General features: G+C 44.7%; 1 protein-coding gene across 4 annotated transcripts; it reads right to left on the bottom strand.

The window, feature by feature from the left end:
* Nucleotides 1–77,109: 77,109 nt before the first annotated feature.
* GAB1 (GRB2 associated binding protein 1) lies at nucleotides 77,110–203,464 on the bottom strand. 4 transcript variants are annotated; one of them, XM_077279262.1, is made up of 11 exons: nucleotides 202,876–203,464; nucleotides 132,318–132,612; nucleotides 123,049–123,256; nucleotides 106,614–107,209; nucleotides 104,047–104,126; nucleotides 103,654–103,957; nucleotides 89,716–89,805; nucleotides 81,563–81,650; nucleotides 80,283–80,406; nucleotides 78,236–78,358; nucleotides 77,110–77,416 (listed from the first exon to the last, which is right to left on the bottom strand). In XM_077279262.1, the coding sequence occupies exons 1-11, from the start codon at nucleotides 202,978–202,980 to the stop codon at nucleotides 77,258–77,260; spliced, it is 2,172 nt and encodes a 723-aa protein (XP_077135377.1). In that variant the 5' UTR covers nucleotides 202,981–203,464; the 3' UTR covers nucleotides 77,110–77,257. The 4 variants fall into 4 exon arrangements, with proteins under 4 accessions (XP_077135377.1, XP_077135379.1, XP_077135378.1 ...); XM_077279264.1 differs by lacking the exon at nucleotides 202,876–203,464 and adding an exon at nucleotides 147,550–147,669; XM_077279263.1 differs by lacking the exon at nucleotides 89,716–89,805.
* Nucleotides 203,465–288,358: the final 84,894 nt, after the last annotated feature.

The following is a 288,358-nucleotide window of genomic DNA, read 5'->3' as shown; positions in this document are numbered from 1 at the left end:
TTTTTCACAAATAAACGCAAGTTATATCGAACAAATTTTACCACTAACATGAAGTACAATATGTCACGAGAAAACAATGTCAGAATCGCCAAGATCCGTTGAAGCGTTCCAGAGTTATAACCTCATAAAGGGACAGTGGTCAGAATTGTAAAAATTGGCCTGGTCATTAACGTGCAAACCACCCTCGGGGCTTAAGGGGTTAAAAAACAAAAAATACATAAAAAAACAGTGGGAGAGTAATATTGCCCTTTCAGCTTGTGTGCCAGTCTTGACTCCTGGGTGTGCCACCTCTCTCCCTCTCATTCAGTGGGCCATAGAAAGCCTATTAATTTTTTTTTTTAAATATTATTGGGTTTCTAAAGTCTCCCTTAAAAAACAAAAAATACATAAAAAAACAGTGGGAGAGTAATATTGCCCTTTCAGCTTGTGTGCCAGTCTTGACTCCTGGGTGTGCCACCTCTCTCTCATTCAGTGGGCCATAGAAAGCATTTTTTTTTTTTTTCCTTGATTTGTGTTCTAAAATCTACCTCAACACAAAAACACTACATCAATCAGTGGGAGAAAAATATTGGCCTCAGTCAGGGCTTGTGTGCCACTGCTGTGTGTGCTATCTCTCATTCAGTGGGCTATAGAAAGCCTATTTATTTATTTATTTTTTTTCTTATTATTTGGTTTCTAAAGTCTCCCTGAAAAAAAAAAAAAAAACCATAAAAAAACAGTGGGAGAGTAATATTGCCCTTTCAGCTTGTGTGCCAGTCTTGACTCCTGGGTGTGCCACCTCTCTCCCTCTCATTCAGTGGGCCATAGAAAGCCTATTTATTTATTTTTTTAAATATTATTGGGTTTCTAAAGTCTCCCTTAAAAAACAAAAAATACATAAAAAAACAGTGGGAGAGTAATATTGCCCTTTCAGCTTGTGTGCCAGTCTTGACTCCTGGGTGTGCCACCTCTCTCCCTCTCATTCAGTGGGCCATAGAAAGCCTATTTATTTATTTTTTTAAATATTATTGGGTTTCTAAAGTCTCCCTGAAAAAAAAAAATACATAAAAAAACAGTGGGAGAGTAATATTGCCCTTTCAGCTTGTGTGCCAGTCTTGACTCCTGGGTGTGCCACCTCTCTCCCTCTCATTCAGTGGGCCATAGAAAGCCTATTTAATTTTTTTTTAAAATATTATTGGGTTTCTAAAGTCTCCCTGAAAAAAAAAAAATACATAAAAAAACAGTGGGAGAGTAATATTGCCCTTTCAGCTTGTGTGCCAGTCTTGACTCCTGGGTGTGCCACCTCTCTCCCTCTCATTCAGTGGGCCATAGAAAGCCTATTTATTTATTTTTTTAAATATTATTGGGTTTCTAAAGTCTCCCTTAAAAAACAAAAAATACATAAAAAAAACAGTGGGAGAGTAATATTGCCCTTTCAGCTTGTGTGCCAGTCTTGACTCCTGGGTGTGCCACCTCTGTCTCTCATTCAGTGGGCCATAGAAAGGCTATGTTTTTTTTTGTTTTTTTTAATATTATTTGGTTTCTAAAGTCTCCCTGAAATAAAAAAAAAACTTAAAAAAACAGTGGGAGAGTAATATTGCCCTTTCAGCTTGTGCGCCAGTCTTGACTCCTGGGTGTGCCACCTCTCTCCCTCTCATTCAGTGGGCCATAGAAAGCCTATTTATTTTTTTGTTTTAAATATTATTGGGTTTCTAAAGTCTCCCTTAAAAAACAAAAAATACATAAAAAAACAGTGGGAGAGTAATATTGCCCTTTCAGCTTGTGTGCCAGTCTTGACTCCTGGGTGTGCCACCTCTCTCCCTCTCATTCAGTGGGCCATAGAAAGCCTATTAATTTTTTTTTTTAAATATTATTGGGTTTCTAAAGTCTCCCTTAAAAAACAAAAAATACATAAAAAAACAGTGGGAGAGTAATATTGCCCTTTCAGCTTGTGTGCCAGTCTTGACTCCTGGGTGTGCCACCTCTCTCTCATTCAGTGGGCCATAGAAAGCATTTTTTTTTTTTTCCTTGATTTGTGTTCTAAAATCTACCTCAACACAAAAACACTACATCAATCAGTGGGAGAAAAATATTGGCCTCAGTCAGGGCTTGTGTGCCACTGCTGTGTGTGCTATCTCTCATTCAGTGGGCTATAGAAAGCCTATTTATTTATTTATTTTTTTTCTTATTATTTGGTTTCTAAAGTCTCCCTGAAAAAAAAAAAAAAAAACATAAAAAAACAGTGGGAGAGTAATATTGCCCTTTCAGCTTGTGTGCCAGTCTTGACTCCTGGGTGTGCCACCTCTCTCCCTCTCATTCAGTGGGCCATAGAAAGCCTATTTATTTATTTTTTTAAATATTATTGGGTTTCTAAAGTCTCCCTTAAAAAACAAAAAATACATAAAAAAACAGTGGGAGAGTAATATTGCCCTTTCTGCTTGTGTGCCAGTCTTGACTCCTGGGTGTGCCACCTCTCTCCCTCTCATTCAGTGGGCCATAGAAAGCCTATTTATTTATTTTTTTAAATATTATTGGGTTTCTAAAGTCTCCCTGAAAAAAAAAAAATACATAAAAAAACAGTGGGAGAGTAATATTGCCCTTTCAGCTTGTGTGCCAGTCTTGACTCCTGGGTGTGCCACCTCTCTCCCTCTCATTCAGTGGGCCATAGAAAGCCTATTTATTTTTTTTTTTAAATATTATTGGGTTTCTAAAGTCTCCCTGAAAAAAAAAAAAATACATAAAAAAACAGTGGGAGAGTAATATTGCCCTTTCAGCTTGTGTGCCAGTCTTGACTCCTGGGTGTGCCACCTCTCTCCCTCTCATTCAGTGGGCCATAGAAAGCCTATTTATTTATTTTTTTAAATATTATTGGGTTTCTAAAGTCTCCCTTAAAAAACAAAAAATACATAAAAAAAACAGTGGGAGAGTAATATTGCCCTTTCAGCTTGTGTGCCAGTCTTGACTCCTGGGTGTGCCACCTCTGTCTCTCATTCAGTGGGCCATAGAAAGGCTATTTTTTTTTTTGGTTTTTTTAATATTATTTGGTTTCTAAAGTCTCCCTGAAATAAAAAAAAAACTTAAAAAAACAGTGGGAGAGTAATATTGCCCTTTCAGCTTGTGCGCCAGTCTTGACTCCTGGGTGTGCCACCTCTCTCCCTCTAATTGTGGGCCATAGAAAGCCTTTTTTTTTTTTTTTTTTTTTTTAATATTATTTGGTTTCTAAAGTCTCCCTGAGAAAAAAAAAAAAAATAAATTAGGTGGGAGATTAATATTGACATTAGTGCTTGAGTGACAGTCCTGCGTGTGTGTCATCTCTGTGATTTTGTGCCACAGAAAACAGAGTGTGTAACATTGTGCCTGATTTTCCTTGTGGTCTCACCAACCTGTTAAGGGATATTGAAATCATACTGAAGTTATAGCTCACCGTGTAAGTTGTTTGACAGCAACAAATAAAGTTACTTTGGTTAAGATTTTAAAACAATGAGGAAGTCTGGTGCAAGAGGTCGTCGTGGGCGTTCATTGTCAGCTGGTAATGATGGTAGTGGTAGTGGAGCATCAGGTGGTCGTGGGGATAAAAATATTCCACCTAAGTCTGGAGCTGTGGAGCCAGTTTCGTCGTCAGGCTACACAAGGCCTCGAACGCTCTCTTTTCTGGGAGTAGGAAAACCGCTTTTAAAGGCGGAGCAGCAACAGCAAGTTTTGGCTTACATTGCAGACTCAGCCTCTAGCTCTTTTGCCTCCTCTTCCGAAACTGGTAAATGTAAAAGCAGCGCGTCGCTTGTGGATGTTCACGGTCAGGGACAAGTCGCTTCCTTGTCCTCCTCAGCAAAAACTACAACAAGAGAGAAGGATGCAGCAGGCGACACAACGGGTCACTCCATGGAGCTCTTTACACATACCGTCCCTGGCTTAGAAAGTGAAACATTTAACAGGCCATGCCCATTACAAGTATATTCTGACATGGAGTGCACTGATGCACAGCCACAGCCAGAGTACTATGCTGCTCCTTTGACTCAGACCACCACATTGCCCTCTCAGGGTACAGATCCACAATCAGACCCTGATGAGACTATGTTGCCCCGCCACGAACGCTATACCACCGACCGACACAGTGACACAGACGAAGTTGCACACGAGCTCGAAGAGGAGGTAATAGATGACCCAGTTATTGACCCCGATTGGCAGCCATTGGGGGAACAGGGTGCAGGCGGCAGTAGTTCAGAAGCGGAGGTGGAGGAGGGGCCGCAGCAGGCATCAACATCGCAACAGGTTCCATCTGCCGGGCCCGTATCTGGCCCAAAACGCGTGTCAAAGCCAAAACCTGTTGGAGCACAGCGTTGCCATCCGGTTAAAGCTCAGTCTGCAATCCCTGAAAAGGGATCCGAGTCTAGGAAGAGTGCAGTCTGGCATTTTTTTAAACAACATCCAACTGATCAGCGCAAAGTCATCTGTCAAAAATGTTCAACTAGCTTAAGCAGAGGTCAGAATCTGAAAAGTCTAAATACTAGTTGCATGCATAGACACTTAACCACCATGCATTTTCAAGCCTGGACTAACTACCAAACGTCCCTCAAGGTTGTAGCACCCTCGGCCAATGAAGCTAGTCAGCAACGCAACATCCCTTCCGTCACTGTAAGGCCACCATTTTCCGCACCACCGGCAGTATCTGTGCAGGTTTCTTTGCCAGCCAAAAGCAGTCAGGGTCAGGGAATCACCAGTTTTGTAGGAGGAAATATTGCATCTAGGGCACCGGCGGAAACAATACCGTCTCCAACCGTCTCTCAGTCTGCCATGTACACCGGCACACCCGAAAGTTCCACGATCTCCAGCTCTCCAGTCCAGCTCACCCTACATGAGACTCTGGTTAGAAAAAGGAAGTACTTATCCTCGCATCCGCGTACACAGTGTTTTAACGCCCACATAGCTAGACTAATCTCGTTAGAGATGATGCCCTACCGGTTAGTTGAAAGCGAAGCTTTCAAAGCCCTGATGGAGTACGCTGAACCACGATACGAGCTACCCAGTCGACACTTTTTTTCCAGAAAAGCCATCCCAGCCCTGCACCAGCATGTTAAACAGCGCATCGTCCATGCACTCAGGCAATCTGTGAGTACAAAGGTGCACCTGACTACAGATGCATGGACCAGTAGGCATGGCCAGGGACGTTATGTGTCCATCACGGCACACTGGGTGAATGTGGTGGATGCAGGGTCCACAGGCGACATCAATTTAGGGACAGTTGTGCCTAGCCCACGGTCTAGGAAACAGTTGGCTGTAGGCGTTCGCACCCCCTCCTCCTCCTCCTCCTCGTCCTCCTGCAGAAGCTACAGCTCTTCCACAGAACGCAGTCTGCCAACCACTCCATCGGCAGATGACACTGTTGCACACCAGTTGTCCCATTATGGGCCAGCTACTGCCAAGCGTCAGCAGGCTGTATTGGCTATGAAGTGCTTGGGCGACAACAGACACACCGCGGAAGTTCTGTCCGAGTTCTTGCAACAAGAAACACAGTCGTGGCTGGGCACAGTAGATCTTGAGGCAGGCAAGGTAGTGAGTGATAACGGAAGGAATTTCATGGCTGCCATCTCCCTTTCCCAACTGAAACACATTCCTTGCCTGGCTCACACCTTAAACCTGGTGGTGCAGTGCTTATTGAAAACTTATCCTGGGTTCTCCGACCTGCTCCTCAAAGTGCGTGCACTTTGCTCACATATCCGACGTTCGCCTGTACACGCCAGCCGTATGCAGACCTATCAGCGGTCTTTGAACCTTCCCCAGCATCGCCTAATCATAGACGTTGCAACAAGGTGGAACACAACACTGCACATGCTTCAGAGACTGTGCGAACAGAGGCGTGCTGTTATTTATTTGTGGGAGGATACACGGGCAGGCAGTAGGATGGCAGACATGGAGTTGTCAGGTGTGCAGTGGTCTAAGATACAAGACATGTGTCAAGTCCTTCAGTGTTTTGAGGAATGCACACGGCTGGTTAGTGCAGACAACGCCGTAATAAGCATGAGCATCCCCCTAATGCGTCTGCTGATGCAAAGTTTGACGCACATAAAGGAGCAGGCGTCTGCACCAGAGGAAGAGGAAAGCCTTGATGACAGTCAGCCATTGTCTGGTCAGGGCAGTGTACAGGACGAGGTAGCGGGCGAAGAGGAGGTGGAGGACGAGGAGGATGATGGGGATGAGTATATTTTTAATGCCGAACCTTTCCCGGGGGCACAGGAAATTGGTTGCGTGTCACGGCCGGGTTCTGGTTTTTTGAGGGACACAAGTGACGTAGATTTGCCTGCAACTGCCCCTCAACCAATCACAACCGGAGATTTGACAACTGGAACTTTGGCCCACATGGCGGATTATGCCTTACGTATCCTAAAAAGGGACACACGCATTACGAAAATGATGAACGATGACGATTACTGGTTGGCCTGCCTCCTTGATCCACGCTATAAAGGCAAATTGCAAAATATTATGCCACATGAGAACTTGGAACTAATATTAGCAACCAAACAATCAACTCTTGTTGACCGTTTGCTTCAGGCATTCCCAGCACACAGCGCACGTGATCGTTCTCACACGAGCTCCAGGGGGCAGCAGACTAGGAGTGTTAGGGGTGCACACATCAGAAGTGGCGTTGGACAGAGGGGTTTTCTGACCAGGTTGTGGAGTGATTTTGCTATGACCGCAGACAGGACAGGTACTGCTGCATCAATTGAAAGTGACAGGAGACAACATTTGTCCAGTATGGTTACTAACTATTTTTCATCCCTTATCGATGTTCTCCCTCAACCGTCATTCCCATTTGATTACTGGGCCTCCAAATTAGACACCTGGCCAGAATTGGCAGAATATGCATTGCAGGAGCTTGCTTGCCCGGCAGCAAGTGTCCTATCAGAAAGAGTATTCAGTGCTGCAGGTTCAATATTAACCGAAAAAAGGACTCGTCTGGCTACCCAAAATGTTGACGATCTAACATTCATTAAAATGAACCACAACTGGATTTCGAAATCTTTTGCCCCACCTTGCCCGGCCGACACCTAGCTTTCCTATGAAAGGCTCTTGCCTGTGAATTACTTTTCTAATGTCTAATTTGCTGCAGCTGATTGTACAGCATACGACATGTTTACACCTCCCTAAATGGCCAAACTCCCCACACGGGGCCGTGGTATCGCGACTTGGCGCAAGCACCCGTGAGACTGCTGTTTGTCTGAAGAGGTGGGTGTGCTCGCTTTTGGTTGACGGCATTGCTACTGGGTCCCTCATAGTACAATGTAGTGTCTCTGGCGGTGGTGGTGCACACCCAACGTCAGACACACCGTTGTAACATGAGGGGCCCTGGGGCGGTCCCGCCGGCCTCTAGAGAGTTCCCCCCTACCCCAGCTCAAAATGTGCTCTACCACATGCAAAATTATGTCGCACAGCTCCACCAATCTTTAGTCTATTCGCTGACATCATTCAATGTCTGGCACTGACAATACAAATTTGTAGACATCTACGATGCAACTTAAAGTAGTCTGTGTCTGTGTCCTATATTGGCACCATTAAATAGTTACTGCCAAATTACTATGTCAGAAACTCAGCAGATGAGCCCACCCCTGTACCTAAGTATGCCACCTTTTTTTTTGTTTTGGTTGTTTTGCGAGACATTAACATCTATTTATATTTTGGGAGTACTGGGACAGACACTCCTTGCACTACTCCTCCACTCACCACCAAGCTGCCCGTGTATCCATGTAACCGCTGTAAAACTGCCATGAGCCTATTGTTTGTTATTTTAGGCCTTTGAAGCCTGTCTGCGGTCCCTCCTTCCACTAGTCCTCCACTGACCAGACCACTGCTGCCCGTGTACCCCTGGAACCAATTATAAAGTGCCTACAGCCAGCCCATTTTTTTATGTTAGGCCTTTGAAGCCTGTCTGCGGTCCCTCCTTCCACTAGTCCTCCACTGGCCAGACCACTGCTGCCCGTGTACCCCTGGAACCAATTATAAAGTGCCTACAGCCAGCCCATTTTTTTATGTTAGGCCTTTGAAGCCTGTCTGCGGTCCCTCCTTCCACTAGTCCTCCACTGACCAGACCACTGCTGCCCGTGTACCCCTGGAACCAATTATAAAGTGCCTACAGCCAGCCCATTTTTTTATGTTAGGCCTTTGAAGCCTGTCTGCGGTCCCTCCTTCCACTAGTCCTCCACTGGCCAGACCACTGCTGCCCGTGTACCCCTGGAACCAATTATAAAGTGCCTACAGCCAGCCCATTTTCTTATGTTAGGCCTTTGAAGCCTGTCTGCGGTCCCTACTTTAAATACTCCTCCACTGACCACCAAGCTGCCTGCCCGTGTATCCATGTAACCGCTGTAAAACTGCCATGAGCCTATTGTTTGTTATTTTAGGCCTTTGAAGCCTGTCTGCGGTCCCTCCTTCCACTAGTCCTCCACTGACCAGACCACTGCTGCCCGTGTACCCCTGGAACCAATTATAAAGTGCCTACAGCCAGCCCATTTTTTTATGTTAGGCCTTTGAAGCCTGTCTGCGGTCCCTCCTTCCACTAGTCCTCCACTGACCAGACCACTGCTGCCCGTGTACCCCTGGAACCAATTATAAAGTGCCTACAGCCAGCCCATTTTCTTATGTTAGGCCTTTGAAGCCTGTCTGCGGTCCCTACTTTAAATACTCCTCCACTGACCACCAAGCTGCCTGCCCGTGTATCCATGTAACCGCTGTCAAACTGCCATGAGCCTATTGTTTGTTATTTTAGGCCTTTGAAGCCTGTCTGCGGTCCCTCCTTCCACTAGTCCTCCACTGGCCAGACCACTGCTGCCCGTGTACCCCTGGAACCAATTATAAAGTGCCTACAGCCAGCCCATTTTCTTATGTTAGGCCTTTGAAGCCTGTCTGCGGTCCCTACTTTAAATACTCCTCCACTGACCACCAAGCTGCCTGCCCGTGTATCCATGTAACCGCTGTAAAACTGCCATGAGCCTATTGTTTGTTATTTTAGGCCTTTGAAGCCTGTCTGCGGTCCCTCCTTCCACTAGTCCTCCACTGGCCAGACCACTGCTGCCCGTGTACCCCTGGAACCAATTATAAAGTGCCTACAGCCAGCCCATTTTTTTATGTTAGGCCTTTGAAGCCTGTCTGCGGTCCCTCCTTCCACTAGTCCTCCACTGACCAGACCACTGCTGCCCGTGTACCCCTGGAACCAATTATAAAGTGCCTACAGCCAGCCCATTTTCTTATGTTAGGCCTTTGAAGCCTGTCTGCGGTCCCTACTTTAAATACTCCTCCACTGACCACCAAGCTGCCTGCCCGTGTATCCATGTAACCGCTGTAAAACTGCCATGAGCCTATTGTTTATTATTTTAGGCCTTTGAAGCCTGTCTGCGGTCCCTCCTTCCACTAGTCCTCCACTGGCCAGACCACTGCTGCCCGTGTACCCCTGGAACCAATTATAAAGTGCCTACAGCCAGCCCATTTTCTTATGTTAGGCCTTTGAAGCCTGTCTGCGGTCCCTACTTTAAATACTCCTCCACTGACCACCGAGCTGCCTGCCCGTGTATCCATGTAACCGCTGTTAAACTGCCATGAGCCTATTGTTTGTTATTTTAGGCCTTTGAAGCCTGTCTGCGGTCCCTCCTTCCACTAGTCCTCCACTGGCCAGACCACTGCTGCCCGTGTACCCCTGGAACCAATTATAAAGTGCCTACAGCCAGCCCATTTTTTTATGTTAGGCCTTTGAAGCCTGTCTGCGGTCCCTCCTTCCACTAGTCCTCCACTGACCAGACCACTGCTGCCCGTGTACCCCTGGAACCAATTATAAAGTGCCTACAGCCAGCCCATTTTCTTATGTTAGGCCTTTGAAGCCTGTCTGCGGTCCCTCCTTCCACTAGTCCTCCACTGGCCAGACCACTGCTGCCCGTGTACCCCTGGAACCAATTATAAAGTGCCTACAGCCAGCCCATTTTCTTATGTTAGGCCTTTGAAGCCTGTCTGCGGTCCCTACTTTAAATACTCCTCCACTGACCACCAAGCTGCCTGCCCGTGTATCCATGTAACCGCTGTAAAACTGCCATGAGCCTATTGTTTGTTATTTTAGGCCTTTGATAGCCTGTCTGCGGCCCCTACTTGCAATACTCCTCCACTGACCACAATGCTGCCTGGAGTGCCTGCCTGTGTATCCATGTAACCGATGTAAAACTGCCATGACTGCCTACTGTTTGTTATTTTAGGCCTTTGATAGCCTGTCTGCAGCCCCTACTTGCAATACTCCTCCACTGACCACACCAATGCTGCCCGTGTACCCCTGGAACCTATTTAAAAGTTCATAGAGCCTAGTTATATATTTTATTTACTATTAATAAGGCCATGATGGACTACGCTGTACCACGCTACAAGCTAACCAGTCGACACTTCTTTTGCGAGAAAAGCCATCCCAACCCTCCACCAGCATGTAGAAGACCGCATTGTCCATGCACTCTGGCAATCTGTGAGTACAAAGGTGCACCTGACAACAGACGCATGGACCTGTAGGCATGGCCACGGAAGATTACGTGTCCATTACGGCGCAATGGGTTAATGTGGTGGATGCATGGTCCACAGGGGACAGCCTACTAAGTCTGTCTGCAGTCCCTAATTCAAATTGTCCTCCACTGTCTAAATCGGAGCTTCCACCTTCTGGCTTTCGGCCTATAGTATCAGAAATTAAACTGCATTTGGCCTTCAACTTTGGTTAGGGCCTACTAACGGCTTCTGCCCCTCCCTGGTGTTGCCCTCAACTAAATAAAGCTGAGCTTCAACCTTCCGGCTCTCATTAAGTGGTTTAAAAAAAAAAAAATGGTGGTTAGGGCCTACTAACGGCTTCTGCCCCTCCCTGGTGTTGCCCTCAACTAAATAAAGCTGAGCTTCAACCTTCTGCTCCAAATTACCATTTTAAAAAATGCAATAGGCTTTTCCGGCCTACTAAAGGTGTCTGTCTGTGTGCCCCTGCCTGGTGTTGCCCTCAACTAAATAAAGCTGAGCTTCAACCTTCTGCTCCAAATTACCATTTTAAAAAATGCAATAGGCTTTTCCGGCCTACTAAAGGTGTCTGTCTGTGTGCCCCTGCCTGGTGTTGTCCTCAACTAAATAAAGCTGAGCTTCAACCTTCCGGCTCTCATTAAGTGGTTTTAAAAAAAAAAAATGGTGGTTAGGGCCTACTAACGGCTTCTGCCCCTCCCTGGTGTTGCCCTCAACTAAATAAAGCTGAGCTTCAACCTTCTGCTCCAAATTACCATTTTAAAAAATGCAATAGGCTTTTCCGGCCTACTAAAGGTGTCTGTCTGTGTGCCCCTGCCTGGTGTTGTCCTCAACTAAATAAAGCTGAGCTTCAACCTTCTGCTCCAAATTACCATTTTAAAAAATGCAATAGGCTTTTCCGGCCTACTAAAGGTGTCTGTCTGTGTGCCCCTGCCTGGTGTTGTCCTCAACTAAATAAAGCTGAGCTTCAACCTTCTGCTCCAAATTACCATTTTAAAAAATGCAATAGGCTTTTCCGGCCTACTAAAGGTGTCTGTCTGTGTGCCCCTGCCTGGTGTTGTCCTCAACTAAATAAAGCTGAGCTTCAACCTTCCGGCTCTCATTAAGTGGTTTTAAAAAAAAAAAATGGTGGTTAGGGCCTACTAACGGCTTCTGCCCCTCCCTGGTGTTGCCCTCAACTAAATAAAGCTGAGCTTCAACCTTCTGCTCCAAATTACCATTTTAAAAAATGCAATAGGCTTTTCCGGCCTACTAAAGGTGTCTGTCTGTGTGCCCCTGCCTGGTGTTGTCCTCAACTAAATAAAGCTGAGCTTCAACCTTCCGGCTCTCATTAAGTGGTTTTAAAAAAAAAAATGGTGGTTAGGGCCTACTAACGGCTTCTGCCCCTCCCTGGTGTTGCCCTCAACTAAATAAAGCTGAGCTTCAACCTTCTGCTCCAAATTACCATTTTAAAAAATGCAATAGGCTTTTCCGGCCTACTAAAGGTGTCTGTCTGTGTGCCCCTGCCTGGTGTTGTCCTCAACTAAATAAAGCTGAGCTTCAACCTTCTGCTCCAAATTACCATTTTAAAAAATGCAATAGGCTTTTCCGGCCTACTAAAGGTGTCTGTCTGTGTGCCCCTGCCTGGTGTTGTCCTCAACTAAATAAAGCTGAGCTTCAACCTTCTGCTCCAAATTACCATTTTAAAAAATGCAATAGGCTTTTCCGGCCTACTAAAGGTGTCTGTCTGTGTGCCCCTGCCTGGTGTTGTCCTCAACTAAATAAAGCTGAGCTTCAACCTTCTGCTCCAAATTACCATTTTAAAAAATGCAATAGGCTTTTCCGGCCTACTAAAGGTGTCTGTCTGTGTGCCCCTGCCTGGTGTTGTCCTCAACTAAATAAAGCTGAGCTTCAACCTTCTGCTCCAAATTACCATTTTAAAAAATGCAATAGGCTTTTCCGGCCTACTAAAGGTGTCTGTCTGTGTGCCCCTGCCTGGTGTTGTCCTCAACTAAATAAAGCTGAGCTTCAACCTTCCGGCTCTCATTAAGTGGTTTAAAAAAAAAAAAAATGGTGGTTAGGGCCTACTAACGGCTTCTGCCCCTCCCTGGTGTTGCCCTCAACTAAATAAAGCTGAGCTTCAACCTTCTGCTCCAAATTACCATTTTAAAAAATGCAATAGGCTTTTCCGGCCTACTAAAGGTGTCTGTCTGTGTGCCCCTGCCTGGTGTTGTCCTCAACTAAATAAAGCTGAGCTTCAACCTTCCGGCTCTCATTAAGTGGTTTTAAAAAAAAAAAATGGTGGTTAGGGCCTACTAACGGCTTCTGCCCCTCCCTGGTGTTGCCCTCAACTAAATAAAGCTGAGCTTCAACCTTCTGCTCCAAATTACCATTTTAAAAAATGCAATAGGCTTTTCCGGCCTACTAAAGGTGTCTGTCTGTGTGCCCCTGCCTGGTGTTGTCCTCAACTAAATAAAGCTGAGCTTCAACCTTCTGCTCCAAATTACCATTTTAAAAAATGCAATAGGCTTTTCCGGCCTACTAAAGGTGTCTGTCTGTGTGCCCCTGCCTGGTGTTGTCCTCAACTAAATAAAGCTGAGCTTCAACCTTCTGCTCCAAATTACCATTTTAAAAAATGCAATAGGCTTTTCCGGCCTACTAAAGGTGTCTGTCTGTGTGCCCCTGCCTGGTGTTGTCCTCAACTAAATAAAGCTGAGCTTCAACCTTCCGGCTCTCATTAAGTGGTTTTAAAAAAAAAAAAATGGTGGTTAGGGCCTACTAACGGCTTCTGCCCCTCCCTGGTGTTGCCCTCAACTAAATAAAGCTGAGCTTCAACCTTCTGCTCCAAATTACCATTTTAAAAAATGCAATAGGCTTTTCCGGCCTACTAAAGGTGTCTGTCTGTGTGCCCCTGCCTGGTGTTGTCCTCAACTAAATAAAGCTGAGCTTCAACCTTCTGCTCCAAATTACCATTTTAAAAAATGCAATAGGCTTTTCCGGCCTACTAAAGGTGTCTGTCTGTGTGCCCCTGCCTGGTGTTGTCCTCAACTAAATAAAGCTGAGCTTCAACCTTCTGCTCCAAATTACCATTTTAAAAAATGCAATAGGCTTTTCCGGCCTACTAAAGGTGTCTGTCTGTGTGCCCCTGCCTGGTGTTGTCCTCAACTAAATAAAGCTGAGCTTCAACCTTCTGCTCCAAATTACCATTTTAAAAAATGCAATAGGCTTTTCCGGCCTACTAAAGGTGTCTGTCTGTGTGCCCCTGCCTGGTGTTGTCCTCAACTAAATAAAGCTGAGCTTCAACCTTCTGCTCCAAATTACCATTTTAAAAAATGCAATAGGCTTTTCCGGCCTACTAAAGGTGTCTGTCTGTGTGCCCCTGCCTGGTGTTGTCCTCAACTAAATAAAGCTGAGCTTCAACCTTCCGGCTCTCATTAAGTGGTTTTAAAAAAAAAAAATGGTGGTTAGGGCCTACTAACGGCTTCTGCCCCTCCCTGGTGTTGCCCTCAACTAAATAAAGCTGAGCTTCAACCTTCTGCTCCAAATTACCATTTTAAAAAATGCAATAGGCTTTTCCGGCCTACTAAAGGTGTCTGTCTGTGTGCCCCTGCCTGGTGTTGTCCTCAACTAAATAAAGCTGAGCTTCAACCTTCTGCTCCAAATTACCATTTTAAAAAATGCAATAGGCTTTTCCGGCCTACTAAAGGTGTCTGTCTGTGTGCCCCTGCCTGGTGTTGTCCTCAACTAAATAAAGCTGAGCTTCAACCTTCTGCTCCAAATTACCATTTTAAAAAATGCAATAGGCTTTTCCGGCCTACTAAAGGTGTCTGTCTGTGTGCCCCTGCCTGGTGTTGTCCTCAACTAAATAAAGCTGAGCTTCAACCTTCCGGCTCTCATTAAGTGGTTTTAAAAAAAAAAAATGGTGGTTAGGGCCTACTAACGGCTTCTGCCCCTCCCTGGTGTTGCCCTCAACTAAATAAAGCTGAGCTTCAACCTTCTGCTCCAAATTACCATTTTAAAAAATGCAATAGGCTTTTCCGGCCTACTAAAGGTGTCTGTCTGTGTGCCCCTGCCTGGTGTTGTCCTCAACTAAATAAAGCTGAGCTTCAACCTTCCGGCTCTCATTAAGTGGTTTTAAAAAAAAAAAATGGTGGTTAGGGCCTACTAACGGCTTCTGCCCCTCCCTGGTGTTGCCCTCAACTAAATAAAGCTGAGCTTCAACCTTCTGCTCCAAATTACCATTTTAAAAAATGCAATAGGCTTTTCCGGCCTACTAAAGGTGTCTGTCTGTGTGCCCCTGCCTGGTGTTGTCCTCAACTAAATAAAGCTGAGCTTCAACCTTCTGCTCCAAATTACCATTTTAAAAAATGCAATAGGCTTTTCCGGCCTACTAAAGGTGTCTGTCTGTGTGCCCCTGCCTGGTGTTGTCCTCAACTAAATAAAGCTGAGCTTCAACCTTCTGCTCCAAATTACCATTTTAAAAAATGCAATAGGCTTTTCCGGCCTACTAAAGGTGTCTGTCTGTGTGCCCCTGCCTGGTGTTGTCCTCAACTAAATAAAGCTGAGCTTCAACCTTCTGCTCCAAATTACCATTTTAAAAAATGCAATAGGCTTTTCCGGCCTACTAAAGGTGTCTGTCTGTGTGCCCCTGCCTGGTGTTGTCCTCAACTAAATAAAGCTGAGCTTCAACCTTCTGCTCCAAATTACCATTTTAAAAAATGCAATAGGCTTTTCCGGCCTACTAAAGGTGTCTGTCTGTGTGCCCCTGCCTGGTGTTGTCCTCAACTAAATAAAGCTGAGCTTCAACCTTCCGGCTCTCATTAAGTGGTTTTTTAAAAAAAAAATGGTGGTTAGGGCCTACTAACGGCTTCTGCCCCTCCCTGGTGTTGCCCTCAACTAAATAAAGCTGAGCTTCAACCTTCTGCTCCAAATTACCATTTTAAAAAATGCAATAGGCTTTTCCGGCCTACTAAAGGTGTCTGCCCCTCCCTGGTGTTGTCCTCAACTGAACAAAGCTGAGCTTCCACATTCTGGCTTTCGCCCTATACTATCAGATATTAAACTGCATTTGGCCTACTAGTGTGGTTAGGCCCTTGAAACAGTGTCTGCTGCTCTTGGGTTTGCTACTCCACTGAACAAAGCAATGCCGCCTGTTTAGTCCTGTTACCAATTTTGAACTGCATGTAGCCTACTTTATTCTTTGGCCCTATATCTGTTTCCTCCTCATCCTGCCCATTGCCCAGCCACTGCTAAATGAGTCTGCTGGTACATTGACCTAGACCACTACATTCCCCTTGTACTCTACACAGCCAGAATCTGACCCTGCTGAAAGTAAGGTTCCCCTTCCCGCATGTTATACCACCTTACACAGGGACAAAGAGGAAGGTGCAGATGAAAGTGCAGGTTCCTTCATCAGGTGAGGGGGCATACTCGTTGGCGACGTCACTGGCACAGGGCCCCTCAGAGTACGCAAAAGTGTCGCTGCTGGTGGGAGGCGCCCCCGCCATGCAAACACACCGCCGTACTTTGAGGGGCCCTGTGCCAGTGGCAATGCGAATGAGTGGGCCCCCCCTGCTTGCTCAGGATCACAGCACTTGCAACTTTTAAATACTTACCTTTCCCTGCAACACCGCCGTGACGTAGTCCGCATTTCCTGGGCCCACGAAAAACTTGAGCCAGCCCTACTCCCCCCACAACTTTCCCCCAATTCCCTATGCCCAACTATTATTATACAGTTAATTAAGATTGGCAAGCTTCAGAAACAAGAATGGATGTTTTTGGCATTAAAATGGGCACTGTAGGTGTTTTCCTGGCCTCCACTCACTGCCGACTATGCTTCCCCATTGACTTGCATTGGGTTTCGTGTTTCGGTCGATCCCCGACTTTTAGCGATAATCGGCCGACTGCACTCGACTCGACTCTGGACAAAATCGGGTTTCCCAAAACCCTACTCGATCTTAAAAAAATGAAAGTCGCTCAACCCTAGTCACAAGCCATCAAATAAAGAAGAAATGCTTAAATTTTTGCACCAGAAGCAGTGTGAAAGACTGGTGGAAAGCATGCCAAGACGCATGAAAGCTGTGATTTAAAAACCATGGTTATTCCACAAATATTGATTTCTGAACTCTTACATATAACAACTGATACCGCGCTTGGGTGATTGCAAAAGGAGACTGACCCTAACTGCAGGAATACAACCAAACCGTGAATATATGCAGCAACGGATAATAAAGATGACCCACTGCGTTTTGTAATAAACCAAATCAACAACTACTTATACTGCCAGCCTGCTTGCTCACTAAAATATGTCCCATGCACACAGGTATACATATACTCCAGCCAGAGTAATCATAAAAATGCCCGTAACTGATAGATTTATCACACTTGTATGCTGAAATGACCTTAGGAAACAATGACTCTTACCATGTGGAAGTGTAGTCGGCGGGATGATACCTGTTGTGCTGGACTTCCACCTCACTGCTCGTGGTGGGTACCGGGAGTGGTGTGCGGTGTCTCACCGCTACGAGCGGCAGATGCGTGGGCAAGGTAACCTGTGGGCGGTAACTGTAGAGTGGGCGCACGTCTGCTAGTGCCGCCTTGACGAGTGCGGGGTGTAGCTGCTCAGTGCAGGGCCAGGGAACGTCCCGGCCGGAGGCGTCCCTGGTTACACTGAGAAAAAAATTGGCCGCCGCTGACAAGCAGCGTGTGACGTCACAGACCTACGGAGCCTCGCTAGGACCAAAAGGCTAACCGACGCGTTTCGAAGGGTAAGCGCCCTTCTTCATCAGGGTTGAAGCCCTGTCTAGGAGCTCCGCTTTTATATGTACCTCCACTACACCGATGAACCTGCCCCCTAGGTATCCAATCTATTTTCCCCCTATCATCATATAGGGAAGAAGACCACACTGTTATATCACCGTTAGGGGAAGCATGTTCCAGCACTGCCCGATCGGGGGTAGTACGTACTACGGAGGTGGGTCATGAGGCAAATACGGCAACCAACCTCCCTAACAAAACCAAAACCACAAAACCCAGGGCACATACATTAAGGACTACAGCCAGCATTAGCCTTAAATCTGGCGGAATGGAGAAAGGAAAGGGAAAGGGCCCTGCTCCCACACATAAAAGGTTAAAAGGATCAGGAGCATACACACCACTCAATAAGGATTTTTTTCGGGTAAGATCTCTAAAACCAAAAGAGGCAAGAGGGGAGGGAAACTCGCCAAAAAGAAAATAGGGACTACATCCGCTAATTCTCAAAAAATATATACCGTAATTTAAGTGCGTATCAGTTAACGAGCAGCGATATTTCTCTCCTACAGAAGGGTCTCAAATTTGCCCCCACCACCTCTTTCAAACCCTTCAATCTGTATATTGGGATGAAAAAGTTTCTGCGTAATCTGGCTCTAAAGAAATATTTTTTGAAAAAGGAACAAACGGCTCTAAGAAGCAGCACGCAAGAACCATCTAGATTTATTCATACTACGTTGGCTAATCCGTCCACTTTCAACCCCATGCAGGAGTACTCCAACGCATTCTACACATTTGATACAGTAGTAACCGCAGACATTAGGAGATTACAGAAAGGCAAAAGGGTATATACATCCCACAACTTGAATCTCCAAGAAAAGAATTCCCTAAGGAGTCTGCAGACGAATAATGATATTATTGTCCGCCCGGCTGACAAGGGTGGGGGAATTGTTATCCTAGATAGGTCAAAATATCAGGAGGAAGCGGAACGGCTCCTCGGGGATACAATCACCTATAGAAAATTAATGGGTGATCCAACTCCGCAGTACGTGAAGAAATTAAAGTTTTTGGGCCTAAAGGGTAAATCATTGGGCATCCTGAATAAGAAGGAGTACAGTTTTGTGACCAATCTCAATCCAAACGTGGCCTTCTTTTATCACATACCCAAGGTGCATAAGAACCTAATGGACCCCCCAGGGAGGCCCATCATTTCAGGCATTAGCAGCCTCACGGCAAATTTATCTCGATACGTGGACACCCACTTACAGAAATGTATGCCCTTAATTCCGGCATACTTAAAGGATACGGGCCATACTCTGGAGATCCTAGAAACAATCAAGTGGAATCCCAAATACCTTCTGGCAACTTTGGACATAAAATCTCTGTATACTGTTATCAATCAGGACATGGGATGCCAGGCGTCTGGGTATTTTCTGCAGAAATTAGGGACATACTCCACAAGTCAAATTGAGTACATACAGGAGTGCATAATGTTTATTACCAATCACAACTATTTCATGTACGAGGGCCGTTTCTTCCTACAACAATGGGGCACGGCAATGGGGACGCGATTCGCCCCTTTTTTTGCAAATATATATGTAGCCAAGTGGGAGGAGTCAACGATCTACGAAAACGGCCAATTACGCACGGGGGTGGTACTGTGGCGTCGTTTTATCGACGACGTCATACTTATCTGGGAGGGTTCCAGGGCTGATTTAGACTCATTTATCTTTGGCCTCAACACCAACAACTTTGGCCTTGAGTTTACACCTACTGTAAGTGATAGTACCATCAACTTCCTGGACCTAAACATTTTTACAGAAGGGGGCCACCTGTACACAAAGTGTTACCACAAGGAAGTAGATTCAAACAGTTATATTCACACCACCAGCTGCCACTTGCCAGTGTGGCTCACGAATATCCCTAAGGGACAATTTACCAGGATTCGGCGCAATTGCACCAACATTAGTGATTTTGATCAGGAATCTGAACATCTTACACAACAGCACCTGAAGAAGGGCTATGCTCTGCCATTAGTTCAACAGGCAGCAAATGATGCAAGGGCTATACCCAGGAATACCCTGGTACATAGACCTAGATCCGACATTCAGCGAACAGAAACCATTCCAGAACAAATTAAACAACTGCCAATTATAACATTGGGCAATCCTCCAGAGGGACAGGATCATAGGGGAGCATTTACCATCATTTCCCAGGTTTGTGTACAGGAGAGCCCAGACGTTGAATAATCTTCTAGCCCCTACAACAAAACTGGCCTGCAGTAAACAGGACGTAGTGCGTAGCCAGCAACCCAAGTCCAACACGGGTTTCACACCGTGTGCGGGGTGTTTTTGCTGTACCCATACAGCTTTCAAAAAAACATGCCAAGTCTCATTCAGGAATTCTGACGACACATCTGTTCAAGATTCAGGATAGGATTACATGCTTCTCAACAGGGATAATCTATTTGATCCAATGCCCATGTAGAAAACTGTATGTGGGTAGGACTAAAAGGAAATTAACGGTACGAATCAAGGAGCATTTGAGAAATATCCAGAAAGGGTTCCTGGGTCATCCCCTATCCCGCCACTTTAAAGAGAAACATAATAGGAACATTAAGGATATACAATTCTGCGGGATACAGAAGGTCCGACAAAATCCGAGGGGGGGGTAACTTTTTGAAACAGATGTCTAAAATTGAGTCTGAATGGATATTCAGGTTAGATTGCCTCACCCCCAAAGGCCTGAACCATGAATTTGAATTACTTGCCTTTTAACTAGTATATGTGGGGGTCCGTGTCCAATTTTTTACATATTTGGGTTTTAACGTCTATTGTAAATGAGTGACTGGGATTAATTTATTAATAAATTTTAGTGGTAGTTTCTTAGTACACTACCAATTTTGAGTGTCATAGTCCGTGGATATTTCCATGGAGATTTTACAATTTTAAGTATTTTTAATAATAAAAGTGGTTGTTCTTATACATTTTTATACATGTTTTTATATATATTTGGTGTTTGGGGCAAAAATGTGTTCATTAAAAATATTTTTAAGGTGTACACACAGTTGGTAATATGACCCGCATTTATAAATATCGTGTAGGGTGTTTTATAATATTTGACATTAGTCATGCATTCGTGGAGATTTTTTATAGTATAGGATATCGTACTGGATGGTGTGCCAACAGGCTGGTGTCTCGGTACAATATAGATTAAGTCAGTTGGGGCGGGACTGAGAGATCTAGGGGGCAGGTTCATTGGTGTTGTGGAGGTACATATAAAAGCGGAGCTCCTAGACAGGGCTTCAACCCTGATGAAGAAGGGCGCTTACCCTTCGAAACGCGTCGGTTAGCCTTTTGGTCCTAGCGAGGCTCCGTAGGTCTGTGACGTCACACGCTGCTTGTCAGCGGCGGCCATTTTTTTTCTCAGTGTAACCAGGGACGCCTCCGGCCGGGACGTTCCCTGGCCCTGCACTGAGCAGCTACACCCCGCACTCGTCAAGGCGGCACTAGCAGACGTGCGCCCACTCTACAGTTACCGCCCACATGGTTACCTTGCCCGCGCATCTGCCGCTCGTAGCGGTGAGACACCGCACACCACTCCCAGTACCCACCACGAGCAGTGAGGTGGAAGTCCAGCACAACAGGTATCATCCTGCCGACTACACTTCCACATGGTAAGAGTCATTGTTTCCTAAGGTCATTTCAGCATACAAGTGTGATAAATCTATCAGTTACGGGCATTTTTATGATTACTCTGGCTGGAGTATATGTATACCTGTGTGCATGGGACATATTTTAGTGAGCAAGCAGGCTGGCAGTATAAGTAGTTGTTGATTTGGTTTATTACAAAACGCAGTGGGTCATCTTTATTATCCGTTGCTGCATATATTCACGGTTTGGTTGTATTCCTGCAGTTAGGGTCAGTCTCCTTTTGCAATCACCCAAGCGCGGTATCAGTTGTTATATGTAAGAGTTCAGAAATCAATATTTGTGGAATAACCATGGTTTTTAAATCACAGCTTTCATGCGTCTTGGCATGCTTTCCACCAGTCTTTCACACTGCTTCACGGTTATATTCACGGTTTGGTTGTATTCCTGCAGTTAGGGTCAGTCTCCTTTTCCAATCACCCAAGCGCGGTATCAGTTGTTACGTATATGTATTAGTTTTTTACAGAAGGGGCACATTTTCTGGAGATACCAGCAGCTGGGAATTTCATGGTCCATTCCCACTTGTCTAGTGGACACTAGTGGTGAGCGCCAGTGATATTTGTATATTCATTTGTAGATTTCTGAACTCTTCCTGAGTGAAAACATTAGTATTGTTGTTTCTAAATGATTATGAACTTGTTTTCTTTGCATTATTTGAGGTCTGAAAGCACTGTTTTTTTTTTTATTTTGACCATTTTTTCATTGTTAGAAAAAAAATACAAAATTTATTGCTCGGAAATTTGGAGACATGATGTCAGAAGTTTATAGACTAAATGAACAATTTATGCCAGAGCTGTATTTTTGTGGATTAGGGTACAGTCAGATGGCCATATAACACGGACGACCAGTGTCGGACTGGGGTGCGAAGGGCCCACCAGTAACATTGAGTTTGGGGGGCCCAATTTTCACCTTCATACAAATATTACACTACCCTTGTTCACAAATATACCTATATCTCTATTTAATAATAAAATGGGCAGTTTGGTTAATGAGTGATGAGATGCTGCTTTTTTCTGTACAGAGTGAATCAATTGAATTATGCCAAGTACTGCCCAAACAGTGGGGCTGGGGGCCCAGATCTGCACAGGGGCCCACCGGGTGATTCCCTTGTTACCCTATGGGACGATTGCATTGCAATGCTCGGACTGGCTGGCAGCTTCTATGCAGCTGACCTGCTTCGGTCAGCGGACCCGTCGGTTGGTCTGCGCACTGCAATGCAATCGTTTGTGTTATATATATTTTATTGAGATTTTCTTTGATATACCAACATAAGTAGCAAATATTTTGTGAAGTGTAAAGGAAATGATACATGGTTTTCTAAATATTTTACAAATGTAAGTCTTAAAATGATGAGGTGCATTTGTCAGCCCTCTGTAGTCTGATATTTCTAATTAAAATCCGGAGTGAATAAATTGTCTCCAGAACTCACACAATTATCAGAATGACAGAATGACATCGTATGGTATACACAATCACCCACATGTATTTTCCAAAGAATTTTCCTTTTCCACAAAGAGTTTACAGAGTTTTCACAGACGTTGAAGTCAGTATACAGTCAGTATAAACTGCCTCAGTTGTAGCAACATTTTGGGGCACACACCTGTCGTAGGCTTGCGGGCTTAGCTGATATTTTTATTGAGATCATTTTGGGATACATATGTAATTTTGATTTATTGTTATTGGTTTTTTTTTCAGAAGTGCATTGAACGTTTGGTTTCAACAATTTTATATTTTGATAGATGTGACTTTTTTGACACTACGATACCAAATATGTTTCTATTTAAAAATCTTTATTTTTAATAACGGAAAAGAGAGGCGATTCAGTTTTTATATGTTTACTATTTTTTAAGCAATTTTTTTCATTTTTACTTTATTTTTCAGTTCCATAAGGGAACATGCGCCTGTGATAATTTGCTTGTTTCAACCTCTTTTTCCAAATCTGTCCTCACGAGTCATGACCCACCAACAGACCACGTTTTCAGGGTTTCTTTAGTATTGGACATGTGAGAGAACCTGTAACAGTTTCTGATGCCTTCATAATAATTCCTTCACATGTGTAATACTAAAGAAGCCTTAAAAACATGATCTTTTTGAGGGCCCTGAAGACTGGAGTTTCGGAAATATGCCTTATACTATATACTAAAATACTATGGTACTGAAGTTTATAGGGAGATCGTGGTTCTCCTATATAGCTGAGCTTCACTGAGGACCAAGATGTCAGCCTCCGTTGCCTTCAGCAGGCCCACAGCTGTCATGACAACCCATCTGTTCCTAGCAATCGCATCACGGGGGCTGATGGAAGCCGGTAACCATGTGCGTTGTCAGTGATGTCATTTAAATGCCGCTGTCAGAAATTGGTTAAATCGGAGTGAGCACCAGCCGCTGTGGTTACATGCACATGCCGGCAGTGTAACATAGCCGGGGTCTGCCTGGTATGAAGCAGTCTTAGATCCTGATGTAGCGCCCCCACTGCCGCAGGGCCGAGGGGTACCCGGTACCGGGCCTCTGAGTCTCTGTTCTGGGGTTGTCACGGTGGCTAGACCCGGTCCGTGACCCTGCTGAGGGGCGTACAATGAAGGTGGAGGTATGGTGATGATGTTATGATGTGGTGCAGGCCGCAGTAAATAACGAGGACACCAGGTTGCAGTCTCTTTACCTCTTTACTGAAGGCTTCAGGATCCTCAGTCCGGAATACGGTTAACCAGGCTGCGCAAGTCCGGCCGGTCCGATGGCACCTCCAGAGTTCCCTTTGCAGGTGGAAATCTGTGCCTACCTTCTAGCGCTTGTGTGTTGTGGTCCTCCCCTGCTGTGCTCACGGGATAGTCCCCACAACTGTTGTGTCTGTTTCTCGTGTTCCCTCACAACTCGATTATGATGTTCTTCTTCGTCCCCCAGATGATATGGCTAGGACGCACCCGTATGACGGGTAGGCTCGGAGCTCTTCCTGGACCCTAGTGTCGCCCCTCTCCTGTTGTTGCCCCCTATGTCTTCTTAGGTGATTTGGGTGAGACAGCCCGCCTATAACTGACTGTCCTGCCGTAGGTTTGAAGTAAGGCCTGGAGCTCAATACTTCCTCGGCGTTCCGGCTACCGGCTACGCGCCTCAGTAGGATGTTGCCTCGTCTTACAGCACAACTCCTGCTGGTGTTTCTCCTTGTTGCGTTGATCTCGTTTCTCACTCAGCACAATAAACCTCGCTTCTTGTCCTTTCTTAGGGCACCGCCGCTATCTCGTGCAGGCGTGGTCCCGTAACGTTCTCTCTGTTCGCTAGGCCTCTGTCAGGATCCCACCCCTGACAGTGACACCCCTGACAGTGACCCCCCTGAATCTTCCCCTGCAACACCCTCTGCCACAGGATGTTGCCTGGCTCCAACCCAGTCAGCTTCTGTCTAACTTCCTGTCTAACCCCCAGTTTTACCAGACTGTGAGGAGTGGCCTAATACATAGCACCCTTAGCTCCCCCTGGAGGCCAGACTGTGAAGTGTATTGGTGTCTGTGATACCTGGTCAGGTGAACCCCTTCAGTGCCATCAGACGTACCATAGCCCCCCTTAGCGGCGGAGCATCAGTACTGCAACGACCAGGACTCTGGGGCGCTGCACTGACACTACTTCATACAGCCCTTAACAACCTATGATGAAAATGTACATCATAATAAAGGTTTGCATTTGCAGAAGAATAAAGCGCCAATGAAAAACACCAGAAAGTAGACAAAATAAAAAGGCTCAAATGCAGTAATGAGTTAGGCCCCATGGGCCTTCATTAGTTTTGGAACTGACCCGTTAGAACTGATTTGGTAATTAGTAAGATCTCAGTGGCTACAATTCACAAGTTAGTACTTGTCTGCTAGCACTTACTACTTCTTTAATGGTCAATCATTACAATAGTCCCTAAGGAATATGAGATTATATATTTTTTCTAAGTCATTTTCAGTAATATACACAAAGCATTAAGTTTTACCTACAGCAAGGGCGGACACTGACAGCTTGGGGCCCCTGTGCAAGAAATTTGTCTGGGCCCCCCTCTCTGCCTGATACGCTGTTTATGATAAGGGCAATCTGGCAATGGGCCCCCGGGACCTCGGGCTCTGAAAAACAAGCCAGATTGCCATCATCATTACTGCCCTGCAAGTAGGGGTGTACATAATAATCACAAGGCCGCATAGCAAAAGTTCTATTTGGGGCTCCCCACACCTCTAAAAAATATATACATTTATATTTTTTCACTGAGATGGGGGTATATCTATATCTATATATATCTAAATATATAATTGTCTAAGGGGTACTTCCGTCTTTCTGTCCTCAACTTCCTTAACAGAAATCCCGCGTCGCTGATTGGTCTCGCCAGCTGCCTGTCATGGCTGCCGCGACCAATCAGCGACGTCCGATTAGTCCCTCCCTATTCCCCTGCAGTCAGTGCCCGGCTCCCGCATACTCCCCTCCAGTCACCGCTAACACAGGGTTAATGCCAGCGGTAACGGACCTCGTTATGCCGCGGATAACGCGCTCCATTATCGTTGCTATTAACCCTGTGTGTCCGCAAATTTTACTATTAATGCTGCCTATGCAGCATCAATAGTAAAAAAATGTAATGTTAAAAATAATAAAAAAACAAAAAACCTGCTATTCTCACCCTCCGTAGTCCGCTGAGCCGCACGCGGCTGCCGCCATCTTCCGTTCCCAGAGATGCATTGCGAAATTACCCAGAAGACTTCGCGGTCTTGCGAGACCGCGAAGTCTTCTGGGTAATTTTGCAATGCATCCTGGAAATGGAAGATGGCAGCAGCCGCGCATGCATCGCCGGAGCTTCGGTGGATCCCAGTGGGTGAGTATATAACTATTTTTTATTTTAATTATTTTTTTTAACAGGGATATGGTGCCCACACTGCTAAATACTGCGTGGGCTGTGTGATATACTGCGGGGGCTGCTATATACTACATGGGCAGTGTGATATACTGCGTGGGCTGTGTGATATACTGCGGGGGCTGTGCGATATACTGCGGGGGCTGTGCGATATACTGCGGGGGCTGTGCGATATACTGCTAGGGCTGTGCGATATGCTGCGGGGGCTGTGTGATATACTGCGGGGGCTGTGCGATATACTGCGGGGGCTGTGCGATATACTGCTAGGGCTGTGCGATATGCTGGGGGGGCTGTGCTATATACTACATGGGCAGTGTTATATACTACGTGGGCTGTGTGATATACTGCGGGGGCTGTGCGATATACTGCGTGGGCTGTGTGATATACTGCGGAGGCTGTGCGATATACTACATGGGCAGTGTTATATTCTACGTGGGCTGTGTGATATACTGCGGGGGCTGTGCTATATACTACATGGGCTGTGCTATATACTGCGTGGGCTGTGCTATATACTACGTGCCCTGTGTTATATACTGCGTGGCCTGTTATATACTACATCGCCTGTGTTATATACTGCGTGGCTGCTATATACTGCGTGGGCTGTGTTATATAGTGCATGGGCTGTGTTATATACTGCGTGGCCTGTATTAACGCATCGGGTATTCTAGAATATGTATGTATGTATATAGCAGCCACATAGTATATAGCACAGGCCATGTACTATTTGTCTGCTATATACTACATGCCTCCTATTTACTACGTGGCCTGTGCTATATACTATGTGGCTGCTATATACATACATACATATTCTAGAATACCCGATGCGTTAGAATCGGGCTACCATCTAGTATCTATATATATATAGACAAAAAAGAACACAGCAGCACATGTGCATGAATCTAGGCCATGTAGACAAAAAGGAACACAGCAGCACATGTGCATGAATCTAGGCCATATGAAACACAGAAAAACATTAAAAACATTCAATTTAGAGTAAACTTCTCAAAATTTTCCAAAATGTTATTATTTTTTTTTACTTACAGCAGTGTTCCCCAAGTTCGGTCCTCAAGAGCCATCAACGGGTAATGTTTTCAGGATTTCCTTAGTATTGCCCAGGTGAGAATTCCATCATCTAGACATACAACAATTCCGTCACCTGTGCAATACTAAGGAAATCCTGAAATCACGACCTGTTGGTGGCTGTTGAGGACTGGAGTTGGGGAACACTGACTTACAGTAATAGATGAAAAATGAAGGTTCTTATTGCACAGATTGGCCAATTCATGTAAGCCCATCAACCATGGCAAGGTGACCTCCCTCTGATGGGTCCCTGCTCTACAGTATAAGCCACTTCTGGGCCACCAGCCTACAATTTTGGACAAACATGTCACTACCGGGCTAAGCCTACAATTTATGGGCAGGTAGAGCTGATAACGGCACCTACAAGGCCCAGAAATGGTTGCCGTGTTAGATGGGCTTACATTAATTGGCCACTTTGGGCACTAAGAACCTTCATTTTTCATCTATTACTGTAAGTCAGTATTCCCCAACTCCAGACCTCAACAGCCATTTAATTTTTTTTGAGAAGTTCAATATAAATAGAAAGTTTTTAATGTTTTTCTGTGTTTTCACATGGCCTAGATTCATGCACATGTGCTGCTGTGTTCTTTTTTGTCTACATTATGCAGTTTTCGCAGCTTGCACGTGTTCACATTAGGAGGTGCTGATCTTTTTTTTTGTATATATATATATATATATATATATAAATCTACTGCTCAACAAAAATAAAGGGAATACTAAAATCCCACATCCTAGATACCGCTGAATGAAATATTCCAGTTGTAAATCTTTATTCATTACATAGTGGAATGTGTTGAGAACAATAAAACCTAAAAATGATCAACGTAAATCAAAATTAATCTCATGGAGGTCTGGATTTGGAATGATACTCAAAATCAAAGTGGAATATCAAATTACAGGCTGATCCAACTTCAGTGGAATTGTATGTATATACTGTATACTGTACATACATACACACACAGATGCACACACACATACATACATATACTGTACACACACAAGTAAATTTACAAACACACACATACTAATTTATGACCTCAGGTGATCAGATGAGCCATGGAGGAGGTCAGCCACATAGTGCAGTGATCAGTTGGATAGGGCTGCAGAACCCAATGTGGATGGGGACACAGAGCAAAGAGGACTGATATCAGCCACCTGCTGCTGCAGTGTTGTCAGTGAGGACTCCTCCCCGACCTCCTCTCTGTGAGGAGAGGCTGCAGCCTGCTGGGAATAGAACAGTGGAGGGAGCAGAAAACACAAGATACAGTGGTGTTCAAAAGTCCTGCATAGGATAAATTGATTTTTCAAATTTTAAATGTTTTCTGTCGAATATCTTCGATGCTAATATGACATATTATACATGGTTTTGTCCAGAATACAATTTTGCATTCTCTCCCTGTAATATTTTTAGCTTTTGAAGCAGTTTTGCCTGAAATTATTGCAACAATATGGGAATTGAAAGCACAACTAAATATTGTACAGCTTCAGATCCAAAATTAGCCAATCACATATGAGGTTCTTGTGACCAATCGTAACCTGGATATGGCAGCCAATTTGCATCACATCTGCTGCTTTGTTTGTTTGTTTTATCTGTTGGTCTATCTAGTGAATCATACTGTAGAGTTTTATGATGGGAGCCTTCAGATTTTTGTCAGCGGAGGATCGTGTGCGAGTTGTGGTGCTACATGAAGAGGGTTATAATGGCCCACAGATAGCAAGGAAGGTCGGCTGTAATCAGAGTACAGTCGTAAGAATTTTGGAGAAACATAAGCAGCTTGGAATTACTCAGGACAGGCCCAGATCTGGTCGGCCCAGAAAGTCAACTGAAAGGGAGGATAGAGTACTTATAAGAACATCCCTTGCCAATCGAAAGCTCACCTCTCCTCAGCTTCTGCGAGAATGGCAAGAAAAGTGCAATATTGAGGTAGCAACATCAACTGTTAGGAAGAGATGTTTGGAAGCAGGATTGAGAGGGTGCAAGGCCCGAAAGAAGCCATTGATGACAGCCATACAAAGACAAAGGCGAAAACTGTGGGCATTGAAATATTTAAAATGGAGGAAGGAGGAGTGGGAAAAAGTGCTATTTAGTGATGAAAGCACTTTTTGCATTTTAGGAAATGATGGCAAGTCTTATGTGAGAAGGTTCCCACATGAAGAGTACAAGTCAGAGTGTTTGAGCTTCTCTGTGAAACATCCGATGAAAGTAATGGTCTGGGGCTGTATGGCAGCCCATGGTGTTGGAAGAACAAGGTGGCTACTATTGACTGGCCAGCTCAGTCCCCGGACCTCAATCCAATTGAAAATTTGTGGCACAAGGTATCATTAGAGATATCTAGAAAACAGCCAAGGACCAAGAGTGAGTTGATTGAGGCTCTGATACAGGCCTGGAACCACATCATCACTCGTGAACATCTGCAGAAGCTTGTTCACTCAATGCCACAGAGATGCAAGCTGGTGCTCAAGAGCAAAGGCTGACCAATAAAGTATTAGAAGCTAAAGATGCACTCAAAATGCCCTTTTCAGGACTCTGAATTAAATAAAAAATAATAAATCTTAAAAAGTAAAATTTGTGAACTTGCAATGGAAGTTAATGAACTAAGGCTGTATTCACATTTGCGGTTGTGTCCGCAGCGTTTCTTCCGCAAATATCCGCATGCGTTGTGTATTCCTATATTTAACATTAGGGACGCATGCCTTTTTGTTTGTTCGCGTTTTGCCGCGTTTGACGACGCATGCGTTGTTTTGTCTGTGGTTTGGCGCGGAAATGCAACATGTAGTAATTTTTAGAGGCGTCAATTTGCCACCTGGAAACGTATGCGGTCCATGGCGTAAGGTTTGCAACAAAAAAACGCATTGCTTGCGTTTGTAAACGCATGCGTTGAACCAGAGAAAAACATGTCTAGACACTAATTAGCCCCCCCCCACATACAAGGTGATAAAGGGAGGGAGTGGGCATTGCCAGGTCACTACACAGCAGACTGGGAAGCAGACAACACAGAGGAAAGCACCTTGGAGGAAATAAGATTTTCAACAATGTGAGTATATCAAAGCCAATGCCTGTATTTTCTATTTTCTGTCTCTACATGTCCTAATATCTTCCATTTCTTTTTTTCTCCATGCATCAGAATGTCTTCTTCTTCTTCTTCTTCTTCTGATGAGGATCAAACGCCTGGGCCTGCACAAGTGGAAAATGTCAGCGAAGTGAGTAGTCACCTCCTCAGATTGGTAAGTATTCACTGTCACATCTACACATATGACAAATTATTTTTCCTTTTTTCAGAGCTCTTCTTCTACTGCGGCAGAGACTGGGCAGGAGCAGCGGAGTCACGGTCGGGTGGCACGGCGGCAGAGTGTAAGTATACCTGGCTGACTGTTTATTGTATCCTCACTTTAAAATTCTTGAATCTTCATTTCTGTACTTTTCTCTATCTTTCCCTGTTGCTTCTTTACTAATTTTTTTTTTTACTTTTAATATTCAGGCCATTTCTCTGCTTCTGTTTTCTTTCTTCCTTAATGTCTCCAACATTAATGTTCTGGGTTTTTTTTAGGTTCCAGAACGGGATGAGGACCTCATAGAGAATGAGCACCTAATCTCCCTGGTCCATGAGCGAGTCCCGTTGTGGGACACCCGGGATCCACTGCACTCCAACAACATGACGATCCGGCGGCTTTGGAATGAGGTGGCCACAGCGTTGTGGGATGGCTGGGACAATGCCCCGACTCGGGTCCGATCTGCATTTGGTAAGTATCGCAATGCAGTGTGATGCAGCCAAGACCTTGGCCATGCTCACACAACTGTGTATGATGATAGAAAGTCATTAATTTTTCTCAGCACACACAGTTGTGTGACCACGGTCAAAAGACCATTGTCCTAACTATTATGTTTTGTTTTGTCAACAGTGTCAAAAGTCAAAACACGTTGGCGATCGATGAAGGACCACTTCAACAAGGACCTGCGTCAAGAGAGACAGCTTCCTAGTGGTTCAGGAGCAAGGATCCGTAAATACAAGTACCACCGCATCCTTGCATTTTTGAGACCGGTCGTTGCCCAGAGAACGTAAGTATATTTATGGTGAAAAAAAAAAAAAGTTTTTAAATGCATTTGGCTGCCGTCACACTACCATTTTTGGGTCCATAATTTGCATCAGTTTTTGTAAATTAAACCCAGGAGTGGTAGATAAATGCAGTAGTGGAGCATCTGTTTTTATTATACTTGTCCTGACATACTTCCACTCCTGGTCTTGGCCCCAATACTGATGTAAAATACTGAGCCAATACTGACAGTGTGACGGCAGCCTACATAACAGATCTATAGTCATCAAGTCAGGTGTCAGAAATAATGAATTCATGATGCACAAAGAAAAGGCTCATGAATTCATTATTTCTGACACATGTCCTGGTGAGTGTAGATATGCTTTGTATCACCTCCATCGTCCCTTCATATTTTACATCAGAATTTGGAATCCAAATCCAGGAGTGATTGATACATGCAGATGTGGAGCATATGGTTTTATTATAATTTTCTTCGTACTGTAGTACTCCTGATTTTGGCTTGCAAAGTCTGATGTAAAACGCAGTCCAAATAGTGCTAATGTGACCTCAGCCTTAATCTCTATGTTTATATTCCACAGGAGTTAGCATTTTGTAAATGTTTGGTATTAATTTTTTTTAAATCTTTTTTCACAGCACTTGGAGCTCCACTGTTGGCCCAGGTTCTGGAGCGGTCCTTCATCAGTCAGCCACGGACCCGTCCCAGCCATCCTCCAGCGCTGCAGCAAGTGGGCCTGCCACACTAACTGGAGACCAGGAAGCTGGTCCGTCAGGTGATCCCCTTCCCCAGTCCTCTGCCCATTTTTCTTTTGGGCTCCTCCCGGCAGCGGCAGAGGGCCGTGGACAGGTCACTCATGCCCGAGTTTTTGCACTTGAGCTCGGTCTTCCACGAGGGACTCAAGGCGATGGGTGACCGACTGGATACTGCCATTAGTCATATGAGTACACGTATCCAGGAGGTTACCACAGCCCTTGCCCAAGTGAAAGGCCAGCACATCATTTTTTTAGTCAAATAGAACAGGGCATGTCGGAACACCTTACTCCCGATCTCCAGATTAGTGTTATGCAGGCCTGTAATGCTGCTTACGTGCAGGCTATGCAGCAGAGTCGGTATTTTCAGCAGACAGTGGGGGCATATCCACCTGTGCCTACACTGTCACGCTTTACCTCTATGCCGACATCTGCTGCATACCACTGCACGGCCACCTCCATTCCAAACACTGCCGGACCTTATAGCACCACCACCATGCCGAGTGCAGTAGGACAGCCCACCGCCACCACCATGACAACTGCTGCTCCTGCTTGGACCTCCTCCACTGCCACCACCATGCTGCAGCCGCAAGACCCTGGCCTGTCGTTCCCCGCCACCACAAGAATGCCGCTGCCGGACCCAGGCCTGTTACCCGCCACCACCACAGGAATGCCGCTGCCGGACCCAGGCCTGTTACCCGCCACCACCACAGGAATGCCGCTGCCGGACCCAGGCCTGTTACCCGCCACCACCACAGGAATGCCGCTGCCGGACCCTGCCCTGGCGCTCCCCGCCACCACCACAAGAATGCCACAACAACGGCAGACGGACCGTGACAGGTCGGCCACCACGGCCAGGCCAATACCAAGTAGCCCAACAAGGTTCCCCGGACGGGAGCGCCAATCCAAAAAAGGGAAAGGCAATAAAAAACCAAAGACAATAGCTATCCCTCCCCCCTCACCTCCCAATGTGTCTGTAATGTCTGGTTTGTCTCAACCTTCTAGTGTGTCTCTGCCCTCTCATGTGTCTAGCCCAATCCCCGAATTTCCCGACCCCAGTAGTTTTATTGCACCTTCTCCAGCCACCCCTGCGTCGTCGATAGTTAGCCAGCCCTCAGTGCTCCACACCCCCCAATTTCGTCAATCAACCCCAAGCAGGCGCAGTTAATTTTTTATTTTTTTTTTATTTTGTTAAAATAAATATTCATGTTTTTTGCCACCAATAAGGTTTGGATAATTGTGTATTTCGCCGCCGGCAACACACACCGTGCGCCAAATCCAAAAATGCGCCGAACACATTTTTTTGGGCCACCTCCTAGCTTCAGTAGTTAGTTAGTACAACACAAAAGGTTTGTGTGTGTTTGGTATAGAGAAAAGAGGTTGCCCCCCCAAAAAAAACACTTGTATTTTCAATCTGTGACTTTTTGTCGCAGACTGAAGACAAAATGGTGGCAATACACAGCTGAATACACAGCTGTAACTATACTCAACTGGTCGTGTCTTCACAAAATCGTTAGTTATGACACCAGACCTGCAGAGTAGATAAATGCCTTGTATTACCTCCATTTTATCTTATTTGTACATTAAATCTATTTACCACAAAGTGAAGGTACGATGGAGGTGATACAAGGCATATCTATACCCAACAGGACTTGTGTCAGAAATAATAAATTCATGAGCTATTTATTTGTGCATCATGAATTCATTATTTCTGACACCTGACTTGATGACTATTGATCTGTTGTGTAGGCTTCCGTCACACTGACAGTATTTGCTCAGTATTTAACATTACTATTGGTAAGCCAAAACCTGGAGTGGTTCAATGTGAGGAAAAGTTAAATAAAAATATAAACACCACCTCTGCATTTAACAACCACTCCTGGTTTGGGCTTATATACTGATGTTAAGTAATGAACAAATACTGAGAATGTGACGGCACCAAACAGCCATCGTCTACACAGTCTGCCTCAAATAGCTACTGGTGAACCGAGTCAGAACGCAATGACGTCAACAGCCAAGCCCAAAAACCCTTAGTGGTGTGTAAGCAAATACATGGGAGACATGGTGGAGATAATAAAACAGAATTATTTTATTAAAACAAACATTATCAACATTTTGAAAATAACTGTTACACACCCAAAGCCAACAGGACATTTTACACCATATTGTCCTGCCATTCCACACGTCCAAGGTCTGAATAAAAAAAGGCAGCAAATTGGTCCCGCATGTGGCCAACTTCAACAGTTGACCGCAGCGGGTGATGCCGGTAATCAGGCAAAGGGTTTGCAACTTGTTCATCAAGTTCAATGGTGGGTCACTCCTTAGCCAGAATGTAATTGTGGAGAACCACACAGGCTTTTACCACCTCATCCACTGTCTCCATTTTTAGATTTATGGCTGTTGCAAGAATGCGCCATTTTGACACCATAATCCCAAAGGCACACTCTACTGTTCTGCGGGCCCTGGTTAGACTGTAGTTATAGATCCATTTTGTGCGGTTCAAGTCCCGACTTGAATAGGGCTTAAATAGATTTTCACTCATCTGAAATGCCTCGTCCCCAACCATTACAAATGGCATCGGTGGACCTTGAGTGTTGGGGAGAGGTCGTGGCTGTGGAAAATTAAAATTTTTGCCATAAACACGTCGGCCCATATCAGAGTCTTTAAAAGTCTGTGAATCATTGCAACAGCCAAAAGAACCAATGTCCACGGCAATGAAGCGACAGTCCGCATCGGCTATTGCCATGAGAACTACTGAAAAATATTTTTTGTAGTTGAAGAACTGTGATCCCCTTCTGGGTGGTTTGATAATCCGGATGTGCTTCCCATCCACCGCACCCAAACAATTGGGGAAATCACACACAGTCCAGAATTTATCTGCTATTTCCATCCACATTTCCTCATTGGGTATGGGTATAAATTCTTCACGGAGAACATTCCACAAAGCCCGGCATGTGTCAAAAACTATGCCAGACAGGGTGGAAATTCCAAGGCGGTACTGGAAGTGTAGGGATGACAAGCTCTCTCCAGTTGCAAGAAATCTGTAATAAAGAAAAAATAATTTACAAGAATGCAAAGAATACATGTCAGACCAGCAATAATTATGACTAGCATTTGTTTAGAATTATTACGTACCTTAAGGTAACCAGGAGACGTTCCTCTGGTGGAATCGCTCTACAGAGCTGTGTGTCCTGTCTCCGGATGGCTCCTTGGACACGAGCAAGCAAATCCCGGAAAGAGTCTTACGACATCCTGGTATATTCCGGGAATTTGTCCGGGTTGTCATTGAGCTCGACATACAGGGTGTGATATGCACCACGGCTCTCCCGCAGTTCTATAATGGGGTGTTGCCAAAAACGCCTACGCCGTGTCCTTCTCTATCTTTCACGGTTTCGGTGTTGCTCCCAAGCAAACGCACACGCAAGAAAAAGCTTGATGCTTAGATCCAGGTTGAAGTAAAAGCTATCCATGTGAAGATCCATCATGACACAGGATACAGGAGCAAAATCTGAAGATTTCAGCAGTCCTAGGGTCTATATATAATGAAAAATGCCTATATATAGATATCCCATAATACACGCCCTCTGTAGTCCCATTGGCTGTTTCTGGGAATCTAGATTTTTCTCCTGTAAAATTTTACACAATGCGCACCAAAAACGCAAACGCATGAAAAACTCATAAAAAAGCATGTAAACGCAGCGTTTTACAGCCGCATGCGTTAACTGCATGCGCTTAAAAACCGCTGCGTTTATACGCGCTTTTCTGCGTTTTTCTGGTCCTTGCATTTGCGGATTAAACGCTGCAGATTAAAACGCAAATGTGAAAGTAGCCTTAGAAACCTGTTCACCATTCTACACATTGTACTGGTGTAGGTATGGTTATGCTGTAAAAAAAAAAAAAAATCAAAAATGCACATACCATAACAATTTATACACTTGGGACATTCAAAAATGAGTATGGCATACAATGAGGGATTACAAAAACATATATGTTCCACCAGTTTCACTGTAGAGATGCAGAAGTATGAAACATATAGTTTTCTTCACGCCTATGCAGGACTTTTGAACACCACTGTAAGTCCTGCTCTTCCTCTACTGTTGTCCCTGGCTGTGTGCTGCCTGTGTGGCCTGGGCCTCCTGATTACACGTGAACACTCACCTGTAGTCAGGAGGCCCGGGCTGTGTGTCTCGCTATGCAGGATGACAGAGACTGCAACCAGTGAGCGCTGCCCTCAGTCTGGTGAGGAAAGCATTCATTGGCCAGCGTCTCCCTCTGAATGACACTCCCCCTTTTTGAACTCTGGCACTCCGCACTCTCCGCGCCTGGCTCTGGGGGAGGGAGTAAGAGGGGCCCAATGCTGCATGAGACCGGGCCCCTCTCACTCCTGCCCGTAAACTTGACTCAGTGGCCACATAGCGACTGCGCTATGGGCAGTACACCCCTGTCTGCAGGGGCCCCCTCCACCTTTGGGCTCCGATGTAGTTGCACCGGCGGTATGTTCGCCCCTGACCTACGGGACATTTTAGACTGAACTCTTTTTCTCGTCAGGTACATGGAAACCATCTTTATTTTCTTTGCTGCTGTTGGACTGCCAGGAGATTTTTTTCATGCATCTTTCTGTTTAATTTCTGCTTATCACACGCATACCGAGGTTCATAGTGCCAAACAGCTTGCTATCCAATGTCAGTTCCATGCAAATTGTCTCTCTTTATATTATTTTGCAGCAGGACAAAAAGTATATTGATTACTGCAATGCTTGATGTTTTCTTTTTGCTCAAACTTACAAACAGTAATGGACTTTTCGTCTCTGTTCTCTTGAAAAGGTCTTACGTGCACCTCTGTCTGGCACTGAATTGGTTGATATGGATTGCAGTTTGTGTACCGTACCCTTCACTTGTTCCTTCCGATCGTCCGAAACAGAACAGGGTCCACATGAATTATACTTGCTTCTGTTCCTTTTTTCATGTTCTAATGAAAAGATTTCTAACTGTTTTTCAATGCCTGGCTATCATACTAATGTGTTTGGTGAACATAAAAGTTTTATGGATTCTCTGGAAACATCGACGAGCAACATTTTTACATGACCCATCATGAGGGCAAAAGAGTTATCATCGAGAGGTCAACGCCATTACAGTTATCACAAGCTTGGTGGCATTTTTTGTTATCTACTATACTTTAGATACGTTGCTTCTAAACTTCTCCTACGTACATTTAGCTCATATTTGAAGAATGATTGAACATGAACACCTCTATCCTGCCGTGTTTCCTTTTATTTTAGGGTTTGGAGACGAGAGATTCAGAAAAAGACTAAGGTGCATCATGATTTATAGACCTTGTCAAAAAACCAATGTAAAGGAAATGGCTTCTTAACATAAATACTACTACTGATAAACGTATATCATTAGTAGCCATATGTATTTTTAAGTATCATTTGTAGAACCCGTGGAATAAAGGTAAATCCAGATCTTGCATCTTCATAATTGATTGAGCAGTAATGTCAAAAGGAAAAAGTAACAGATCAAGTTCATGTGGTGTAATATTTTGCATAAAATATTAATAATAAACCATGTTAGGTATAAATTAAAGGATAATTATGAATTTCCATTCTGTAAGTGTTTAGATAGCTTACCTCTGCTCTGTCACATGAACCACTCTAACACGTAGATGGAATAGTCAGTGTTTGTATGGTCTGCACTGTACAAAATACTCTTTTATCTAATGTCCTGTTGCATAGTAGTTTTACATAGTTTCAGGTTTCGAATATAATTGCACCACTTGCGCATTTAAAAATGTTCACCTCCAAATCCATAACCTTTATTATGAGGGTTTTCTTAAACTATTTATGCTGGGTTTCCATAGTCAGGTTTTTAGTGCAATTTTTTATTCCAAAGCTCTTGCTATGATTGAGAATATACATTCAAAACTCATAAGTGGTTCATTATTGAAAATGGTTTTATCTGTGTAATCCAAGACTTGGTACAAGTTTTTAATTTGTCATATTTGGAGTTCTGAATTTTCACTCAGAATTTTTATTGTGCCCCCATTTACTCTGCCTTTCTTTCTCAGATGTTTGCTTAATTCTCTAGATTCTACACCTCTGGATCCAGTGAGTCTACAGTAAAGACTGAGTCACACATAACGATATCGTTAACGATATCGTTGCAACGTCACGCTTTTGGTGACGTAGCAACGATCCCGCTAACGATCTCATTATGTGTGACAGCGACCAACGATCAGGCCCCTGCTGGGAGATCGTTGGTCGTTGGGGAATGATCCGGACCTTTTTTTGGTCCCTGATCACCCGCTGTCATGGCTGGGTCGGCGTGTGTGACGCCGATCCAGCGATGTGTTCACTTGTAACCAGGGTAAATATCGGGTTACTAAGCTCAGGGCCGCGCTTAGGAACCCGATATTTACCCTGGTTACCATTGTAAAAGTTAAAAAAAAAACAGTACATACTCACATTCTGATGTCTGTCACGTCCCCCGGCGTCCACAGGGTTAAAACTGCTTTCGTCCGAGAGCTTCCCTGCACTGACTGTGTCAGCGCCGGCCGTAAAGCAGAGCACAGCGGCCCTGCACTTAGTAACCCGATGTTTACCCTGGTTACCCAGGTGCTGCAGGGGGACTTCGGCATCGTTGAAGACAGTTTCAACGATGCCGAAGTCGTTCCCCTGATCGTTGGTCGCTGGAGAGAGCTGTCTGTGTGACAGATCCCCAGCGACCACACAACGACTTACCAACGATCACAGCCAGGTCGTATCGCTGGTCGTGATCGTTGGTAAGTTGTTTAGTGTAACGGTACCTTAACATAGAAAAGTACACTCCTACCTGGCATAGCTTAAATGGCACTTTCAATTTACAGCTGATAACTGTGAGGAACGCAAACAAAAAGTATAACCTCAGTCTTAATAGTGCTTTAGCATGACCATAGTGGCCATATTATATGGTAATTCATGGCTTGGCCATTGGTCTCCTGATACAAGCTAATAGCCTTATTTATTATTACTAGAGATGAGCGGTGTTCGAGTCGAACTGTTCACCAATTTCAAATTCTAGCTGTTTTGGGCGGTGTTCGAGTCGTTCGACGAACCCAAACAATTTGCTTAAAGTTCGGCTGTTCAAGTTTCTGTTCGATAACTGTTCGTTCACCAAAAGCCTAGCTTGATTTGCACAATAAAACTGTTTATCATTGTTAATGGACTGTTTCAGTGTATAGTGGGTGAGGGGGCGGGGGATAGATCTGTGCTGAAATAACGCCGATCTCCTTTTTTTTTTCATTTAGAGGGGCGGTGCACTCTCTCAGCCTATCAGCAGTGCACACACACACACAGCAGAAAATACATCCGTAAAATACGCATAACACACGGCCCAATGATTCCCTATGTCCCAGCTCCTATCAGCCGTATTTTACTGATCCGTATTATACGGTCCTCTACGGCCGTACAAAATCGCAGCATGCTGCGTTTGTCACCGTATTGCGCAAATAAATCGCCAAGGAAAGTCTATGGAGGCGAGAAAAATACGGATTACACACCGACCAGCAGTGTGACTTGCGAGAAATACGCCAGACATCTCCAGACATCGCCAGGTGCAAGGAATTGGGACAAACACTCAATCTTCAATCTCAGACATGCTAATTAGCTGAAAACGTCCCACACACATCCAGGAAGTCTGGTTCTCGCCTCCACGGAGTTCCAAGCAGCATGGCCACCATTATCAACGTGGATATGCTCCTCATCCTGGTCCAAGAAAGGCCAGAAATCTGGGACCAGCGGGATGCAAATTATTCTAACAGGGCCAGGAAAGAGGCAGCATGGCGTGCGATATGTGGGATCTTATTCCCTGACTATGGCCAAAGGCCACCTGCGGAGCAGACCCAACTCTGTAAGTACAATAATGTCTTCCCATTATGTCTCCTTCCCAAATGCTTCCCCATCCTTGTTTAGTCATAATTGAGGTATTACTTTAGGATCAGATTTTCATAATGCTTTTGACGTTTCGTCTTTAAAAACTCCAGAAATGTAACTCTGCAAGGACAGGGTCCTCTCCCCTCAGTACCAGTCTGTCACTGTAAACCTGTTTACTGTAAAGGAGATGTTGAACCCTGTATGTAACCCCTTTCACATGTACAGCACCATGTATTTTATGGTGCTATCTAAACAAATAATACTAAGATTGTTTGGAGATCAATGACAACTGTTTTAAGCAATGTGCAGAATGAGGGCTTGGTAATAACAAAATGTTGGACCATGTCATTGCAGTGGATGATGTTATGAGAAGATGGCGCAGCATCCGGGACCAGTACCGGCGGGAACGTCAGATGCGTGCAAGAAGTGGGTCAGCAGCACCACCCAAAAAAAGAAAATACATCTACTATGACCGTCTGTCGTTTTTGGATGGCAGTATGGATTTAAGGCCGTAAGTCAAAACCACACCACACTTTAGGCCTTTTTTTTTTTTTTATATTTTTTGGTTTTACGGTTATTCCATGGCACTTTGTTTGTAAGGAGTGGTAAAGATATGCTAAAGCAAAATGGCTAACAATAATTGCCAAAATATGGGCCAGGATGAGAGAGGACCCTGTCCGCCAAGCCTCGCAAGCTCCAACAAGGGATGGGTGACAATACAGTAGGCGTGGGGCCAGCTGGTCATCCTTTTTTCTTTTACCTATGTGGTTACTGCATTTTATGTGATTGTTGTAAGAGGTGGGTCTTCACTCTGTTTGTGTAATTTTTAAATGGTATGCGACAGTATGATGTGTTGTGGTTTAATTTTCATCAGGTTGTGTTTCTCACTGAATAAATCTTGTATCACACTGTGTGAATTGCATATAGCATGGGTTTTTGGCATGATAGCTCTTGCTGCTCTGTCTTTTTTATGAAATATCTTAACTGACATGAGGTCACAGATGTTTTTGAAAATAATGTGTGTGAAATATTTACCGCTTTCCTGTTTTCTTTTTGTCTTTATTGTTTATTGACAGAACACACTCCAACCTCACAGAGAGGGAGACCGGGTCTGAATCGGAAGCATTAATTGATCCGGTTGGTGTGGATGAAGAGGTGGCAGGCCCATCTTCTTCATATGATCCCCCTATCAATCCAAGACAAAATGCTCCTGCATCCCAAGACCCAGCACCAAGTGGCCAAGATCAAGAACCACCACCCTCAGCAGCACATGACCATGCAAGCCAGGAGGAGCAAGGCCTGAGCAGCAGTCCTACTGGCCCACCGGTCGCATCCCCACAGGCAGCTGTGCCTTTACCCAGAGGGCGCCGAAGGAGAGAGGTGCAAGCGACAAGGAGGGATGTGGACGCAGGTGTCCTTAATTATTTATCCAGGGCAGCTACAGATGATGGTGAGGAGGCCTTTGCTCGCAGCCTTGCCCGCTACCTTCGTCCCCTTCCCCGTGAGGTGAAGCTACGTGTGAGAGGGTGCATGCAAATCCTGATTGATTTAAGCACCCCTCCAAATAACCCCTATGAGGTATTTGAATTCATTGAGATCAGGCAGCTTTCTGCCTCAAAACTTTTGCGCCTTCCATTTCCTCATCAGGGGCAGGATCAATCAGGATTTGCACCACCTACTCCACGTAGGCCTCCACCTCAGCCCATCCCACCTCAAATTATGCAAAGGCCTGCACTGCAACAAATGGCCGCCTACAACCCCCATTCCCAATATGGCCACTTTTCCAGACCCAGTGATGTAGGCTGGTCCCAACCTGGGTTTGGACAACATGGCCATTTTGGGATGGGGTATGACTACAACCAATATCTGCGTCAGCAGGAGTTGCAGCGCGAATTTATTTATGGCCAACAACCTAATGCCCAATATGGACAAGGGCAGAGTTCCGCTCCGCAACCAACTGCCTCCTCACAGGCTCAAGGACAATTGGCGCAGCCAAGGCCCCCTGAACAGGACCCCGAGCTGCCGCTCTCTCCCCCGCCTACTTACAGGGATCTGTAATTTGGTGTGGCTTTTGTATGAGGACCATATATGTTAAGCCAACCCATGGCTGTTGTAGTTTTTTCTTTTTGTGTTTGTTGTTTCACCACAAAAACCATGTCCCAAAAAAAAATGGTGGCAAGTTGGCCTAAAAAGGTTTACTCATTTTTTTGAAAAAAAGAAAACAAAAAACAAAAAATGTTTGTGGACAAATCATTTCAACACCCCACACATATGGTCTGCTACAAAAATGGTACTTAAGGACATCAGACACACACGTTACCTTTGAAAATGGCATAATACATTGTATTAAAGAAAGATAAGGGCAAAAAAATGTCATCACAACTGAGACACAGCATAATCTTGCCAGGGAGTGGCACCAGGAGGAGAGACAAAATAATTTGTGAAAACATCCCTTACTTTAATGCCAGAAAGGGGACGGCGCGTAGGAGGGCCATGTGGTGTAGGCTTAATCACATTGCTCAACATGTGTTCACCACTAGCATCTGATGAGCAATCATGTATGCGGGTGTAATTATGCAAAATTACACACGCTTTGATCACTTCATTCACTGAAGTTTCACTGAGCTGAATGGAAGACTGGAGGACACGCCATTTGGCCACCAGAATCCCAAAGGCACACTCCACCAGTCTCCGCGCCCGAGAAAGCCGTAAATTAAAGATTTTCCTCCGGTGGTCAAGGTTGCGCCGTGGATAAGGCCTCATAACATGTCGGGTAAGTTGGAAGGCCTCATCTCCAACAAAAACAAAAGGCACGGCTTCTGCACTGGAGCCTGGGAGTTGTTGTGGCGGTGGGAGATCTAACAGGTTGTCACGTAGCCGCCGACCCATAATGGACGAATTGAAGACCCTAGAGTATCCAGTTCGCCCATAGGCCCCAATGTCTACAATTATAAACCTGTAGTTACTGTCAACTACAGCTAACAGAACTACAGAGAAAAACTGCTTATAATTATAGAATTGGGAGCCTGAGTTCGGCGGCTTACGTACCCTGATATGTTTCCCATCCACAGCTCCAATGCAGTTAGGGAAGTCACAATTTTGCTGGTAACCACGGGCTATTTGTATCCAATCAGCCTGCTTTGGCTCAGGCATAACAATGTCTTTCATTTTCTCCCAGATTTGGCGACAGGTTAAACGGACAATGCCCGAAATTGTTGAGCGGCCTATTAAAAACTCCAGATGAAGTCCCGCATATGACAAGCCTGTTGTCAGGAACCTGAAAAAAGAAAGAAACACCAAAAATAAGTTAGGTTAAACCAGTACACACAAAACCTTACTAGGCCCAATTTTGTGTTATTTCATGTAGAGCAGGATAAGGGCTTCAAAACCCAAACAAATAAAAAGCAACTTGACTCTTAACTTAGTTAAAAGCTTAGATATATGTTTGTGACCTACTGTCCACATCTACCTGTAACTAAATGTTAAAAAAAAAAAGATTATAAAGAAAAACTAAACAGTATGTGAGTATGGTAAATATGTAATACATACCGTAAGGTTAGTAGAAGACGCTCCTCTGCGGATATGGCTTTGCGCAGCCTTGTGTCCTGATATGTTATACCAGGACGTAAAATCTCCAACAATCTATCAAATGTGGTGATAGTCATACGACAGTATAGATAGAATTTATCGGGATGTTGCCGCAGAGCTGTATAGAGCCTCTTGAAATGGCCTTTAGTGATGCGTTTCATTAGAAGAGGATGCACCCACATTCTTGTTCTCCTCCTTCGCGGATCAGCAATAACTGGATAGGGATGGCCAAAGCGACGTGACAAGAGCCAGTTATACAAAACCCGCTGCGTTGGGGTGAAGTGGAGGAGGTCAGACATGCTGCAAAGATTGAGAGAATGCACCAACAAATGCACAAACACAAAATGGACATGTGGGAGTGTGCCACCTGTTGTTGAGGCCTTAAATAGGGGTTCTGAGGCTGATTTAAATCAATTACAGCCTCCAAAACCGTTAACTGTCCATTTTGGAAGGTTGCGTGAAAAATACGCATTACGGTAGGAATACGGATTGCATACGCAACATTACATGCGCAAAATACGCTGACACACCCTGCCTACGGATCACTATTTTGGGAACATTTCACCGTATTACGGCCGTATTACGGCCGTAAAAAACGGACCGTATTGTCTTACGCCGAGTGTGACGCCGGCCTAAGAGTGTTTTTTTGGAGTGAATTGTCAGAGATATAGGTTTAGGGAGTCGGGAGGAGTCGGGACTAGTTGTAATATCAGCCCTTTTCAGGGTAGGTTACAGCAGTTCATAGCACTGTTTGCCAAGCAGGTCTGAGCCAGTGCTGTGCAAGTGTTAGTCACAGCATTTGGTGTAATCTAGCTCAGCCAATCCTTTTGGGCTAGTAGCATTGTCTGATAGTCAGCAGAGTAGCCCGCCTGTGAAGCTAGCCACACCGCCTGTGTATCTCAATTTTTACTGCATCTAACCCAGTAAATCGTTTTGGGGTTTTGGGCTTAGTAGCAGTGTCTGCACGTCAGCAGAGTAGCCCGCCTGTGAAACTAACTACACCGCCTGTGTATCTCTACTGTCACTGCATCTAAGGCCTCTTTCACACGTCCTGATATTTCCGGTACCGGAAAAACCGGTACCGGAGATATCCGTGTCCGTGTGCTCAAGTGGCACATCAGTGTGGCACACGTGCGGCATCCGTGTGCCGCCCGTGTGCCGCCTGAGGACCACACGGACCGTACAGGAGAGACAGCGCTACAGTAAGCGCTGTCCCCCCCGCATGTGGTGCTGAAGGCAGAATTCATCTCTTCTCCCCCAGCGTTCGTTGGAGAGAAGAGATGAAAGATCGATTTTTTTTTTATTTTTTTTTGTGAAAAATAAATTTTGCATGTGCCCCCCGCCTCCCCCCTCAGTGCGCTGCCTGTCCCCTTGCCGCAGAAATACTTACCTAGCTCCCGCGATGTCTCCTCTGTCCTCTCCGCGCTGGCAGCTTCTCCTGTGTAGCGCTGTCTCTCCTGCGGGCGGTACGTGCACACGGAGGAGAGTGCACACTGTTCTCCGTGTGCACGTGTGCTGTCCGTATTGTGGTCCGTGCTGCCGGTAAAAACCGGACATGTCTACGTGTTTTCAGCACGGACATACGGTCCGTGTGAAAACACGCACATGTGCATAGACCCATTCATTTAAATGGGTCTACGTGTGTAAGTGTCTCCGGTACGTGAGAAAACTGTCACTACACATACCGGAGACACTGACGTGTGAAAGAGGCCTAATCCAGTTAATAGTTTTGGGCCTAGGAGCAGTGTCTGCACTGTCCGACGAGCCCTGGTGCAATACGTTATGACGTATAGCCTGGGCCAACGAGCTCAAGAGGTGGGGCAAATCACGCTGCAGGAGTGGTCTCAGATCAGGGACCTATGCACCCTTCTGCACAGTTTTGAAATAGCAACGAAGATGTTTAATGCTGAAGATGCCATTATCAGCATGACCATTCCAGTGATTTACATGCTGGAGCACACCTTACTAGCAACAAACCATAAAGCATGTACAAAACGGAATCCTAGACCAAAAAAACCCAAAAACACAAGGATCCCTAAAATATAACTTTTAATAGCCAAAGTTAAAACCACTTAGTTCCAAAATTGAGGACATCAAAAAATGAAAAAATATAAAAATAGCCACAGGAAGGACAAAAAGTGATAGGATCTAACTGACCCCATCAAATGCCCTATTACTGTCCACTACCTGTCTGCGGAGGTTGGCACCCTACGTTTCTGCGGTTGGCGCCCCCGCTCCACGAAGACTGGCCCTAATAGCCCTATACACTCCCTGTAGTCCCTAATAAATAGTATCACAAATACTTTAATACACAAAAACAGAAAGCAATAAAAAATTAGCAAAAAATATGTGAAAAACATAATAAAAAAACTCAAAAAAAACAAAACTCAGCAGAAAAACTCAATAATAATTTTTCTTTTTAGCCACTAGGCCAAAACCCTAAATAGGGTAATAATGTATATTATACCAATTTTGGGGCAAAAAAGAGGGAATTATTGATGTCCCGTTTATGCAAAAATACTCAATTATGGAGAACCCGTCAAAACTAACACTGACCCATAACTCTCACATAATAGTGAGGTCAGCCTTATAGATAAATGCAGGAAACCGTATTGTCAGAATGACTAGTTTCTACTTGCAATCATTCACAGAGTGGTAACCCCAGAGTGTAGTACACAAACATATCCCAAGGAGATATACACATAGTGCATCATTTAGTAGTTTCAATGGGAATATCCTATCATGATAAATCAATCAATAAACCACATAGAGCGCTTTCAAATAATGACGGTCAATACCCCCTGATGAACCCCCGGTTTTCCCACGGGGGGGGGGAAACGTGTTGGGTATTATAAGGGATGTTATCCTGTATGGAGGTGTTTGTCTATGGCTGAATGGATATCCTTAGCGCTACTGAGGGACTTCCGTGAATCAGATGAGTAAAAGCGCTCTATGTGGTTTATTGATTGATTTATCTTGATAGGATATTGCCATTGAAACTACTAAATGCACTATGTGTATATCTCCTTGGGATATGTTTGTGTACTACACTCTGGGGTTACCACTCTGTGAATGTTTTTCTTGTTGCAAGTAGAAACTAGTCATTCTGACAATACGGTTTCCTGCATTTATCTATAAGGCTGACCTCACTATTATGTGAGCGTTATGGGTCAGTGTTAGTTTCGAGTGGTTCTCCATAATTGAGTATTTTTGCATAAACGGGACATCATTAATTCCCTCTTTTTTGCCCAAAAATTGGTATAATATACATTATTACCCTATTTAGGGTTTTGGCCTAGTGGCTAAAAAGAAAAATTATTTTTGAGTTTTTCTGCTGAGTTTTGTTTTTTTGAGTTTTTTTTATTATGTTTTTCACATATTTTTTGCTAATTTTTTATATTGCTTTCTGTTTTTGTGTATTAAAGTATTTGTGATACTATTTATTAGGGACTACAGGGAGTTTATAGGGCTATTAGGGCCAGTCTTCGTGGAGCGGGGGCGCCAACCGCAGAAACGTAGGGTGCCAACCTCCGCAGACAGGTAGTGGACAGTAATAGGGCATTTGATGGGGTCAGTTAGTTCCTATCACTTTTTGTCCTTCCTGTGGCTATTTGTATATTTTTTCATTTTTTGATGTCCTCAATTTTGGAACTAAGTGGTTTTAACTTTGGCTATTAAAAGTTATATTTTAGGGATCCTTGTGTTTTTGGTTTTTTCTGGAGCACACCTTACACAGTGTTCGGAGTCAGTTGGTGGAACAAGAGGAGGAGGAACAGGAGGAGTCGTATGCGGAAGGGATCATATCTCCAAGGTCAAGAAGGTTGGCAGCACCAAGGCGGCTGGCATTGGAGGCTGGGGGAGAGGGATTACCGAGGGCGCATGGTAGAAGCCAAATTGTTGAGGAAGGTGCAGGAGGCGAGGAAGAAGTGGAGGACGAACTGGGGCTGGGCATGGAAGACTCATCAGATGAGGGAGACCTTGATCAAATTTCTGTTGTGCGAGGTTGGGGGGAGAGGGCAGACGAAGGAAGCATGATTCTCACCTCGCCACCACCAAGACAACAAGGACTTGGTCCTCCTGGATACGCAAGACACATGAGTACCTTCTTGCTGCACTACCTGCAACATGACCCTCGGATTGTCAGAATCTGAAGTAATGCCGACTACTGGGTTGCCACACTCTTAGATCCCCGGTACAAAAGCAAATTTGGCGAAATAATTCCTGCCATAGAAAGGGATTCATGCATGCAGGAGTATCAGCAGAGACTGTTACAGAATCTAACATCTGCTTTTCCACAAAACACCAGTGGTGCACGTAGTCAATCTCTGAGTTCTAACTTGCCAACCGTGGGACTATCGAGTCATCACTCTAACCGTAACAGTAACAGTAACATTGTATCTGGTGGTAACAGCAATTTTTTCCAATCGTTTCAAGATTTTTTTAGACCATCCTTTGCAAGGCCACAGGAGACAAGAAGTCTGACGTACAGCCAACGCCTAGAGAGGATTGTACAAGAGTATCTCCAAGTTAACATCGATGCCATGACTGTGGAACTGGACCCTTGCTAATTTTGGGCTTCCAATCTTGAAAAATGGCCTGAGCTCACCACTCATGCCTTGGAGATCTTGTCGTGCCCCGCAGCCAGTGTTCTCTCTGAACATGTGTTCAGCGCTGCTGGTGGTGTGCTGACAGATAAGCGCACGCGGCTGTCCAGTGACAATGTAGACAGACTAACGTTCATCAAGATGAACAAATCCTGGATCCGCAAGGACTTTTCTACCCCTGTGTCATCTTGGGGAGACTAAAAGCTTGATGATTTTGAAAATCACCTCACCAACCGTTTTAAAAAACTCTGGCGAAATTGATGCCACTTAAGTGGTGTCTGTGGCCAAATTTTTTGAAAAAATGGAGACTCTTTTATTTAGTCCCCTTGCTGAGTTTTACATGACGTTGCCATCGTCAATTCCAGGTGGGTGGGGTCGTCTGCAGAGTTGTTTACTCATACTATGGCCTGGGATTCAGAGGTCTGCTCCAAAGCTTCAGTGTCTGCTAGTCAGCAGAGTAGCCCAGCCACCCACCGCCTGTTTACCTAAGTACTATTTTTAATGGCTTCTGGCCCAGGAAATCCTTTTGGGCCTAGTAGAATTTAGTGCTACTCAGCAGCTTACCCCACCCATGAAGCAAGCTACACCGCCTGTTTACCTAACTACTATTTTGTAAAGGCATCTGGCCCAGGAAATCCTTTTGGGCCTAGTAGCAATTTCTGCTACTCAGCAGAGTACCCCACCCATGAAGCAAGCTACACCGCCTTCTTTCTTTCTCAATCTAACCCTTCGGCTCTGGGGTGTCCACTCTCCCTCCAGCTCTCTCCTTCTCACAGGTGGACTACCGCGTGCTTTCACACTGTGGCAAATCTTTTGGGCCCAGGCATAAGAAGTCATCGAGGTAATGGGTAGTATGTGCCGCCTTACAAACGTCCATGACGATACATTCGAGGAAGCAACTAAACGCCTCAAGTAGTGAGCAGGATATGGAGCACCCCATGGGCAAACAGCGATCTATGTAGTATGCTCCTTCACAGAAGCAGCCCAATGGGAGGACACTATTCGGAGGCACAGGTAGTAACCGGAATGCCCCTTCAATGTCTGTTTTGGCCATTAGGGTGCCCCTTCCCAACTTCTTGACCCGCCTGATTGCCTCTTCAAAGGAGGTACAGTACATAGTACTGTACTTGGTTCCGCGTCGATGTTGTCGTTTACTGACCTGCCCCTTGGATATGACAAATGGTGGATTAGTCTGAATGTATTGGGTTCATTTTTTGGCACAACTCCCAACGGGGGTACCACTACGTCTTCTAAGGAAAGTGTTCTGAATGGACCCGCCGCCATTCGACCTAAAGATATTTCTTTTTTTATTTTTTTTGTCAAGACGTCTGGGTGTTGGTAGAGTGAGTTTAGATTTTTACTCCAGCCTTTCTTGATTTTAGAAGGGCATGACATGCCTATATCTGTGTCTCCTCCTCCTTTTACTCCTCCACCTCTTTTCTTGTCACTTGACTATATGTAGTTGTGACTTTTCCATGTGTTTGTTGTGTCTTCTGAGTAGTTTGTCAGCTTTTGGACACCTTTTAAGGTGTTTTCTATGCGTTTTCCATGTGTTTGTATGTGTTTGTTTGCCTGCCATTGGTTTCAATGGGGTTCGACGAACAGTTCGTAGAACATCTCCCTGTTCGACGAACCGAACCCGAACACTAAGGAGGTGGCTCATCTCTAATTATTACTATTATTATGTTACTTTAGGTAAGGAGACCCATGCTTGGGCTGAGAATTGTTGCCGTAACATGGACCAAATTCTATGGTCTTGTGAATGCACCCTAAATATTGGAAAAATGCATCCAAGGGCCATTTCAGAAGCCTGAAACTTGGTATACATTAGGATTCTGGGGTTGGGCGCTTTATTAATATATTTCACTGTCCCAATGTTAAATCCAGGCATCAGATTGATCTAGTTGCTAACAGACTTCAAACGAAACAGAGTCATAAACTGTCAATTATAAAATTACTGTTTTAGAACATATCAAAAACATAAAATGGATCCAAGAATGTTTTTATTAATCCATACTAGTTGGGGCAGACAACATATAAATCACTTGTTTTCTTAAGGTACCTTCACACTCAGCAACTTTACAACGAGAACGACAACGATCCGTGTCGTTGCAGCGTCCTGGATAGTGATCTCGTTGTGTTTGACACGCAGCAGCGATCTGGATCCTGCTGTGATATCGCTGGTCGGAGCTAGAAGGCCAGAACTTTCATTGGTCGTCAGGTCGGCATGTATCGTCATGTTTGACAGCAAAAGCAACGATGTCAGCAATGTTTTACATGGAGCTAACGACCTGTGAGAACAATAAATGAGTCGCCGTTACGTCACAGGATCGCTCCTGCATCGTTGTGGAGCTGCTGTGTTTGACGTCTCTACAGCGACCTAAACAGCGACGCTGCAGCGATCGGCTCGTTGTTTATATCGCTGCAGCGTCGCTGAGTGTGACGGTACCTTAAGTACAATTGTAATCAGCTACACAATACATTATGCTTAGAGGCAGAGTTGGCCTGAGACTAATAGTGCCCTTTTGTCTCACTACTGTTCTGGCTGTATGTAGTAGCAGATCGGGAGCTAAAAGCAGCTGATCTGTGGAGGTGTCAGACCCTTAAGATACTAATATATAAAGTGCAACATATCAATATAAACAGTGCTTTGGAAAAGTATTCATACCCTGTGAATTTTTCCACATTTTTCACGTTACACCCACAACCCAAATGTATATTATTGGAATTTTTTGTGATATGCCAACACAAAGTAGAAAGTATGTGTGAAGTGTACTGAAAATGATACATGGTTTTCTAATTATTTAAAAAAAAATAAATCTGAAAATTGTCCATTTGTATTCAGCCCCCTAAAGTTTGATATCCCTAAATAAAATCCTGAATGATCAATTGCCTCCAAAAGTTACATACCGTATTTTGCGGTTTATAAGACGCACCAGATTATAAGACGCACCCCAAATTTTGAGGAGAAAAATAGGAAAAAAAAACTTTTTTTAAAAAAAATAAAATGATGGTGCTTCCTACAATCCCATGCATCTTATTGCTTACCGGGGGTGGTGGCTGCGGTGAAGCAGGGTCTCAGAGTCGCTGCTGGAGGAGGCAAGAGTGGAGCATTGCTGCAGGCCGCAGGCTGGAATGAGGGGGTGTTCGGATGTGCGACAGTGCGGGTGTTCAGCAGTGAGGGGGCTCCGCCGACATTTTGTGGAAGCCCAGAGCCCCCCGCACTTACATTGTTTACTATGCGGTAGACTCCGGAAAATGGCTGCCGAGGGCGGCGCATACGTAAATGGAGATTTTGGCGCTGAGATCTCATCTCCCGAGTACAAATAACTTAATGGCATCCAGAGATAGGATAGATAATAAATATGTAAATTGCTTTAACCCCTTCACTCCCACAATGCGCACGGCTGTTTAACCCCCTAAATGCTGCAATCAATCACAACATTTAGAAGAGGGAGGGAACTCCATCTCTTGTCCGTTCAGCACCCTGTGATGTCATCGTGAGGGCTCGATGGTCGTCATGGCAACCTGAGGTCATCATGATGATCTCCAGATCGGACAACTAAAGTGGCCAGGAGCATGGTCTAAGAGGCTTCTGTCGGTGCAACACTGACAGGTATAGAGCAAAAAATGAAACTTTGGGAAAAATTATGAAAATTTAGCAATTTTCAAACTTTTAATTTTTGAGCCCTTAACCCCTTAGTGACAGAGCCAATTTGGTACTTAATGACCGAGCCAATTTTTACAGTTCTGACCACTGTCACTTTATGAGGTTATAACTCTGGAACGCTTTAACACAGAGGTGTCAAACTGCATTCCTCGAGGGCCACCAACAGGTCATGTTTTCAGGATTTCCTTAGCATTCCACAAGGTGCTGGAATCATTCTGTGCAGGTGATTAAATTATCACCTATGCAATACAAGGAAATTCTGAAAACGTGACCTGTTGGCGGCCCTCGAGGAATGCAGTTTGACACCTCTGCTTTAACAGATCCCGCTGATTCTGAGATTGTTTTTTCGTGACATATTGTACTTCATGTTAGTGGTAACATTTCTTCGATATTACTTGCGATTACTTATTAAAAAAAAAACAGAAATATGGTGAAAATTTTTAAAATTTTGCAATTTTCAAATTTTTTATTTTTATGCCCTTAAACCAGAGAGATATGTCACACAAAATAGTTAATAAATAACATTTCCAACATGTCTACTTTACATCAGCACAATTTTGGAAACAAAATGTTTTTTGTTAGGGAATTACAAGGGTTAAAAGTTGACCAGCAATTTCTCATTTTTACAACACCATTTTATTTTAGGGACCACATCACATTTGAAGTCATTTTGAGGGGTCTATATGATAGAAAATACCCAAGTGTGACACCATTCTAAAAACTGCACCCCTCAAGGTGCTCAAAACCGCATTGAAGAAGTTTATTAACCCTTTACGTGCTTCACAGGAACTGAAACAATGTGGAAGGAAAAAATGAACATTTAACTTTTTTTTGCAAACATTTTACTTCAGAACCATTTTTATTAATTTTCACAAGTGTAAAAGCAGAAATTTAACCATAAATTTTGTTGTGCAATTTCTCCTGAATACGCCGATACTCCATATGTGGGGGTAAACCACTGTTTGGGCGCACCGCAGAGCTTGGAAGAGAAGGAGCGCCGTTTGACTATTTCAATGCAGAATTGGCTGGAATTGAGATCGGACACCATGTCACGTTTGGAGAGCCCCTGATGTGCCTAAACAGTGGAAACCCCCCACAAGTGACACCATTTTGGAAACTAGACCCCTTATGGAACTTATCTAGATGTGTGGTGAGCACTTTGAGCCCCCAAGTGCTTCACAGAAGTTTATAACGTAGAGCTGTGAAAATAAAAAATCGCATTTGTTTACACAAAAATGACCTTTTCGCCCACAAATTCTTATTTTCACAAACCTAACAGGAGAAATTACAGTCATGGCCAAAAGTATTCACACCCCTGCAATTCTGTCAGATAATACTCAGTTTCTTCCTGAAAATGATTGCAAACACAAATTCTTTGGTATTATTATCATTTAATTTGTCTTAAATGAAAAAAAAAACAAAAGAGAATGAAGCAAAAAGCAAAACATTGATCATTTCACACAAAACTCCAAAAATGGGCCAGACAAAAGTATTGGCACCCTCAGCCTAATACTTGGTTGCACAACCTTTAGCCAAAATAACTGCGACCAACCGCTTCCGGTAACCATCAATGAGTTTCTTACAATGCTCTGCTGGAATTTTAGACCATTCTTCTTTGGCAAACTGCTCCAGGTTCCTGATATTTGAAGGGTGCCTTCTCCAAACTGCCATTTTTAGATCTCTCCACAGGTGTTCTATGGGATTGAGGTCTGGACTCATTGCTGGCCACCTTAGAAGTCTCCAGTGCTTTCTCTCAAACCATTTTCTAGTGTTTTTTGAAGTGTGTTTTGGGTCATTGTCCTGCTAGAAGACCCATGACCTCTGAGGGAGACCCAGCTTTCTCACACTGGGCCATACATTATGCTGCAAAATTTGTTGGTCGTCTTCAGACTTCATAATGCCATGCACACGGTCAAGCAGTCCAGTGCCAGAGGCAGCAAAGCAACCTCAAAACATCAGGGAACCTCCGCCATGTTTGACTGTAGGGACCGTGTTCGTTTCTTTGAATGCCTCTTTTTTTTCTCCTGTAAACTCTATGTTGATGCCTTTGCCCAAAAAGCTCTACTTTTGTCTCATCTGACCAGAGAACATTCTTCCAAAACGTTTTAGGCTTTTTCAGGTAAGTTTTGGCAAACTCCAGCCTGGCTTTTTTATGTCGCGGGGTAAGAAGTGGGGTCTTCCTGGGTCTCCTACCATACAGTCCCTTTTCATTCAGACGCCGACGGATAGTACGGGTTGACACTGTTGTACCCTCGGACTGCAGGGCAGCTTGAACTTGTTTGGATGTTAGTCGAGGTTCTTTATCCAACATCCGCACAATCTTGCGTTGAAATCTCTTTGTCAATTTTTCTTTTCCGTCCACATCTAGGGAGGTTAGCCACAGTGCCATGGGCTTTAAACTTCTTGATCACACTGCGCACGGTAGACACAGGAACATTCAGGTCTTTGGAGATTGACTTGTAGCCTTGAGATTGCTCATGCTTCCTCACAATTTGGTTTCTCAAGTCCTCAGACAGTTCTTTGGTCTTCTTTCTTTTCTCCATGCTCAATGTGGTACACACAAGGACACAGGACAGAGGTTGAGTCAACTTTAATCCATGTCAACTGGCTGCAAGTGTGATTTAGTTATTGCCAACACCTGTTAGGTGCCACAGGTAAGTTACAGGTGCTGTTAATTACACAAATTAGAGAAGCGTCACATGATTTTTCGAACAGCGCCAATGCTTTTGTCCACCCCCTTTTTTATGTTTGGTGTGGAATTATATCCAATTTGGACAATTCTTTTTGTGTTTTTTCATTTAAGACAAATTAAATGAAGATAATTATACCAAAGAATTTGTGTTTGCAATCATTTTCAGGAAGAAACTGAGTATTATCTGACAGAATTGCAGGGGTGTGAATACTTTTGGCCATGACTGTAGACCACAAAAGTTGTTGTGCAATTTCTTCTGAGTACGTCGATACCCCATATGTGGGGGTAAACCACTGTTTGGGCGCACCGCAGAGCTTGGAAGAGAAGGAGTGCCGTTTTACTTTTTCAATGTAGAATTGGCTGGAATTGAGATCGGACACCATGTCGCGTTTGGAGAGCCCCTGATGTGCCTAAACAGTAGAAACCCCCCACAAGTGACCGCATTTTGGAAACTAGACCCCTTAAGGAACTTATCTAGATGTGTGGTGAGCACTTTAAACCCCCAAGTGCTTCACAGAAATTTATAAAGTAGAGCCGTGAAAATGAGAAATCCTTTTTTTTCCCTCAAAAATGATTTTTTAGCCTGCAATTTTTTATTTTCTCAAGGGTAATAGGAGACACAGGAGACATTGGACCCCAAAATCTGTTGACCAGTTAGTCCTGAGTACGCTGATACCCCATATGTGGGGGTGGGCACTGTTTGGGCACCCATCGGGGCTCGGAAGGGAAGGAGCACCGCTTGGAATGCAGACTTTGATTGGATGGTCTGCGGGCGTCATGTTGCATTTGCAGAGCTCCTGATGTACCTAAACAGTAGAGACCCCCCACAAGTGACCCCATTTTGGAAACTAGACCCCCCAAAGAACTTATCTAGATGTGTGGTGAGCACTATGAACCCCCAACTGCTTCACAAAAGTTTATAATGTAGAGCCATGAAAATAAAAAAATCATTTTTTCCACAAAAATGATCTTTTCACCCCAAAATTTTTACTTTCACAAGGGAAACAGGAGAAATTGGACCTCAAACTTTATTGTGCAATTTATGCTGAGTAGGCTGATACCCCATATGTGGGGGTAAACCACTGTTTGGGCACATAGCAGTGATCGGAAGGGAAGGAGCGCCGTTTTGGAATGCAGACTTTGATAGAATGGTCTGCGGGCATTATGTTGCGTTTGCAGAGCCCCTGATGTACCTAAACAGTAGAAACCCCCCACAAGTGACCCCATTTTGGAAATAGACCCCCCAAGGAACTTATCTAGATGTGTGGTGAGAACTTTGAATGCCCAAGTGCTTCACAGAAGTTTATAATGCAGAGTCGTGAAAATAAAAAAAACAAAAACAATAGAAATTGGACCCCAAAAGTTGTTGTCCAATTTGTCCTGAGTATGCTGGTACCCCATGTGTGGGGGGACCACTGTTTGGGCGCACGGCAAAGCTCGGAAGGGAAGGAGCGCCGTTTTGGAATGCAGACTTTGATAGAATGGTCTGCGGGCATTATGTTGCGTTTGCAGAGCCTCTGATGTACCTAAACAGTAGAAACCCCCCACAAGTGACCCCATTTTGGAAATAGACCCCCCAAGGAACTTATCTAGATGTGTGGTGAGAACTTTGAATGCCCAAGTGCTTCACAGAAGTTTATAATGCAAAGTCGTGAAAATATAAAAAAAAAAAATTTTCCACAAAAAAGATTTTTTAACCCTCAAGTTTTTATTTTCACAAAGGTAACAGGAGAAATTGGACCCCAAAAGTTGTTGTCCAATTTATCCCGAGTACGCTGATGCACCATATGTGGGGGTAAACCACTGCTTGGGCGCACGGCAGAGCTTTTTGAGTGCAAAATTGTCTGTCGTGTTTGGAGACCCCCTGATGTACCTAAACAGTGGAAACCCCCCAATTCTAACTCCAGCCCTAACCCCAACACACCCCTAACCCTAATCCCAGCCTGATCCATAATCGTAATCACAACCCTAACCCCAAAACAACCCTAATCTCAACACTAACCATAACCCTAATCAAAACCCTAAATCCAACACACCCCTAATCCTAATCTCAACCCTAACCTCAAACCTAACCCTAATCCCAATACACCCCTAACCCTAATCCCAAATGTATCCCTAATGCCAACCCTAATTCAAACCCTAACCCTAATCCCAACTCTAACCCTAACTTTAGCCCCAACCCTAACCCTAACTTTAGCCCCAACCCTAACCCTAGCCCTAACCCTAAATTTAGCCCCAACCCTAATTCTAACTCTAAATTTAGCCCCAACCCTAAATTTAGCTCCAACCCTAAATTTAGCCCCAACCCTAAATTTAGCCCCAACCCTAACCCTAAATTTAGCCCCAACACTAACCCTAAATTTAGCCTCATCCCTAACCCTAACCCTAAATTTAGCCCCAACCCTAACCCGAAATTTAGCCCCAACTCCTCTAGCTGCCAGCCGGCAGATTATGGCGGGCGCACTGTGCATTCGCCCGCCATTTTCTTACCAGATGAAGAAGCCGGCGGGCAGGATGGGATGCAGGAGGACCCAGGGACCCCAGTAAGTATAACAGGGTCCCCGAATCCCCCTATTTCTCTGTCCTCTGATGTGCGATCACATCAGAGCATAGAGAATGACACACCGCTTTTTTTTTTTTAGCGGTCGCCGGTAAACAGTTAATTACCGGCGATCGCAAAACAGGGGTTGGCAAAAACCGACCCCGATCATGTTCTTTGGGGTCCCCAAAGATCTTCCGGGTGCCAGCCGGCGGGCGCACTGTGCATGCGCCCACCATTTTTTGGCCGGAACAAGATGGCGGCGCCCGCCCATCAGGAGCCATGAGGAGCAGCGGGGGAGACAGGTGAGTATCGGGGGGCGATCGGGGACCCCATTTCTCTGTCCTCTGATGTGCGATCACATAGGAGGACAGAGAATTTAAATGGGAAATTGCCTTGGGTTTTTTTTTGCGACCGCCGGTAAACGGTTAATTACCGGCGATCGCAACCAAGTTTTTTCAAGATGAAGAACAAGCAAGCCAAGTCTTGTCTCCAACAAATCTTATTATCTGAGGTCCTTAGAGAATATCAGGACGACTACCTGGTGAAACGTCAATGGTCAACTCAGCTACCGGCGATTCTCAGCAGTTTTTGCCGCTGTTCCTCCTGAGGTTATTGACGAGAATGTTTATTACATTTTGTTTCTTGGCTGCGACAGGAATCTTCTTGAACTTATTGTTAATGTATATGATAAGCACTAATTCAAAGAAGATGTCAGCAGCAGAACTTATAATGGTGCATCTTTCCACGACCAACATGATGCAGCTAAGTTTCCGGATCTTGTCCATGGTTATTCCAGACCAACACGGGATTTGTTATCCAATGTCGTTTCCCTGTAAGTTTTCTATTTTCCCTTTATGTCTTGCACGGAAAGGGAGCATGTTATTTACCATCTTTCTCTGCCTGTTTCGTCTCATGAAGCTCCAAAACAAAACGTTCTTTGTTCTAACAATTCTTCCGCTGCACCTTGGTCTGGCAGCTACCTGGATCACTCTGATTGTTTCTTGCATTCCACACATCATGCTTGTCCCAACCACCCGAACATCTCACCAGAACGTTACTGCAGCGTGTGAATGCTCCTTTATTCGGAGTCTGACAGGGAAGGATCAGGGCATAAAACTCTTTGACCGGGTATGTAACATCGTTTTCCTCTGCTGTGTTATTGGCATGATGTGCTTTCTAAGTATTAAGGTGGTGTTGATTCTCTTGAAGCACCGGAAGACGGTATTTGTGGATGGAAAGCTGCACGGATCCGGGACCAGACAGAAGGACTTCACCGCCATTAAAGCCGTTCTCGCCCTAATGATTTGTTATGGAACTTGCTTCTCTGTCAGCGTTAGTTTTAGACTCAGTTCGGATTTTTCCGTCATTGATTTACAGAGAATCCCTGCTGATATTTATAATGTCATTTCTTCTGTGATATTAGGATATCCCTATTGTAGGAGATTTCTGTGCATGAGATTGCGCTGCCATAGGCAGAAACACGAGCAGGTGATAGCAATTTCCTAACAACGTACGGCCATTTTTGTGACTGTTCTGCATATTCTATATTATTAATACAAGCACTACCCTATAAACATCTCTGTATACATCACACGTAGCGAAGAAGCTGTTTGTCTATTTACATAGAGAAATCTAGACCACTGATTAGGCTACTTTCACACTAGCGTTGTGCATTGCTTGTTGCAATGCGTCATTGTGGAGAAAAAACGCATCCTGCAAAGTTGCCCACAGGATGCGTTTTTTTCTCCAGACTTTTATTAGCAACGCATTGCGACGCAGTGCCACATGTCGCAACCGTCGTGCGACGGTTGCGTCGTGTTTTGGCGGACCGCCGCCACAAAAAAAGTTACATGTAACGTTTTTTTGTGCGTCGAGACCGCCATTTTCGACCACGCATGCGCGGCTGAAACTCCGCCCCCTCTTCCCCGGACCATACAATGGGGCAACGGAAGCGTCCTAAGTAGTGTTGAGCATTCCGATACCGCAAGTATCGGGTATCGGCCGATACTTGCGGGTATCGGAATTCCGATACCGAGATCCGATACTTTTGTGGTATCGGGTATCGGTATCGAAACAACATTAATGTGTAAAATAAAGAATTAAAATAAAAAATATTGCTATACTCACCTCTCCGACGCAGCCTGGACCTCACCGAGGGAACCGGCAGCGTTCTTTGCTTAAAATGTTCGCGTTTACTTCCTTCCGTGACGTCACGGCTTGTGATTGGTCGCGTGCCGCCCATGTGACCGTGACGCGACCAATCACAGCAAGCCGTGACGTAATTTCAGGTCCTGAATGCAGAATTAGGCATACAGGACCTGAAATTACGTCACGGCTGGCTGTGATTGGTCGCGTCGCGGTCACATGGGCGGCACGCAACCAATCACAAGCCGTGACGTAATTTTAAAATGCGCGCGTTTCCTGCCTCCCGTGACGTCACGGCTTGTGATTGGTCGCGTCGCCCATGTGACCGCGACGCGACCAATCACAAGCCGGATCATAATTTTAAAATCCTGAATGCCTAGAATTAGGCATTGAGGACCTGAAAATTACGTCACGGCTTGCTGTGATTGGTCGTGTCGCGGCCACATGGGCGGCACGCGACCAATCACAAGCCGTGACATCACGGAAGGAAGTAAACGCGCGCATTTTAAGCAAAGAACGCTGCCGGTTCCCTCGGTGAGGTCCAGGCTGCGTCGGAGAGGTGAGTATATCAATATTTTTTATTTTAATTCTTTCTTTTACACATTAATATGGATCCCAGGGCCTGAAGGAGAGTTTCCTCTCCTTCAGACCCTGGGAACCATCAGGGATACCGTCCGATACTTGAGTCCCATTGACTTGTATTGGTATTGGGTATCGGTATCGGATTAGATCCGATACTTTGCCGGTATCGGCCGATACTTTCCGATACCGATACCGATACTTTCAAGAATGATTCACCCTCTAGCTCTACTAGCAAAATGACTCAACAGGTATTAAAATATTTGTTTTGCTGCTTAAGTCCATGTATGTTTCATACAGGAGAGGAAATACCATCAGAGATAGAGGGGATTCTACCTCCAAGGCAAGTGGAACCGTACATTATGAGGAGCTATTGGAGTCCAAAGAGCCCATAGACTTCTCTTCCACAGTTGCCCCCTTCAGTCGGTGTCCGCTCCTGCTTTCATATGTAATATTATTGACAGAAAAACAAACATATACATGTTACAGTATATAAGTTTGAAAAAAAATATTTTTATGACCGTTCCAAAATCCAGAGGAATCAGTGTAGAGAATGTCAATGGTAACCAGCCTAAATGTTTATGGGCCTCACACTTTAAAATAATCTTGCATTTTTAACAGTGTTTCATCGCCATCTACTGGATACTAATGTGCCCTACAATGTATCAGTTTCTAAATCGCTGTAATTAGCGTGTGCGATGCTTTGAATGCATTTTTATTAATTAATTGGACTGAAAATTGTTTATATGTCTACTTTATAATAGCAGACATATATAGATTAATACATCCTTTAGACTATTTTAATATACCTTTTGAGACATTCAATTGCAATAAAAAAGTAATTGAATCCAGTGGGATTACCTGGATTTGTGATCTGTTTGTTCCGATAGTTAAGTCACACATATACACAAATCAGCGCGCAGATTTATCAGTATTGTCTGATTCTTTAACAGTAGAAACTTGTGTGCCAAAGTGTGCGAGATTTATTGTGGGAGGTTCACACCGTTTGAAAAATCGGTCCTATTTTAACTCAACCAAGCCAATTTTGACCTTAAAGGGAACCTGTCACCAGTAAAAACGCTATTAACCTGCAGATATAGGGTTAATCTGCAGGTTAATAGCATTATTAACCTGCCTGGCCCCTGCACTTAGCCAAATGCTGCAGGGAGAAAATGAACTTTATTCCCTGGCAGTGTGTGCGGGATTCAGTCATGGGGGCGGTGCTGGCTGTAACCACGCCCCCGGTCCTGACTGCCGGACGGCCCAACGCAGGGCCAGTGTCTAAAATGCTGCTGGGAGGAATAAAGTTCATTTTATCCCAGAAGAGTCGGGTAACTAAGTGCCAGGCAAGTTTTAATAATGCTATTAAACTGCAGATTAACCCCATATCTGCAGGTTAATAACATTTTTTTCTGATGACAGGTTCCCATTAATGACCAGGCCAAATTTATTTAAATCTGACAAGTGTCACTTCATGAGGTAAAAACTCTGGAACGCTAAAACGGATAGTATTTCTGAGACTGTTTTTTGTGACACATTGTACTTTATGTTAGTGGTAAATTTAGGTCAATATATTTTGCATCTACGGTATTAGTGAAAATATCGGAATTTTGATAAAAATTTTGAAAAATCTGCAATTTTTAAACTTTCAATTTTTATATCCTTAAACCTGTTTGTTATGCAATTACTCCTGAGTGCGCCAATACCCCGTATGTGGTCGGAAACTACTTTTCAGGCAAAGTACAAAGCTCAGAAGGGAAGGAAAGCCATTTTGGAATGCAGTTGCCCCTGAGGTGGCAGAAGCTGCCATAAAAGTGACCACGTTATAAGCTACACCCCACAGTAAAATAATCAAGGAGTGCAATAAGCACATTGACACCACAGGTGTTACACAAAATTTTATACCAGGCGATGAAAAAATAACTGAAAAATGTTGTTTTAGCCCAAAATTTAACATCTTGATAAGGGGAAATAGGTAAAAATGGCCCTATAATTTGTGACACTTTTTCCTGAGCGTGGCAATACCCCATATGTGGCTGTACAGTACTGCTTGTCCACATGGAGAAACTCAGGAGAGAAAATGCTCCTTTTGATGGTTGCAGTGCAATTTTACCAAAAATAGGAGGATCCATTTGCAGAGCCCTTAACTCCATTATTGAAATTATGCCCCCTGGGAACTCATCTGTAGGTACGATCATTTGGACTGCATAGGTGTTTCCAGAAACAAGCACGCACTGGATGTTGCAGAGTCAAAATTGCAAATATGTCATTGTAGTGCCCATTACATTGTGCCCAAATTAAATGGGCTCTCCTCGCTACAAAAATGCCAAACATGTAGACGCCACCCTAGGGGGCATTTACATTTGACAGCACAGATTTAGCCGAATTTCCTTTCGGGGGTGGTCATGTCGCTTTTCCAGAGCCACTGCGCTACCAGTAAAGTGGAAGCCCCCTATATTTCCAGTAATAGATAGTGGACCTGAACGGGGGCTTCTTTTATGTGGATCGAGTTGAAGCTTTTATTGTTACCTTTTTGGGGTACAAAACATTTTGGTTCGCTTTTAAAGCTTGGTTCACATTTATCCTGTGCTTTACACTGAGCACTTACATCAGGGTTTCAATCTTAGTCCATGATCACATGTTCAGTATTTGGTCAGTTATGTATATCAGTATCTGTAAGAAAAAACAACCAGGAGTGGATGATAAATGCAGAAGAGGTGACATGTTTCTATTATACTTTTCCTCTGATTGCTCCTCTCCTGGTTTTGACTTACAAATACTGAAGTAAAAAACTCACCAAAAACTGAACATGTAAACACTGCCTAAATGTCCAAGTGATGGGATTCAGATGAAACCCCAGAAGGATACAGTGACTACAATGAGGCAGCAGTTACTCTGGACTCCGTCTGTTTGGCAGTGTCCGCCTTTTCAGTGGTGCACAAAAGCGTGGTCAACATCACCAGATCACAGGCCAGATAAAGTCCGAAGTGCCTCATTAGAGTGAATTTTGCATCAGGGGTTTTGTCTCAATCACGCATTTCAGAGATTTAAATGGAAACCTCCAAGGTAAGAACTCAGTGTAGAGTGCAGAATAAGGCCGGCGTCACACTCAGCGTATGTAAATACGGTCTGTTTATTATGGCCGTAATACGCAGAAATGTTCCCAAAATAGTGATCCGTATGTCATCCGTAGGCAGGGTGTTGCAGCGTATTTTGCGCATGGCATCCTCCGTATGTCCGTATGGCATCCGTACTGCGAGATTTTCTCGCAGGCTTGCAAAACCGACATCTAATGGATTTATGTGCTCAAATGTTCATTAAAACATATATACAGTATGTATATTATGATATATGTGATGCAGTAACCCCTGTAACAGGTAGAGGGCGCTGCATGATCTCCCCAGTATGCGCTTGGAGGCGTGATGGTGAAGAGAGAAAGTTTGGCAGGATTGTAAATGGCCAATATGTGTGTTGCAGAGGAGGTTACTCTGCACTGTCAATCTGATGTATTGTGGTTATGCTGGGACCTGTAGTCCCTCAAGAGTTTGTGTTATGTGTATAGTTCTCATGGGAGATTGGCAGGGCTAGTCATGAGAGATGGGAGGGTCAGACTAGCCACACACACACACACACTCCCACCCAGGGGAGTGGTTACCAGTATGTAACGTGACCAGGGTGTGGGTCAGTGTTGGTTGTGAGCTCCCTGTGTGTGGAGCTGAGAGGTGTGTCCGGTAGGTCCTGTGTGGTTCCTGTGTATGGACCTGACCGGTGTAGGTGCTGGATCGTCCTAGGAATGACTAGGGTCCTGTGAGCACCTGGAACCGAGGAACCTGATGTATGGAAGGTGCTGGATTGTCCTAGGAATGACTAGGGTCCTGCAAGCACCTGAGATGGTCGGTGCTGGACTGTCCTAGGAATGACTAGGGTCCTGTGAGCACCTGAGACGGTCGGTGCTGGACTGTCCTAGGAATGACTAGGGTCCTGCATGCACCTGAGACCGTGAGACTTGGCTTCGGGTGGCCTGGGTATTGGACGTTCCCGGCTGGGGAAGGACGTCCTGAAGAATACCCACACTAGGCCACCAGGCAGGGTCCTGGCTACCTGGGTGTTGGGAGGTCCTGCGACGAGGACCGGATCCCTGAATAGCACGAGGTGAGGACCGGGATCTGCGGGGCCAGGGACAGTTACTATGTGGGGAAGCTGGAGTCCTTCGGTGAGGTCTGGACTGACTACTGGGTGCCGACCAGGCAAGTTGGGGATCCCCGTTAGGCAGCTTACCCAGAAGAGGTTAACTGAGTCGGCATGAGGAGCAGGAGCTCCTGTCAGGTACCAAAGAGACTGTTGGTGCCTGTTGTGTTTCATGTCACATAAGTAATGAACTTTGCACAACCCGGTTTATGGCATATTTAATAAACCGCATGGACTGTTTTGTTAGAAAATTGTGCCTGGCTACATTAATCCCGCGCCAAGTGAGTGTCCCCCAATACACTCAGTAAGAGAAATCTTACATTGTCTTACTATATATATATATATATTTATATATATATATATATATATATATATATATATATATATATATGTCATTGAGGCACATTATATATATATATATATATATATATATATATATATATATATATATATATTCTGTATTTATATTTAATTCAGCGCGAAATATGTGAAAAGCCGGTAATTCAATTGCCAGCTTTTCATTTCTCCTTCCCAAACCCGACAGGATATGAGACATGGTTTACATACAGTAAACCATCTCATATCCCTTTTTTTTTTTCATATTCCACACTACTAATGTTAGTAGTGTGTATGTGCAAAATTTGGGCGCTGTAGCTTGTAAAATAAAGGGTTAAATGGCGGAAAAAATTGGCGTGGGCTCCCGCGCAATTTTCTCCACCAGAGTGGTAAAGCCAGTGACTGAGGGCAGATATTAATAGCCTAGAGAGGGTCCATGGTTATTGCCGCCGCCCCCCCCCCCCGGCTACAAACATCTGCCCCCAGCCACCACAGAAAAGGCACATCTGGAAGATGCGCCTATTCTGGCACTTGGCCACTCTCTTCCCACTCCCGTGTAGCGTTGGGATATGGGGTAATGAAGGGTTAATGTCACCTTGCTATTGTAAGGTGACATTGATCCAGATTAATAATGGAGAGGCGTCAATTATGACACCTATCCATTATTAATCCAATAGTACAAAATGGTTAATAAAACACACACATTTTTAACAAGTATTTTAATGAAATAAAGACACAGGTTGTTGTAATATTTTATTATACTGGTAATCCACCTGATGACCCTCGTTTTGTAACAAAGGAAAAATAAAAAAAACAACAATATCTCATACCTTCCGACGCTCAGGTCAAGTCCCACGAAGTAAATCCATCTGAAGGGGTTAAATCATTTTACAGCCAGGAGCTGTGCTAAAGCAGTGCTGGTGGCTGTAAAACCCCCGGGAATGAATGGATTGCAGGGGAATGACCTGTAGTTACCTTGAGTTGCGGTGATGATCCTGTTATCACGCCGACCTTTTTAGAAAACACCAGTGATTGTCTTACCGCTGTCTCTAACATCATGTCCTCCCTCTATCTGAAACTGAACCTGTCAAAAACTGAACTCCTTGTGTTCTCTCCCTCTACTAACCTACCTTTGCCTGACATTGCCATCTCCGTGTGTGGTTCCACCATTACTCCAAAGCAACATGCCCGCTGCCTTGGGGGTCATCCTTGATTCCGAGCTTTCATTCACCCCCCCACATCCGATCACTGGCTCGCTCTTCTTATCTGCATCTCAAAAACATTTCTAGAATTCGCCCTTTTCTTACTTTCGACTCTGCAAAAACTCTTACTGTCTCACTTATTCATTCTCGTCTGGACTATTGTAACTCTCTACTAATCGGCCTCCCTCTTACCAAACTCTCCCCGCTCCAATCTGTCCTGAATGCTGCTGCCAGGATCATATTCCTTACCAACCGTTACACCGATGCCTCTACCTTGTGCCAGTCATTACACTGGCTACCCATCCACTCCAGAATCCAGTACAACACTACTACCCTCATCCACAAAGCACTCCATGGCTCAGCACCACCCTACATCTCCTCTCTGGTCTCAGTCTACCACCCTACCCGTGCCCTCCGCTCCGCTAATGACCTCAGGTTAGCATCCTCAATAATCAGAACCTCCCACTCCCGTCTCCAAGACTTTACACGTGCTGCGCCGATTCTTTGGAATGCATTACCTAGGTTAATATGATTAATCCCCAATCCCCACAGTTTTAAGCATGCCCTAAAAACTCATTTGTTCAGACTGGCCTACCGCCTCAATGCATTAACCTAACTATCCCTGTGTGGCCTATTAACCCCTTCCCGACCTTTGACGCCACGTAGGCGTCATGAAAACCCGTGCCAATCCGACCCATGACGCCTATGTGGCGTCATGGAATGATCGCGTCGCTGCAGAGCGGGTGAAAGGGTTAACTCCGATTTCACCCGTTCTGCAGGGACAGGGGGAGTGGTACTTCAGCCCAGGGGGGGTGGCTTCACCCCCCCCGTGGCTACGATCGCTCTGATTGGCTGTTGAAAGTGAAACTGCCAATCAGAGCGATTTGTAATATTTCACCTAAAAAACTGGTGAAATATTACAATCCAGCCATGGCCGATGCTGCAATATCATCGGCCATGGCTGGAAATACTGAAGTGACCCCCCCCCCACCCCACCGATCGCCCCCCCAAGCCACCGATCTGTCCCGTAGTCCCCTCCGTCCTGTGCTCTGCTCCCCCGTCCTCCTGCCGCTCCCCCCGTGCTCCTATGTCACCCCCCCGTGCTCCGACGCCACCCCCGTGCCCCGATCTCCCCCCCCTTATACTTACCGAGGCTCCCGGTGCCCGTCCGCCTCCTCCATGGGCGCCGCCATCTTCCAAAATGGCGGGCGCATGCTCAGTGCGCCCGCCGAATCTGCCGGCCGGCAGATTCATTACAAAGTACATTTTGATCGCTGTGGTAGGTTCTATCACAGCAATCAAAATAAAAAAAAATAATAAATAACCCCCCCCTTTATCACCCCCATAGGTAGGGACAATAATAAAATAAAGAAAATATATTTTTTTCTTTTTCCACTAGGGTTAGGGTTAGAACTAGGGTTAGAACTAGGGGTAGGGTTAGGGTTAGGGTTATGGCATGTGCACACAGTGCGGATTTGGCTGCGGATCCGCAGCGGATTGGCCGCGGATCTGCAGCAGATTGGCCGCGGATCTGCAGCGGATTGGCCGCGGATCTGCAGCGGATTGGCCGCGGATCTGCAGCGGATTGGCCGCGGATCTGCAGCGGATTGGCCGCGGATCTGCAGCGGATTGGCCGCGGATCTGCAGCGGATTGGCCGCGGATCCGCAACGGATTGGCCGCGGATCCGCAGCGGATTGGCCGCGGATCCGCAGCGGATTGGCCGCGGATCCGCAGCAGATTGGCCGCGGATCCGCAGCGGATTGGCCGCTGCGAATTCGTACCAGTTTTCCATCAGGTTTACAGTACCATGTACACCTATGGAAAACCAAATCCGCTGTGCCCATGGTGCGGAAAATTCCGTGCAGAAACGCTGCGTTGTATTTTCCGCAGCATGTCAATTCTTTGTGCGGATTCCGCAGCGTTTTACACCTGTTCCTCAATAGGAATCCGCAGGTGAAATCCGCACAAAAAAACACTGGAAATCTGCTGTAAATCCGCAGGTAAAACGCAGTGCCTTTTACCTGCAGATTTTTCAAAAATCGTGCGGAAAAATCTCACACGAATCCGCAACGTGGGCACATAGCCTTAGGGTTAGGGTTGGAATTAGAGTTAGGGTTGGAATTAGGGCTAGGGTTGGAAATAGGGTTAAGATTAGGCTTGTGGTTAGGGTTACGGATAGGGTTAGGGGTGTGTTGGGGTTAGTGTTGAAGTTAGAATTGAGGGGTTTCCACTGTTTAGGCACATCAGGGGTCTCCAAACGCAACATGGCGCCACCATTGATTCCAGCCAATCTTGCGTTCAAAAAGTCAAATGGTGCTCCCTCCCTTCCAAGCCCCGACGTGCGCCCAAACAGTGGTTTACCCCCACATTTGGGGTACCAGCGTACTCAGGACAAACTGGGCAACAACTGTTGGGGTCCAATTTCTCCTGTTACCCTTGCAAAAATAAAAAAATTACTTGCTAAAACATAATTTTTGAGGAAAGAACAATTATTTTTTATTTTCACGGCTCCGCGTTGTAAACTTCTGTGAAGCACTTGGGGGTTGAACGTGCTCATCACACATCTAGATAAGTTCCTTGGGGGGGTCTAGTTTCCAAAATGGGGTCACTTGTGGGGTGTTTCTACTGTTTAGGCACATCAGGGGCTCTGCAAATGCAATGTGACGCCCGCAGACCATTCCATCAAAGTCTGCATTTCAAATGTCACTACTTCCCATCCGAGCCCTGACGTGTGCCCAAACAGTGGTTTACCCCCACATATGGGGTACCAGCACACTCACAACAAACTGAGCAACAAATATTGGGGCCCAATTTCTCCTGTTACCCTTGTGAAAATAAAAAATTGCTTGCCAAAACATCTTTTTTGAGGAAAGAAAAATGATTTTTTATTTTCACGGCTCTGCGTTGTAAACTTCTGTGAAGCACTTGGGGGTTGAACGTGCTCACCACACATCTAGATAAGTTCCCTTGGGGGTCTAGTTTCCAAAATGGAGTCACTTGTGGGGAGTTCCTACTGTTTAGGCACATCAGGGGCTCTGCAAAAGCAACCTGACGCCCGCAGAGCATTCCATCAAAGTCTGCATTTCAAAACGTCACTACTTCCCTTCCGAACCCCGACGTGTGCCAAAACAGTGGTTTACCCCCACATATGGGGTATCAGCGTACTCAGGAGAAACTGGACAACAACTTTTGGGGTCCAATTTCTCCTGTTACCCTTGGAAAAATAAAAAATTGTGGGCTAAAAAAATCATTTTTGAGAAAAGAAAAATTATTTTTTATTTTCATGGCTCTGCGTTATAAACTTCTGTGAAGCACTTGGGGGTTCAAAGTGCTCACCACACATCTAGGTTAGTTCCTTGGGAGGTCTAGTTTCCAAAATGGGGACACTTGTGCAGGAGCTCCAATGTTTAGACACACAGGGGCTCTCCAAACGCGACATGGTGTCCGCTAATGATTGGAGCTAATTTTCCATTCAAAAAGCCAAATGGCGTGCCTTCCCTTCCGAGCCCTGCCGTGCGCCCAAACAGTGGTTTACCCCCACATATGGGGTATCATCGTACTCAGGACAAACTGGACAACAACATTTGGGGTCCAATTTCTCCTATTACCCTTGGGAAAATAAAAAATTCTGGGCTAAAAATCATTTTTGAGGAAAGAAAAATTATTTTTTATTTTCACGGCTCTGCGTTATAAACTTCTGTGAAGCACCTGGGGGTTATAAGTGCTCACTATGCATCTAGATAAGTTCCTTGGGGGGTCTAGTTTCCAAAATGGGGGCACTTGTAGGGGATCTCCAATGTTTAGGCACACAGGGGCTCTCCAAACGCAACATGGTGTCCGCTAACGATTGGAGCTAATTTTCCATTCAAAAAGTCAAATGGCACGCCTCCCCTTCCGAGCCTTGCCGTGCACCCAAACAGTGGTTTATCCCCACATATGAGGTATCAGCGTACTCAGGAGAAATTGCCCAACAAATTTTAGGATCCATTTTATCCTGTTGCCCATGTGAAAATGAAAAAATTGAGGCTAAAATAATTTTTTGGGGAAAAAAAAGTACTTTTTCATTTTTACGGATCAATTTGTGAAGCACCTGGGGGTTTAAAGTGCTCACTATGCTTCTAGATAAGTTCCTTGGGGGGTCTAGTTTCCAAAATGGGGTCACTTGTGGGGGAGCTCCAATGTTTAGGCACACGGGGGCTCTCCAAACGCGACATGGTGTCCGCTAAAGATTGGAGCCAATTTTTCATTCAAAAAGTCAAATGGCGCTCCTTCCCTTCCGAGCCCTGCGCCCAAACAGTGGTTTACCCCCACATATGAGGTATCAGCGTACTCAGGACAAATTGGACAACAACATCCGTGGTCCAGTTTCTCCTTTTACCCTTGGGAACATAAAAAAATTGTTGCTAAAAGATCATTTTTGTGACTAAAAAGTTAAATGTTCATTTTTTACTTCCATGTTGCTTCTGCTGCTGTGAAACACCTGAAGGGTTAATAAACTTCTTGAATGTGGTTTTGAGCACCTTGAGGGGTGCAGTTTTTAGAATGGTGTCACTTTTGGGTATTTTCAGCCATATAGAACCCTCAAAATGACTTCAAATGTGAGGTGGTCCCTAAAAAAAATGGTTTTGTAAATTTTGTTGTAAAGATGAGAAATCACTGGTCAAATTTTAACCCTTATAACTTCCTATCAAAAAAAAAATTTGTTTCCAAAATTGTGCTGATGTAAAGTAGACATGTGGGAAACGTTATTTATTAACTATTTTGTGTCACATAACTCTCTGGTTTAACAGAATAAAAATTCAAAATGTGAAAATTGCAAAATTTTCAAAATTTTCGCCAAATTTTTGTTTTTTTCACAAATAAACTCAGAAATTATCGACCTAAATTTACCACTAACATGAAGCCCAATATGTCACGAAAAAACAATCTCAGAATCGCTAGGATCCGTTGAAGCGTTCCTGAGTTATTACCTCATAAAGGGACACTGGTCAGAATTGCAAAAAACGGCAAGGTCATTAAGGCCAAAATAGGCTGGGTCATGAAGGGGTTAATAAAAAAAAAAAAAAAAACAATCAGGTTCCTCGCATCATGTTCTCATACACTTTATGCAGTTAATAGCACTCTGTGTCTGTACTGCTACATACTTAGGCAGTTAACTGGTTCATGCAGCTTAACATGAACACCCGAGCCTTACACTAAGGCTGGTCCAAATAACTAAAGCAATTGTTACCATCCACCTCTCGTGTCTCCCCTTTTCCTCATAGTTTGTAAGCTTGTGAGCAGGGCCCTCATTCCTCCTGGTATCTGTTTTCAACTGTGATTTCTGTTATGCTGTAATGTCTATTGTCTGTACAAGTCCCCTCTATAAGTTGTAAAGCGCTGCGGAATATGTTGGCGCTATACAAATAAAAATTATTATTATTATGCGCCCTCTGCTGGATGTCCTCATATGAACTCGAGCGTAGGAACTTTTACCAGGCTCCAGTTCATGAGGACATCCAGCAGAGGGCGCCTCACCGCAACTCAAGGTAACTACAGGTCATTCCCCTGCAATCCATTCATTCCCGGGGGTTTTACAGCCACGAGCACTGCTTTAGCACAGCTCCTGGCTGTAAAATGATTTAACCCCTTCAGATGGATTTACTTCGTGGGACTTGATCTGAGCGACGGAAGGTATGAGATATTGTTGTTTTTTTATTTTTCCTTTGTTACAGAACGAGGGTCATCAGGTGGATTACCAGTATAATAAAATATTACAACAACCTGTGTCTTTATTTCATTAAAATACTTGTAAATAATGTGTGTGTGTTTTATTAACCATTTCGTACTATTGGATTAATAATGGATAGGTGTCATAATTGACACCTCTCCATTATTAATCTGGCATAATGTCACCTTACAATAGCAAGGTGACATTAACCCTTCATTACCCCATATCCCACCGCTACACGGGAGTGGGAAGAGAGTGGCCAAGTGCCAGAATAGGCACATCTTCCAGATGTGCCTTTTCTGGGGTGGCTGGGGGCAGATGTTTGCAGCCGGGGGGGGCCAATAACTATGGACCCTTTCTAGGCTATTAATATCTGCCCTCAGTAACTGGCTTTACCACTCTGGCAGAGAAAATTCCGCGGGAGCCCACGCCAATTTTTTCCGCGATTTAACCCTTTATTTTACAAGCTACAGTGCCCAAATTTTGCACATACACACTACTAACATTAGTAGTGTGGAATATGCCAAACAAAAAGGGATATGAGATGGTTTACTGTATGTAAACCATGTCTCATATCCTGTCGGGTTTGGGAAGGAGAAACGAAAAGCCGGCAATTGAATTACCGGCTTTTCTATAGAACACCGCTGCGTATTTCTCGCAAGTCACACTGCTGGTCCATGTGTAATCTGTATTTTTCTCGCCCCCATAGACTTTCATTGGCGATTTTTTGCGCAATACGGTGACAAACGCAGTATGCTGCGATTTTGTACGGCCGTAGAAGACCGTATAATAAGGATCTGTTAAATACGGCTGATAGGAGTTGGGCCATAGAGAATCATTGGGCCATGTGTTATGCGTATTTTACGGATGTATTTTCTGCGCTCATACGTCCGTAAAACTCGCCAGTGTGACGCCGGCCTAAATGTGACCAGAATCTTATTGAAATCTTTGGGTGGCAGATTTAACTAATCAATAGATGTTCAAGAAAAGTTTTTTTCTTTTATAAAAACAACATTTATCGTGCAGTATAAGTGATAATAAGGTTTTATTCTTCAGGTAAGTATAATTCTAGTGATACCAGATTTATAGGTTTTTTAGGTTTTGCAATTATCACACAAAAAAAAAAAAATCACTTTTCTTATTTAGAAAAATAAGTTTTTTGCAATATTGGTAGCAATTTGGGGTGCATAACTTATTTTAATCGCTTTCCATTCAATTTGCGGGAATGCACTGCAGAATGGTACATACCGTTATGTCAAATGCACTTTTAGCAGGATGCTGCAGGCCTCCACTGATAAAGGCAAGGGGCAGCACAGGTACAAACTACTGATAAAAACAGCCACCCCCACACTTAACAGACATTGGAGGGGTTGGTTGCCCAGTATAAAAAAAATGCACACTGATATAGCTCGCATAGGACGCCAGTCACACAGGCAAGTGTGATGCAGAGTGTCTGGTTTGCAGCCTATTAATGACGCCCTGTATTAACAGGTGGGCTGCCCAGCACCATAGTATGCAGGACACAGGGACAGATTCCCCAATAAACCACAGGGCGGCACTCATAGCTATCCGGCAATGACAACCACAGGGGTCTTCTGCAAACTCCAGGCTGTCATGCCAACCCATTGGTGACCCGCAGACATGTGACTCGGGTGCACATGGGCAGAGTTTGCGACGCACATCTAGTGCGTGCATGTTAAATGCCACTGTCAGAAATTGACAACGGCATTTAACATGTTAACAGCCGTGGGTGCATCGCCATTCCACCCGCGGCTGTTAGGAGCACATGTTAGCTGATCAGATCAGCTGTCATGTCCCGAAAAAGGCTGGAGCCTGCATCAAACAGGCGGAGGCATCCAATGACGGACACTATACGTCATTGGGTGTTAAGGGGTTAAATAGATTATCATAAACTCATAACACTGCTACATGAACATACACAGCTCTGCTACAATGAACACACAGGGCAAATATAATTAAAACACAAAGCACACATCTGAACCACACAAACTCCGCTCCATTATCAAAACACAAAGTATACATTACCGTATACTGAGGTTTCTTCAAGGCTGGTGACTGATCACACGATGTGAAACGTCCTTCATTTAGCCAGGATCTGCAGTATCCATGGAGCTTTGGAGATATTCAGATCCTGGTAGTGTGCTTTCCTGCCCTGCACCGATCAGACTCATCAGTGTCAGGCAAGATGAGAGTTCTCTTAGTGATCAGCAAGGACATGTTCAGCATTCTCTTTAATCAGGGGAATCTACCTAGGAGGGTTAGCCTAGATCCTTAGTTGGAAAACATAATAGAAGACTTAATGCTTCAGCATACCAAGACATTTTGGCAACTGTATGATTACAACTTTGTGAAAACAGTTTTGGGAGGCTACGTTCTGTGTGTACTGAGGTAGTCTAGAAAGGCATAGATGGACGAGTTTGCATGGAAGAACTTGACCGGCCTCAAGTCCATCAAACATCTTTGGGATACAGTAGAACAGAGATTGCCAGTCAGGTCCTCTCATCCAACATATGAGCTGTTCTCACAAACGCCCTTCTGGATAAATAGGCAAAAATTCCCACAAACACCAAAAGCGAGTTGAAAACTTTTCGAGAACAGTGGAAGCTGTTATACGTTCAAAGTGAAGACCGGTTGCATATTAATGCCTATTCATGTATAAAGGGTCATAAAAGCTCTTATAGGTGTTCAATACTTTTATCCACAGAGTGTGTGGGTACCTGCAGCAAAAAATATGAAATTAGCCATTTGGCCAATATACAAAGACATCACATTAACTGTGAGAGGAAATAAGAGGCAAAACTAAAATACAGTGAGCAAGAGAGGTTTATTTCTGTAGACGTTGGTTCGTGTTCGTTAGCTCCTGCACTGGTGTCAGTGACAGTAAGTACCAGTTTAACACACTAAAAACAAGAAGACACATACTTAAATCACATGGGCAAATTAATAGTTTCAAACACTTTTTCACGTGAAATCCAAGTACCAGGTCATCAGCTTGTGTTACGCCTCGCACACGTGGACATGTCCTGGTGACCACTGTCCTTACAGTCTGAGGTGACAATTCCACATAAACATCACCATAGGCGGGGGATCCAGGACCGCTCAGACCGCGAGCACAGAGACATTGCCCATGTGTAAGAGCCCAAAGGAAGCACATTTCATTGGGGAATACTACTTTATGGTACAGACATATTAACCGTCTGCTGACTGGGTAAATCTCATTCCATGTTGTACAACATTTCGGTCACCAATTGACAAATCTCTGTACAGGACATACAAAGGAAAGGATTTGCATGCTGTAACAGTAGTATTATGCACTTTAGCAGAATTATAAAGTCTTGTATATTTATTACTTAGGGGGGGGGTTACATCTTATATAGAATTCTATTTTGCCCAGAAAAGAATACAACAGTTGCTAATTCTATTTAAAGGGATACCATCACCATAGAATGAAATATTTGCCAAGTTATTACTAGAAAGTTTTTTCAACAGTGGATATTTTCCATTCTGCCATGTCTATCGTTGTATATGTTAATTATTTCAGGTTTCACATGTGCTGAGAAATTGCGTCCAAACGGGCTACTCTGCAGCCTGGGCAAAAAATAACAAAACATGGTTAGAACAGCCTTCATCAGCAACGTCATTACTCCTACAAGGGCAGCAAAATGGCTCATGGTTAGACCTGCCAAAAAAGAAAACCTATATATCAATAGGTTAATTTGGGACAGGTACAGGACAGAGTTATGGCAATCTCTGTACATAGCTGAGGATTATATGGAAAGGTAAAAATAAATCTCTTGTAGGCAGAATAACAGCTGGATCTCACTGCCTCGGATACAAAATAAAGGAAGCTTTGTATCTCGTCGTAAAAGAAAGTTCTGGCGATGTCCAGGGCTCTTACCAGGTTCTACAGACATGTCAAGGTCTCTGGATACTTGACTGTAAACCATGCGTCTCCTGCAGTGAAGATGACAAGGCAAGAGCAGCGGGATCATTTCACACACTCCATATACGAATGCCCTGTTAGGGCAGAAAGCTGCTGCCATGCCTGACCTGGCATGTATAGCCACTAATGCAGCTTTCCCCTGCAATACCAGCTGGCCAAGGGTCAGAATAGCTGGACCTCCAGAAATCATAAAAAATTGTGCGTCTTCATGAGTTCGCATTTAAAGGGTTATCCAATACTAATTTTTTTAAAAAGAACACCTATTGAACCCTGCTGCTTTCCCTCATTGCTGTGGGCGTTTCCCGTCTGTGCTGATTGGCTGCAGCGGTTATCTGACACACCCCTCACCGGAGAATGAAGCAAGGACAAGGTGGCGGATACCAGCAGGAGTTCCAGGGGGAACAGCCAGAAGCTTCAGTGCCGTGGGTCCATTTTTATAAATTGTTTTATAACAGCGGACAATCCTATACTGTATCTTCGATAGGAAAGAAATCATATTACAAGCTTTAAAACAATGATTTGTAAAAAGTCATAAAATCCCTTACAGTAACACATAAAGTGAAACAGCTTTTTGGTGACAGTGTCCCTTTAAAAGATCATTTGCATGAAACGCCTTATTTTTAAAATGGCAGAAAGTGACGAAGGTCACTCCACTCACTAAGGACATTTATGAAGCCCCTTAGGTACAATGTAGCACGGCTCTTTCTTCAACCAACTGGTAATAGACTGTAGGAAATTATGGGAACTATTAAATAATATGTTAAAAAGGTAACTACACAGGCTTATATAAAACAACTTGCATAGAGAATTTAAATATAAGGCAAAGCAGGTGTTAATTTAAAAAAAAACGTGCCAATGTAAAGGGCACAGTGGTGTCATAGCATTCTCTACTTGGCTTCTGAACACAAATCACAGTATTGTACTCGCGCTAGAAACGTTAATGGCAGCTGTCTCCAAAGAGCATTACAGTATTAGAGATTTCCATGCTTACATTTCACTGTAACAACCTGATCGTTGCATTAGCACCGCAGTGCCAGCTAAGTACCTGATTAATAGCAATCCACCTTATGTATCACCCACATTAAAAAAAACGCTACTTCTAAAGAACGTGACATGGGGCCTGCAGCCCCCAGACGTGATGAGCACAGCCCATTCCATGGCACTAGTGTGACTATTTATTAGCAGAAGATCCTACCCTGCAGAATCTCCACCATATGGACATAGACTATGCAAATAAAAAATACATTACTGTATAGAAAAATGCTCAACATAACTGACGGACTACCAGAATGTAACCATAGCTGCTTTACATATCACAGGTACGGGCTACATGTATACATAGGCTCCCAAATATTAGAGATTACAACATAAAATGGCACCGATGGGATAATATACCGAGAACCAATACGTTCACAAGGCTTCTTCTCAAAGCTGGTTTACAAAAAACACTGTTGAATTATCAATGGCATTTAAGAGACACTGCAGCCAGTAATGACCATTGCCCATCCACAATTAGGTTGGTTCGGGTCGTTAGGCTGCCGCGTCATACAATGGGGGGCTCCAGAGTGGTGCATAGGTAAGGGTTATGGGCTGATCAGAATTTTCCCTGACTTCTATATTGAGGACAAAAGTCCCAGGAGTCTCTACTACACGTTTACAAAGGTTCTCTCTGCTTTCCCAACTTGTGATCCTGACATTAGAGCTAAATATACGGCTCCCGCCTGTCTGAACAACATAAAAACACCCGATACCAATCCTAATTTATGGGGAGGTGGTAGCAAAAAAAAATGACATTGAATAAAGTTCTTATTTTACATTCATGATCTCAAAAAACGGTTGTAATAAAAAAAAACCAAAAAAAAAAAACCTAAAAAACAAAAACGGAGCACGTGATTCTGCAGGTATGGACAAGAACACTATTGGAATTTTGGAACTATACAACTAGAAGTTTATATATATATATATATATATAAAAAAAAAATGTAATGGTGAAGCTGGCAATGACAAAAAATCTTTGCCAGGTAGAGGAACATAAAAGGAGGCCTAAACCTCGAAATCATGCTAGGCGGCTTGTGTTATGCGTCCGTGGTCTGGCTATCACTCCGTTTCATTGAGCTTTTAGTTATGTTAGTATATGAAATAAAACAAAGAAATTAGCGTTGTTAATGGCAAATTAAGTGTTCGCTACAAGAACCATTGTTTCAAACACACAAAGTGCATAAAACAGTAATACTACAAAACATGGCTAAATGTGTCCTTGCGCCACTGTTGGGTATTTACATGTGAGTGCGGCTCCACGGGGCACAGCTCAGTCTGCGTCTTACTGAGGCATCTGAAATGTTTCCTAAAATACCAGTTCCATTGACTTCAGATGACAGATGACATAATGTGGCACCATATAAAACTTGGCTAGCTTGTCACAATGAAAGAAGATTTTGCAGCTCTAGAAACATTCACTTGACGCTCTTGGTCGGGGTTTCTGACTCCGTAGACTGTCTTTCATCAGTCCATGCTTTCCTAGTATTTGTCAGTGCCAGGGTTTTTTCCTTGTCAACCACCACATAATCCACCTTTTCTTCTGCTGCGCTGCTCCCGGACGCAGTGCTCTTTTTCTGAAAAGAAAAGGGAAAAAAAAAATGAACTCATTAGTATCTGCAAAACAGGAAACAAATTATTCTCATTAAAGAGACTCTATGGATAGGTTTAATCTGAGAACAGCAGAATGTAAAGAAAGACCCAGATTCTAGCGATGTGTCACTTACAGTAGTTTCAATAAAATCAGTGTTTTATCAGCAGGAAATTATCAACAGGGGACGAGTTATCGTGTGCCATGCAGTGCTCCTATGTGTAACATTGCCCCCACCATTTATTGGCAGATTTCTGGCTATGCAGAGTGTATACAGAAAGCTGCCAATCAGTTCTATGGGCCGGGTTATACAGAGATCAGTATTCAGAGAACTGCTAGATCTGATGCAGATAAAACAGTGATTTTATAAAAGCGATGCCAAGAAGTCCAGAGAGTGACATCACAGGAATCAAGGCAAATCTCTGTAGTCAGTTATATGGCATCCATAGATTGCCTTACACAAAGGCTGCCAGACATGGGTCAGTGTGAAAAGCGTACATGAGATGGGTGCAGGTCACAGGAGGAGCACCAGCATCTCTCAGACACCTGGGTGTATGAAATGGATTTGCCATAAATGTGAACGACTAAAATAATCCTTTAATGTCTACCCGTCAAATATAGGATCATTTGTATTAAGTAGTGGGAAGACGACATTTCTGCTGTCTACCACCGTTTCTGCCTTTCACTAACAGGGCGCCCAGACTATGCCGACCCACCGGATCTTGACCCTTTCTGATCGGCATTTACAGGTGGATGATTTCTATCAGAACACAGTATTTCTTATCTGTTTAGTCATTCCACATACTTTTCTTGGAGGTGTTGACTTGCCGGAGTCCAAATCCAAGTCGAGATATTCCACTTGTTTGTCGCCCTTGGGTTTCACCATGGGGCTGTTTCCGCCATCAAGACTGTTGCTCTCAAATATGCACTGGAATTGGAGACATATTCCATTAACGTACAAGTAAAGTATACAAATGTCCACACAGCCCGCATCTTATGCCTTCCTTACTCATACTTGGGCATTGTCTTTTCTTTAATAATAAGCATTTTACTGCAGTAGTGTGGATGTGCCAATAGCTACCGGCACCGTGATCCAATGGTTTTATGTTCTATCGCTCCCTCGGTCCTAGCACCATATTATACTACTCTGGACATTGGTGCTACCGTGGCAGCTCCGCCGGCTCTGAGCAGTCAGAATGTAGGCTGGCGACTACAAGCCAACTCGCTATAAACGCACTTTATAAAGATCACTAGATGATGGCCCGATTCTAACGCATCGGGTATTCTAGAATATGCTATTGCCCAGCCACGTAGTATAGTGCCCAGCCACATAGTATAGTGCCCAGCCACATAGTATAGTGCCCAGCCAAATAGTATAGTGCCCAGCCACATAGTATAGTGCCCAGCCACATAGTATAGTGCCCAGCCACATAGTATAGTGCCCAGCCACATAGTATAGTGCCCAGCCACATAGTATAGTGCCCAGCCACATAGTATAGTGCCCAGCCACATAGTATAGTGCCCAGCCACATAGTATAGTATAGTGCCCAGCCACATAGTATAGTGCCCAGCCACATAGTATAGTGCCCAGCCACATAGTATAGTGCCCAGCCACATAGTATAGTGCCCAGCCACATAGTATAGTGCCCAGCCACATAGTATAGTGCCCAGCCACATAGTATAGTGCCCAGCCACATAGTATAGTGCCCAGCCACATAGTATAGTGCCCAGCCACATAGTATAGTGCCCAGCCACATAGTATAGTGCCCAGCCACATAGTATAGTGCCCAGCCACATAGTATAGTGCCCAGCCACATAGTATAGTGCCCAGCCACATAGTATAGTGCCCAGCCACATAGTATAGTGCCCAGCCACATAGTATAGTGCCCAGCCACGTAGTATATTGGCCAGCCACGTAGTATATTGGCCAGCCACGTAGTATATTGGCCAGCCACGTAGTATATTGGCCAGCCACGTAGTATATTGGCCAGCCACGTAGTATATTGGCCAGCCACGTAGTATATTGGCCAGCCACGTAGTATATTGCCCAGCCACATAGTATACTGCCCAGCCACATAGTATACTGCCCAGCCACATAGTATACTGCCCAGCCACATAGTATACTGCCCAGTCACGTAGTATAGTGCCCAGTCACGTAGCATATTGCCCAGCCACGTAGTATGCATCATATCCCTGTTAAAAAAAAAAGAATTAAAATAAAAAATAGTTATATACTCACCTTCCGGAGCCTTAGGATCGAAGCAGCCGGTTACCGATGCTCGTCGCGCACTCCGGTCTGAAGATTGCATTGCGGTCTCGCGAGATGACGTAGCGGTCTCGCGAGACCGCACGTCATCATCTCGCAAGATCGCAGCATGGACTGGTTACCGGAGCGTTGCGAGCAGGGAAGGCCTGTTGTGGATCCAAGGGGCCGACGGACGGTGAGTATATAACGTTTTGTTTTTTTATTATTATTTTTAACATTAGATATTTTTACTATTGACGCCGCATAGGCAGCATCAATAGTAAAAGGTTGGTCACACAGGGTTAATGGCAGCGTTAACCGACCGCGGCATAGCGCGGTCGGTTAACGCTGCCATTAACCCTGTGTGAGCGCTGACTGGAGGGGAGTACGGAGCGGGCACTGACTGTGTGGAGGAAGGAGAGGCCATTTTCTTCCGGACTGTGCCCGTCGCTGATTGGTCGCGGCAGCCATGACAGGCAGCTGGCGAGACCAATCAGCGAATGAATAACCGTGACAGACAGGAGGACAGACAGACGGAAGTGACCCTTAGACAATTATATAGTAGATTACACAGAAAATCAGTAAGGGAGATGTTGCTTTTACATACTGGTCCATCTGTGGGGAGATTTGGGTTCATGGGCACGTAGTTTTCTTCGCTGTCCTGCGAGTCACTGCTAGAAGCTGTGCTGTGGACAGAGTCTGGTCTGGTCGGCATAGGGAACCTGGAGGAGCTGAAGGATACAAAGTATGCCACATGTAAAATGACTATCACCAAGGAGGACCCACCATGCACCACGCAAAGCCACACGTCCTCAGCTCTGTTAGGCTGCGCTCACATGACACAGATTTTATGTAGATTTTAGACACCAAATCAAAAGCATTTCTGCATATTTTCTGCACTTAACCTTGTGTTCATTTACATTTATTGTTATGGATATGCTACAAAACCAATGCCAGGCCACCCTATCCTGTGGATTTAGGGTCCACATTTAAATAGGTAAAATCCACACCAAAATAAATGCAGCATGTGCATAAGATTGCTGCAGATTTCACAAGCAAGAAAAACAAAAATCAGCTCCAGATACTCGACTTGTGAACCCAGCCTTATGGTAGCTGTGATCTGTGCCTAGTTTATCTACAGGGCATCCGTGTGTCATAGTTTGTTCAGAAAATAGATCTTCAGCACTCTGGTTAAATGAAATAAGCGGAGGACCAGCAGGTAGGTTCCCATATATAATATGCAACATGACGCTCGGCTCACTCCGTTAAATATGGTCGGGCTTCTTTTACTTACAAAGGGCGTATCAGATTTGGCATAAGGGTTTTTGGTCTTGCAACCTTCGTCATGCTGTGTGATGGGCAAGATTACAGATTATGGAACGTGGAACTGGTCTGGAACACGAGTGTATGCCGATGTAACCACAAAATGACAGAGCATCCTACTACATGGCCATAGATCAGACTAGCTCCACATTCTGCAAGGAAGGTCTCAAGACAAATCTAATGTATATCTAATGTGTCATCATTGGTTCAGGCTGCTGATCCTCCTCAGATTGGACGCGTAAGGGCAGAATGATGGTGAAATACAGATTACTGTGAGATAAAGAAAGGTAAATGTGGCACATTTATATTACAGCCAGGCCCGGTTCCACCTTACTAAGACTTGTTGTCCTCGGTATAAGTCACCAAGTTTCAGCAGCCCCTTCCTTCACTATGCAGCACAATCCTCCCTCGGATCTGAATAGATTTATATGGCAAATTAATAAAGCAAGTCTCAACTAAGAGTGGCGGAGCGTGTAGTAGCACAGTATGTAGAAACCACAATGTAACTAACCAAACATCATGTGTTCCCATCAGCTGGTTTCTCAGTCCTAATAAAACACTCACTCTCGTGTGAAGCTTCTGGTCACTGGAGAGCGTACGGGCAACTCTTCCCACTCAGGGACGGGCTTGATTTCCAGTGGCGCTGGCTTTACTGTAGAAAAGGAAGAAACACAAAATGACAATGGTTTTGACGGTCACTTGGGAAACAACTTATTCTAAAGAATGGGGCTATAACAGCCCTTCACAAATGTCCTTATAGCGGAGACGTCAGTCTGGTAACCCAGTAGCCTCACGCTAATCTGGACAGTTCTTCTCAAGCATTACCCAACTCTAGAGACCCAAGGTGAGTTCACAACCATCCACCGCCAGCACTAAACGCCCACAACTTGTTTGCATGAATGCAACATTTTACTAATAGCTATATGCTCTAAGAATGTAAGTTCTTTACCAGCTCAGCTTTCAACCCTTAAAGTTTTTGTAGCAAAGTATCATGGCTATAAAGATAGTAGTAGTGGACTTTATGTGCCTTTTTTTGAAGAGGGGGCAACAAGGACATTTGCTCCGTACAGAAATATCTGGTCTGAAACACAACAGAAATCAGTCATAGTCGGTCCAGAGAGAATCTGTGTCCCCTATAAAGCTGTGCTTCTGTGGAGCGCTAGTCTGTCATGTGTAGGTGGTTTTATGAAAATCCCTGTATATCGCCGACAGCTATCTTGAGGAAGGAAAAAGACGGGCATCTTATCTGATTCGGTTTCATGCCTTAAGTGAATATACAACTTGAAGAAACCTGACATCAGTTCATCGCCTATTAACCTAGCCCCTCAGGCTCACTGAAAGGCGATTTTCTGATGTCAGGTAGCCTTTAATGCCATGTCAATTTCATGCCAAGAATTGTATGTTGAATACTGATCAGAGCTCCATTCTTCTGATACAGCGATGAATAATAAAGTTCTGGATGCCTGCAGTTTTCTATAGGAGAACACAGGCATGTACATCAACCTTTTTTCTTTATTAAGTGCAAGCAATCAGATGTCTCCAGTGGTGGCCATATTACTTATACTGGTGAAATGGCGTGCTGGATCACAAAAGCAAAGATCCAACTACTAGAATCCCCCCCCCCCCAAAGAAAAGCGTTCAACCAGAAAATTCACTTTAACTGTAGCATACACACAAGATTTACAATCAGCCAACCAATGTAAGCAGACAGAATTGCATGCATTTATACTCCCACAACCTTCAGAAAGGGTGGAAAAAAATTACCCCAAAAATGCAACTCTCTCAACCCTGATCAGCTGTAAATCAGCCAATTGCTGTAAACTTCAGGTGCAGCCAATTACTGGCAAAAATGTAATCCACTATGACAGATCACCTTTATGTGATGGCAATGATTTATCAAGACTGGTGTAGCGCGTAACCGCACTAGGCCAGTCTGCGCATTACCGCACTAGGCCAGTCTGCGCATTACCGCACTAGGCCAGTCTGCGCATTACCGCACTAGGCCAGTCTGCAGATTACCGCACTGGGCCAGTCTGCAGATTACCGCACTAGGCCAGTCTGCGCATTACCGCACTAGGCCAGTCCGCGCATTACCGCACTGGGCCAATCCGCGCATTACCGCACTAGGCCAGACCGCGCATTACCGCACTGGGCCAGACCGCGCATTACCGCACTGGGCCAGACCGCGCATTACCGCACTGGGCCAGTCTGCAGATTACCGCACTAGGCCAGTCCGCGCATTACCGCACTACACTGTGTTCCAAATTATTATGCAAATAATATTTCCTCATATTTTCTCTAAATTACCTATCTGAATTGCAGTCATTGTTATTTTCCAGTCATCTACTATTCTAGTATAATTGCAATGTTTTAGAACAAACTGCCTGTGAAAACAGTATCTTTTAAAAAAAATAAACACTTAAAATGCATGTTCCAAATTATTATGCACAGCAGAGTTTTCAACCTTTTTTTTTTATTTTGACCAAAAAAATGGTCAGTTGTGAAGTTATAAGCATTATCAGCTTATTACAAAATGAAATCAAATAGTTTTCAAGTGAAAACTTTATTGTAGGTGATGTTACATTTGCACATAGGACCCCTTGTTCGAAAGAAGTTTCTGAACTCTCTCGTCCATTGAATTTGTCAGTTTTTGGATGGTTTCTGCTTCAATTGCTTTGCATGTGGACAGAATACCCTCCCAGAGCTGTTGCTTAGATGTGAACTGCCTCCCGCCATCATAGACACTCCTTTTGATGATGCTCCAGAGGTTCTCAATGGGGTTGAGGTCAGGGGAAGATGGTGGCCACACCAGAAGTTTGTCCTCTTTTATGCCCATAGCAGCCAGAGAAGCAGATGTGTTTTTTGCAGCATGAGACGGTACATTATCATGCATGAAAATGATCTTGCTGCGGAAAGCACGGTTCTTCCTCTTGAACCATGGCAGGAAGTGTTGTTTTAGAAACTCCACATAGATTATGGAGCTCATCTTTACCCCTTCAGGGATCATAAAGGGGCCGACAATCTCTCTCGCCATGATTCCAGCCCAAAACATTACTCCACCTCCTCCTTGTTGGCGGCTTAGCCGTGTTTTCATGGGGTGTCCATCAACCAGCCATCCTCCACTCCATCCATCTGGACCATCGAGCGTTGCACGGCACTCATCGGTGAACAAAACAGTTTGGAAGTCAGTCTTCATGTATCGTTTGGCCCACTGAAGCCGTTTCTGCTTGTGTGCAGTGGATAGAGGTGGTCGACAGGATGGCTTACGCACAGCTGCAAACCTCTGAAGGACCCTGCATCTTGTTGTTCTGGGGACGTTGGAGGCACCAGCAGCTTCAAAAACTTGTCTGCTGCTATGACAAGGCATTTTTGCAGCTGCTCTTTTAACCTTACGCAATTGCTTGTTGGAAAGAGTCCTCAATTTTTCCTTATCAGCACGCACACGTGTGTGCTGGGAATCAGCTACCTACTTCTTGATTGTGCGATGATCACGATGAAGTGTCTTGGCAATGTTGATTGTAGTCATGCCTTGACCTAAATACTCCACAATTTGTTGCTTCTCAGCAGCCGACACATCCTTTTTCTTTCCCATTTTGGCAAAAAATGTAGGCTGCTTAATAATGTGGAACAGCCTTCTTAAGTAGTCTTGCCTTTATTTGGACACAACTGCCAAACTAATTTGCACAGGTATCTGCAATTGCTTCAGTGATATAAAGAGCCCTGACACACATCACCATAAATGAGTTTAAATGACAAACAAAAAAATTCTAACCTTATCACTCCTAAACTTTGTGTAGAATAATTTGGAACACAGTGTAGGCCAGTCCGCGCATTACCGCACTAGGCCAGTCTGCAGATTACCGCACTAGGCCAGTCCGCGCATTACCGCACTAGGCCAGTCCGCGCATTACCGCACTAGGCCAGTCCGCGCATTACCGCACTAGGCCAGTCCGCACATTACCGCACTGGGCCAGTCCGCGCATTACCGCACTAGGCCAGTCCGCGCATTACCGCACTGGGCCAGTCCGCGCATTACCGCACTGGGCCAGTCCGCGCATTACCGCACTGGGCCAGTCCGCGCATTACCGCACTGGGCCAGTCCGCGCATTACCGCACTGGGCCAGTCCGTGCATTACCGCACTGGGCCAGTCCGCGCATTACCGCACTGGGCCAGTCCGCGCATTACCGCACTGGGCCAGTCTGCGCATTACCGCACTAGGCCAGTCCGCGCATTACCGCACTGGGCCAGTCCACGCATAACCGCACAAGGCCAGTCCGCGCATTACCGCACTAGGCCAGTCCGCACATTACCGCACTAGGCCAGTCTGCGCATTACCGCACTAGGCCAGTCTTGCTGAAATTGAAAGCACCAAATTCATTAAGAGGCACACACCAATTAATGAACTTAGCGCCACTTTTATGTGGCGTGCACCTGCCTCCACTGCGCCAGAAATGCTACTCCAGTGGAGATTTCGGGTGTATACAGCTCCAGTATTTTTTATTAATTTGATGTACGGGTGCGGCCACTCCCCTCTCCCACCTGGCTCCACCCATTTCATCAGAGTAGCGTTAAACTGGTAAAAGTCGTAAAATTTTGCACAACTTGCCATGGTGCAAAAGAAAAAAATATTTTTTACTCTCAAAGCTTTTACCCCAATTACTTGGCATAAAAGCTTGTATAGAATCAGCCCCTAATGCAATATTCACATTAAGTAATTCCAATAGATTTTTATACAACAAAAACTGATTGTTGGTAAGAACAGTGCCTGTTTTTCAAATTTATTTTCACTTTTTTTGTTTGAACAGATGAAAAACGCTGCAAAAATACTGAAAGAACTGAAATGCTGCAGATTTGAAAAAATGCTTTGATGGTTCAAATCCGAAAGGAAAAAATAAGCAGCATGTGCATGAGATTTCAGAAATTTCGGTATTGTAAAATGCTGCATGTGAACAAGCTCTAACGGAGACTGATTAAATTATCGTACCTATTATACATGTACTTCAAGGCAAGATGCTATTTCTCCAATTACTGTAGTCGTTCTGTCCATAAGGTCATCGGTCAACAGCGTACAACATTCTTAGTCTGTTACAGTATATAAGAGTTATGGAAGCAGGCAAGTGTTTTGACTGCCACCATAAACTGAAAAGGTGAGAGCAGCACCTCTCTCACTATGAATGTCTGCCCAGTTAAAACACCTATAATCCCCTCCTGTGCCGTCGCCATTTCAGTGGTGTCGGCACTTGGGTTTCCGGTGCTCACGTGAGGTTATGTTATGTCACGTGAGCCCCAGGAATGAGGAATGCAAGTGCCAATACCACTGGAACGGCGCTGGCATGGGACATGAGTATAGTTGTTTTTATTAGGATCATCCTTAGGGACGCACTCAGGGACTGTCAACTGATAGTGGGAGCGCCACATCACATTTTTTAGGGTGCCAACCCTTGGGGCAAGGTAGGGGGCAGGTTAAAGGGCTTTGATAGGGCCTATATTTACGTATTTTTCGGATTATAAGACACACTTTTGTTCCCCCAAATTTTGGGGGAAAGTGAGGGGTGCGTCTTAAAATCCGAATCTGTGTGCTGTGCTGTAGAGGAGGGGGGCAGCTCTGGAGTGGTGTCAGGGGGCTGGAGTGGGCTGGCTGCAGAGACAGCAGGAGGCCCTGTGCTCCTGCTCATTAGCCTCATGTAATATTCACTGCACCCACTGTCCATCACCTCGGTGCTGAAGCTGCCCCGAGTTGCTTGACAGGGGAGCAGTGCATATTGCATGTGCCTGCACTCCCCCCATCATGAATATGCCCCCCCCCGGTCACTCTATATGCCCCCCCTACTGGCACACACATGGCCCTCCCCTCCCTCTATATGCCCCCCCCTGCTAGCACATACATGGCCCCCCCAGTCACTACATGCCCCCCTGCAGGCACGAACATGATAAAATAAATACTTAACTCATCATCTGATGATGGCTCTGTACTCCCAGTTCCCCTGTGGCTCTTCCTGTGTCTGTGCCGACATCCGATCGGCACAGCACAGTGATGTCATCACTGTGTTCCCAGGTCACATGATCTGATGCCTGGGAAACAGGAAGCACAACCGAGGAGCTGGGAGCATGGAGCCATCATCAGAAGGTGAGTTAAATGTTTGTTGTTTTATCATGTGGGTGCCTGCAGGGGGGGCATGTAGTGACTGGGGGGCCATGTGTGTGCCAGCAGGGGGGCATATATAGAGAGGGGGGCCATGAGCGTGCCAGCAGGGGGGGCTTATAGTGACGGGGGCCATATCAAGGATGAGATGGTGGCAGTGTGCCAGCACCACAGGGGGAGCAGTGTGCCAGCAGCACAGGGGGGGGGCAGTGTGCCAACAGCACAGGGGAGGCAGTGTGCCAGCAGCACAGGGGAGGCAGTGTGCCAGCAGCACAGGGGAGGCAGTGTGCCAGCAGCACAGGGGAGGCAGTGTGCCAGCAGCACAGGGGAGGCAGTGTGCCAGCAGCACAGGGGAGGCAGTGTGCCAGCAGCACAGGGGAGGCAGTGTGCCAGCAGCACAGGGGAGGCAGTGTGCCAGCAGCACAGGGGAGGCAGTGTGCCAGCAGCACAGGGGAGGCAGTGTGCCAGCAGCACAGGGGGGGCAGTGTGCCAGCAGCACAGGGGGGGCAGTGTGCCAGCAGCACAGGGGGGGCAGTGTGCCAGCAGCACAGGGGGGGGCAGTGTGCCAGCAGCACAGGGGGGGCAGTGTGCCAGCAGCACGGGGGGGAGTGTGCCAGCAGCACAGGGGGGGCAGTGTGCCAGCAGCACAGGGGGGGCAGTGTGCCAGCAGCACAGGGGGGCAGTGTGCCAGCAGCACAGGGGGGCCATGTGCCAGCAGCACAGGGGGGCCATGTGCCAGGATGGGGGTTATATAGATACCAGGATGAGGGACATATATATGATTTGGAAGATGGACACTGGCATTATAAGACAAGACCCCCATTTAACATAAAATTATTTTTTTCTCTTTTTCTTCACCAAATTTGGAGGTGCGTCTTATAATCAGGTGCGTCTTATAAAGCGAAAAATACGGTAAATATTTTTTCCTGCAACCACACACATCTATTTGTCATGGTTTATAGCTGGGTGGTGGTCCAAAATATGGCACTGATTCTCTATATGAATTAATTCAGTCACACTGATCTATACTAAAATATCCCGGTCAAAGTTAAGATTTTTTAAAAATCTTTCTTTGTTACAGGGCCTTACCCATTGGTTTTAGTAGTAAACAAAAAAAAAAGATTTGTAATTTTAACATATTGGGTATTTTTTTTCTGGCATCTATTTTAATTGAGGCAAACGTACAGAGCAAGAAGGTTGTCCTAGTAGTGAATAACTCCTTTAAAGCTGAGCTACACTGGGACTCTGGCCATGTGACCTAAGATCGCTCTATGCTGCGATGTCGCAGCACAATAAAAATAAATAGGGCTGCATTGTGACCCGCAAGGTACCGGGACCACAATAAGCAAGTCATAAATAATCCAACTAGTTCTGATTTTTCTGCCTTGCCTGAAGATCACAATGCAACACCATTCGATGGTACCATGTTGCAACCAGGACTGTGGAGTCGGAGTGTGTGTCCATTTTAGTGGAGTTGGTATAAAATGGACCTACTGAGACTTATAAAATATATAATAAATTGGGTACAGTAGTACAATGCAGGATGTGCTGAAAATGTTTTCATAATAATTTGGGAAAGTTATGAAATGTCCTATAAATGTCTGTTCTGCTCCTGATCTAAGAATCTCAGCTTTTAGTTAAGATGAATCTGTGCTGCACTTTATGTACATGGTCAGTAATGAGGCAAGAAGTCGGGGAAATTGAGGAGTCAGAGTCGGAGTCAGAGGTTTGGCTTACTGACTCCACAACCCTGCAACACAGCAGCGGCATACGGCCATCTTTTGCTGGGTGATCTGTGTTGTAGCCAAAGGTGCCGTGGAGCCTTCGCCAAAACCTTTTATGGAAGAACTCATCCAGCTGCATTGTCCTATGCAGGGTTAAGAAAAGTGGAAGTCACCTCATTGAAGGTGCAGGCGGCGAGTTTGTAGATATCATCGTGGAATTGACAAAAGCCATAACTATACTGACGGATGTGGTGACAGGAGAAATCAAGACTGCATTTGCATCTAGCTTTTGGAAATGAAGTGTTTTGGAAATGAAGTGTTTTGGACTACTAGGTGTGGTCCGTGTGCTGGATTCTACTATTTGTAGACAGGAGTCGCTCTTATGGGGGCAGCAGATTGTCATGAGCCAGAGATTGTGTATCCCTGCCATAACCCATCACTGCATATCGACTCCCCCATATTAAGGAGTAGTTTAGCCTTGTAGAGTGAAAAGATGAGGCACCATTCAATTTATGTGAACACCTTGGAAAGAAACATTTTAAAATTAAAATATTAGAATACAACAAATTTAGATCATAAACATAACACATCTAAATAATTATTAACCAAGTTAATGTTTTTAGATTAATATATCTAATCAAACAGTCAAAGTGAACCATCTATAGCTTAACCACTTACTATAAAAGATACAGGAAATAAAGTAAATACATTTCTAAGCAATGTAAAGCCACCACCATACTCTGACATTTTCTTTATGGAACCACAGGTAAGGGCACTTCTGTCTTACCATATATTATAGGTTTCTGCATTTCTATATAGAACATGACATGGTGGAGATCTAAGTACATACCCTTGTTTCTTCGGGGAAATTCACCTATGGTTTGTGAATCAGTTCGCTCTAAACCATGAGGTTTAGGTCTTAAAATTTTAGGGCTTTGACCTAATTGGTAAAAAGAAGACTAGCTTAATAAAACAGTTGCCTGGAAAAAAAAGGAACAAAAACGGAGTTCTGCACGGAAAGCAGCGGAATCCAGGCGGCACAGCAGGGTTAATTTAATCAGCAAAAGCAACCCTGTCCAGAGAAGTTTCACAGCGGAGCTGCTTTCATGCTGACAGTGAAAGCACCACATTGAAAAGAAAACAAATGCCACATGCCAGAAGCCTTCTGAAGCCAACACAAGAGAACTCAGGACAGTAGATATTCTCCTCTACTACCCCACATCAACTTTTCATGAACAAATACTCACCTCACTTAAAGGGTTTGTCCAGCTCCAACAAAATAACTTGTTTCAACGTGTTTAGCGTGGAAACAGACGTTTACAAATATGTTTTAAGAAAGTTGCTGATCCAGGTTGGTCAATCTCTGGCTTTGCTTTAGGCTCTTTTGCCCCGGTCTGGTTCATTGCAATAGCAGAACCAGCCCCCTTCTGTCTCGATGGAGAAATTGAGATGGGAACTGGCTGAAAGGAGCAGGACAGCTCTGAGTCAGGGGAAGAAGGAGGTGCTGGTACTATCATTGAAGAGTCGACATCAGGCAGCTTTCCTTGTGAACGTTTATTAGCAGCAACTATTTTCATCTTAAACACATTAAAACAACTTTTTCCAGCTAGACAACTACTATATACTACTACAGCACTATCATAAAACAAGGAGAGAATGATAAACGTGCACATGCACAGGGCCAAATCCACACACAATTCTGAAAAAAAACAAACCAAGATACAAGTCACTATAAGAAACAAATCTCCAACAAAGGGGAAAAAAATAAACAATTTGATTAAACAGTGACAGGTAGGTATATTTACAGAAATGCAAATTTTAAGGAAAAGTTTGGCCCTCAAAAATTTACTGGTGGCATGAATGGGGTAAAAACAAAATGAAACACACTCACCTGTTGTCAACCCCTGGATTTAACACAGGTAACTGTCACAGTCTATTCCCAGACCAGAAGCTACCATGTTGCCCCTCTACATTCACCGGACCACTGTGGCTTGTAATTGGCTGCGGCGGTCAGCTGGCTGGAACGTCCAATGACACACAGTTCCATTCAGCTGAATGCTTCGACTAATCAAAAGCCGCTTGATCCATGGGGTTGAGTATTTTTATCCCCATCCATGCTGCAGGCAAGTTTTTTGAGGCTGGACTGCCCTTTTAAAAGGGAACCAGATAATGGGTTTCACGCTATGTGTACACATTCCTACAGCTTATTTGAACCGAGAGTTTATTATGATAGTGGCCAAAAATGGAGACAGACACCATGTTTGGTTTCCACGGTTTGCTGCTTCATTGTTTTTAGATCTTTAAGGCAGATGTCTCTATGGACACTGAAGTTCAAGTATCAGCATTTTAGAACATTTTACACTTATTGACAAATTCATCAAGTTTATGCAAAGTCTCAATATTAGTGTTGACCCTTTTCAAGACGTCTGCAATTTCGCCTGGCAGCTGGATATCAGCTTCTGGGACACATTCTGACATAACAAAAATGGTAGCGCTCACCTTTTTTTCTCCAATCATTCTTCTAGATGTCCCAAACAGGCTAAAGGGAGCTTCATTTAAGTATAGAACTTTTTCAACATTGCTCTGCAGTCCTGTTTGTCTGTCTTTGAAGTTTTTCTGGATAGAAGTGAGCTGTTTGCTGCACTTCTTGATACTGGGCCAGCTTACTTCGCTTCACTGTGCGTGCAGACACACTGACATGTGCAGACACACTAACATGTGCCTGCTGCCATTCCCGAGTAAGCCCTGCACTGGTGAACCAATCCCAAAGCGGAATTCTATTCAGGAGACAGTTCTGGAAATTGCTCTGCAGCTTTCTTCATAACAATTAAACCTTACTCTTTGAAGTACTTGATATTCTGATAAATGATTGATTTATAGGCAATCTTAGGGGCAGCAATGTCCTTGCATGTAAAACCCTTCTCATGAAAAACAATGACTGCAGGTTTCCTTGGAGGAAACCATGGTTAATAGAAGACAACCATGGTTCACAGAAGATGACCATGACATCTAGAACCGCCCTCTTAAAGCAATCAGTTTATGACAGAGGATAAAAGAGTGAATGTTTCTTTCCTTGCAGAGAGTGCTAAACCAGTGTAAGGAGAGTTAAAAGGCCATGCAATACTCCTCTGGGAATTTACATATGCAAATAGCCTCTACATAGAAAAAGACAACTTGGTCTCTAGTGTTACCTTATGGATGTAGCAATCCTAAAAGTCAATATCAACCCTTTAATGACCCTTGCCATATGACTTGGGATAAGAAGCCATATGACTGGGAGATACTCTCCTTACACTGGCTTGGAACTCTCCACAAGTAGAAACAATCCCCCTTAGATGCCCAGTCAACATCCTCTCATACAACCAAATCATATCTCCTTACACTGAGGAGTATGCAAATGGAGTTTCTGGTTTGGCTTCTTATCTTCACGAGGCAAGGCTCAATAAAGGGTCGATATTGAGTTTTAGGATTGCTTCATCCAATAGGTGGCCTGAGATATCAAGTTCTCTTGATGCCTTGTCCTCATTGTCACCTCCTCCCTAGCCAATGATGACGTAAGCAGGAAATTTTATGGAAGGGCTGAAATTCAGTGGAAATTTGTTTTTCTTTTTCTTTTTTAGGATTAAGTTAATTTTTATGGCAAGGATTGAGTTGGCTTTTTTTTGCAATTCATCATCAGCCTGTATATCACTCTAGAGTTAATGCAAATTGCCACTATATAAAATGAAGCTGTAAACTTTGCAAAAACCAAAATTTGTGACAGTCTTAAAACATTTGGCCACAATAGGAGGTAACACCTTATAAGGGTCATTAAGAGCTACAGTTAGAAGTCAACTACTCTGATCGCCTGTGAAAACCAATGTTGTGAGGCACCATTTTGCGTTCTGCTACAAATTGAAAATTACCAAAAACACTTTCTACTTTCTTTTATTTCCCATGGGAAATTTTCCCTGTTGACGGGAATTGCAAGCCAACTACAGAAAAGACCACCTCTTATCCACAACAGAATACGTGTGGCAGACTCACTTCAGATTCATATTATGCATTCTGGGAATGTTTTTTTTTTTTTATTTCATCCATTAAAGTTTTTTTACTGTTTTTTGTCTTTTACTTCCTCCTTCTGTAAACTGACATCCTTATCTAGATTCACCATAAAATTGCTACTTCATTTCCTGCTTCGACTTTTATAAAGGCTATGACAGTCCCTTTTAATTGGCTGTGCTTTACCATGTGATCATTGCATTGATTTACGGGAAAGCCGTCCAGCCACGATCATGTGAGCTGGAGCAAATTACAAAATTATTCAGATTTGCCAGATCCAGTGAATTACCAAATTTTCAACATAAAATCAATTTCCATCAATTCGCTCATCTCTAGTAAGCTCAAGCTCCGAGAGTCAGCACAGTAAATCAGCATGGACCATTTATCACCATAGGGATCCTTTGCTTAGTGCTATAATTTAGAGTGAAGTGCATTTGCATTTCTGTAAAAATCGATAGCAATCAAGCATTTAAATTATTTATTAAGGATGTATTTCACAAAGAGATGGATATATGTGGAAAGTAATAGGTAAATCCTTTCACAGCACTATCTACTGATAATTGACAGCATGAAAACTCTTAGGATTCCACTCTGACTGGATGGATGTTAAACGGTGAACCTCCCTCACCATCTAGACCAATGCACTTATCACATGACGTTCAAAGAAAGGCTCACATACCGAGGAAAAAGGCTACACTGGCATGTAAACGTTTGGGTACCCCTGGTCAAAATTACTGTTATAGTGAACAGTTAAGCAAGTTGAGGATTAAATGATCTCTGAAAGGACTAAAGTTAAAGATGACAAATTTACTTTGTATTTTAGGCCCCCCCAAAAAAAATTGTAAATTTTTTTACATTTTAAAAACTACAAAAAGGAAAATGGGCCGATGCAAACATTTGGGCACCCTGCATGGTTAGTACCTAGACGCGCACCCTTTTTCAAGTATCACAGCTTGGAAACGCTTTTATAGCCAGCCAGGAGTCTTTCAATTCTTGTTTGAGGGATTTTCATCCATTCTTCCTTGGGAAATTCTTTTAGTTCTATGAGATTCATGAGTTATCTTGCATTCACTGCTATTTTGAGGTCTAGCCACAGATTTTCAATGATGTTCAAATAAGGGAACTGTGAAGGCCACTGTAAAACTTGCACCTTTTGAGGTAGTCTATTGTGGATTTTGACGTGTGTCAAGGATCATTATCCATTTGTAGAAGCCATCCTCTTTTCAACTTCAGTTTTTATACAGATGGTGTTATGTTAGCAACAAGAATTTGTTGAAATTTAATTTAATCCATTCTTCCCTCTACCTGTGAAATGTTCCCCGTGCCATTGGCTGCAACACAACCCCGAAGCATGATTGATCCACCCCCATGCTTAATGGTAGGCGAGAATTTTTTTCCTGAAATTCTGTGTCCTTTTTTTCTGAACACATACCTTTGATCATTGTTGCCAAACAATTCTATTTTAACCTCATCGGTCCACAGGACTTGTTTCCAAAATGAATCAGGCTTGTTTCGATATTCTTTTACATAAATCTGACGCTGAATTTTATGGCTAGGATGCAGGAGGTTTTCTTCTGAGGATTCTTCCATGAAGGCCATATTTGTGAAGGTGTCTCTGAACAAGAGAACAATGTACCACAACTTCAGAGTCTGCTATATTGTTCTGAATATCTTTTGCAGTCAAGCCAGGGTTACGATTTGCCTCTCTAACAAACCTACAAGCAGCTCTCACTGAAATTTTGCTTGGTCTTCCAGACCTTATTTTGGCCTCCACTGTTCTGGTTAACTGCCATATCTTAATTACATTTTGAACTGAGGAAATGGCAAATTTGCTATCTTGTTATATCCTTCTCCTGCTTTGTGGGCCTCCACCATTTTCAGAGTGCAATGCAGCTGCATAGAAGAACCCACGGCAGCTGTTTATATATATTTATTAGGCCAGGAGATTGTGCAAATACATTATATATATACATATATACACACATACACACACATACACATAGTACAGACCAAAAGTTTGGACACACCTTCTCATTTAAAGATTTTTCTGTATTTTCATGACTATGAAAATTGTACATTCACACTGAAGGCATCAAAACTATGAATTAACACATGTGGAATTATATACTTAACAAAAAAGTGTGAAACAACTGAAGATATGTCTTATATTCTAGGTTCTTCAAAGTAGCCACCTTTTGCTTTGATGACTGCTTTGCACACTCTTGGCATTCTCTTGATGAGCTTCAAGAGGTAGTCACCGGGAATGGTTTTCACTTCACAGGTGTGCCCTGTCAGGTTTAATAAGTGGAATTTCTTGCCTTATAAATGGGGTTGGGACCATCAGTTGTGTTGTGCAGAAGTCTGGTAGATAAACAGCTGATAGTCCTACTGAATAGACTGTTAGAATTTGTATCATGGCAAGAAAAACGCAGCTAAATAAAGAAAAACGAGTGGCCATCATTACTTTAAGAATTGAAGGTCAGTCAATCTGAAAAATTGGGAAAACTTTGAAAGTGTCCCCAAGTGCAGTGGCAAAAACCATCAAGCACTACAAAGAAACTGGCTCACATGAGGACCGCCCCAGGAAAGGAAGACCAAGAGTCACCTCTGCTTCTGAGGATAAGTTTATCCGTGTCACCAGCCTCAGAAATCGCAGGTTAACAGCAGCTCAGATTAGAGACCAGGTCAATGCCACACAGAGTTCTAGCAGCAGACACATCTCTACAACAACAGTTAAGAGGAGACTTTATGCAGCAGGCCTTTATGGTAAAATAGCTGCTAGGAAACCACTGCTAAGGACAGGCAACAAGCAGAAGAGACTTGTTTGGGCTAAAGAACACAAGAAATGGACATTAGACCAGTGAAAATCTGTGTCCAAATTTGACATTTTTGGTTCCAACCACCGTGACTTTGTGCGACGCAGAAGAGGTGAACGGATGGACTCTACAGGCCTGGTTCCCACCGTGAAGCATGGAGGAGGAGGTGTGATCGTGTGGGGATGCTTTTGCTGGTGACACTGTTGGGGGATTTATTCAAAATTGAAGGCATACTGAACCAGCATGGCTACCAAAGCATCTTGCAGCGGCATGCTATTCCATCCGGTTTGCGTTTAGTTGGACCATCATTTAATTTTCAACAGGACAATGACCCCAAACACATCTCCAGGCTGTGTAAGGGCTATTTGACCAAGAGGGAGAGTGATGGGGTGCTACGCCAGATGACCTGGCCTTCACAGTCACCAGATCTGAACCCAATCAAGATGGTTTGGGGTGAGCTGGACCGCAGAGTGAAGGCAAAAGGGCCAACAAGTGCTAAGCATCTCTGGGAACTCCTTTAAGATTGTAGGAAGACCATTCCTGGTGACTACCTCTTGAAGCTCATCAAGAGAATGCCAAGAGTGTGCAAAGCAGTCATCAGAGCAAAAGGTGGCTACTTTGAAGAACCTAGAATATAAGACATAATTTCAGTCATTTCACACTTTTTTGTTAAGTATATAATTCCACGTGTGTTAATTCATAGTTTTGATGCCTTCAGTGTGAATGTACAATTTTCATAGTCATGAAAATACAGAAAAATCGTTAAATGAGAAGGTGTGTCCAAACTTTTGGTCTGTACTGTAGGTGCTAGGAAGCTGAATAAAATGATACCTTGATATCTGCAATCCGATGTCTTGTTTTAGAGCAGTACTTTGTAAACTCCAGTCCTCACGGCCTGCCACAGGTATAGTTTTCAGGATTTCCATAGTATTGCACATGTAAGAGTTCCTGATCCCTTGATCGTTACGCCACCCGTGCAATACTAAGGAAATTCTGTAAACACGAACTAATGGGGCCGTGAGGACTGGAGTTTGGGAAACACTGTTCTAGAGAAATACACGTTTTTCTTAATAGGTAAATGAGCTGTTCAGAAGCTTCTTTGAAATGAAAGGGGTGTAATCAGTGTGAGACATGTAACGGCTGACAGGCTGCTCTCCAGATCTACATGTCTCACACTGGTAACTCCCTCTTTCATTTAAAATACGATCTGGAGGCAGATTCTTGAGGAGATCAGTGTCGGCCCATAGAGTTTAACAGCTCATTTACATATAAAAAAAAAAATGTGTATTTCTCTGGAATACGACATTGGATCACAGATATCAAGGTGTCAATTTATTCAGCTTCTATGCAGGGAATATTTTCAGAATCCATCCTTTCCTCAACCCTCAATCTACTAAGATGTTTGTGCATGCCCTTATCTCCCGAACTCGACTACTGCAACATCCTTTTCTGTGGCCTCCCTGCTAACACTCTCGCACCACTCTAGTCCATCCTCGCTACTCCTTCGCTTCTCCCCTCTGCAAATGTCTTCACTGGCTCCCACTCCCTCAGCATATCCAGTTCAAGTTACTAATACTGACCTACAAAGCCATCCATAACCTGTCTCCTCCATATATCTCCGAACTAATCTCGTAATCTCCGGTTCTCCCAAGACCTACTTCTCTCTCCTCCACACTTATTCGCTCGTCACCTAATCGACTCCAAGACTTCTTCCGAATATCCCCCATCCTCTGGAATTCTGTGCCCCAAGACGTCCGACTATCAACCACATTCGGATCCTTCAGGTGGAAACCGAAACCCACCTCTGCAACAAAGCCTACAGCCTGCACTGACCCCGCTGCCTCCTCACCACTACCGGAGCTACCGCCTCACCAACAGCGGAGCTCCTTCAACCCTCAACCTACTGTCTCCTTCCCCACCATCCTGTAGATTGTGAGCCCGCAAGGGCAGGGTCCTCGCCCCCCTGTATTAGTCTGTAATTGTTATTTTGCTTACTGTAAATGATATCTGTAATTTGTATGTAACCCATTCTCATGTACAGCACCATGGAATCAATGGTGCTATATAAATAATAATAATAACAACAACATGGAATAAATATCACTTCAAAATAGACTTATGGAAGCTGTGCTAACAAAAATAAAAAATAAAAAAAAATAAAGCATATTTTTATTTCTGGTATGGGAGATTTGAAATTAACTTTTTTCCTTTAAACATTTTTTTTTTTCCAAGCATCCTGCAATTGCTTGTACAATGCATGGCGATAGATAATTTTACAATATACTTCCATACTAATATAAGGAACGAGCAATGACACAGGAAGGGCTTCATATGTATCAACACGGCTTGGGGGCCTTCAGGAGGCTCTGAGCTGCCATTACACAATCCGCAGCATCTGGCTATCGCATGGCAGGTTGGCCAGAAGTCTAGGGCGGAACTTCTGTTAGACCGCTGCAGGTGCCTCTTGTAGAACACATCCAGGTCCCGCCGTGCATGGAGCAGGCTCAGCTCCTGAGACCACTTCATACAGCCACACTCCAAATATAATATACGTCATTATATGCCAGGAAGGGGTTAAACTTGCTATTGATTACAAAGAGGACACACACTGCTATTGTATTTGCAGCAAGTTTGCTCAGGGGTGGCACAGAGGTCCTGGTCTCGAGTCCAACCAACGACAACAGCTGCATATCATTTTTAGGTTATCTCTGTGGACTCACTCTAAAAATTAATACCCCAAAAGAAAATTAATAATGTATTTGTGATAATCCAGTTCAATGGCTCCAGAAATGTTGGAATCCAAGTAGCACAATGTGTATAGCACAGCGGTGTATTCAGTGTACTCTGAATATTCTGCTCTTTGTAATGGCGGCATATTACAAGGACAGATTGGCTAATAAGAGTTTTCAGAGGACAGATGTTTTTTCACATAAGCACATAAGATCCTACTTACTTACAACTCATGTACAGCAACAATGCAAGAAATGCTTACATTACATTAAAGGGGTTGTCTAAAATGAAAAGTCTGCAGTCACTAGTGGGCACAGCCTCGCTCATTGTACGGAGCGAAGATTCACCAATTCAACGGCTCTACCCAGGAGTGAGCATGTCGCATACATCACCGCCATGCCCAGATCAGAAACCGCCAATCCACTGCGTGCGCTGGAGGATGCATGAGTCTGCAGTCACAGTGTTAGTCCGGTTAACCCTTTAAAAAGGTATTATGCTCTATATGTGGCGATTTAAGTACAAGAGTGACAGTGACTTTTTGAATACCTTTATTAAAACTAAGTCCTGTCAAATACCAAAATTGCCCCACACAAAATCTAGGACTACTTCAAAGAGATCCTGTCACCTCTCTTGACTTGTCCGTTTTAGCAAATACTTGAATTTACCATGAAATTACGATCATGGAGCATCTGACATTTCCATTGTGCAGTTATTCCACCAGGAAATGTATAAACATACTGAGTCTGGGAGCGCCAAAAAACTGTGGCTTCATGCACCAATGTCATGCGCTCATATGTGGCGCCATAGAAGAGATGAAATGTAATATCACATTAAAAGGGCTGAACGCGTATCCAAAATTGGTGGTACTAGGGGGTCCAACACCCTCACCTATCATGTGCCAAACATCACTACTGTTGCCTCATTTACTCATCATCCCCACGTCCACGTACAGATACCAAACAAGGTGCTGCTCAATTCTTCTATTTATTACTAAACAGAAATAGCTATTTAAAAAAAATATGAAATATCTCAGTTGTCATTCTTGGGGAGTAAATGTTTTATTTTTGCTTCGGAACAATCTATTCAGATATACAGAACACGGGTAGATTTTCTGAACATCATTTTCACATCTAACAGCATAAAGAACAATAAAAATGTAAACATTTCAGAGCAGCATTGACACAAACCACAAAACTGGGATTTCCAATTCCGATGGATCAATGTGGTGCCTTTGTGATTCTAAAACACCCATGTTCCCAAACATGGTGACATCAGCTACAAAATCTGCATGTTGGCCAATAAGGTATTAAACAAAATACCGGTACTTAAAAGAATTTCTTCTGATGTATAAGAAAGAATAATTAAAAAAAAAAAAAACGTATGAAAAGTTAACACCAATCCTCCCTGTAGTGGAATTGTATGATGTGAACAAGAAGCAAAGCAGGTTAAACATTGGGGTTTGTGATTAGACGACGCAGGACTACACCTTTATAGGGGGGACAGACGATTTATGGTCTTCTCCCCACAATCCTTGTTACGTTTCGCTCTTCAATGTAATGACTCTAGTCCCGGCATTATTCCCAGAATATAAGGTCCTGCTGCGAGGTCTTCTACACAAAGCCCATTGTTTTATACCTACATACAGGCAAAAATAATGTGCAAATGGGAAGCAAAGCATAACCCGAAATAAAGCACAACACAAACTGGTACAACAGAACTTCAGGAAAGTCAGAATAATTGGGACTGTTAGAAAAACAAATACGGGAATCCATTCACCCGAAATGTGACCATTGTTTGTAACCGCAGTTTTCTTCTATAAAACTCTTATGAAAATAAGTCCTAATTTAATGCAGTAAACACAAGCTGATTTGATATAAAATAGAAATGTGCTAAAAAAGGGGTAAAAACACTACAAGTAAAAGCATCTGGAAAGAAGGAAAGATTAAATCTAAGCATCTAAGTCACAAAACAAAAAGGCTTAAACATTTCAACTAAAGACCCTGAATGGGACGGATTACATAGAAGCCGCTCACGGTCAGAATATATGTGGCGCCTGACATCTGCTATCTGGGACTTCGACAGGTTGGATTTTTTTTTCCTGTTTGATCTTCAACCTTTCATCAATCCCCATCATTGTAAAAAGTGTTGTGCTAAGCACATCTGGTAAAGGAACTATGGATAGTGTCATGGCTTTACTGAAAGCTGTTGGATTTTAATAGTAATATTCTCCAACAGGCAAAACCTTTCAAATGATAATTTCTGGACACAAAACTATAGTTAGAGAGGTTGTCCGCTACTTTAGCATTGATGACCTATCCGATTGGTCGGGGTCCGACACCAGTCACCTCCGCCGATCATCTGTTATCAGTATCGGCAGCTGAAGTACTCACTTGCACCGCTGCTCCAGCTTCAGATAGTAGCCGCTGGGTACTGCACATCCATCTCCTATAAAAATCAATAGGCAGCCACTATCAGAAGATGTTAGCTCACAAGTGAGTGCTTCTGGCTGGTGGCTGCACTGATAACAGCTGATCGGCGGTGGTGCCGGGTGTCCAATCCTGACAGATCAGAGACTAATAACTTTACCAATAATGACCTATCCTTAGGGTAAGTAGTGATCAACCTCTTAAAGGATATTTATAAAGCTGCCCCTAGCTACTCCCCACCATTCCAGCGCTGTGGACCCAATCCTCCCTTGCTAGCTTTCTGTTTACCTTGAATGCAGCAGCGACATTCAATATACCGCACAAAAAACACTGCAGCTGATCCCTGGCCTCAGCAGTTGAGTTGTATTTTACAAAAGCCACCGATTGGCTGCAGTGGTCATATGTTGTATAAGGGTCTTGACCAATGAAAGTCAAGGTAAACAGATTGGTAGGGAGGATATGCTGGAACAGCGCAGAAAAAAAAAACCAGGTGAATATATAATTTCTTGTTTAAAAAAACATGCCCACTGCAACCAATATGCAGTAGATTAAAATAGTATCTTGGAACATCCCTTTAAATTACACATATGATGGCATTAAAATTAAACTGAAGGCAGAAAATGGGCAAGAATGCATGCGAGTACTTAATAAGCAATAGGTCATAATCTGGCACTAAACCTATAAGGCTACAGCCTATAAAATCTATACGAGAGTAATGTTACAGAGTACCTTTATGAAAGAAGCAGCTTGTGTTAAGCTCAGAGACATTAGATTTTTATGAAGAAAACTGCAGATTTATAAAATATTAGTAGGATATACAGATGGGTTACAGTTCTCTCATCCTGTAGTAACGTGACCAAAAACATCCGGAGGGCATCTGAATGTGAAGCGGAGGGGAGGAATGCACAGAATGGCCGCTCGGCTCTACACTGCATGCTCATTCCAACATTACAAAAGCCAAAAAGCAAGAGACAGAAGTATTACAATGAGATATGAAGGGGTGAAATGGATCGCAACACATGAAAAAAAATATTGTTCTTCTGGATCTTTGACAGAAAGCAACATCAGGCTTCTTTCTAACACCAGATAACCATTGCTTTAGCAGTGACCCACTTTCCATCCCCTGAACGTATTTACAGGAGCTGCCATAAGAGCAATCTACATTTTGATTAAAAGATATTCAAATAAGGATTTTCACAGTGGAATGTGTAACAAAAAAAATGTTCCTGTGCTGGGATAATCTTATAAATGTGCTGTGTAATGGCCGTGTCCGAACTGCCCCAGTTCATAGTCCGCATCACAGCTCCTGGCCAAAGGGGGGAGGAAGCAGAAGTTACTTATGATATGAGTATACAGACCTGCCTGCTTTATTACAGGAACAAGTGTATCTGCTGCGGCTCCAGCCCTCGGAGCGCTCAGCCGCCACCAGTGCTCATGTCAATGACTTGATTCCTGATCAACTCTAGGTGCTGGAAGAGCAGTAGAGGCACTCAATCCTGTGATAAAACAGGCAGGGAAATGTATTCCAAAGATCCAGCGGCGAGACCCTGCTGCCTTGTTTTTATACTCTTATAAAGTTCCGTCAAGGAAATGTGTCATGTAAAAGAATTAAAAAAAAACACAACCTGCAGATATGGGGTTAATCTGCAGGTTAATAGCATGCTGAAGCAGTGCGGCCACTGCATTGAAAGTCTGTTGCCAGAAGGAAATTAACCTTATTCCCCCCCTGCAGCCTCAGGCATTCAGTCATACGGGCGCAGCTTCAGTCACAGCTCAGTGCATAGTGAGCGGCGGCTGTAACCACGACCTGGCACTGACTGACAGCCGGCTCAGCAGCAGGGCTCTCAGTGCGGCAGGCACATAGCTTCAGAAGAATATTAATTTGCAAATATGAGGTTATCCGGCAGGTTAATAGTGGTTTCTTTTTTATTTTTACATAGGTTCCCTTTAGGGTATGTTCCCACAGTCAGTAAACACTGCAGGCTGGAAGCGGCGTAGATCTACAGCGTCCAGATGTTACAGCATAGTGGACGGGATTTCAAGAAATCCCATGCCCTGTATGCATGCACGGATGCCCGCGGCTCACCTGCGGAGACGGACATGTGGCGCGCCTTTCCAGACTGCAGCACATCTATTTATCTAGCGGAGAAGCGAGCCTCCACAAGATAAGTTTCACCCATACAATACATGGGACGCGGTGAATCCGCACGGTTCAATGAACACATGCGGAATCACCTGCTTTCAATAGCCGGGAGCGCTTTGGACACAGCGGACATGTGCTGCGTAAAAAGCACTGTCGATCACTGGCCGTGTGCACAAACCCTTATGCTTCCCATCCTGGCCAGGAATTATGGTGTGGGTAACCAAGAATTGGAGCAGCTCAGCATGGTCGGACCCAGCAAATAACCGTACAGAGCAGGGACACACCACACACATTTATAAGATTACCTTTTTTTTCTACACATCCAACATTGCAACTTATTATTCCAAGATCTATTAATTAAACTGTACTTTACTTATGAGACAACCCCGTTAATAAAAATATTTTAAAAGGATGAGTGCTTACTGATGACCCAACTGTGTACCACAAAATAAAAATGAAAAAAAGTTAGTTTCTAGTCTTTTTGCATTAGAATCCAGGAGCACCTTTAGACACCAGCCATCCCCAGTCTTTAGATGCTCTTAAGGAAGCAGGTTAGATTTTTAGCAACATTTGGTAGTACTGGTCGCTAGAGGCAGCAGAAAGCAGCAGTCGATGCTGTAACCCCAACCTACCTTTTCTATGAGGTTTCAGATTTCTATCCACAGGCGGCGGCTCACAGTCAGTTGTGGGCACAGACCTTCTTGGAGGGGTTTGTGGACTGGATCTAAACCCCATGTGAGCTGGAGGTGGTACTTGCATCCCAAAGGCCGAGAAGTCAAAGGTGCCTGGAGTCATGGGGACGTAGTTGGTTTCTTGGATGGGTTCTGTGCAGCTGTTTGAATGCTGCCTAGGAGGAGAATTGGGGTTCATAGGAACATAGTTTTCATCCAATTCCTCTGTGGAGAAGCTTCCCATTGCCAGCATGCTTCGGTTTTTCTGAAAGTATAAGGTTAACACTTGAAAGTGATGCATAAAAGTCAAACTTGTCACATGATGTGTCAACTACAACAAATACAGTCACTTACGAAATGAAAGCCCTCGAGTGAGCTGGCTCTGTCACTGGAGAAAGGACGGGGGACATCATACAACTCTTGGGAACTCATATCTACAAATAGAAACAGAAACTTGGTTTAAAAAAATAATATGACAAAATTACAAAGCAAAATTAAATCGAGTCACAGGTGGGAAATGAACTGACATAGGCACGGTAAACTGTATTCACGCTTCAGTCTCATATGACATGTACTTCTTCAATTCCTGACTTGGTGGCCAAATGGAGGTCAGGAGACAACTGTCCTCTGAATACACGTGGTCTTTGGTTTGAAATGCCGCCTACCACATGGGAGACATTAATGACATCCTTCCAAAGTCATATTTATGAAGCCCTTTCAAGTAACACTTTGTGTGAAAGATCTAAAATTTAGGGTCTTTCGGAAAGAAATAGGTGGCACTTTTCGGGTGCTGTGTTGTATTTCTTAACAAGCACCATGTTAGGCAATCTGGTTGCGTTTTACAGGAACATATCATGGAACAGAAAGCCACTTGGTTACTGACACTTTTCTGTGTTTTTTGGTTGTTGATTTATATGGTCAGCGCACCCTTCAATGTCTATTAATGCATTTATCTCTTGTAATGGATACATATAGAGTAGTTTTCTTTAGAACTAAAGGGAATGAATATTCACGTCTCTCCACGTCCAGAGAGGTGAATATTCATATCTCTTAAGTAGCGGCACACGTGACCGCCGGCAGCAGCAGGAAGCCGGTGGCTGACACTGTGTGCGCTACTGAAGAGCAATGAATACTCACTGCTCTCTGCGCGCACAGTCCCAGCGTGAAGAGCAGTGAGTATTCCGGCAGCTGAGCTCTGCTTGTGGACAGCGCATGATGTCCCTGCCATGTACTGCTTACCAGCATAAAGCAGCTGCAGGCATGGGAACAAGATGCTGCGAGGGAGCGCAGGGAAGGTAAGTGTAATGTTTTTTTTCTTTTTTATGTTTTCTGATGGGGCCATGCATGCCAGGATGGGGGTGGGGGCCAATCATACCAGGATAAGGATGAGGCCATGCATATCAGGATGGGGGTCAATCATACCAGAATATTGGGTGGGGCCATGCATACTAGGACGAGATGGGGGCCCTGCATTCCAGGATAGGGATGGGACCATGCATACTAGGATAGGGATGAGGGCGATCATTCCTGCCAAAATAGGGATGAGGGGGGCCAGTCCTACTAGGATAGGGATGAGGGGGCCATGTGTATCAGGATGGGGATGAGGGGACCATATATACCAGGATAGGGGAAATTAAGTACAAAATTTATCACTTTTTTTGCTTCAATTTTTTCACCAATTTCCTCCTCTAAAACCTAGGTGCGTCTTATAGTCCGAAACATTATGTAATTATCTTTTTTTGCATTTTTGCAGGTTGTGCAGTATTCAAGTGCCTTACACATTTTTTTTCGTTTGGGAAATGCTTTGCTCGAGTGCATGGCAACTTGTTGCTTATACACGGACCATCACATGCTTCTTAAGCAATGCTACATGCTGCTGTATATTCCTTGACATCCTGGGTTATCTTACCACTTATGAGGTACCTCTTTAATGCATTTGAGCAGCATGTGGTGTATATCTGTTGAGCATTGTGACACTTTATAGATGTATGCATAGCATTACACAGAGGATTATTTTTCCTTCAGGTGTGCTGACCATGTACATCTATAAGTCTTGTTTTGAGAGTTGCATATTATATGAATAACTAACTTTGTATCATCTGATAGAGGACTGCAGCTCTATTGTGGGCTGTTGTATACCTTTGAAGTCATCTTATGACTTTTTAAATGTTTTTAATGTTTTCTGGCTTGTTTGTAGTACCAATAAAATTTTGCTATTTTTCCAGGTGATCCCAGTGCACATGGCATGCTACTTTTCTCTTCTTTTGTGGTTCATGAAACTACAAGGGGAACATTTCCTTTCTTACTTTTAAAAATCAATTACATTTACTCTTTCAATTATATCAGTAAAATTGGAGAAAAGCAGCCTGGGCATCAGAAAAACACTGGCATGACCCGCAATTTAACTCTGCCTAAATGGATATGTGCCAACAATTGTATCCTACAGTGTTTTCTGTGCGGCAGCATTGTTTCAGTGTAATATTTAATTGCTGATCGATAAAATTATGAAATGGAGCTGATCAGACTTTAACAAGATAGATATAATTGGATTTGTGACCTTTGTAAGCACAGCTTGAACACTACCTGGCATGGTTTTCTGGTTAATAGGTAGATAGTGTGTTATTACCCAGGTCAATCTCCTGGCCACAGAACCCTAAATTTTCCAAAACGCAACGAGTGCATTTTGCGGATTACACGTGACCCAGAAGCCTATACATTATTGGGAGCAGGGGCATAAGGGTGAGAAGATCACATCTTGTGAGTCTGAGAGGCGGCATTTGCAATAAAATTACACATTTAGTATCAGGAATGTATATTTTTGCCAGAACCATGGGTTAGAATGTGAACATACACAATCCTTACATGGCTCCTGACAAAGTTACATTTCTTCATTTCCATAACTTATTAGATAAGACCCTTACCTTTCCGGTATTTATTTAATTCTAAGTTAGAAACGGTATTACTACGTGATGTGGCCATTCCTCCCGTAGGGACGCAGTAGTTGCTGTCGGTCTCTGACGCGGTGCGGGTTAAACTGTGTTCTGCGGGGGAACGCTCGGAAGAGTAATAAGGCTTTGGTGGTCTTGGCGGTGGAACATCTGCAATAGTCTCTAACTTTGTCGTAGACTGCCCTAGAGAGTTTTCGTGCACAGTCCGGGGTATCTGGTAAGTGCTTCCCGAGCTGGGAGGAATGTCATAGCTTATAGACATATGCCTTAGCTGGGACTCCAATAAGGAGGCCCCCGACAAATTAAAAACACTCTGATCCCCATCCACATCAGTACCGGAGGGAGACACGGCTTTTGGTAAAACATCTTGCGAATAGCTTCTCGGGAGGTTATACAAAGTCGATTCGGAACAGGATCCAGCACGGGATGGAGAGTCATATACGCTAGTTTGCTGGAAGTATCCATTTAGGCCGGTGTTTTTGTGTGCGGAGGAGGAGGTCTTAGGAGTGGCAACGTTGTCATTGCAGTCAGTTTCAGATGGCGCAGACTTTGCAGAATCCGGGTGGCATCTGAACATAAAATAAACCTGAAATCATTATTCATCATCCTCGACAAATACATCACAAGCTGAATGCGAGATTACACTATATATCCGGAATCCAAAACTGGCAAGCAACATTACACGTTAGTAAGATGAGGCCATTTTCTCATGTGCCATCTCCATTAAAGAGAAATGTTCTGTTTCCAGAATGGGTTTTATTTCTTAACCTTCACTGAACGTTGTAGTCCAGGGTGCATTTTTAATATAGAGCAAAATTGCCCGTTCCTAACTATGGCCCTGTATGACACCAAACACACACTCAAATCCACTTTCTACAATCTCCCTGCAAGCAAATCAGAAGAAAATATTGGAAACAGCAGCCGATCATTTCATGTATATTGGGGGCCCAACTCTTCCACTAACAGTTAATAGTGGGGAACATAAGCCACCATCAGAGGTGTCTGGTTGCAGCTCTTCTGGTCCACCTACTGAATACACAAGCATGCTCCGCCAAACCGAGCATGCATGTATTGTTTTGTGTGCGTGCGTCACTTCTATAGAGCTAACATATATCTAATTTCTATATATTTTTAAACACTGATTGTTCTCCAATCCTGCTCAAAAAGCAATCTGCCCAAACCTCAGACGCAAAAATGACATTTCACTGGAGCAATTAATATATTTTGTTTAATTTAGTAAGGAGACAGCACATGAGAGAATATGCATGAAAGATGTTAAAATATATAATGGAGTACACATCTATATTAGATCATTAGGTAAAACAGATGTTCGAGCAACCAGGGGAGTGATCGTTTTAGAACTATTGCTTATGTAATTAACGAGATGTGTAACCCAATATAAGCACGTTTCCTCTATTGTGCATTGTTCGTCAAATCTTTACATTTTGGCACCAGAAACAATGGGTGTCTTCATCTTGGCTGCAAAAACCAAGTTCAGGGATACGTATACATTTCTCCCTAAAGCATTTTTGGATTTTTTTTTATTGATACAAAAATATTTTGAAGCATAAACCTTTGCGTGCTAACAGAACAGGTTCTAAAACATAGGAGTAATATTAGTAGTGAATAATAACAACTAAAATTAAAAGCCCATAATCATGAATTGAACAAATGTGTATTTGTATATTATCTTATATGTTGTGAAATAGGCGGCTGGGCTCCAGAGAAGAGCTGTGTACCCAGATTTCTAAAAAGGCCTAAGTCAGAAAAGTCTTTACTTACTAACAGCTAGAAGAGTCTGCTAACAAGTCATTTATGAGTAGAGAATTGTGAAGTCAGGAACTAATACTTTGACATCTCCATTTACTAACTCAATGTTATCCAAAGCAATTTCTTTGTCTTTTATAAAACCCTCCTTTGTCACCAAATCTCATTTTGTGAGCAGTTATAAGTTTATGTATTAAAGGGGCTTCCCACTGTTCTGACGATGATGAACCCTCCTCAGGACCAGTATCAGCTCAGCGGGGTCCCTTTCACTGCATAGTGTCGGGTTTCATTTTATTTGCTAGATCTTATAAAATAAGAATGCATTTTAAACTGGAATCATAAAAAATGCTTTGTGTGAGCAAGGATTGCAGTCAGATACTTGTTGTGGTGCCCACTGCTGCCCTTGTGATTCCCTCTTAGAACATACACCTTGTAACAACTCTGCCGGCATCACTGCATGGCCTCCCATCCCTCGCACACCATCTTACTCACTGCTCCATGTCATGCTGTGATCTCGGTCTGCTGCCGGCTCCATGTTCTGTGCCTCTGCTCTCTGCATGCTTCCTAGCTGTGTGCATAGGGGGGCGGTGCCAGAACTCTCTGGTTCTTATGGAATCGGGGTGCACCTGTCTAATCTATTCCTGACTAATTACAAGGAGGCCTCCAGTATTTAGGGCAGCTCCACCCTGTGGTCTGGGCCTGAGCTATGTCTAAACTGAGTTAGTGTCTTGCTTCTGAGCTGCCAAGCCTAGCTCTGTGTTTTGCCTTCTCTGGAGGCTCTTCTCTTTGCCTTGTCAAGATCTTGTTTGTCTGCCCTCCAGGAGGCTGTATATCCTGGTCTCAGTGTCTTTGTTCTTGTACCTTGTCTTGTTCCATTACCTTGTCTGAAATCTGTCCTACCTCTGTCTCCTTGTCTGCGGCTTCCTTCTCTGCTATGTCTTTCCTTGTGTTCTCTCTGTACCACTTTCTACCTCTGCTCCGCACTCCTGCGATTCTACTCCATTCCTCTCTGCTCTGCTGCTGCAGAAATCTCTTGCTGCAGCTCCTCTCCGCATACCTTGTGGTTCCGCTCTGCTTAGCATCTGTTGCTGCACAATCTCTTGCTGCTCTACCGCTCTTATCTGCAGCCTTGCGGTTCACCTCCTGTGTGAACAGGTCCCAACCTGTTACTTCATTCCCTCCTGCTCGTTTCCGTACCTGCATCTCCTGTGTGAACAGGTCCCAACCTGTCACTTCATTCTCCACTCACTCCTGTCCTGTTTCAGTACTAGCATCCGCTGTGTGAACAGGTCTCTACCTGTTCCTTCATACACCACACCAGCCTGCCCTGCGTCTCAGCCGTGCCCGCCTGCGTCTCAGCCGTGCCCGCCTGCGTCTCAGCCGTGCCCGCCGTGCCCGCCTGCGTCTCAGCCGTGCCCGCCGTGCCCGCCTGCGTCTCAGCCGTGCCCGCCGAGCCCGCCTGCGTCTCAGCCGTGCCCGCCTGCCCTGCGTCTCAGCCGTGCCCGCCTGCCCTGCATCTCAGCCGTGCCCGCCTGCCCTGAGTCTCAGCCGTGCCCGCCTGCCCTGCGTCTCAGCCGTGCCCGCCTGCCCTGCGTCTCAGCCGTGCCCGCCTGCCCTGCGTCTCAGCCGTGCCCGCCTGCCCTGCGTCTCAGCCGTGCCCGCTTGCCTACTCGTCCGAGTTTCAGCAGTGCTCATCTGCCAGTCCTGCCCGTCGCCCCCGCACCTGTCCTAGGGTTCCTGTTTCACAAGTGGGATCAGCAGCCACCGTCAGACACCAACTTGGAGTAGCACCTGGCAGCTGCCTGCCGCACAAGCCTGACCTCACCATCAGAGGCTCCAGTGAAAACCAAGGCAGCTATCCTAGTCACGCCCCTTCCAGAGTAGTCTGGTTTGTGGCACAGTGGGCCCACAAACCCCCTGGCTCACGCCCACCAGTCAGGGCGTGAGTGTGACACACCTAATATGACCAGTGATGGATACATGGATACATCTAATAGTCCTCTTGTGCAGACAGTGGACCGATTTCTGCTTGTGTAGGTGAACCAGTAAGAATCAGCGCACAAAAAAGGTCTTCTCATAAGCCCTGGGCTTAAGCTTCTGTTCTAAAGGCCATTTTACCAAAGTCAATAATTGGCCCATATAAACATGCAGGCAATCACCCAACGAACGAACAAAACAGTCATTCGTAGGATGCATGCATGAAAATCATCAGCCACACTGTGACAGAGGGGATGTGCTGACGATAACAAGTACTGTATTGGGGATTTGGTGACAGAACGATCATATTAGCATTTGGTCTATCACCATCATTGCTTCTCAGCACGTAGAAACATGAGCCACACTATTTGTACATAGTCAACAAGTGACCAATGGGCCACTAAAAAAAAAAAATGGAAATCTGTCAGCAGATTCAACTCACCTAAACAGTGTATGTGGGCACGCAGGTCCTAGAAAGTTGAATAAAATGATATATTGATAGCTGTGAGCTGATGTTTTATTCCAGAGAAATCAACATTTTCCATAATATGTAAATGAGCTGTAAAGATCTATGGGCCGGACACTGATCTCTCTGAGAATCTGCCTCCAAAAATTATTGTAAATGAAAGGGAGAGTTACCAGAGTGAGACATGTAATGACTGACAGTTATCATACATAGCTCTGCAGTGGGATCAGGAGAACAGCCAATACAGTACAGCAGAGCTGAAGTTTGCCTCATTAGAAACATCTGCAGGTTCCTCTCAGAGCTTCAGTTTCCATCTTACAGGCTGCCAATGAGAGGTGAGGGCAGGACAGCAGAGCTGAAAGCGCTGTGAGAAGAAAGCTGAAAATGTGTTTGTAATGAGACAAAGTTCAGCTATACTGTGTTGGCTCTGATCTTATTGTAGAGCTATGAGTGATTATGAGAGCAGTGTCAGTCATTACAGGCCTCACACTGGTAATGCCCCTTTAGTTTCAAATAAGCTCTGGGGGCAGATTCTCATGCAGATCGGTGTCCGGCCCACAAACCTTAACAGCACATTTAAATATCAAGAAAAACATTAATATCTCTGGAACAAGACATCGGATTGCAGATATCAAAGTATCACTTTCCCTTTAAACATGTTGCACTATATCTACATGGGAGAGGTTTTTTTTCAATCACTTACTGGGTAAATATTTAAATGTGAGATAAATTCTGTGGAGACTCAATGTGAATGAGGTGATGGTTAAAAGAAATAAAAAACAAACAAGCAAAAAAACAGAACATGTGAGAAAAGTAACAATGCATGATAAAACACAAAACAGATTGACATCTCTGCATGCCCTTAAACTATATGAACATAATGGGTGATGCATTTTAATACCCACATTTCAGACCACCACACGCATCCACAGTAATGACCATTAAATCTGTAAAACGTTCAATCCAAAATGCTAGGTGTGAGTGAATGAAAACACCATGCAGAGTGCACCTGGCAATACAAGAACCGCACTCACTGCCAGGAAATCTTTTTGCTCTCAAAATCTTCAAGTAGTAGATAATCCTCCTCTGAGGCGAGAGACGATGACCCATGTCTGATTTATCAACAAAGTGACATAGGAATGAACAGGACAATGTGAAGGTCTAAACAAATATCATATTGCCATAGCACATGTATCTGTGCCGCATTAGACGTGTACAGTAAAAAAGAAAAAGGACAATGAAAATCGATTGAGTCCATAATGTCACTGGTTTCACAAACATGACTACCTGCCCGATGTCCTGGAGTGACAGGTCTCTCCCTGTGTGCGTGTGTAGAGAGATACCCGTCAGCCATTGACAGTGGGCTGAGAGGAGCCGCCGGGTACCAACTCGGACAGAGGTCCCCAGCAGCTTTCACCACCCGCTGTCATTGACTGACCGGACCCTCCCCATACACGCACACAGGAAGAGACGCCACAACATTTCAGGGTCAAACATAGCTGGCTGAGATCACACAACCAGTGCCCAGGGATCGGGCAGAATGCATCAGCTGTCAGGTTACCTTTCACCAGCTTCCAAAACGTGCCATTGAATAATGGCTGGGAAGTTAATGACTTCTCATATGTCCCTAGAAGGATTTGTTCCCATATAGAAAAGCAGCTACTTATTAGAATATATCATTTATAATTCAGCTATTGTAAAATGGCAGAAAATCCTCAGCTCTAAATAAATTGAAGGATTTGAAAATCGGTATCATATCTGGATATCTGTGGATTTTGATGTAGAAAATATGTAGCGGCTATAGCACAAGGACAAAGGTACTCAAAGAGAACTTGTCATTACGACGTACCCCATAAAACAGGGGTGGGGAAACTCTGGCACATGGACATATGTCAGTCGGTCTGGTCTTAGGGCAGACTCCCTGTGGACCGCAGTCCTTTTAACCCCTTAATCACAGCCAATACGTCTTTTAACTGACCTGAGATATAAGAGCATAGCCTCCCCATACAGGTGACAATCCAGCAGCTGTCGGCTGTCCACTATAGCTGACAACTTGCTGTATCAGCCACAATCAGTGTTTGCACCATCCAAATCTGTTTAACCCCTTAGATGCTGCTGTAAATAGTGACTACATCATTATAAATGGTTAACAGAGTGTGGGGGTTTCCTCTTTATCCCAATTGGTGCCCTCTGATCATGATTGTGTGGTCCTGATGTTTGCCATGGCAATTCACGACCAAATAGCGGCCTTAGAGTCTGACAGCTGGTGGAACCTGTTCAGAAGTTAGAGGCATTTAGGTGGTAAAAATACACATTTTCATTTGTGTCATACCACTTTGCATTAATTCCTGTAAAGCACCTGAAGGGTTAATAAACTACCTGACAGCAGTTTTCAGTATGTCAGTGGGTGCTGTTTTTAAAATGGTATCACGTTTGGGGGTTTCCCAACATATGGGACCCCTAAAGGCACTTCCAGCATGGATAAGTCCCTAAAAAAATAAATTTTGTAAATTTCCTTGAAAAAATGAAAAATTGCTGCTACATTTTTAAACCTCCTAAAATGCTAACAAAATAAAACAACATTTTACAAATGATGCTGATGTAAAGCCGACATTTGGGAAATGCTATTTATTAATGGCTGGCTGTGGTAGGACCATCTGGATTAAAGGGATAATCATTCAAATTTAGAAAATTGCTAATTTTTTCAAATTTTTTTCAAATTTTTTATATTTTTTATAAATAAACACAAAACATATTGACTTAAATTTACCATTATCATAAAGTATAATGTGTCACGAAAAAAACAATCTCAAAATCACTGGGATTTGTTAAAGTGTTGCAGAGTTATTACCACATAAAGTGACACTGGTCAGATTTCAAAAATTTGGCTGCGTCACTAAGGGGTTAATACTTCCACAGTGTGCGTGCACAAAATATTTAGTAATGAACAAACGCAACGCTGGATTACTTCCAGACACTGACCAGCGACGTCTACACAGCAGCCTCAGTGTCTCTTAGGCAATGTATATACAGCGGCCTCAGTGTCTCTTAGGGTACCGTCTCACAGTGGCACTTTGGTCGCTACGACGGCACGATCCGTGACGCTCCAGCGTCGCTCCAATATCGCTCCAGCGTCGTAGACAGCGGTCACACTTTGCAATACACGGCGCTGGAGCGATAATTTCATGACGTATTTGCGATGTAGAAGCCGTTGGTTACTGTGCGCACATCGTATACAACCTTTGTTACACGATGCGATCATGCCGCCACAGCGGGACACTTGACGACGAAAGAAAGTTTCAAACGATCTGCTACGACGTACGATTCTCAGCGGGGTCCCTGATCGCAGTAGCGTGTCAGACACAGCGAGATCGTAACTATATCGCTGGAACGTCACGGATCGTGCCGTCGTAGCGACCAAAGTGCCACTGTGAGACAGTACCCTTAGGCGATGTATACACAGCAGCCTCAGTGTCTCCTAGGCGATGTACATACAGCAGCCTCAGTGTCACGTAGGCAATGTATATACAGCAGCCTCAGTGTCACGTAGGCGATGTACTTACTGCAGCCTCAGTGTCACCTAGGCGATGTATATACTGCAGCCTCAGTGTCACCTGGGTGATGTATATACAGCAGCCTCAGTGTTTCCAAGGTGATGTATATACAGCAGCCTCAGTGTCCTCTAGGTGATATATATACAGCAGCCTCAGTGTCTCCTAGGCGATGAATACAGCAGCCTCAGTGTCACCTAGGCGATGTATAAACAGCAGCCTCAGTGTCACCTAGGTGATGTATATACAGGAGCCTCAGTGTCTTCTAGGTGATTTATATACAGCAGCCTCAGTGTCTCCTAGGTAATGTATATACAGCAGCCTCAGTGTCTCCTAGGCAATGTATATACAGCAGCCTCAGTGTCACCTAGGCGATGTATAAACAGCAGACTCAGTGTCACCTAGGTGATGTTTGTAGCAGACTTCCCACTGCTTGTGTTTTTTAAATGTTCCTGAATAGTGAAGAATTTCCGACTTTTGTTCCGAGCAGAGATACATATTTAATGCATGTCTCCTCACCTTACTGCAGTGAACAGTTTTTTTTTTTAAACTTATCACACAAAGTTGACTGCACTGCAGACTGACCAAAACAAAACTGGAAAAACAGTAGCCACCTGCCAAATAATTCCACATGCCTCAAAGAGAAGCGGTTCCAGTCATTACCTTATGGAGGAGTTAATTAAAGGTTTGATCAAATATATCAGGATAAATTTAAAGGGAACCGGTCAGCAGAATTGTGCACAGTAACCTACAGACAATGTCAGGTCGGTGCTGTTATACTGATTAAAATGATAACTTGGTTGATGAAATACGTCTTGTGGTTGTTGCTTAATCTTTATTTTCAGCTTTCAGTTAATGCTATCCTCGTGCTCTGGGGCGGCCTGTGGGGGGGTCTTCATGTGGTGCTCTGATTAGCTATTCATACTGAAGACTGCTGACAGTTCACAGATCCTTCACTGACCTGCCCCCTAGTTTACGTAATGAATATATGTATATACTGAAAAAAAAATCAAAAACCCTTCTGCAGGCATGTGACAGCTGTGGCACCTGCGCTGCAGCATAATTGCATATGTACTGTATTAATAAATGTGGTTGAGGTTATCCTGATCATAATGAAAAAAATCCATTTGAAAATGGCGCCCGTGCAGTAGCAGCTATCGGTGTATATAGAGGTGATCCAATGGTGTCGCCTGAAATAGCAGCTATCGGATCACCTCTATATACAATGATAGCTTCTACTGCGCAGGCGCCGTTGATTTTTTTTTACAGTATGTACATATATGCATTATGTAAACTAGGGGGCCGGTCAGTGAGGGATCAGTGACCTGTCAGCAGTCTTCAGTATGAATACCTAATTAGAGCACCACATGAGGACCCCCACAACACAAGCCGTCCTGGAGCACGAGCATATCATTAATTCAAAACTGAAAATAAACATTACACAACAACCACAAGACAGATTTCATCAACCCAGATATCATTTGACTGACACGGTCTGTAGATTGCTGTGCACAATCCTGCTGAACTCCCTTTAACCCTTTTACCCCCAAGGGTGGTTTGCACATTAATGACCAGGCCAATTTTTACAATTCTGACCACTGTCCCTTTATGAGGTTATAACTCTGGAACGCTTCAACGGATCCCGGTGATTCGGACACTGTTTTCTCGTGACATATTGTACTTCATGATAGTGGCAACAATTTTTTGATATTACCTGCGTTTATTTGTGAAAAAAATGGAAATTTGGCAAAAAGTTCGAAAATTTCGCAATTTTCCAACTTTGAATTTTTATGCCCTTAAACCACAGAGATATGTCACGCAAAATACTTAATAAGTAACATTTCCCACATGTCTACTTTACATCAGTACAATTTTGGAACCAAAATTTTTTTTTGTTAGGGAGTTATAAGGGTTAAAAGTTGACCAGCAATTTCTCATTTTTACAACACCATTTTTTTTTTTAGGGACATCTCATTTGAAGTCATTTTGAGGGTTCTATATGATAGAAAATACCCAAGTGTGACACCATTCTAGTTTCAATAATTTTTATTTTCAATAACATAGCAGTTGAACAACAGTTTCCCTTACAAGGGAGTTCAATAAGAACAAAGTGGCAAAACCAAACATATATTAACTCAAATTCGAATTCGAAGATACAAGTATGACAAGACAAGAACATGGGGAGACATAAAAAAGGGAAAGTGGGGAGGGAAATGAGATACTACACTTTATTTCGTAGTGAGCTATAGTATATTTACTAGACAAGGTTGAACTATGTTCCGTTTTATGAGTTCTGCCTCCCACCTCCCCTCACCCCACCCCACGCCGGCTCAACCCCGGTGTTATCAGAATCTCTCACAGGACAACAGAGTCTCAAATAGATAAAGTCAGGTTTTGTTCAAGATTTAAGTTCGTGTTAAGATCCATCCACGGTTTCCAAATCTGGTAGAAGGTCTCCCACAGATCTTCCCTAGTCGCATGTATACGCTCATATAAGAGGATTGAGTTCATTTTATCTTTAACTGTCTGGACAGAGAGAAACGGCGACCTCCAGTTGGTAGCTATATGTAGCTTGGCGGCCATAAGCAGTTGGCCTATCAGCCTGTGAAATTTATTAGTAAACCCCGGGTATTTGGCTCCCAAGAGGAATGTGGCTGGATCAGGCTGTATTGTCCGGCCATACATTTTTCCGATTAATAATCCAACTTCCTGCCACATAGCCGAGGCTATCGGGCATTCCCACCAAATATGCTTCATATCTCCTACTGCGCCACATCCTCTAAAGCATTGATCTGAAATGTTGGGGTATATAGCGTGAAGTTTACTTGGGACTTGGTATGTTCTGTGTAAGACCTTAATGGATGTCTCTGCCAGGGAGGCTTGATGACTACCCCTGGAGACTGTGTCGCAGCATCGTCTCCAATTTTCCAGGGTTAATTGGATACCCAGATCTTCCTCCCACTGTTTCATGTAGTGTAATTTGTCGACTCTATGTGCCGTATTGAGGGATCCATATAATAAAGAAATAGTTCCCCTTCCCAGAGGGTCATCCATGCATCTCTGCTCAAAGCCAGTCATGCGAAAAGGGGTTTTCCGCTGCAAGAACCCTTCCGCAAAATGGAAAACCTGATGAATACGGAAGGTTTCGCTAATGGGTGGATTGTATTTTTGGAGAAATTCTTGTCTAGATAAAATTGTATTAAAGGGTGAGCAGAGGTGCTTTAGAGTAGTAATCCCGTTAACTTTCCACCATGCAAAAGAACGTGGGTCAAGTCCTGGAGGGAACATGGGGTTGTAGAAGAGAGGGGTCAGTGGGGCAGACTCAGATTGGAGTTCAAATTTGAATCTTTCTTTCCTCCAGAGGATCAGGGAGTGTGCTGTGAAAGGCGCTGTAATGTGTAGACCTTTTGGTAGTTTTTGTGTGGACCACATAAGGCCCGACAAGCAAAATGGAGACAAGAGAGACGATTCCAGGTCAACCCATCTCGGTGCACGGTTGGTTGCACAGGCATTGGCCAATTGGGCTAACTGAGCCGATTTGTAATACAGTGTGAAGTTAGGCAAGGAGAGCCCCCCCAGTCTTCTATGTATGAACATAGTTTTTTGACGGATTCTGGGTTTTTTCCCCTGCCAAATAAATTTTGAGATCATGGAATGAACTTCGCGTAGGATATCATGAGGCAATGGTATGGGGAGAGAGCGGAATAAGTACAGAAATCTAGGCAAAGAGACCATTTTAATTGCATGCAACCTGCCCAACCAGGACAATCTCATGGCGGACCATCTAGTTAAGTCAGCTCGGAGATTTTTTATTAATGGGAGATAATTCCATTTAAATAGGGTCGACCTATGAGAGGTGAGGTTGACTCCAAGATAAGTGATATAATGTTCATTTTTTGTAAATTTGAACTGGGAAATAATATTTGTTTGCATTTCTTTGGTGGTATTAAGAAATAGAGCTTCGGATTTGTCAACATTAATTTTGAGTCCTGAGATCGACTCAAATCTATGTAGGACTGAGAATAAATTTGGGAGAGTGGTGAGTGGGCTGGATATAGTCAGCAGTAAATCATCCGCAAATAAACTTGCTTTATATTGTGCGTCAAGCCCTACAGGTCCAAGTATATTCGGGTTAAGCCTTAATGCCTCAGCTAGTGGTTCCATGGCCATGGCAAATAGGGCTGGGGAAAGTGGGCAGCCTTGTCTCGTCCCCCTTTGTATGATGATAGGAGAAGGTTTAGTTGACGGAAGTTTTGTGACACCATTCTAAAAACCGCACCCCTCAAGGTGCTCAAAGCCACATTCAAGAAGTTTATTAACCCTTCAGGTGTTTCACAGGAATTTTTGGACTGTTTAAATAAAAATGAACATTTAACTTTTTTTCACAAAAAATTTATTTCAGCTCCAATTTGATTTATTTTACCAAGGGTAACAGGAGAAAATGGACCCCAAACGTTGTTATACAATTTGTCCTGAGTACGCCGATACCCCATATGTGGGGGTAAACCACTGTTTGGGTGCATGGCAGAGCTCGGAAGCGAAGGAGTGCCATTTTACTTTTCAATGCAAAATTGACTGGAATTGAGATGGGACACCATGTTGCGTTTGGAGAGCCCTTGATGTGCCTAAACATTGAAACCCCTCACAAGTGACACCATTTTGGAAAGTAGACCCCCTAAGGAACTCATCTAGATGTGTTGGGAGAGCTTTGAACCCCCAAGTGTTTCACTACAGTTTATAACGCAGAGCCGTGAAAATAAAAAATCTTTTTTTTTTTTCCACAAAAATTATTTTTTAGCCCCCAGTTTTTTTTATTTTTCCAAGGGTAACAGTTGAAATTGGACCCCAAAAGTTGTTGTCCAATTTGTCCTGAGTACGCTGATACCCCATATGTTGGGGTAAACCCCTGTTTGGGCGCACGGGAGAGCTCGGAAGGGAAGGAGCACTGTTTTACTTTTTCAATGCAGAGTTGGCTGGAATTGAGATCGGATGCCATGTCGCGTTTGGAGAGCCCCTGATGTGCCTAAACAGTGGAATCCACCCAATTATAACTGAAACCCTAATCCAAACACATCCCTAATTCCAACAGTAACCCTAACCACACCCCTAACCCTGACACACCCCTAACCCTAATCCCAACCCTATTCCCAACAGTAAATGTAATCCAAACCCTAACCCTAACTTTAGCCCCAACCCTAACACTAGCCTTAACCCTAACCTTAACCCTAACCCTAGCCCTAGCCCTAACCTAATGGGAAAATGAAAATAAATACATTTTTTTTATTTTTTTATTTTTCCCTAACTAAGGGGGTGATGAAGGGGGGTTTGATTTACTTTTATAGCTGTTTTTTTAGCGGATTTTTATGATTGGCAGCCGTCACACACTAAAAGACGCTTTTTATTGCAAAAAATATTTTTTGCGTTACCACATTTTGAGAGCTATAATTTTTCCATATTTTGGGCCACAGAGTCATGTGGGGTCTTGTTTTTTGCAGGACGAGTTGACGTTTTTATTGGTAACATTTTCGGGCATGTGACATTTTTTGATCGCTTTTTATTCCGGATTTTTGTGAGGCAGAATGACCAAAAACCAGCTATTTATGAATTTCTTTTGGGGGAGGCGTTTATACCGTTCCGCGTTTGGTAAAATGGATAAAGCAGTTTTATTCTTCGGGTCAGTATGATTACAGCGATACCTCATTTACATAATTTATTTATGTTTTGGTGCTTTTATACGATAAAAACTATTTTATAGAAAAAATTATTTTTGCATCGCTTTATTCTGAGGACTATAACTTTTTTATTTTTTCTTTGATTACGCTGTATGGCGGCTCGTTTTTTGCGGGACAAGATGCCATTTTCAGCGGCACCATGGTTATTTATATCCTTCTTTTGATCGGGCGCTATTCCACTTTTTGTTTGGCGGTATGATAATAAAGCATTGTTTTTCGCCCCATTTTTTTTTTATTACGGTGTTCCCTGAAGGGGTTAACTAGTGGGACAGTTTTATAGGTCGGGTCGTTACGGACGTGGCGATATATGTGTACTTTTATTGTTTGTTTTTTTGATTTAGATAAAGAAATGTATTTATAGGAAATAGATATAAAAAGGAACAGCAAAAATCCTTTACTTATCTTCGGGTGCAAAGCCCCCAGACAGCCTGTCCACTGGTTGTCTCTAGTCCATACACTTCAAAAAAGCAGGCAGCACTCCATATTCTTTTGGTGATATGCAGGATTTATTCAGACCCACATGTCTGTGCAACGTTTCGGCTCCAATTGAGCCTCTCTCAAGCAGTGAGTGTATCTCCATATTACATATATATAGACATTTCTATCATCCATAATCATAGCCAATTAAAGTTCAATTTAGTAACCTCATATGTATAAGGCTAGGTTCACATTGCGTTAGGGCAATCCGTTAAGCGCATAGCGCTAGCGGATTGAGCTAACGCAATGTTTCTCTAGGGTCCGCGTTCGGCGTCCCCGCTAGCGCAGATCTGCGCTAGCGAGGAACGGACCTCGGGCGCACCTCGGACGCTGCAAGCAGCGTCCGAGGTCCGTCACAAAAGAACGGCACATCGCTAGCGCGTGCCGAAAAAGGCATGCGCTAGCGATGCGCTACATCCAAAAATCACATTGCTGTCAATGGGTGCGCTAACGGACACGATGCACGGCGTTAATTGCGACATTTTTCGCCATGCAACGCAGTCCGTTAGCGTTAACGCAATGTGAACCTAGCCTTACAAATCATTACAATTTGCATAAAGTGCTTAAGTGCTACTAGTGTCCAGTGCTCATATATCTGTAATTAAACTATTTTACCCAGTTGACTACTGTCCATCTGATTATTTAGTTATTATTGTATTTATGCTTACCCCCGGAGGGACATGTTGTTCATGGAGGATAATGCATGCTGTCGGCTTTCTAAATTGTTTACTGCGCATGTCCAAACGCTTCTAATTACGTCATACCCATGTGTTAGGTTCAAGGCCAATCAGAAGCCTGTGTACAGCATCTAAAAACGGGCGCCCCAGATATATGAGCACTGGACAATAGTAGCACTTAAGCACTTTATGCAAATTGTAATGATTTGTAATACATATGAGGTTACTAAATTGCAGTTTAATTGGCTATGATTAAGGGATGATAGAAATGTCTATATATATGTAATATGGAGATACACTCACTGCTTAAGAAAGGCTCATTTGGAGCCGAAACGTTGCACAGACATGTGGGTCTGAATAAATCCTGCATATCACCAAAAGAATATGGAGTGCTGCCTGCTTTTTTGAAGTGTGTATGTATGTATGTATGTATGTATGTGTGTATGTGTGTGTGTGTGTGTGTGTGTGTGTGTGTGTGTGTGTGTGTGTGTGTGTGTGTGTGTGTGTGTGTGTGTGTGTGTGTGTATATATTATATATATATATATATATATATATATATATATATATATATATATACATACACACACACATACACACACATACATATACACACTTTTTTTTTTTTTTTTTACACATGTGAATATATATATTTTTTTTTACACTATAACAGTGCCCCAGGGGGGAAGCATCATGTTATAGTGTAAGATCGCTGATCTGACACTTTGCTGTGCACTGTGTCAGATCAGCTATCTGACGTGCACTCCTGGAGGCTTCCCGGCGCCTGCTCTGAGGTAGGAGACCCTCGGAGCAACACGATCACATCGCGTTGCTCCGGAGGTCTCAGGGAAGCCCGCAGGAAGCCCCCTCCCTGCGCGATGCTTCCCTATACCGCCGTAACACTGTGATCATGTTTGATCGCAGTGTGCCGGGGGGGTTAATGTGCCGGGGGCGGTCCGTGACCGCTCCTGACACATAGTGCCGGATCTCAGCTGCGTCAGCTGACACCCGGCCGCTATCGGCCGCGCTCCCCCCCGTGAGCGCGGCCGATCGCATATGACAAACTATCCCGTAGGTGGTCATACGGGCCCAACCCACCTCGACGGGATAGTATGTCTAATGTCAAAAGGGGTTAAGTTGATAATTTTGGTTGGCCCAAGAATAAGGTTAGAAACATACAAATGGTTCTTGACAAAAGAACAAAAAAAAATAAATAAAGTTCTCCATCCCTGCCCTGGAAGGTATTAGGAGCGCTTTGTCAGACTCTAATGATGCCTGTATTATCCATAAATGTGTTTAAAGCAAAGTTTACCCTCACACTTGCAATCACTGGACTAGTTTAGGACCACTATGAGAGGAGGAGCACGTCCACGGCAGTGTGTGACATCCCAGCATGGAGAGTTGGGAGGTGGAGGATGATGGCCACTTCTCCTTCCCCACACAGTGGCTTTGACAGTGGTCCACAACTAGTCCAGTGATGGCAAGCAGGGACAATAAAACTTAGCTTTCAAAACACATCTAGGGAAAGAACACTCCAACTAAATTCTAGGAGTAAATCCTCACGACTGCTTCCATTTAAGAATGAAGACTGATGAGAAATAACCTGGGATTACACAAGGCCCTGTTTAGGCTTTCCATAAAAAATACATAGAAAAACTCCTCTTGCTCTCTGAAAGGTAGAAGTTCACCAATCATTTCATTAAGGTACAAACATTTCCAAAATTTAGTTGCTCAAAAGCTTGATCCTTAGGTAGAGACATTACCTTGTTGCCTCTGGCTTCTTGCTTTGGCAGTTGATTAGCAGTAAATAGTCTGGGGGGTCCTCGTGGCTGTTGGACTCTAAAGGCGGTACGCTGAGAAGCTGGTAGGGTTGGGGAAGTTGACCATGGTGTGAATGAGCGGAGACTTCTGAACCTGCAGTCATGGGGATCTCGACGGGGGCTTGCACGGGAACATTGCTAGGTTTCACATCTACAGAAGCAAAGGAGAATGACAATCAGTAAGCTCGCATTGATGGCATGTCCTGACAAGCAGGTCGCTAGCAGTTCGGCATTATAAGGGGAAGTTGCCGGAAGTTTTGCCGGTGAGAAAGTCCCAGGAATGCAACTTTTTTAGTTCTTCCACAATAGAAAGGATGTTTGTCTTGGTCTCTAAAATTGTGGTCCCTGAGCTATAGCGTGTCGGCCGTGTTCACACTTGTGCTTAGGGTTCTATATTTCTGTTCAGTAATAAGAAAAGAAAAGCAGGAGTCCTGCAAGAAACATGTCCATCCTATGACTGAAATAAAAGCTGCTAGATGGACCCCATTGACTATAATGGGGTCTGCTTGGCTTGCATTCATTTAACTGTACAAAATAGCACAACGTGCTGCGCGATTTATTTTCCCAGCTATAACGACGGACTATGCGTCAGAGCCTGCAACACAAGTGTGAACTTCGTAATGCCTGTTTCTGTTAGATCAGATGTGGAGCGCCCATTAAATGGCTCTTCAGAACCAAAACCAGGACTTAACATTTCATCTTTTTAGGGGTGCAATCCTGAATGACAGGAAAACTACAAAACTGCAGTAGATCTGCACTGTATAAACAGGGTTTAAAGCAGCCACACTCCGAGATGTTCTCAAATACAGACTTGTCATTCCCAGGCTGTAAAGGCTTTCACTGTGGATAATGCAGGATGTTAACACGATACAGTGTACAGAATTGCCTTACTGGTGCTACAGCTCCGCTCCCAGTGTGATCTAAGCACAGTATCCAGTTACCTCCACTACAGTGTATGAGGCTGTCAGAGCCCAGAATACCGTCTACTTCCCAATACAATGGCAGCTGAAATCAAGTCATTGCTGGATCTCAGACCCGCATAGCTTAATACTGATCACTATCATTAATAGTCAAGTACTGGACAACTACCTTTAATAAAAAAGCAAACAAAAAAAAACATAAGCAACATTCTGGTTTAACCTTAACAAGATGTATAAAAATCTGTGTGTGCAGGGAAACTGTGAACTCGTCTTTCGGTGTCCTGATGGGGGTCCCAGCAGTGAGGTTCATATCCTCACCAATCCAAAAGTAATGGCATATTATTCCTTCTTACAGCTGGAAAACACCTTAAAGCGAACCTGTCACCCCCAAAATCGATGGTGAGGTAAGCTCACCATCATCAGGGGCTTATCTGCAGCATTCTGTAATGCTGTAGATAAGCCGCCGATGTTACATGAAAGAGAAGAAAAAGACGTTAGATTATACTCACCCAGGGGCGGTCCCGCTCCGATGGGCGTCTCAGGTCTGCTCCGGCGCCTCCTATCTTCATTCCATGACGTCCTCTTCTGGTCTTCGCGCCGCTGCTCCGGTGCAGGCGTACTTTATCTGCCCTGTTGAGGGCAGAGCAAAGTACTGCAGTGCGCAGGCGCCGGTAAGGTCAGAGAGGCCCGGCGCCTGCGCACTGCAGTACTTTGCTCTGCCCTCAACAGGACAGACAAAGTACGCCTGCGCCAAAGCCGCGGCGCGGAGACCACAAGAGGACGTCATGGAATGAAGATAGGAGGCGCCGGAGCGGACCTGAGACGCCCATTTGACCGCGGACCAGCAGCGGGACCGCCCAGGTGAGTATATTATAACCTCTTGTTCTCCTCTTTCAGGTAACATCGGCGGCTTATCTACAGCATTACAGAATGCTGTAGATAAGCCCCTGATGACGGTGAGCTTACCTCACCATCGATTTTGGGGGTGACAGGTTCCCTTTAAGGTCACTGTCCAGCCCACTGCACACTCATTGGCTGTTAGTATCTGCCGCAGCCCCGCCCTATGCACACTCATTGGCTGTTAGTATCTGCTGCAGCCCCGCCCTATGCACACTCATTGGCTGTTAGTATCTACCCCAGCCCTGCCCTATGCACACTCATTGGCTGTTAGTATCTACCCCAGCCCTGCCCTATGCACACTCATTGGCTGTTAGTATCTACCCCAGCCCTGCCCTATGCACACTCATTGGCTGTTAGTATCTACCCCAGCCCTGCCCTATGCACACTCATTGGCTGTTAGTATCTACCCCAGCCCTGCCCTATGCACACTCATTGGCTGTTAGTATCTACCCCAGCCCTGCCCTATGCACACTCATTGGCAGTTACTATCTACCCCAGCCCTGCCCTATGCACACTCATTGGCTGTTAGTATCTACCCCAGCCCTGCCCTATGCACACTCATTGGCAGTTACTATCTACCCCAGCCCTGCCCTATGCACACTCATTGGCTGTTAGTATCTACCCCAGCCCTGCCCTATGCACACACATTGGCAGTTAGTATCTGCCCCAGCCCTGCCCTATGCACACTCATTGGCAGTTAGTATCTGCCCCAGCCCTGCCCTATGCACACTCATTGGCTGTTAGTATATAGTTAGTATATATATTTAATACACACACGTCATTGATTTTTTTTAAGTAAATATATTTCTAACAGTGCTATGGACATGAAATTCTCACCAGATATCAGTTACAACATATCCAATTCACATAATGCAAAGAAATCAAACCATAGATGTTGAGGAATGAAAGTTACGGTACGTGTAATAATAAGTTACACGGGGAAAAAGAATTAAACACAATAAGCCATGAAAAGTCGTGACACCAGCTGAAATCTATTAGTAATTAGAAAGCAATCCCATAACTTAATGAAAATAATATCAGCTGGTTACACTGATGGCCTAGAAAAAGGCGTCTCACTACTAAGGTGCCGCACAAGAAACATCTCATGATGGGTAAAACCAGTGAGCTGTCTGAAGACCTTCACAACCATAGTGCTGCAAAACACACTGATGGCATTGGTTACAAAATAATTTCCAAACTACTGATGGCTCCAGTGAGAACTACTGGAGCAATAATCCGGAAATGGAAAGATCATCATTTCACCATAAACCAGCCATGGCCAGGTGGTCCCTGCAAGATTTCAGACAGAGGAGTGAAAAAATTATCACAAGAGTTGTACAAATCAGCAGGTAATGCACTCAACCTTCATGCCACATACACACCATGTTTGGAGGCCAAAAGGCAATGCATATCACCCCCAAAACACCATACCAACAGTGAAGTTTGGAGGTGGGAATATCATGGTGTGGGGTTGTTTTTCAGCATATGGTACTGGCAAACTTCATATAATTGAATGAAGGATGAATGGACAAATGTACAAAGATATTCTTGAAAAAAAAATCTGTTGCCATCTACCAGAATGATCAACATGAAACGAGGGTGGACATTTCAACAAGACAAGTGATCCAAAAACACAGCCAAGGAAACACTCAATTGGTTTCAGAGAAAGAAAGTAAACAGTAAAGCTTCTAGAATGGCCCAGCCAATCACCTGACCTGAATCCAATAGAAAATGTATGGAAGGAATTAAAACTCAGAGTTCACAGAAAGAGCCCACGGAAGTCAGGATTTTAAGAATGTTTTTGTGGAAGAGTGGGCCAAAATCAAACCTGAGCAATGCATGCGACTAGTTTCTCCATACAGGAGGTCGCTTGAAGGTGTCATCACCAGCAAAGACTTTTGCATGAGGTATTAATTACATTTTAGTAAAGTGTGTTCAATACTATGTCCCTGTGTCATTTCTCATTATTACACAAATTAAATTATGGACATAAATGGTTTAATTTCTTTGCTGGTGTGAATTGGATGGGTTGTTACTGACAATTAACTTTATTTTCCCTAACAGCATTCAGTTTCAGTCAAGGGGCAGCGACAGTTCAGTTACCGCACTGAGAATACAGAGCAGCGGCTGTAACCGTGACCCCGGCCCTGACAGACTGGTTAGTCCAATCAGCCGAGTCATGCCATTGCTGCCTTGTACTGTGTGTCCTCAAGGAAGGCTGAAGCAGGAGGCAGTAGGGGATTCTGGCAGTGACTGGGCATGGCATCAGTTGTGACTTTACATGGAGTCTTTGGATAGGAAAACACTACACTGTGTGTGACCAGCTCCTGCAGAATCAGGAGAGCGCAGGTCACATGCCCAAGTGTGGTATCTAGGCAACGGTGCAGAATGCTGACAGGGAGTACATTACAGTCAGCATTCTGAGGCTGCAACTCAAATTCTGCCCGACTCTTCCCACTTGCTATGTGGCAGTGACAAGTGGGATTGGAATTTGTGGCGTTGATGTCCCCTTTGCATTGCCTGGTGACATCAAGCCCAGTGATTAGGAATGGAGAAACATCTATAAGACGTTAGAGGAGTATAAGGACTTTGTTCTGGCTATGTGTTTATTTACAATACAACTATAGGATTAGTAATGGATAGCTGTATTATAGACGCCTCTCCATTACTAACCCGTTGGCTTGATGTCACTGATAAATACTCCCATCTGCACTCACTGTTATTAGTGGCAGCAGGCGTAGGCTGATTGGATATAAACACCGATAGTTACCCTGAAGAGTGACTATCATGAAGAGTTCCAGAATAACATTGCTTAAAGCTTTTATTGAAAAAGTTAGTAAAACGCATAAAAAATGCCCAAGCACCATAACATAAGGTGGAGGGTAGGTGCAGTACATCATTACATTATATCCATTGCAAAGTAGTGATATCCTCATATTATATATAGTTTTCCATGCACATAGATTTACATATAGGTTGCCTAAGCATACCAACACTTTATAAACAGTATCACTATATAAACAATATCAATGTGCACAGATCAAATTAGGCAATCCCAATGATATCTACCTGCAAGTTGCACCCCTCTCCACCTCACCCCAACGCGCGTTTCGCACTGAGCTTCTTCCGGGGACGCCCCCGGAAGAAGCTCAGTGCGAAACGCGCGTTGGGGTGAGGTGGAGAGGGGTGCAACTTGCAGGTAGATATCATTGGGATTGCCTAATTTGATCTGTGCACATTGATATTGTTTATATAGTGATACTGTTTATAAAGTGTTGGTGTGCTTAGGCAACCTATATGTAAATCTATGTGCATGGAAAACTATATATAATATGAGGATATCACTACTTTGCAATGGATATAATGTAATGATGTACTGCACCTACCCTCCACCTTATGTTATGGTGCTTGGGCATTTTTTATGCGTTTTACTAACTTTTTCAATAAAAGCTTTAAGCAATGTTATTCTGGAACTCTTCATGATAGTCACTCTTCAGGGTAACTATCGGTGTTTATATGATATTGTGAAGTGCCAGTCACATCACTTTTGGACATTGATATATTGAATGTAGGCTGATTGGAGTAGTAGTCCCATCAGCCGACGCCAGTGATCGGAGGTAAACTTTCAGATAACAGCGTGAGCCCGCAGCTATAACTGGAAGTAAAAAGAACCGCAGTGCACTGACCGGTGATGTTAATCTTACTGCTGATCAGAGCCGCTGGTGTGTTCCGTGCGGTCATCTCTAATATGGATCACTAGAGCAGTGAAAATAGGTCGAACGTCATGGACTTTGCTATAACTATGAGCTCATATTCTATTTATTCTTCACATATCATTTGCCTTTCTGATTGAGTAGTAACATTTACATTATAATATAATGGAAGCTGGAGCTGCAGAAAGTGCAATATTCCACATAGATGATGGAGGCAGTAAGCTATGTTCACACGTTGCGTTTTTATGCGTTTTTTCTGCAGGCAAAACCTGCTCTTGGCAGTAAAGAAGCTGATTACAAAAAGCAGATTTTGCTGCGCATTTGCTGTATTTTTGTTGTCTCTTTTGCATGCTGATAAAGTTTAGTGCCTGCAAAAAAACTATGCAACTTTCTTAGTTTTTGTACCAAAAAATTAAGCAAAACCTGATACCTGTGTTTGCTGTGTTTCTGCATTTACTCATTGCTTTCTATGGGTGAAAAAATTCTGCGGAAAGAAGTGACAGGCTGCAGTTTGCAAAAATGCAGCAGTTTTCCAATTCAGTCAGGAGAAAAAAATCCAGTGTGTGCATGAGATTTCTAATATCACATAGCATTTGCTGGTACTGTAAAACATAGCTTAACATTTGCGTTAAAAAAGTGTGAGAACATAGCCTTACTGTCCGGTTATAATGGTACTCCACATCCCTGAACGACTTCTTACAAAGTCAGAAAATCGGCATCTCCTGGAGCCAATATTTAGCCCCCTAGATTGCAACAAAATGGGAAAAACTATATATATATATTTTTTTTTTTTATAAAAGTACTTGTTCCAGTAGGATCATTGGAGGTTGCCGGCCGATATGAGGCTGCAGTTTTTCTACATAAAGAACAGACAATAAAAAGACATCAGAAGCTGCCACGTGGTAAATTAGGCTACTTTCACACTAGCGTCGTTTTGCATACGTCGCAATGCGTCGTTATGTAAAAAAACGCATCCTGCAATGTTGCCCGCAGGATGTGTTTTTTCCCCATAGACTTTCATTAGCGACGCATTGCGACGTATGGCGACACTTCGCATCCATCGTGCGACGGATGCGCCGTGTTTTGGCGGACCGTCGGCACAAAAAAACGTTACATGTAACCTTTTTTTGTGCGTCGAGTCTGCCAAACCCCGCCCCCTCCTCATCACACTGGGCAGCGGATGCGTCGTAATACTGCATCCGCTGCCCACGTTGTGATTAATTAGCACACTGTCCGTCGGTACGTCAGGCCGACGGCCTGAACCGACGGATTAGTGTGAAAGTAGCCTTAAAGTGACCCTCCACGTACACGCTCGGTCTCCAAACACAGCCTAAGGCTGCCGTCACACGGTCAGTATTTGGTCAGTATTTTACATCAGTATTTGTAAGCCAAAACCAGGAGTGGGTGATAAATACAGAAGTGGTGACGTGTTTCTGTTATACTTTTCCCCTAATTGTTCCACTCCTGGTTTTGGCTTAAGCTACGTTCACATTTGCATTGTTGCGCGCAGCGTCGTAGATGCAACCAACAACGCATGTACACAACGCAGCGTTTTGCGACGATCCTACAGATCGGGACTTTCGGCACAGGGAAAACGCTACAAGTAGAGTCCCCTGCGCCCTGTCTTGTGCGTCTATATGACGCATGCGTCGTAAAACGCAGTACAACGCATACCAGCGCATGTCCATGCGCCCCCCATGTTAAAGATAGGGGCGCATGACGCATGCGTCGGTATGCGTCGACGACGCTGCGCCCAACAACGCAAATGTGAACGTAGCCTTATATATACTGATGTAAAATACTGACCAAATACTGATAGTGTGACGGCAGCCTAATACTCGCCGTTCCTGCCAATTGGACTGAAGTTGGAGGAAACCATGGGATATATGGACTTACTGCCAGGGCTGTGGGGTCGGCAAGCCAAACCTCCGACTCTTTAATTTCCCTGACTCTTACCCCACAGCACTGGTCACTACTGAGCATGTGCATAAAGTGCAGCACAGATTCATCTCATCTAAAAGCCGAGATCCTTAGATCAGGAACAGAACAGACATTTACAGTACAATTCATAAATTTCCCAAATTCTTATGGAAAAATGTACAGCACATCCTGCATTGTACTACTGTACCCAATTTATTATATCTTTTAGGAGTCGGTCCATTTTATACCGACTCCACCAAAATAGATACCGACTCCACAGCCCTGCACAATGCGCTACCTGCTATGTAGCTATCCTCTCCAGGCCAAGGCTAATCCATCTGAATGCCAAATCAGCCTCATCATCCCTAGGAAATGCCCATCACGACCAACAGCCACAGAGGAGCGCCAGCCAAAATGTAGTTCTACGCATCCCATGGTCAGATCGATGCCTTCCGAACACACGAGTATTATCAGCCTCTCGCAGTCCTTAGAAGCATACATGAAATAAGGAGAGGCTAAATTGTTACTTTCATGGTAATAATTGTATGCTGCCAACAGCAGCCACTTCTTCACCCGTCATAGAAGAAAGACTGTGACAAATGTGTAATTCACGTGTTAGAGCCAAGGTGATTTCTTCAAGCAAAAGTATCAAAATGATTATTATCATAAGGCTTATGTGAAAAGATGGAGAAACCTGAAGACACTTTTATGGTTCAGAAAATAGAAACGACAATCTCAAAGTAGAAAGAAGCAATCAATGTGGACAACACGTCTGACTGACGGGAAAACACTTCGGGGCTAAAAGTCGCACTCCGTTTGCTTTTGAGAAGAATATAATAAGATTACAAGGGATCTATAAATGGACTAATAAGTCTCGGGGATCACTGCCGGAGGAAGTGGCAGGATTTGCAGATCCTGTTACGATACTCCCCAAGATCTCTGCAGAGACAAAGCCAAGGTCAGTGCTGTCTCTATCAAGGTGGGGGGTTATTTACAGATCTGTAAAAAAAAAAAAAAACCCACATTGTATACATACAAGGAGCACCTGAGCATGCTAGGATAACACCTTAACCGAGCACGTTCGCTCATCACTAACTATAAACCCATGAGATCGTGATCTGTCTGCTAGAGAAATAGATGTCCTCTTGTGTTAAAGGGAAACTGTCAACATAATCCGCCCCTGATTCACTTATAGGGCTGCTTGGTGCAGTTTTGATAAAATCCCCATTTTCTCACCTCCTATTGGCAGCATCCTGTGTACAATGCACATGGTCAGTAAGCTGCCAATCAGTGGTGGGGGTGGGGTTACACAGATTAGCCTAAGTGATAATAATCTCTTGCTGATAAAACACTGATTGTAGTCAAACTACAGCAAGATGCTAAGTGACATTACTGGAATCAGGGTCTCAGCCCCTACATCATGTTGCTCTCAGATTACATAGCAAAAACCTGCTGACAGATTCTTTTTAGTCTTTGTTTTATTCTGAGGCCCTAGGAAAAACCATAAGTGACAAATCAATAATTGATACATTTCTTGCATCTCAGAGTGAGGTGTTTACAGCATGTCCAGAAAATCATATCCAAGTGCTATTTCAATAGCACGAGTAATCATGCCGCACTTTCAATCAGGACATTGGGCAGCTTTAATTACCGCGACGTGCTACAAGGCATACACCGCGAGACAAGTAACAGACGATTGTCCTGTCAATGTGAGCACTCCCAAAGATGGCAAACGGCTTTGCTTCACAACCAGCCTTACCTTCTTCAGTGGGATTGAATCCACAGATGTCACATATGCTTCGAACCCACCGATTCATTTCCTCTTCGCTTTCGGCCACTAAATAAAATATCCGATCAATGGTTTTGATATCAAAAATATAACTATGTTCAAACTCTTTTTTTGGGAAAACCAGTCCAGCATCAACTTGCTCACAGAGGTTCAAGTCAATAATCCGAATAGGCTTCTTAGCATGGTCATTCTTGTAGTACTCGAGCACATCAGGATCTCCGGTTAGGCGTCCACTGCGAAGGATGAACCACCTGCGCTTCCATGCCTAGAAAAGAAGGGAGACCGTCAGCTTACACATCAGGCGTCATTACAAAGAAACACTGGATTTGGATCAAGCAATACAGCAGCTCTCTGCACTTCCCTTCTATCTGCAACTATAACATTTTAGGAAATGGGCCCCAAGTCTACAGGTACGGACATGTGCAAATCAAAAGTTCAGTATTGGACACCAGTGACCAAACAAGTGCAAGAGCCATTTTACCAACACAGGGTTCTTGGCCTAAGGCTAAAGAGCATGAAATGGAGCTGGCTGTCTGGCTAAGCTCATTCCCTAGGCCAGTTTAGTTATCTGTCTCACCAAAAGCTATAACCAGGAAGGGGACTGGCTTAGCTAATGAACCAAGCAAGACAGCCAGCTTCCTTCAAGCTAGACACTATTCTATTCATAGAAGGGGGGTTAAACATCACAGCTCTGCGACAAAAACTCCACTAGAGCCATAAGAGGGAACTGAAGAGGTCTTCCACAAAGAAAAAAGGTCTTCATCAGAAATAAAATGCATTAGTACATTTAATAATTCACAATGGAGAACCAGTCGCGAATTGTGTGTCATTGGACGCCATCGGGAATCATTTGTGGGATTTAAAGTGATTCTGTCAGCAGGATTTCACACCCTAAAGTATTAATATTAGCATGATAAAGAAATCAGTGTTTGAGCTGATAAGCAAAAGAGGATGAAGCCTCTGTCACTCCAGCTCTATTCCCTGACCAGGGCTGCCGGCTTTTGTTCTACTGACTGCTCAGAGGCCATCAGTTACGATGGGAAATAGAACTAGAGTGACAGAGGCTTCAGAAAAAAAAAAATTAAAAAAGATATTCAGACTCTTTTGCATAGCAATTCAGCTGGACTTGTCTCTTAAAGAGCTACACTTGCATAAAAATAGTTGTTTTTTTTTTTTGGGGGGGGGGGTTTAGGGGGGGGGCGGAGTGGTAAAATCCCTCTTACAGATTTTCATTGAAAGGGTTTTGCAACTTATTCAAAAGTTGGACCGAGGAGGGTAAACAGCATCAAATAAAGGTGCATTACTAGTAGATCTGACACCATTCTGTCCGTATTGAATTGCTGCAGCAATCATGTGCCATACTATCCACGTGACTGCTGCAGCCAATCACTAGTCTCAGCAGTAAACCACGGAGGTCAGTGCCTGGATGCAGCAGTACAACACCGACGAGTTTGCTCATATAGGAAGTCAGGGACATCGCTACTGGATGATCTGAAATGACGGTGGATTCGTCAGGAGATCAGTATCATCATATTATGCAATTTCTTCCTAGACTCAATTTTTTAATAAGCCTGATGACCTCTTCAAGGGACACTGCAATATGTTACTGCAGCGGATGAGTTTGTGTGTAACTGTATTACAACTACTCCCTCCCAATACTAACATGTAAAGGAGTTATCCAAGTTTTTTTTTAATCCATAGGATTTCAGCTGCATAAAATAAACTCTGCTGTACTAACCTCACTGTACGCCGCTGCTGACCGTCTGCAGCAGTGATGTCATGGCTACCACTTACAGAGCTGCTGAGCCGAGCGACTGTCTGCAGCCCTGTAGCTGCGATGTCACCGCTGCAGAGGCGGAGAGGCAGGTGTAGAAGAGTATAAGTGATTCTTATTTCCTACAGATGAACACTATGGATTAAGGCAAGGGTCACGCGACCTACCGTACATTTGCTTGGGTCACCCGCACTACTGTAACAACCAAGTCACAAAAAATCCAACTAAGTCCCATTTTTTCCCTACTTACTTGTCGTGCTCGTGTATTGGGTCAAAATACGACACTTTTATACTGCTGCAATATAGCAGCAGTCATGTGTGAACTCCGACGTCTACAGTTTTTGTGTCACCTTTGCCTCCGTGTAACCCCAGCTTAAATAAGAAAGCCTACACGACAATCCCTTTAAAAGCCCCAAGCCTACACGACGATCCCTTTAAGAGCTCCAGCTATGTAATTCCTGTCGGAAATGTTGGCACTGTGTAGAAATAAAGACCTAAACCTCCAAGACTGAATAACAGTGATAAGTTTTGAATTAGTGTCAGAGGCCAAACATGTCACTTCATTACAACACAGTCATCCTTTTCAACACATCCTCAATTTCCCCTTCCCCAAAAAATAACGTCTGAATCGTTTGGATTACTCATCAAAAGCCTCTTTCTGGCTTTGTGCTTCCCTCAGATGTCTGATAAGTGCACTGCGCTCTGTAGGATACAAGCACCTGCTACTCTTTATGTTGGTTCCTTCCAAAAATGAGTCACTCATCGGGACTGGCACAGATTACACGAGAATGGGGGGAGCAAATTACTAACTGTGCACGTACATAGGGCAGATACAAAGGTCTTCTGGCTGCCAGTACAAAGAAGAGTTTAGTAGTAGCAGAAAGCGTAATGCCAGACAAGCAAACTGACATCAGCACCCATGCTAAGCAGAGCACAAAAGTGCCTCTGTCTTCATCAGATCGCACAAAACTCCACATAAATTACTCTTTGTTATTGGAGAATCTCTCACATTCTTACAGCACTTCTATTTCTGGATTTAACATATTCAGGCCCGAGGTGAAGAGCGTCCCTGGCCGTATCTTGAATCTACCTAAGGGCTGTCCCACACGTCCAGATAAAAATCAGTACCGGAGTTATCCGTGTCCCCGTGAGCTCACGTAGGCCATAAGTGCGGCACACATGTGCCGCCCGTGTGGCGAGTGGGTACCACACGGAGCGTGCAGGAGACAGCGCTAAAGTTTAGCGCTGTCCCCTGCATCGTGCTGAAGCCGCGATTCATATCTTCTGTGCAGCGTTTGCTGCATAGAAGATATGAATAATAGTGTTTAAATGAAAGATCCATCTGTCCGCCGCGCCCCCCCCCCCCGCTGTTCAGAAAATACTCACCGCTCCCACGTTGGCTGTCGCTCCTTCCTGGTCTGGCCGCGGCTTCCACTGTATGCGGTCACGTGGGGCCGCTCATTTACAGTCATGAATAGGCGGCTCCACCTCCCATATTGGCGGAGCCGACTATTCATGAGTGTAAATGAGCGGCCCCACGTGACCGCATACAGTAGAAGCTGCGGCCAGACCAGGAAGCTGCGACAGCCAACGTGGGAGCGGGTGAGTATTTTCTGAACAGCGGGGGGGGCGCACGGGGGGGGGGGGCGGCGGACAGGTAGATCTTTCATTTAAACACTATTATTCATATCTTCTATGCAGCAAACGCTGCTGCAGGGAAGATATGAATGGCGGCTTCAGCACCATGTGGGGGGACAGCGCTTACTGTAGCGCTGTCTCCTGCACGCCACAGGGACCGCACACGGAGACCGTCCGTGTGTGGTACGTGTTTTACACTGACCCATTGACTTTAATGGGTCCGTGTAATACGTGCGCTCCCACGAACACTGACATGTCTCCGTGTTTGGCACACGGAGACACGGTCCGCAAAAAATCAATGACATCTGCACAGATGCATTGATTTTTATGGGTCTACGTGTGTCAGTGTCTCCGGTACGTGAGGAAACTGTCACCTCACGTACCGGAGCCACTGACGTGTGAAACCGGCCTAAAGGTAATTCATTTAACCCCCTCCTCCCAAAAGAAAAACTTAAAAAAATAATAATTTGGTTTTAATCCAAAATAAACTACAACGTAATGGCTAAATAAGCTTAGAAGCAGCACAGACATCCTTCAACTGTTGCTATTAAAGCTCTTCTGCACAGAAAATCTTTGTTAGCCAAACCTTAAAGAGAACATGACTATTTTATGGATCGGTTGTGGCGTCATGTTTGAGTTTACATTGCAGACTTTGCTGAGAGCAGCCAACAAGGCGTCCCCTTTGAGGAAAGGGTCTGACATTCATGAACTCCCCCTGCACTATAGCCGCCAACTAACCGCTTTCTCCAGGTGTGTGGTCAGTAATTGGAGAGGAACACAGCTCACAAATACATGGATTACTTTTCTTTCACAACATAATCTTTGTCTTGTGCCCTAGAGAAAAAAGTTGCAATGCAAGAATACGTTGTTTTTTTTTTGTTTTGGTTTTTTGGGGGGGAGGGGGGTGGTTTGACCGCCAAAAAATAAACAAAGTATAAAAAAAAAAAAGTCTTCTAGTGGGAAATCCCTAGTTTTTTAGTATTTTTGCAGCCTGTTGATTAGACAGTGCACAGTTTATAGCTTTTTCCACCAGGAGATGCTTCAAATAATTTACATCCACTTTGTTTTCTCCTTCCAGGCATTTTTGAAAGACTGAAAATGTTTAAACGAAGTCCAAAAGATTGATCCCACAAAGTTGTCTTTGCATAGAACGGAATAGGAACGTTCTTTTTCATGCTGTTGTGGGTATATTTCAAGAGTTTTTAGAAGCGGACACACTAAAAAAAAAAAAAAATGCAGGAAAAAGATGCAGTAGTATGAACATACCCCAAGTTCTGCATGTTGCAAAATGTAGTATGCAAGTTTCATAAATGACTACACAAATGCACACAAGTGACACATCGCTGATATCAGGGTGGTCTCTGAAGGCAGCAGACAGGCTCCCTTTAAGATTTCTATGAACATTAGATGGCTTTCTTGGAAGAATCAAGAAACCATCTAGTGTTCACAAAGAAGATACACCCTCCGACCATAGCAATTGCTGGAGGCCTGGGACAAAGGGGATGGACTAGCTATGCTGCAATTCAATGTGGCCAATCTGGGGCAGAGATTTTGGCCATTCCCTTCTCCCCACGTAGCAAGTGTTAATTAAAAGTGATGAGCAGACAGCCATCTTCACTGATACTGTACAAAGCACTGCCATGTAGGGAGGCGCACAACAGCCCCTGCCAAATTTCAGGCAAGTGTTGGCTCATGAGGCACCATCTCCTCCCCTGAGAAGAACACCAGCTCCATAATACTAACAGAAGCAGGCCACAAATGTCTGGCCTATTCTCACTCTGGACGACAAACGGATAGATTTACTGTAGGTCAGTAGGTTGTGCTTCTAATTCAGGTAATGGAAGACGAGGCGAGGATTTATGGAACTTGTGCTATGAAAACACAACGACGATTTATATGAAAGAAGCACTTGGGATGATGAGGACGGTTGACAAGGCCAAGAGATGAAATACATGGCTAGTAACACTTTAGGAAATTGTTTTCCAGGAAGTGAAACTGATATACGACCGAACAAAATAAGGAAAAAACAGGCTGAATGGAAGTTTCCACTCCACCAAGCACCATCCTGATCATCTGTTCCGCGTGCACATTTGGAGGACATTTCCTGTTTTTGAACTATTGTCACCACTAGCTCTTTTTTGTTTTGTTGAGGGGGAGGGGATGGAGGGGGGATGTGATGGAGGGGTCGCCGTGGCTTCTAACTTTAGCTGAGCTGTGTAAACATACAAAACTACTAAAAATAAAAACTGCAACCGCACGGTAAAGAAAAATTGTTTAATACTTGATAAAATATCTTTTGCTTTGCTTGTGTCTTGGCATTTCATGAGTCTGATAAGAGGAATACAAACACACATAAGGGTTTTGGATGCCAGGGTGTGCTGTACTGAGGTCTTCCATTAACCTATGGCAGGGTGGGGTACCTCAGGCATGTGATGGTACTATGAATCCGCAATTAGAGTACTAGATAAACTGCAGAGTACAGCTGAGCATCTGTTCGTATAACATAAATACAGCCATACCTTTCTTCCTCCCATAAAGCACAAAACTGACCATTGCTCTGTGCCATGAGTTCTCTGTGCACTACATCTTCCAACAGTTCTAAAGCACTTCAAGTTATGCACCATGAAATTAGATGCTTAAAACCGTTGTACACTGCAGTGTACGCGAGGTCTAAGGATTGAGGACATGCTCCTGCTCCGGGGCTGTGGAGGGCTCTTCATGTGCTGCTGTGATTAGGTGTTCACCAGTATGGCTTCTCACAGGGGACCTAGTTTACATAATGAATATTATACATGTTGGCGTGGCGCCTGCATTGTAGCATGATCGCATATGTAAAAAAAAATTTCCTCCTCCAAGATGGCGCCAGCAGCGACTGCCCAATAGCAACTATCGGCAAAGCTGCTACTGCGCAGGAGGCGCCATCTTGCTAGAGTGAAAAAAAAAGCGTCCTTTTCAAATGGATTTTTCTTTCAGAATTACAGCAAACAAATGTGTATATAATTCATTATTATGTGCTCATGCTGCAGTGAAGGCGCCGCCAACATCCAGCAGAAGGGTTTGTTTTTTTTTCTCCAAGATATATATAACTAGAAATAGGCCCGATGCTATCATGCTATCGCATCAGGAGTGCGGTGAAATTAACATCTGTGTATACATAGACGTCACCGCTACTCCCCACACAGGCGCAGAAACAGCCGCGTCAATAGCACGCATGTGCAGGTAGAGTGAACAGTTGTGGCTGTTACTGCGCATGCGCGGGAATAGCAGAGACGTGTATGTCACTTGCGCAGGCGCAAGTGACACTGCCGCGTTGCTTTATGGGATTTGGGGACAGCAGCCGGACGTCCCAACTGGCGACTATGTAAGGCTACGTTCACATTTGCGTTGTGCGCCGCAGCGTCGGCGCCGCAACGCACAACGCAAACAAAAACGCAGCAAAACGCATGCACAACGCTGCGTTTTGCGCCGCATGCGTCCTTTTTTTAATTGATTTTGGACGCAGCAAAAATGCAACTTGCTGCGTCCTCTGCGCCCGGACGCGGGCACCGCAGGAACGCATGCGGCGCAAAACGCAAGTGCGACGCATGTTCATGCGCCCCCATGTTAAATATAGGGGCGCATGACGCATGCGGCGACGCTGCGGCGCAGACCGCAAATGTGAACGTAGACTACTAGGATATTCATTATGTAAACTAGGCGGCAGGTCCAACCCCCCCCCCCCCCCCCCACACACACACACACACACACACGACGCCCCAGGGCACAAGCATATCATTAACTCAAAACTGAAAATAGACATTAACCCCTTCCCGACCTGTGACGCCACGTAGGCGTCATGAAAGTCGGTGCCAATCCGACCTGTGACGCCTATGTGGCGTCATAGAGGGATCGCGTCCCTGCAGGTCGGGTAAAAGTGTTAACTACAATTTCACCCGATCTGCAGGGACAGGGGGAGTGTTACTTTAGCCCAGGGGGGGTGGCTTTGCCCTCACGGGGCTACGATCGCTCTGATTGGCTGTTGAAAATGCAACAGCCAATCAGAGTAATTTGTAATATTTCACCTATGAAAAGTGGTGAAATATTACAATCCAGCCATGGCCGGTGCAGCAATATCATCGGCCATGGCTGGAAACCCTGATCTGCCCCCCCCCCCCCCCCCCCGATCTCCTTCCCAGTCCTCCGTCCTGTGCTCCGATCCCCTCCGTCCGCCTGTCCACTCCCCCGTGCTCCGATTTCCCCCCCCCCCCCTCATACTTACCGAGCCTCCCGGTGTCCGTCTGTCTGTTCCACGGGCACCGCCATCTTCCAAAATGGCGGGCGCATGCGCAGTGCGCCCGCCGAATCTGCCAGCGGGCAGATTCGCTGCATGTACATTTTGATCACTGTGATAAAACCTATCACAGTGATCAAAATAAAAAAAATTGTAAATGACCCCCCCCCCCCCCCTTATCACCCCCATAGGTAGGGACAATAATAAAATGAAGAAAATATATTTACTTTTATTTTTCCACTAGGGTTAGGGTTAGAACTAGGGTTAGAACTAGGGTTAGGGTTAGGGCTAGGGTTAGAATTAGGGTTAGGGTAAGGCTATGTGCACACGTATTCTGGTCCTCTGCGGATTTTTCCGCAGCAGATTTGATAAATCCGCAGTGCAAAACCGCTGCGGATTTATCACGGCTTTTCTGCGGATTTCACTGCGGTTTTACAACTGCGGTTTTCTATAGGAGCAGCTGTAAAACCGCTGCGGAATCCGCAGAAAGATGTGACATGCTGCGGAATGTAAACCGCTGCGTTTCCGCGCAGTTTTTTTCCGCAGCATGTGCACAGCGTTTTTTGTTTCCCATAGGTTTACATTGAACTGTAAACTCATGGGAAACTGCTGCGGACCCGCAGCTGCAGAAACGCTGCGGATCCGCAGCGTTTTCCGCAGCATGTGCACCTACCCTTAGAATTAGGCTATGTGCACACGGTGTGGATTTGGCTGTGGACCGGCAGCGGATTGGCCGCTGCGGATTCGTAGCAGTTTTCCATCAGGTTTACAGTACCATGTAAATCTATGGAAAACCAAATTCGCTGTGCCCATGGTCCGGAAAATACTGCGTTGAAATGCTGCGTTGTATTTTCCGCAGCATGTCAATTCTTTGTGCTGATTCCGCAGCATTTTACACCTGTTCCTCAATAGGAATCCGCAGGTGAAATCCGCACAAAAAACACTGGAAATCCACGGTAAATCCGCAGGTAAAACGCAGTGCCTTTTACCTGCGGATTTTTAAAAAATGCTGCGGAAAAATCTCTCACGAATCCGCAACGTGGGCACATAGCCTTAGAGTTAGGGTTGGAATTAGAGTTAGGGTTGGAATTAGAGTTAGGGTTGGATTTAGAGGTAGGGTTGGAAATAGGGTTAAGATTAGGCTTGTGGTTAGGGTTATGGTTAGGGGTGTGTTGGGGTTAGGGTTGTGGTTAGGGGTGTGTTGGGGTTAGGGTTGTGGTTAGGGTTGGGATTAGGGGTGTGTTGGGGATAGGGTTGGGATTAGGGGTGTGTTGGGGTTAGGGTTGTGGTTAGGGGTGTGTTGGGGTTAGGGTTGTGATTAGGGTTATGGCTAGAGTTGGGATTAGGGATAGGGGTGTGTTTGGGTTAGTGTTGGAGTTAGAATTGAGGGGTTTCCACTGTTTAGGCACATCAGGGGTCTCCAAACGCAACATGGCGCCACCATTGATTCCAGCCAATCTTGCGTTCAAAAAGTCAAATGGTGCTCCCTCGCTTCCGAGCCCCGACGTGCGCCCAAACAGTGGGTTACCCTCAATATGGGGTATCAGCATACTCAGGACAAACTGGGCTCCAGATACCCTTGCAAAAATAAAAAATTGCTTGCTAAAACATCATTTTTGAGGAAAGAAAAATATTTTTTTATTTTCACGGCTCTGCGTTGTAAACTTCTGTGAAGCACTTGGGGGTTGAAAGTGCTCACCACACATCTAAATAAGTTCTTTGGGGGGTCTAGTTACCAAAATGGGGTCATTTGTGGGGGGTTTCTACTGTTTACGCACATCAGGGGCTCTGCAAATGCAACGTGACGTGTTATGATCTGGTGGCCTAGGAGCAGCATGGACGAGCTCTGGAGTAGGTGGCCTCTATACTGACTGCAGACCCTGAACTTAACACCGCAACTATAAGTAGCCGTGGGATGTTCCTGTCACTCCCTCGACACCTCGTCACAGCCGGAGGACTAATTACCCCTAAAGAAAGAAACAGAAAAACTATCTTGCCTCAGAGAAAATCCCCAAAGGAAAGACAGCCCCCCACAAATATTGACTGTGAGAGGAGAGGGAAATTACAAACGCAGACTGAAAACAGAATTTAGCAAAGGAGGCCACGCTACCTAGAAAGAAAAGACAGGACAGAGTACTGTGCGGTCAGTATTAAAATACTACAAAAATCCACCACAGAGAATACAAAAATCTCCACACCTAACTAAAGGCATGGAGGTTAACTCTGCGACTCCAGAGCTTCCAGCTTGGCTGAATAAATCCTTACACAGACAAAGCTGATCAAGAAAAAACATAGCAATTCACTGAACTTTATAGTGGACTGCAAAAACAAAGCCAGGACTTATCTTTGATGATTTGGACAATCCAGCAGGAGAAACCAAGCAGAGATGTAAATCCTCCAGAAAACAATGGACAACTGGCACTCACTAAAGGGTGAAGCCAGACTAAATAGCCCCGTCCAAAGTGGAAGCACCTGATGACTGCTGTGAAGGACAAACAGCAGCACTACCACTTATAAGCACCGGAGGGAGCCCAAGAGCAGAACCCACAACAGAATTCACAACAGTGACGCCCGCAGACCATTCCATCAAAGTCTGCATTTCAAAATGTCACTACTTCCCTTCCGAGCCCCGACGTGTGCCCAAACAGTGGTTCCCCCCCACATATGGGGTACCAGCATACTCAGGACAAACTGGGCAACAACTATTGGGGTCTAATTTCTCCTGTTACCCTTGTAAAAATAAAAAATAGCGGACTAAAAAATCATTTTTGAGGAAAGAAAAATGATTTTTTATTTTCACGGCTCTGCGTTGTAAACTTCTGTGAAGCACTTGGGGGTTAAAGTGGTCACCGCACATCTAGATTAGTTCCATGGGAGGTCTAGTTTCCAAAATGGGGTCAAATGTGGGGGAGCTCCAATGTTTAGGCACACAGGGGCTCTCCAAACGCGACATGGTGTCTGCTAACGATTGGAGCTAATTTTTCATTCAAAAAGTCAAATGGCGCTCCTTCCCTTCCAAGCCCTGCCGTGTGCCCAAACAGTGGTTTACTCCCACATGTGAGATATCAGTGTACTCAGGAGAAATTTCCCAATAAATTTTAGGATCCATTTTATCCTGTTGCCCATGTGGAAATGAAAAAATTGAGGCTAAAAGAATTTTTTTGTGAAAAAAAAGGTACTTTTTCATTTTTATGGATCAATTTGTGAAGCACCTGGGGGTTCAAAGTGCTCACTATGCATCTATATAAGCTCCTTGGGGGGGTCTAGTTTCCAAAATGGGGTCACATGTGGGGGAGGTCTAATGTTTAGGCACACAGGGGCTCTCCAAACGCGACATGGTGTCCGCTAACGATTGGAGCTAATTTTTCATTCAAAAGTCAAATGGCGCTCGTTCCCTTCCGAGCCCTGCCGTGTGCACAAACAGTGGTTTACCCCCACATGTGAGGTATCAATGTACTCAGGAGAAATTGCCCAACACATTTTAGGATCCATTTTATCCTTTTGCCCATGTGGAAATGAACAAATTGAGGCTAAAATAATTTTTTTGTGAACAAAAAGTACTTTTTCATTTTTACGGATCAATTTGTGAAGCACCTGGGGGTTCAAAGTGCTCACTATGCATCTAGATAAGTTCCTTGGGGGGTCTAGTTTCCAAAATAGGGTCACTTGCAGGGGAGCGCGCTCCTTCCCTTCCGAGCCCTGTTGTGCGCCCAAACAGTGGTTCCCCCCACATATGGGGTATCTGTGTACTCAGGACAAATTGTGCAATAACTTTTGTGGTCCAGTTTCTCCTTTTACCTTTGGGAAAATAAAAAAAATGTTGCTAAAAGATCATTTTTGTGACTAAAAAGTTAAATGTTCATTTTTTCCTTCCATGTTGCTTCTGCTGCTGTGAAGCACCTGAAGGGTTAATAAACTTCTTGAATGTGGTTTTGAGCACCTTGAGGGGTGCAGTTTTTAGAATGGTGTCACTTGGGTATTTTCAGCCATATAGACCCCTCAAACTGACTTCAAATGTGAGGTGGTCCCTAAAAAAAAATGGTTTTGTAAATTTCGTTGTAAAAATGAGAAATCGCTGGTCAAATTTTAACCCTTATAACTTCCTAGCAAAAAAAAATGTTGTTTCCAAAATTGTGCTGATGTAAAGTAGACATGTGGGTAATGTTGTTTATTAACTATTTTGTGTCACATAACTCTCGTTTAACAGAATAAAAATTCAAAATTAGAAAATTGCGAAATTTTCAACATTTTTGCCAAATTTCCATTTTTTTCCACAAATAAACGCAAAAATTATCGACCTAAATTTACCACTAACGTGAAGCCCAATATGTCACGAAAAAACAATCTCAGAACCGCTACGATCCGTTGAAGCGTTCCTGAGTTATTACCTCATAAAGGGACACGTCAGAATTGCAAAAAATGGGTCATGAAGGGGTTAAACAACAACCACAAGATGAATATCTAATCAGAGCAACACATGAATCCCCCCCACAGGCCGCCACAGAGCACGAGAATATCATTGACTCAAAACTGAAAATAAACATTAAATAACAACCACAAGACGGATTTCATCAACCAAGGTATCATTCTAATCAGTAGAACATTGCCGACCTGACACTGTCTGTAGGTTACTGAGCACAATCCCGCACTGCCCGTCAGTATTATGATTAGATGTTACTTCAATAGATGGAACTCTGTGTATTCAGGGAGGACCAGTGTGATATTGGAAAATAAATTAGACCATTACATGTAATGACAGATGATTGCGAATGGTCAAAAAGCTAAACTACGACCAAATGGCTATACAGTGCCATAGATCAGAGCTTTCAGTCAGGGGAATACATTAACAGGCTGACCATGGCAAGACCTGGCACACAGACTAGTAGCCGCCTCTGCAGCATATTAGTGCTGCTATGTGCTGAGCAGTGAATGAAACCACACCAGCCCTGTAGTACTTAAAGCTGGAGGCTGCTGGGTGGAATAAAATTAATTTCCTCCCGGTAGCCGGGTTTTCTGTAGGCGGTTTTATGAAACTTTATTAACCAGCAGAATAACACCATATCTGCAGGCTAATAGCATTTGGTGACAATAACAGTTCACTTTAAGGAATCTTGGCGATGGCAGTGATTGGCATCATGTGTGTGCCACCCACTGTCAACCTATAAACAAAAATTGGCTAGGAACTCAAGCATCTGTGCTAGATGAGAGGAGGACTGCAGAGTTGACTACACATTTCTTTGTGTTATTTTAGAACATTTGCTCCTTTCTGCACAACACCGAACAGTTATAGGACCGCCATCCCCACATTATTCTATATTCCTAGGTATTTGGTACCTTCGAACACTAGTGGCTCATTAGCGGCAGGTTCCAGCATGCAACAACATCTGCAGGGTCAGAGCTAGCGGGCCACCGATAATGTTTGTTTAAGAATAAATAGCTCTGATCCCAGGAACAGTGACGTCAAGAGGAATGCGAGACTCCGAAAAAATAGATTGTATGAAGGCATGTAGGCGAGCCAAGGAAAACATCACCACGGGCTCGTAAAAGCATAGTGCACTACCACATGGAGGATGGGATCCTAGTCCTAGCCAGTTTTTTCACTGACCCATAGACTTGCATTTCTGAGTTTGATCCTAGACTAGGATATAAAAAAAAAAAAAGTATCTTATTTGTGTGGACAGTTTGATCCACAAAATAGCTTGAACATGTGAACATGCTCTCAGACCATAATGGAGTCTACCCATGAAAATCAGATTGTGACTTACCAGAATCACAGGCGTTTGGGTGAGCCCTAAAGTGTCCTTGTGCTAAATACAACAGTACAAGCTTGAGCAAATCTCATCTACGTGATGTGGGAAATATCTGCACAGAAACTTGACAAAAATACGTACTATGGAAGTGGTTTGTGCAGAATTCATCAGTTTACACTTGGCAATGCAACATTTGCTGCCACTTTATGCTGGAGAAAGCTATGGAGTGAAGCTTTTCCGCATGACTACTTACATAAAGATTCACAGTTTGGTTGTGCCAGAAATATCTAGCATTTTTTAACTGTACTTTGTTGCAAAGAATGCAAGATATGTACCGAAAATCTTAAATTAAACGGCAATAAATGGGTATGTTCACACAACACAATTCAGACTTTTTCCCTTCGATTTTCCAAAATCACAGTAAAAATCACGTTTTAACCGCAATTCAGAAAACCAAGAAAAGCGGAAACACCACAACAAGTTCTGTAACTTTTGAACACTGGACTGAATGTACACTCCTCCCGATTATTCACGCGTTAGGGGGCTTTCAGGCACCCGTACATTGGTTCCGACGGGGCTTATTTCCATATGCGGAGACGGAGCCATAGACCGTAATGGTGCCGACAGGGCGAGCATGTGATCTGTTGTCCATCACTTTCGGGAGTCCTGATCCCACAGTTATGTCTGACTGCTGGTCCCTCTTCTTGCCAACCTACCAACAGTAGAGAACAGTGGACGGATTCCTGAGGCAATTAAGCTAAAGAAAAATGGTAGTAAAAGCGAAAGATCTCATCAAACTGGTATCCCACATGACCTGAATGCAAGGTGTGCGCTTTCCCTTTGGGGCCCTGTATCCCAACCATTCCTGGTGACTACCTCTTGAAGCTCATCAAGAGAATGCCAAGAGTGTGCAAAGCAGTCATCAAAGCAAAAGGTGGCTACTTTGAAGAACGTAGAATATAAGACATAATTTCAGTTGTTTCACACTTTTTTGTTAAGTATATAATTCCACATGTGTTAATTCATAGTTTTGATGCCTTCAGTGTGAATGTACAATTTTCATAGTCCTGAAAACACAGAAAAATCTTTAAATGAGAAGGTGTGTGTACTGTATACTCACATGATGTAATCCCCATAGCTCCGTTATCCCATGGCGCAGAAAGCGATTATGCCCCGTTTCATTCACCAGACCGCTGCAACCAATCATGGCCTTCAGTGGTCAGGTGATCGAACAACAAATAGTTACACAATTATTTAGTGATATTTTGTTCTCAAGTTATATGGGATGAACCATTAAGGGCCGAGCCCACAGCAGTAGCACTCCACAAGCCCTGGCGTTAGGTGGAGCGAACCTCTGTATACACGGCATCGGATGGACTATGCATCCTGGGAGACGCAAAGTTCAATTGTTCACTGTTTCCACTGCTTAATAAAACATGTCCCACCACACAATTATGCAATTTGACAAACAAAAATATATGGCAGTCATGAACTACAAGAATAAAAGCAAAGTCACTCATAGTAACAACAGTCTGCAAAACACACAAGTGCCCTAGCACAATGAGAAGTACAAAGCCAGGGTGGAGGCCATTCAGCAGCTGTAGTGTGCGGATCATCCTAAAGGACCTTAGAAGAAGTCCACGCTAGCAACGCACCACACACACGGCAACTCAGGAGTTAAAAGCGGACAGAAGCACAGCCGCTCTCATTCACACAGCAGCAGCGCCAGCATCCTCTCCATTCTCTGCTATTGAAATCACAGCAAATTACCTTTGGGTTCCAAGCAGAAAAACAAAATGATGTAGAAGCTGGTGGGAGAAGAGTTTAGCCATGCAGCCGAGGCTGGCTTTCCTGTAAGCTTCCCATCTCCATGCAGCACCCCATCCTTATAACCTTTGACCAACAGGAAGCAGACACAATGGAAGTGGAAATAACAGTGGCTGAAATCATCCAGTGTGATTTAATGCATGAGAGGTGGGGGGCGAGAACAACAAAAGCCACATTTCTCCCAAGAGCGCACAGTGACAGCGCTGCCTTATAACAGGTGACAATGGGACCCAGCCGCAGCCGGTGTGCTGAGCAGAGCCCATGACCCGGCTACATACAATGCGGGTATAAATACAGGAACCGAGAGGAAATACTGCAGTTTTGTGTGCAGAAAATCGGCTCTTTAACTGTCCAAGCAAAGAGGATGGGATTCAAGAAAACTGTGCTCCCTGTTGGTCTAAATACACAGCTGAACTGGGCTTCAACCGAGAGCCTTAAAAATGTGTGTAAATAAACAGTCAAAAGACATTCAAGTACAGAATCAAAGCATTTTTGTACGGAAAAAATAAAACACTTCTAAGCGTACGTTCACACAGGACTTTTTTGCTGCTTTTTTTTGCTGCTTTTTTTTATGCTAATTTAGGTGCGTGTTTTTGGTGCGTTTTTTGGGTACGTTCACACAGGACTTTTTTGCTGCAGATTTTTGCTGCTTTTTTTATGCCAATTTTCAGCTGCTAGGACACCTCGCAATGGCTCTTCACACCTTACTACCAGGAACTCCCTCACAATAGATCACAATCAGGACACCTCACAATGGCTCTTCACACCTCACAATGGCTCTTCACACCTCACAATGGCTCACAATGGCTCTTCACACCTCACTACCAGGAACTCCCTCACAATAGATCACAAACAGGACACCTCACAATGGCTCTTCACACCTCACAATGGCTCTTCACACCTCACTAACCACACCCCTAAGCTCTTGGCTGTGAGATCACTTCCTGCTGGCCATGATTTTCTGCACAAAAAACGCAGCAAATAATGCTACATGCGTTTTTTCAGCGTTTTTGCAGCGTTTTTTTCATCACCCATTCAAGTCAATGGGTGAAAAAACGCTGCAAAAACGCTGCAAAAACGCTGAAAGAAGTGACATGCCCTATGTCCAAAAAAAGCAGCAAAGCAGAAAAAACTGATCAAACAAAAAACCAACGTGTGTGCATGAGATTTCTGAAATCTCATAGGTTTTACTGGTACTGTAAAAAGCAGCTGAAAATTAGCATAAAAAAAAGCAGCAAAAAAAAGCAGCAAAAAAGTCCTGTGTGAACGTACCCTAAATCTGCATCAAATAAAGAGGAAAATGCAAAAAATAAATTAATATTGCGTATATTGATATGGCCACCTGCAGAAAACATGCAGATAAAGCTGCAGGAAAAAGACGCATCACAGCTTTAATCCCGCTAATGAAAAACAAAATCTTAAAGATTACATTAATTTTTCTGCTGCAAAATCTGTGTGTGAAAAAGCCTCAATTCTACTGTAAATCCTTTCAAATTTGTAGTGAAACCTGTAAAATAGGCAGCTCTGCGGCCACTACGAGAAAAAATGGCGGCAATTTAGCCAACTCCTTAGTCTGCTCCAGTGCAATTCACCAACGGCACTGTACAAGAATATTTTCTGTAAATTTATGATACTTGGATCCTGAATTGGGCGAGGAGCACACATACACTGCAGACTTGGCTTGGAGAACACATCACAAGTTTATTCTTTTTACTGGAAAATCAGCCGGCCGCATGCTGCACTACTTTTTGTGTTAAAATAACCGAACCCAAGAGTCCGCAGGCTCCGTCTGCCCCAGTGCGTGTCCGTCATGCTATGGGAGGATCCATTTCTAAACCAATCAGGGCTGAAAGAATCTGAATCTGTTGGTCCCACCCTATGGACATGGCAGAACGTCTGCACCATTTCTGAACCTATTACTTAAATTCGGTTACTTGAGCTTTTTCATTCTGTGCGTTTTTTAACATGCAATTGTGTGTTCTTGGCGCTGTGGTTTTTGCCTCCTGTTGGTGTGTCATGCTGTAAATAAAGTTGCTTTGTTTTTGATACTTCCTGTTTTTTTTTGTTTTTTTTACTTTGACAAAACTTTACTAACTTCCACCACGGAAACGCACGAAAAACGCATGTGTGTTTTTTACCTGCGGAATATCTGTACCTAATGCAAGACGATGGGGAAAATCCACACAGAAAACTCAATGTACCCACTAGAGAAATTGATGCTGTGGAATTGAAACACGCACCGCAGGTCAGTTTACGCAGTGTTAAAAAGCAGCAGCGTGGAGATGAGATTTCCATAAAAACTGTGTGAACTGTAAGACGCTGCATTTTTTACAACAACAATACACAGCATCAAAAACGCACCAGAAGCTCATTGTGGAAACATAGCCTAAGGGGTCACTCAGAGGTGAATGGTCTTCTCAGAGAAGAAAACGGTCAGAGTTTCATCAGAGGTTGGTCAGGGGGAGATGGGGGCAGCTTCTCCTATCATCCTACCTCCCCTAACAGAAACTTCTAGACTTCTAAGAAAACATGATGCAAACTTACTTCCCAGAAAACACACACATCTGACACAGCAGAAATGGCAGAAGTCTACAATATACTCAAATACGCACAAAGACATTACATGTTCAGTACTTGGGGAAAAGAGGCAGGACTAAGAAATGGAGAAGTGTTAACCTGTTCCCGACTGCAGATGGTAAAGAAACGTCGCCGCTTGTTTGGCATCTTACATGTATCGGGTCCCCCCAGTCCTGAAAGAGCAGAGAATCTAGTGCAGAATGCTGCCTTTGACCATACATATACATATTATTATATACATACATACATACATACACACACACACTTTCCAAGACGCTACTTTTCGGGATCTCGGGTCGGGTGAGGGCTTATTTATTGCATGCAGATACGATCTTTTGATCGCCCGTTATTGCATTTTAATGCAATGTCGTGGCAACCCCCCAAAAAAACCATAATTCTGTCATTTTAATAATAATAATCTTTATTTTTATATAGCGCTAACATATTCCGCAGCGCTTTACAGTTTGCACACATTATCGTCGCTGTCCCCGTTGGGGCTCACAATCTAAATTCCCTATCAGTATGTCTTTGGAATGTGGGAGGAAACCGGAGTACCCGGAGGAAACCCACGCAAACACGGAGAGAACATACAAACTCTTTGCAGATGTTGTCCTTGGTGGGGTTTGAACCCAAGACTCCAGCGCTGCAAGGCTGCTGTGCTAACCACTGCACCACCGTGCTGTCCATTTTGACTTTTTTTCCTCGCTACCTGGTTCAGTGATCAGGTTCATCCTTTTTTTATTGATAGATCGGGCGATTTTGAGCCCGGTGACACCAAATATGTGCATGATTGAGTTTGTTTTTTCATTGTTTCATTTTGAATGGGGCAAAAGGGAGGTGATTTAAACTTTTATATTTTATTTTTTTCATTTTTTTTAATATTTTTAAACACTTTGTTTTTGTTTTTTAACTTTTGGCATGCATCAATAGTCTCCATGGAAGACTAGAAGCTACCATAACCCGATCAGCTCTGTTACATACAGGCGATGATCAGATCACCTGTATATAGCAGAATACCTGCACTTGCTATGAGCAAACCGGCAGTGACAATCATAGAGGTTTGATAGCGGCATTTAACTGGTTAAACCTGCGGCTGTTTCAAAACAGCTGAAATGTGCCGGAAAAGATGTGGGATCAGCACCGGAGCCCACATCAAAGGGAGAGAAGCGACCTGTGCCGTACTAGTACAGCGCAGGTTGTGAAGAGTTTAAAGAGAATGAATATTCACTGCTCTCCACTCCCATAATCCCTCCCACCTCTAAGTACCAGATTCAGTTCATAAAGGTGGGAGAGACTATGGGTATGGGGAGCAGTGAATATTCATTCACTTTAACAGCAGGCACACGTGTTACCTGCTGCAGCCGCCAGCTCCTGCCTACTGTGGCCCGCTCGTCTGCCGCTGCATCAGCCTCCCACCCCAACCCCCTCATCAACAGCCAGACTATAAAAAGTACTTACGGAAAAAGGTACGGTATATCTGGACTATAATGGTCACAGTAACTTCAAACTATGGCGTGAGATAGAGACTAAGCCAGAGACAATGCCACTGCTTTCTAGTAGTGGTTTGTCTCACCCCAGTGGTAAATTTAAAGGTGTACTGCTGTATAATGTCCTCCATGTTGTTTCTTCTGAACATGTGCTACTTGGAGACAGAATAGGAATGGTCATGCCGCTTTGTTTGGTTTATAGGAGGCAGCAAAGTGTTTCGTCTCCACTCACTAACCCAGAGAGAACTTAAATTTAGAGGGAGCCTGCAGAGAGGAAAGCAGCCCCAAAAAGTGCAGACTGCACATCACATAATGGCCAGAAATAATGTTATTCCTTATGCACACATACAGCTAACTCTGAAAAGTCAGCTCCAAACAGGCACATTTAAGCTACATTCACACATGTGCGAAGCGGACCCCTATTTTTTTTCTCAGGAGTCCTCCTAGTTGCTTCAGATGTTTTCCCCATTCTTTTTTTGACAGGTACACTGCGATACAGGAATCTTTATCTACATTTGGCATGAAAAGCTGCATTGATTGGTCACACATTAATGACAACTATCAGGGGTTTGACATTGAAGTCTTGTTTTTTTTTTACCATGGATGATTTTAAAATAATAAAAGGAGGCATTCTTCTAGCGTTGCAGCTGATTCAGTACAGCATGCTCCAGAGACCTGCTCCAACTCTGCAAATTATAGGACTGCTGCACTCAGTGACTGGCTGCAGTGGTCAGGTGACTAGAACAGTGCAACATTGGATGCTTCCCTGAGGACATTCTCTTCTATCCTCCTGACCGCTGCAGTGTTCCTGTGAACTCCAAACGGAGCAGAAATTGCTACTGGAGCAGCCAGGGCTGGGCGGCGAATATGCCATCCATGCCTTAAAGGGAACCCGTCAGCAGCATTGTGCTCAGCAACCTACAGACAGTGTCAGGTTGGCGCCATTATACTGATTACAATGATACCTTGGTTGAGGAAATCCGTCTTGTGGCTGTTTTATCTTTATTTATGGTTTTCACTTAATGCTATTCTCGTGCTCCGGGGCGGCCTATTGGGGTCTTTATGTGGTGCCCTGCTTACATATTTATCTGGATGACTTATTGACAAGTCACTGATCCCTCACTGAGCTGCCCCTGTTTTACATATACAGTATGTTATTGTTTTGAAGAAAAAAAACGGTAATTAAACCTACCGGTAATTGTATTTCCAGGAATCCATCCTGACAGCACCATGGAGGACGTCCTCCTTATCCATAGTGGGACAGGAAACCACGAGAGTTTAAAAGGACCCTCCCCTTTCCACCATTCAGTGATTTTCCAAAGTAACACCTCTGGATGGATGCAAAAAAGAATTTTATTTGAACATAACAATCATTATACAAATGTTACTTCACATAAGTATGCATTAAATTTTACATAGTTCCCTCCCTAACAGTGCTGTCAGGATGGATTCCTGGAAATACAATTACCTTTAGGTTTAATTACCGTTTTCCAGGTCATCACCTGACAGCACCATGGAGAAGTACCAAAGGAGACTTTTTTGGTCCCAGGGCGGGACTACTGCATGAAGCACCTTCCTGCCAAAGGCTAGCTGAGACGATACTATGTCTAGTTTGTAATGCTTAGAAAAGGTACTGAGACTAGACCAGGATGCAGCCCTGCAGATCTGATCCGCCAAAGCACCCCCTTTCTCTGCCCATGAGGCGGCTACCGCCCTGGATGAATGAGCTTTTAAGTTGCCTGTGGGACTCTTTCCCTGTGCCTCGTATGCTAGGCTAATAGTGGACCTAATCCATCTCGCAATGGTAGACTTTGAAGCTTTTTCCCCTTATTAGGGCCCCTAAAGAGAACAAACAGATTAGTATCCTGTCTCCAGGCCCTAGTTGCCTCCAAGTACTTAAGTACCGTCTCCCTAACGTCCAAGTTATGATAAAATGTTTCTTTTTGGTTTTTGGGAAACTGACAAAACGATGGAAGCACTACCTCCTGATTTATATTGGAGTCTGAGACCACATTCGGAAGGAAGCCTGGGTCAAGTCTTAAGACTAGCCTATCATCAAATATTTGCAGATAGGGGTTCTGAATAGACAGGGCCTGGAGTTCTCCTAGTCTCTTGGCTGAAGTGATGGCCACTAGAAATGCCATTTTGAGAGAGAGATTAGAGATGTTTATATCCTCAGCTAAGTCAAAAGGATTTTTGCACAATTCATTAAGGACCAGGTTAAGATCCCAAGGTGGGATGGTTTTCCTGATCAAGGGCCTTAGCCTTAAAACTGCCCTGGAAAAACGAGCAATCCAGGGGTGGGAGGCTAGGGAAGAGTCATAAAATACACTGAGGGCTGCCACTTGAACCCTCAGAGTACTCGGTTTAAGACCTTTCTTAAATCCCTGATGCAAAAAATCAAGGATCTTGGGAATGTTAGGGTGATCAAGATCAACCATCGTGTCTCCACAAAAACTGCAGAATCTCTTCCAAATTTTTAATTAAATTGCAGAAGTTACTGGCTTCCTACTTGCTTGGAGAATGGAGATGACCTCTTCCGATAGACCTTTTGCTTTCAAGATCTGGCGCTCAGGATCCAAGCCGCTAACTGGAGGCTGTCCGGGTCCCGATGAAGAATCGGGCCCTGGAGGAGTAGATCTCTTCTTTTCGGAAGAAAAATAGGTTCCTCCACCGCCAACTTCTTTAGTAAGGGGAACCAGCTCCTCTTGGGCCAGAACGGAACCACTAGGATGATCTGAGCCCTGTCCTCGTATATCTTCCTGAGGATTCTAGGGATTAGTGCAAGAGGGGGGAAAGCATATAAGAGACCCGTGCTCCATGATTGGGAAAGTGCGTCTACTCCCGCCGGTCTTTCCCAAGGGTTCAGTGAATAAAAGGTTCTGACCTTCGCGTTCCCTCTGGCGGCGAATAGGTCCACTTCTGGAGTTCCCCAGCGCTGGCACAGCTCGCTGAAAACTTCGCTGTTTAGCTCCCACTCTGTAGCGGACAGCTTTTTCCTGCTCATAAAATCCGCCACCTGGTTCTTCGATCCTTCCAGATGTACCGCTGAAATTGAGAGAACCGATCTCTCCGCCCAACTGAAGATTTGATCCGCTAGGTGCTGTAATCTTAGATGCCTTGGACCCCCCTTGATGCCGCAGGAAGGCTACCGTCGTTGTGTTGTCCGAGAAAATCTTCAGGTGTTTGTTTTTTAGCAGATCTTAAGCTGACTAGAGGACCTTCCAGACCGCGTGTAACTCTGTGATTCGAGGAATTCATGCTTTCCTCTGAATTCCACTGTGCCTGATAGTATCTTCCTAGGACTTGACCATCCCATCCTTGTTGGCCTGCGTCTGTGGTCACCGTGACAGCTGGAGAGTGGATCCACGGAACTCCGACCTGTAGGTTCTCGGGGACAGTCCACCAGCGCAGGGACTGTCTGACCTGATGGGATAGACGGAACTCCCTGTCCAGAGATGTTTGTCTTCTGTCCCAGGAAGCGAGGACTGCTCTCTGTAGCTGACGGGAATGAGACTGGCTCCAGTTGACACAAGGAATGCAGGCCATCAAAACCCCAGAATCTTCATTGCATCTCTGATGGACACTCGGCTTCTTGAAAAATGGCGGATTCTTCTTATTATATCGGTCCGCTTTTCGTCTGGAAGAAAATATTTTCTGACATTTGAGTCTAGGATAACTCCTAGGAATTTTTTATTCTTGGTTTGGGTGTCAGGTGAGACTTTGACCAATTCACCACCCAACCTAATTTCTGCAGAGTGGCGATCACCAACTGACAGTCGATCTTGAGCTGCCCTATTGAGTCCGCTACCAATAGGAAATCGTCTAAATAGGGTACTATCATGATATCTCGATTTCTCAGATAAGCCACTATTTCCACAACAATCTTTGTAAAGACTCTGGGCGCTGTTGCCAACCCGAAGGGGAGGCAGCAAAACTGGTAATGGTAGATTATTCCCTCTTTTTCTACCGCAAATCTGAGGTATTTTTGGTGATCTATGCAGATTGGAACGTGATAATATGCACTTTTTAGGTATAAGGTGCACATTACCACGTCCTTTCCTAAGAGGGGAATTGTAGAGCGAATGGATTCCATTTTGAACCTCTTGTACTCCAGCCACTTGTTTAGGGGCTTGAGGTTTATTATGGTTCTGAATTCCCCAGAGGGCTTTTTTTTTTTTTTTAGAGAGAAGAGGCCTGAATAATGACCTCTTCCTATCTCCCCCTGAGGAACTGGGGATATTGCTGCCATTCGCAGAAGATCCTGGATGTCCAACCACATAGGGGAGACAGAAGAGAGATGGACGTTGGACACTAAAAAATTTTTCTGGGGGAAAAGAGCTGAACTCTATTTTGTACCCCTGAGATATGACCTGGAGGACCCAAGGACTTCTGGTCATCTTCCCCCATTGTACCCGAAAGTTCAATAGTCGCCCCCCTATTCTGATGGCGTCATTTCTTTTGGAATTCTGTTCTGGAGGTTGAGGGACCCGAATCCCTATTTTCTCCCCCTTTTTGATAGCTCCATCTCCCTTGCTTTCCCTTACCTCTGTAGTCTGATCTTTGACTATAATAGGGCCTGCGAAAGGGCTGGTACTTCCTACGTTTTTTTTCTGGAAACCCCTTCTTTTCATCAGAAGCTTTTTCCAGGATATCATCAAGAATAGGTCTAAAGAACCTACCTCCTAAGAAAGGGATGGAGCACAGCTTATTCTTAGAATGGACATCACCTGACCAATTTTTCAACCGGATGGCTCGCCTGGCTGCATTTGATAAAGACTGGCCTCTAGCTGTAAATCTAACCGACTCTGCAGTAGCATCTGCTAGAAAACCGGTTGCTAGCTTTAATAGAGGAATTGCCTTAATAATGGTTTCTCTAGGAGTTCTAGCTGACAATTGATCTTTTAAGTCATCTACCCACAAATGCATAGCACGCGCCACGGACGTTGCAGCTATATTTGTGCGGATTACCGCTGCCGAGCTCTCCCAGGCTCTTTTTAAGAGTCCATCCACCTTGCGATCCATCGGCTTCTTTAAGTTAGAGGAGTCCTCAAATGGAATGGCGGTTCTCTTAGAAACCTTCGCAAGAGGAATGTCAATTTTTGGGATATCCTCCCAGTCCTTGACTTCTTCATGATCAAAAGGGAGGCGGAGTCTAAAGTCTTTAGGAATTGACTTCCTTTCCACTTCCTCCCATTCCTCTAGAATCATAGAGCGAATGTGGGCATTAACAGGAAAGACCTTTGAGGTGTAAAAACGCAGCCCCCCCAAACATCTCGTCTTGAACTGACGGAGTAGATCTGGGTTCTTCAATCTGCATAGTCTGTCTAACTGCACTCAAGAGTTCCTCTATATCATTAGATGAAAATAGATATTTCTTCCCCCTCTCTGGGGGATCTCTGCTTAACTCCTCCTCTTCCAGATCTGATTCAAAAGAGCTGTCCTCGGACGACAGATCCGATTCTCTCTGCCTTTTCTTGGATCTCTGCGGATCCTGGGGGTCAGACTGTATGGACTGGGGAAATGTTATTCCAGATATTGAGGCCTGCACCTCCTCTCTGATAATGGTTCTCATATTTGTCATCAGAGAGGCCTGCTCTTCACCCACAATACGACTGGTGCATGACTCGCATAGGGACTTCTGCCAGGAGTCTTTCAGTTTTATGGCACAAATGGGACACTTCCTGCACTTCCCGGATTTCTTAGCCGCAGACGCCTATAATATACATATAGAGGTAAGATTCGCATGGCCTATCCTCAATAAATCCTGTGAGGGAGCAGGTCTCTGCCTGGGACTCACATGTGTCTGGGGCTCCTGCAGTGCTTCAGGCTTAGGATTATCCTCCATGCTGCTAGAAAGTGCCCCCAGCCCACACATACCTTTTATATATAGCTGCCACCATGTTCTGGACCTCCCTCACTCTGGGAGTAGAAGGAGATGAAGACGCCAACCCCATGCTGCTGGCCGCGACCCGGAAGTGACGAGCGCGGCAGCCGCGAACCGGAAGTGACTCGCGCAGGAGCGTGATCCGGAAGCGCCGAGCTCCCAGACTGCAGCCACGCCGATTCCAGCCCTCCAGGATGACCTGCGGCATCACCCCCCGAAACCGCTTGCCAAGGATCCTACCCAGCAGAGGCGCCATACTAGCAGGTACATCAGGGGTCTTGCGTCCAGGGTCGAGGGCCCCCTCAGGGGGAAGCGACCCTTAAACCAAGAGCAGCGCTACACCGGTTAAAGCTGAGGGACCCTATAGCACGGGTGTCAGCTTGGCAGATTCTTCTAGTGGGAAGGAAGAGGCCGAGCCCCCCCGATCCACACTCTCTGCCTGGAACAGACTGACGACTCTCGTCGTTCCTATCCACAGTGGGACAGGAAAAACACTGAAGGGTGGAAAGGGGAGGGTCCTTTTGAACTCTCGTGGTTTCCTGTCCCACTATGGATAAGAAGGACGTCCTCCATGGTGCTGTCAGGTGGTGACCTGGAAAAATAAATTACATTCATCATGCACGTGCTGGCAGTGTAGCATAATCGCTACTATAATATCCATATTTTAATTTTATTTTTTCATAAATTTCTTTAGAGAGAAAAAAAAGTCTTCCTCAAAATGGTGCTGGCCGCACCTGCGCAGTAGCATAATTCGAAACGCCATCTTGGTGGAGACATTTTTCTCAAGCCTGCGCAGTAGCATCTATTGCGTTCCACATTAAATTATGCTACTGCTTAGGCGCAGCCAGCACCATTTTGAGGACAACTTTTTTTTTTCTAAAGAAGTTTATGAAAAAACAAAATTAAAATATGGATATAATACATCCAATCATGCTGTAGCGCTGGCGCGTGCAGGATGAATGTAATTTTTTTTTCAAAACAATAGCACAGTATGTAAAATAGGGGGCAGGTCAGTGAGGGCTCAGTGACCTGTCATAAGCCATACAGATGAATATGTAAGAAGAGCACCACATGTAGACCCCCCCCCCCCCACAGGCCGCTCCGAAGCACTAGGACATAATTAACTGAAAACTACAAAGATTACACAACAACCACAAGACTGATTTCATCACCCCAGATATCATTGTAGTCCGTATAATGGTGCCGATCGGACACTGTCTGTAGGTTACTGTGTCTGAAGAAATGTGGTGCACTCTGTATCCTGGAGCAGTAGGTGCAGGCTGAACAAATAGTCACAATATTCATAGAGAAACAGCCACACACTGAAGATTTGAAGGTTATGCAAAAAGTATTCTTTCTTTATTAGTGCGTACAGACATCACCAGGTGCTCAATAGCATAAACAGGATTTGGCGGACAGTAAGGCTAACGTTTCGACCAGGAGTGGTCTTTGTCAAAACCTCACTTTCAGTGGAGGTGAAGGGCGTGCAAGAAAGGAGAGACTGAGTCCAGTGTGGGCGGTGTCTGTAGAAGCATTGAAGTGCTATGTCCGTCTCATGGTCGAAACGTTAACCTTATTGTCCGCCAAATCCTGTTTATGCTATTGGGCACCTGGTGATGTCTGTACGCACTAATAAAGAATACTTTTTGCATAACCTTCAAATCTTCAGTGTGCGGCTGTTTCTCTATGAATATTGTAGGTTACTGTGCACAATTCCGCTGACATGTTCCCTTTAAAGAAAAAAAAAAAAAAGTTAGTCCAGTGTCAAGACAACACCTTTAATTTATGTTGGTATGTTTAGGCCCACACTCCACATGCTACACTGTCATTTGTAGGGAATACAGCCTCAGCAACACGGTAGCCTTACGTATCCTAAACACTTAACACGAAATCTTAACACAAACAACTGGGGAAAGTTGTAGAATAAAATCAGCTGCAAAGTCTTCAGCGAGCCTGGATTCAATCAGCTAATGAGATGAGGTAATGATGGTGCCACTTCCTTGATGGTAAGCCATTACTTAAATCCCCTGACATCCTAATGCAGCCATGCCATCCACTAATCTGTTTACTGCACTACTGAGATAATATGGCCTTCCTCGTGCTCCTATAGAGCAAACTGATAACAGGATCTAAATATATCCGCTAGCTGAAAAGCTAATAACCAGTCTGACAACTGCACAAAGAAACATCTGACAACACTATGGAGAATTATTCACATGCCCTATAATACTGCCTCAGATTCGGAGACCATTGTCCTGTGGTAACGTGTGAGACCTTGAGACTTCTGGCTGAGGTTAGTAGATACTCCTCCCAGACTCACTGAACATGGCTCCTTTAATAAAACCAAGGCTTCTTGGGGTTATAATTTGACAAAGACTTTTTTTCTGACAAACATACAGAAGAACAGTAGAGGATCCATGAACCTCTATAGGTGCCCTCCTATATAGGTACTGACCAGTTACACAAGTGCCCAAACCCCTGTTGGACGTCTAAGGGTACGTGCACCCGGCCCGGAATCCGCAGAGTGGACAGTAACACAATGACATCGCTGTGCACATGTTCCGTCTTCTGTCACTTAACCTCTTCAGGGTTCAGAAAAGTAGTGCCATCCTCATTCTTCTGGCAGCATCCACTGTGGAGCCACCTGTTCTCTATACTTATAGACTTGTAGACAGAAAGGCAGTGGCGCTAACGTAAGAACGATGGCGAAGTCGCCACACATTATCGACCATGAAGTGGGGAAACTCAGCGGCTGCACCGGTATCTAAATGACACCACGTGCAAATACTGTAAAGGAGTTTTCACAGTTTCTCAAAATCCATGTCCCCGGCTGCAGTTCTCAGGGTTTCTATTTATTTTTTTAGACAAACAAAACCTGCCTTATTCACCATCTCCGGCCCAATGCAGGGTCGCTGCCACTTCTCCAGTGTCTGTTACTGTCTGCAGCGCTGCCGTCGTCAGGACATCGCTGCAGCTAATAACTGGAATAATCACTTTTATTTGAAAAAAAAAAAATGTTAAATCTAAATTGCTCATTATCTGGCTTGTTTTAATTAAGATTCTAAACTTGTAGGTCCACTGTTCAAACCAAGCACAGACACTCGGAGTGCACCCTTGTTGTGTCTGAGCAGTTCGACACCTTCAAAGCTACTAGTTTTCCAGCCATCTTTGCTAGCCCGTCCATGCCACACTAAAGCCAGAGCTCTCAGTAAGGAAGAGGATGGCAGAGACACAAGCAAAACAAGCAGATGAGACAGCGCACTGAACTGCATGGCCATGCTTGGTTTTACATACTCATTTTGTACCGATAGACCCTTGCATGGGTCAATACAGGTGTCCTTCCTAGCATACAGGCAGTTTTTGATTTTCCCCTTTATTTGTTACCTCTTCTGTACCGATAGTTGGGAAAAAATAGCACTATGATCAAAGACCATTTTCAAATCGTGGTATGATTTTGGAAAATAATTTCTGTATACCTTCAATAACACAAGTGTTTGTCAGCAGTGCTTACTTTTGCATACATAACAGTAATTATGCTCACTAATACGCCATTTCATATTGTGCCGGTCACACATATATAATAAATCTGCTGCTGTAGACACCACTCTCTACTGCAAACTGTTGCGGGGTCTACCGTGCTGGAGTACCTCTTTCAGTACCACCCCGTGTTTCAGGAGGTCCACTCTGCTTTGGCTGGAGTCTGAATGAAGGACGCTGGCTGGAACTGCTTGGTTACATGGGCGCATATAAAAGATCACTACTTCTCCACGTATTTCCAGTATGACAACACTTTACTCACAGGACACAGAATATATCACACAGATACAGAGGGCGGGCCAATTGAAAAGCGGCAGGCCGGACATACATTACAATAGCCGCAGGTGGCCGGAGCCTGCCGATATTTACTGTGGGAATTACAAAGGTGGGGGAGGTCAGAAGGGGGATATCTTGTCCCCTCTGCCCTGGGGCGCAGCCTGTGGGCTGATGCATTAGGGACATGCATCTCACATGGAACCTATTATACATACATATAACTGCACAATATATTCTGGGTGCTGGGGGGTTCCGTAACACAAACTATTGACTTTCTCATAAGTCAATATTCACAGCCACGCTTCTTCAATGGGTCAGATGGGCTTTCACACAGTCCTACCGCATTACAGGGTTTTCTTACATTTTAGGATTCCAGTTACCGGTATTTGCTTTCATTAATCACTTCAAAGCAAATAGGAAATAATGAAAGGTGAATGCAAAAAGTTATTTTGTGACTATAAGGCTGGAGTCACACTTGGCGTAAGACAATACGCCACGTATTATACGTCCGTACTACGGCCGTAATACGGAGAAATGTTCCCAAAATATTGATCCGTAGTCAGGGTGTTTCAGCGTATTTTGCGCATGGCATCCTCCGTATGTAATCCGTATGGCATCCGTACTGCGAGATTTTCGCGCAGGCTTGCAAAACCGACATCTAATGGATTTATGTGCTCAAATGTTAGGGAAAACATATATACAGTATATATATATATCATTGAGACACATATATATATATATATAGTCTGTATTTAGATTTCATTCAGCGCGATATCTGTGAAAAGCCGGTAATTCAATTGCCGGCTTCTCATTTCTCCTTCACAAACCCGACAGGATATGAGACATGATTACATACAGTAAACCATCTCATATCCCCTTTTTTTTTTTTGCATATTCCACACTACTAATGTTAGTAGTGTGTATGTGCAAAATTTCAGCGCTGTAGCTGCTGAAATAAAGGGTTAAATGGCGGAAAAAATTGGCGTGGGCTCCTGCGCAATTTTCTCCGCCAGAGTGGTAAAGCCAGTGACTGAGGGCAGATATTAATAGCCTAGAGAGGATCCATGGTTATTGCCCCCCCCCTGGCTAAAAACATCTGCCCCCAGCCACCCCAGAAAAGGCACATCTGGAAGATGCGCCTATTCTGGCACTTGGCCACTCTCTTCCCACTCCCTGTAGCGGTGGGATATGGGGTAATGAAGGGTTAATGCCACCTTGCTATTGTAAGGTGACATTAAGCCAGATTAATAATGGAGAGGCGTCAATTATGACACCTATCCATTATTAATCCGTTTGAAAGGGTTAAAAAACACACACACACATGATTTAAAAGTATTTTAATGAAATAAACACAGCGGTTGTTGTAATAATTTATTGTTCTCTCAATCCATTTCCAGGCCCTCGCTTGGCAAAATAATAAACCCTCTCCTGGCTATTAATATCTGCCCTCAGTCACTGGCTTTACCATTCTGGCGGAGAAAATTGCGCGGGAGCCCACGCCAATTTTTTCCGCCATTTAACCCTTTATTTCAGCAGCTACAGCGCTGAAATTTTGCACATACACACTACTAACATTAGTAGTGTGGAATATGCAAAAAAAAAAAGGGGATATGAGATGGTTTACTGTATGTAAACCATGTCTCATATCCTGTCGGGTTTGTGCAGGAGAAATGAAAAGCCGGCAATTGAATTACCGACTTTTCACTAACAGCGCTGCGTATTTCTCGCAAGTCACACTGCTGGTCCGTGTGGAATCCGTATTTTTCTCGCCCCCATAGACTTTCATTGGCGATTTTTTTGCGCAATACGCTGACAAACGCAGCATGCTGCAATTTTGTACGGCCGTAGAAAGCCGTATAATACTGAACCGTAATATACGGCTAATAGGAGCAGCCCCGTTGAGAATAATTGTGCCGTATGTTATGCGAGTTTTACGGACGTAGTTTCTGCGCTCTTACGTCCGTAAAACTCGCATGTGTGACGCCGGCCTAAAACAAAGTGCTAGTAACACCTGCAAGTATTGTTTAGTTACATTACCTGCAAACAAATACTTTGAATAAGGCTTCATTCACACATCAGTATTTAAATGCCAAAACCAGGAGAGCCCCAAAATAGAGAACAGGCGTCAATCTTTCAATTACAGCTTTCCTCTAAGTTCCACTTCTGGTTTTGGCATATAAAAAATACGCGTGTATGAAGCCTAAGGGTATGTTTCCACGTTCAGGAAACACTGCATGTCTGACGCTGCGTTGAGCCCCAGCGTCAAACACGCAGCGTCCAGATGTTACAGCATAGTGGAGGGGATTTCATGAAATCCCGTCTCCACTATGCATTAAAAGACGCATGCGGCACACCCGCGAAAACGGACATGCGGCGCGTCTTTTAAGAACGCAGTATGTCCTTACATTGCAGAAACAACGCAAGGACAGCGCAGGTGACCTTCCAGTAACCTCAGGTGCAGATTTGGTCAGGATTTTACCTGCATAAAATCCTGAACGTGGACACATACCCTTAGGGCTCATGGATCTCGGTCTGATCACGGACTGGCCAACCAGGGCATGACCACTTCATAAATCGAGGCTGTCGCACTGGGGTGAGCGGACCAGCGACCAGCAAGTGCATGATGGTCCGAGATCCACGGATATCTGTATGAGCCTTTAGGCTATGTGCACACGTTGCGGATTTACTGCGGATCAGCAGGGTTTTTTTCCGCCCAGAACGCTGCAGATCCGCAAGTGATTTACAGTAAACCAATGGAAAAAAAAATTGCTGTGCTAATGGTGCAGAAAATTCCGCACGGAAAATGCTGCGGCTCAAAAGGAGCATGTCATTTATTTGTGCGGATCTGCAGCATTTTTGTACCCATTCCATTATAGAAATCCGCAGGGGTAAAAACGCAGTAAATCCGCAGAAAATCTGCAGTAAATCACCACAAAATCCGCATAAAAAAACGCATCAAATCCGCACCTGCGTTTTCTGCCAAGAGATGCAGAATCCGCACAAAAAATTCCAGAGGCTAATCCGCAACGTGTGCACATAGCCTTATCTAGAGAATACCAAGTCCTTGGCTATGCTCCCCATTGTACCACCCCTCTGGCACAACAGATTACAGTGCTTGTTCCAGCATATTATAGCATTCTTCTTAGCAATAATAAAGTAAAAACTACAGAATGCTAATTTTTTTGTCCTCCCAAATATATATCCACTCTGCAAGTCATCCCTATGATTGACACAACGCACTCAAACACCATTACGGATGCTTGAAAGGTTTTAAACGCTCATTAAAATTGCATAAGGTTCCTTGATTCTCATCAGCCCAGAAGATAAAGTGCATTGAGTATTAACCACAAGCGAAAAGTCAAACATATATACTGCCTCCCATACAATGCTACGATATAGGGTCTCCCAAGATGTTACATCATTAGCTTAAAACACAATAAACGGTTACATTTTAACTAAAAATGGAGATAAGAAATGGGCTAGACGAACAATCACTGTACCAAGGAATATTAAGGGCTGCAGAACATCGATATCCCTTTTAAATATGGCAAAAGCACAGACCCTTACAATGTCCATTTCCAACATTTACACTACAAATGACAACCAAATGCCAGCTTTAAGCTTCTGGTACTGACACCGCCAATAGAGCGCGGCTCTGACACAAGGCTTGCGTGAAGAAGCACAGAAGCAGAAGGAACTTGCATGAACTCAGACTAGAATAGCAGAAGTAGAATTTGCTGCACACTGAAAACCAAACCAAAAGACAAACCTGTTTGCCGGAGCATCTCTAGGATCCAGCAGCACGTCAGTCTACACAAGCTGCGCTCTGCAGAAGAGGACTGACCTTGGTCAAAGGTAGCCAGTGCAACCGCTGGATATTAATAAAACAAATGCAGCAATACACATGGGACCATGAAGAGCACACGAGGATTGGTGGGCTGGCATTGTTCTGCCTTCCATACACATAATGCTGCCTCACAATTTAGAGGAAAACAAACAAGGTTATGCTCATGCCTCACTTTGAAAGTGCCATACAAAGCAAGAAAAGGTCATGGTTTCACTTTTAATATCAAAGGAACATAGGCAGCCGACTTGAATCATCATGCTCCGAACAGAGGGAAGAGATTATCATTTATCGCTGCAAACAGAGGCAGGCACCAGCATGCAAAGGGTCAACTGAAAGATATATTCAGGAGCTAGTTTTCAAGCTTATTTGCCTACAGATTGTAATAACTACTTGTCATTTCAGAAGAATAATGCCAATTGAAATATCCATGAGATGTTATGGATGGGAAAACACTTTACAGATACAGGGGGTTAATGGCACATATGCCTGTATTTTTTTTTAATTTTACAAAAGGTTGTGGTGCTGCCAACAACCATTTTAATGTCCTCTAAAAAAGAATAGATAAAATCACCAACAAGCGTTTGCCAATCGGCTGCCCCTGTAAGAGGGCGCTAAATAGTTAATATAACTGCATTTATCCCCCTCCACAAAAGCACTAGTATCAGTGAAGGTGAGAAACTAATATATCTAAGTAAAATATATCCATTTTCCCCACTTAACACTGAGGAGGAATGGCATGCATAGGTGTCGTCCACGAAGGAAGCCTCTTCTAAAGCCCATGCATAAAAAAGGCCACCTACAATTTGCCATGGCCCATGCTGAAAAACATGAAGACTACGGGGACTCTATACTCTGGAGTGACAAGACAGAGATAAATGTTTTTGGACCTGATGGCTTCAAAAATGTACGGTATCGCAAAGGTGAAGAGTACAAAGAAAAATGAATGGTGCCTACCATGAAACATGGTGACAGCAGTGGCCTTATGTGGGGCTGCATGAGTACTGCTGGTGTTAAGAGCTACGTTTAATTGATGGCATTATGGATTCACAGATGTAATGCTCTATATTGAAAGAGAAGATGCTTCCATCACTCCGTGCCCTTGGTAGATTGTGCACATTTCCAACCTGACAGTGATCCAAAATATACATCCAAGTCCACTGTTGCATTTCTGAACACCAGGGTGAAAGTAATTCACTGGCCAAATGTGTCTCCCAAACCCAATCCAACACCTAGTAGGAATTCTGAAGACACAAGATGATCATCATTCGCCATCCAGCCTCTAAAAGAGGTTGTTCTTGAAAAATGGAAAAAAGATGGATTTTGCAATATGTCGCCAATTTGTTCATTCCATGCCTTGAGGACTTGGTGTTGTCCTTAAAAATCAAGCAGCTTTTACAAAATACTTGATGTAGTAGTTTGTGATGTGGGGTGTATTTAATTTTTGCATCAACTACCGTACTTTGAGTAAAACTGATTTTGTAATGAAAATTATATTACCCTTATTTTTATGCTATGGGTTAAAAAATAAAGTTCTATGAAACTCAGTCTCGTCAAAAACTTCTAACTGTTCTAGTGTTCAGCGAGATATTGATTGAAATCTTACTTTTCACAGTTGGTGTACTCACTTATGCTGTGCACCGCACCGTATATTCACACCCCAGCTTATTCACAAAGTCGCCTGAAGTGCAGTTATACTGATTAAAATAATACCTGGGTGATGAAATCCGTCTTGTGGTTCTTGTTTAATCTTTATTTTCAGTTTTGAGTTAATGATATGCTCGTGCTTCAGGGCGGCCTGTGGTGTGTGGGGGCTTCATGTGGTGTTCTGCTTAGGTATTCATAATGCACACTACTGACAGGTCACTGATCTGCCCCCTAGTTTACATAATGAATACATGTACATACTTGGGGGAAAAAAAAATCTTATGCAGACAGGCGACAGCCATGGCACCTGTGCTGCAGCATAATTGCATGTTTACTGTGCAGTTACCGTAATAACTACGATTGATGTTTTCCTGAGGAGTCTAAAAAAAATGAATTTTTAAAATTGCGCTCGCCGTGCCTGCGCAGTAGCATCTATTGGTGTATATAGAGGTGATCTGATAGCTGATACTGAGCATGCGCCGGCGGCGCCATCTTGCTAGAGCAGAAAAAGAAATTTCAAGGATGTCATGTCAAGGGTATAGAAAAGGACCACAGAACTTCTAAGTATCAATTCTGCCCATAAAAATTATTCTAGAAACAAAGTTTTACCTTAGGGCTACAAGATTTTTTAGCACTAAAGCTTTATGATAAGAGTAGGCCATTTTTTAAGTCCATACAGGAATACGACAATCACTTGGCTATCTTAGGAAAATCTCTTAAAAATTTGCTCAATATGGTCAAAATAGCATAGTTTAGGTATACCTTGGCATTATACACAATATGTGCTGTACAAAGCCAATTCAAGCCTTTGAGAAATGGCATTTATATAAACTATAATTAATAGCAGTGAAAATTCTTGCCAGATCAGAGAGCCTATAGCCAATGCAATTCCATTTCCCTTCTCTTTTCCTACAAGCACACTTCTAGCATTCAAATGTATTGCATTAAATACTTGAAACACTACTCATTGTATTGAACAAGTACGTGATTGTTTGCTCTTGGTAAATGTGAAGCAATTATGACTCTTTATTCATCTGACTCTGTGTTTCCAAGACATACAATGAAAGACTTGTGTTAGCTGGTGCTGGCCAATATATGTAGGATAATGTGCAGAAGGGGAAGTTTACAGGGTGGCACATGGCAGAAAACCGTGAAACATCTCATTTTTCATCAACTCTAAAAAAAATGTATTTATGACTAGAGATGGGCAAACCCGAGCAGTAAAGTTCGTAGTCCGTACCGAACACCTACTGTTCAGGCACAGACACTTCACCAGGAAGTCTGCGTTACTGTTCGGGTTCAACCCCCAGATCACCAGGTGATGACAGCGCGGCAAACACTGCTTCTGTTCGGCGGTAAATCACTGCCAGTCAGACAGCTACGGTTCCCACACTGTCAAAAGACAGCATAAACGTGCAGCTGTGATCGGATATAACATTTACCTCCGGTCACTGGGGTCAGCTGATGGGACTACAGCTCCCATCAGCCGACGCCTGCTGACACGAATAACAGTGAGAGCAGGAGCAGCTGATGGGAGTATTAATCAGCCGATGCCTGCGCTATAAATTAAAAAAAAACAAAAAAAAAACTGGGTAAGTTCCCCTGTATTTTCGATAACCAGTCAGGCAAAACTCATAGCTGGGGGCTGCAACCCTCAGTTGTCAGCTTCAGCAAGGCTGGCTATCAAGAATAGAGGGTTCCCCACGCCGTATTTTTTTAATTATTTAAAATAATTTAAAAAAAAAAAAAAAACCCGCCGTGGGGTCCACCCATTTTTGACAACCAGACAAGCTAAAGCAGACAGCTGGGGGATGGTATTCACAGGCTCGTAAGGGGCATGGATATTGCTCCCCCTCACCCAGCCTGAAAATAGCAGCCTGCAGCTGCCCAGAAAAGGCGCATCTAATAGATGCACCTATTCTGGCATTTTACTCAGCTCTTCCCACTTGCCCTGTAGCGGTGGCAAGTGGGGTTCATATTTGTGAGGTTGATGTCACCTTTGTATTGTCAGACGACATCAAGCCCACAGATTACTTATGGAAAGGCGTCTAAGAGACACCCATCCATTACTAATCCTACAGCTATATGGTAAATAAAGACACCCCAGTATAAAATCTTTTATTTGAAATAAATAAAAAAGGAAAAGTTTTGTTTTAAAAATAGCAAACACCGTTATACTCGACTAACGCCAAATTTCACTGTATCCCTCGTCTCATGTAATAAAACAAAAATAAAAAAAACAATATCCCCTCACCTGTTTGCTGTTCTGTCCCACACCATAATCCATGTCTGGAAGATGAACAGTTTTCAACCTGGACAGTGCCAAGATGCAGCTGTCCAGGCTGAGAACCACTGGTGAATGAGCACAGCATCAGTGACTAGTGGTGACGTCATCGAGGTTACTGCCGGTCACTGAAGCGATGTTCCCAGCCGGCCTGAACTGCGGTGACCTCAGTGAGAAAGTCTCACGGTGCTGAGGAGAGTTCATCACAGTTCAAATTCACCTCAGTGAAATTCTCCTAGTGAACTGCGGTGAACTCGCCTCTGTAACGTGAGATTTTCTCATGGTGTTAGAGGAGATCTCACTGAGGTCACTGAAGCTCAGGCCGGCTGGGCATGCAGCCTCAATTACTGGCAGTAACCTCGAGAATGTCACTGCTCGCAGCAGCTCATTCACCAGTGGTTCTCAGCCTGGACGGTCGCATCTTGACACCTTCCAGGTTGAAAACTGTTTATCCCCCAGACATGGATTGCGGCGTGGAACAGAACAGCAAACACGTAAGGGATATTTTTTTTTATTATTATTTTATTACAGGAGACGAGGGATACAGTGGAATTTGGTGAGTATAACAGTGTTTGTTATTTTTAAATAAAAAAAGTAAAACCGTTTTGCTTTATTTCAAATAAAAGACTTTAATTCTGGCTTTGTCTTTATTTACCATAGAACTATAGGATTAGTAATGGACAGGTGTCCTATAGTCGCTTCACCATTACTAAGCCCAGAGCTTTATGTCAGACATTACAGAGGTGACACCAATCCCACTAATAGATATGCCTTTTCTGGGCAGTTGCAGTCTGCTATCTTTAGGCTGGTGGGTCAATGTCCATGGCCAATGCTGGCTCCAACAAAGATCTTTAAAGCACTGCTCTCCTTGCCTTGGAGACCTCCCATCTCTGCTAGAATGCAGGAGTGACCAGTAACCTAGGCTACAAGCAGAAAACACACAAAAAAAACCTCTGATCTGGAGAACGTGTTGAGTATTTTAATTAACAAGTTGCTTTTCTTTTTACAAGCAATTTGCAATTTTAGGCTTCTTTCACACTAGCGTCGGGCTCAGTCCGTCGCAGTGCGTCGAGCCGAGGTCCCCGACGCTAGCGTTGTCTCCGCCGCACAACGGGGGCAGAGGATGCATTTTTCCAGCGCATCCGCTGCCCCATTGTGAGGTGCGGGGAAGTGCGTGGAGGTGGGGGCGGAGTTCCGGCCGCGCATGCGCGGTCGGAAAAAGCGGACCGTCGGGAACAAAAAACGTTACATGTAACGTTTTTTGGTCCCGACGGTCCGCCACAACACGGCGCAACCGTCGCACGACGGTTGCGACGTGTGGCAATGCGTCACAAATGCGTCGCTAATGTAAGTCAATGCAAAAAAAAACCGCATCCTGCAAGCACTTTTGCAGGATGCGTTTTTTCGGCAAAACGACGCATTGCGACGTATTGCAGAAAACGCCAGTGTGAAAGTAGCCTTAACCAATTCCGTTGAGACAACCTTTTTAACATACCTGGGCCGCAAAGAGGTTGGTGCACTTTGAGAATCCATATCAGAAGGGTAATCTTGCTCTAGGAGAACTCATACAATGTTCATTTTAATCACAGAATACTACAGTTTCTCACATGGATTTTCAAACTAAGTACACCAGTTTCATCAGGTCTAATATATTGATTTAATAATGTATGCAGTTTCTAAAACAGATCTCTTTAATTAGTACTTAATATTTTTCATAGCAGATGCAATCTGTAGAGGCATAAGTGAACTGGCCATGGATTTGGCTTCGACAGCTCACTACCCACTCTCAAACCAACTTTAGCCTGAACTGCAACTGCTATATTTAAAGGGGAAAAAAATACTTCCTCTATATATGTCCTGAGATAACATTTTACTAACCACATAGTCGGAAATTTAATAGTAAAAAGTCATTATCCTGAAAAGTGCTTCCATGCAACCAGATGTAGACAAAGGACTGCTGTTCTCCATGCATGTCCGGGATTACAGACATTGTGGCCACCTCTTATTTTAACAGGATGTGGGGAACATGATTTTGTATTCACTTACCTATCAGTATTAAAGGTTTTTCTCCTTCACTTGTTAGTGCCACCTTCTTCACAGACTGCACAGCTCGCCAGTCCATACAATGGCCGCCAGTGGTGGAGCATGTGACCAGGTCTGTCCGTCAGTCTCCTCCAATAGAAAAATAGCATTTCCTATGCGCAGAGTTTTTCTATTAGAGGCTGCTGGACAGGTCAGGGCACATGCTCCACCACCGGCGGCCATTGTATGGACTGGAGCGCTGTATGGACCTGTCAAATCTGGAGAATTGAAAGACCCTAAAATCATGTCCCCAAACACATCTGATAAAATAAAGACAAAGTGCCACCACTGTGTAAAGGCTGCAGCTGCTGATAGTTCCCGCGTATCTGCTGCAGCCAATGTCCGATCCCGGCTGGGGAATAGCAGCACCGACAGTGCTGGGACAGCACCACTGACAGACGAACACAAATTGTATTTTTATCTTCTATGATAAGAAGACTGAGCAGGGGTTGGCCGGGGACATGGGTTGCTTGGAGTGTTAGGCCATGTGCACACGTTCAGGATTTTTCGCGTTTTTTTCGCTATAAAAACGTGATAAAAACGCAAAAAAAACCGCTTACATATGCCTCCTATTATTTACAGGGTATTCCGCATTTTTTGTGCAAATGTTGCATTTTTTTCCGCGAAAAAAAATCGCATCGCGGAAAAAAAACCAACATGTTCATTAAAATGCGGAATTGCGGGGATTCCGCACACCTAGGAGTGCATTGATCTGCTTACTTCCCGCACGGGGCTATGCACACCATGCGGGAAGTAAGCAGATTATGTGCGGTTGCTACCCAGGGTGGAGGAGAGGCGACTCTCCTCCACGGACTGGGCACCATATAATTGGTAAAAAAAAAAAGAATTAAAATAAAAAATAGTGATATACTCACCCTCTGATGGCCCCCGAAGTGTTCCCGCCTCTCCGGTGCATGCTCTCTCTTCCGTTCCTATAGATGGTGTGGTTCAGGACCTGTGATGACGTCGCTGTTTTGTGATTGGTCGCGTGACCGCTCATGTGACTCACAAGACCAATCACAAGCCGCGACGTCATCGAAGGTCCTGAACCACACCGGCATCTATGGGAACGGACGCCGCTGAGGAGATTGGCTGTCTGCAGAGGGTGAGTATAACCATTTTTTAAATTTTTTTTACTATTTTTAAACATTCTATCTTTTACTATAGATGCTGCATCTATAGTAAAAAGTTGGTCACACTTGTCAAACAGTATGTTTGACAAGTGTGACCAACTTGTCAGTCAGTTTTCCAAGCGATGCTACAGATCGCTTGGAAAACTTTAGCATTCTGCAAGCTAATTACGCTTGCAGAATGCTAAAAAAACCGTGAAAAAAAAAAACGGAAAAAAAACCGCAAAAAAAAAATGCGGATTTCTTGCAGAAAATTTCCGGTTTTCTTCAGGAAATTTCTGCAAGAAATCCGGACGTGTGCACTAGCCCTCACTACACAAATGAACTAATATACATTATTAATTTGACACAGAGATTCCAGTTTACGACCCCCACTTCTGTCACAGAACCTTTTGTATTTGTTTCGACAGCGACACCCCTACCTACAGCTGAAGCGGAGATAGGAAAGGGGCTAATGAACCATTTCATCGTATGCTAAGCGCACACATGGGGTAGCTCGATGCTGGTGTTGAAATGGAGTATTCAGGACCAGGCAATGGGGATATGAAATCAGAACACAGGTGCTAGTTTCAGAATGAGAGCACAGTCAGTCAATTCATTTCTATCAGCAAAGAACCAAATAATTTCAAGGCACCACTCCAGCGTTTGTTATTTTTATGTTACCACTGTAGCGGTGCTTCAAATCCAAGTCCCCTGCCCCCTGTATTATGCTCACCTTCCGGCATCACCGCCAGTCCCGTCTACCTCCTGCAGTCTGTGACCTGTCAGCTGCTCCAGTGTTTCATGGGGTGAGCCGGTGGCCAGTAATCAATGTAAGTCTATGAGAGTCTTCTTCTGGCCCTTATAGACTTACATTGAGAGCTCGTGACGTAGCTTCCGGTCACAAGATGGCACAGCGGGACCGGCGCCACACAAAAAAAAAAAAAAAAGGGAAAGACACGGGAGGGTTAGTATGAGGCCACATTCACACATTGTTTATGGACAGAAATGTTATAGCAGTATTTGTAAGGCAAAAATCAGGACTGGGTGATAAATGGAGAAGTGGTGAACAGTGATGAGCGAGCGTGCTTGGATAAGGCATTATACGAGCATGCTCATGTCCTAATCAGTATTTTTGGCGTGCCTGGAAAAAAAAAAAAAAAAAAAGGTCAAGTTGCCATGGCTGCATGTCTTGCGGCTGTCAAAAGAGCTGCGAGACATGCAGCCACGCCGACTCGAGCATATTTTTTCGAGCATGTCAAAGATACTCAATTTAGACAGGAGCACACTTGTATAACACCTTGTCTAAGTACGCTCGCTCATCACTAGTGGTGAAGTGTTTCTATCATACTTTTCCTCATATTGCTCCACTTCTGGCTTACAACTAAAGTAAAATACTGACCAAATACTGATCGTGTGAACATAGCCTAAGAGTAGGAACCTCAGGTTTAAACCACCACTCCAGTGCTGAAGAAAAAACAAAAAGCTGGAGTGATTACTATTAAAAAGGTCAGTAGGGCAGTAGGTCAATCAGACGATAAAGTAAAAAGCACCTGACATCAGTTTGTCACTTATGATTTTATGTATGTTTTTAATAGAACTCAAATATTTGCAGTCCATATACAGCTGTTCATACACCGTATCTGTATTTTTGCAGACCAAGTATCGGACGCACTTGTATGCCACATGTGTGCGGTCTATTTTTACAGATTGTATGATAGAAGAATCTTGACAAACCTCCATCTGTTTTTTGGGTTTTTTTAATGCGAAAAAAAAAAAAAAAAAAAACTGACGATGACCAAACACATGACTTTTTTGGAGGGTAAGCGGGAATAGATATATTTCTGATGTCTGAATGAGCCGCTATCCACAGAGGTCATCTTTAGAGCAAATGCTCCTTCACCACCATTATCTCAGTTGGATTGCCAGTTTTGCTTCTGTAACCATGTGGATGCTCATCTCCATAGAATAGATCCATGTACCGTAGAACTCATCAGTTAGTCTAAGTTCACATTAGCGTTCGGCGCCGCAGCGTCGCCGCATGCGTCATGCGCCCCTATATTTAACATGGGGGCGCATGGACATGCGTTGTGCTGCGTTTTGCGACGCATGGCCGCAAGCGTTGGGCGCAGAGAACGCAGCAAGTTGCATTTTTTTTGCGTCCAACTTTCGGCAAAAAAGGACGCATGTGTCGCAAAACGCAGCGTTTTAGCGTGCGTTTTGTTGCTTTTTTGTTTGCGTTGTGCGTTGCGTCGCCGACGCTGCGGCGCACAACGCAAATGTGAACGTAGCCTTAAATACTTCATTTAGGATAATTCCTTAGCATAAGGCTGTGTGCACACGTTGCAGATTTTTCGCGTTTTTTTCGCTATAAAAACGTGAAAAAAATGCATACATTATGTATCCCATCATTTAGAATGCATTCCGCAATTTTTGTGCACATGATGCATTTTTTTCCGTGAAAAAAAACGCATTGCAGTAAAAAGCAGCATGTTCATTAATTTTGCAGATTTTTTGAGGATTTCCCACTATATTATTGCATTGGGAACCTCTGGAAAAATCTGCAAAAAAAAAAACGCGGTAAAAACGCGAGAAAAACACTCAAAAAACGCATGCGGATTTCTAGCAGAAAAGGTCCGGTTTTGCTCAGGAAATTTCTGCAAGAAATCCTGAACGTGTGCACATAGCCTTAAAGTTAACAGTTTTTAGGTCCATCCTCCACCCCCACACACACACAAAAAAAAAAAAAAAAAAAACACTAACAGTCTTTGGTTTTCACTAAACAAAAATGTCTGCAGCGCATTTTTATTTAGCCACAAGTAAAAGCATTCAAGATGTTTTCATTTCAGAAGAAAAAAAAAAGGATCACCTGCCCAAGACAGTCTACCACAAAGCAGACCAAACCAGAAAATCAAGTTCCAATTACATAGCACACATACAGGTCTTAGGGCAAAGCTGTGGCAAGTTGAAACAATTGTCAGGTAAGTAAATTTTCAGTGCTTGGGATTTGTCTCTCTGCCGAGGAGTCATCTGGGAACCTGTGCCGAGAACTGAATCTGAAAAACTAAAGGGCTAAAAAAACTCCTTTTTTGATGTGAATGAAGTAGCATTTCTACATTTCTGGGATGCCTCCGGTCTCCTCTAAGGCTGCTTTCACACTAGCGTCAGCACGGGGCCGTCGCCATGCGTTGGCCCGAAGTGCGTTGTGAAAGAAATGCCCGACGTGGGCAGCGGAAGCAGTCTTACGACGCTTCCGCTGCCCCATTGTAAGGTCCGGGGAGGAGGGGGCGGAGTTTCGGCCATGCATGTGCGGTCGAAAATGGCAGACTCAACACACAAAAAAACGTTACATGTAACTTTTTTTGTGCCGACGGTCCGCCAAAACACGACGCAACCATCGCACGACGGTTGCGACGTGGCCATACGTCGCAATGCGTCGCTAATGTTAGTCGGGCAGCACGGTGGCACAGTGGTTAGCACAGCAGCCTTGCAGCGCTGGAGTCCTGGGTTCTAATCCCACTCAGGACAACATCTGCAAGGAGTTTGCATGTTCTCTCCGTGTTTGCGTGGGTTTCCTCCGGGTACTCCGGTTTCCTCCCACATTCCAAAGACATACTGACAGGGAATTTAGATTGTGAGCCCCATCAGGGACAGCGATGATAATGTGTGCAAACTGTAAAGCGCTGGGGAATATGTTAGCGCTATATAAATAATAATAATAATCTTTAGTCTATGGGAAAATAACGCATCCTGCAGGCAACTTTGCAGGATGCGTTTTTTCTCCTAAATGACGCATTGCGACGTGCTGCCAACAACGCTAGTGTGAAAGTAGCCTAAACTTGCTTTGCCTTCCATTTCTGGGGAGTGGCATGTGAGTGATGGGGCTCCCAACTGAAGAAAAAAGGTGAACATTCTGCACCAGTCTTGACAGGAGAAATACTGCGTACGATTATTATTATTTTTCACACACTTTCTCATTCATGTGAATGGGTGAAAATACAAAAAGAATTGGCATACTGCAGATTTCAGAAAAATGCCCAACAGCTCAGAAAATGCAAGGGGAAAAAAACAGCATATGGACGAGATTTTACAAATGAATTTTACATTGCTAGTAATGTAAAAATAAAAAAAAAGCTGCTACATGTGAACATACCCTTATATGTCCAAGAACAGATTAGATCTTCGACACAGTTTATAAACACAAATTATGCTTCAGGTGATCAGCCCAAATAGAGATCATAACCTGCAATTAATAAAAACGGCCTGTGAGTCTAACTCTGGTGAAACCAGCTGCAGTAATCGCAGTAATAGCAGGTAATTAACCCGTATCATAGCATTTATGGCCTGTAACCCAAGTATGACCCATGACTAGCTAACCGCTCACACATGCAGGCATATCTGCAGGCCTGGGAAACACAGGTATGACCAACACAAGCCATATGGCCAGCTTGGTAAATACACTGGCCTACTTTGGCTTTCCAGGTCTTGTGTCACGAAGCACTAATGTACAATAAATATATTTTATGGACATTTTTTTCCTGTCACACCTATAGCTATTGTAAATTGCTGCAGATTTTTCTATTTATTGAAAAATCAAACAATTTGGACAATTTGCTTGTAGTGTATTTGAAGAAATATTTTACATAAAATTCCAGTTTTCAGACTGACTACTAGCGCAGACCTGCACCCTCTAACTTATCAGCTTTGCTGTACAAACTGGGAGAGAATGAGCGGAGCCATCTCAATTATCAATTTTTACAAATAAATTGTGATACAACACAAGTTTTCAAAATTTGTAGAATTCATGATCGATTTCATCTTCAATACAAGATAAAGTCAGCTTCTATTGCTTAACAAAGATATTTGTAATGTGTCTTCCAATGTATTCTCTTGCATGAATCCCACTAACTTAGCCATATGTTGAAGACGCCTACACTGTACCCATCCAATGAATAAAACCACAAGGTGTGTGTTATTATCTAGCTAACCATTGAAATAAATTAATGAACCACAGAAACATGCATTAGTGGAACAACTGTCAATTCAATCATTCGGTTTTTTTCAAGTAAATTGTCAGAATTCTGGCATAATTTGCACCCAAACCTACATAAAAAAAAACTAAAAAGAAAAAAATCATGACTTGCACCGTATTTTTGATGTGTTCTAGGCACAGAGGAAAGGAAAAAAAAGGGGGGTGGGGTCGAAATTCAGAAGTACATTTCGGACACAAAGATAGCCAACTAATAGGTGGTGTAAACCTCTTCCCAAGTTCCACCACACATTTACAGGGCTATTCAGGGGCGTGTGTATGGAGGCTCTGAGCCCACGCCATTTTCAGCACATGATAATGGTTATTCAGTCTTCTTCTGCCTTTTACAGCAGGGGGTAAAGCAGAGCTCTGCCCGCTGTTGGTAACCTGTTAAATGCGCCTGACACTGTCGTGTCTTTAAATGACTCCAGGAACACATGAGAAATGGCCGTATAACTTGTTCCACAACCAAAACATTGTTAGTGAAGCTGGAATGAAGACTGGAAAGTTCTGGTACTGTACTCTCTGCCACGCACCACACAGAAGTAGGACCACTGCAGCCTTCCCTTGTGAACGGCTTCATGGTGTTTGCCCAGAATTTCTCCAGGCCAATCTACGACAGTCACCATATACTGTACAAGACAAAATCCAAACTTATTGCTGAAGAGGATAGACCTCTATTCCAGCCTCCACTGTTGTCTTGCTATGCATCAGGATAGCCTTTAAGAGCGGTGTCATGAGGTAAATGAAACACATGCAGCTTGACGTCTGGCTCATAGCCCAATAATGTGGGCAACCTGCGTGTCCTGTAGTGGGGGAAATAAGTACTGTACATGTTACCAAATCTATTTCTAAGTAAATCTATTTCTAAGGGTGCGTGCCCACTGTCCGGATTGACAGCACCGCCCCCTCCTGTATGCGCGGTGATTCCGGATTTGTTCAGTGAACACATCCGGAATCGCCGCACCTAATACATAAGGCCCTGTTATTTACCTTGCGGCAACGGAGCGTTGCCGCAAGGTAGACAGACATGCTGGCTTCTAAAAAGACGCGCCGCATGTCCGGAAACGCAGGGCTGCCGGATGTGTGTTCGCACGCATAGTGGAAACGGGATTTCATAAAATCCCCTCCAATATGCTGTAACATCTGGACGCTACGGGTTGTACGCAGCGTTCAATCCGCAGCTAGTCCGGATGTAATCCGGCCCGTGGACACAAACCCTAACGGCGCTATTGCTCAAGATCTTTGCAACTTTATTGTTGCAAAACATACTGATGGCATTGGTTACAGAATAATTTTTACTGAAGGCTCCAGTGAGTACTGTTGGGGCTCACCACATACAACTGCATTGCTGAACAAAAAGCAAGTTCAAGCGCGTTTACTGTTTGCTCAGCAACATTTAGACAAGCATGTGAAATACTGGGAGAATATAATCCAGTCTCATGACACCCAAATTGAACTCTTTAGATGACACGATACACACCATGTTTGGAGGCCAAAAAGACACTGCATATTACCACAAAAAAACACCTTATCAACAGAAGTTTGGAGGTGGGAACATCATGGTGTGGGGTTGTTTTTCAGCTTGTGGCAGTGGCAAACTTCATATAATTGAACGAAGGTTGAATGGACAAATGCACTGAACATTCTTGAAAAAAAAAAATTAAAAAATATGCTGTCATCTACCAGCATGATGAAGATGAAACGAGCATGGATGTTTGGGTATTTCAGCAAGACAATATTCCCAAAGACACAGCCCAAAAAAAAATCTCAACTGGTTTCAGATAAAGAAAATAAAGCTGATCAAATGGCCCAGCCATTTGAAGAGTGTTTGAGTGCAAGAACAGTACTAAAATCACACCTGAGCAATGCACGCGACTAGTTTCTCCATACAGGAGGCATCTTGAAGGTGTCATCACCAACAAAGGTTTTGTGCGAAGCATTAATAAGCGTGTTCAATAATTTTCCCACATCATTTATCATTATTACACATAAGATATGCACATCTATGGTTTGATTTACTTGCTTGTGTGGATTGGATGGGTTACTAGCGAGAACGGGTGAGAATTTCATGTTAATAGAACTTTTAGAAATATATTTACTTAGAAATTTGGTGACGTGTTCAATGCTTTTTTTACCTCTTGTAAATGCGCTACCATGGCCTGCAGCATCTCCAAACTTGTCTACCGTTGAGAACATCTGGGAAGTCATTGGTCGGAAATTGCAAAGGGAGCTGCCAGCAGCAGATCTTGATTGGTCTTCCCAAATACATTCAGCATGGCAGAATATTCCTCAGACAACCAATAATAACTCCACAGATATCATATGTGCCTATATTTCTGCGTGAAATGCCAAAATTACATTTTGGGCAACACCACAAAAGAATGCAAGAAGCGGTCCAAAACGAATCTATCTAAAAATGGTATAAAATAAATTCATCAGCTCGCCATGCAAAAACAATATAACTTCAAAGAGCTCTATCCACAGAAAAACTAAAAACGGTTCAGGTCTTGGGAAATGGTGACAAAATTCAAGTTTCAATAGGTTAGTCACATGAAGGACCCCAATGACATCAAATGGTCCCCATTGACTGTAAAGAGAAGGGCTGGGATTGTTTTTTTTTTTGTAGAACAAAAGCATATCCCTACAAAACAAACTTTGAATGAACAAAACTACTATTACAAAAAGAAACATTCCCTTTAAGCGTGCAATCCAGACAACAACACATTTAGTCTGAAACTACAGACATGACAGCGTGTGTGGTCTGCTTAAGAGACAAATTTTATAATCAGCCTCCAAGCCCTATAAAAAGAAATAATTTATTGAAATGGAATTTATAAAAATAAGCAAATCCTGGGGAAATTTTTACGTTTACAATACAACGCTAGAATTTTACCTTTAGCCCTGTTATGCATCAATGTGCCCTTTGTCACCTATAAACCAGTTTTATATTACATCTTAAAGTTATACAGACAAAATGATTGAACACTGCCTTCTAATGGTTAAAAAATCACAAAAACTTACAGTATATGCTCTTAAGAATACTTTAAATGTTAAAAGGAGATGTCCTATACTGCAGAAGAGTTATCAATGGGACCAGGGTTTTATAAGAATTTATTCAAATTATTATTTATTTTTTTTAACCTGCGATCAATTGCTTATACTATATTCTCCAGTACAAGTGTATTGCACTATATAGTGTAAATTACGATCTCCTATGAAGCTTGGTACTCTGGCTGAGCTTCAGAGTACCAAGATGGCAGCCAAGGGGGCATTCAGGTGGTCCATGGCTGCGGTGTTAACCCTTAAGCCTTGCTGCACTATAATCGAGATGCGTTGAGGAGCAGCTACAGAAACGCAGCGCTGACCACTCCATTTAAGTGGCGCTGTCAGTTCAGCAGCCATATTTAAATGGTTATCAGTGGCATTCAGGGCTTCGCACTGACTACTGCTCTTCCACATGGGGAGCAAGCTCCACTCTCGAACCTGCTTCTCGACAGATCTGTCATGGAGTGGTAAGGGGTTAAAACCAAAGGGGGGGGGGGGGAACTTATGTGAAGTGGTATTTAGCTGATCACTAAGATACTGGTAAATCATGATTTTGAAGATTAAGTATCTGATCATGGAACACTTTTTTCTTAAAGCGAACCCGTCACCAGGTTTGACCGATACGAGTTGCGGTTATCACCTTTCAGAGCTTATATACAGCACTCTATAATGCTGTATATAAGGCAAGGCGGTCCGATGGGTGTTGCAGGTCCTGGTCCGGCGCCTCCCATCTTCTTGCGATGCCACCCTCCTGCTTGCTTTATAAGCTCCCTGGCATCACGCTCCCGCGCAGGCGTACTTATCTGCCCTGTAGATGGCAAAGCAAATTCCTGCAGTGCGCAGGCGTCGGGAAAGGTCAGAGAGGCCTGGCACCTGCGCACTGCAGTACTTTGCTCTGTCGTCAAGAGGGCAGATAAGTGCGCCTGCGCCGGAGCGCAATGCCGGGGAGCCTGTGTGGATGACACTTAGACACGTCATCCACATGAAGCAAGAAGGAGGACGGCATCACAAGAAGATGGGAGACGCCGGACCAGGACCTACGACACCCATCGGACCGGACCACCCCAGGTGACTATAATAGTTATTTTTCTTCTCTTGCAGGTTGGGTTGGGGGCTCATCTACAGAATGATAGAATCCTGTATATAAGCCCTGAAAGGCGTTGGCTGTAACTCGTATTGGCCAAACCTGGTGACAGGTTCCCTTTAACTCTAAGTTAGTTTGTAATTTGAATGTAGAAGAGCGATAGGCTAATGAAAATTATGTATGCTAAATAATTTTTAATTAATGACATGTTTAAGACCATGCTTTCTTGTTGCATAAATGCTGTTTTTCTCCTGCTGTGCTATTTGATGGAATTTTTAAACACAGCAATGTTTTTTGTTTTTTTTTCACAAAGTGGATGTGATTTCATAGAAACTCATGCCCGCTGTGCTTTCAGACGGAGTTGATATGGTTGTTTTTGGCCCATTTTCCTCTGCAGGCTTTTATGAGGAACCTGAAAACAACAGTTAAAAAAAAAAAAACACGATGCATTTGCTGTGTAAGTGAAGAATCACAGCTTTTCTGCACTAAAAGAAATGCATGAAAAAAAAAAAAAAAAAAAAGAGTGTGGCAAGAAACAGTAACAATAATAATCAGAGCTAATTACTATGGTTTATTTTTGCAGGTGGGAACTTGGTCTAAAGTTTTCCAACCTCAATAATCAAGTTACTAACAGAAAGCGTGTGGTCTTGTAGTCCGTTAACAGAGACCATCTTCACAAGAATGCTAAGTGGCTTATATACATAGTAGAGGTCAAGTGACTGAAAAACACTTTGCTTTAACCCCTTCATGACCTTGCCGTTTTTTGCAATTCTGACCAGTGTCCCTTTATGAGGTAATAGCTCAGGAACGCTTCAACGGATCCTAGCGATTCTGAGATTGTTTTTTCGTGACATATTGGGCTTCATGATAGTGGTAAATTTAGGTCGATAATTTCTGAGTTTATTTGTGAAAAAAACGGAAATTTGGCAAAAATTTTGAAAATTTCGCAATTTTCACATTTTGAATTTTTATTCTGTTAAACCAGAGAGTTATGTGACACAAAATAGTTAATAAATAACATTTCCCACATGTCTACTTTACATCAGCACAATTTTGGAAACAAATTTTTTTTTTGCTAGGAAGTTATAAGGGTTAAAATTTGACCAGTGATTTCTCATTTTTACAACAAAATTTACAAAACCATTTTTTTTAGGGATCACCTCACATTTGAAGTCAGTTTGAGGGTTCTATATGGCTGAAAATACCCAAAAGTGACACCATTCTAAAAACTGCACCCCTCAAGGTGCTCAAAACCACATTCAAGAAGTTTATTAACCCTTCAGGTGTTTCACAGCAGCAGAAGCAACATGGAAGTAAAAAATGAACATTTAACTTTTTAGTCACAAAAATGATATTTTAGCGAAAAAATTTTTATTTTCCCAAGGGTAAAAGGAGAAACTGGACCACGGACGTTGTTGTCCAATTTGTCCTGAGTACGCTGATACCTCATATGTGGGGGTAAACCACTGTTTGGGCGCACGGCAGGGCTCGGAAGGGAAGGAGCGCCATTTGACTTTTTCAATGAAAAATTGGCTCCAATCTTTAGCGGACACCATGTCGCGTTTGGAGAGCCCCCGTGTGCCTAAACATTGGAGCTCCCCCACAAGTGACCCCATTTTGGAAACTAGACCCCCCAAGGAACTTATCTAGAAGCATAGTGAGCACTTTAAACCCCCAGGTGCTTCACAAATTGATCCGTAAAAATGAAAAAGTACTTTTTTTTCACGAAAAAATTATTTTAGCCTCAATTTTTTCATTTTCACATGGGCAACAGGATAAAATGGATCCTAAATTTTGTTGGGCAATTTCTCCTGAGTACACCAATACCTCACATGTGGGGGTAAACCACTGTTTGGGCACATGGTAAGGCTCGGAAGGGAAGGAGCGCCATTTGACTTTTTGAATGAAAAATTATCTCCATCGTTAGCGGACACCATGTCGCGTTTGGAAAGCCCCTGTGTGCCTAAACATTGGAGCTCCTCCACAAGTGACCCCATTTTGGAAAGTAGACCCCCCAAGGAACTCATCTAGAGGCATAGTGAGCACTTTAAACCCCCAGGTGCTTCACAAATTGATCCGCAAAAATGAAAAAGTACTTTTTTTTCACACAAAATTTCTTTTAGCCTCAATTCTTTCATTTTCACATGGGCAACAGGATAAAATGGATCCTAAAATTTGTTGGGCAATTTCTCCTGAGTATGCCGATACCTCATATGTGGGGGTAAACCACTGTTTGGGTGCACGGCAAGGCTCGGAAGGGGAGGCGTGCCATTTGACTTTTTGAATGGAAAATTAGCTCCAATCGTTAGCGGACACCATGTCGCGTTTGGAGAGCCCCTGTGTGCCTAAACATTGGAGCTCCCCTACAAGTGACCCCATTTTGGAAACTAGACCCCCCAAGGAACTTATCTAGATGCATAGTAAACACTTATAACCCCCAGGTGCTTCACAGAAGTTTATAACGCAGAGCCGTGAAAATAAAAAAATAATTTTTCTTTCCTCAAAAATGATTTTTAGCCCAGAATTTTTTATTTCCCAAGGGTAATAGGAGAAATTGGACCCCAAATGTTGTTGTCCAGTTTGTCCTGAGTACGATGATACCCCATATGTGGGGGTAAACCACTGTTTGGGCGCACGGCAGGGCTCGGAAGGGAAGGCACGCCATTTGGCTTTTTGAATGGAAAATTAGCTCCAATCATTAGCGGACACCATGTCGCGTTTGGAGAGCCCCTGTGTGCCTAAACATTGGAGCTCCCGCACAAGTGGCCCCATTTTGGAAACTAGACCTCCCAAGGAACTAATCTAGATGTGTGGTGAGCACTTTGAACCCCCAAGTGCTTCACAGAAGTTTATAACGCAGAGCCATGAAAATAAAAAATAATTTTTCTTTTCTCAAAAATGATTTTTTAGCCCACAATTTTTTATTTTCCCAAGGGTAATAGGAGAAATTGGACCCCAAAAGTTGTTTTCCAGTTTCTCCTGAGTACGATGATACCCCATATGTGGGGGTAAACCACTGTTTTGGCACACGTCGGGGTTCGGAAGGGAAGTAGTGACGTTTTGAAATGCAGACTTTGATGGAATGCTCTGCGGGCGTCAGGTTGCGTTTGCAGAGCCCCTGATGTGCCTAAACAGTAGGAACTCCCCACAATTGACTCCATTTTGGAAACTAGACCCCCAAAGGAACTTATCTAGATGTGTAGTGAGCACTTTGAACCCCCAAGTGCTTCACAGAAGTTTATAACGCAGAGCCGTGAAAATAAAAAATGTGTTTCCTTTCCTCAAAAATATTTTTTTAGCCCAGAATTTTTTTATTTTTGCAAGAGTAACAGGAGAAATTGGACCCCAAAAGTTGTTGTCCAGTTTCTCCTGAGTACGCTGATACCCCATATGTGGGGGTAAACCACTGTTTTGGCACACGTCGGGGTTCGGAAGGGAAGTAGTGACGTTTTGAAATGCAGACTTTGATGGAATGCTCTGCGGGCATCAGGTTGCGTTTGCAGAGCCCCTGATGTGCCTAAACAGTAGGAACTCCCCACAAGTGACTCCATTTTGGAAACTAGACCCCCAAGGGAACTTATCTAGATGTGTGGTGAGCACTTTGAACCCCCAAGTGCTTCACAGAAGTTTATAACGCAGAGCCGTGAAAATAATAAATGTGTTTCCTTTCCTCAAAAATATTTTTTTAGCCCAGAATTTTTTATTTTTGCAAGAGTAACAGGAGAAATTGGACCCCAAAAGTTGTTGTCCAGTTTCTCCTGAGTACGCTGATACCCCATATGTGGGGGTAAACCACTGTTTGGTTACATGCCGGGGCTCGGAAGGGAAGTAGTGACGTTTTGGAATGCAGACTTTGATGGAATGGTCTGCGGGCATCATGTTACGTTTGCAGAGCCCCTGATATGCCTAAACAGTAGAAACCCCCTACAAGTGACCCCATTTTGGAAACTAGACCCCCCAAGGAACTTATCTAGATGTGTGGTGAGCACGTTCAACCCCCAAGTGCTTCACAGAAGTTTACAACGCAGAGCCGTGAAAATAAAAAATCATTTTTCTTTCCTCAAAAAAGATGTTTTAGCAAGCAATTTTTTATTTTCACAAGGGTAACAGGAGAATTTGGACCCCAATATTTGTTGCCCAGTTTGTTGTGAGTACGCTGATACCCCATATGTGGGGGTAAACCACTGTTTGGGCACACGTCAGGGCTCGGAAGGGAAGTAGTGACATTTGAAATGCAGACTTTGATGGAATGGTCTGCGGGCGTCACATTGCATTTGCAGAGCCCCTGATGTGCCTAAACAGTAGAAACACCCCACAAGTGACCCCATTTTGCAAACTAGACCCCCGAAGGAACTTATCTAGATGTGTGGTGAGCACTTTCAACCCCCAAGTGCTTCACAGAAGTTTATAACGCAGAGCCGTGAAAATAAAAAATAATTGTTCTTTCCTCAAAAATTATGTTTTAGCAAGTAATTTTTTATTTTTGCAAGGGTAACAGGAGAAATTGGACCCCAACAGTTGTTGCCCAGTTTGTCCTGAGTACGCTGGTACCCCAAATGTGGGGGTAAACCACTGTTTGGGCGCACGTCGGGGCTTGGAAGGGCGGGAGCACCATTTGACTTTTTGAACGCAAGATTGGCTGGAATCAATGGTGGCGCCATGTTGCGTTTGGAGACCCCTGATGTGCCTAAAACAGTGGAAACCCCTCAATTCTAACTTCAACACTAACCCCAACACACCCCTAATCCTAATCCCAACTGTAGCCATAACCCTAATCACAACCCTAACCCCAACACACCCCTAACCACAACCCTAACCGCAACACAACCGTAACCCTAATTCCAACCCTAATCCTAACCCTAATCCCAACCGTAACCCTAATCCCAACCCTAACCACAACTGTAACCCCAACACACCCCTAACCCTATCCGTAACCCTAACCACAAGCCTATTCTTAACCCTATTTCCAACCCTAGCCCTAATTCCAACCCTAACCCTAAGGGTATGTGCCCACGTTGCGGATTCGTGTGAGATTTTTCCGCACGATTTTTGAAAAATCTGCAGGTAAAAGGCACTGCGTTTTGCCTGCGGATTTACAGCAGATTTCCAGTGTTTTTTGTGCGGATTTCACCTGCGGATTCCTATTGAGGAACAGGTGTAAACCGCTGCGGAATCCGCACAAAGAATTGACGTGCTGCGGAAAATACAATGCAGCGTTTCTGCACGGAATTTTCCGCACCATGGGCACAGCAGATTTGGTGTTCCTTAGGTGTACATGGTACTGTAAACCTGATGGAAAACTGCTTCGAATTCGCAGCGGCCAATCCGCTGCGGATCCGCGGCCGATCCGCTGCCAATCCGCTGCCGATCCGCTGCCGATCCGCTGCGGATCCGCGGCCGATCCGCTGCGGATCCGCGGCCGATCCGCTGCGGATCCGCGGCCGATCCGCTGCGGATCCGCGGCCGATCCGCTGCGGATCCGCGGCCGATCCGCTGCGGATGCGCGGCCGATCCGCTGCGGATGCGCGGCCGATCCGCTGCGGATGCGCGGCCGATCCGCTGCGGATGCGCGGCCGATCCGCTGCGGATGCGCGGCCGATCCGCTGCGGATCCGCGGCCGATCCGCTGCGGATCCGCTGCGATCCGCGGCTGATCCGCTGCGGATCCACGGCCGATCCGCTGCGGATCCGCGGCCGATCTGCTCTGTGTGCACATGCCATAACCCTACCCCTAACCCTAACCCTACCCGTAACCCTAACCCTACCCCTAACCCTACCCCTAGTTCTAACCCTAACCCTAGTGGTAAAAGAAAAAAAAATATTTTCTTTATTTTATTATTGTCCCTACCTATGGGGGTGATAAAGGGGGGGGTTTATTTATTATTTTTTTATTTTGATCGCTGTGGTAGAACCTACCACAGCGATCAAAATGTACCTGTAACGAATCTGCCAGCCTGCAGATTCGGCGGGCGTACTGAGCATGCGCCCGCCATTTTCCAAGATGGCGGCGCCCAGCGAGGAGACGGCCGGACACCGGGAGGATCGGTAAGTATGAGGGGGTGGTGGGGGGGTGGATCGGAGCACAGGGGGGGGGATCGGAGGACGGGGGGAGCGGACAGGAGCACGGGGGAGCGGACAGGAGCACGGGGGAGCGAACAGGGGGACGGAGGGGGGTACCTGACAGAACGGACGACTGGGGAGGAGATCGGGGGCGGTGGGGGGGCCAGTACATGATTTCCAGCCATGGCAGATGCTATTGCAGCATCGGCCATGGCTGGATTGCAATATTTCACCATTTTCATAGGTGAAATATTGCAAATTGCTCTGATTGGCTGTTGCACTTTCAACAGCCAATCAGAGCGATCGTAGCCACGTGGGGGCAAAGCCACCCCCCCTAGGCTGAAGTACAACTCCCCCTCTCCCTGCAGATCGGGTAAAATAGGAATTAACCCTTTCACCCGATCTGCAGGGATGCGATCATTCCATGACGCCGCATAGGCGTCATGGGTCGGGAAGGGGTTAATCTCTCCCTCAGCTTGTTACTGCTGACTATATGGAGTCTACAGAAAGCAGAAGACTAGTGTGCTAGCCTCAAAGTAAAAATACTCAACAGTACCACTAGAGAATTTACTCACTCGAAGGGTACGTGTCCACGATCAGGATGGCCGGCGGTTTGGAAGGAGCGGCAAACCCGCTCCGCCCTAAGCTCCGCCCCCTTCTGTGACGCGATGATGCCGGATGTGCTCATTGCACACATCCGGCATCATCGCACCCCACACATAGGGCCCTGTGTTTTACCTTGCGCTGGTGCAGCGTCGCCGCCAGGTACACGAACATGCTGCGATCTAAAAAGACGCGCCGCATGTCCGGAGTCGCAGGGCCGCCGGATGCGTGTTACCACGCATAGTGGAGACGGGATTTGATAAAATCCCCTCCACTATTCTGGAACATCTGGACGCTGCGTGTTTGACGCTGCGGCTCTACACCTATCAGAAATGCAAGTCCATTATTTTAATATACGAAGGCATGTCTATTTGGAAAATTGCTAGAACTTTAAAAAGATATATTCAAGTGCAGGTCAGGAAAACAATGTACAGCTACGGGTACTTTCACACTTCCGTCTTTTTTGCTCCGTCGCAATCCGTCATTATTGGCAAAAAAACGGATCCTGCAACTGTGCTTGCAGGATGAGTTTTTTTGCCCATAGAGTTTAATAAGCAACGGATCGCAACAGATGGGCACACGTCGCATCCGTCGTGCGACGGATGCCTCGTGTTTTGGCAGGCGAGACACACAAAAAAAAACGTTCAATGTAACTTTTTTTTGTGCGACGTGTCCGCCAGTTCCGACCGCGCATCACAATGGGCAGCGGATGCGTTGTAAAACTGCATCCGCTGCCCATGTTGTGCTACATTTAGCACAACGTCCGTCGGGCCGACGGTTTGCGACGGCCCCGTACCGACGGAGTGTGAAAGTAGCCTATGATGAAACAGGCTCTCGTGAAGACCACCCCAGCAAATGAAGACCAAGAATTACCTCTGCTGCAAAAGGTAAGTTCATCAGAGTGACCATTGTGAGGAAACACTAATTGAAAGCACCTCAGATCACAGTCCTCATAAAATCATTCACAGACATTAAGTAGCAGACACAACTGAACATCAACTGTCTAGAGGAGACTGAAGAAAACTGCCTTTATGATCAAATTGATGGAAAAAAAGATACTACATAGTATAGCTAACAAGAGACTTGTATAGGCCAATCAACACAAGGACTGAACAATTCCCAGCACCTGCGCACGGCAGTACTTTGCTTTGCCCTCAACAGGGCAGATAAGTACGCCTGCTCAGGAGCGCGATGCCGGGGAGACTGTGTGGATGACGCAGGGACATGTCATCCACATGAAGCAAGCAGGAAGACAGCATCGCAAGAAGATGGGAGGCGCCGGACCAAGAAAAGAGACACCCATCAGACTGGACCGCCCCCCAGGTGAGTATAATAAGTTAATTTTCTTCTCTTACAGGTCGGATCGGGGGCTTATATACAGCATTGTAGAGTGCTGTACATAAGCCCTGAAAGGGGGTGGCCGTAACTCTTATTGGCCAAACCTGGTGTCAGGTTCCCTTTAACCAGCATGACTATCAGAGCATTCTACAAGGACATGTAATCACACCAAATTTGCACTTATGATCCATCATATGCTTTGTAACATGATAATGACCTATAACATACCTGCAGGATTCTATATAAGGTTTAAGTGACCAAGAAGGAGAGGGATGGAGTGCGGCATGAGATGACACGGCCTTCACAATCAACCAATCTCAACCAAATTGAGATGGTTTGGGAGGAGTTGGATCACAAAATGAAAGCAAAAAAGCCTAATTAGGCTATGCGCACACGCTGCGGATTTTGCTGCGGATCTGCAGCGTTCCTGCAGCGGTTTCCCATGCGTTTACAGTACAATGTAAACCTATGGGAAAGGAAACGCAATCCGCAGTGCACATGCTGCGGAAAAAAACGCTCAGAAATGCAGAAGTTTACATTCTGCAGTATGTCAATTCTTTGTGCGGAATCCGCAGTGGTTTTACACCTGCTCCATAATAGAAAACTGCAGGTGTAAAAACCGCAGTGGAATCCGCACAAAAACTGCGGTAAATCCGCAGGAAAAACGCGAGCGGATTTCATAAATCCGCGGGGGAAAAACTGTGCGTTTTTCCTGCAGATTTACAGCGGTTTTTGTGCGGATTCCACTGTGTTTTTACACCTGCAGTTTTCTATTATGGAGCAGGTGTAAAACCGCTGAGGATTCCGCACAAAGAATTGACATGCTGCAGAATGTAAACCGCTGCGTTTGAGCATTTTTTTCCGCAACATGTGCACTGCGGATTGTGTTTCCCATAGGTTTACATTGTACTGTAAACGCATGGGAAACCGCTGCGGATCCGCAACTGCAGAAACGCTGCGGATCCGCAGCAAAATCCGCTGCGTGTGCACATAGCCTTACAAGATCTCAGCAGCTCTGGTAACTCAAGATTTCTGGGAAGCATTTCCAGGTGTCTATGAAGTTGCTTGATAGAATGCCAAAAGGTACATTTGAGACCAGAAGTTTACATACACTTTCTCAATAACTGACATGAAATCAGAATAAACCTTTCCTGTTTTAGGTCAAATAGGATTACCATAATTATTAATATTTGCCAAATGCCAAAATAATAAGGATACAGAATGTTTAAGGCATTTTTATTACTTACTGCAAAGTCAAAGTTTTAGTGTTTGGTACCATTGCCCTTACACTCAGTGACTTGGGTAAAACATTGGGGATATCCTTCCACAAGCTTCTCACAATAGTTGGTCAGAATTTGGGCCCATTCGTCCTGACAAAACTAGTCTAACTGATCCCCGGTACCTGCGGCTCTGTTCTCCAGCGTCTTCTTTCTGGAAGAAAATGGCAGGCGAATGCGTAGTGCTCCCGCCGAGATCTGCCGGCCAGTACCAATAGATTTTTCCTATTAGTTCATTTAGATCACTGTGATAGACCCTATCACAGTGATCAAAGTAAAAAAAAAAATTGTAACTCAAACTCCCCTTTAGTTAGCTAAAAATAATTTTTTTTAAATGTATTTTTTTTATTGGGGTTAGGGTTGGGGCTAGGGTTGGAGTTAGAATTGGGGGGGTTCCACTGTTTAGGTACATCAGGGGGCCAATTTTGCATTCAAAAAGTCAAATAGTGCTCCCTCCCTTCTGAGCCCTGCCATGCGCCTAAACAGTGGCTTTACCCCACATACGGGGTATCGGAGTACTCAGGTGAAATTGCACAACAAATTTTGTGGTCCATTTTCTACTGATACCTTTGTGTTCCAAAATATTTTTTTGTGAAAAAAGTAAAAATGTTCATTTTTTCCTTCCACATTGCTTTGGTTCTCGTGAAGCACCTGAAGGGTTAATAAACTTCTTGAATGTGGATTTGCGCACCTAGAGGGGTACAGTTGTTTTTTTTTTTTTAGAATGGTGTAACTTTTGGGCATTTTCTGTTATATTGATCCCCCAAAGTCACTTCAAATGTAAGGTGGTCCCTAAAAAAATGGTTTTGTAAATTTTGTGGGAAAAATGAGAATTCGCTGGTCAACATTTAACCCTTATAACGTCCTAACAAAAAAAAAAAATTCCAAAATTGTGCTGATATAAAGTTGACATGCGGGAAATGTTATTTATTCTATAATGCTGTAGATAAGCCCCCCGATGTATCCTGAAAGATAAGCAAAACAGGTTATATTATACTCACCCGAGCCAGTCCGGTGGGCGTCGCGGTCCGGCGCCTCCCATCTTCATACAATAACGTCCTCTTCTTCTTGCCGAGGCTCCGGCGCAGGCGTATTTTGTCTGCCCTGTTGAAGCAGAGCAACGTACTGCAGCGCGCAGGCGCAGGGAAAGGTCAGAAACCCAGCACCTGCGTACTCCAGTACTTTGCCCTCAACAGGGCGGCGCCCATCGCACCGGACCGCGACGCCCATCGTACGGGACCGCCCCTGGGTGAATATAATATAACCCGTTTTTCTTATCTTTCAGGATACATAGGGGGCTTACAGAATGCTGTAGATAAGCCCCTGATGCCGATGGCCTTAGTTTATAGGCCATTTTTGGGGTGACAGATTCCTTTTAAGGTCTTTGTTCCTATTTGCATTTGCAAATTGCAAACATTTATCTGGCTTTTTTGTGTTTCTTTTGTAGTAATGACTTCTTCCTGGCAGAGTGGCCTTTCAGCCCACGATGATACAGTACTCGTTTCACTGTGGATATTGACACAATCCTACCAGCTTCCGCCATCACATTCACAAGGTCTTTTGACATAGAACCTCTCTCCTTCCTGAGCGGTATGATGGCTGGACATTTCCACCTTGTTCAAACTTGTGTATAATTGTTTGTACAGATGAACGAGGCACCTTAAGGTATCCTGAAATTGTACCTAAGGATGAGCCAGACTTGTGCAAGTCCACAATTCTCTTCCTGATATCTTGGCTGATTTCTTGAGACTCTCACCATAATGCTACAGAAAGTAGCAGTGTTTTTCAGGTGTGTATTAAAATGCATCCACAGGTGTGTCTGTAACTCAGATGTTGCAAGAAAAAAAACAAACTATCAGAAGCTTCCAAACACATGACATCATATGGGCAGTCCAGAATTGTTTAAAGGCATAGGAATCTTACTGTATGTAAATTTTTGACTTTGCAGTAATTAATAAAAAATGCCTTAAAACATATTCTCTCTCTCTCATTCTGGCATATGTTAATAATTATGGTAATCCTAAGTAACCTAAAACAGGAAAGATTTATTCTGATTTCATGCCAGATATTGAGAAAAACATGCATATGTGTCTTTTTATATAGCGTATTTAAACTTCTGGTTTCAACTGTATATGAAACTGTCAGGGTGGGGATAACTGAGGTACTGAAAATTTAAAACAGTTTAGTTTGTTTCCCATGCGATTCTTTACTAATTTTGAAGTGTCCGTTTGTGATTTTACTGTCTTCTGTCTGAAGATACAAATATGCACATTCCAATAGGAACAAATAAAAACCATTGCATGAAAAGAGGTGTCCAAACTTTTGACCAGTATAGCATATAGACCATACCCCTATACAGTAAAGCACAAAACTCAATTATAAGTTAAAGCTGATTTACAAGGGACAATAAGGGTCCAAAAATGAGTGCTGACTGACTATATACAAGTTGATAGGCGCTGGCTCACGGAAACTGATGGGAAAAGAAGTAATGCTAATACGTATTGCCAATATTATTCTTCGGTCCCCATATAGTATGTTTGTGCCAGCACATCATCCCGTTCACACAGGGTGGCGTGCTGTCAAAGTTTTGCTATGCTGGCATATATAATTTAATTACCTGATGAACCAATGTTGCGCACAAGGAGAGCTATTGCGAACGCTCTTTTGACGATTCTCTACTTACCTAAATAGGATTTAATGACTGAGAAAATATACAACGGGGAAAAAAACCTATTACATCTTTCACTTGGACAATAGTATATGCCATCACTTCCTGACTGGTGGAGGGACAATAACGCACCTTAGCACAAAGAGGCAGCAGCACATGAAAACTGTGCAACGCTGGGATATTTTTGCACAGTTCCACCCTTAATGGCCTTCTTTTCTTGGAGCCAATTTTGTCTCACGTTTCCAATCTGAGACCTATGAATATAAAATGTCCTTTGCAGCCTTCGATTTGAGCCATGCCCCCTCCCCAATAGCCTACCGTAGTTGCGGCTATAAAACAACTGACTGCAATAGCTTACCTTAGCATTTGACTGCATATTTCAGGAGCCAATAAGATTTAAATGGGCTGTTTACTTGTGAACAACCCCTAAGTAAAGGCTATACTAAAAGGTATATTTATCTTCTTCTGGACCAATGGCTTCCTGACGAAGCCCTACCTGTTAGGGCAATACGTGTGGGGCCATGGTCTTTCCCGCTCAGGGCCCGGATTCTGGGGGTCGTTCCCTGACGTATTGAGGACTTGGTAATCATCTACTATATAATTGTCTAAGGGTCACTTCCGTCTTTCTGTCTGTCCTTCTTTCTGTCACGGAAATCCCAAGTCGCTGCCATTAACCCTGTGTGACCAACTTTTTACTATTGATGCTACCTATGCGGCATCAATAGTTAAAAGATCTAATGTTAAAAATAATTTTAAAAAAAATAAAAAAAATCATTATATACTCGCCCTCTGTCGGCCCCCCAGATCCAGCCGAGGCCTTTCCCGCTCCTCGCGACGCTCCGGTGACCGGTCCATGCATTGCGGTCTCGCGAGATGATGACGCAGCGGTCTCACGAGACCGCTACGTCATCATCTCGCGAGACCGCAATGCACTCTTGGGACCGGAGCATCGCGAGGAGCATCGGTAAATGCCTCGGCTGGATCCGGGGGCCGACGGAGGGTGAGTATATCACTATTTTTTATTTTAATTCTTTTTTTAACAGGGATATGGTGCCCACATTGCTATATACTACGTGGGCTGTGTTATATACTACATGGCTGGGCAATATACTACATCGCTGTGATCTATGCTACGTGGCCTGTGCTATATACTACGTGGCCTGTGCTATACACCGTGTTCCAAGTTATTATGCAAATTGGATTTAAGTGTCAAAACTATTTAATTGTTTTGTTTTTTAAATAAACTCATGGATGGTATTGTGTCTCAGGGCTCAATGGATCACTAAAATCAATCTTAAACACATGTAATAATTAGTTTTCCAGGTGATTCTAATTAAAGCAAAACTACTTAAAAATGATGTTCCACATTATTAAGCAGGCCACAGTTTTCAAGTAACATGGGAAAGAAAAAGGATCTCTCTGCTGCCGTAAAGCATCAATAGTGCAATGCCTTGGTCAAGGGATGAAAACATTAGATATATTTCTTGAAAATTTAAGCCTGATCATCTTACTGTTAAGAGATTTGTGGCTGAATCTGAGCACAGTCATGTTCGTGCTGATAAAGGCATAATGAGGAAGGTTTCTGCCAGGCAAGTTCATCGGATAAAGAGAGCTGCTGCTAAAAAGCCATTACAAACCAGCAAACAGATATTTGAAGCCGCTGATGCCTCTGGAGTCCCTCGAACCTCAAGGTGTAGGATCCTTCAAAGGCTTGCTTTGGTTCATAAACCTACTATTCGGCCACCCCTAAACAGTGTTCACAAGCAGAAACGGTTGTAGTGGGCCCAGACATACATGAAGACTAATTTTCAAACAAACAATCTTGTTTACTGATGAGTGTCGAGCAACCCTGGATGGTTCAGATGGATGGAGTAGTGGATGGTTGGTGTATGGCCACCATGTCCCAACAAGGCTGCGACGTCAGAAAAGAGGTGGAGGAGTCATATTTTGGGCCAGAATCATGGGGAACCAGCTGGTAGGGCCCTTTAGGGTTCCTGAAGGTATGAAAATCACTTCTGCAAAGTATATAGAGTTTCTGACTGACAACTTTCTTCCATGGTATAAAAAGCAGAAACGTGCCTTCAGGAGCAAAATCATCTTCATGCATGACAATGCACCATCTCATGCTGCAAAGAATACCTCTGAGTCATTGGCTGCTATGGGCATAAAAGGAGATAAACTCATGGTGTGGCCACCATCTTCCCCTGTCCTCAACCCTATAGAGAACCTTTGGAGTATCATCAAGCAAAAGATCTATGAGGGTGGGAGGCAGTTCACATCAAAACAGCAGCTCTGGGAGGCTATTCTGACTTCATGCAAAGAAATACAAGCAGAAACTCTCCAAAAACTCACAAGTTCAATGGATGCAAGAATTGTAAAGGTGATATCAAAGAAAGGTTCCTATGTTAACATGTAACTTGGCCTGTTAGGATGTTTTGGAGTTAAAGGGAACCTGTTACCCCCCCAGTCGTTTCAAACTAAAAGAGCCACCTTGTGCAGCAGTAATGCTGCATTCTGACAAAGTGGCTCTTTTAGTTCTGGGTGCTGTAACTGCAGAAATAATCAGTTTTATAATTTGTCTGAAGTACCTGTTCCTCAGTCAAGTGGGCCGGCGTTTCCCCCGTGCTTCAGACAGCACACAGCTGTCACTCACATCTTCTGGCCCCGGGCGCCGCCTCCTCCTCACCGCTGTTTTCAAAAGTAGCCGGCGCCTGCGCTCCTTTCCCCTGCCTGGTGCAGGCGCAGTGAGCGCTGGCCGTCTTTCCTCATATGCAGTCCAGCTGACTGCGCCTGCGCGGCCGCCCTGCCTGTGATTCCCAGCCCCGCAATGTGAATAAATCATAAGTCACTGCGGGGCTGGGATTCACAGGCAGGGCGGCCGCGCAGGCGCAGTCAGCTGGGCTGCATATGAGGAAAGACGGCCAGCGCTCACTGCGCCTGCACCAGGCAGGGGAAAAGAGCGCAGGCGCCAGCTACTTTTGAAAACAGTGGTGAGGAGGAGGCAGCGCCCGGCGCCAAGCAGTGTGCTGTCTGAAGCAGGGGGGAAACGCCGGCCCACTTGACTGAGGACCAGGTACTTCAGAAAAATTATAAAACTGATTATTTCTGCAGTTACAGCACCCAGAACTAAAAGAGCCACCTTGTCAGAATGCAGCATTACTGCTACACAAGGTGGCTCTTTTAATTTGAAACGACTGGGGGGGGGGGGTGACAGGTTCCCTTTTAATAGCTTTTTTGTTCAGTGAATGTGACCTTCGAGTGCTGCAAATTCCACAAATGAGCATTTTCAGCTCTTTAAAACATATCAAATGTCTAGAAATTATACTGTGCCTAATAATTAGGAACAGTGCATTTTGAGGTTTTATTCATTTTGGAGATTATACAGTTATCATTGGGAGGTTTCTTCAATAAAATTCTATGTATACTCTAATGGGTGATGACTTTTATTAGACTGACTCAATTGGACCGACCATTTAGGAAAATCCGAGAAAAATGTAATTTGCATAATAATTTGGAACATAGTGTATACTACTTGGGCTGTGCTCTATACCACTTGGGCTGGGCTATATACTACGTGGCTTCAAAGTACGTGGCTGCAAACTACATACATATTCTAGAATACCTGATGCGTTAGAATCGGGCCACCACCTAGTACCCAATATATCTCTATTTTCAGCCGCATGGGGCTTCCACGGCAGTATACACTTCTAAGCTATTGGCTATTGGGCTGGTGTGTTGCGGGTCTCTTAATCTACTAGAGCCCTGTTTTATGGTAACTATAATTGCCTCACGAGCCATTAGGTTCGGTTTGGGAATGGTTTTTTTTGCAAATTTGGTATTATCAGGCATTGCATTATGTACTCTGAGCAGTTATGTCCTTGTTTTGGTTCTAATTCTGCTTTTATTATTGTGTGTGCCAATAAAACTTGTATTATTGTTGTGGTGTGCATTTTTTGCAGTAGTGCTTTTCCTCCTAGGTTTCATTTCTGTTTTACTACTGACTTTCCACTGCTAGTTTGCTCACATATATACCTAGCTGTGCGCCCGGATTCTCTCTCTTTTTTTCAAAAACTTTTGATGCAACTCAATGGCTTATTCATCTGCAATTTCATTTTAGACATGACCTCTCAAATGCTTTCATTTTACTTTGTATTACCCAGCATCATACTGTACATACATAGGCGACCAACCTGAGCAAGGCAAACTCACTGGAACCTCAAAATCCTACCCGCTGTATCAACCTTACAGCCAAACTGATCAACATATAAGGGTCATGTTAATAAGCCTATAAAAGTTATCTTTACAGAGCAAGTGACCTAACAGCCCTCTAGTGTCAGACGCAAATACCACCTGAACTATGAACACTTTTTTAGTGCAAAAATCCTTTTAGTAACAGGGATTTCCTTGGTGCGAGTACTTTACGCCCTCCTACTAAAAGAAATACATTCTGCGTTTTATTACTAGAGGAGGACTCCAGGACTGAAACAACAGGGGACGTAAACAAAGAGGCCAGAAGAATTTCCACAGACAGAAATGGAAATGCTGCAGAAATGGCACAAGTTAGCACAGTAAATACGTCAATAATTATTTACTAACAATTGCAATAAACCTAACAGCGTATTCAGTTTCAGTAAAGTGACCACAGCTCATCATTAGCTAATAACTGAAATCCTCACTTAGAATCTATAAATCAAATATCAAGGCAGCCAAGATGTTGTCAAACCAATCCTGCTAGGATACTGTCAGTTTGTGGAATGCAGAACAATGGATTGGAGCCAAAGCTCGAAATTGTAGCAGGAAAGCAAAAACAAAACTGGATCTCAGAGTTCAGACTTCCACTTATGTTTTCATACAATGTAACATGTAAGCTAAAGACCTGGCAAACGAACCCCGAGGCAATGATTGGCTTTTGTGGCAGCATTCCCTGTGTTCAGGCCCAGCATACTGAAATGTGCTGACAATTGCAACAAATAATATGCCCTTTAGATTACGCTCCCAAGTTTCAAATGGGCCGCAAATTTCAGCCTGTGGATCTGCATGCAGAAAAAAATGGCTGCAAACTACAACAGCAGCAACATTGCCAAAGTGATTTTGACTACTCTAGTTCACACATTGTGGTGAAGACCCAACAGTAACCTGTGCCAATGTGGATTTGAAGTCTGACATTCACAGCAGAAATTGCCATGCTGCAGTGGGAATGTACCCATATGCAAAGCAGTAAGTGTGCAGAAATCAGCAGCTAAATGATGTTACGTGGGACTTCCACAGCAGATATGGCACATGGTAGTGAATCTACAGGGGTCCATTGGCTGCTTCTGACATTACACCATTTATTATGAGAAAATATATTATTGCACAGTCTACAGCTTATTATAAATAGAAAGAAGGAATGGGGCTTTTTCCACCACTGGCTATTCAGTGCAGAGGCTTTGACAATCCATTGTGGACACGGCTTCCTCCCAATCTGCAAACTAACACTGCTTCAATATTAGCATGAAAATAATGATCAGATGAATATTCCCCATCATACCGAATGGCAGGTATTGATTTTCCGTCACTGTACATATTCACAGGCTCCCGGAAAGGTAAATCCTAATTACCAGGACATTTTTCACATAGATGTCCAGCTATCAGTCCTCTACTGTGTGCAGGAATCTGCCCGCTCAGCAAACAGCAAGTGTTAGGTGAAGCCTCCTGACCACGCTGCCAGCCAACATTCCCTCACACTACTACTCATAGGAGCAGACTGTTTGGAAATAGAAGTCTTCACTATGAATAACAACCAGCACACACTACAAACACAAGCAGTGTTCCCTCCAGTAACAACAACTGGCACAGATATCACCCCTCCCCCCATAGGTGGCATGTATCCCGCCTGGAATTTACAATGGAATGTGGAATGCATGGGGAACAGTTCTATTTGCAGCACATGGTGTTACCGAGCATTCAATACAAAACCCTCCGGAAAACACATTAAAGGGAAGCCCAGGATTTAAATATTCAATTATCAGGAAATGTCATAACAAATTTTCAATTGAATAATAATAAAAAAAAATTCCATTGTGCCTGGATTTTGCAATTCCATCCTTGTTAGGCCGGGGGTCACACTTGTGTGTGCAATGCGAGAAATTCGCAAGAGTCTCTTGCCTCAATACCCGGCACTCAGGACCGGGGCGTTCAGCTGCATGTATTCCTACGGAGCCGCACGCTCTGGTCCCAAGTGCCAGCGGCAGTGCCGGGTATTGAGGCGAGAGACTCGTGTGAGTTTCTCACATTGCACACACACACACACACACACACACACACACGTGTGACCCCGGCCTAACAGCGCCTCCCTAGTGATCTTCTGGCCCCCTCCTAGAATGTTTTTCTCATCGCAACTAGTCACATTAGGTGAATGTTCAGGGACTTAATCAAAAGAACAGCTTGGGGCAATGTAAAATATATTTACGAAGAGGAACAACTATCAATGTCTCACAAGACATGTCACTGGTTTGCTGATTAAATATGTAACAATGTCCCAGAGGAGCACTGCATGGCTTATAAGCCTCCACACACTGGCATGCCACTCTCCACTAGGAGGAATGTTACCCCTTAGATCCCAGTCAGAAGCCTCTCATACAGCCAAAACAGATCTCCTGGTTTGCACCAAGGAGGAGCAACACCACGAAACATGTCTGCAAACTGAGATTCTGATTTGGCTTTTACACCAAGTCATGTGACATGGCTTGTTAAAGGGATGACTGACTTTTAGGATTGCTACTTCCAATAGGTGGTGCTAGAGTTCAGGTCCTCTTTCTCTCTGTAAAGGCAATTTGCATGGCTTGCTGATTGTGACACCAATTTACAATTTGTTTCTATATCTATGGATGTTCTACTGAAAAATCAATTCTGTAGGAGTTAAATAAAAGTAGCTGAGCAACTCCCTAATTACATAAAGGCGCCTTTTGTAGAATGTCCAACTTGGACCTGCTACAATCAAGCCAATAAGCAAAACAATTAGATGTGCCACTAGAGATTTGTCCTAACACACACCTATGGCTGGGATCCCGCAGCTCATGGCATGGGGTACAGTTAATTACCCAGTTCTGGCGCACAAATACTGAACAGTATGAGGTTTACGCCAAGTCATTTCTAGGAAGATCCTGCTCCACTTCTGCCAACATACTCTAATCATTTATTGTACGTTTCTTATGCGCTCTGAGACAGGAGAGAAAACAATGGCAAGTGATCACACCAGACACAGCCCTAGTCATGGTGTCATGCACTCTGTGCTGGGTGTCCACTGGTCAATCTGCAAACAGCACAAAGCATGAACTGGGCCATATTTACTTGGCAAGGCGATACTGAGAAGACGGCAATCATACATACCGTAACAGTAATCACGAACACCGACCCTAAGAAACACCTCAAAGTATAGCTGGCCATACACAAGGCCAATGCCAGCCAACCCACAGATCTCAGTGTGACTGGCAGGTTATCGTATGTGGTCACCCCGACTCTACACTGACAGTACACGTATGGGGGGGGGGGGGGGGGGAAGTGAAGGCTTGTATAATTGGATTACAGCCCCCTTAATCAGATCATGTCGGGGGAGAGACGGATAGGCACTCAAGTGTATAAAGGAGTCAGGGGAGATCGCCATCTCATATGTATGGCCAGCTTTACGGTCTATTTAGGCTAAGTTCACATTTGTGTTGTGCGCCGCAGCGTCGGCGACGCAAAGCACAACGCAAATGTAAACGCATGCATAACGCAGCGTTTTGTGACGCATGCGTCCATTTTTGCATGGTTTTGGGCGCAGAAAAACTGCAACTTGCTGCGTCCTCTGCGCCCTGACGCATGCACCACAGTGACGCATGCGTCACAAAACGCAAGTGCAACGCATGTCCATGCGCCCCCATGTTAAATATAGGGGCGCATGACGCATGCGGCGACGCTGCAGCGCCCGACGCTGCGGCGCAGAACGCAAATGTGAACGTAGCCTTAGAGAGTACATACGACAGCTCGCTCCCGACTATCTGCTCGTATGAACAGGCCAGGAACAAGCATGAAAAACACCTGTTTGTCATGTGATTGGATCCTTTATGTGTGCAGAAAAATGACTGGCAACATGTCCATATGCCATGCCGGACACTGAGAGATCGGGAAAAGATCCACACGCCATTGGGAGTGGGGGTGTCCACATAGATTTACAGACAGAGCTGCTGGGGGGGTCCACATGCTATCCCGACGCTGCAAAGATGGGGAGGGTATCAAAGCACCATCCCGACATCACACAGATGGGGAAAGTATCAAAGCACCATCCCGACATCACACAGATGGGGAGGGTATCAAAGCGCCATCCCGACGTCACACAGATGGGGAGGGTATCAAAGCGCCATCCCGACGTCACACAGATGGGGAGGGTATCAAAGCGCCATCCCGACGTCACACAGATGGGGAGGGTATCAAAGCGCCATCCCGACGTCACACAGATGGGGAGGGTATCAAAGCGCCATCCCGACGTCACACAGATGGGGAGGGTATCAAAGCGCCATCCCGACGTCACAGATGGGGAGGGTATCAAAGCGCCATCCCGACGTCACACAGATGGGGAGGGTATCAAAGCGCCATCCCGACGTCACACAGATGGGGAGGGTATCAAAGCGCCATCCCGACGTCACACAGATGGGGAGGGTATCAAACCGCCATCCCGACGTCGCACAGATGGGGAGGGTATCAAAGCGCCATCCCGACGTCGCACAGATGGGGAGGGTATCAAAGCGCCATCCCGACGTCGCACAGATGGGGAGGGTATCAAAGCGCCATCCCGACGTCACACAGATGGGGAGGGTATCAAAGCGCCATCCCGACGTCACACAGATGGGGAGGGTATCAAAGCGCCATCCCGACGTCACACAGATGGGGAGGGTATCAAAGCGCCATCCCGACGTCACACAGATGGGGAGGGTATCAAAGCGCCATCCCGACGTCGCACAGATGGGGAGGGTATCAAAGCACCATCCCGATGTCGCACAGATGGGGAGGGTATCAAAGCGCCATCCCGACGTCACACAGATGGGGAGGGTATCAAAGCGCCATCCCGACGTCACACAGATGGGGAGGGTATCAAAGCGCCATCCCGACGTCACACAGATGGGGAGGGTATCAAAGCGCCATCCCGACGTCACCCAGATGGGGAGGGTATCAAAGCGCCATCCCAAACAGTACGCCATCCTGATTTCCTAGATCTGTGTCTACTGGAGGACATATTCTTGTATTCTCACCACCTTATAACTTACAGCTGCTGTGGGCTAGGATGCAGCGCATGCTGGGCGCTGTAGTTCTCCAGGCAGCAGACTCTGGCACACAGGTAGTACCCCCATGGCGCAGCCCCCTCCCCTGCACACAGGAGGCCTCTCCTCCTCCCACCTCTCCTCTCCATACTTACGAAGCGCTTTAACTTTTTCTCCGGGGGAGATTTCCGCAGCCATCCCGAGCACACCACCTCTCCGCCGCCGCCCGCTCCTCCGCCGCCTCCCGAGCTCATCATCATGGTTCTCCTCAGTGTGTCCGCTCCTGCTGGACCCGAGCTCCGGGCTCACAGCCGCCTCCGCCCCCGATACTAGGAAACTTCAGGGAAACTTTCAGCCCCGGCTCCTATTCCTGGAGACGGATCCGGGGACTGAGCGGTGGTTCGCGCCCCTCTCCTCTCCTCTTCAGGAATCGCTGGGCGGTCGGTCGATCGGTCTCTTCCGCCTCGTCTTCCTTCGGCCACAAGTTTTCCCCCCCACCCCCTATGAATAACAGTGGACCGGTCTCCCCCTTTGCCTGGACCGAGGAAAAGGAGCCGTGCACTGGTCCCGGGCGGGGGTGAGCCGCGCTATGTACCGTCTTCTTGAGCTATCGCACGGGATAAATTATGGGAGAGACACATTTTTTTCTTTCCCAACTGTGAATCTGTTTGTTCCTCCTTCTCCCTGTTTTCTTTTGCCCTCCTCTTCTCCTCCGCCCCTCGGTGTCGCGCCGTCCCGCTCCCTCCCAGCGGCCGGTCCCGCCTTCTTCTTCCCTCAGGAGCCGCGCGCAGTGCCTCAGTGCGCGTAACCTCCGCTTACCTGCTGCGGCGTCACACGGTGCGGGCACACTGGCCCAAAGTCACCTCGTCACTGTATTACTGGCCAGTCATTGGGACTATGAGCTCCATATTGTGGACCCTGCAGGCAGTGTCTAAAATATGGAGGTCCTGGTAATAGGAGGGTCACAGAAGGCTCAAGATTGGGCTTCCGCCATACATCCCACTTCATCGTAGTCGGTGCCATACATCCCACTTCATCGTAGTCGGGGGTGTTCACCCTGTGTTTCCAATGTTGTTTGTGTTGGACAAGCTTTCAAGCTTCTTTTATACACTTCAGACTTCCAAAATACACCAAGTGGATAAAATAAGTGACATGTCGGTTCTTATGGTTCCCACTAGAAAGATGCCCAATATTCACGACATAAGTCAATGGGAAGATGCCTGTGCTTACATTAGGGAATGTGTCCATGGGCTGGATTACATCAGGATTACACTGCATACAGCTGCAGCCTCCAGATATTACAGCAAAGTGGAGGGGATTTTATGAAATCCTATCTCCACTATGCGTGCAGGGCCTCATCCGGCGGTCCTGCGTATCCGGACATGCGACTCGTCTTATAGACCGCACCATGTCTTTATCTTGAGGGGGCGCTCCGTCTCCTCAAGATAAATAGCACAGTCTATGACTACGATGTGGTGATTCCGCATGTGCTCAATGAACACATTCGGAATCACCGCGCGTACAACTGGGCGGAGCGGGGTATCTACTGCGTCCAAAGCGCTGGGTTTCCTGAATGTGGAAACATACTCTAAGAGAACACTGACGTTTTCTTCATTGAGTTAGGCAAAGAACAACATTCAGTAGACGACCAGAAGAAGCGAAAAAAAAAGATGCGTCAGGATTACAAACCTCTACTGAAAAGGAGCAATTCCTAAAGTGTCTTTGGCTTGAAAAAAACGTAATGTGAACACACCCTTAGGATGTGTGGATTTTGGAGTGGATTCGCTATATGCAATATGTCGCCTCCTAAGGTGTTTTTTTCTGTGGTGAAAAGGGTCCATTCTTCAAGTAGAAGATGGCCCAGGAAACTCCTTTTCTCTGAAGTTTTGTAAACCTTTTTTGTAGCGTTTTTGGGATTTCTTTATTATTTCCTAAGCAATTTTTTTTCTGGCGTATTTTTCCCCCAGTGTTTTTTTAAAGGGGTTGTCCATTACTTGGATAAGCCCTTCTTAATCCCTCTGTTTCCCCCAAGTAAGGCTTCTTTCACACTTCAGTTGTTTGGCGTCAGTCTGCTCCGACATACTGACGGATCGACGGATCCGTCACAATTGTTGAGAAAACGGTTCTAACGGATCCGTTTTTTTTGACGGATCCGTTACTTCGGGGTTGTCTGGGAAAAGTACTTTTTGGAGCATACGCAATTGAAAAAGCGGATTGGGGCGACGGATCCGCCAAAATGACGGTCGCGACGGATCCGTCGCCCATAGGCGGCCATTCTATGGAATGGCGGATGCAACGGATCCGTCGCGAACCGCCATTTCGGCGCAGACAAAAAACTTTATAATGTCCGTCGATGTCTAGACAACGGATCCATCGCATGGCGGATGGAACGGACGACCATCCGCCACAATCCGTCGCTAATGCATGTCTATGGGAAAATAGCGGATCCGCCCCCCAAAAAAGGCGGATCCGCTATTTGAGGAAAATGGCGGTTTCAGACTGACGCCAAAAGACTGAAGTGTGAAAGAGGCCTTAGAGGAGCATGAAGCCAGCGATGATTCGCTGCATGGATCACGCGAGGTAATGAGGATATAAGTTTTGGATTTGCCATAGAAATGTTTATGCAATTTGTGAGGAGGATTTTAGAGAGAATCTGCTCTAAATAAAACCTTAAAAAGACATAGCCTCAAATCTCCAAATTCGTTTCGATAGGAAATGCACGTTGCTGTTTATAAGAGGAGATTTTTAAAGTTTTGTATTTCATGAAGAGGTTTTGAAAATTGGTAAGTGGATAAGGAAAGTGTATTCACTATGAAGCAGATCATGAGGTAAACCTCTCAAAACTAAGCACTGTCCAATCAAAAGGCTGAAAAAAATACCCTTCAGGAAAAACTCTTTGGGTATGTGCGCACAGCTCCTTTTGGGGCATGTACCAGGCACTGTCTGTATGATTTCGGCCATGTATGTTTGACTCTTAGGCCACATTCACACGTTCAGTATTTGGTGAGTATTTTTTACCTCAGTATCTGTAACCCAAAACCAGGAGTGGAACAATCAGAGGAAAAGTATTATAGAAACACGTCACCACTTCTGTATTTATCACCCAACTCCTGGTATTAGCTTCCAAATACTGAGGTAAAAAACTCATCAAATACGCAATGTGTGCACGTGGCCTTAAACTCTGTGGCGTTTCAGAAAAAAACATACTTTAAAAATTGTCCAGAGACCAAGATTCGCAGTAGATTCCTCAAAAAGGCTTGTCCTCAGCTCAGTTCCCTCTCGCCAATGACTCAGGTCTCTCCCTATATACGCACGCAAGGACAGGCACGTGGTTCAGGTTCACTTTATGATGGCTACTGCCAATCAACCCACATGTTGTACCATAATTGGCTGATTTGGGCATTATTAGGGGATTTTTTTTCTCCCACAGAAATTTGTGTCTCCCTTTGCTGGTGTATGATTGCAAAACTCAGCCATGAAACATTTCGGTGCAGTAACCAAACAGTTGTGCATCTTACGCCCAATGTTCAGCATTAGGCTATGTGCACACGTTGCGGATTTTGCTGCGGATCTGCAGCTGTTTTCCATGCATTGCACAGTACCATGTAAACCTATGGAAAACAAAATCCGTAGTGCACATGCTGAGGAAAAAAACATGCGGAAATGCAGCAGTGTTTTTTCCACTGCATGTCAATTCTTTCCGCAGCGGTTTACACCTGCTCCTCAATACGAATCCGCAGGTGGAATCCGCACAAAAACCGAGTGCGGTTTACCTGTGGATTTTGCAAGAACAGTGCTGAACACCAATCCGCAACGTGTGCACATAGCCTATCAAGTGAGGAAGAAGTCCTAGGTGGCGGTATGGAGTAAGACTTCCCAGACATCTTTTTAAATTTCTGATGTGTCAGAAGAACAAATTGACCCTGAAGCTATTTCTATTTTTGGAGCTTTTTCTTGAGTGAAGCCTAGAGATTCACATAGTGTGGGTTGAGCCATCACATAAAGTACATGAATTTGTTTTCTGAATTCCCCTGATTGCTGTTTATGCAGGGAAATGCACAGAAAACTGTTAGCTTAGGACATATCCATATGGCTAAAGTAAAGCTTAGTTTCACTAGTTTCTTCTGATGAGCTCCTCTTTCTTATTTGTTGGGAAATATGAAGAGGTATTGTGGACTTAAAACGTGTATGTGCATTTAGTATCTAGTACTACAGCTACTGTGACATAAATCTCCATAAATCTTGTATCCATAGTTATAGAATGGAAATGCGTAAATAAAATTGAGAAATTCACACACTGTTCTCATTGTTCCATCATAAAGGGGTTGCTCCTTTCAACAGAATTTCCCCCGACTGCAGTTTATAAAAAAAAAAAAAAACTGTGTTGTACTCGCCTTCCCTGGGTCAGCCGGAGACTAGCTACTGCTGTTCCCGGTGTCTGCCACACTGACGTCACGTCGGCAGCACAGCAGCCAATCAGAAAGGTCAACATCTCTGAAAGGGGTGTTCCATCTAAACGAAACAAATAAAATCATATCACATCATCTTTATTCTGCTGGTCTACCAAAAAGCCAGCTTTTAAATACCAGATCCTGAAATTTTGCTTACATAAAACAGGTTCACAAACCTTACAGGGAACCTGTCATGTAAAATAACGCTATTACCTGCCGATATGGGGTTAATCTGCAGGTTTATAGTGTTCTGACACCGAGAGCACGCTGCTGGGAGGAAATGAACTTTCCTCCCTTTCCCCCAGTAGCGTTCTGCTCAGAGTCATAGGTGTGCCGCCGATGCAGCTTCAGTCACTGCTCAGGGTATAGAGAATTTGGTCTGTAACCGCGTCCCTAGCATTGACTGACAGCCGGCCCTAATACGGCTCTATGCGCAGAGTGGTGACTGAAGCCACGCCGGACACCCCTATGACTGGAAGCTGAACGCTGCTATTGGAAATAAAGCTCATTTCCTCCTGGCAGCGGGGTTCTCAGTGCCAGCGCTGCACATCAGAACGCTATTAACCTGCAGATTAACCCCCTAATTGCAGATTTATAGGATAATTTTTCAGGACAAGTTCCCTTTAGGTTTCTTCTAGGTATCTAAAAGTACAAGATTTTGGAGATACTAATTGGTAAAATAATAACTGCAGTGTGTTTTTGAAATGTGCAACATGTCAATTTCTCTAACGGTAAATTACATGTTATTTGTAGATTTTGTTTAATGAAATAAGGTAAATCTGCTGGTAAAAACTGTATGTATATTTAGTGCATTACAGCTACAGAAACGTTAGTGTGTAGTCCGTCCATTATTTTAACAGTAAAGTTTAATCAAAGTGAAGTAACAGGAAGTATACACAACACAGCTGTATTATTTAAATAAAAAATATCATAAAAATGAGTTAAACTTGTTAAAAAAAACTGCAAGTAACTTTAGCTAATAGGTGTAGAAAAAGAGGTTAGATTATACTCAGCTGGCCAGGCGGTCCAATCCGATGGGCGTCGCGGTCCAGTCCGGGGCCTCCCATCTTCTTACGATGACGTCCTCTTCTTGTATTCACGCTGCGGCTTCGGCGCAGGCGCACTTTGTCCTGCCTGTTGAGAGCAGAGCAAAGTACTGCAGTGCGCAGGTGCTAGGAAAGGTCAGAGAGGCCCGGCGCCTGGGCACTGCAGTACTTTGCTCTGCCCTTAACAGGCAGGACAAAGTACGCCTGCGCCGGAGCCGCAGCGTGAAGACAAGAAGAGGACGTCATCGTAAGAAGATGGGAGGCCCCGGACCGCACCGCGACACCCATCGGACTGGACCGCAGCGGGACCGCCCCTGGGTGAGTATAATCTAACCTCTTTTTCACTTTCAGTGTCTTTATGTGGGACGTTTATAAGTGAACAATTGGAAACTCGGGTCTCCTATATATAATCTGGCCATATAATGTTTTGAATTATCAACAATACTGGTGCAATAAAGACCAAAAAAAATACTGAGTATAATCCAAATTAATAGTAAGTTTATTTGTACAAATACACAGAAATAGAAACATTGAAACCAACTGGATACCAAGTAAGGGGACCAAGTATACCAACACAGCAAAAAAAGCCTGGAATAGTAAATAACTGCACTATCTGATTAAAAATAACACATGACCCAAAAAAGGTTTCCAGATACAGTATCCGACAGAGGGATCTGAAATCAGCATAAAGGGGCTAACAGCGTTAATCTTAACTGACAAATGATATTCTAATAAAGTGCAAATGCATATACAATAGTCAGTATAAGGACGCTGAGCCATAAAGATACTTTAAGATAAATGCAGCATATCTTATCAATAAACACGGCTGGAGTGTGGGTAATCCCCGGTCCCCGCCGCCCCAACGCACATTTCGATAAGACTTCCTCAGGAGGCGTGCGTTAGGGAGGGGGTCCCTGCTATTTAAGCAACACCCGACCAATACAAACTTGTTAAACTGATCATGTGTCCTCAGTCGCTGGTAAATAGCTGCCGAGTTAACTGTAATGCGGCGGATGTTCACCCAAGCTAGCGGCGCATGCGCCGTCTCGATGGCAACCACAATTATCTTCATATGCACGGCAGTGAGACGCAACCTCCTGCGCCGTCTGAATGACGGCACCCAGAGATCACGCCCCAGTAGCCGCCCACACAAAGTTCCGGAGCCATCAAGACCACGCATGCGCACCAAGGCATTGAACGCTGCTCTGCACAAATCAGTACTGATAACGTAGAACAATGTTAATAAGACAATGTAAATAAATGTAAAACAAAATTAAACTAAAAATAACATTTTTGAAAACCCTCCAGTGCAAGTGAGTGGTATATATACTAACAATAATAATATAAATAAGTGTCATAATACAAGATTTATTACAGAATAATATATGTGTATAATATACAATATATAATATATAAAAAAGAATTCAGCAGTAGTGAACAATCAATACATTACAGTCAACATTAATACTCAAATATATAATAACACTCCGCCACAACAATTCTTGAGGGATGAACCATTATCTTCTGGCAGCTTGAGAACGAGGACATACAATAACAGTAAGAATAATATCCACAATATCATCCAAATATATTAATGGAGCTGGCTGCGAAACATAAAAACATAGAATGTTAATAAAAACAATTAAAATACAGAAACCCTTACCCCCCTAAAAAACGTGAAGGACGTTCTATAAGAATGAGCCAAAACCGAAATTTTCATTTAATCCAACCGGGGTAACAGTGTTCAACCTATAAATCCATCGGCTCTCTGTTTTAGCTAATGCTCTAGATAATCAGATAGTGCAGTTATTTACTATTCCAGGCTTTTTTTGCTGTGTTGGTATACTTGGTCCCCTTACTTGGTGTCCAGTTGGTTTTAATGTTTCTATTTCTGTGTATTTGTACAAATAAACTTACTATTAATTCTGATTATACTAAGTATTTTTTTTGGTCTTTATTGCACCAGCATTGTTGGTAATTCTAAGTTTCTTGAGTTTTATGTCCACATATAATTTTGGGAGTAAAAAAATTTTTTTGTGTTTACATATAATGTTTTGGTCTATTATCAGGCCTTCTACTATGTATATTTTGTTGTAATCTGCTGCAATTTTGATAGCTGGCATACAGTCTGGTCTTGGTAACCATAAAACACTTGTATTAGATTGGGGCAGAGTATTTCTGAGAACAGCCCAACTTATGAAGACAATATAAATAAAATGGTTATTGGGAATTTTGCCTGTTAAACCATTATGACTATAAGGTGGCCAATACGCTAACAAGTGTTTTTTTTGGCATGTTTCCTGATAATCTATGATTGGAATGGACCAAGTATCTTCAGAATGGTCTCAGTACCCCTATATATAGTATAGCCTCTTTGGCAAAAAGCTTATATCTCGCAAAAACATATTGCTTCAATTCTAGTATAACAAAACGAGAAATATATAGCGTGTGTGCTATTGGGGTCTGATTACAATACTTTGATGTAACCAGCTTATTCTTTTAATATTTCCCTATCGTGTCTTGTTGGTCTATGTTTAAGTTTTCCTTCACTAAGGTGGTATAAGTTTTTTTTCACATTGTTCTGTTATTTTTAATAAGAATAGTAAAAGTTAAGTTTTATATCCATTGCTAAATTGTATTCTAAAAGTTCCCTTTAAAAAAAAAACAACAAAAAAAACATTTTACAAATGTTTAGTTTAAAATAAAGAGGTTCTCAAAGTTTTTTTTTTGGAAGTGTGGCAGCTGGTTTAATGTGGCAGTATGATTTGTTTGTCTCTGGAGCTTTCACCCTGAGAAGATCTGTCATGCAGATGTCAGGGTGGATCTGTTCTAGATGTTTGATGGTCAACAGTGTGCAGAGATTAGATATAGACACCTCTCCATAATGCACAGGATATAGGAATACCTAACAAATAGGCAATAACAACTGCCAAAAACCATTAAAGGGAACTGGTCACATGAAAAAAACACTAGAAGGGTATGTCTCCACGTTCAGGATGGCCGGCGGTATCACCGCAGCGGCGAAGCCGCTCGGCGCTAAGCCCCGCCCCCTTTCTGGGACGCGATCATGCCGGATGTGTTAACTCTTCACATCCGGGATGATCGCTCTGTCCCATAGGGCCCTGTGATATGCCTTGCGGGGACGCTGCGTCCCCGCAAGGTGTACGGACATGCTGCGATCTGAAAAGACGCGCAGCATGTCCGGAGTCGCAGGGCCGCCGCGTGCGGGTTTCCACGCATAGTGGACACGGGATTTCATAAAATCCCCTCCACTATGCTGGAACATCTGGACGCAGCGTTTCCTGACCGTGGAAACATACCCTTAACCTTATAGCGTCTTGCACCTGCCGACTCCCGCACTGAGACCCCCGCTGCTGGGAGGAAATTAACTTTATTCCTCCCTGCAGCGTACAGATTTCCCTCATAGGGGTATCGTCGGCATGATTCCTCATCGGGATGTCGTCGGCACAGTTTCAGTCACCTCTCAGTGTCTAGAGAGCGTGGCTATAATAGTGCCCCTGGCACTGTCTGCCAGCAGGCTCTAATGCTGACCCTGCAGTCATTCAGTGATAGCTATAGTTGCAGTTATAGCCCCCACTCTCTATCTACTGAGCGGTGACTGAAACCGTGCCAGCGCCACCTATATGACTGGAAGCTGAACTCTACTGGGAGGAATAAAGTTAATTTCCTCCCTGCAGCGGGGCTCTAAGTGCGGGTGCCAGGCAAGTTCAGAACGATATTCACCTGCAGTTCAACAGCATTTTTTCACTTCAAATGTTCCCCTTAAATATAATATAATCTGTTCCTGATCACAGTCTCTTCAGTCAGCCATCACTCTACAACACACTGGGTCTAAGTCTGCCACTTTTTGATGTTTGTCTCAGTTTTAGTTTTAAAGGGAACCTGTCACCCCCCCAGGCGTTCCTCATACTGTGCAGCGTCAGAGGAATCGTCAGATTGCTCTGACGCTGCACAGTATGAGGAAGGTGGAGGGAGATGAGGGAGAGCTGCAGAGAACTACTGCGCATGCCCAAGATTCCAAGCCCCGCAGTGTGAATAAATCAGAAGAGACTGTGGGGCGGGATCTCAGGCCGCGCATGCCCAAGGCATAAGATGACTGCGCAGGCGCCGGGATAATTGAATAATGCTGAGGATGCGATGCCCGGCGCCAAGAGACCATAAGTGATGGCTGTGAGGCATCTGGATTAGGGTGGGAAAGACCCACCCCCAGGACTATTACAAGGTATGAGGGACAAATTTCAAAAAAGATTATTTCTGCAGTTACAGCACCCAGAACTAGAAGAGCCCCCTTGTCAGAATGCAGCATTAGTGCTGCACAAGCTGGCTCTTTTAGTTACAAACGCCTGGGGGGGGGGGGGGGTGACAGGTTGCCTTTAAGGTCCTTTCCCTGTATCAGTGAAAGGGTTATTTTCATTTCTCCACTTATGCGAACAATATTTTTATTAAGTGATGCACATATTGTTCTTGTTGATCTAGTAACTATTGACCTTGTCAGGTTGCTTTTTGCACCCTCAATACCTGACTTTAAATCCTGCTTTTTTCTATTATGAATGGATGTAACTTATTAAAAGCAAATAAAAGGAAACTCATGCGCTAGCTTCTCTAGTAGTACCAGACCGAAGGACATCTATTTTAATTATTTTCATTTTTTTGAGAAGTCACTTTATTTAACAAACTGTAATTTTTATTTACAGAAGACATGCCCCAAATCATACAGTAGGTGGGGATTTTTTTTTCTGCCAAGGGCCATTTGGATGTTTATACCACCCTTCGGGGCGTTACCAAATGATCAATTATCAGCTTGAAAATCACCCTGCTATATTTGGCCAAACATTTAGCTCACCACTAATGTAATGGCTGAAACTGCTTCTCTTTGGTGCGGCTGCGATGCTAGGTGGTAGTGATGATGTTTCTACCTGTAACTACTTTTGCTTCAGTCTGGAGAGCAGATTACTTTTTGCAGTGATATTTTGTATAAAGAACTCGCAGTAGTAAGTCATACTGAATACAGATGATACATTTATAGAACTCGAACAGTGGGAGATCTGTAGTATACATCACAGAGGAGAGAGTGAGTTTGTTGTATATACATCGCATAGGAGACTTCGGGGCTGGAGCATATACATCACATAGGATACAAAGGGGCAGGAGTATATACACATCACAGGAGACATGGGGGATGCAGCATATAAGTCACAGGAGACATGGAGGTGCCGTACAGACATCACAGGAGTCATGGGGCTGCAGTATAGTGTTAACCTTTCCCTCCTTGCAGGGACTCCAGCATACTCAAGGCCCCAGTCATGCTGTGTGGTCACTGTCATGCTCCTTGCTTTCTTGTGTTGTGCACTTCCCAGCAGCATTCCTAGTACGTGATGCCCTGTTCTTAAAACGTCAGCACGCAAACCTGCTAAGATGCCCCCAGTCAAAAGTATAAGTCTTGTATAAAAGGCACCCTCCCCAATAGGGAGGTGCCAAAGCAACATTGTATCATTAGGATGTAGTTAACTAGTGAGTTGTGAGGTCCCCTTTTCCTTGTGTGACCAGTGTCCTAAACCTGAAGTCCCTAGTCCTTTTTGTCACGATCAGCTGCAGCCGCAGATGCGGCCCAGCCCATAGACGCCCCCAAGCTGACCAACCTCAGAAGGCGTGGGGTGCATGCCCCCGGGGACGAAATACGGACCCTTTAAACTGCAGAGGGGGACCTGGGCCTACCCAAACTAGGGGAGGTGTTGTGAATTCCGCTCTTGGGCTCCCTCCGGTGGTTGTAAGTAGCACTTTTGTGAATTCTGCTCTTGGGCTCCCTCCTGTGGTTTTGAGTGGTATAGCTGCTTCTTGGATTTAGCATCAGCAGCTGCTTCCACTGATCGTCTTTCTGGCTCGGCTATTTTAGTCTGGCCTTATCCCTCAATCAATGCCAGTTGCCAATTGTTCTTGCTTGGAGTCACTGCTCTTTTGTATTTCCCTGACACTCTGTCCAGTTCAGCAAAGATAAGTCCTTGCTTGTCCTTTTGCAGTCCACTTGTTGTGGACTTTATTGTTCAGCACATTCTATGTTTTGCTCATTTGTCCAGCTTATCAGTATGGATCTATTTAGCTAAGCTGGAAGCTCTGGGCTGCAGATTTTGCCCTCCACACCTTTAGTCAGGTGTGGAGAGTTTTGCATATCTCTGCGGTGGACTTTTTCTAGTTTTTATTACTGACCGCACAGTGTTCTTTCCTGTACTATCTATTTAGCTAGAAGTGGCCTCCTTTGCTAAATCTTGTTTCATACTACGTATGTCATTTCCTTCTCCTCTCACAGTCATTATTTGTGGGGGGCTGTCCTATCCTTTGGGGATTTTCTCTGAGGTAAGATAGCTTTCCTATTTCTACCTTTAGGGGTAGCTAGTTCTCCGGCTGTGACGAGGTGTCCAGGGAGTGACAGGAACATCCCACGGCTACTGCTAGTGTTGTGTTGTGTTAAGATCAGGAACTGCGGTCTGTATAGTTACCACCTGCTCAGAGCTAGTCGCATGTCGCTCCTAAATTACCAGTCCATAACAGTGCAACTGGCCAAAAATGAGTTGAATGCATCTCAAAAGAAGGAAAAGAAAAAGAGTTCTGAGCCATTTTTTTTTTTCTTTAGTCTGTTTTGTCTTTTTCCTTCCTCTTAATCTCTGGGTGGATTTGGGCACGGACATGGATGTTCAGGGTTTGATTTCTCGTGTGGATCAGCTTGCTGCAAGAGTTCAGAGTATCCAAGATTATGTTGTTCAGACTCCAGCCTTAGAGCCTAGAATTCCTATTCCAGATTTGTTTTACGGGGATAGATCTAAGTTTTTGAACTTTAAAAATAACTGCAAATTGTTTTTTGCTCTGAAACCCCGTTCCTCTGGTGACCCCACTCAGCAAGTTAAAATAGTTATTTCTCTGCTGCGTGGTGACCCTCAGGACTGGGCATTCTCCCTTGAGTCAGGGGATCCGGCATTGCTTAATGTAGATGCATTTTTTCAATCGCTCGGATTATTGTATGATGAACCTAACTCTGTGGATCATGCGGAAAAAACCTTGTTGGCTCTGTGCCAGGGTCAGGAAGCAGCAGAATTATACTGCCAGAAATTTAGAAAATGGTCTGTGCTCACTAAATGGAATGAGGACACTCTGGCAGCAATTTTCAGAAAGGGTCTTTCTGAAGCCCTTAAAGATGTTATGGTGGGGTTCCCCACGCCTGTTGGTCTGAGCGAATCTATGTCTCTAGCCATTCAGATTGATCGGCGCCTGCGCGAGCGCAAAGTGGTGCACCATATGGCAGCATCCTCTGAACAGAGTCCTGAGACTATGCAATGTGATAGGATTCTGACTAGAGCGGAACAGAGGGGATACAGACGTCAGAATGGGCTGTGTTTTTACTGTGGTGATTTAGCTCATACTATCTCTGATTGCCCTAAGCGTATTAAGAGGGTAGCTAGATCTGTTACCATTAGTACTGTACAGCCTAAGTTTCTCCTGTCTGTGACCCTGATTTGCTCATTGTCATCTTTCTCTGTCATGGCATTTGTGGATTCAGGCGCTGCCCTGAACTTAATGGACTTCGAATTCACCAGGCGCTGTGGTTTTTCTTTGCAGCCTTTGCAGAGCCCTATTCCATTGAGGGGTATTGAGGCTACACTGTTGGCCAAGAATAAAACTCAGTATTGGACTCAGCTGACTATGTGCATGGCTTCAGCACATCAGGAAGATTGTTGTTTTCTGGTGTTGCATAATTTACATGATGTTGTTGTACTGGGTTTTCCATGGTTACAAGTACACAATCCAGTGTTGGATTGGAAATTGATGTCTGTGACTAGTTGGGGTTGTCAAGGGGTACATAGTGACGTTCCTTTAATGTCAATTTCCTCTTCCCCCTCTTCTGATGTTCCTGAATTTTTGTCAGATTTCCAGGATGTATTCGATGAGCCCAAGTCCAGTTCCCTTCCTCCACATAGGGACTGTGATTGTGTTATTGACTTGATTCCAGGCTCTAAGTTCCCTAAGGGCCGACTTTTCAACCTGTCTGTGCCAGAACATACCGCTATGCGGAGCTATGTTAAGGAGTCCTTGGAGAAGGGGCATATTCGGCCGTCTTCGTCACCATTGGGAGCGGGATTCTTTTTTGTTGCCAAGAAGGATGGCTCCTTGAGACCCTGTATTGATTATCGCCTCCTTAATAAGATCATGGTCAAATTCCAATACCCTTTACCTTTGCTCTCTGATTTGTTTGCTCGGATTAAGGGGGCTAGTTGGTTTACCAAGATTGACCTTCGAGGGGCATATAATCTTGTTCGTATTAAACAGGGTGACGAATGGAAAACTGCATTTAATACGCCCGAAGGCCATTTTGAATACCTGGTGATGCCTTTCGGGCTTTCTAATGCTCCTTCTGTATTTCAGTCCTTCATGCATGACATTTTCCGCAATTATGTTGATAAATTCTTGATTGTGTATTTGGATGATATTTTGATTTTTTCCAATGATTGGGAGTCTCATGTGAAGCAGGTCAGGATGGTATTCCAGATCCTTCGTGATAATGCTCTATTTGTGAAGGGGTCTAAGTGCCTATTTGGAGTTCAGAAGGTCTCTTTTTTGGGGTTTATTTTTTCTCCTTCTTCTATAGAAATGGATCCTGTTAAGGTCCAAGCCATTCATGACTGGATTCAACCCACATCTGTGAAGAGCCTTCAGAAATTTTTGGGCTTTGCTAATTTTTATCGCCGTTTCATTGCCAACTTCTCTAGTGTGGTTAAGCCCCTGACCGATTTGACGAAGAAAGGCGCTGATGTGACAAATTGGTCCTCTGAGGCTGTTGAGGCCTTTCAGGAGCTTAAGCGCCGATTTACTTCTGCCCCTGTCTTGTGTCAGCCGGATGTGTCTCTTCCTTTTCAGGTTGAGGTTGACGCTTCTGAGATTGGGGCAGGGGCCGTTTTGTCACAGAGGACTTCTGATGGTTCCTTGATGAAACCATGTGCCTTCTTTTCCCGAAAGTTTTCGCCTGCGGAACGCAATTATGATGTCGGCAATCGGGAGTTGTTGGCTATGAAGTGGGCATTTGAGGAGTGGCGACATTGGCTTGAGGGAGTCAAGCACCGCGTTGTGGTCTTGACCGATCATAAGAATTTGATTTACCTCGAGTCGGCCAAGCGGCTGAACCCTAGACAGGCTCGATGGTCCCTGTTTTTTTCCCGTTTCGATTTTGTGGTTTCATATCTTCCGGGATCTAAGAATGTTAAAGCGGATGCCCTCTCTAGGAGTTTTTTGCCTGATTCTCCTGGAGTTCTTGAGCCGGTTGGCATTCTTAGGGAAGGGGTGATTCTTTCTGCCATCTCCCCTGATTTACGGCGGGTGCTTCAGAAATTTCAGGCTGATAAACCTGACCGCTGTCCTGTGGGGAAGCTGTTTGTTCCTGATAGATGGACAAGTAAGGTAATTTCTGAGGTCCATTGTTCGGTGTTGGCCGGTCATCCTGGGATTTTTGGTACCAGAGATTTGGTGGCTAGGTCCTTTTGGTGGCCTTCCTTGTCGCGGGATGTGCGTTCTTTTGTGCAGTCCTGTGGGACTTGTGCCCGGGCTAAGCCTTGCTGTTCCCGCGCTAGTGGGTTGCTTTTGCCTTTGCCTGTCCCTGAGAGGCCCTGGACGCATATTTCCATGGATTTTATTTCGGATCTTCCTGTGTCCCAGAGGATGTCTGTTATCTGGGTGGTTTGTGACCGGTTCTCTAAAATGGTCCATTTGGTACCTTTGCCTAAATTGCCTTCCTCTTCTGATTTGGTTCCATTGTTTTTTCAGCATGTGGTTCGTTTGCATGGCATTCCGGAAAATATTGTGTCTGACAGAGGTTCCCAGTTTGTTTCCAGGTTTTGGCAGGCCTTTTGTGCTAGGATGGGCATTAATTTGTCTTTTTCTTCGGCGTTCCATCCTCAGACAAATGGCCAAACTGAGCGAACTAATCAAACCTTGGAAACCTATTTGAGATGCTTTGTGTCTGCTGATCAGGATGATTGGGTGGCTTTCTTGCCGTTGGCCGAGTTTGCCCTTAATAATCGGGCCAGTTCGGCTACTTTGGTTTCGCCTTTTTTTTGTAATTTTGGTTTCCATCCTCGTTTTTCTTCAGGGCAGGTTGAGCCTTCTGATTGTCCTGGTATAGATTCTGTGATGGACAGGTTACAGCAGATTTGGACTCATGTGGTAGTTCCCGTTTTTCAGCAAAATTTCAGAATGAGAAATCTGCTCCAGACTTTACTGACCACTATTTGAGTCACCAATCCAGCATAGTCAACTAATTATTTAAAACATAACTTTTACTTATTTATAGTTAAAATTGGTACCAGACAACAAACATATATATAAAGTGCTCAATATTACCAGTGCACATGTAAAAAAGATTTGGTCTCACCCATTTGCTGAGTCCTATCTCCTGGGGTCAGGCTTATGCTTTTGAGACCTAACTGAGAGCATTCCGGAGGGATAACACTAGGATCTGACTTCCCTGTCGTGCCCACTGTAAGAGACTCCCGCCCTAACAAGGGCAGTACCCAAGTGTGGAGCTGCCTTCAGATACCCATGGAACATATGGCCTCCCTGAAGGCAGCTCCACACTTGGGTACTACCCTTGTTAGGGCGGGAGTCTCTTACAGTGGGCACGACAGGAAAGTCAGATCCTAGTGTTATCCCCCCGGAATGCTCTCAGTTAGGTCTCAAAAGCATAAGCCTGACCCCAGGAGATAGGACTCAGCAAATGGGTGAGACCAAATCTTTTTTACATGTGCACTGGTAATATTGAGCACTTTATATATATGTTTGTTGTCTGGTACCAATTTTAACTATAAATAAGTAAAAGTTATGTTTTAAATAATTAGTTGACTATGCTGGATTGGTGACTCATGTGGTAGACAATTTGACGTTGTCTCAGGAAAAGGCTCAGCGTTTTGCTAACCGCTGTCGGTGTGTTGGTCCTCGGCTTCGTGTGGGGGATTTAGTCTGGTTATCTTCTCGTCATGTTCCTATGAAGGTTTCTTCCCCTAAGTTCAAGCCTCGGTTTATTGGTCCTTATAAGATTTCTGAGATTATCAATCCAGTGTCTTTTCGTTTGGCCCTTCCAGCCTCTTTTGCCATCCACAATGTTTTCCTTAGATCTTTGTTGCGGAGATATGTGGTACCCGTTGTTCCCTCTGTTGATCCTCCTGCCCCGGTGTTGGTTGAGGGGGAGTTGGAATATGTGGTTGAGAAAATTTTGGATTCTCGTTTTTCGAGGCGGAGGCTTCAGTATCTTGTCAAGTGGAAGGGTTATGGCCAGGAGGATAATTCTTGGGTGGTTGCCTCCGATGTCCATACTGCCAATTTGGTTCGTGCTTTTCACTTGGCTCGTCCTGATCGGCCTGGGGGCTCTGGTGAGGGTTCGGTGACCCCTCCTCAAGGGGGGGGTACTGTTGTGAATTCCGCTCCTGGGCTCCGTCCAGTGGTTGTAAGTAGCACTTTTGTGAATTCTGCTCTTGGGCTCCCTCCTGTGGTTTTGAGTGGTATAGCTGCTTCTTAGATATAGCATCATGTCATGATCTCAATGGCAAGAGATCATAGCATCAGCATATATAGGAACTAGCTCTTGGAAGATGGGAACTGAGCTGACCATGAACTAAACCTAACGCACAACTAGCAGTGGCCGGGTAGCATGCCTACGTTGATTCTAGATGCCCAGCACCAGCCGGAGGACTAAATAATGCTAGCAGAGGAAAATATTAGTCCTAGCTCACCTCTAGAGAAATACCCCGAAAGGAGACAGAGGCCCCCCACATGTATTGGCGGTGAATTAAGATGAAATAACAAACGTAGTATGAAAATAGGTTTAGCAAATTTGAGGTCCACTTACTACATAGCAGAAGACAGAAAGGACACTTTCATGGTCAGCTGAAAACCCTATCAAAACACCATCCAGAAATTACTTTAAAACTCTGGCATTAACTCATAACACCAGAGTGGCAATTCCTGTTCACAAGAGCTTTCCAGACACAGTAACGAAACTACAGCTGTGAACTGGAACAAAAATGCAAAAACAAACATGGACAAGAGTCCAACTTATCTAGTAGTTGTCTAGGAGCAGGAACAAGCACAGAGAGGCTTCTGATAACATTGTTGACCGGCAAGCAACTAACAGAGCAGCAAGGTTATATAGCGACTCCCACATCTTGATGGGAACAGGTGAACAGAGAAGATGAAGACACCAGTTCAATTCCACCAGTAGCCACCGGGGGAGCCCAGAATCCAAAATCACAACAGTACCCCCCCCTCAAGGAGGGGGCACCGAACCCTCACCAGAACCACCAGGGCGATCAGGATGGGCCCTATGAAAGGCACGAACCAGATCAGAGGCATGAACATCAGATGCATTCACCCAAGAATTATCCTCCTGGCCGTATCCCTTCCACTTGACCAGATACTGGAGTCTCCGTCTGGAAACACGAGAGTCTAAGATTTTCTCCACAACGTACTCCAACTCACCCTCAACCAACACCGGAGCAGGAGGCTCAACGGAAGGCACAACCGGTACCTCATACCTGCGCAATAATGACCGATGAAAAACGTTATGAATAGAAAAGGATGCAGGGAGGTCCAAACGGAAGGAAACAGGGTTAAGAATCTCCAATATCTTATACGGGCCGATGAACCGAGGCTTAAACTTAGGAGAAGAAACCCTCATAGGGACAAAACGAGAAGACAACCACACCAAATCCCCAACACAAAGCCGAGGACCAACACGACGGTGGCGGTTGGCAAAAAGCTGAGTCTTCTCCTGGGACAACCTCAAATTGTCCACCACCTGCCCCCAGATCTGATGCAATCTCTCCACCACAGCATCCACTCCAGGACAATCCGAAGATTCCACCTGACCAGAGGAAAATCGAGGATGAAACCCCGAATTACAGAAAAACGGGGACACCAAAGTGGCAGAGCTGGCCCGATTATTGAGAGCGAACTCCGCCAATGGCAAAAAAGCAACCCAATCATCCTGGTCAGCAGACACAAAACACCTCAGATATGTCTCCAGGGTCTGATTAATCCGCTCGGTCTGGCCATTCGTCTGAGGATGGAAAGCGGACGAAAAAGATAAATCTATGCCCATCCTAGCACAGAATGCCCGCCAAAATCTAGACACGAATTGGGTCCCTCTGTCAGAAACGATATTCTCAGGAATACCATGCAAACGAACAACATTTTGAAAAAACAGAGGAACCAACTCGGAAGAAGAAGGCAACTTGGGCAGAGGAACCAAATGGACCATCTTAGAGAAACGGTCACACACCACCCAGATGACAGACATCTTCTGAGAAACAGGCAGATCTGAAATAAAATCCATCGAGATGTGCGTCCAAGGCCTCTTAGGAATAGGCAAGGGCAACAACAATCCACTAGCCCGAGAACAACAAGGCTTGGCCCGAGCACAAACGTCACAAGACTGCACAAAGCCTCGCACATCTCGTGACAGGGAAGGCCACCAGAAGGACCTTGCCACCAAATCCCTGGTACCAAAAATGCCAGGATGACCTGCCAACGCAGAAGAATGAACCTCAGAGATGACTCTACTGGTCCAATCATCAGGAACAAACAGTTTATCAGGTGGGCAACGATCAGGTCTATCCGCCTGAAACTCCTGCAAGGCCCGCCGCAGGTCTGGAGAAACGGCTGACAATACCACTCCATCCTTAAGGATACCTGTGGGCTCAGAGTTACCAGGCGAGTCAGGCTCAAAACTCCTAGAAAGGGCATCTGCCTTAACATTCTTAGAACCCGGTAGGTATGACACCACAAAATTAAACCGAGAGAAAAATAATGACCAGCGCGCCTGTCTAGGATTCAGGCGCCTGGCGGTCTCAAGATAAATCAAATTTTTGTGGTCAGTCAAAACCACCACCTGATGTCTGGCCCCCTCAAGCCAATGGCGCCACTCCTCAAAAGCCCACTTCATGGCCAAAAGCTCCCGATTCCCAACATCATAATTCCGCTCAGCGGGCGAAAATTTACGGGAAAAGAAGGCACAAGGCCTCATCACGGAGCAGTCAGAACTTTTCTGCGACAACACTGCCCCAGCTCCGATCTCAGAAGCGTCGACCTCAACCTGAAAAGGTAGAGCAACATCAGGCTGACGCAACACAGGGGCAGAGGAAAAACGGCGCTTAAGCTCCCGAAAGGCCTCCACAGCATCAGGGGACCAATCAGCAACATCAGCACCCTTCTTAGTCAAATCGGTCAATGGCTTAGCAATATCCGAAAAACCAGCAATAAATCGACGATAAAAGTTAGTAAAGCCCAAAAATTTCTGAAGACTCTTAAGAGAAGAGGGCTGCGTCCAATCACAAATAGCTTGAACCTTGACAGGATCCATTTCAATGGAAGAGGGGGAAAAAATATATCCCAAAAAGGAAATCCTCTGTACCCCAAAAACACACTTAGAACCCTTCACACACAAAGAATTAGACCGCAAAACCTGAAAAACCCTCTTGACTTGCTGGACATGAGAGTCCCAGTCATCCGAAAAAATCAGAATATCATCCAGATACACAATCATAAATTTATCCAAATAATCGCGAAAAATATCATGCATAAAGGACTGGAAAACTGACGGAGCATTTGAAAGACCAAAAGGCATCACTAAATACTCAAAATGGCCCTCGGGCGTATTAAATGCGGTTTTCCACTCATCCCCCTGCCTGATTCGCACCAAATTATACGCCCCACGAAGGTCAATCTTAGAGAACCACTTGGCCCCCTTTATGCGAGCAAACAAATCAGTCAGCAACGGCAATGGGTATTGATATTTAACAGTGATTTTATTCAAAAGCCGATAATCAATACATGGTCTCAAAGAGCCGTCTTTTTTTGACACAAAGAAAAAACCGGCTCCTAAGGGAGATGACGATGGACGAATATGTCCCTTTTCCAAGGACTCCTTTATATATTCTCGCATAGCAGCATGTTCAGGCACAGACAAATTAAATAAACGACCCTTTGGGTATTTACTACCCGGGATTAAATCTATGGCACAATCGCACTCTCGGTGCGGAGGTAACGAACCAAGCTTGGATTCTTCAAAGACGTCACGATAGTCAGACAGGAACTCAGGAATTTCAGAGGGAATAGATGATGAAATGGAAACCACAGGTACATCCCCATGAGCCCCCTTACATCCCCAGCTCAACACAGACATAGCTCTCCAGTCGAGGACTGGGTTGTGAGATTGCAGCCAAGGCAATCCTAGCACCAAATCATCATGTAGATTAGACAGCACCAGAAAGCGAATAATCTCCTGGTGATCCGGATTAATACGCATAGTTACTTGTGTCCAGTATTGTGGTTTATTATTAGCCAATGGGGTGGAGTCAATCCCCTTCAGAGGAATAGGAGTCTCCAAAGGCTCTAAATCATACCCACAGCGTTTGGCAAAGGACCAATCCATAAGACTCAAAGCGGCGCCAGAGTCGACATAGGCGTCCGTGGTAATAGATGACAAAGAGCAAATCAGGGTCACAGATAGAATAAACTTAGACGGTAAGGTGCAAATGGAAACAGATTTACCAAGCTTTTTAGTGCGCTTAGAGCATGCTGATATAACATGAGTAGAATCACCACAATAGAAACACAACCCATTTTTCCGTCTAAAATTCTGCCGCTCGCTTCGGGACAGAATTCTATCACACTGCATACTCTCTGGCGATTTCTCAGTGGACACCGCCAGATGGTGCACTGGTTTGCGCTCCCGCAAACGCCTATCGATCTGAATAGCCATTGTCATGGACTCATTCAGACCCGCAGGCACAGGGAACCCCACCATAACATCCTTAATGGCATCAGAGAGACCCTCTCTGAAAGTCGCCGCCAGGGCGCACTCATTCCACTGAGTAAGCACAGACCATTTACGGAATCTTTGGCAGTAAATTTCCGCTTCATCTTGCCCCTGAGATAGGGACATCAAAGTTTTTTCTGCCTGAAACTCCAAATGAGGTTCGTCATAAAGCAACCCCAAGCCCAGAAAAAACGCATCCACATTGAGCAACGCAGGATCCCCTGGTGTCAATGAAAAAGCCCAGTCTTGAGGGTCGCCCCGGAGCAAGGAAATCACAATCCTGACCTGCTGTGCAGGGTCTCCGGCAGAGCGAGATTTCAGGGACAAAAATAATTTGCAATTATTTCGAAAATTCTGAAACCCAGATCTATTCCCCGAGAAAAATTCCGGCAAAGGAATTCTCGGCTCAGATACAGGTGCATGACAAACAAAATCTTGCAAATTTTGTACCTTCGTGGCGAGATTATTCAAACCTGCAGTTACACTCTGAAGATCCATTACAAACAGGTGGACACAGAGCCATTCAAAGATTAGAAGGAGAGAAAAAAAAAAAAAAAAAAATTTCAGCAGACTACTTATTTCTCTCCTTTCTCAGCCAAGGATTTTAACCCTTTAGTGGGCCGGTCAAACTGTCATGATCTCAATGGCAAGAGATCATAGCATCAGCATATATAGGAACTAGCTCTTGGAAGATGGGAACTGAGCTGACCATGAACTAAACCTAACGCACAACTAGCAGTGGCCGGGTAGCATGCCTACGTTGATTCTAGATGCCCAGCACCAGCCGGAGGACTAAATAATGCTAGCAGAGGAAAATATTAGTCCTAGCTCACCTCTAGAGAAATACCCCGAAAGGAGACAGAGGCCCCCCACATGTATTGGCGGTGAATTAAGATGAAATAACAAACGTAGTATGAAAATAGGTTTAGCAAATTTGAGGTCCACTTACTACATAGCAGAAGACAGAAAGGACACTTTCATGGTCAGCTGAAAACCCTATCAAAACACCATCCAGAAATTACTTTAAAACTCTGGCATTAACTCATAACACCAGAGTGGCAATTCCTGTTCACAAGAGCTTTCCAGACACAGTAACGAAACTACAGCTGTGAACTGGAACAAAAATGCAAAAACAAACATGGACAAGAGTCCAACTTATCTAGTAGTTGTCTAGGAGCAGGAACAAGCACAGAGAGGCTTCTGATAACATTGTTGACCGGCAAGCAACTAACAGAGCAGCAAGGTTATATAGCGACTCCCACATCTTGATGGGAACAGGTGAACAGAGAAGATGAAGACACCAGTTCAATTCCACCAGTAGCCACCGGGGGAGCCCAGAATCCAAAATCACAACAGCATCAGCAGCTGCTTCCACTGATCGTCTTTCTGGCTCGGCTATTTTAGTCTGGCCTTATCCCTCAATCAATGCCAGTTGCCAATTGTTCCTGCTTGGAGTCACTGCTCTTTTGGATTTCCCTGACACTCTGTCCAGTTCAGCAAAGATAAGTCCTTGCTTGTCCTTTTGCAGTCCACTTGTTGTGGACTTTATTGTTCAGCACATTCTATGTTTTGCTCATTTGTCCAGCTTATCAGTATGGATCTATTTAGCTAAGCTGGAAGCTCTGGGCTGCAGATTTTGCCCTCCACACCTTTAGTCAGGTGTGGAGATTTTTGCATATCTCTGCGGTGGACTTTTTCTAGTTTTTATTACTGACCGCACAGTGTTTTTTCCTGTACTATCTATTTAGCTAGAAGTGGCCTCCTTTGCTAAATCTTGTTTCATACTACGTATGTCATTTCCTTCTCCTCTCACAGTCATTATTTGTGGGGGGCTGTCCTATCCTTTGGGGATTTTCTCTGAGGTAAGATAGCTTTCCTATTTCTACCTTTAGGGGTAGCTAGTTCTCCGGCTGTGACGAGGTGTCCAGGGAGTGACAGGAACATCCCACGGCTACTGCTAGTGTTGTGTTAAGATCAGGAACTGCGGTCTGTATAGTTACCACCTGCTCAGAGCTAGTCGCATGTCGCTCCTAAATTACCAGTCCATAACAGGGAGGGCAGAGACTGGGGTTCTGTGGCAGCTAAGCACGTGGACAAGGAAAGAGACATGTAGGACTTGATTACACCGCACAACTTCAGGTATAGAGTAAGTAAAGTTTACTAAAGTAAAGTCACACAGAACATAAACAAAACATGACGATGTCAGGCTCCTGATTCCACACCTCCAGAAGGGTACCACCCAGTAGACCCCAAGGCACCAACGGATAACCGAGGCACACATAGGCGGGACATCAGGACCCAGGCAGGACATCAGGGTACACGAGGACATCGGCGCAGGCAAGACATCAGGACACAGACAGGACATCTGGACTCAGGAAAGACATCAGGACACAGGCAGGGCATCAGGACACAGGAATACTGGATAGACATCTGGGACACTGGCGTGGCAGCCCAGGTCATCAGCTGGGACACTGGCGTGGCAGCCCAGGTCAGTTACATCAGGACATCAAACACAGGAAGGACATCAGGGAATACGAGGTCAGCAGGATGCAGGTAAGACACCAGGACACACGAGAACGTCAGGACATCAGGGTCCATGAGGTCATCAGGACACAGGCAGGACATCAGGGTACAGACAGGACATCTGGACCCAGGGTCACCGGCAGACATTAGACAGGAGTCATTCGGTTCCGGACATCTGACACGACCTACAGGCACCACCAGTCATCAGGCTCCAAGCTCCAGGCAGCGGTCATCAGGTTCTAGACTGCGGTCGTCAGGCTTCGGGCATCGGACCTAGGAAGGAACTCAAGCGTGATGGTGCAAGCACCGCAATACTGGATGTGAGCCAGACGGGGTTAACACCGCATGGTAGTCAGAGCACAGAGTATTAGATGCTCAGCAGAAACACCGGTTGCAAGAGACTCAAAGTCACTGGGAGTGAGGCTCCAGATGCAGAGGGATTCCAGGAACATAATCACAGCAGACACAGTTCAGACAGGTTCAGGTACAGGACTAGTACAGGATCAAGGATCCGGGCCTGGATATACCGCCTCCAGGACAAGCGCCAGAACAGGACAAAACAGGAATCAAGGCAAGGACTTTGGTACCAAAACATAGACAGGAGAGATGCAGGAACACAAACACACATTGCAAAGTTCAGGAGCTTTGTGAGTAGCCCAGACCCTGCCCATAGGGCAGGGGAACTTTATATAGGAGCTGCTCCTCAGCAATTGGCTGGGGACAGCATTTCAAGTACACACCCTAACCCTGATAAAAACGGGAGGTGTGGTCGCGCACGCCCTCAGCACAAACAGAAACCATTACAGCACAATCAGTGCAGGAATTGAGGCTCAGGGCACCTGGCTGTGACTGCCCGCACTGACATACATGGAAAGTCATGCACCAGCTGCAAATGACCTCACAACCCACTGACAGCTTCCACAGCAGCAACCAGGGACCGCACATGAGGAAGGTCATGCAATAGAAAAGACCTAACCACCCATGTACGGCTGCGCAGCAGAGCAGGGAACTGAGAAGGCTCCATCCAAGTAACAGCCAACAGTATCCCAGCTCAAATTAGGGGGAAAAGAGTAAAGGGTTAAAGCAAACATGCACTGTCATGCGGAAAACCTGAAACAGACAGAACGGCGTGACACTTTTGTTGCCAGCCCGGAAATTCTAGTCCCTGGTCCTTGTATGGCCATTCCTGAACCCGTAGTTGCCTGAAATTGCTACAACAGTATCTGAATCTATATCCAAGTATCATATGTCTGAACGTGTGCCTATGCGTGTACTCCATATATCCCAACTGCTAAAACCAATCTCCGAATCAACCCTGTCTGAGACTTCGTGTCAGTAACCTTCCTCCAGTGGATCCTGAAACTAGTTTGTGTCAGTAACTGTTCTGACAGAGGATCAAGAACCTAGTAGCGTGATTGGAGCCTGAGTTGGTATCCGTGTCAGCGAACCTGATCCTTGGGGTCAGCAGTTGCAGTACCGGGGAATGCTAGGAGTGGTACCTGCAGCTCAAGCCTGACTCCACCATCAGGAGCGCTAGTGAACATCAGGTAGCAGCTTAGCTATGCCTTTTCCAAGGTAAGCCTGTCCCTGTGGCACAGTGGGTCCACGAACCACATATGCCACCTGCGGGTGTGACACATAGATATCACAGCAGACATAAGGCTGCAGCATAGACATCACATGAGACATGTAGCTGTGGGATAGACATCACAGCAGACATGGGGCTGCAGCAAATACATCACAGGATACATGGGGCTGCGCATACACACCACAGGAGACGCTGGGGCTGCAGTATACATGTCACAGGAAACGTGTTAGTATACAGCCGGCATGCTTGCACGTGTCCTCTCTGCAGGGACGCCGGTGTATTTACTTTCCCATCCCCGCTTCTTTGGCATCTGTCTGCTCCCAGGACCTGCAAGCTGGTCTCCTGGGAATGGGCTTCAGGTGCGTTGTTAAAGACTTTCCCAGCCAATGGCCGGGAGACGTCTTGTATATAAGGCACCCTCCCCCTTCTTTATTTCTTTAGTTAGTCTTTGTGTTTCCTTCTTGTCAGTTGCAAGGTCCCCATACTCCTGATCCAATCCACTCTGTGTGTACCTTTCCCAGTCCACTCTACTATACCCAGTCCTGAATCCATCTTGCCTGTCACTGGTCCCGATACTGATCTATCTGCCCAGTACCTTTGCTGCTCATCTACTCAGTCTGAATTTGCACCCGTGTATCTGCATCTGAAATGCAGTTTGAACTTGCACCCATGTATCTGCATCCTGTACTGTGGCCGTCCCATGTTCCTGTTCCAGTCTTGTTTGTGCCGTATCATCCCTCTAACCAGCTACAGGCCGGTCCTGCTTCCCAGTCCCCCGTGGAGGTCAGCTGCCACGGCTCTGAGGGTCCGTCCAGGAGTAACACCTGGCATTCACCTGGAGCCAAGTTTAACCCCACCATCAGGGGCTCTAGTGAAGAGCAAGGTGCTCATTTAGTTGCAGCCCTCCAGGTTCTCTCTGGACTGGGGCACAGTGGTTCCACAACTACATGCCTAACAAGATGCTGGGGCTGTGGTATACACATCACATGAGACACTCGGGCTGCAGTATTTCCGTCACAGGAGACGCTGGAGTTGCAGTATACACGTCACAGCAGACTTGGGTTTGCGGGATATATGTCACAGGAGACATGAGGCTGCGGCATATATATCATAGGAGACATGAAGCTACATCATGTACATCACAAGAGACATGCAGCTGCGACATATACATCACAGGTGACATGGGGCTATGGCATATACATCACACGAGACAGGGCTGTGGTATAGTCATCATAGGAGATGTTGGGGCTGCAGTGTTTACATCACAGGAGACGCTGGGGCATACACCTCAGAGGAGACATGGGTTTGCGGCATGTTGTTTAAAGGAGACTTGGGTTTGCAACATATACATACTGTAGGAGACATGGAGCTGTGGCATATACATGACAGGAGACATGGGGATGCAGCATATACATCATAGGAAACATAGGGCTGTGGCATATACGTCACGGGAGACATAAGTCTGTGGCATATTGTTATGCTCGTAGGTGGCACACGTTGTTCGTGGACCCCCTGTGCCACACACCAGACTTACCCTGGAGGGGCGTGACTAAGCAGCTACCTTGGTGTTTGCTGGAGCCTCTTGTGGTGAGGTCAGACTTGTGTGGCAGGTAGCTGCTAGGTGCCAATCTAGGTTGATGTCCGGCAGTAGCTGCTGACTCCAAAGGGGCAGAAACGCTACTTCAGATTGTCAGACTACTGTAAGCAGGATGGCCACTTGGGACAAGTTCAGAAAGAACAGCCTTTTGGGACAATTACTGACAGGATGGCCACTTGGTACAGCGTGGGAACCGCGGCTCTCTGACCGGCGGGGTTGATTTCACTGCCGATCAGAAGCAGTGTTTGCCGCGCAGTCATGCACATGACACTGTAATAAACACCCGGTGTTCTGGCAGCCGAACCTGAACAGTAACACGAATTTCCTGGTGAAGTCCGTGTTTGGTTTCAGTGACCGAACAGTAGGTGTTTGGTACGGACGCCGAACTTTACTGTTCGGGTTCACCTACCTCTAGTACCGATGATGCGGCCACAGGGTACAGGGATTCGGACACTGCCAAAGCAGTCGCAGGATACAGTGACTAACTATGGTGGACTAAAGGGAAAACAGGACACTAACAGACTAGGGAAGGGGGACTTGGCAATATACAGTTGTGAACCAAACCACCTAACAGAATTATAGGGCTTGCTCAGGCACCTCCCAATAGGATAGGGTTCCTTATATACAAGATGTCTCCCAACTATTGGCTGGGAAGCTCCTTGCAGGTGAAAATACATTAAACTGCTGGGAGCATTTACCATGTGTGCACACTGCCCCTTTAAGAACAGGTAAGCGCATGCACCCACGCCCTAGGCACCCACTGAGACACAGTGCGGCATGCAGAGGAAGAAGGAGGCACGAGCATGCTGGGGGATCACGGAATAAGGAGGTGAGTAATCCAGTGTCCCTGCATGGAGGGTCAATGGGACACCGTGCAGGGGTGCCACTCATAGCGTTACACATACTTCACAGTAGACATGGGACTACATTATATATACATCACAGGAGACATGGAGCTGTGGCATATGCGTCACTGGAGACATAGGGCAAAGGAATATACGTCACAGGAGACAGGGCTGTGGTATACTGTAGTCATCACAGGAGATGATGGGGCTGCGGTATAATCGTCACAGGAGACTCTGGGTCTGAGGTATAGATGTTACAGAAGACATTTGGGTTGTAGTATAGACGTCAACTTGGACACTGTGGCTGCAGTATAGATGTCACAGCAGATGTCGGGGTTGCCGCTTTGGTCCTCTTTAGGATGGAACGCATTGCATTGCAGAGCAAGAAGAAATTCAAGTGCTGGCAGCGGTCAAAATGCACCTGCTGGCCCGAGCACTCTGGTCCCCGTGAATATGCCCAAGGGCCAGAGAAATGGTCAATCAATCCACGGTCCTGAGGTTCCCCATCCCTGCCCTAGATGGTTGCTATTCCTTTGAAGAAACATATAGTCTCTTTGTTGTTATGCAATTGTCTGCATTTCACATGGGGTCTCGAATTTTGTCTCTTTCCCTGGAATACTATGACTTTTGAATGCCCAGACAAGTACAAAAATACAATCTAGTGAACTCGGCTGTGGTTCACTGTGACCAATGCAGGATCCCAGAAACTGTGACTCGCACTTGACTATGTGAATGGAGATTGTTGAATCACTCTGTAGATGTAACAAAAGCTGGTATCTCACTTATAGGCAGATACTCCCTTGCTGTCAACAGACAGATTGCCCTTGGATATACACAATATAATACCAGCTGGCACAGGCTTTTGCTTAGAGTAGCATGGTGTACTTTAGAGCTGGAGACTGTGATTCCAGCGATTTGTCATTAACTGGGCTGTTTGCTGTCATTTTCATTGCATCACGGTTTTATCTTCTGCAGTGACAACAAGGAAATGTAAACAGAAGATCACATCTAAGGGTCCTTTTACACGGGCCGACCATTGGCACGATACATTACGGTAAGATACCATTGCCGATCATTAAACTCTGACCACTGTCAATTTGTGTGGTTATAACTCTGGAATGCTTTAACGGATCCTGCTGATTCTAAGACATATTATACTTCATGTTAGTGGTATAATTTCTTCAATATAACTTGCGTTTATTTATGGAAAAAACGGAAATTTGGCAAAAAAAATTTAAATTTTGCAATTTTCAAACTTTGTATTTTTATGCCCTTAAATCAGAAAGATTTGTCACATAAAATACTTAATAAATAACATTTCCCACATGTCTACTTTATAGTAGCACAATTTTGGAGACAAAATTTTTTTGACAGGAAGTTATAAGGGTTAAAAGTTGACCAGCGATTTCTTATTTTTACAACAAAATATATAAAACCATTTTTTTAGGGAACACATCAACCTTTAACAAACTTCCCATGTTGTTTGTATTTGGTCCAGATTTTAGACACAGCTGACTGTGAACATCGAACATCTTTTGCAACATTGAGTGATGATTTACCCTCTTGAGTTTGATAATCCTCTCCTTTGTTTCAATTGACATCTCTTGTGTTGGAGCCATGATTCATGTCAGTCCACTTGGTGCAACAGCTCTCCAAGGTGTGATCACTCCTTTTTAGATGCAGACTAACGAGCAGATCTAATTTGATGCAGGTGTTAGTTTTGGGTATGAAAATTTACAGGATGATTCCATAATTGTTTCCTCAGAATTGAGTGATTCCATAATTTTTCCCCTATGCTTGGTTAAAAAAGTAACCATTACTGACTACCACATTTTTGTTCTTGATTTCTTTTACTGTTTCTTAAAGCAAGAAAGTTGCCTTTGAAATGACTTTAGTTTTGTGCCATGTCTGTGATCTGCTTTTTTTCTATAAAATTAAACCACTGAATGAACATCCTCCAAGGCCGGTGATTACATAATTTTTGCCAGGGGTTGTACATGACAGAAAATACCCCAAAATGACACCACTCTCAAAACTGCACCCCTCAAGGTGCTAAAAACCGCATTCAAGAAGTTTATTAACCCTTCATATGCTTCAGAGGAACATGAAAGGAAAAAATGAACATTTAACTTTTTTCACAAACAAGTGTAAAAAGAGAACCAGAAAAGTTGTTGTTCAATTTCTCCTGAATACGCCGATACCCTATATGTGGGGAAAAAAACACTGTTTGGGCGCACGGCAGAGCTTTGAAGGAAAGGAGTGCCGTTTGACTTTTTCAACGCAAAATTGGCTGGAATTGAGATCGGACGCCATGTTGCGTTTGGAGAGAACCTGATGTGCCTAAACAGTGGAAACCCCCCCCACAAGTGACCCTATTTTAGAAACTAGACCCCCCAAGGAACTTATATAGATGAGTGGTGAGCACTTTGAACCCCCAAATGCTTCACAGAAGTTTATAATGTAGAGCCGAGAAAATAAAAAATCATATTTTTTATACAGAAATTATATTTTCACCCCCATTTTTTTTATTTTCCCAAGGGTAACAGAAGAAATTAGACCCCAAAGGTTGTTGTGCAATTTGTCCTGAGTATGCTGATACCCAATATGTGGGGGTAAACCACTGTTTGGATGCATGGCAGAGCTCGGAAAGGAAGGAACACCGTTTTACTTTTTAATCTCAAAATTGGATGCAATTGAGAGCAGACACCATGTCAGGTTTGGAGATGTGCCTAAACAGCAGAATTCCCCCACAGCTGACCCCATTTTGGAAACTACACTCCTCAAATATTTTATCCAGGGGTATATTGAGCAATTTGAACTCACAGGTACAACACAGAATTTGATAACATTAGGTTGTCATATTTAAAAAGTTCATTTTTTTCACAAAAATCTTTTTTATACCTCAATTTCTCACTTTTGTCAGAGATTATGTAAGGAGTAGTGATGGGCGGGCACTAAAATGCTTGGGTGCTCGTTGCTCGGGTTGAGCAAATTGGAATACTCGGGTACTCGACCCGAGCAACGAGTCTATGGGAAACGAGTATTTTTACTGCGATCCCCCCGGGGGTCGTTTTAAAGTCTAAAAACGTCTGAAAATGATGGAAACACTGCTCAAATGACACCGGCATATAATGAGGATCGCCCCTGGAAGCATTTCTGACTCCTAGGTCAAAGCTGTAAGCAATGTTGTCAGAGTTTCACGCCATTTTTAGAGGTGCACCAAAAAGCATACAAAAACTAAACCAAAATGGATTTTGCTGGGAAATATGTTAAGGTACATCCTTTCCAAGGTAATGACTTGTATATAAGGAAAATAATTAAGCCCAGACCAAAAATATTCCTCCACCACTTGGGATATGTTCACAAGCAGCGTTTTTGATTCGTTTCTCAACTTTAACATTGCTTTCAACCAATACAAATGCATTCACTGGGAAATGTCATTGTAACATTTAACAACCCTAGCTGTCCATGTGTTGTCTGACACATAAGGAGACACATCTTGTTTCATTTATGAAGGATGGACTCTTAAAGTCACAAAGCCTATTTTTATAGGGGCCTTAGGCAGCATTAATATTCTTAAAGGGGCATTATTAAACAGTGGGTCCCCTGTGCTGTTATTGCCTATGCAGTGAGTGGCTGGGCTGCCAAGAATTACGACGCACCCCATTACCCCTTTCACGAGAGGTACAATGTTGTATTGACTACAATGCCTGCCCTGCTACCAAGTCATATGCACCCCAAAAAAGTACCAGATGGCCACAGGAAAACCCATTTCACATTATTCAGTTGGTCCTGCCATACTGTTTTCTTATGTATTAACAGCAAGGCCTGCCCTGTTACCAAGTTATATGCATCCCAATAAGCCTTTGAACCCAGGTACTAGATGGCCACAGGAAAATCCACTTCACATTAGTCATTTTGTAATCCCATACTGTTTTCTTATGTATTAACTGCAAGGTCTGCCCTGCTACCAAGTAATATGCACCCCAATAAGCCTTTGAACCTAGTACTGGATGGCCACAGGAAAACCCACTTCACATTCTTCAGTTGGTCCTGCCATACTGTTTCCTTATGCATTGAATGCAAAGGCCGCTTTGACCCAAATTTGCACGCAACACAACCCATCCTTGGAAGAAACATGGAGGAGGGCCTCATAAAAAAAAAAACTGTCCCATTATAAAGAAGTGGGTCTCCTAGACTCGTAATGCCCATACACTAAGTGCATGGGCTGACAAACATTTCCCCATGGGGGGTACATGTTTTAAAAGTATTTTATGGGCATCATAGACACCCTTGCCAAAAATTGGACTGGTTGTAGCGGCAAGGAACATGTCAGCGGAGAATGATGAGACGTTGAGGAAGGCCTCATTAAAAACTAGTCCCAATTTAAAGGAGCAGGTCTCCTTAACTTGCAATGCCCATGCACTAAGTGCATGGGCTGACAAACATTTCCTCCTGGGAGAGTAAAATTTTTTTTTGGTTTAAAATGATTAACCGGCATCATAAAAACATCCTTGCACAAAAAATGAGTAACTTTTGCATCACGGAATATGTTCACCCTGGTGTTTGTATGGTTGTGAATGATGAGGATAACACCAAACAGACCAAATCAGGAAGCGTAAACCCATGTGTGGTTGTGAAGAGGTGCATGAGAATACACCTCCACAAAAGACAATGTATTTGAGGTTATGTTTTGCTGTTTTCATTAGGTGTTGTACAGAAGTCTTGCCCAATCCAGCCCTTGTTCATATTTATAAGAGTCAGCCTGTCAGCATTTTCAGTTGACAGGTGGATGCGCTTATCTGTTATAATTTTACCAGCGGCATTAAAAACCCACTCTGACAGAACGCTAGCAGCAGGGCAAGCCTCCAAGGCATAGAGAGCCAGTTCATGCCACGTGTCCAGCTTGGATGCCCAATAATTAAAAGGCACAGAGGAATCACGGAGGACATTTGTACGATTAGCAAGATACTCCCTCAGCATCTTCCCAAACATTGCACTTCTTGCGATAGCTCCCCTTGCCTCTGTGCCAGCACATCTTCAGGGTCTGATAAACTGTCCCAGATCCTTGCCATTGTTCCCCTGCCTGAGCTGGATTGTACTTCTGTCTCTCTCGCTTGGACTCCTTGGTTGTACAACAAATTCAGACGTCTGCTGCCAGCGTTCCCACATGGGAATTTTTTTAGTAATGCCGCTACAAGGGCCCTCTGGTACTGCAACATTTTAGTACACCTGTCTGCCTCTGGAAGAAGAGATTGAAAGTTCTCCTTGTAGCGTGGGTCTAGAAGTGTCACCAACCAGTAATGAGTGTCACCAAAAATTTTAATAATGCGAGGGTCACGGGAAACGCAGCGCAATGTAAAGTCAGCCATGCATGCCAGACTAACAGGCAAGACTTTCGTGCTCTCACCAACAGGACGATTGACCATGCTGTCCAACTACTCCCTGTCCTCAGGCCATCCACGCTGAACAGACGGTATGACAAGGGTGCTTTTAGTACCGTCTATAGCGCATGAAAGTAGCTCCTGTTCTTCTTCTTCCTCATTGTCCACCAATCTACGTTGGGACGACATGAGGCTGGGCTGTGTGTAATCACCCTGTGTGGTTCCTTGCTCCATGTCCTCGTGTTCCGTCTTCAATGCATCCTCTTTAATTGTGAGCAGAGAGGTTTTAAGAATGAAGAGAAGATGGGTGGTGACGCTATTTATGGCGTCATCGCCGCTCACCATCTTGGAGAAGTCCTCAAAGTTTTTGAGGATGGTACATATGTCTGACATCCATGTCCACTCCTGAGGTCTTATGTGTGGAGTCTGAACTGAATAACAATGGCCTTGTTGATGCTGGTAGTCAACAACTGCCCTCTTCTGCTCACAAATCCTTTCCAACATATGCAGTGTAGAGTTCCAACACGTGGGGACATCACACACCAGTCGGTGAGCCGAAAGCTGCAAACGCTGCTGAAGCACGGCAAGGGTGGCTGAAGCTTTAGCTTACTTTCTAAAATGGGCAGACAGGTGGTATACTTTCACTAGCAGATCCGGCAGCTCCGGGTAGCTTTTGAGAAAATGTTGACCAACGAGGTTAAGCACATGTGCCAGGCAAGGTATGTGTGTGAGCTCACCTTGCCTCAGAGCCACCACCAGGTTCCAGCCATTGTCACACACGACCATGCCTGGCTGTAGGTTCAGCGGTGTCATCCAAAAATCTGACTGCTCTTTCAGCGCTATCCACAACTCTTCTGCATTGTGCGGTTTGTTACCTAAGCAGATAAGAGCCTGTTGCTGCTTGGCTGAGGCAGTGCTGCAGTGCTTCCAGCTTCTGACTGATGTGCTCATTTCAGAGATGGAGGCTGAAGAGGAGGAGGTGCAGGAGCTGTAGACGTAGACTGTGGGGGCAACCCTGATTGACGTAGGGCCCACAATCCTCGACGTGGTGAGGATGTGTTCCATCCCAAGGTCTGACTGGGTTCCGGCTTCCACTATTTTAACTCAGTGTGCCGTCAGTGAGATGTACCGTCCCTGCCCACAAGCACTTGTCCACGTGTCCATGGTTAGGTGAACTTTCCCAGTAACAGTATTTTTGATGGCATGGATAATGTTGTGGGACACATGCTGGTGTAATGCCGGTATGGCACACCAGGAGTAATAGTGACTGTGGAACCGAGTACCTTGGGACGGCCGCTGCCATCAGGTTGCAGAAAGCTTCCATCTCAAGTAGCCTAAAAGGCAACATTTCGAGCGCAAGCAGACAAGAAATGTTAGAATTTAGTACTGTGGCCTGTGGGGCATTGGCTGGATATTTCTGCTTGCGTTCCAATGACTGGGGTATAGACAACTGAAGGCTGCGCTGGGACAAGGACGCGGATGGGCTTGATGATGGTGCTGGTTGACTGTGGGCAACAACAGGTGCAGGACACGGAGCATCTTCACATGCACGGTGGACTGGGGATTGGCTTCTATGCAAAACAGTGGAAGAAGCAGTGGTGTCACCTGCAGACAGTGTTCCTGGAGCCTGGGGTTCGGCCCACAAAGTCTGGTGCTTTGCTGCCATGTGCCTGATCATGCTTGTGGTGATCAGGCTGGTTGTTTTGCTTCCCCTGCTGATGCGGGAGAGTCTTTAAAAAATAACCAGACTCAGGGAGATTTAACAGTTGGAATGGCAACTTCCGCCATGCTGGTGTTAGGGGGAACGGATGCACGCCTTCTGTCTGCGGCCACCACACTGCTTCTTCCTGCCTGATGGGGTGATATTCCTCCTTCCCCATGTGTGCATCTGTCCTCGCTCTGCATGTCCTCCTGCCAGGATGGATCGGTAACTATGTCATCCACCACCTCGTCTTCCACATCTGCACCCTGCTCCTCCTCCTGACTTTCTGGCAATTGTGTCTCATCATCGTCCACTTCTTGTGACACTTTCCCACCATCGCCTTCATGTGACTGTGGCTGCTCAAATCTTTGGGCATCGCTACATGCGATCTCATCTTGCCCCACTTCAAGTTGACAGGCCGAGAGTCTGGAATATTTAAAGGGAAAACTGAACAGCTTTTCGGAGAGTCCAAGTGTGGGATCAGTTGTCTCAGGGCGCTTGGGATGGTAGGAGGAAGGAGGATCAGGGTGAGTAATATGCGGTCCACATGCAGGGCTACTCAGACTTGACCGTGTGGAAGACGTGGTGGTGGTGGCTAAGTGACTGGAAGCATTATCCGCTATCCAACTCATCACCATGATATAGTTGTATGTCAAGGTAAGCTATCTAATGACTTTGGTTTACTATTTGTTGTTCTCCCATAAAATAATGCTAAATCCAGTCTATCAGTAGAGACTAAACCATACAGAACACCAGTGAATAAAGGCCCCCAAATATGTAGTTGGTTGGACCACCCAATTTTGAACTTCAGAACTGGCCAGCAATCTAACTGTTTACAGGATTCCCATTGCTCCCACAACAGATTATGTCTGAGGAAATACGAATTGTACAGTTTAAATTAAAATTCGTAACCCTTTTGTTCTTAGAAGTAATAGGCTGCCTCCAGTGCATCCTGACATCATCTTTCTCAGCATGGAAAGCACATGAACGCTCAGCCTAACAAATGTTCATGTTTATGAGGGTGTCAGAGTTATATCTATTGGCTGAATGAAAGGAGAAAATTTAAACCACTGTCTGATCACTCAGATGCAGAGATCACTATTGACCACAGCATCAAAGAGATTAAACTGCTGGTATTAGAGCTAGCAAGCTTGTGGCAGTGCAAGACGGTTGGCAGTCAAGGTGTCAAAATATTTTATGACATACAATCAGAAATCTGTCCCTGAAATTCCTTTTTTAGTCACAGATATTACATAATGATCAACGAACAGAAGAATATTCTAGAAATTGACTGTTGATTGTTGGATTTTTTGGAATGTTTTAATCTACATTTTGTAAGAAAACTATTTCTAAGCCAATATTCTCTAAGCCAAAATCTAGCCAGATTGATTTGTAAATCTGATTCCGGAGAAAATGTAGGGAGGCAAAAGTAGACAAAACATTTTGTCTGTCCTTAGGACCTGAATTGGCTGTTCTTTATGGATTAAATACTATAAAGGGAACCTGTCACAAGGTTTTCCCAATATAAATTAGGGCCAGGTCCTCTAAGCCCTCATATACAGCATTCTATGTCCCCAATGCACTATGCTTAACATAAAAAATAGCTTTTATTATATTCACTGTAGGGATTGACGCTCTCAAGTAGGCATTAGATAGCGTTCACACAGGCACTAGATTCTTTTGTCAACACAATATGATGTTTATTTCCACAGGTTGCACAGCACCAAAACAATATCATAAACATAAATCCCTAGCCTTGTCCAGGCACTAACACAGACCCTGGCTACTCATACACGACTGAGATAGTCCCAATCCGGTCAAACACAAAAGCTATCATCCATATCAACCACTGATACTTACAGTTTGGTGTGCAAGGCCTGTGCAGTTTCTTCTCAGATAAAGCTTCTGACTTATCCATCTCTTGAGCTCCAGCAGAAATTCACTCTGGTCAGCTTCTCCCAGCTTACTCACTGAGATGAACACCTAGCCTGTTTATATGCAGAGCTAGCCATGTGCACCTAAACAAGCCTGCAGAGCTAGGATTTAACCCTAGCCTACTTGACATTCATACATCATCTACGGTGTGGTCCTGTCCAATGGGCGTCGCTGGTCTTTATATGTCGCCTCCTTTATTTTTGTGATTGCCATCCTCCTTCTTGCTTCATGCGAATGACGTTTCCTACATCATCCACACAGTGTCCTCCATCAGGCTCCCGCAGAGTCGTACTTTTCTCTGCCCTACCAAAAGCAGAGCAAAGTATTGTAATGTGCATGCGCCAGTGCTCTTTGCCCTTTCCCCATGCATGTGCAGCGCCCCAGAGACCTGGTCATTGCAGTAACGTCGCTCTGCCGCTAAGGGGAGTGATGGTACGTCTGATTGCACTAAAAGAGTTCACCTGACCAGTTATCACAGTCACACATTACACTTCACACTCTGGCCACCAGGGGGAGCAAAAGGTTCTATGTATTAGGCCACTCCTCACACTCTGGTAAAACTGGGGGTTGGATAGGAAGTTAAGGAGAAGCTGACTGGGTTTTGCCCAGGTAACATCTAGTGAGAGGAGAGCGTTACTTGGGAAGATTCAGGGGGGTCCCTGTCAGGGGTGGGATCCTGACAGAGGCCTAGCAAAAGGACAGATCGTTACGGAGCCGTGCCTGCACCTCATTGCGGCGGCATCTTAAGAAAGGACACGAAGCGAAGGATATTGTGGAGAAGTGAGCAACGAGATCCCAGCACAAAGGCGATAGAACCAGTAGGAGTCGTGCCCCGAGATCGGCAACATCCTACTGAGGCGCGTAGCCGGCGGCCGGAACGCCGAGGAAATAATAGACTCTACGCATTACTTTGAACCAACGGCAGGGCAGTTAACTCTAGGTTGGCTGTCTCACCTTTTTCACCTAATGAAGACAACGGAGGCAATTGTGGGAGAGGGGCGTCTCTAGGGTCTCTATAACATAACTCCAGGCCTACCCCGGCATACGGGTGCGTCCTATCCATATCATCTGGGGGACGGAGAGAGAAAGAACAGAAACAAACACAACAGTTGTGAGGACTATCCCGTGGTGCTCAGCAGGGAAGTACTACAACACCCAGGCGCTAGTAGGTAGGCTACTGATTTCCACCTGCAAAGGGAACTCTGGATGTGCCTTCGGACCGGCCGGTCTCAGCCAGCCCTGTTAGCAGTGCTCTGGATTGTGGATGCCGAAGCCTTCAGTAAAGAGGTAAAGAGACTGCAACCCTGTGTCCTCGTCATTTACTGCGACCTACACCGTCACCTACATCTGTAATTGGGCACTCATTAGCAGGGCCACGGACCGGGTCAGGCCACCGTGACATCCCCAGAACCGAGAGAGACCCGGTACCGAGTACCCCGCTGCCCTGCGCTTGGGGGCCGCTCCACATGCACATTACAGTGCTATGCTCTGCCCTCAGCAGGGCAGAGAGAAATATGCCTGCGCAGGAGCACAATCGAGTCCACTGTGTGGATGACCTAGGACTCGTCATCCATATGAAGCAATAAAGAGGACGGTGATCTCAAGAAGAGAGGACACATCCATTGCACCGCGAAGTATGTGAGTATAATGAAAGCTGTTTATTGTGTTATGCAGAGTGCATTGGGGACATATATACAGCATTCTAAATTCCTGTAACAAAGGGCTTAAAGGTGCTGTACTACTTTATATGGGAAAAACCTGGTGACAGGTTCCCTTTGACCACATAGCACAAATGACATACATGTGTGTAAGTGCTTTGTTCACCTCTTTCTGCACATGGTATCTGCTGGCTATGTTACATAACCAGCATCTCTCAATAATAGAAGAAAGCAGAGCAGTGTACTACTTTCCATGAACCCCCTGATTGCAGCATACCAATGGCCCATTGCTGCTATTTTGGTACTCCTGTACCTCAGCCACAGGTTGAGGTTCATAGGAGGCTGCAATTTTCACTATACCCAGCAATACTATGGTATTGCATTATTTACAGGTGCATCTCACAAAATTAGAATATCATCAAAAAGTTAATTCATTTCAGTTCTTCAATACAAAAAGTGAAACTCATATTATATAGAGTCATTACAAACAGAGTGATCTATTTCAATTTCAACTGTTTATTTCTGTTTATGTTGATGATTATTGGTTACTGCTAATAAAAACCCAAAAGTCATTATGTCAGTAAATTTAAATACTTCAAAACACCAGCTTGAAAAATCATTTTAAAATCGAAAATGTTGGCCTACTGAAATATATATTCAGTAAATGCACTCAATACTTGGCCAGGGCTCCTTTTGCCTCAATTACTGCATCAATGCGGCGTGGCATAGAGGTGATCAGTTTGTGGCACTGCTGAGGTGTTATGGAAGCCCAGGTTGCTTTGATAACAGCCTTCAGCTCATTTGCATTGTTGGGTCTGGTGTCTCTCCTCTTCTTCGTGACAATACCCATAAATTCTCTATAGGGTTAAGGTCAGGCAAGTTTGCTGGCCAAGCACAGTGATAGTGTTATTTTTAAACCAGGTATTGGCACTTTTTGCACTGTGAACAGCTGCCAAGTCCTGCTGGAGAATGAAATTTCCATCTCCAAAAATCTTGTCGGCAGAGGGAAGAATGAAGTGCTCTAAAATTTCCTGGTAGACGGCTGGTCTTGATAAAACACAGTGGACCTACACTAGCAGATGACATGGCTGCCCAAACCATCACTGATTGTGGGAACCTCACACTAGACCTCAAGCAGCTTGGATTGTGTGCCTCTCCACTCTTCCTCTACATTTTTGAACGGCCTTTTCTTAACAATCCTTTCAAGACTGCGGTTATCTCGGTTGCTTGTCCACCTTTTTCTACCATACTTTTTCCTTCCAACTTTCCATTAATATGCTTGAATACCGCACTCTGTGAACAGCCAGCTTCTTTAGCAATTACCTTTTGTTGCTTACCCTCCTTGTGGAGTGTGTCAATGACTGCCTTCTAGACATCTGTCAAGTCAGCAGGCTTCCCCATGATTGTGGAGCCTACTGAAACAGACTAAGCGACCTTTTTAAAAGCTTAGGAAGCCTTTGCAGGTGTTTTTTTGTTAATTATTGTAATTCACTGAGATAATGACTTATGGGATTTCATTGGCTGCAAGCCATAATCATCAACATTAGCAGAAATAAACACTTGAAATAGATCACTCTGTTTGTAATGACTCTATACCTGTAGTTATACTACAGGTGCTTCTCACAAAATTAGAATATCATCAAAAAGTTGATTTATTTCAGTTCTTCAATACAAAAATTGAAACTCATATATAGAGTCATTACAAAACAGAGTGATCTATTTCAGGTGTTTATTTCTGTTAATGTTGATGATTATGGCTTACAGCTGGTGAAAACCCAAAACCAAAAGTCATTATCTCAGTAAATTACAATAATTAACAAAAAACACCTGCAAAGGCTTCCTAAGCATTTAAAAAGATCGCCTAGTCTGCTTTAGTAGGCTCCACTATCATGGGGAAGACTGCTGACTTGACAAATGTCTAGAAGGCAGTCATTGACACACTCCACAAGGAGGGTAAGCAACAAAAGGTCATTGCTAAAGAAGCTGGCTGTTCACAGAGTGCGGTATTCAAGCATATTAATGGAAAGTTGGAAGGAAAAAGAAATCAGCGATCAGATGATTGCAGGATCAAAGCCCCTGAGGGAAGTAAAAAAATAAAGTTAAAAAATTAGAATAACCCTTATTAAAAATAAATTTAATAAATATAAATATTTAATATCAGCATGTCCATAAAACTTAGGTCTATTAAAATATAAAATGAATTAATAGTATAAAGAGGAAAACAAAATAAAAATGTCAGAACTGTGATTTTTTTTAACCACTACACCTAATTAAAAAAGTACAATATAAACAAATCACAATTTCCTATGTAACCAAAATTATTATAATTAAAACCAACCCGAAGCACACGAAAAAGCCCTCACGCAGCTCCACTGATGAAAAAAATATAAACATTACAGGTCTTCAAAAATGGTGACACAAGCCACATTTATTTTTTTCTTACAAACCTCTGATTTTTTTTTCACCACTTAAATAATAAAAAAAAGGTTTGGCATTACCATAATCATACTGATCGGGAAAATCATGTTTTCATTTTTACTACGTAAGGAATACCGCAAAAACATTTTATCCCACTTAGATTTATTTCCTAATTTAATGGTATGGTAAAAAGAATAGTTTCATTCAGAAAACTCCCTTGTGTGCCTATGCTGATGGAATATTTTATAAGGGAGAGTGAATGGGAGGAAAAAATGCAACCAAAAAAAATAATTGGTTGTGGAGGCAACGGCTTAGGCTATGTGCACCATTGCGGAATGGTGTGTGGATTTTTCTGCACTGTTTTTGCAAGATCCGCAGGTAAACCGCACTGCGGATTAGCCGCGGATTTGCTGCTTTTTTGTGCGATTTTTGTGCGGATTCCACCTGCGGTTTTACACCTGCGGATTCCTATTGAGGAGCAGGTGTAAACCGCTGCGGAATCTGCACAAAGAATTCACATGCTGCGGACAAAACACCTCTGCGTTTCCGTGCTGTTTTTCCGCAGCATGTGCACTGCGGATTTTGTTTTCCATAGGTTTACATGGTACTGTACAACGCATGGAAAACAGCTGCGAATCCACAGCATCAAATCCGCAACGTGTGCACATAGCCTTAAACTTTAACACTTCTCTTCCTGCAATGGACTATTACTTTGCAGTAACAATTCACTTATCACTAACTGCTGTAATAGTACATCACAGTCATAAGTCTGAAAAGTGACTACGGTAATTGTATGTAACCTTAGGTTTTGTCCTAGGCATTCTGGTCCAACGCCAATCTTTTATTTGATGCAGAAGCTCACCGTTTGTGGCTGCAATCTAAATAAATGGCCACAGATTGCACCTATACCAACATGGTGCTGGCCCATTTCTTTGTTTTTTTTTTACTTGTACTTTGTGCATACAGGGGGTTGGCTCCCCATTTTGGGCTGTGAATTCCATCTATATATGACATAGGTCTGAGTCCTGCTCTTGCTTTGTCTGTTTTGAGGCCTGCTGGCACAAAACAAGGTGAACTATAGGAGTTAGGGACCATCCTGATTGAGTAGACCTTGTTGCGGTGGGATGGATTTTATGCTCTTTTTATCAAATTTGTGTCAACTAAGTATCCTATGTTATATACATGTGTAGCGCCCCCACTGCCGCAGGGCCGAGGGGTACCCGGTACCGGGCCTCTGAGTCTCTGCTCTGGGGTTGTCACGGTGGCTAGACCCGGTCCGTGACCCTGCTGAGGGGCGTACAGTAATAGATGTAGGTAGATGATGGTGGTGGAGATGCTGTAGTGGTGCGATGCAGTAAATAACGAGGACACCAAGTTGCAGTCTCTTTACCTCTTTACTGAAGATCTCTGGGTCCTCAGTCCGGAATCCGGATAACCAGGCTGCGCAAGTCCGGCCGGTCCAATGGCACCTCCAGAGTTCTCTTAACAGGTGGAAATCTGCGCCTTCCTTCTAGCGCTATGTGTTGCGGTCCTTCCCTGCTGTGCTTACGGAAAGTCCCCACAACTGTTGTGTCCATTTCTTAAGTTCCCTCACAACTCGATTAGATGATGTTCTGCTAATCCTCCGTCCCTCCCTGATGTTACGGTTGGAACGGCACCCGTATGACGGGTAGGCTCGGAGCTCTTCCGGGACCCTAGAGTCGCCCCTCTCCACAAGTTGCCCCCCAAGACTGCATAGGTGATTTAGTTGAGACAGCCCGCCTTAGACTGACTGTCCTGCCGTTGGTTTAGAGAATTGCTTGAAGCTGATATTGTAATACTCCCTCTGTGTTCCAGCCGCCGGTTGTGCGCCTCAGTAGGATGTTGCCTCGGTCTTACAGCACGACCCCTACTGGTGTTCTCCTTGTTGCTTTGATATCGTTTCTCACTCAGCACAATCTATCTCGCTTCCAATCCCTCCTTGGGCACCGCCGCTATACTGAGCAGGCACGGTCCCGTTACATTCGCTCAAGTTGCCAAGTCTCTGTCAGGATCCCACCCCTGACAGAGACCCTACCGAATCTTCTCCCGCAACACCCTCTGCCACAAGGTGTTGCCTGGTTCCAACCCAGTCAGCTTTCTGCCTAACTTCCTGCCTGACCCCCAGTTTTACCAGTGTGTGGAGAGTGGCCTAATGAATAGAACCCTTAGCTCCCCCTGGTGGCCCGGCGGTGAAATGTATTGGTGTCTGTGATACCTGATCAGATGAACTCCTTCAGTGCCATCGGACGTACCACAGCTCCCCTTAGTGGCGGAGCCACAGTACTGCAACGACCAGGACTCTGGGGCGCTGCACTCCCCCCCGGTTAAATCCAGTACTCCGGGACTGGGAAGAAAACAACAATACAGTTTAGCAAAAAGATATACAATTTTTGTGAGTGCAATAACAGTAAGCATATTTAAACAGGCTTCCCTTTATGGGAGGTGAGGACACTTAAACGTTACAAAACATGGTTAAATATTATAGCAACATGCTATAACTAACTTTCTTTTACCCAACCGGGTATTCTACTTAGTGCAAAATTGTTGAACAATAATTTAACATTGCCTTTAAGGATGTACACTCTAAATCCACTAAAGACCTTCTTATAACACATTATAAGGCAATTAACCCCTTCACCCCCAAGGGTGGTTTGCACGTTAATGACCGGGCCAATTTTTACAATTCTGACCACTGTCCCTTTATGAGGTTATAACTCTGGAACGCTTCAACGGATCTTGGCGATTCAGACATTGTCTTCTCGTGACATATTGTACTTCATGATAGTGGTAAAATTTCTTCGATATAACTTGCGTTTATTTGTGAAAAAAACGAATATTTGGTGAAAATTTTGAAAATTTCGCAATTTTCCAACTTTGAATTTTTATGCCCTTAAATCACAGACATATGTCACGCAAAATACTTAATAAGTAACATTTCCCACATGTCTACTTTACATCAGCACAATTTTGGAACCAAAATTTTTTTTTCTGACGGAGTTATAAGGGTTAAAAGTTGACCAGCAATTTCTCATTTTTACAACACCATTTTTTTTTAGGGACCACATCTCATTTGAAGTCATTTTGAGGGGTCTATATGATAGAAAATACCCAAGTGTGACACCATTCTAAAAACTGCACCCCTCAAGGTACTCAAAACCACTTTCAAAAAGTTTATTAACCCTTCAGGTGTTTCACAGGAATTTTTGGAATGTTTAAATAAAAATAAACATTTAACTTTTTTTCACACAAAATTTATTTCAGCTCCAATTTGTTTTATTTTACCAAGGGTAACAGGAGAAAATAGACCCCAAAATTTGTTGTACAATTTGTCCTGAGTACGCTGATACCCCATATGTGGGGGTAAACCACTGTTTGGGCGCATGGCAGAGCTCGGAAGGAAAGGAGCGCCATTTGACTTTTCAATGCAAAATTGACTGGAATTGAGATGGGACGCCATGTTGCATTTGGAGAGCCCCTGATGTGCCTAAACATTGAAACCCCCCACAAGTGACACCATTTTCGAAAGTAGACCCCCTAAGGATCTTATCTAGATGTGTGGTGAGCACTTTGACCCAACAAGTGCTTCACAGAAGTTTATAATGCAGAGTCGTAAAAATAAAAAATCCATATTTTTTCACAAAAATGATCTTTTCGCCCCCATTTTTTTATTTCCCCAAGGGTAAGAGAAGAAATTAGACCACAAATGTTGTTGTGCAATTTGTCCTGAGTACGACGATACCCCATATGTGGGGGTAAACCACTGTTTGGGCGCATAGCAGAGCTCGGAAGGGAAGGAGCGCTATTTTACTTTTCAATGCAAAATTGACTGGAATTAAGATGGGATGCCATGTTGCGTTTGGAGAGCCCCTGATGTGCCTAAACATTAAAAACCCCCACAAGTGACACCATTTTGGAAAGTAGACCCCCTAAGGAACTTATCTAGATGTGTTTTGATAGCTTTGAACCCCCAAGTGTTTCACTACAGTTTATAACGCAGAGCCGTGAAAATAAAAATTCTTTTTTTTTTTTCACAAAAATGATTTTTAGCCCCCAGTTTTGTATTTTCACAAGGGTATCAGGATAAATTGGACCCCAAAAGTTGTTGTCCAATTTGTCCTGAGTACGCTGATACCCCATATGTGGGGGGGGAACCACTGTTTGGGCGCATGACAGAGCTCGGAAGGGAAGGAGCGCCATTTGGAATGCAGACTTAAAAGGATTGGTCTGCAGGCGTCACGTTGCATTTGCAGAGCCCCTGATGTACCCAAACAGTACAAACCCCCCACAAGTGACCCCATATTGGAAACTAGACCCCCCAAGGAACTTATCTAGATGTGTTGTGAGAACTTTGAACCCCCAAGTGTTTCACTACAGTTTATAACGCAGAGCCGTGAAAATAAAAATTCTTTTTTTTTTTCACAAAAATGATTTTTAGCCCCCAGTTTTGTATTTTCACAAGGGTATCAGGATAAATTGGACCCCAAAAGTTGTTGTCCAATTTGTCCTGAGTACGCTGATACCCCATATGTGGGGGGGAACCACTGTTTGGGCGCATGACAGAGCTCGGAAGGGAAGGAGCGCCATTTGGAATGCAGACTTAAATGGATTGGTCTGCAGGCGTCACATTGCATTTCCAGAGCCCCTGATGTACCCAAACAGTACAAACCCCCCACAAGTGACCCCATATCGGAAACTAGACCCCCCAAGGAACTTATCTAGATGTGTTGTGAGAACTTTGAACCCCCAAGTGTTTCACTACAGTTTACAACGCAGAGCCGTGAAAATAAAAAATCTTTTTTTTCCCACAAAACTTATTTTTTGGCCCCCAGTTTTGTATTTTCCCAAGGGTAGCAGGAGAACTTGGACCCCAAAAGATGATGTCCAATTTGTCCTGAGTACGCTGATACCCCATATGTTGGGGTAAACCCCTGTTTGGGCACACGGGAGAGCTCTGAAGGGAAGGAGCACTGTTTTCCTTTTTCAACGCAGAATTGGCTGGAATTCAGATCGGATGCCATGTCCCGTTTGGAGAGCCCCTGATGTGCCTAAACAGTGGAAACCCCCCAATTATAACTGAAACCCTAATACAAACACACCCCTTACCCTAATCCCAACAGTAACCCTAACCACTCCTCTAACCCAGACACACCCAACCCTATTCCCAACCGTAAATGTAATCCAAACCCTAACCCTATCTTTAGCCCCAACCCTAACTGTAGCCCTAACCCTAGCCCCAACCCTAGCCCTAACCCTAGCCCTAACCCTAGCAATAACCCTAGCCCTAACACTAGCCCTAACCCTAGCCCCAACCCTAGCCCTAACCCTAGCCCCAACCCTAGCCCTAACCCTAACCCCAACCCTAACCCTAACCCTAGCCCCAACCCTAACCCTAGCCCTAACCCTAGCCCTAACTCTAGCCCTAACTCTAGCCCTAACTCTAGCCCTAACTCTAGCCCTAATGGGAAAATGGAAATAAATACATTTTTTAATTTTTTAATTTTTCCCTAACTAAGGGGGTGGTGAAGGGGGGTTTGATTTACTTTTATAGCGGGTTTTTTACCGGATTTTTATGATTGGCAGCCGTCACACACTGAAAGACGCTTTTCGTTGCAAAAAATATTTTTTGCGTTACCACATTTTGAGAGCTGTAATTTTTCCATATTTGAGTCCACAGAGTCATGTGAGATCTTGTTTTTTGTGGGACGAGTTGTCGTTTTTATTGGTAACATTTTCGGACACGTGACATTTTTTGATCACTTTTTATTCCGATTTTTGTGAGGCAGAGTGATCAAAAACCAGCTATTCATGAATTTCTTTTGGGGGAGGCGTTTATACCGTTCCGCGTTTGTTAAAATTGATAAAGCAGTTTTATTCATCGGGTCAGTACGATTACAGCGATATCTCATTTATATCATTTTTTTTATGTTTTGGCGCTTTTATACGATAAAAACTATTTTATAGAAAAAATAATTATTTTGGTATCGCTTTATTCTCAGGACTATAACTTTGTTATTTTTTTATGCTGATGATGCTGTATGGCGGCTCGTTTTTTGCGGGACAAGATGACGTTTTCAGCAGTACCATGGTTATTTATATCAGTCTTTTTGATCGTGTGTTATTCCACTTTTTGTTCGGCGGTATGATAATAAAGCGTTGTTTTTTGCCTCGTTTTTTTTTTTTTTCTTACGGTGTTTACTGAAGGGGTTAACTAGTGGGGCAGTTTTATAGGTTGGGTCGTTACGGACGCGGCGATACTAAATATGTGTACTTTTATTGTTTTTTTTATTTTATTTAGCAAAAGAAATGTATTTATGGGAATAATATATATTTTTTTTTTTCTTTATTTAGGATATTTTTTTTATTTATTTTTTTACACATGTGGAGATTTTTTTTTAAACTTTTTTACTTTGTCCCAGGGGGGGACATCACAGATCATTGATCTGGCAGTGTGCACAGCACCCTGCCAGATCTGCGATCTGCTGTGCAGGGCTGCAGGCTTACCAAGTGTCTGCTCTGAGCAGGCACTCGGTAAGCCACCTCCTTCCCTGCAGGACCCGGATGCCGCGGCCATCTTGGATCCGGGACCTGCGGCGAGGAGGGAGGTAGGAGACCCTCGGAGCAACGCGATCACATCGTGTTGCTGCGGGGGTCTCAGGGAAGCCCACAGGGAGCCCCCTCCCTGCGCGATGCTTCCCTTTACCGCCGGCACACCGCGATCATGTTTGATCGCGGTGTGCCGGGGGTTAATGTGCCGGGGGCGGTCCGTGACCGCTCCTGGCACATAGTGCCGGATGTCAGCTGCGATATGCAGCTGACACCCGGCCGCGATCGGCCGCGCTCCCCCCGTGAGCACGGCCGATCGCGTATGACGTACTATCCCGTCGGTGGTCATACGGGCCCACCCCACCTCGACGGGATAGTACGTCAGATGTCAGGAAGGGGTTAACTTCATACTCCTTCTTTAAATCTGCAGGACCGCCTGTCCTAGATGCTCCAGACCTACTGCCTCTCCTTTCTTTACAGGACCGCCCCTTTCAGCCCGGGCCTACTGTCCTTCCACTACTATACACAGTATAGAACATAACATTACTTTCAGTTTAGGATCAATGAGCCATTTCTTCACGGCTCCTAAGAGGACTCACTAACTAACCCCATACGGGCTCACTTTCTGTCCTCACTCTTCTATCAACATTATCACACATTTCTTACAATCAACTAGTTGGATACATATAACTTTTACATGTAAGCATCATCATTACTTTCTTTTTGTCAAGACATTATTGCTATCTATCTGTCTTAAAGCAATACCATTCTTTAAGTGCAACAAGTGAACGTCCCCTTTAAGAGGGGACCAAGTCTTTATGAGGTAGCACATCTTCTCAAGCTACCAGTCCGTACTCAGCAAAGGCTCCGGTGCGGTATCTTCGCAAAGAGTCTCTCTTTGAGTAAAACCAGTAGGGAGCACCTTTAAGAAGGTGCAAACTATTTACAAAAAGTTTGTATCATGCACTGTTCATGATTGCGGCAGTTCTGGAAACTTGTGTAAAACTTGGAAAAAGCAAACAAAACAATAGGGATCCCGGGTCAACAAAGGGATCCCTTTAAGAGTTAACCCTAGACGGGTTTAGCAGCAAAACAGCAGAGAAACAGTTAACTATTTACATTCTCGTGGTATCGAGGTTTATCCTCATAGTAAATCACAAGACATCAGCCGAAAGTGGGCACCTTCCGACTGTGCAGGCTTTGATCCTAGGTCAGCAGCTGATGCCGCGCCAGTGTCACTGGTGGATTTCCCTGGCGCAGTCAGACCACCTGATGTCTGAACCCGAAGGCGGACTCTAGCCGCCAGCTCAGTCGCTGCAATGAGACGTACGGCGGCAATATTGGTAAGATCTGTCACGTCTGGTTCCATCATGGTTGAAGTAGCAGATGACGCTCTCCCAAGCTCACAGCGGCGCACGTTCCGGGCATACCACCCGTATGCATTCCGATGACGGGTGTAAGTCACCTGATCCCCCCTTTGCAATGGATCACCATTTCGGCCGCAGCAGGGAGTCTTCACATTGCAACTGGCAACGAAGACGTCAGTTAGTAGCCCCGGTTCCTGTATGGAGCCCCATCCCCTCTTCGGGTGGAAGGCCAATACAGTGCCCCGCTTTACCATGTCCCTGTCATCACATGCAAGAGGCGATTGTTGTACCCTCGATGAGTCAGTCAGCTCTGCCTCTTTTTGCCTTTTCCAATGTAGGATCAAGCATTGTTTGTATTGTTCCCAGGTAAGCACAGCAAGGGTGAATCCTTCCTCCCGAACTCCATCTGGCCCAACCCGGGGGTGTCCCACTGGAGGATCACCCCATCTGGGCCCACATCTATGGGTTCACGCATCCTAGTCGGCAGCGGTGGTACCAGCTTCCCCATTGCATCGGAGGGCAACACCACTAGCTCTGCCGAGAGGAGGCGGCTTTTACTGGGGTGAGGGCCGGTCGCGGGAGCGGGATCGAGCGGGGGAGCAGGGGTGTCTTCCATACCTGCGCCTGATGTGATTCCACCGATGTCGATTCGGTCCATTAACGAGGACGCTGGAGTCGGCCGCAGCCCGGACCGCGGCTCCTCCAATGTGGTCCCCGGATGCGGCTCCGCCCACCATGGTTCCTCCTCCGCTGGCTCCGAGGACGGGATGGGTAGGCTCAGCTCCGCGGCCGGTTCCAAGGAATTCAGATCCTTCCGCTGCGGTGGGCATAGGTCCGCCTCTGGTGGATGAGGGCAAGCCGGGGTCGCTCCTTCCTTGTTCAGGCACTTGCTGTTCATCATCGCTGCCTGATAGTCGGTGGCAGTGCATGCACCTGGCTCCGCCATTCCTCCGAGGTCGAGCTCCTCCGTCACCTGCTTCCTGCCGTTGCGAATCAAGGGGTCGTCCTCTGCCTTGAGGCAGGTCTCCGCTTTGCAGCCAGAGGTGCAGGGGGCGGTCACCGCTTCTGGCGCCACTTTGGTAGTCTCCTCCCATGGCACGCCCCCCTTCTTCTTTGGTGTAGCAATGGCGGCGGTTTTTGGCGGGAACTTTTAGCGGCAAACGGCATAGCACAGTCTTTGCAATAAAGTACAGTCTAAGCACAACAAATCACAGTTCCAAGGCACACATGACCTGATTCTTCAGGCTTAAGTAGATCCTGTTCGTGACGCCAAGTTGTAGCGCCCCCACTGCCGCAGGGCCGAGGGGTACCCGGTACCGGGCCTCTGAGTCTCTGCTCTGGGGTTGTCACGGTGGCTAGACCCGGTCCGTGACCCTGCTGAGGGGCGTACAGTAATAGATGTAGGTAGATGATGGTGGTGGAGATGCTGTAGTGGTGCGATGCAGTAAATAACGAGGACACCAAGTTGCAGTCTCTTTACCTCTTTACTGAAGATCTCTGGGTCCTCAGTCCGGAATCTGGATAACCAGGCTGCGCAAGTCCGGCCGGTCCAATGGCACCTCCAGAGTTCTCTTAACAGGTGGAAATCTGCGCCTTCCTTCTAGCGCTATGTGTTGCGGTCCTTCCCTGCTGTGCTTACGGAAAGTCCCCACAACTGTTGTGTCCGTTTCTTAAGTTCCCTCACAACTCGATTAGATGATGTTCTGCTAATCCTCCGTCCCTCCCTGATGTTACGGTTGGAACGGCACCCGTATGACGGGTAGGCTCGGAGCTCTTCCGGGACCCTAGAGTCGCCCCTCTCCACAAGTTGCCCCCCAAGACTGCATAGGTGATTTAGTTGAGACAGCCCGCCTTAGACTGACTGTCCTGCCGTTGGTTTAGAGTATTGCTTGAAGCTGATATTGTAATACTCCCTCGGCGTTCCGGCCGCCAGTTGTGCGCCTCAGTAGGATGTTGCCTCGGTCTTACAGCACGACCCCTACTGGTGTTCTCCTTGTTGCTTTGATCTCGTTTCTCACTCAGCACAATCTATCTCGCTTCCAATCCCTTCTTGGGCACCGCCGCTATACTGAGCAGGCACGGTCCCGTTACGTTCGCTCAAGTTGCCAAGTCTCTGTCAGGATCCCACCCCTGACAGAGACCCTACCGAATCTTCTCCCGCAACACCCTCTGCCACAAGGTGTTGCCTGGTTCCAACCCAGTCAGCTTTCTGCCTAACTTCCTGCCTGACCCCCAGTTTTACCAGTGTGTGGAGAGTGGCCTAATGAATAGAACCCTTAGCTCCCCCTGGTGGCCCGGCGGTGAAATGTATTGGTGTCTGTGATACCTGATCAGATGAACTCCTTCAGTGCCATCGGACGTACCACAGCTCCCCTTAGTGGCGGAGCCACAGTACTGCAACGACCAGGACTCTGGGGCGCTGCACATGTACCATTAGTATTTATATATTTACTTACTGCAGGGTATTTGCTCATTAGTTTTTATCTTAGGTTCTGCCTGCTTTCCAAATAACATGATCTTTTCCATCAAACTTGAGTGTCAAAAATATTTTCATGTGGTTGTTTTTTAAGTCATCATGTAATGATGAAGTAGATCTTGTATATTGCTATACATACAAATTACACATTAGTGTGCTCAAAATTTGATTTGTTTGCTAAATATACTTGCAGTGAAATATCAGTAGAAATGTAAGGGCAGTGATACAAACCATTAGGCTTCTGACTAAGATACGTAATATTGTTAAAAGGTATTTTGGCTCAGAGAAGGATGATCAAGTTAGAAAATATATAGCATAGTATAGGTTGGATATGGGCCACAATATCAATTTGCTAAATTCATATGGAGCTGTTAAATAAGTGAATATGATTGGGCTATTTTTATGTTGGCTATACATTTTAATACACAGTTCTACACAAACACCTATTCTGTAAATAACAGTACATCATATTTATCTGTAGGGTCTAAACTATTGACAAGACAAAATGTTCATGCTGATTTATCTGTCTCAAAAAAATCCACAAATAAAAATTGCTTTGTTAAAAAAAAAAAAAAAAAAATTGGCATAGTTTTGTGCAACCCCTGATTTTTCATACAGCTTTTGACTTATTTTTGTCAAAGCTTTTGACTTATTTTTGTCAAGAGTGCTTTTGATATATCTTAAATTAGAATATGGGATGTAACACTGCAATGTGACTTTTTTAACACATTCCTACAGCAAAAACCTCACTAAAAACACAAAAACTGCAATACAAAAACATTTAAAAAACAAGCCATTTTTGCCAAAAAGTGAAACGGTGCTCCTTCCCTTCCGATCCCTGCTATGCGCCCAAACAGTGGTTTCCCCCCATATATAGGGTATCAGCATGCTCAGGAGAAATCGCTCAACAAATTGTGTTATGCTATTTCTCCTGATATCTTTATGAAAATACTAAATTTGGAGCTAAAAAAGATTTTTGTGGGAAAAATGTGATTTTTTTTTTTCAGACTCATAGTTCAACGTTATAAACTTCTGTGAAGCACCTATGGGTTCAAGGTGCTCAATACACATCTAGATAAGTTACCTGAGTGTTGTGAATTCTGCTCTTGGGTTCCCTCCGGTGGTTGTTAGTGGTAGTGCAGTTGTCCCTGGGTTGCAATCCTGGGCAGGTGTCCCTGCTGATTGCAGCTCTGACTGGGGTATTTAGGTGTGCAGGATTCATTAGCCCTTGCCAGTTGTCCATTGTTCTTGGAGGTTTTGCATCTCTGTCTGGTTCCTCCTGCCCTGCTGCCAAATCAACAAAGATAAGTGTCTGGTTTTTGTTTCTACAGCGCTTTACTATTCAGTGCTATTCATTGTTTTTTCTTGTCCAGCTTAGACTGTGTTTGGATATTTCAGTCAAGTTGGATTCTCAGGAGATGCAGATATACCTTCCATGTCTTTAGTTAGATGGTGGAATTTTTGTATTATCTGCTGTGGATATTTTTAGGGTTTTAATACTGACCGCTTAGTATTCTGTCCTATCCTTTCCTATTTAGCTAGCGTGGCCTCTTTTGCTAAATCCTGATTTCTGCCTGCGTGTGTCTTTCCTCTAATACTCACAGTCAATATTTGTGGGGGGCTGCCTATTCTTTGGGGTTCTGCTCTGAGGCAAGATAGAATTCCCATTTCCATCTATAGGGGTATTTAGTCCTCCGGCTGTGTCGAGGTGTCTAGGATGTGTTAGATACACCCCATGGCTACTTCTAGTTGCGGTGTCAGTTTAGGGTTTGCGGTCAGTACAGGTTCCACCTTCTCCTGAGAAAGTCTCATGCGGCTCCAAGGTCACCGGATCATAACAGTACAACTGGCCAACAATGAGTTAAATGCATCTCAGAAGAAGGGAAGAAAGAGCCTTTTTTTTCTGTAGCCTGCTTTGTCTTTTCTTCCCTCTTTTTCTCTGGGTGGCTGAGGAGTCTTGTGCTAGCATGGATGTTCAGGGATTAGCTTCTCGTGTAGACCAGCTTGCTGCTAGGGTACAGGATATTTCTGATTATATTATTCAGACTCCAGTTTTAGAGCCTAAGATTCCTACTCCTGATTTGTTTTTTGGGGACAGGTCCAAATTTTTGAGTTTTAAAAACAACTGTTTTTTGCTCTGAGACCTCGATCCTCTGGTGATTCCATTCAGCAGGTTAAAATTGTCATCTCTCTGCTGCTTGGCGATCCTCAGGAATGGGCATTTTACCTGGAATCTGGGAATCCGGCCTTGCTTAATGTGGATGCCTTTTTTCAGGCATTAGGATTATTATATGATGAACCAAATTCTGTGGATCAAGCGGAGAAGACCTTGTTGGCCCTGTCCCAGGGTCAAGAAGCGGCAGAATTGTATTGTCAGAAATTTAGAAAATGGTCTGTGTTAACTAAATGGAATGATGATGCTTTGGCGGCAATTTTCAGAAAGGGTCTTTCTGAATCCGTTAAAGATGTTATGGTGGGGTTTCCCACGCCTTTCGGTCTGAGTGATTCTATGTCTCTGGCCATTCAGATTGATCGGCGCTTACGGGAGCGCAGAACTGTGCGCGCTGTGGCATTGTCCTCAGAGCAGATGCCTGAGCCAATGCAGTGTGATAGGATTCTGTCTAGAACGGAACAATGGGGATTCAGACGTCAGAATAGGTTGTGTTTTTATTGTGGCGATGCTTCTCATGTCATTTCAGTCTGCCCTAAGCGTACAAAGAGGATTGCTAGTTTATTTACCATCAGTACTGTACAACCTAAATTTTTATTATCTGTCTCCTTGATCTGCTCATTGTCATCATTTTCTGTCATGGCGTTTGTGGATTCAGGCGCCGCCTTGAACTTAATGGACTTTGAGTTTGCCAGGCATTGTGGTTTTCCCTTGCAGACTTTGCAGAACCCTATTCCTTTAAGGGGCATTGATGCTACACCTTTGGCTAAAAATAAGCCCCAGTTCTGGACACAGGTGACCATGTGCATGGCGCCAGCCCATCAGGAAAATTGTCGATTTCTGGTGTTGCATAATTCACATGATGCTATCGTGCTGGGTTTTCCGTGGTTGCAGGTACATAATCCTGTGTTGGATTGGAAGTCTATGTCTGTGACTAGTTGGGGATGTCAGGGGGTTCATAATGACGTTCCTTTGATGTCAATCTCCTCTTCTTCCTCTTCTGAAATTCCAGAGTTTTTGTCTGATTTTCAGGATGTATTCGATGAGCCCAAGTCCAGTTCCCTTCCACCGCATAGGGACTGTGATTGTGCGATTGACTTGATTCCAGGCTGTAAGTTTCCTAAGGGCCGACTTTTCAATCTGTCTGTGCCTGAACATACCGCCATGCGGAGTTATGTTAAGGAGTCTTTGGAGAAAGGACATATTCGGCCATCTTCTTCACCGTTGGGAGCGGGATTTTTTTTTGTTGCTAAGAAGGATGGCTCCTTGAGACCCTGTATTGATTATCGCCTCCTGAATAAGATCGCGGTCAAGTTTCAATACTCTTTACCTCTGCTTTCCGATTTGTTTGCTAGGATTAAGGGGGCTAGTTGGTTTACTAAGATTGACCTTCGGGGGGCATATAATCTTGTTCGTATTAAGCAGGGTGATGAATGGAAAACTGCGTTTAATACGCCCGAAGGCCATTTTGAATACCTTGTGATGCCATTCGGGCTCTCTAATGCTCCATCTGTTTTTCAGTCCTTCATGCACGATATCTTCCGGACTTATCTTGATAAATTCATGATTGTATATTTGGATGACATTTTGATTTTTTCCGATGATTGGGAGTCTCATGTGGAACAGGTCAGGATGGTATTTCAGATCCTTCGTGATAATGCTTTGTTTGTGAAGGTTAAGGTTCAGGCCATTCATGATTGGATTCAACCCACATCTGTGAAGAGTCTTCAGAAATTTTTGGGCTTTGCTAATTTTTATCGCCGTTTCATTGCTAACTTCTCCAGTGTGGTTAAACCCTTGACCGATTTGACGAAGAAAGGCGCTGATGTGACGAATTGGTCCTCTGTGGCTGTCTCTGCCTTTCAGGAGCTTAAACTCCGATTTACTTCTGCCCCGGTGTTGCATCAACCGGATGTTTCTCTTCCGTTTCAGGTTGAGGTTGTCGCTTCTGAGATTGGGGCAGGGGCCGTTTTGTCTCAGAGGGATCCTGTTGGTTCCTTGATGAAACCGTGTGCCTTCTTTTCCCGTATGTTTTCGCCCGCTGAACGCAATTATGATGTCGGCAATTGGGAGTTGTTGGCTATGAAGTGGGCGTTTGAGCAGTGGCGACATTGGCTCGAGAGAGCTAAGCACCGTATTGTGGTCTTGACCGATCATAAAAATCTGATTTACCTCGAGTCTGCCAGACGGCTGAATCCTAGACAGGCTCGATGGTCCTTGTTTTTTTCCCGTTTTGATTTCGTGGTCTCGTATCTTCCGGATTCTAAGAATATTAAGGCTGATGCCCTCTCTAGGAGTTTTTTGCCTGATTCTCCTGAAGTCCTTGAACCGGTCGGCATTCTGAAAGAAGGCGTGGTCCTTTCTGCCATTTCCCCTGATTTACGACGGGTTCTTCAGGAATTTCAGGCTGACAAACCTGACCGCTGTCCAGTGGGGAAACTGTTTGTTCCTGATAGATGGACTAGTAGAGTGATTTCTGAGGTTCATTGTTCTGTGTTGGCTGGCCATCCTGGTATTTTTGGTACCAGAGATTTGGTTGGTAGGTCCTTTTGGTGGCCTTCTTTGTCATGTGATGTGCGTTCTTTTGTGCAGTCCTGTGGGACTTGTGCGCGGGCCAAGCCTTGTTGTTCCCGTGCTAGTGGGTTGCTTTTGCTTTTGCCGGTCCCTGAGAGGCCCTGGACGCATATTTCTATGGATTTTATTTCTGATCTTCCGGTTTCCCAGAGGATGTCGGTTATCTGGGTTGTTTGTGACCGGTTCTCTAAGATGGTCCATTTGGTGCCTTTGCCTAAATTGCCTTCCTCTTCTGATTTGGTTCCGTTGTTTTTTCAGCATGTGGTTCGTTTGCATGGTATTCCGGAGAATATTGTGTCCGACAGAGGTTCCCAGTTTGTTTCTAGGTTTTGGCGGGCCTTTTGCGCTAGGCTGGGCATTGATTTGTCTTTTTCTTCCGCATTTCATCCTCAGACAAATGGCCAAACCGAGCGAACTAATCAGACTTTGGAAACTTATTTGAGATGCTTTGTGTCTGCTGATCAGGATGATTGGGTGGCTTTCTTGCCATTGGCCGAGTTTGCCCTTAATAATCGGGCTAGTTCGGCTACCTTGGTTTCACCCTTCTTTTGTAATTTTGGTTTTCATCCTCGTTTTTCTTCGGGGCTGGTTGAGCCTTCTGACTGTCCTGGTGTGGATTCTGTGGTTGACAGGTTGTAGCAGATTTGGGCTCATGTGGTGGACAATTTGGTGTTGTCTCAGGAGGAGGCTCAACGTTTTGCTAACCGTCGTCGGTGTGTTGGTTCCCGGCTTCGGGTTGGGGATCTGGTCTGGTTGTCTTCCCGTCATGTTCCTATGAAGGTTTCTTCCCCTAAGTTTAAGCCTCGGTTTATTGGTCCTTATAGGATTTCTGAGATTGTTAATCCGGTGTCTTTTTGATTGGCCCTTCCGGCCTCTTTTGCTATCCATAATGTCTTCCATAGATCTTTATTGCGGAAATATGTGGTGCCCGTTGTTCCCTCTGTTGATCCTCCGGCCCCTGTGTTGGTTGATGGGGAGTTGGAGTATGTGGTTGAGAAGATTTTGGATTCTCGCTTTTCGAGGCGGAGGCTTCAGTACCTTGTCAAATGGAAGGGTTATGGCCAGGAGAATAACTCTTGGGTTTTTGCCTCTGATGTCCATGCTGCTGATTTGGTCCGTGCCTTTCATCTGGCTCGTCCTGATCAGCCTGGGGGCTCTGGTGAGGGTTCGGTGACCCCTCCTCAAGGGGGGGGTACTGTTGTGAACTGAATTCTGCTCTTGAGTTCCCTCCGGTGGTTGTTGGTGGTAGTGCAGTTGTCCCTGGGTTGCAATCCTGGGCAGGTGTCCCTGCTGATTGCAGCTCTGACTGGGGTATTTAGGTGTGCAGGATTCATTAGCCCTTGCCAGTTGTCCATTGTTCTTGGAGGTTTTGCATCTCTGTCTGGTTCCTCCTGCCCTGCTGCCAAATCAACAAAGATAAGTGTCTGGTTTTTGTTTCTACAGCACACATGCTGTGTGCTTTACTATTCAGTGCTATTCATTGTTTTTTCTTGTCCAGCTTAGACTGTGTTTGGATATTTCAGTCAAGTTGGATTCTCAGGAGATGCAGATATACCTTCCATGTCTTTAGTTAGATGGTGGAATTTTTGTATTATCTGCTGTGGATATTTTTAGGGTTTTAATACTGACCGCTTAGTATTCTGTCCTATCCTTTCCTATTTAGCTAGCGTGGCCTCTTTTGCTAAATCCTGATTTCTGCCTGCGTGTGTCTTTCCTCTAATACTCACAGTCAATATTTGTGGGGGGCTGCCTATTCTTTGGGGTTCTGCTCTGAGGCAAGATAGTATTCCCATTTCCATCTATAGGGGTATTTAGTCCTCCGGCTGTGTCGAGGTGTCTAGGATGTGTTAGGTACACCCCATGGCTACTTCTAGTTGCGGTGTCAGTTTAGGGTTTGCGGTCAGTACAGGTTCCACCTTCTCCTGAGAAAGTCTCATGCGGCTCCAAGGTCACCGGATCATAACACCTGAGGGGTTTAGTTTCCAAAAATGGTGTCACTTGTGGGGGGGGGTTCCACTATTTAGGCACATCAGGGGCTCTCCAAACGCAACATGGCAACCGCTAATTATTCCAGCAAATTTTACAGTTAAAAAGTGAAATGGCGCTCCTTCCCTTCAGAGCCGTTCCGGGTGCCCAAAATTGCAACATTTTCAACATTTTCGCCAAATTTCTGATTTTTTAAGTTATATCAAATCAATTTTATCATAAAGTACAATAACTCACAAAAAAAACAATCTCAGAATCGGTGGGATCCATTGAAGCGTTCCAGAGTTATGACCTCATAAAGTGACACTGGTCAGAATTGAAAAAATTGGCCTGGTCAGGAAGGTGAAAACATATGAACAAAAACACCGTGTGCACTGCTATTTCTCAGGTGCAGAGACTAGGTACCCAAACCATATAGTAAACTAAAGAAAAGTCTCGCACTCAACTTAAATATTTTTGACTTGCAGATTTTATTAGTACTGAAGTAGCACTGGAGAAACGTTTCAGCCTTTGTCAGGCTTTCATCAGTCACGTGCTGTGACTTTCAGAGTATGTAGATAGTACTCATAGATAGGACGCCGATCAAGCGTGATGCAGTAGGTAGCTGTCTGGTATAGAGGTGGAGAGTTTAGTGCAGCTAAATGCGAAGGAGCTCAAAAGCACATGTGTGGGGCACGGAGATAATCCCCTCTAGTGGCCAGCTGTAATAATAAGAGCCGGGGCTGGAGGGAAGCCCCTCTATTGCGCAGGATTACCTCTCCGACGCGGTGAGACTAGCGGTGGACACCGCGTCGGAGAGGTAATCCTGCGCAATAGAGGGGCTTCCCTCCAGCCCCGGCTCTTATTATTACAGCTGGCCACTAGAGGGGATTATCTCCGAGCCCCACACATGTGCTTTTGAGCTCCTTCGCATTTAGCTGCACTAAACTCTCCACCTCTATACCAGACAGCTACCTACTGCATCACGCTTGATCGGCGTCCTATCTATGAGTACTATCTACATACTCTGAAAGTCACAGCACGTGACTGATGAAAGCCTGACAAAGGCTGAAACGTTTCTCCAGTGCTACTTCAGTACTAATAAAATCTGCAAGTCAAAAATATTTAAGTTGAGTGCGAGACTTTTCTTTAGTTTACTAGGAAGGTGAAAACAGGCTTGGGGTGAAGGGGTTAATGACCTTGGTGGCTCTCATCTTCACCAGGTCTCTTCTGCACTGGCTTTAGTTTAGTTATGTCCTTTTATATACAGGAATCCAAATACTACACAGTATACCAACTGTATATATCATGTTGACACTGGGATATAAAGTTATTTTTATTATGATACTCCAAGATAGCATCTCTTAGAAACTTTAAACCCTTACCGACATACTGTATAACATACTGGTATGTTATATACTGGCTCCTTGACTTTGATGTGGTTGATGGATTGCCTTGTTCTAACAGCTATGGGAAAACCAGGGCTCCGCCTGTGTCTGTTAATCTGTTAAATGCCACTGAAAATCTGTGACAACACAATTTACTGAGCCCCCGCAGAGGGGTGCATCACTCTATGCACCCATTGGTGCGCCTATTACATGATCATTGGGGACAAATGGGTTGTCATGACAGCCAGGTGTCTGCTGAAGACCTCTGTGCCTCTCATTATGGTACTTCTCTGAAAGCCAGCTCATGGCTGGCATTCATAGGGGACTTTGATTTTTGCTTTATATATCAATTCTGTGGCATTGCTGCATAAAGTACAAGTGATAGGATGATTGTAGGTTCAAGTCCCCAATGGGGACTAACAAATACAATAAAAAATGTTTTAAAAAAAAGTATAAAAATCACCGACTTTCCATTAATTAAAAATGATGAAGTAAAAAAATACACATTTGATATTGTTATATTCATAAAAGTCTGACCTAACAAAATATACCGTATTTTTCAGACTATAAAACGCACTTTTTCGACAACATTTTTTTTGGGGGATAATGGGGGTGCGTCTCATATTCGGCATATACTTACAAACACCATTGCGGCATCCCCGGTTCCGATGCTGCAGCCTCCCTTCCCAGGCTGGTGCGGCTGTCAGTTGCGGCAGTGGCCTGTTAGGTGGCAGTGGTGGTGCTCTGTGGGCTGGGGCAGCGGTCACCTGTTGGGCAGCGGTGGTGGTGCTCTGTTGGACGACGGGGCTCCACTGGCATTTCGTGAATGCCCGAAGGCCCGCGCATATCCATTCCTGCGATGCAGTGGCCTTCGGGAAAATGGCCGCCGGAGGCGGCGCATGCTCAGATTCAGATCTCGGCAATGAGATCTCATCTCCTGGGAGCACCGCAGCCCCACAGGCCACCTCAGCACCACAGGAAACCGCAGCCCCACAGAGCACCGCCGCCCCACACAGCACCTGTCACAAAATGCCAGCAGAGCCCCTCCACACCACAGAGCAGCACCACCGCACCAGACTGGGATGGGATTTATTGGAGGCTACTGCACCAGCCTGGACCACCGAACAACCCCTGTGACCACTCCTCCACCTGTGCCAAAACCCCTCCCCAGTAAGCTGAATTCAGACTGTAAGACGGACCCCCACTTGACACATTTTTTTTCCTATTTTCCTTCAGAAAATTTAGGGTGCGTCTTATGGTCCGGTGTGTCTTATAGTCCGAAAAATACAGTAAAATAAATTAATCCGATCGGTAAATGGCATAATGAGAAAAAAATCAAAATGCCAGAATTGTGGTTTTTCATCTGCTGTAATAACACAGAAAGTAACAAAAGGCGATCAAAACATCATATCTATCCAAAAGTGATGTCTTTAAAAACATCAGCACAGAACACAAAAAACATACTGTATCTCTATATTCTGAAAATTTAATATTTTTTTCTTTTTTCACCACTTAAATAAAACAAAACCAATGCATGTTTAGTGTCTGTGTAATTGTACTTACCTGGAAAATTATATTGCCAGGTCATTTTTACCATAAAATAAACGCTGTAAATTAAAAACCCAATAACAATTATGGATTTGAGCTTTTTTGCTATTTTGGCAATATAATATATTGGAATTTTTTTCCCACTTTCCGTGATAAAATGGATGGTGTCATTCAGAAGTACAACTTGTTCCACAAAAAACAAGTCATCATACAGCTACGTCGATAGAAAATAAAAAAGTTATGGCTCTTGGAATACAGAAACAAATACACCTGGTCGAGAAGGGGCTAAAATACTTTGCCCACTATAGAGGTTAAATTTACAGGCCTACAGTTTCATATCTCACTTTTTCAATATTGGCACAACAATTCTTATGTTATCAGTCATGTGAAACAGACTATGTTATTATGGAATCTGTATATTAGAAACTAGATGGTAGCCCGATTCTAACGCATCGGGTATTCTAGAATATGTATGTAGTTTATTTATGAAGATTTTAGAATAATGCAATTTATACACAGGATTCGGCCGGCCGCGACCAATTAGCGAAGCGTGGTTCAAATCCTGCGCCAATTCATGGCCAGACTGCGCCAGACTGTCGCTGATTGTTCGCGGCTGGCCAGGTAGTATATAGCACAGCCACGTAGTATATAACAGCCCACGTAGTAAATAGCACAGCCACGTAGTACATAGCACAGCCACGTAGTAAATAGCACAGCCATGTAGTATATAGCACAGCCCACATAGTACATTGCACAGCCCACGTAGTATATTGCACAGCCCATGTAGTATATTGCACAGCCCATGTAGTATATTGCACAGCCCACATAGTACATTGCACAGCCCACGTAGTATATTGCACAGCCCACGTAGTATATTGCACAGCAAACGTAGTATATAGCACAGCCCACGTAGTATATAGCACAGCCCACGTAGTACATTGCACAGCCCACGTAGTATATTGCACAGCCCATGTAGTATATTGCACAGCCCACGTAGTACATTGCACAGCCCACGTAGTATATTGCACAGCCCACGTAGTATATTGCACAGCCCACGTAGTATAGCAATGTGGGCATCATATCCCTGTTAAAAAAAATAATTAAAATAAAAAATAGTTATATATTCACCTTCCGTTGGCCCCCCGGATCCAGGTGAAGCGTTTACCGATGCTCCTCGCGCGCTTCGGTCCCAAGAGTGCATTGCGGTCTCACGAGATAATGACGTAGCAGTCTCGCAAGACCGCTACGTCATCATCTCGCGAGATCGCAATGCATGAAGCGGTCACCGCAGCGTCGCGAGGAGCGGGAAAGGCCTGTTCTGGATCCAAGGGTCCGACGGACGGTGAGTATATAACTATTTTTTACTTTTTTTTAATTATTTTTAACATTAGATCTTTTTACTATTGATGCCACATAGGCAGCATCAATAGTAAAAAGTTGGTCACACAGAGTTAATAGCAGCATTAACGGAGTGTGTTACACCGCTGCATAACGCGGTCTGTTAACACTGTCATTAGCCCTGTGTGAGCGCTGACTGGAGGGAAGTATGGAGCGGGCACTAACTGCGGGGAGTAAGGAGTGGCCATTTTGCCGCTGGACTGTGCCCGTCGCTGATTGGTCGCGGCCGCCACATGGGATTTCTGGGACAGACAGACAGACAGAAAGACGGAAGTGACCCTTAGTCAATTGTATAGTAGATATTGGTTTGTCTATCAGGATAACTACCGTATATACTCGAGTATAAGCCGACCCGAGTATAAGCCGACCCCCCTAATTTTGCCACAAAAAACTGGGAAAACTTATTGACTCGAGTATAAGCCTAGGGTGGAAAATGCAGCAGGTACCGGTGAATTTCAAAATTAGAAATAGATACTCCATGCCATTCATTATGGCCCCATAGATGCTCCACATAAAGCTGTGCCATATATAATGCTCTGCACGTTCATTATGGCCCCATAGATACTCCACATAAAGCTGTGCCATATATACAATGCTCTGCACCGTTGCCCCATAGATAGCTGTGCCATATATATAATGCTCTGCACCGTTGCCCCATAGCTCTGCCATATAGTGCTCTGCACCGTTGCCCCATAGCTGTGCCATATAGTGCTCTGCACGGTTGCCCCATAGCTGTGCCATATAGTGCTCTGCACCGTTGCCCCATAGCTGTGCCATATATATAATGCTCTGCACCGTTGCCCCATAGCTGTGCCATATAGTGCTCTGCTCCGTTGCCCCATAGCTGTGCCATATAGTGCTCTGCACCGTTGCCCCATAGCTGTGCCATATAGTGCTCTGCACCGTTGCCCCATAGCTGTGCCATATAGTGCTCTGCACCATTGCCCCATAGCTGTGCCATATAGTGCTCTGCACCGTTGCCCCATAGCTGTGCCATATAGTGCTCTGCTCCGTTGCCCCATAGCTGTGCCATATAGTGCTCTGCACCGTTGCCCCATAGCTGTGCCATATAGTGCTCTGCACCGTTGCCCCATAGCTCTGCCATATATAGTGCTCTGCACCATTGCCCCATAGCTGTGCCATATAGTGCTCTGCACCATTGCCCCATAGCTGTGCCATATAGTGCTCTGCACCGTTGCCTCATAGCTGTGCCATATAGTGCTCTGCACCGTTGCCCCATAGCTGTGCCATATAGTGCTCTGCACCGTTGCCCCATAGCTGTGCCATATAGTGCTCTGCACCGTTGCCTCATAGCTGTGCCATATAGTGCTCTGCACCGTTGCCCCATAGCTGTGCCATATAGTGCTCTGCACCGTTGCCTCATAGCTGTGCCATATAGTGCTCTGCTCCGTTGCCCCATAGCTGTGCCATATAGTGCTCTGCTCCGTTGCCCCATAGCTGTGCCATATAGTGCTCTGCACCATTGCCCCATAGCTCTGCCATATATAGTGCTCTGCACCATTGCCCCATAGCTGTGCCATATAGTGCTCTGCACCGTTGCCCCATAGCTGTGCCATATAGTGCTCTGCACCATTGCCCCATAGCTCTGCCATATAGTGCTCTGCACCATTGCCCCATAGATGCTCCACATAAATATGTGCTGCTGCCGCTGCAATAAAAAAAAAACAAAACACACATACTCACCTGTCTTGCTTGCAGCTCCTCGGCGCCATCTTCCCGGCGTCTCTCTGCACTGACTGATCAGGCAGAGGGCGGCGCGCACACTATATGCGTCATCGCGCCCTCTGCCTGCAGTCAGTGCAGAGAGACGCCGGGAAGATGGAGACAGCGCCCGGCGTGTGGAACGAGGACAGGTGAATATGACATACTTACCTGCTCCCGGCGTCCCGCTCCTTCCCCCTGCCTGTCTTCGGTGCCGCAGCCTCTTTCTCTGTCAGCGGTCACCGGCACCGCTTCATTAGAGAAATGAATTATGCGGCTCCGCCCCTATGGGAGGTGGAGCAGCCTATTCATTTCTCTAATGAGCGGTCCCACGTGACCGCTCAGGGGAAGAGGCTGCGGCACCCGGAGACAGTGGGATGGGCAGGGGGAGCGACAGGAGCCCCGGAAGCAGGTAAGTATATGACAGTGCTCACCCGCCGACCCCACCACCGATCATGACTCGAGTATAAGCCGAGGGGGCACTTTCAGCCCAAAAATTTGGGCTGAAAATCTCGGCTTATACTCGAGTATATACGGTAATTCTTGCAGAACTCAAAGGTATATGTTATCCAGACCCGTTGATTTGTTTATTTTAGTGCAGAGTTCCCAAACACAGACTATACAACCCCTGGCAAAAATTATGTAATCACGGCCTTGGAGGATGTTCATTCAGTTGTTTAATTTTGTAGAAAAAAAGTAGATCAAAGACATGGCACAAAACTAAAGTAATTTCAAATGGCAACTTTCTGGCTTTAAGAAACAGTAAAAGAAATCAAGAACAAAAATGTGGTAGTCAGTAATGATTACATTTTTTAACCAAGCATAGGGTAAAAAATTACGGAATCACTCAATTATGAGGGAAAAAATTATGGAATCATGAAAAACAAACAAACAAAAAAAACACTGCGAAACATCACTAGTATTTTGTTGCACCACCTCTGGCTTTTATAACAGCTTGCAGTCTCTGAGGCATGGACTTAATGAGTGTCAAACAGTACTCTTCATCAATCTGGCTCCAACTTTCTCTGATTGCTGTTGCCAGATCAGCTTTGCAGGTTGGAGCCTTGTCATGGACCATTTTCTTCAACTTCCACCAAAGATTTTCAATTGGATTGAGATCCGGACTATTTGCAGGCCATGACATTGACCTCATGTGTCTTTTTTCAAGGAATGTTTTCACAGTTTTTGCTCTATGGCAGGATGTATTATCATCTTGAAAAATGATTTCATCATCCCCAAACATCCTTTCAATTGATGGTATAAGAAATGTGTCCAAAATATCAACATAAACTTATGCATTTATTGAAGACTAGACTGTGGCCCGATTCTAATGTATCGGGTATTCTAGAATATGCATGTCCCCGTAGTATATGGACAATGATGATTCCAGAATTCGCGGCAGACTGTGCCCGTCGCTGATTGGTCGAGGCAACCTTTATGACATCATCGTCGCCATGGCAACCATTATGACATCTACGTCGATAATGTGCCCATCGCTGATTGGTCGAGGCGAATTCGCGGCAGACTGTGCCCGTCGCTGATTGGTCGAGGCAACCTTTATGACATCATCATCACCATGCTGTGCCCGTCGCTGATTGGTCGAGGCCTGGCGGCCTCGACCAATCAGAGACGTGGGATTTCCAGGACAGACAGACAGACAGACAGAAAAACCCTTAGACAATTATATATATAGATGTAATGACAGCCATCTCCCCAGTGCCTTTCCCTGACATGCACCCCCATATCATCAATGACAATTCTGTCTCAGGGTTCTGTTTGAAGCACAGAGAGCATCATGAAAACCAAGGAAAACAACAGGCAGGTCCGTGATACTGTTGTGGAGAAGTTTAAAGCTTGATTTGGATACAACATGATTTCCAAAACTTTAAACATCCCAAGGACCACTGTGCAAGCGATCATATTGAAATGGAAGGAGTATCAAACCACTGCAAATCTACCAAGACCCGGCCGTCCCTCTAAACTTTAATCTCAAACAAGGAGAAGACTGATCAGAAATGCAGCCAAGAGGCCCATGATCACACTGGATGAACTGCAGAGATCTACAGCTGAGGTGGGATAGTCTGTCCATAGGACAACAATCAGTCGTACACTGCACAAATCTGGCCTTTATGGAAGAGTGGCAAGAAGAAAGCCATTTCTCAAAGGTATCCATAAAAAGTGTTGTTTAAAGTTTGCAGCAAGCCACCTGGGAGACACACCAAACATGTGGAAGAAGGTGCTCTGGTCAGATGAAACCAAAATCGGACTTTTTGGCTACAATGCCAAACGATATATTTGGCGTAAAGGCAACACAGCTCATCACCCTGAACACACCATCCCCACTGTCAAACATGGTGGTGACAGCATCATAGTTTGGGCCTGCTTTTCTTCAGCAGGGACAGGGAAGATGCTTAAAATTGATGGGAAGATGGATGGAGCCAAATACAGGACCATTCTTGAAGAAAACCTGTTGGGAGTCTGCAAAAGACTTGAGACTGGGACGGAGATTTGTCTTCCAACAAGACAATGATCCCAAACATAAAACAAAATCTACAATGGAATGGTTCACAAATAAATGTATCCAGGTGTTAGAATAGCCAAGTCAAAGTCCAGACCTCAATCCAATCGAGAATCTGTAGAAAGAGCTGAAAACTGCTGTTCACAAACGATCTCCATCAAACCTCACTGAGCTCAAGCTGTTTGCCAAGGAAGAATGGGCAAGAATTTCAGTCTCTTCATGTACAAAACTGATAGAGACATACCCCAAGCGAATTGCAGCTGTAATCGCAGCAAAAGTGGCGCAACAAAGTATTAAGTTAAAGGGGCCGAATAATATTGCACGCCCCTCTTTTCAGTTTTTGAATTTCCACAAAAATTTAATATAAAAAAAAATACAGTAAAATAAATTAATCCGATCGGTAAATGGCATAATGAGAAAAAAATCAAAATGCCAGAATTGTGGTTTTTCATCTGCTGTAATAACACAGAAAGTAACAAAAGGCGATCAAAACATCATATCTATCCAAAAGTGATGTCTTTAAAAACATCAGCACAGAACACAAAAAACATACTGTATCTCTATATTCTGAAAATTTAATATTTTTTTCTTTTTTCACCACTTAAATAAAACAAAACCAATGCATGTTTAGTGTCTGTGTAATTGTACTTACCTGGAAAATTATATTGCCAGGTCATTTTTACCATAAAATAAACGCTGTAAATGAAAAACCCAATAACAATTTGGATTTGAGCTTTTTTGCTATTTTGGCAATATAATATATTGGAATTTTTTTCCCACTTTCCGTGATAAAATGGATGGTGTCATTCAGAAGTACAACTTGTTCCACAAAAAACAAGTCATCATACAGCTACGTCGATAGAAAATAAAAAAGTTATGGCTCTTGGAATACAGAAACAAATACACCTGGTCGAGAAGGGGCTAAAATACTTTGCCCACTATAGAGGTTAAATTTACAGGCCTACAGTTTCATATCTCACTTTTTCAATATTGGCACAACAATTCTTATGTTATCAGTCATGTGAAACAGACTATGTTATTATGGAATCTGTATATTAGAAACTAGATGGTAGCCCGATTCTAACGCATCGGGTATTCTAGAATATGTATGTAGTTTATTTATGAAGATTTTAGAATAATGCAATTTATACACAGGATTCGGCCGGCCGCGACCAATTAGCGAAGCGTGGTTCAAATCCTGCGCCAATTCATGGCCAGACTGCGCCAGACTGTCGCTGATTGTTCGCGGCTGGCCAGGTAGTATATAGCACAGCCACGTAGTATATAACAGCCCACGTAGTAAATAGCACAGCCACGTAGTACATAGCACAGCCACGTAGTAAATAGCACAGCCATGTAGTATATAGCACAGCCCACATAGTACATTGCACAGCCCACGTAGTATATTGCACAGCCCATGTAGTATATTGCACAGCCCATGTAGTATATTGCACAGCCCACATAGTACATTGCACAGCCCACGTAGTATATTGCACAGCCCACGTAGTATATTGCACAGCAAACGTAGTATATAGCACAGCCCACGTAGTATATAGCACAGCCCACGTAGTACATTGCACAGCCCACGTAGTATATTGCACAGCCCATGTAGTATATTGCACAGCCCACGTAGTACATTGCACAGCCCACGTAGTATATTGCACAGCCCACGTAGTATATTGCACAGCCCACGTAGTATAGCAATGTGGGCATCATATCCCTGTTAAAAAAAAGAATTAAAATAAAAAATAGTTATATATTCACCTTCCGTTGGCCCCCCGGATCCAGGTGAAGCGTTTACCGATGCTCCTCGCGCGCTTCGGTCCCAAGAGTGCATTGCGGTCTCACGAGATAATGACGTAGCAGTCTCGCAAGACCGCTACGTCATCATCTCGCGAGATCGCAATGCATGAAGCGGTCACCGCAGCGTCGCGAGGAGCGGGAAAGGCCTGTTCTGGATCCAAGGGTCCGACGGACGGTGAGTATATAACTATTTTTTACTTTTTTTAATTATTTTTAACATTAGATCTTTTTACTATTGATGCCACATAGGCAGCATCAATAGTAAAAAGTTGGTCACACAGAGTTAATAGCAGCATTAACGGAGTGTGTTACACCGCTGCATAACGCGGTCTGTTAACACTGTCATTAGCCCTGTGTGAGCGCTGACTGGAGGGAAGTATGGAGCGGGCACTAACTGCGGGGAGTAAGGAGTGGCCATTTTGCCGCTGGACTGTGCCCGTCGCTGATTGGTCGCGGCCGCCACATGGGATTTCTGGGACAGACAGACAGACAGAAAGACGGAAGTGACCCTTAGTCAATTGTATAGTAGATATTGGTTTGTCTATCAGGATAACTAATTCTTGCAGAACTCAAAGGTATATGTTATCCAGACCCGTTGATTTGTTTATTTTAGTGCAGAGTTCCCAAACACAGACTATACAACCCCTGGCAAAAATTATGTAATCACGGCCTTGGAGGATGTTCATTCAGTTGTTTAATTTTGTAGAAAAAAAGTAGATCAAAGACATGGCACAAAACTAAAGTAATTTCAAATGGCAACTTTCTGGCTTTAAGAAGCAGTAAAAGAAATCAAGAACAAAAATGTGGTAGTCAGTAATGATTACATTTTTTAACCAAGCATAGGGTAAAAAATTACGGAATCACTCAATTATGAGGGAAAAAATTATGGAATCATGAAAAACAAACAAACAAAAAAAACACTGCGAAACATCACTAGTATTTTGTTGCACCACCTCTGGCTTTTATAACAGCTTGCAGTCTCTGAGGCATGGACTTAATGAGTGTCAAACAGTACTCTTCATCAATCTGGCTCCAACTTTCTCTGATTGCTGTTGCCAGATCAGCTTTGCAGGTTGGAGCCTTGTCATGGACCATTTTCTTCAACTTCCACCAAAGATTTTCAATTGGATTGAGATCCGGACTATTTGCAGGCCATGACATTGACCTCATGTGTCTTTTTTCAAGGAATGTTTTCACAGTTTTTGCTCTATGGCAGGATGTATTATCATCTTGAAAAATGATTTCATCATCCCCAAACATCCTTTCAATTGATGGTATAAGAAATGTGTCCAAAATATCAACATAAACTTATGCATTTATTGAAGACTAGACTGTGGCCCGATTCTAATGTATCGGGTATTCTAGAATATGCATGTCCCCGTAGTATATGGACAATGATGATTCCAGAATTCGCGGCAGACTGTGCCCGTCGCTGATTGGTCGAGGCAACCTTTATGACATCATCGTCGCCATGGCAACCATTATGACATCTACGTCGATAATGTGCCCATCGCTGATTGGTCGAGGCGAATTCGCGGCAGACTGTGCCCGTCGCTGATTGGTCGAGGCAACCTTTATGACATCATCATCACCATGCTGTGCCCGTCGCTGATTGGTCGAGGCCTGGCGGCCTCGACCAATCAGAGACGTGGGATTTCCAGGACAGACAGACAGACAGACAGAAAAACCCTTAGACAATTATATATATAGATGTAATGACAGCCATCTCCCCAGTGCCTTTCCCTGACATGCACCCCCATATCATCAATGACAATTCTGTCTCAGGGTTCTGTTTGAAGCACAGAGAGCATCATGAAAACCAAGGAAAACAACAGGCAGGTCCGTGATACTGTTGTGGAGAAGTTTAAAGCTTGATTTGGATACAACATGATTTCCAAAACTTTAAACATCCCAAGGACCACTGTGCAAGCGATCATATTGAAATGGAAGGAGTATCAAACCACTGCAAATCTACCAAGACCCGGCCGTCCCTCTAAACTTTAATCTCAAACAAGGAGAAGACTGATCAGAAATGCAGCCAAGAGGCCCATGATCACACTGGATGAACTGCAGAGATCTACAGCTGAGGTGGGATAGTCTGTCCATAGGACAACAATCAGTCGTACACTGCACAAATCTGGCCTTTATGGAAGAGTGGCAAGAAGAAAGCCATTTCTCAAAGGTATCCATAAAAAGTGTTGTTTAAAGTTTGCAGCAAGCCACCTGGGAGACACACCAAACATGTGGAAGAAGGTGCTCTGGTCAGATGAAACCAAAATCGGACTTTTTGGCTACAATGCCAAACGATATATTTGGCGTAAAGGCAACACAGCTCATCACCCTGAACACACCATCCCCACTGTCAAACATGGTGGTGACAGCATCATAGTTTGGGCCTGCTTTTCTTCAGCAGGGACAGGGAAGATGCTTAAAATTGATGGGAAGATGGATGGAGCCAAATGCAGGACCATTCTTGAAGAAAACCTGTTGGGAGTCTGCAAAAGACTTGAGACTGGGACGGAGATTTGTCTTCCAACAAGACAATGATCCCAAACATAAAACAAAATCTACAATGGAATGGTTCACAAATAAATGTATCCAGGTGTTAGAATAGCCAAGTCAAAGTCCAGACCTCAATCCAATCGAGAATCTGTAGAAAGAGCTGAAAACTGCTGTTCACAAACGATCTCCATCAAACCTCACTGAGCTCAAGCTGTTTGCCAAGGAAGAATGGGCAAGAATTTCAGTCTCTTCATGTACAAAACTGATAGAGACATACCCCAAGCGAATTGCAGCTGTAATCGCAGCAAAAGTGGCGCAACAAAGTATTAAGTTAAAGGGGCCGAATAATATTGCATGCCCCTCTTTTCAGTTTTTGAATTTCCACAAAAATTTAAAATAAATAAATTTCGTTCAACTTCACAATTGTGTTCCAGTTGTTGTTGATTCTTCACCAAAAGTTTACATTTGGTATCTTTACGTTTGAAGCATGATATCTGGGAAAAAGTTGAAAAGTTCCAGGGAGCCGAATACTTTCACAAGGCACTGTATATACAGAGATTCTGTATATAATGTCACTGGGGATCTCTGTATTACCTGTACACTGACACTATATAAAAAGACACTGACACTGGAATAAAAGAATTCTCATTATATATAAACAGAGAGATGGTGCGGGAACACTTGGCTAATTTTAATGAATTAAATCTCCTAGTCCAGATGAATTTGTAAGATTGCCCACTGACAAAGACACGAACAGTCTATAATTTTAAGGGTAGGTTAATTTTAACATTGAGAGATAGAAGATCAAAAATAATATCCAGAAATTCACATTTTATAAATTATATAAATTTATTTGCATTTTGCAGTGAGAAATAAGTGTTTGATCCCCTACTAACCATTAAGAGTTCTGGCTACTACAGACCAGTTAGACGAACCTAATCAACTCGTTACCTGCATTAAAGACAGCTGTTCTTATAAGGTCACCTTTATATAAGACTCCTGTCCACAGACTCATTTAATCAGTCAGACTCTATCCTCTACAACATGGTGTGAGGCAGTGACTGGTGTTATATGCAAGGGTCGCTATGTGTCCCCCAGGGTGTGCAAAGAAGCATATGGAGGCCGTGGGAGTGCGTCACAGTCACAGGCATAGCTGTGATTGCAATGCAGAATAAAAGTGAGTATAGCTTTGGGCAAGCTATTTGTCCAAGGCAGATTTAAGAAAAACCTGTCATGGGCTTTTATTTTTTAAATGGGCTCCAGGAAGGTAGTGGAGTTGGTCTGTTTCCTCCCCGGCTCTGGGTTTTCCATGTGGCCAATGGCCACAGATTCAAGTTAAAGGCCCTGCAGTAAAGGGTTTGGGTGTGTCACTTTTGGTCTTGCAAGCAGGCAGAGCACACAGCTCCGAAGAGTATTACCTGTGTGAGGCTACACAGGGCCAAGCAGAGCCAAAACGCCTGGCACCTTCAGTGCACACGGTGGTACCGTAGCCCTCGGCAACAGGTCACGGACTGTCTTTGTTTTCCCATCTGCAATCTGGAGGATCCGTTTTACTTTCTGTTTGTGAGTACGCAGTACATTAAGCAAGACTTTATTTTGAACTTTTTCCGGGTCACTGCCTTCTTACTGCACAGCAAGGACACCGCTGCATTACATATGGTAGAGAATGCAGGCAGTATGAACTGAGGCATACCCCAAAGCGTGCTGCATGTCGATAATTAAGCCAGCAATGCTACAGCTCATGCCTTCTGACAAAACGGAGGAACTTCTGAAGCAGTTGGTCCTTGCTCAGCAGTGGCAACATGAGCAGCACCAACATGAGCAGCAAAAGCCGCAGCTGCAGTGTCAGCAGGAGCAGCAATGGCAGCAGCTGCAGTGCCAGCAAGAGCAACAGTATCAGCAACAGCAGCAGACAAATAATCTGTTGATGCAGCAGATTGCGGCTATGCGAGAGGCAGTCCCACCAGCGACCATGTTCCGGTCGGAGGCCCGGTACAAAGTCCAGTCAGTACTGAAGAAGACGAGTCCTGAAGACGACATGGAGGCCTTCCTCACTGTCTTCGAACACACTGCAGAGTGGGAGAGCTTGCCGGTGACCCAGTGGGCTGAAGTGGTGGCCCCCTTCCTGATGGGAGATGCCCAGAAGGCCTACTTGGACCTTAGTTGAGACGATGCTCTGGATTACATGAAATTAAGAGGTGAGATCCTTGCCAGACTAGGGGTGAATACCTATGTGCGGGCTCAGTGGGTATACCAGTGGTCTTTAGCGGAGTCTCTTCTCGCCAGGTCTCAGGCATATGACTTACTGCTGCTGGTAAAAAAAAATGGTTCCAACCTGAGACCTTAGCCCCACTAATGATAGTAGAGAGGGTGGTGGTCAGGGCCGGACTGGCCATTGGGCACAGAAAGGCCGGTGCCAGGAGTGGGCCACTGCCACTATCAGAGGCGCCAGGGCTGACTCCTCCCCCCCGATCGCTCGCTCGCCCCGCCCCGATTCGTCTATGATGCCGGTACAGTTGAATGGAGGAGAGAGTGTTCGCTCATCACTATTAGCTACCAATGGCGAATCTTAAAGTAATCCAATCTCCAGTTAGGCTGTTTATGATAAAGTCCGTTACCGCTTTATGCTGCTCATATACAGTTGGTGCTCCAATATATACAGCGTCTAATTCTATGGGGTTGCTGGTCGCAAATTAGGTTGCACTCTGGCGGACTGTTCGGTTTTTGCAAAGTCAAGAGGCCATGATTTGCCATTTAAAAACAATTCAAATGAGCTGACACTTTCATGGCCATAGCTACCACCTTCCTACAAGGGAACATGTCAGATACCCCATGCCCTCCAACCCAGCTGCAGTCCCCTATGTGTGATTAAACATCCTCGCTAACAAGTCCTGTATAACATAATTCAGTTAAATAATTCTTTAGAAAAACATTTATAACCTCCGCTTTTCCTATGCTAATGAGGGCTTTGACTAGTCAATGGGGCGTTAGTTGCCCCAGACTAATCAGACCTCTTTCCATGATATCACGCCCCTGTGGGCATGATAACATAATTTGCACAAACGTGCACTAGATTTGCACGAGCTGGCGATGATGCCGCTTGTGCAAATTATGTTATCACGCTGGAAAGAGGGCTGACTATTCCTGGGCAACTAACGCCCCATAGACTAGTCAGTGCCCTCATTAGCATAGGGAAAGCGGAGGTTATAAATGTTTTTTAAAGCATTTATTTAACTGAATTATGTTATACAGGGCTGTTTAGAGAGGGAGTTTTATCATGCATAACTGAATGCTGCTGGATTGGCGGGCATGGGGGACCTGACAGGTTCCCATTAAGTTGGTATATTCCTGAAGGAAAGGTTGTACAATTATATTCTGGACATGGGCCACACAGTGAGCGTGACTTTATCCAACAGTAAGGCTGCCAAAATGTTCTGGTTATTGCCCACAACAATTCTCCACTGCAGTTAATGAGGAGCTAGACTTCATGATAGTTAGCGGTTAATGCACAGCAGCAACTCTTCCTCTGTGTGACTTTTATCATCCATACTTTCAAGCTGTAAAACCACTTGGTGGTGTTTTAGCTTGAATGAGAATTTTTTGTGCATTGAAATTATAATCCTCGTGTGAAAAGCCTTGCCATGAGTGTGGAGTCTGTTATTGTTACAAATGTGGGAACAACTGCATATTATTATCTATAGGCGGTAATAAAAGCTCCAGTAGGTGTAATGTGTAGGTACTTTTGTACCTACACATTACAGTGTAGCTCTGCATAGGAATTATGGTTAGATATTTTTAATCAATAGTAATTGTAAAGTTGTTGCATTTTTTGATGCATTAACGTTTTTGCAACAATAAAAATTGGTTGCAAATATGGACATAATCTTTAAGGGTATGTCTCCACGTTCAGGATTGCATCAGTCTTTGGTCAGGATTTTATGCAAGTAAAATCCTGACCAAAACTGCACCTGAGGTCACTGGCAGGTCACCTGTGGTGTACCTGCGTGTTTTGCTCATAGTAGCAACATGCAGCGTTTTGAAAAAACGCACAACGCATGCGTTTTCGCGGCAAAAATGCATGCGTTTTTAAGCGCATAGTGGAGTCTGGATTTCATAAAATCCCATCCACTATGCTGTAACATCTGGACGCTGCGTTTTTGACGCAGCAGAAAAACGCAGCGTCAAAAACGCAGCGTTTCCTGAACGTGGAAACATACCCTAAAGGGAAGGCTCACTCCTACAACCTCCTGTCATATCCTCGAGACATTGGAGAAGATAAAAGTGGTAGTCGGTGACATCTGAGGGAAATGGAAATCTCAGTTATGCAATCCTCTCAATCTAGTTATCAGGAAGGATTTATACCCTTCTGAGTCCTGTCTTCTGATATCTATCAATTACATGTCCGAAGATAAAGATGAATGTTCACTGTGTAGGATGCAGAGGACACTTCCCATTTTTTTTCAACTACAAGTGGAGCGCCCCCACACCGCCGCAGGGCCGAGGGGTACCCGGAGCCGGGCCTCTGGGATCTCAGTCCTGGGGTTGTCACGGTGGCTAGACCCGGTCCGTGGCCCTGTCTGTCAGTGGGGGACGTCCGTTGCAAATAGGTACTGTTAACGGTGGTATGGCGGTGCAGTTGTGGGGTGCAGGTCGCGGTAAATAACGAGGACACCAGGTTGCAGTCTCTTTACCTCTTTACTGAAGATGTGGGAGCCCTCAGTCCAGAGCACTGTTAACTGGGTTTTCAGAGACCGGCCGGTCCAACGACACATCAGGAGCTCTCTTTACAGGTGGGAATCAGTATCTACCTTCTAGCGCTGTGTGTTGTAGTTCTTCCCTGCTGAGCTCCCGGGATAGTCCTCACAACTGTTTCTTTCTGTCTCTATTGTTCCTTCTCCGTCCTCCAGTTGATATGGTAGGACGCACCCGTATGACGGGGTAGGCCTGGAGTTCTTCCGGGACCCTAGAGTCGCCCCTCTCCCACAGCTGCCTCCGTTGTCTGCTTAGGTGTTAAGTGAGACAGCCAACCTGTAGTTAGCTGCCCTGCCGTGGTTTGCAATGTACTTAAAGTCTCTTACTTGCTCGGCGTTCCGGCCACCGACTGTTTGCGCCTCAGAAGGATGTTGCCTCGGTCTAACAGCAAGACCCCTTCTGGTATTTCTCCTTTTCTGTATTCCCGTTGTTTACTGGTTAGTTCTGCTCTGAGGAGTCTGCCAGGATCCCATCCCTGACAGGTCCTCTCACTAGCTCTTCCCAGCTACTTCTCCCTGTCTTCCTGTCCAACCCCCAGTTTTACCAGAGTTGTGAGGAGTGGCCTACTAGATAGGACCACCCCCCCTGGTGGCCGGAGTGTGAAGTGTGGTGTGAGTGTACCTGATCAGAGAAACTCCCTAGTGCAATCAGACGCACCATAGCTCCCCGTAGTGGCGGAGCCACAGCACTGCAACAACCAGGACTCTGGGGTGCTGCACTCCCCCCTGGTTAAATCCAGTACTCCGGGACTGGGAAAACAAGAACAATAATACATGTTAACAGAAAACACACAAATTTTTGAAATAGCATAACAATTGAACATAACAATGCTTCCCTTTACAGGAGGTGAGGATTCTTGAACGTTGCAAAAGTTAGGTCATGCACAGTTTATGACTCTCAGTTCAGTGGTTGAAACAGCGGGGACCCCGGGTAAACAAAGGGGCCCCCCTTGTGGAAGTTTTTGAGCAATTCACCGTCCATTTAAAAACCTGTAACAAAAGGATATACATACAAACATTTTCAATTACATAGCAGCCCTATCAATACCTCCAAGTTTTGTAGCGGAGGGGAGTTTGATTTTGAGTGCTGCGTGTGGACCTTCGCAGCGCAGGGGTTGCTATTGGTCTAACAGGGCCCGCTATGCTTGCTACCGCTGGTGTAGTGCACTGTCTTCTAGCTACACTTCTAGTGAGTCGGGGTAGCACTGGCAGGTTAGGGCTCTCAGAGCTGCTGCTATCAACAGTGGGTACAGCAGATTCACCGACAGCAGAGGGAGGATTTGCCGGTTCAACGGTTGGCATGGCTTCATCAGGTAAGGCTTGTTGAGGTAGTGGGGCCGGATGATCTGGTACCTCCATCGTTTCTGGCGGGTCCGGCTGTGGAAACGTTAGGACAGGTACCACGAGGGTTTGGTTTATCTGAGTCCAGGACTGGGGAAAGTCACCAAGGACAGTATGGAACACCTTCTCCTTTTCTACCGGCAGGGAGATTTCTGGGGCCGTGCCCCTCTCTTTCAACTTATCGGGGCAGACCTTAAGGTGATCCCTGGATACCGCTGCCGAGGTCTCCCCTCTGTCCTTGCTGATGAGACAGACCTTAGTGTTGTCGAAGTCGGATGGCAAGATGGTATACGGTTCCGCTTCCCATTGGTCATCGAGCTTGTGTAACCTCCTCTTTCGTTTAAGCACTTGCTCACCAGGTGACAGGGGAGTCGCAGGAGCGTGTTGATTGTAGTCCCTTTCTTGTTTCTGCCTGGCCTGGGCGAGGCTTCTCTCTACACACTCTTGTATTTCGCGGTACCTTCGCTGCCTTTCTGCATCCCAATCTGCATCCGGCGAGGTATCTTCGGGTACTAGGACCCCCATGTCCAAATCAACGGGTAACCGACTAGATCTTCCTCGCATCAGGTACGCTGGAGTACAGTTGGTGGAACTTACGGGGATGTGATTGTACATATCCACTAAGTCAGGCAACTTTGTCGGCCACAGGTTCCGTTCCTCCACCGGTAAGGTCTTCAATAAATCAATTACCACCTGGTTCATCTTCTCGCACATCCCGTTGGTTTGAGGGTGGTACGGTGTAGTTCTGATCTTCTTACACCCGTACAACTGACAGAATTCTTGGAACACTTCCGCTTCGAATGCAGGCCCCTGATCGGTCAGTACTTTCTCTGGGTAGCCATGGGGCCTACAAAAGTGCTGCTGGAAGGCCCTGGCGGCAGTCCTAGCTGTTAGATCCTTGACAGGCACAACCACCAAAAACCTGGAGTAGTGGTCCACGATGGTAAGGGCGTAGATATAGCCCGACCGGCTAGGTGTCAGCTTCACATGATCCAGCGCGACCAGTTCGAGCGGCCGTTTGGTGATGATAGGCCGCAGGGGGGCCCGTTGACTGTCACGGTCCTTCCTGCGCAGACTACATGGACCACACTCCCGACACCACTTCTCAATGGTTCTCTTCATGCCAATCCAATAGAACCTCCCTCGGAGCAGCTTTTCCAGCTTCTTCCATCCGAAGTGTCCGGCTCCATCATGGTAGGCTCCCAGAACCATGGGCGCATCTCGCCTTGGCACCACTATCTGCCACACCAATTCATGAGTACGTGGGTCGATGCTCCTCCTGCACAACTTGCCATCATGGATAAACAGTTTGCTTCTCCCCTTCCACAGCTGTTGGGTCTCTTGTGGATCATCTGGGCCAGGGTGAACGCCAGCCTGCGTCAAGAGTTCCTTCACCTGACGGACCGCGGGGTCACTATCCTGGGTTTCTGCCCATCCGTGGTGGGGCAGGGGATTCAGCGTGGCATCCGGTTGGTTCTTGTGCCTGTTCTTCACATGGTGAGAGTTCTGAGTGGCTTTGGAGCGATGGAAGGCAGGCAGCTCCACCTCTTCAAGTGCCTCCGGGTCTTCTCCCACTTCTGGTAAATTGGGCATTCGGGACAGAGCATCGGCATTGGCATTCTGGTGCCCTGCCCGATATTTGATGGTGAAATCATAGTTGGACAGCCGGGCCATCCACCGCTGTTCCAAAGCCCCGAGTTTGGCAGTATCCAGATGCGTTAGCGGATTGTTGTCCGTGAAAACGGTGAATTTCGCAGAGGCCAGGTAGTGCTTAAACCTCTCTGTCACTGCCCAGACGAGGGCCAGGAATTCCAGCTTAAAGGAACTATAGTTGTCAGGGTTCCTTTCCGTGGGACGGAGTTTCCTGCTGGCGTAAGCGATCACCCTTTCTTTGCCGTTCTGAACCTGGGATAGCACGGCTCCTAATCCCACATTACTGGCATCTGTGTACAGCACAAACGGTTGATCGTATTCGGGGTAAGCCAGTATCTCTTCTCCCGTCAGTGCCGACTTCAAACAGGTGAAGGATTCCTCCAGCTCTTCGTTCCAATCAAAGGGGGTTTTCCTCCCCTTGGTCTTCTTTGGTTGGCCCACCAGCAGATTTTGCAAGGGTGCGGCCTTCTTGGTGAAATCCTTAATGAATCTCCGATAGTAACCTACCAACCCGAGGAACTGCCGGACTTCGTGGAGGTCACTAGGCTTTGGCCAGTCCTTGATCACTGTGACCTTGTCGGGGTCTGGGGCCACTCCTTCAGCGCTCACCACATGGCCCAGGTACTGCACTTTAGGTTTCAGCAGATGACACTTGGACGGTTTCACTTTCAGGCCGAAGTTGGACAAGGCTTCAAACACCTCGGCCAGGTGCTTCAGATGGTCTTCGTAGGTTTTAGAGAAGACTATAACGTCATCCAGATATAGCAGCACGGTTTCAAAGTTCAGGTGTCCCAGGCAGCTCTCCATCATCCTCTGGAACGTTCCGGGAGCATTGCACAATCCGAAGGGCATGTAGTTGAACTCACAGAGGCCCATTGGCGTCGTGAAGGCCGTCTTCTCTTTGTCCGCCTCCGCTACAGGAACCTGCCAGTACCCACTGGTGAGATCTAAGGTAGAGAAGTAGTTAGCAGATTTTAAGGCAGCCAGAGACTCCTCTATCCTGGGCAGTGGGTATGCGTCCTTATGTGTAATGCGATTCAACTGCCTATAATCAACACACATCCTCATTGTACCATCTTTCTTTTTAACAAGGACCAACGGAGCTGCCCAGGGGCTACAGCTGTCTCTCACCACCCCAGCCTCCTTCATTTCCCGTAACATGTCCTTGGCACACTGGTAATGAGCTGGGGGTACAGGGCGATATCTCTCTTTTATGGGTCGGTGATCTCCCGTGGGGATGTGATGTTTGATCCCTTTCACCTGCCCAAAATCTGAGGGGTGTTTGCTGAATACCTGCTCGTACTCGTGTACCACCCTGTAAGCCCCCTGTATTTGATGAGATGGGGTAGAGTCAGTGCCCACATGCAATTCCCGACACCAGTCTTTCGAGTGCCCTGCAGAACCTTTGTCCTCCGCCACGTTTGACGGGACTAAGGGTTCAGGTGTCTGTATTACACTATTATTGACAGTGAACAGTTTGGCGAGCGTGGTATACTTGGCTAGGTGGACCTCTTCCTCCCCACAATTAAGGACACGTACGGGCACTCTCCCCTGTCGAACGTCGACCACCCCCCGGGCTGTCAGAACAGTAGGCCTATTGTCTGAATATACGGGTTCTACCAAGGCCTGGTAGTCCTTACCCCTGAGGCCTATGGCTGCTCGACACCATATTAACATTTCACTCTTGGGGGGTATCGCGATGGGGTTCGAATCACTCACAGTGACACGACCAATCTCACCACCAGTCAGCTCTACCTGCTGTCTCTGCATCAGAGCTCTGATTTCCTTCTGCAGGGCACGTTGCTCACTGTGGCCAGCAGTTTCTGCCACCTGTTGTAACAAAACAATCACTTCTGCAAGACAATTTTCTATAACATTAGTACCAAGAGTCATCATGGGATTACATTCTCGACGATCAATATCTACAATCACAATCCCTTGGGCTTTCAATTCCACCCGCCCCACTTTGATGGTGACCTCCTTATACCCCACTTGTGGCAACGGCTGACCATTACTGGCGATTATGGTGAAATCATCGTCAGGGCCACGAGTAATATCAGCGTCCTCCCAATACCGTTTGTAGAGCACGTAAGGTATAGTCGTCACCTGAGAACCGGTGTCCAGCAAAGCATTCAAGGGGATTCCATCAATCACTACAGGGAGAACTGGTCGTCCTCCAATATACTTGGTTCTCCAATGCTGCGGGCCTGACCGTCCTACTCCTGGGGGTTGGCCCTTTGCCCCAGGGGTTGCTCGTTTAAAGGACAGTACCTTGCAAGATGGCCCACCTGATGACAGCGGCGGCAGATGGGTCGTCCATCCTGGTGGAAGCGATCGTCGGGCCGGCTCCTGGTCGGCGGAGTCTTCCTCCGTCGCATCCAAGGGACATCCTCCGGGCTGGAAGCCAACTGGATCTTCTCTTTGGGGGCCTCCTGTAGGGACTGCACCGTCCGGGCCAGGGCAGCAACGCTCTTGGTTAGCTCTTGCATCTGGAGACGGAGTCCTGCAGGGGAGTCGTCCTCGAAGCTCTGGGCGTCGGCCTCCGCGGCAACTGGGGTATCAGATGCCACCTCCTGGTGGTAGGTGAGAGCGGGGCGCCTGGGTGGTACTGCGCGGCTGGGCTGTCGCTCCTGCAATGCCTGGATAGCTTTATCTTTAAACTGCGCAAAAGTCAAGTCTGGATTTTGCATGGCCAGGAAGTGCAATTGGCCCCGCTGGTGACTGCACAGGAGCCCCTCGATGAACCGCTCCTTCAGGGTTTTATCCTCATCCTGCATGCTGCCGGGGTCACTCTGCTTAATGGCCCGCATCGCTTCCTGGAGATTAAGGGCATAGTCCCGTAAGCTATCCTGCGACCTCTGTTTGCATCCATAGAAAGTCAGTTTAATCTCTGTGGCAGTGCGAGTATCAAAGGTGGCTTTAAGCTTGGCAAAAATCTGTTGTGCAGTTCCTTTATCCTCAGCGGGCCAGGATTTCACTTCTCTCAGAGCCGCCCCAAAGAGTTGACCGGTTATCATATGGACCTTCTGAGGCTCGGTTAGGGGATAGAACTCGAGCAGGCTGCAGAGCCCTTCTTTAAAGTCAGTGAACGTATGCGCCTCCCCAGAGTATCGTGGGAGCCAGGCCGCTCCGGGCAGGTAGGGCATGGAGAAGGGCATTATGGCTTTCGCATTAGCGGCAGTGTCCGACTGGCTGATGGGGGCAGCGGGTTCTGCGGCAGCCAGTGGTGGTATTAGGGCCGCGGCTTCGCCCGCTGTGGGGACCGGAGCTGCCCCTGCGTCCGCGGCTGCGACCGCCACCTCCTCTCCTCCCGACTCGGACATGGCCGTCCCTTCCTCCCACTAACCTGCTGGAGGTCGGAGTTCCTCTTCCGGGATTGGCGTCTCACCGCGCTTTCCGTTCCATGCTACTTTTGGCCGATCCCGCCCACGTAGCTAAGGCTCCTCCCTCCGCGCGCGGCAATGGCGAATTTTGGCGGTAACTTTCCGCAGCAAGCAGTAGCACACAGTTCTCTCAATAAAGTACAGTTCCAGCACAACAAATCACAGTCTCCAGGCACACATGACCTGATTCTTCAGGCTTAAGTAGATCCTGTTCGTGACGCCAAGATTTGGAGCGCCCCCACACCGCCGCAGGGCCGAGGGGTACCCGGAGCTGGGCCTCTGGGATCTCAGTCCTGGGGTTGTCACGGTGGCTAGACCCGGTCCGTGGCCCTGTCTGTCAGTGGGGGACGTCCGTTGCAAATAGGTACTGTTAACGGTGGTATGGCGGTGCAGTTGTGGGGTGCAGGTCGCGGTAAATAACGAGGAAACCAGGTTGCAGTCTCTTTACCTCTTTACTGAAGATGTGGGAGACCTCAGTCCAGAGCGCTGTTAACTGGGTTTTCAGAGACCGGCCGGTCCAACGACACATCAGGAGCTCTCTTTACAGGTGGGAATCAGTATCTACCTTCTAGCGCTGTGTGTTGTAGTTCTTCCCTGCTGAGCTCCCGGGATAGTCCTCACAACTGTTTCTTTCTGTCTCTATTGTTCCTTCTCCGTCCTCCAGTTGATATGGTAGGACGCACCCGTATGACGGGGTAGGCCTGGAGTTCTTCCGGGACCCTAGAGTCGCCCCTCTCCCACAGCTGCCTCCGTTGTCTGCTTAGGTGTTAAGTGAGACAGCCAACCTGTAGTTAGCTGCCCTGCCGTGGTTTGCAATGTACTTAAAGTCTCTTACTTGCTCGGCGTTCCGGCCACCGACTGTTTGCGCCTCAGAAGGATGTTGCCTCGGTCTAACAGCAAGACCCCTTCTGGTATTTCTCCTTTTCTGTATTCCCGTTGTTTACTGGTTAGTTCTGCTCTGAGGAGTCTGCCAGGATCCCATCCCTGACAGGTCCTCTCACTAGCTCTTCCCAGCTACTTCTCCCTGTCTTCCTGTCCAACCCCCAGTTTTACCAGAGTTGTGAGGAGTGGCCTACTAGATAGGACCACCCCCCCTGGTGGCCGGAGTGTGAAGTGTGGTGTGAGTGTACCTGATCAGAGAAACTCCCTAGTGCAATCAGACGCACCATAGCTCCCCGTAGTGGCGGAGCCACAGCACTGCAACAACCAGGACTCTGGGGTGCTGCACAAGAGTCAAGCTTTCTGAATTATTCCGGACAGAAGATATGGGTTCCTCTGCTTGTGCACTTTTCGAAAAAGTTCTTTCTTGTTTTGTGACTCATCAATCCAAATGTAAAACTCCCCTTTCCACCTGTGCACAGCTTTCCTGTCCTCCTAAAGATGCCATCGCCTGTACCTATAGGAAGACTGCCTGTCTTAATTTTAGCCTTCATTGATCTCGAACTGAATGTAAATGAGATTTCTATTTGTTTTGATTAAATCCACGTGGGAATTATATCGCATGTAATAGGAATGATAATAACATATGTGTATACCAGGAATCTGTGTTGTTTTAACTTAGAAAACGTAAATGTTTATTGATGAAGAGAACAAGTTTTTGAGTAGTAATATAATCAGCTCCTTATTTTAGCTGCCTATTAAATTATTCACAAACCAATCCTCCATGCTTCTGTTCACAACCACAACATTATTCTGCACAAAGCCACTATAGAGAATTGCTGAAAGTGCTGCTCACAGCCAAGATTTACTGAGAATCTTCCCAGCAAAAGCAATAGCACCAGATCTGCAGTTATCTAATAAATGGATGGATTGTATTCAAGTAACCTCTTACTGATTTTTCTGAGTTTAACATGAATTGCCTTTCCTTAGGATTTGTTGGTATCTGATTCCCAGTATCCCAACAACCAGCACAAGTAAGAACCATGGCACTTCTCTGCAATACCCCACACATTATTCTCTAATTTATGTGGCTGACTGTTGCTTCGTAGCTGAGCCCCAGATTAGATGTATTCACTTGAATGGGGCTGAGCTATACTACCAAACATAAGGATATGTTGGCTGCTATAGTGAAAGGGTTGCTAACCCTTTTATTCTGCTGATCTGTTGGTTAGACCTTCACTGACCAAACACTGTTATATTATGAAAAACCTTTATAATATCAAGGTTCATTATTAAAGGTAATCTGTCAGCAGGATTTTACTACCCCATCTAAAAGCATGATGTAGGCAAAGAGACCGAGAATCCAATGATGTATCACTTAGGTTACTGGGTGCAGTGGTTTTGACACAATTACGGTTTTTAGATTGAGCTATGCAGCAGAGCTGAGAGCTGCCCCCACTGACACCAGGAGGTGGATTCAGACTAGTGCTCGCTCACCAGCTAGTCACAGCAATGATAATCACCAGGTAATAAAACCTTCATTTTCAGTAAACAGCACACAGCCTGACATGTGACACATTGGTGAAATCTGTGTTCAATCCTTACCTCACGCTGTCCTCAGGTTACATAGCAAAAACGTGCTGACTTATTCTCTTTCCTAATTCTCTAATTTACTTCTGAATCTCTCTTTGTGTAAAAGGAGATGAGTGATGATGAATCACCCATCATAAATATTGTTCTATCTCTAAGGGACTTATTATAGTTCTCATCCCGATCTTCTGGGTCCATGATTAGACTTCCAGAACTACAGTTGAGACTGAAAAGTAGACTTTTGCATTCGTGCACTTACCCAAAATTACATGTTGTGAGATTTTCCCAGCATGTACTGTAATGTTCCCATAAGGTCCCCATTTACCACACAAGGGCCATATGTGTCTTTTTCCAGCCTCCGTCATGCCAGTATCAGCAGCAGTAGCAACAGCAGGCACAGAAGCCACAACAAAGGTCTCACAGACTGCAGTAACCGAAGATCAATGTATCACACTAAAAAAGATACCATCGCCTAGTTTGCCCAGTCTACGAATGGGATGCAAAAGTCATTGGACATCCATGACTTGTTCATCTTAATGGAAGTTAGGTGGTCTACACTTTCAGGGAACAGCCGGATGCACTTATCCATTAGGACACCACGAGCAGCACTGAATACACCTTCTGAGAGAATGCTGGCTGCCGGGCATGACAAAACCTCCAAAATGCAAAAGGGTTCAAATTTCCCCTGAGGTCATTCATATTGAGCTTGAGCTCCTGCACCATCTTCTCTAGTTGTTCACATTGTGTCAGACTTGTATTCTGTTCTGCTGATGCACTGGCTGATCTAAAAAATATGTGAAACAACTCACAGAAATGGCTTATGCCACTTACACTGCTGCTGCTAATGCTTCTGCGCTGACAACTCGATGTTCCCAGGGTTGGAAGTCAATAACTGCGATGCACACTGTGTGCCTCACTGCTGTGTTGGGGAAAACCGATTGTCTACAAGTGTGTTTAGATACTACAGCATGCGCTCATCCATTTCCAGGGGGGGGAAGCATCTGGCAAAATTTACTCTTGTACAGTGG

This window comes from Ranitomeya variabilis, chromosome 1 (assembly GCF_051348905.1).
Source record: "Ranitomeya variabilis isolate aRanVar5 chromosome 1, aRanVar5.hap1, whole genome shotgun sequence".
Classification (NCBI taxonomy): domain Eukaryota; kingdom Metazoa; phylum Chordata; class Amphibia; order Anura; family Dendrobatidae; genus Ranitomeya; species Ranitomeya variabilis.
This window is presented reverse-complemented; position numbering and strand designations above follow the sequence as displayed.

Bases quoted from the DNA above. Each gene is read 5' to 3' on its own strand.
- GAB1 (XM_077279262.1), bottom strand. From the start codon at position 202,980: ATGATGATGAGCTCGGGAGGCGGCGGAGGAGCGGGCGGCGGCGGAGAG. The intron at 81,651-89,715 runs GTATGTACTTAG...CCTTTTCTACAG, and splicing joins ATTTCCCCGAAGAAACAAGG to TAAAGCCAGCGCCACTGGAA. The intron at 78,359-80,282 runs GTATGTAAAAGC...CTCCAATTCCAG, and splicing joins ATCTCCCCACAGATGGACCA to TGCATATTTGAGAGCAACAG.